The sequence below is a fragment of the Microcebus murinus genome, chromosome 7 (genome assembly GCF_040939455.1).
Source record: "Microcebus murinus isolate Inina chromosome 7, M.murinus_Inina_mat1.0, whole genome shotgun sequence".
Taxonomy (NCBI): domain Eukaryota; kingdom Metazoa; phylum Chordata; class Mammalia; order Primates; family Cheirogaleidae; genus Microcebus; species Microcebus murinus.
Window position 1 is genome coordinate 16,096,898 of NC_134110.1, and position 288,358 is coordinate 16,385,255.

The following is a 288,358-nucleotide window of genomic DNA, read 5'->3' on the forward strand; positions in this document are numbered from 1 at the left end:
TGGATTTACATATTCTGGTCATTTCATATAAATAGAATTATACAATATGTGATATTTTGCATCTGTCTTCTTTCACTTAACATAATGTTTTTGAGGTTCATCCATATTGTATCATATAAGGATTTGTTTGAGTACTTGCTTTCAATTTTGACAGGTAGATACCTAGGAGTGGAATTGCTGGGTCATAGGATAATCCTATGTTTAGCTTTTTGAGAAACTTCCATACCGTCTTCCACCATGGCTGAACAATTTTACAGTCCTACCAGCAATGCACAAGGGGTCCTATTTCTCCAAATCATCACCCATTCTTGTTATTTACCATATTTTTTATTATAGCCATTCTCATGCGAAGTGGTATCTCATTGTGGTTTTGCTTTGTATTTCCCTAATAACTGATGATGTCGAACATCTTGTCATGTGCTCATTGGCCATTTGTTTATCTTCTCTGGACAGATCATTCACCCATTTTTGATCTGGACAGTTGATGGCCTTTGGAACTAAAGAGACTTGAGTTCAAATAAGTTCAACTATTTAGAGGTGGTGTGACCTGGGCTCATTACTTCTCCAGGCTTCATTTTCTCCCTCTGGAGAAGCGTGAAATGACTTCACCTTCCAGTCTGAGTTAAATTGACTGGCTCAGAGAAATTTCCTTGATTCTCTTCTGTATATCCAACACATAGCACTGTGTCTGGCATGGGTGTACGATCATGTTTGTTGAATGGGAAAAAATTAAGAAGTCATTAAATGTAGGGAACTTAGCCCAGTGCCTGGTACATATTAGATTAGTAGTTCACAACAGGGGATTTGGGAAATGTGCTGGTAGTGGTGGTGATGGTGGTGGTTATCACAATAATTGCAAAGACAAAACTGGAATTTAGGGAGCTGAGGCAGTGAGACAATACCTGTGGGACAACCCTGCAATGCAAAGAATTGTCCCATGTCCCACACAACTTTAGAATACCCTCCCAGACATGGATGTAGGGAAAATCTGGTTGTAATTATCTGTATTTATAATGTTCTGTTTTACATATAAACAGAAAGTAACATTTGCACAGTTTTAATATGCACTGAATTTTCCAGGAATGCAACACTCACATAAATTTAGAAAAGACTGTATCACATTTTGTTTGAAACTCCACTGAGAGTTGTTCACCTTTTTAGAAAAATCACGTCTCCATTAAAAACACTGAGTATGGCATTTGAATCCTCAATGTAACACTCCTCAATCAGCCTGTGTTTCTAAATTTGATATTGGTGCAAAAAACTGATTAGTTTATTACATCTTCTAGTCTAGACATGCCCGAAACTGTACATATTCAAACACATATTATTTTACTATAAATTAACTTTTTCTTGCTTTCTTCTCTATAGTTTATTTAAGACATGATATTAATTATTTTGAAGTTATGTATGTAGGTAGATTATCTATGAATTTTACTACAGGATCCTAGAAAAACAAACTTTTTGTTTTAGAGGTAGGCATTGAGTCTAACAGGAATTAGAACAGCTATGTTAGACGCTTTCTTTTTTAGTAATTATAATAAAGGTGGAATTTTACAGCCTTGTCAGAAGTGAATAGCAAAGGAAATAAGATCTTTCTTATTTTTATTCTAAGGCCCTACTTTCTTATTCTTGTTGCCAAAATGCTCCTTTTCACACACCCAAGTACAGTTTTAATACTTTGTGTACTCAAAAGTCTCGGTTCAAGGTGAAAGTTACATCACGGGACTTGCTAGTAAAATGTCTACAGAGCAACCCAAAGTGATATCTGTGTAGCTGTAATTATCTACAAAGTCTGGCTAGTGTTTGAGAGGCATGTGCTATAACAGAGAGTTCTGGAACGTGCGTTCTGGACAGACCTGGGCTTGAATCCTGGCTCCAGTCCTTAGTAACTGCAGTATCTCAGACTAGTTGTTTAACCCAGTGAGCCTCAGCTTCCTCAGCTATAGAATGGGGTCAAGGACAGTTGTCTCCACGGTTGCTGTGTCATGAAATATGACCATGTGTATACAGGTCATCTGGCACAATGCAGTTTCATGGTAGGTACTTAGTGTTTATTTCCTTCTCCAAAATTATTCTCTTAATCCCCCAAATTATTGAAGTAATTACCACCAAAGATTCTACATAATAGCTCATAAATATGAAATCATAAAATAATAACATCACAGACATCACTGGCTTACATTAAACAAATGTGTGTTTATACCACATTCTATCTATTCTACTCAATATAAACCTGAGACCAAAGTTACTGAAACTGCAGTCTGTGGATATGGATTTTTCTAGCAAGTCTCTAGCTTTTGTCATTCTAAAAGGAGACTGCAATCTCCAAAGGTTAGAAATAACCACCTTAGACAAAGACAGTTCATGGTTTTGATGCGATTATCAGCTGATAGAGTTGTTTTTTACTTTATAGATACTTAAGTGGGCTAGATAAGTTAGCGGCAATCAGCCACCAAGATTCATCTACTGTTTATTGTGCTAAATACTCTGTGGAGATTTAAAACAAAAACAAAACAAAACATCTTCTGGTCTCAGAGAGCTGTTGGCTGAATCTAGGAGACAAAAACTTCAGACAATCTCAGAGCACTTAGAGCAACTGTAACTAGATACAGTTCAGAGTGAACATGTCAAAACTGAGGCCATTCAACAAAGAAGAGAATTTGTGTAGGAAAAGTAAACTCAGAGGAGGTGGAATGCTGATAGCATACTCTCAGTGTCGTCAATGCATATGGGTCTGGAACTAGCACATATCTGAAGAAAACTATTTTAGGCAAACCTCTTAATTGGGGTCTAACAAATATGGTCAGTTCAATCTTACTAGTAGAAACCTTAATTCAAAATCAATTCATTGGTTTTGATGGAAAATTCATGCACTCATTTAACAAATATATACTGAGTTCTTGGTATATGTCAAGCACAGAATGAGAAAATAGGAGTGCTCAGGTGAGCAGTCAGACACAATCCCTGCCCCCACGGAACATGGGTCCCAGGGGATTAGACAGACATTATCAAATTGTAAGTATATAGCTGCCTCCTAAAATACAGGAAAGAATCAGCATCTTCAGGAAGATGTAACTGGACCAAATCTAGCCTGGGAAGTCAGGAACAACTTTCTCGAGCGAGGTTGTGACAGTTCAGCTGAATGTTGAGAGATGAAAAGAAGTCAGCTGGGTGAAGGAGAAAAGAACATTTCCGACAGAGGGAACTGCATATATAAAGGTTATGTTACTTTTACCGTATGATATTTTTAACAAAATCTTTAAAGACACTCAAAATGTCTGATCCAGATAATTCTGTGTATATTATTCACACCATAATTCTGCAGAATCTTTTATATTTTCTGTGGTTGCAATCAATTAAGAAAATGTCCCCTAACTATTTTAAAACATCATCCCAGGATCCAAAAGGAGACAATGGCCCAGAGTCCATAAAAATTGTTGGGACAAGAGATGCCTGCTGAAATAGCCAAATAATAGACTGGATCCTTATCCAAGATAGAGACATGGATTGGAGTGAGGCAAAGCAGATGATCTTGGAGCAAGCAATCCAGGGCCATCAGGATGCGGTGATGGAGGCTGTCCCCAGTGACAGAAGCTGCACTTCATTTACCCTGAGTTGTAGCTAACTAGTGGGAACAGAGAATCGTTGAATTTTTAGGTCAGAAATGATCTTAGAAAAATTTTTTTCTATTCTCTTTTACTCCCAAATAGCCAGATTTTTGCTGCACCATGCCATCTGGCTAAGAATTTTTTGTTACAACTTTTTAAAAAAAGTTATAAAATTAATTCATCCTTACTTTTGAAAAATTGGAAATTATGAAAAAGAATAAAGAATCAGGAAAGCACTCATTATCCTACATCTATTTTATTCACTTATGTTGTATGTTTGTAGATAGCCAATTGTTCCCACAGCATTTATTGAAAAGTTGATCTTTTCCTCATTGAATTACCTGATACCTTATAATTTGCTAATTTGTAATTTGATAACTTCTTTTTTTTCCTACTAGGAGTATGTAATGCTATTAATTTCCTTGTTAACACTGATTTAGCTTCATTTCACATATTTTAATATGTGGTATTTTACTTTCATTCAGTTCTGAATATTCTTTAATTTCCCTCATGACTTCTTATTCATGAATTTTTTAAATCTTTTGTTTAATTTCCAAATGTTTAAAGATTTCTCAAATATTTTTTTATTATTGAATTCTACTTTAATTTTGTGGTCAAATAAGTCTTCTATATTCTTACTCATCTTCTAACTAGTTGGTTTATCAATTACAGATAAAGGAATGTTGAGATTTCCAACTATAATTATAGATTTGTCAATTTTTCCTTCCAATTATTTCAATTTTTGCTTTAAGTATTTTGAAATTCCATGATGAATTACATACACATTTGGGATTGTCACTTCCTCTTGATTAGTTGACCCTTTTATCATTGGAAACTGTCCTCTATTTCTGGTGATATTACTAGTCCTGAAGTCTGCTTTGATATTATTATAGCCATTCCAATGATCTTTTGATTAGTATTTTCATGTTTTGTCCAGCAAGACGACTCCCAGATTCAATAATTCACTAGAAGAACACACAGGATTCAACATAAAGCTATATTCGTGGCTACAGTTTACTATACAAAAAGATGCAAAGCAAAATCAGGACACAGGATGCCCTTAGTTTCTTTAGCAATGAATTATGACAACATACCTGAAATTTTTTTTTCTTTTTTTTGCCAGGGAAGCTCATTGGAGACTCAATGCCCAAGGTTTTCTTTTCTTTTTTCTTTTCTCTTTTCTTTTCTTTGATCTTCTCTTCTCTTCTCTTCTCTTTTCTTTTTTTTTCTTTTCTTTTCAGGCCGGGGAATGGCTCACATGGATATTCCCTGCCTAATAGTATCAACATTCCAGACACCCAGAAGGTAAGCTGTTGTTTACCATAAACCACATTGTTTGCACGAATAGTCAGGCACAGTGAGCCACTGTTATCAGTTCTGAAAATGGTATTAACACTCCCAAAATCCACATTCCCACACAACAGCCAAAGGCCAATCTTGTAAAAAGGTCTGTCTAAGAATAGCAGTCTTAGATCTTTTATGTTAATTCTTTTCTGTACACAGGGTATATTGTTTTCTATCTTTTTATCTTTAATATATATGTCACTTTATATTTAAAGTGGCTCTCTGGTAGGCAGCATATGTTTGAATCTTACTTTTTTAATCTAATTTGACAATCTCTGGCTTTTAATAGGAGTTTTTAGATCATTTAAATTAAGGACACCCTCTTCAATAAATGGTGCTGGGAAAACTGTATATCCATATGTAGAAGAATGAAATTGGACCCCTGTCTATCACTATATACAAAATTCAATTCAAGATAGAATAAACACTTAAACATAAGGTTCAAAACTATAAAACTATTCAAAGAAACACTTATAGGACCTCAAAAGCATAGGTAACAAAAATAAAAACAGATAAATGGTACTATATTAAACTAAAAAGCTTCTGCACAGCAAAGGAAACAATCAACAGAGTGAAAAGACAGCTTGTTGAATGGGAGAAAATATTTGCAAATTATTCATCTGACGAGGGACTAATATCCAGAATATACAAGGAACTCAAACAACTCAACAGCAAAAACCACAAATAGCCCCATTAAAAAGTAAGTAAAGGTAACGGACAGACATTACTCAAAAGAAGACATACAAATGGCTAAGAAGTATATGAAAAACTTCTTAACATCACTAATCATCAGGGAAATGCGAGTCAAATTCACAGTGAGATATAATCTTAACCAGTTAGGATGGCTAATATTAAAAAGACAAAAAATAGCTGATGCTAGTGAGGATATGGAGAAAAGGGAACTCTTACACACTGTTGCTGAGAATGTAAATTAGTACAACCAGTATGGAAAATAGTATGGAGATTCCTCAAAAATATAAAAATTGAACTACCATACAATTCAGCAATCCCACTCCTGGTATTCATCCAAAAGAAAGGAAATCAGTATATCAAAAGGAGACCTACACTCACATGTTTATTGCAGCACTATTTACAATAGCAAAGATATGGACTCAACCTATGTGCCCATCAATGGACAAATGGATAAAGAAAATGTGAAATATATACATAATGGAATACTATTTAGTCATAAAAAAGAATGAAATCATATCATTTGCAGCAACATGGATGAAACTGGAGTTCATTATGTTAAGTGAAACGAGCCAGGCACAGAAAGACAAATACCACATGTTTTCATTCATATGTAGAAGCTAAAAACATCCATCTCATGGAGGTAGAGAATAGAATTATGGATACTAGAGACTGGGAATGGCATGTGGGTGGGAGGAGGGAGGAAAAGAGATTGGTTAATGGGAACAAACATATAGTTACATAGAAGAAATGAGTTCTAATGTTTGATACCAGAGTAGGGTGACCATAGTTAAAAACAAGTATTGTATATTTCAAAATAGCTAGAAGAGAGGACTTGAAATGTTTCCAACACCTAGAAATAATAAATATGCAAGGTGATGGATACACTGGATACCTTAAGTACCCTGACTTGATCATTACACAATCCATACATATAACAAAACATTATATGTACCCCATAAATATAGATAAATATTATGTCTCAATAAAAAAATTTTTAATGTAATTATCAATACAGTTGAGTTTGACTTTATCTTGCTGTATTTTTACTGTTGATATCATCTGATCTTTTCTCCTTTTTTGCTTTCTTTTGCATTGAATTTTTTTATAATCCTGTTATATTTCCACTATCATCTTATCAGCTAGACTTCTTAATTTTGTTTTTCAGTAGTTGCTCTAGTGTTTACAACATGTGTGTGTGTATTTTTTAATATATGTACATGTATATATGTTATATATTTATATATAAATTATCTTTATCTTATTTCAAATAATATTATATAACTTATATGAGTATAGGAAACTTACAACAATATAGTTCTATTTTTACTCTTTTGACCTTTGTGCTGTGGTTGTCATACATTTTACTTTCACATGTTATAATATCCATAATGTTATTTTTATTTTACTCTAAATAATAAACATCTTTGTAAAAGATTAAAAATAAGAAACATTCCTTTTTGCTCTGATAATTAACTTTATTTAAAATTCTAGAAAATAAGATATTCATGCTTGATAAGAGCAAAATGCCAAAGTTTAAAAAATCCTAGTCATTTTGATTTAACTATAAGCAAACCCTCTGTCATTTAATTGAGCAATGTCCATGGCAAACAGTGAGTCTTTGACAGGCTTTTTTTAGTACTCACCACACCCTCTTTGTTTTGATTCACCAAATATTTATAGAGATTGTGACAAGTTTCTAACATATAAACATTTCTTTCCCATATAAAGCGTTTGTTTTTCAACTTCTGTCAACACTTTTATCCACCGTTATAGCCCTTCAGATTGTTTTATGCCAAATTATAACCCACATACTACAAATACTCGCCACACGAAATTGGACTCTCCTCTTTTACTAGTTCCTCTGAAAATTCCCTAGTTTCAGTACAAGAAATTATCTAATTTAAACAGTTTAAACTCTTATTTACTAACCACAGCAGCTCTATTGTGATATCTTCCTCCAAACTGTGCCAATCAAATCTTTAAATTAATTAAATTATCTTTTTAATATTTTCATTGGTATCATGTTATTATATTTTCTCTATTTGGGGAATGATTATCAAAATGACACTTCATATTTCTTCTTACTGTTAAGTCCAGCTTTTTGATTTCTATAGAAAATGGAGAGTTGTAGAAGAAGCTCTTTGTCCATGAAGGAACACATAGAACAGATATAGAACCTCTGTTCAGAAGCCTTTCAATTGTGCTTATTATTGTGGTGTAATTTGATTGCTTTCTTTCTTTTTACAACATCAGTGTTACTAATATAAGCTGTTAACTGACCTCTAAGAATGTAGTCAGAGTACTGTGAGTTTAATTTACTTGAAATAATTATTTTTTTCTGTATAGATAGGTTATCAATTTGATATAGTGTTCATTAGTTTATGTTCAGCTTTAGTTTTTTCCTTTTTTTCTATTTCCTTTCAATTTGAATGTTAGTTTTGGATATGTAAAACATTTATATAGATCAAAACTCAAAGCTATTAAAAAGGGGAGAGGAGTTTGCCATTGATATTCTCTTTGATATATGCATTCCTGTCTACCCCACCCAGGTAACCATTAGCTTCTGTGTTTCCATTTTGCAAAAATAAGCAAATAAGTATGTGTGTGAATATGCATATATATTCTTATATATATTCTTTCTCATTTCCCCTTCTTCTTACATGAAAGATATTGTATCACATACACTGCTCTGCATCTTGCTTTTTCTCAGTAGTTATTTAATAGTACTATTTTAGTTTCTTCATCTGTAACATGGAGAGAACACTATGTGTGAAAATTAAATAGAAGGAGGCACATGAGACACCCAAGGGCCAAGCACAGTGGATCTACCTCCACATTGTGTCCATACAGCCTACTGTTGCTCCAATAGCAACACAATGGCTACAAATACTCCCATTATTAGGAATGATAGTAAGAGGAGTTAAAAACAAAATAAAACAAAATACTCTCATTAATCCTGTTAGGACTTTAGATTAAAATGGTCTTGGAGAAGTCAGGAGCAAACAGCAGATCACCCAGCAAGAATAGTTTGTAGCTTTCTACTTGCATCTACAACCAAGGCCAGGCACCTTTTTGGTCTGAGGCCAACTCTGAAAACCCAGGGTTGGCCCCACAGCTAATCCTCTACAAGTAGCCATCCATCACCTACCTCATGGAGATGAATAGATTCATAGCCAGGCCATAGGGGAAAGACTTTTAAAATGTATTTTCTATTTGTCCACATGTTTACCATTTCCAGTACTCATCTTTACTTTGTGTAGATACATATTTCCATCTGGATCATTCTCCCTTTCAATGAAGAACTTCCTTTAACCTTTCTTGTGGTGCAGATCTACTGGGAATAAGTTCTCTTCTCTTTTGTTTGTTATGCTTTGCCTTCGTGTTTCGAAAAATATTTTTGCTAGGTAAAAATTCTACATAGACATTTTTTTTCATTCAGTATTGTTGCCCCATTCCCCCATTTTCTAATAGCTTACATTATTTGTGGCTAAAAATATGCTGTCATTCGTATCACTGTTCCTCTGTATATAGAGTCTTTTTTCCCCTCTAGTTTCTTTTATGATTTTTCTCCTTACCATTGGTTTTAAACAATTGGATTATGAGATATCTTGGAGTGGTTTTCTTTATGTTTATTCTGCTTGAGTTTTGCTGGGCTTCTTCTGTTTAATATAATAGATTTATAGTTTTCATCAAATTTGGAAAATATTTGGCCATTCTTTCTTTCTTTCTTTCTTTTTTTTTTTTGAGACAGAGTCTTGCTTTGTTGCCCAGGCAAGAGTGAGTGCCGTGGCGTCAGCCTAGCTCACAGCAACCTCAAACTCCTGGGCTAAAGCGATCCTCCTGCCTCAGCCTCCCGAGTAGCTGGGACTATAGGCATGCGCCACCATGCCCGGCTAATTTTTTCTCTATATATTAGTTGGCCAATTAATTTGTTTCTATTTATAGTAGAGACGGAGTCTCGCTCTTGCTCAGGCTGGTTTCAAACTCTTGACCTCGAGCAATCCACCCACCTCGGCTAGGATGTGGTGCTAGGATGACAGGCGTGAGCCACCGTGCCCCCGGCCTTGCCATTATTTCTTCAATTTTTTTCCTGTCTTCCCCTTTGTTCTGGGACATCAATTACACGCTAATCAGACTATTTATTTTGTCCCACACAGGTGACTGTGTTTCAACAATTATCGGAACAATTATGGAATTGAGAAAGGACTGTTGAAATCTCTGACTATAAATTTTCATTTTCTCCTTTCATTTCCATCCAGTCTTTGTTTGATACATTTTATTATTAGATGCATACCTGTTTAGCATTGCTATGTCCCCTTGATGAATGGACTCTTCTATCATTATGAAATAACCATCTTTTTCTATGGCAATATTATTAGTTCTGAAGTCTATTTTGAAATTAATATGACCATTCCAGTTTTCTTTTAATTAGTGTCAGCATGATACATATTTTCCCATCCTTTTACTTTTATCCTCTTTAGTTTTCATATGTAAAGTGTTTCTTATAGGTAGCTAATACGTGGTTTTCACTCTTTTATCCAATTCTGGCAATCTCTATCTCATATTTAGGGCATTTAGACTACTTGCATTTAATGTGAATATTAATATGGTTAGGTTTAAATCCACCACATTGTTATTTTTTTCTATTTGTCTCATCTGTTTTATGTTCCTGTTTTCCTATGTCCTGTTCTTGTAGATTGCCTAAGTATTTCTTATTATTTCATTTTATCTCATTTGTTTAAATGTCCATACTACCCAAAGCAATCTCTATCAAAATTCCAAAGGCATTTTTCCCAGAAATAGAAAAGTCCATCTTAAAATTTATATGGAACTACAAAAGACCCCATATAGTCAAAGCAAGTTGAGCAAAAAGAGCAAAGCTGGATGCATCACACTACTCAATTTCAAAGTATACTACAAAGTTATAGTAATCAAGTCAGTATAGTACTGGCATAAAAATATACATATAAACCAATGGAACAGAATAGACAGCCCAGAAATAAATCCACACATTTATGATCAATTGATCACTCAACCAAAGTGCAAAGAACACACAGTAGGGAAATGATAGTCTTGTCAATAAGTGGTGTTGGGAAACCTGGATACCCACATGCAGAAGAATAAAATTGTACCATTATCTCATACCATATACAAAAACTCAATTAAAATGGATTAAAGACTTGAACATAAGATCTGAAACTATATAACTAATAGAAGAAAATATGGTTCCATGACATTGGTCTGGGCAATGATTATTTTTTATATGACCTAAAAAGCACACGTGACAAAAGAAAAAATAGACAAATGAGATTGCATCAAACTAAAAAGCTTCCACATAGCAAAGGAAACAATTAACAGAGCAAAGAGACAATCTATGGAATGGGAGAAAATATTTGCCAACCATACACTGATAGATAATTAATTTCCAAAATATAAGGAACTCAAACAACAACTCAATAGCAAGAAAACAAATAACCCAATTAAAAAATGGGCATAGGATCTGAATAGACATTTCTTAAAAGAAGGCATACAAAAAGCCAACAGGTATATGAAGAAGTGTTCAATATCACTAGTTATCAGGGAAATGCAAATTAAAACTACAATAAGATATCACCTCACGCCTGTTAGAATGTCAATTACCAAAAAGACAAAAGACAAGTGTTGGTGAGGATGTAGCTAAAAAGGAACCCTCGTATACTGTTGGTGGGAGTGTAAATTGGTACAGCCGTTATGGAAAACAGTAGGGAAGTTCTTCAAAAAATTAAAAATAGAACTAACTATATTTTCCATCAGTCCCACTTTTGGGTATGTATACAAAGGAAATGCTATCAGTATGTTGAAAAAATTTCTGACTCCTATGTTCATTGCAGCATTACTTAACAATAGCTAAGACATAGGAGCAAGCAAAATGTTCAACAGCAGATTTATGGATAAATAAAATGTGTGTGTGTGTGTGTGTGTAATAAATGAAAGAAATACTCTTATTTGAAACAATATGGATAAACCTGTACGACATTATGCTATTGAAATAAGCCAGGCACAGAAAGAAAAATACTGCATGATCTCACTTATGTGTGAAATCTAAAAATGTTGACCTCACAGAAGCACAGAGTAGCATGGTGGTTGCCAAGGGCTGGAAGGTGAGGAGGAAATGGGGAGGTGTTTGTCAAAGAGTACAGTTTCAGTTATGCAGGGTGAATAAGTTCTGGAGATCCAATGTACAGCATAGTGACTATAATTAATAATACTGTATTGTATATTTGAAAATTGCTAAGAGAGTAGCACTTACGTGCTCTCACCATGAAAAAAGATAACTGTGAGATGATGGATGTGTTCATTAGTCTGATTGAGATAATCATTTCACAATGTATAACTATATCAAAAAAATTACATTGTATATCTTAAGTATATACTATTCTTATTTGTTATTTATACCTCAATAAAGCTGGAAAAAAGCTAAAATTAGTAAACTAGAAAAAGGCAAATATGGTTTAATATTGAACAAATCATTGACAAATCTATTGCTTCATGTCATATATTTTAGAAATGTTTATATATTATGTAAATGTTCACTTATTAAATATGTATTAATACTTATTAAATATTTTTAAATAAGGGATTTAACACGGAGTGAAAAAGAATAGTATGTTGACAGGTTTTTTGCTTTGTTTTCTTCTGTTGTTTTAGTACTTTTTAGATGTTGCTCTACTATTTTCTCACTCGCACTGTTTCAGATGAGAAATGTGCTATAATTTTCACCTTTGTTTCTCTGTACATAAGGTGTATTTTTTCCCTCTGGCTGATTCAAGAGTTTTTCTTTGCCACCGGCTTTAAGCAAATTTGATTATAATATGCTTTAGTTTTCTTCACATTTCTGGTACTTGGAGCTCATTGAGTGTTTTGGAATTTTAGTGTGAGTTTTTATTTTTCATCAACTCTGAAAAAATTGAGGGTATTATTTCTTCAAATATTTTTTCTGTTTCCTTCACCTTTGGAGATTCCAATTACACATATATTAGGCCACGTGAAATTGTTTTAGAGTTCACTGATTCTCTGTTCATTTTTTTTATCCTTTTTTGATCTGTTTTTCTGTTTTGTTTTGTTTTGTTTGAGATACGAGTCTTACTCTGTCACCCTGGCTAGAGTGCAGTGGCATGATCATAGCTCACAGCAACCTCAAACTCCTGGACTCCAGCAATCTTCCTGCCTCAGCCTCCTGAATAGCTGGGACTACAGGCACATGCACCATCACACCCAGCTAATTTTTTCTATTTTTAGTAGAGATGTGTTCACTCGCTCAGGCTGGTCTTGAACTCCTGACCTCAAGTGATCCTCCTGCTTCATCCTCCCAGAGTGCTAGGCTTACAGGTATGAGCCACCATGCCTGGCCCTTTTATTCTTTTTTTTTCCTGTGTGTGTTTCATTTTGGACAGTTTCTATGCTATGTCTTCAGGTTCACTAAACATTTCTTGTGCAGCATTAATCCTATCCTGTGTATTTTTCATCTCAGACATGGTAGTTTTCATCTCTTCAATTCATATATATATATATATATATATATATATATATATATATATATACATATATATATATATCTCACACATTTTATATCTATCATGTATTTACTTACCATGCTTAATCTTTATTTTCTTGAACACAGGAAATACAGCTATAATTACTATCTTTATGTACTTGGCTACTGTGTCATTTTGTGGTCAGTTTCTATTGATAATTTTTTTCTCATTATGGGTCATATTTTCCTGCTCTTTTGTACACATAGTAATTTTTCAATAGGATACCAGCATTGTGAATTTTACCTTTTTGGGTGTTGAACACTTTTGTGTTCGTATTCCTATCAGTATTTTTTTTTTTTTTTTTTTTTTGAGACAGAGTCTCACTTTGTTGCACAGGCTAGAGTGAGTGCCGTGGCGTCAGCCTAGCTCACAGCAACCTCAAACTCCTGGGCTTGAGTGATCCTTCTGCCTCAGCCTCCCGAGTAGCTGGGACTACAGGCATGCGCCACCATGCCCGGCTAATTTTTTAAATATATATCAGTTGGCCAATTAATTTCTTTCTATTTATAGTAGAGACGGGGTCTCGCTCTTGCTCAGGCTGGTTTCGAACTCCTGACCTTGAGCAATCCGCCCGCCTCGGCCTCCCAAGAGCTAGGATTACAGGCGTGAGCCACAGCGCCCGGACTCCTATCAGTATTTTTGAGTTTTGTTGTGAAATGTAATTAAGGTACTTGGGACTAGTTTGATTCTTTCAAATTTTATTTTTAAGTTTTCAAAGGAGGGGCCAGAGCAGCATTTGGTCTAGGGCTAACTTTTTCCTGACTACTGAGGCAAAAACCAATGCCCAAATTATGAACTCTTCCCTGCTTAGTGTGAGCTCCAGAGATTGTGCACTCTAATCCTTTCAGGTGACTCCTTGCTTAGCTTTGGGTCATTTTCTCTCACACATGTGCTGATCTGTCCTCAGCTGAAGACTTATGAGGGGGGGATCCCTTGAAGATTTCCAGAGTTCTTTCTCTTTGCAGCTCTTTCTTCTCTGATACCCTGTCTTGCAAACTCTAGCTACTTGAGTCTCTCAAAAATCCAGCTCCATTTCCTCAACCCAGGGAGACCAGCTGGTTCCACCTGGGTCCCCCCTCCCTGTGCTGACACCTGGAAATTCTCTTCTGGCAGTGTGCTCAGGCAGTTGTAGGGTTCCCCTCATTCATTTCCAGTCTCTCAGGGGTCACCATCCTTTGTTGCCTGATGTTCAATATCTTGAAAATGAGTGTTGCATATATTTTGTGCAAATTTTAAGTTATATTGACAAAGAGTCCCAGTCCATTATTTCACCTTGTCTGGCAGCAGGAGTCTTCAGAGTTACCAAATTACAGAAATGCCAAAGATTTAGCCTCATGTTGAATGTGGATGCAAAAGAAAGTACCATATTGTTCATTTTAAGGCAGTCATGCTTAAATTTTTTTTCTTTTAAAAAACATTATTCTTTTATCATTTCATACTATTTTTTCTTTTCTTTTTTTTTTCTATATGTAGGAATTAACTATGACAAACTAAATGTTTTTACATTGTGGACCCTCTGGGCATCTTGCAAAACCTATGGGTAGCATCTCAGAACCTTTTGAAATGCACAAGGGAAAATACAGAGAATTACAGAAGAAACCATTATAGTGGAGATAGTTATCAGAATATTTTTCTGAGTGAATTTGTACTATAGTAATAGATGTGCTTCTTAATTAATGCATCAAATAACAAGACCCAGAGGTGGTTCTGATAAGCTCTGTATTTTCAAGTAGCAATGAGCATAAACAATATTCTGAGATTTGTGCAACTATGCTACTGTGATTTGACTATATCCATACTTTCTATTGGAGACGATGTCAAGGTACTATTACTATTACTGTTGCTTGTTGCCAACATACATTACAGAAGGCAATGCTGAATTGTCATCAGAGGTTAGCGAAAATAAACATACTGACTGCTTTCTCATCCAAGTTCAAAAACCCCTGAATTCCATCCATGGACCCCTAGAAGCTCTGTGAATCCAGGATAAAAATCTCTATTTTAATGAATGGAAACTGGACTGCCTGGGAGTTGTGAATTGTACACAATTGGCTAAGCTTGTGAATTGGCAATGATTTGATTTAAGTCTACTCTGAGAAAGTGAGATGCTATGGGGGTAGTTTTGGTGTGTATGTGTGTGGGGGGGAATACTATTTACACAACAAATGGGAGTGTCCTTCATGCCAAGATGGGTCTCCTCACTGTGGATCCCACAGCCAGGAAGTTTGCCCCCAGTGCTGAGGAGTCCACCTGTCAAATGGCTTCTTGTCCAACTCCCCGTCTGAATCTCAAGTCTCGTCACTCCAAACTGACAAACCGGGCAGGTCTGCAGTCTATTTTTGCCTCTGGTCCTTTGGCCAGGACACACACTCTTGCATTTGTGAATATACAGTTCTGTTCCTATCCAGTGTGTCCCAACCAGAAAGTCACTGTAATTTTTAGTTTTGTTCCCATACTCCCTCCAAATGTCATTAGTCATATCCTCCTTCCCATTTCTGCCTTGAATAGGCAGTCATTATGCTGAAGCCAGGCTTGTTTCAGAATTCCATGAGAACCACAGTGTCAGGCCGTGACAACTCTGGGGCTGGAAATGGAAAAGGCTGTGATCTGGGGTTGGCTGGCACAGTCCCCATGAGTCATTATGGAAACACTGTCCCCGGATGCTGCTGAGAGGACTGGGTTGCTGGTGAGTCCATCTGTCAGATGAGATCCTGACCCCCTGACATCTTAAAATGTTCCATAATATGTGGGATGTTGGGCCTTCCGTCTGGTATCCTGGCTACATTAAAATTTGGGTTGTTTTATTCTATTTTTGATTCCCTTGCAGTTTCCAATGTGTTAAAAAAAAACACAAAATGCACTTTTTTCAGATTACAAAAATAATACATATTCATTGTACAGAAATTGCAAAAGGCAGAAAAACATGAAGAAGAAAATTCTCCCACCCAGAGATATATAAGATAATAGATTTATTACAGAAAACGCATTGCATTTCCTTTCAGATGCTATTTGGATTACAGTGTATATAATAACTTTTGTAAGCTATGTTTTTAAAACTGTAACAGTATAACTCACGTAGTCTGCATTATAAAAAGCATAAAACTATATCATTTTTGCCCTAGAAGAGACCTTATATAAGACCATCTAGTCCAACACACTCTTTGTAAAAATGAGGAAACTGAAATCCCAAGAGGGTAAGTAATTTGCCCAGGGCTCCCCAGCTCATGAGCCACAGAGACAGGAATGGCAGTCTGGGTTCTTGTCTCAGCACCCTGCAGCCTGAGAGCTGCCCATGCGCCATGCGCTGTCCGTGTTCATCTTCAGACAAGAGCTGAAAGGTCTCTGCTCTCTCTGCCTCTTGACCCAGAGGAAACGCAGATGAGTTCCCAAGCCTACTGAATAGGAAATATGCCCCTGCTTTAGACCTTGGGTTAAAGAACTCCTTAGCATCTTTGAAATTTTCATTCCCTAAGGGGAAGTATAAAATTTGAGGAAAAACAAAGGATTATTTCCCATGCAAAAATTATTTTCGACTATCATTTGAAAAAGAAAAATAGGTATTACTAACAACTTAATGACTAAATGTACCTGCCTTTATACTTAATAATGGTTACTTAGTAAAGTTTGTAAACCTATAGAGTATGTGTATTTCTAAGAAATGCAAATTCACCTTAGAAAGTAAGGAAGTCACATAGTATAGTACGGTATAGTATTTAGCATGGTTTGGTGTATAGTGTAGTATGATGTATAGTATTGATAGTATAGCATAGAAAAATGAATACGTACTTCAGAGGTAGGTGGTCTTGGATTTAAATCCTGTCTCTGCACCTTCTTGGTTGTGTGATCTTGGGAACTAAGCTTCTGTGAGCTTTATTTATTACCTGTAAAATGAACATAATAATAGCAGTTATCCCAAGATGTAGGTATAATAAATTTTTAAAAATGCCTTGCCGTTTTATTTCTAGAGGAAAGTAGAAAAAAGGTAAGGGATGAATTTCTGAATTGGTGATTATGATATTTCCTACTGATCATTTGTATCACTGTACCAAAGGGCTGTGATCAGAGAGACAGAGATAAGACCTCCCCCTAAATATTGGTGCCGATTCTGAAAGAAGGAATCACTGAGAGACAGACTGCTACCACAATTGGTGTGTACTCACTCTTTCACTCTTATCATTCTATTATTTTTTTCAAATAAACAAATCCATAAAAATTACATAGTCAAACATTTCAGTTAAATTGAAAATTGAGTAACATAGATAATAGTACATTTTCCAGAACATACAGGGACACTGACAACAGGATGTTTTAACTTCAAGGACAAAAAATACGGTCAGATTTCAAGTAGGAACATGGTTGAGCAAATCAACATCTTTCACCTGGTCCTCCAGGGAATCCTACAAAAGCAGCAAGGAGAATGATAAAAGTGCTGCACACTCCACTTTCAGTGAAACCAAGATAGCTAGATATTATACACAGATTGCAAAATAGAAGCAAGGAACGTCAAAACAGCTGATATTAGGCAAAAGCTATAAGAAGAATATGCAGAAAAAAGGCTCAGAGAGCAGCTAAATGGCCCAGGGTGAGGGCTGAGGGAGCAGAGCTGAAAGTGTCAATAAAAATAGGTGAGAGGCTCTCCTTCAAGTGTAAATGTGTATCTTCTGCTTTCGGTAGTAATAACAAGAATGGTAGAAAGCAAGACTGGCAGCAGAAACACTCTTGGACCTGATGTGATTCGAAGAAGCAGAAGAAGTCGGGCTACTCAAAGAATCATAAAGGTGAGCCATATTTGCAGGAAGCCATCTATCTCTGTGGCAGCTGAGAAGAAGACAGTCTATGGGTTGTGAAATTCAGAAGGTTATACTGGCCCAAATCTCCTCTCCATACCACCCTCTGCCAGAAACCTCTTGATCCAGGAAAATCCAAGTCATTCAAAAATGAATAAATAAAAAAAGTATTACCAAAATGCCAATGCAAAGATATTAGTTTTTTTATTGTGGAAAAATCAGCAAGACTTACCAAGAAATAAAGAATACTTATCAGAAAAACACTATCATCATGAAGCAAATAAAAATGGTAACCAATATGTTGCCATGAAATTAAAAAATGAATGAAAAAATTGCCTCTAAGAGCAAAACCACAAAGCAAAAATAAAAATCCCAGGAAAGAGACGAAAAGACAATAGGAGAAAATGATTGATACACTTGAAGGTACACTTAAAGAACTCAGGAAAGAAGTAGAAAAAAACCTAGCAAACGCATCATAGAAATTAAGAAAAAATTTAAAGGAACACAGGGGAGAAAATGCAGTACAGACAAAAACACTAAAAATGAGAAAGATGAACAGATGAAATGGAAGTAAAGTTTTTCAGTAATTCAGTTAAATTTTCATTAACTTGATTAAAGGTACGTGATACTTACCAGAGCTGTTCTTGTTTTCCAATATGTCTGATTTTTCCTCTTTCCAAGCACAACATATGAAACTAGAGAGATTTGCTGTCATTGTGGAAAAAAATTGTGAGGCTCCTATTTTGCACTATAATAAGAAATTAATTTTGGATAGATTAAAGAACAAAATGAGACCAGTAAATATTTAGGAGAAAGTGTAGGAAAATATGTTTATAACTTCTGAAGGTTTTCTTAAGCAGCATCTATACTCAAGAATCCATACCAAAAATTGATTGATATAGTTGGCCACATAAAAATATATTCATTCCGTACCACAAGAGAAAATATTCAAAAGTCAAAATATAAGGATAGACTGGGGAGGGGGAGAAAATGGGGAGTTGTTTGTTAAAGGCTATAAAATTTCAGTTCCACAGGAGAAATAATTTTTTGAGATCTTTTGTACAGCAGGAAGACTGTAGTCAATAATAATGTATTATGTATTTCAAAATTGCTAAGAGAGTAAATTTCTAATGACTCACCACCAAAAATGATAAGAAAGTGAGGTGATGAATATGCAGAATAGCATGATTTAATCTTTCCATATTGTATACCTATATCAAAACATCACATTGTACCCCATAAATATATACAATTATGATCCATCTATTAAAAATAATATTAATGAAAAAGGATAGACTGAGAGAAAATGTTTCAACAGAAGTACAGAAAAAGGATTGTGACCTAGACCAAACTTGTCCAATAGAACTTTCTTTGATGATGGAAATATTTTTTCTTTGCATGGCTCATTTAGGACAATCACTAGCTACATGTAGCTATTGAGCCAGTGTGACTGAGGAACTGAATTTTAAATTTTATTTAACTAATTTAAATTTAGATTGATAAATAGGGCTAGTAGTGACACATCTTGGACAATGCTGATCTAGAATAATAAAGAACTCTTATAGATAGAAACAGAAAAAAGTAAACAAACTAACCAAGAAGATGAACATGCAAATTACAGAAGAAATGCAAATGGTCAATTCATCTGTAAAATATATTCAACCCCCTCCTTTGTAGTGAAGGAAATACAAAGTTAAACACAATAAGATATCCTTTTTTTGGTAAAAATTTGAGAGTTTAACATGGTGAAGGTGAGGGGAAATAGTTACTCTTTCTCACTGTTGGTAGTACTATATATTGACACATATTTTTGATGGGCAATTTTGCAGTATTACTAAAACTGTAAATGTGTGTAACCTTATCTAGCAATTACCAATTTTTTATGAAACTTAATAAATTCAGCATCAAATTCACCTAGAATAGGTAAAAGAATGAGAGAAAACAAGAAACATTTTGAAAAAGAAAAGCAATGTAAGGAGAAGACTCTTGCCCCAGCAGAAATCTCTACCCTAGAGAAATAGTAAAAATGAGAAGACAGGCAGAGATTACATATTAATTTCTTTAGAAACAAATTCAAGTTTTGATGATATTTAGGACAACCAGAACCCTCACATACCACTAGAGGAAATGTACAGTGGTAGAACCACTTTGGAAAACTATTTGGCAGTACCTACAAAAATTGAACATACTCTAAGGATATATTAAACAGAAATGCATAGATATTTACACTGAAAAACATACACAAGAACATTCGTAGCAGCACCATTCATAATAGCCTCAACTGGAAACTCCCCCATTGTTTAACAATAGAATCACAGATTAATGAATTATAATCTATTCATGCAATGGAAAGCTCTACAATAATGACAATGAGCGAACTATTGATACATGCAGTCACGTAAATACATTTCACAAATATAACGTTGAGTGTAACAAGCAAGACATACGAATACATTTATTTATTTATTTATTTATTTTTTTTTTCATACGAATACATTTAAAATGATTCAAACTATATATACATGTTATAAACAAGCAAAGGTCATCTATGGTGTTAGCAGTCAGGATGACAGTTATCTCTAAGTGAAAGAAGAGTGACTGCATGTGACAGCCACCCTAGCAGGGCTCAGCCCCCTTATGATGTATGGTCCTTGGTCCCTTCATAGAAGTGGGGCCTGCTTTTCACAGCTCCATCTCGCCCAGAATGCTCCATCAGAAGTTGAGATTTATTTCTCCCTGGCTCACTTACTCCCGAGACTCATGCATTGAGACAGGAACTTAATCTTCTCTGGCTGGAGGTTTCCCTATTTCCTTTCCCATAGTGAGGCCAAGTTAAAAATTCCAGCAACTGAAAACATTTTGTTGTCAAGTGGGCAGGTCTCTGAATGGAGATTTGTTCTAGTACCTGATTAAATGGGTTAATGAGTAAAGTGTTTAGAACTATGCCTGGCCCCTACTAAACACATATGTGTTTGCTTTTGTTTTTGTTATGCCTTACATAGCCAAACCTGACATGTATCTCCTTTTTCTCATCTTCAGGGCAAAATAATCACATGCAGAACTTTAAAAAAATCCCAATCACACCCGAGTTCTATGAAGTTTACTTTCTTTCTACATCTCATTTTTAAAAATGTTTATTTTGATTATAAAATTTCAGAGGTTAAAAAAAGGACAGAAAATAAAATAACATTGCACACATCCACAGATCCTCTACTTCCCAGATTTAAGAGACATTGATTTTTTGCTATAATTCTTTCAGATCTGTGTGTGTGTGTGTGTGTGTGTGTGTGTGTGTGTGTGTTTGTCAACAGAAATATCTGGGAGTCCCTCCCCTCCATTCCTCTTTTTTCTCCTTTTCCTTTGCACTTTAGGGGATTTCACTCTCCTGAAGTTGGTATTTGTCATCTGACTTTGACTCTAAATACATCTATTAAACAATACAGAGTCCCAATTTAATTATTTATACTATTAATTGAAAGCTGAAATAATATACAATCCTGATGATGACCTTGTAAACACTGTCTTTAATAAGCAAAGAAAAAAAACCTGTTGAAACAATGCAATGTCTATTCAAGGGAGATTTGTTGGGATCAAGTGGTCCTATTCACATGCAGGATGGTTTCTGCCATGCACAGAAACCCACTTTCTGTATAACTAACTACTGGGACCACAGCCTATCTATAAACTCATCTCAGAATTTTTAAGCACTGGCATCATCCAGCACACAACCCACAACATATGTTTCACAGAATGTCCAACAGCTGAATGATCAAGGTATCAACTTCGGGGGTACAGCAGTTATGGGTGGCACCTGCTAGTGGCTGCTGGCCTGCTTGCCTGAGGCCAGGGACAGCTGTGACCTGTAGGTGAGGCCCCTGTGGTTACCCAAACCCCTTCTTGCCTTTCAGATAGCTGACCCTGGGTTCTTTTTGTGACATACCCAGGAGTTTGTAGCAGCTATGCTGACAGGTGCTCCAGCACCTGTTGGACCAAGAACTGGGCTATTGCATGTCACCTGACATGAGACATGATGAGTTGTCCTAGTCCTAAAGCTTCCTCTATAATGGGGATTCCTGCCTCCCTGAAGTGTCTCCTCTGATTCAGCCCATACCTCCTGCCCCTATAGAGAACCCTCTGAGGTTTGTGAAGGCCCTGGCATCAGCATGAGATCTATTCATTGCTTAGGTAAGTGTTTCTTAGGAAGATCCCTATGCTAGCCCTGCAGTAGCTGCTGTGGGGACTGCATGAACTCTGCTGTGCAGAACGAGAGAAACAACAGGAACAGGTATCTCGAGCACACAGGAATATGGAAGTGCTAAAGGAATTCAAACAAGGGGAGACTCACTGCTAGCACGCCCATAACTGCACCTTTGGAAGTGTCCCTTAATGAGCTGTTCTACTGTCCCCCAGCTTCCATCAGCCATGGCTGCCATGATAGCAAAACATGGGTTCTGCTCCAGCGTCTCTGGAGGGCCCTTCAGCGAACACATGTCAATGGCTTGCAAATGATCTCTCTCCCAGCTGTGCCATGCATCAAGCAATCCAGGGGGGTCCCCTGGCCCGGAACCTGGCTCTAAGGGCCCTGCTCAGATATTCCTGGATTGTTTTAGGAGCTGACCCCTTCCAGGGTTGTTCTTGGATACCCTGAGATCCCATTTGGGGGAGTCTTTCTCCAGCTGTTTTTTTAAGGCAACAGCCTACACTCCCAGTATTTCCTGCTGCTTCTTCTTATTCCATAGAAACTGACCTTTTCTAGGTGCCATCTTATTAAGGTTTTTCTGTGCATTACTGTAAGAACTTTAGAGCTAAAGTACTATTTAGTTCTAGAATTATTAATCGAATTTCTGAGTGAATGGGATTCTAGAGGCCCAGGGATCACCTGAAAGTAGTGCAATGCTACACGTGCATGATTTTTTTTGGGGGGGAAAGGGTTCTTAGAGCTTTCACTGGGCTCTTGCATTCGCTGAGCTATACTGCATTCATCCAACATAGATAGAATGTATCAGGCATCAGGGCCAGCCACTAACACAGCAGACATAGCCCTCCCCTAGTGTAGCAAAGAATCTGTGGAGTGAAACAGTAAATGACTAAGCACCCACAACCCATCAGTTACAAATAGTCATGAGTGCTGCGAGAGAAGCAGAGTGAAAGGGTAAGGGATGATGGGACCTGTTTAAAAGTGTGAAAGTCCTGCCCACTGAGCTTTAAACTGAGACCTAGAAGATGTGTGGCAGCTAGCCCCAAAGAGCCAGGAGAGAAGCTTTCTAGCAAAGTGAACAGTAAGTGCGAAGATATCGATTAAGGAAGGAAAGAGACTTGTGGGCTGTAGGGGCAGAGGACCCAAGGGCAAGAGGAAAGTACAGCTAGATGGGGGTGGGGGTGTATGTACCATGGGTAACCATGTAAGCCACTGTCACCAGTCTGGAGTTTTACAAAGCCCAATGAAAGCCTCTTTAGGGCATTAGGCAGGGGAATGATGTGATAGTGCTGGTGTTTCAGGAACACCCAAGGCGATCCATGGGGAATAACTATAAGAGAGCAAGAGCCAACAGCCCAGGTGGGAGATAACGGTGGCCTGGCCTGCAGGGGTGGCAGAGGAGATGGAAGGGAGAGGGCAGGATTAGAATTTGTTTTACAGGCAAAACTTATGGGACTTGATCACGGGTTGGATGTAGGTAAGAGACAGGATGATGGTCACATTTCTGGATTGAGCAACTTCCTGGATGCTGCCACCTCTGGAAACGTGGAAGCTGGGGGGAGGGGGAGGTTTGGGTTGAGAGGTGAATACAAGTTCAGTTTTCAACACATTAAGACTGAGATGGAGTCAAGGTATAAAATGGTCACACCAGCAAGAGGACAGCAAACTTAGTAAGGAAACGTGGTAGACTGCCACGGGAATTGGGTGCCCATTTAAGGTTTAAAATCATGAATCAAATGCCAAACCATGTCTAGCCATGTTCAGCTACTTAGGTGCTGTCAGCAAGAAGGCAGATGATGAGTTCATCGCAAAGTTAGGGTGTTGCCAGCTAATTATTTTGAAGGCAGAGAGAGGCAAGGGAATTTAGGCTCTTGCAGGGAGTAACTAGAGTGATTGTGGTAGCAATGCAATAGTTTCACCAAAATCCATTTTCCTCGCCTTCCTGGGAACACACCTGGACATTATCTCCCAGATTTCCTTGTAGTTAGGCGTGGCCATGTGACTGGTGCTCGACAATGGAATGGGAACAGAAGTTCTGAGGGCCCTTCCTAAGCCTGGCCCTTCAAAACTTTCCATGTGTTTCTTTCATGCTCTTGTCTCCTATTCAGCTAACTATTGTGGTGACTTCTAGCAGAACCGTACGTAGAGGTGGCTGTTGCCTGGGGAAACTAGGACAGTGGTCCTCAATCCTGGCTGCACCTTAAAATCACCTGAGGACTCTTAGAAACTCCAACACCTGAGTTGCACCCAAGACCAATTAAATCAGAAGATCTGAGGAAAGGGTGAGGCCCAGACATTTGTTAGAACTCCCCAGCTGACTGGAACACACAGCCAAAGTAGAGAACCACAAAACTAGGATGAAGCTCTAGGGATGTGATCCATGGATCTGTCCAGTAGGGTTTTACAGGCATTTGATGACAGGTACGGCTCCTGGAAGAGCCTCACAGTGGGGTGAGGAGCACTGCACCCCATCTGGACAGACACCAACAAGCGGCTGTGACTGCGCCTAGAGCCAGAGTGGACTGGAGGTCAAGGGGGGATGCCAGCGGCTTATGGAGAATAGCTGTAACCAGCTTCTCCCTCTCTCTACTCTAGTGTAGGTCATGCTCAGATATAAAAGGGGGAGATTCCTGAATTGGATGAGATTCAACCTGAAATAACCTACTTTGCCCCCAGTTGGCGAAGATTTACATTATCTGGTAGCAGGAGGAGTAAGAACACATTACATTGAGACACTAGGTTACATGGCTTGAAAAATATGTACCTGCTCAATCAAGTGCATTTTAATCATGAGTATTTTATTTTAAGACAACCTCTCTTGTCAACAGGAGGACTCTCTGTAATGGGGGAGATTTCAGGCCCTAGCCCACCCACAAGGGGGAGATTTTTGTGGCAATTGGTGTTCAAACCAGACTGGTTGAGCTGATGCCTGGATCCTTACTAGGAAGAATCTATGTTCTTAACCCTGGGCAGTTAGGTTGCAGACAAAATTCAGTGTAAACCCATCATTGTCTCTGGCAGGTAACCGAAGGGATATATATCTGTATCATGTGTTAATCATTTTTACTTCTTTCATAGAATTAACCACAATGCTTTTTGTTTATTGTAGACCCTCAGCAATACTAACAGATTTAAGGACAATGGTAACCATAATAATAATGACAATGATAACAATAAGACATGTTCTAGGCATACTTGTTCAATAGCCTTGCTCATATTTGAAGGCTTATATATGTGCCATTTTTACTGTAATTGAATTTAGGTGTAATTTCAAAGAACCACTTTTAATTGTCTCTTTCATAGTCTTTTACATAGACTCTTTTACATTCTGATGTTTTCTAATTTTTTAATAGTATTCATGTATTGTGTGCATTTTTAGAAATAAAAAGGAATATGAAGAAATACATTTTATTTATTTATTTATTTTTGAGACAGAGTCTCGCTTTGTTGCCCAGGCTAGAGTGAGTGCCATGGCGTCAGCCTAGCTCACAGCAACCTCAAACTCCTGGGCTCAAGCAATCCTGCTGCCTCAGCCTCCCGAGTAGCTGGGACTACAGGCATGCACCACCATACCCGGCTAATTTTTTCTATATATATTAGTTGGCCAATTAATTTCTTTCTATTTATAGTAGAGACGAGGTCTCGCTCTTGCTCAGGTTGGTCTCGAACTCCTGAGCTCAAACGATCTGCCCGCCTTGGCCTCCCAGAGAGGTAGGATTACAGGCGTGAGCCACCGTGCCCGGCCAAGAAATACATTTTAAAGTCTATATTCTTACCATTCTGATAACATCTGTCAAAAATTTTAAAAATAGCGTGTACCTATGTGTGTGATTAGAATGTTCAAACAGCATATGAGGTTATGACATGCAAAGGGAAAGCTGCCTAAGACACTACCCTGCCCCTACCCCAAAGAAACTATTGTGAAGAGTTTCTTATTATTCTTTTCAGAAAATGAAATGTCCATATGTCAAGATGTAATTTAATATATATACACATACACACAGATATGTATTTGAAATTTACATAGAAAGAAGCCTATTATCTATAGTGTTCTATAATTTGCTTTTTTCAAGTAATATATCTTAGATATTACTCCATATCAACACATATGGATCTAGCTCATTTTTTAATGGTAGAAGGATATTCTATAGTTTAACAGTTTTCTCCTGGGCTTTTTAAAATTTTCAGATTCTTGCCATTATAAACAATGCTGCAATGAACATTCTTGTAGCCCTATCTCGGCAAATTTTTGTGGGTAAATATTTATATGCTAAACTTGAAGTGATGTTTAAAATATGTCAACAGAATTTATGATTTAAATGATAAGAACTGCATGTTTAAGCCAGGCATGGTGGATTGCACCTGTAGTCCAAGCTACTTGGAAAGCTGAGGCAGGAGGATAGCTTGAGTTCAGGAATTCGAGATCAGCTTGGGGAATACAGTGAGACCCTGTCTCAAAGAAAAAAAAAAGCAAACCTCTGCACTTTTGGGCCATCAGAGAGGCGTAGCCCTGAGGTTGTCTCTCATACCAATACATCCAGGAAAGGGAAAGACTGTTTTGCCTTCCTACATCTCCACGTTCTAGAATCAACATGAGCAGAGGCAATCAGTCAAAGAACTCTACACCCTTTTCTTTACTATTAGAGTCAACATATCAATGATGTTTCTGTCCCCACGTGACCAGAAATGGCTCAGGAACTTGTGAATGCCAAGTAGTTTTTCTCAACCTCAAGCTCACTGTGTCTGCCATTTTCTCTAAGTAAAGAGGGGATCAAGGTAAAAGAAGGTGGAGAAAGGGCTGCTGTGGCACTTGCTGCTGCCTGGTACCCTGCCTTAGAGTCTGAGAACGCACGTCAGAAAACTGCTTAGCATTTACCCTTTAAAAGTAAATGTGAAGTTGCACGTGTAAGATTCCCATCAGGACAAAGCATTATACCCAATCTACTAGTTTCCTTTCTCAGAGACAGAGGTTTGTCTAGGAGGAGTCTTCAACCTTGGCATTATCAATATTTTGTGCTGGATAATTCTTTGTTGTTGATGGGCAATGGCTGTTTTGCATTGTAGGAGGTTTAGCAGCATTCTTGGCCTCTACCCACTAGATACCAATAGCACCTGCCCCCCACCCTACCCCCTACCCCACTCCCAGCTGTCTCTTACCAGATGTCTCTCCTGTTGAAAACCACTGTTCTAGGGACACACACACACACACATTCAGCTGTTGTATTTATAATAGCTGAATAGTATTCTCTTGTATGATTGTACTATAAATTATTTACCCAATCTCACTGTGATAGATATCTGTTTCTCTTTTGAATTATTTTGTATATAAACAATTCTGCAAGGAATCTATGTAAGTATCTCTATGGAGTCAATTCTTAGATGTGGAATTTGCTGGGTCAAGTTATACACATTTAAAATTGTAATAGATATTAACCAAATTGCCTTCCACGGAGATTGCAACAATTTTCACTCTTATTAACAATGTGTGAGAATGCCTGTTTCTATATGCCCTTGCCGACTCAGCATGTTAACAAACCTTTTCATCTTTTTGAATCTGAAAGGGGAAAAATGGAGTCTTTCTGTAACCTCAGCTCTGCCACTGTGTTCAGTTCTAGAACAGGAATTCTAAAGAGATGTTGCTCAAAAATGCACCCTCTTACAGATCCAAAGACCAGGACAGAGAACTCTGATGAAGAATTTTGATGCAGCACTTCACCTTTTTTGCAGGGGGAGGTATGTGGGGCATGGGGAGGCACCAGACTGAATCCAACTTACCCGAGCTGCTGGAAACTGCAAATGATTCTCAAGGAAAGGAACTAGCCCCTTGAAATTGTGTGCTTAATTCACGCAACGTGCCGGAGCATGATTTCTGGAAAGGCGTTCTGCATTCCTATAGATCTGTATACGATAAATACTTTATCATTTTCTGTGGCGTTCACTATCGCGGTTGCTGAGAGGTGCTGTCTGCTTTAATCTATGTGCCGAACTACAGATATACATGATCAAATAAAGTCAAGACAAGAATCAAGCCTCATAAAAATCTTGCCTACAGCATGTACCCAAAAAAGTCAGTCATGCCAAGACTATGCAGGCCAAGTGAAGCCAGGAGTTGTGCAATTACCCAGCAGAGATTGAAATTTCTGACAAAAACAGGGACCTCATTGAAAATGTAAGCATAGAATGAAGCTTCATTTAAAAAAAATTAAAAAGACATTTCAATACTTTGCTAATGTGAACATTGAAAACCATGGCTTCTGATCTCCAGTATGTACTTCCTCTGTAAAGCCCAGGGTGAAATAGATTTTCCATCCCTGGATTTTCTGGGCTGGTCACTTTGGCTCTAACTTAAACCAAGTTTTTGAATCAGACCAGAGTGTTCCGCACTTTGCTGTTGCCCGATTGAAGACAGAGATCTATTCTTTCACTCAGGGAACATTTATTGGAAGCCTACAATGTGTCGGGCCCTCAGCTAGACTCTGGAGAAGGCACTAATGAGCAAGATGCCACCCTGCTGGCCAGACCTCACATTAGAGAAGATGATCTGAGAAGGGGGGCTGGGGATTAGGGGTATGGAGGAGCCTTGCCGCGGCCACTGGCCCACCAGCAGGAGTGTTGGGGTTTTTCATAGTCCTGTTAGTCCTCAAATTAACGGACCAGTTGCAAAGAGCTCTGGTTACTCTTAGGAAAGCAATTGAAGTCTGCATTTTGATCACATCCTGTTTACTCCATTGGTGAAGGGGGGATCCCCTGCCCTAAGTAATATGAGATAGCCAAACACACAACACCTGACAGTGCATAGATGAGATTTGCAACAGCTTATTGGTCACATACACTCATAGCCTGGAGGAGAGGGTACCGCCTACCACGTAGCATCACACGGGGGTTGCACTCAGGAGCAGAGTGAACCAGTAGAGGCTGTGGGTGGAAGCTTTGTAGTATCGAGAGGATGGGATGCACCCTAGTTCCTACAGAAGGATGTGACTGGCTTGTTTGAATAATTTAGCAGGCTGGTAGGGCTGCTTGGAACCCATTAGCTTTAGGTCCAGGTGATGTGCAGCTGGCTTGGTTGATACGGAAACTAGCTCGGTGGGGAGCCTTGCTATTTTCTTTTTGTCTGTCTGGCAGACAGAAGAAGAAGGCTCCCCTTCTTATGACAATAGCATCTCAATGTGGGAAGAATAGCTCCCCCCACCCCAGACTCTCGGTTCCTGTGTTCCTGGTGTTTTGCTGAGTTTGGGTTCTCTCCCAGCACCCAGGAGCAGGCTAGTGACTCAGGCATGACCAATCAGAGCATGCTATTGCTCTGGCCACAAGGATTGGCTCAGAGAGAGAAATGTGACCCAGTCCAGGCTCAACTCTGGGACTTTGCTAATAAGATTTTAAAAGAAAGCTCTTATTTATTTATTTATTTTTGATGAAGATTGCTAAGTTGGGAACTGTAAGACCAGAGTTGCTGCAGGACCATGTGTAAAGAAAGCCTGCCTGGGAATGAGAGTAACAGAACAAGTGAATAGGGGTGGGCACTGGAGGGGGGCGTAGGAATGGAGGATGCCATTTCAGCTTCCAATCTAGCTACGCAGGAGTTGGAAATGTCCCTAAACCTTTCAGTCAAACACACCAATAAATTCTCTTTCCTTTAATTTTTGACTTAAGTTGGTTTGGCATGGGTTCCTGTCACATGCAGCAACATAAACAAACAAACAAAACACAAACACTGACTAATCGAAATGTCACTTGCCCCTTTTGAGCAGGAAGGGAGCAATTTGCCCCATGTTCTACATACAAGAAATGGTAGAGGTGTAATTTAAACAAAGGATTGTTGACTGCAAAATTTGTGGCAGTTTCTTTTCAGTGACCCCCAGATTTGTCTCAAACCTCAACATATTAAAATTCTAACAGATACAAATCCTTGCTAGATCACGAGCTGCAATTTGGGAATGATTTGTATAATGTGGCCATAACAGAGAGAACTGACTATTCTCCCTGTAGGAGAGCTTCAGGGACATACAGGCCCAGAACAGGTCTAAATGGATATCTTAATAGGCATAGCAGAGTCTGGTAATGCCTGGAATGCATTTCAAAGGAAATTATTGAAGGGGAACTAAAGGGTGCCTGGTAGGACAGGTTTAGCTTTCAGAAGAAATATTTGTGACAAAAATACAGAGGCAAAGAGAACAGTAGAGAGAGATTATGATGGTTTCATATGCAAGGGCTAATGTGGGTAGGAGATTGGGGCAATGTGTGAGATGCAGCCCCTCTTTGGATGGAATAAAAAACGTGAAAAGAAAACAAACTCAAGGTTTGTTTTTGTTTTTGTTTTTGTAATTGACATGTGAATATGGTGTTGGTTGTGGAGAGAATCACACAGTCTGAATAAACTCTCTAAGGAAGAAAAAATACAATGTAACAAAATGACAACATATAATAGAAATTGAAAGACTTATTTGAAGTTCGATTGTGTAAAACATCCAGCTGTCAAATATTCAATTTCTTATATTTCTAAAGTTTATTGAATCTTTATGTAGACTTTTACATGTAAGAATATAAACATGTAGGAATATAAAGAATATAAACTGAGCAAAGGAAAGCTCTTTTATCTCCTTCTTTGAGAATCTGAATTCATTCTTTTCATCATCAGGTGTTCAAGAATAAAAGCCCATGTGATATTAAAATAAAAAAACTGAAAACACTACTGTCAATGCCTGAAAAGGATGCAATGGGCCACATTAGAATTTATACATGTACATATGACAGTTTTTGATGTTTAGGAATACCACATGGCAGACATAGAACCTTACTCCTTTGTGTAATAATTGGAAACATTTTGTTATTTTCTGTGTTTTTTTCCTCTCACTTCAGAACATTGGTCACCTTAAAACATTCATACTTATAAACATTTTACCAATGGCTTTAATATTGCCCAAACTGAAGTTGAATTTACTATTGAAAGGTGTTATAAAAATACTTTATACTAGTTATATTAACTCCATATGAGGATTAAAATTGGAGAGTTGAGTAAATTATAGAATATTAAAATATTTTCTTATCACTCAAATATTTTTTAATCTTGAAATAATTTTAGACTTACTAAAAGTTTCAAAAATGATACAGAGAACTCACTGACTTCTTCCTTGAATGTTATCTGACATAAAGATAGTATGATTATCAAAACCAGGAAATTAACATCCATGTAACAATGTCATATTATATAGTTATAAACCACAGGCAAACTTTGCCAGTCTTCCCACTAATGTCTCTTTTCTGTATCAGGATCCCATTTTGCATTTAGTTGTCAGGTCTCCTTGGTTTCCTTCAATCTGTGACCATTCCTTGGCCTTTCCTTGTCCTCCATGGTCTGGACACTTAATAAGTACTGGTCAGTTACTTTGTAAAATGCTGTCTCAATTGCAGTTTGTCTCATGTTTTCTCATGATTAGATTCAGGTCATACATTTTTAGCAAGAATACCAAAGAAGAGATGGGCTCTTCTTATTGCATCATATCATGTAGTACATGATGTTGATATACTTTATTACTGATAATGCTCAACTCGTTCCCTTGGTTAAGGTGATGTCTGCTGGTTTCTCTACCGTGAAGTTACTATTTCCCTCTTTATTATTAATAAGAATCTTGTAGGGAGCCACCCTGAGACTAGGCAAATGTCCTGTGTCTCATCATTCTTTCACCCACTGCAACAATTATCAACAGTGGTGTTTGTCTAATGGTAGTTGTGTATTGTTCTCATTCCATCTACATTTTTAAATTGAAATTCTCCTATAAGAGTTGGAATTCTCCTTATAGGAATATCTCCTATAAGAAAGATCTATACCTTCTCTTCCATTTATTTATTCATTGAATTACTTATTTATATCAAAATGGGTTCAGGGATATTTATTTTATTCTATGGATTATAATCCAGTACTCACCTTATTTATTTTGTGGTTCTAATTGGCCCAGCTTTGCCACTGGCAGATCTTTCAGGTTGGCTCCTGTGTCCTTTTGGCATGCCCTCATAATTTTTTGAGTACTTTCTTTTTATGATACCACAGGTCCATCTTGCTTTTTTCCTACCCTAGTCCTGGAATCAACCATTTTTCTAAGGAGCCCTTGTTCCCCTTATTGCAAAATGGCATTTAGATCTGGGTGCTTATCATAGAACTTGCAATAAAAAAGAAGTGTACAATGTTCTCTCTCTTGCACACACACATTAGTGATTTGTAACTCTAAAGAACTTGCAGTGTATAGTACAAGAGGATTATGTTTTTATCTTTAGGTTTAAAGTGTGAGATTTTGATTTTCTGAAATATTTACGAGTCATTAGATCGTATGTATATCAGATTTAACTTTACAAGTAAGATGTAGTTCTCATATATGTGGTGTTTCTCAAAAAGTCACAAATCTTTTTACAAAGTTACATTTGGAGGGAGAATTTACTATAATAATTTTGGGTAACACATATAAAACTTGCAATTTTTAATTATACTCTTGTAAAATTGAGACATCATGAAAAATATTTATTAAGACACTTCACCTAGTTCACACCATATTTAATATCAACTTTGTGTAAGTGTTAGGGACACAAGATTGAACACAGCTTGGCTCCTTCCTTCAAGTAGCTTACAAATTAAAACTCCTTTGACGTTCTTTTAACCTCAATCATTTATTTGCTGTAGTTTTCCCTGGTTCAGGTAAAATTACCTTTTTCCTCTATGAATCCATTTTTCTTTTCTGTCAATCCCCCTTTTCATCCTCTTCTGCTCCATAAGTCATTTCCCCCATTGTGCTTAAATTTCTCCTCCTCCAAGAAGCCCTCCATGAAGCGTCCAGTTTCATCTAGTGGTATCATTCTCCAACCCTCAAGGCTAGGGATATATTGTCCCACAGGCATCTCATATTCAACATGAACAGAATGGAACTCATCCTCCGCCTCCTCCCAAGCACCTCCATCTCCTCTTCCTCCAGCGTCCCCCACTTAAATGATGTTGCGACTGTCCACTTAGTACCCCAAACCAGAAACCTGGGGGTTAACTGGGACTCCTCAACCTTCCCGAACCCCAGGCTCAATGGCCACCAAGCCAGTGTGTTGTGACTTCTAAACAGCTCTCTGTTTTGCCCTTGCTTTCTTTTTCCCATCAGGCAATTGTCTTTATTCAGGTCCTCTTTCTTCTTTATCTCAAGTACCATTTGCCTTAAATGGGTCTCCTGAAAAGTAGACCTCCAAACAAGGATTTTGGTGCTGGTAGTTTGTTTGGGAGGTGAACCCAGGAAGTGCCTGAGGGAGTGGTGAAGTGAATGGCAGAAGGGAGGAAAGGTAACAGAAGTGTGCTGATGAGTAGGTCACCACTGCTGGCAGCTGGGGCTCCAGCTACTGGGATACCACCCTCCCTCCACAAGGGATTTCTGAATGGTTTACCTGAGGTGTGAGGGAGCTGGGGTATTTACGTACCAAGAGAAGCCCTGCCTGGCCAGAGCATGCCCTCAGGCAGAGACACGCAGGAAGCCAGCAGCATGTGTTTGAACTCTCTGTGGAAACCTCAGGGGATGGGAAGGTTATGGAAGCAATGGCTACGCCATCATGGCTACATCATCACTGCGTCCTAACTGGTTGTCCTGCCTCCAGTCTTGCTCCCATCTCTATCTATGGCTCCTTAAGTGACCTTTCTAAAATGCCAAATAACCCAAGCTCTTAACCTGCTCAAAAACTGTCAATGGCTCACATTTCTTTCAGAATAAAATCCAAATGGCCTGGTTTGACATGCCAGAGATCTGCCCCATGTCACTCCCAACCACTCTTCTAGCCTCATCTCCCACCCCTTCCCAGCACTTGATGCAGATGCCAGGCACACCATGCTAGCTGTGGGGTCTCTCTTGAGCCACACTCAAGAGGTCCCTGCACACGGCAGTCCCTCTGTGTCTACAGGCTGCTCATAAATATTTAACAAACATTTGATTGTCTACTATATCCCAGGCACTGTGCTAGATGCTGTGAAGACAACAAGGAGTAACTCACAGTTCTCAACTTTAAGAAGCTCACTCTGTAAGGGGAGGAGACAGGCACATATAAAGAAATACTTCTGTTCTTCAACTAAAGCATTCTATTAGAGAAGGGCCCTTAGAGAAGAAGGTGCCTCAGTGGAGACCTGATGAGTGGTTTACCCTGCAGACAGGAGAAAACAGGCTGGTGTGTACAGAGAAGGTTCTCAGATCTCTGAATGGCGACAGTGAGGTGTCAGGCAGGAAGAGGGGAGGGAGAGGCTGGCCAGCTGGTCAGGGATCCCTTCTTCCCAGAAAGCTGGGGCTTTACACATCAAGACATAGTGAGAGGGCCCTTTTTCATTCTACTAAGAGGCTTTCTAGAATCACTGTGGGCATGGACTCCCTAGGAAGCCTTCCCTAGTTCTTGGCTCTCCTTAGATTCTCATCATCTGTGCTCTTCTGACACCTGAGGAAACTCCTCTTTTGGTGGCTATTAAGCTAGACTGTTTTAAGGTGTATCTTCCCCAGTGGCCTGGCCCAGCCCCTTTGAAAGAAGTGTTGCTCCTCCTCATGTCTGTGTTCCAGAGCCTGGTTCAATGCTGAGCTCCTGCAGTGCAGACACACCTGGACACCTGGTCTTTAAGGAGGCCAACAGAGTGGAAAGACTGACAGAGGGTGCTCCTCAGAAGTTCCCTCCAAGCCAATGGCACATGTAAGTGCTCAGCTCATGCCCTATGCTGAGCTGAATGTTGGAAGTTGCTGGAGACTTCGGGTACAGGTTCTCGTAATCCAAACAGAAGTTGTGATGATTTCGTAGAATTGGTTACTTTAACTACAAAGAACAGTGATTGTGCTCTGCTAATGTGTTGTACAATACCCGTGCTTCAGAATTCTTAAACTTACCCTCCTCCCTCCCATCCTTCCTTCCTACCTTCTCTCCATCATCTCTCCCTCCTTTCTTTCCTTCCTTCTTACCACTCCCTGCAATTCTTAGACAAGGGCTTTGACATGCATGGGGGGGTGGGGAGAGAGAAGCTTTAGGGTGATGCAAATGCTCTTTTCATTTCTGCTTTGGCTGGACTCCTAGGCAACTTGTCTGCCTGATTTTCTGGGGTGACCAATAGCATTGGAATGGGCAGGGGGGCAGTCTGGACTGAGTCTTTTGCACCCCAGGAGGCTCAGTTTCTGGAAGGACAGGAGCTGGGATGTAGGGAAGCAACGAGAGGGTGGAAACCTCTTTTGGAACAGTCTGTTCTCACTGCCCCTCTTCTACTTCCAAGGAGGAGGCAGGTGGGAAGGAGGGTGCCATTGACCACTGTTCCCTGACTCCAGACCCTAAGTTAAAAAAACAAAAACAAAACAGTATCATATTCTTCCTATGTTCCTAGAGCAGAGGAGCCAAATCCAGCTGGCTTTGCAGCTTCTGGCAGGTTAAAAAGCATGCATTTCCACACGATTGCTGATTCACACCAAAGTTTGACATGTTTTAAAAACCTCTCTGTAGTGCCTTTTGCTGGCCCCCCCTGAATACTGATGATGTGGGGCTCTGAGCAGAGCTCCAGGGTTATTTTCCAGTGTCTGGTGTCTATGTGCCACCTTTGTACTGGGCTGTCCCCAGTACATTGCTTCGTTGTCCTTGAGGGAGGAAGCCAGCCAGCCTCTGGCTTCCTTTGTAACTTCCCAGTTCCTCTGCTCACAGCCTCTGCTCGTCTGCTCTCCCACCCCAATCACCTTGTTTTAAAGTACTGCGGGACTGAATTTCTCATCTTCAAATGCAAGAAACCACTGGCTTTGTGTCCATTGCATAGGCACCTCAGGGTGCACATACAGGCAGTGTGGCCCAGAGAAAGTCTTCAGAGGACAGCGGCTTTCAGGATGAGAGGACTCACAATGGCCCACCTCCTCATGACCTTTCTCAACAAAATCAATAAACCCATAAAACACAACAGCTGACCCAAGCACATCACCTTTGCGCTTCTTCTCTCCGGAAAGACAGTATACAGAGTGGTTAGGAGTTTAAGTCCTCAGTGCCCTCCTCTTAAGCGCTGTGACCCTGACATGTCACTTTAGCTCTCAGCTTCCCTTTCCTCATCTGTAAAATGGGAATAGAAACTGAATCTCCTTCATAAACACGTTGTAAGGATTACACAAACTCTCATGTGCAAAATGCTCATGACATAGTTTAGCTCTCAAGGTGTACTAGCGTCTATTATTTTTAGTCAATATAAGGAGGTTGCTTCTCTCCTGGGACGTGGAGAGCTTGGCTGGCCGGCCAGAGGGGTCTCCCCGCCTTCCAGGCCCTTCGGTGCTGTTCTTTCCGGGCCGGTCCTCACGGCGGCGGCGCCCTAGGGGCCGGGATCCATTATGCTTGCTCAGTGACGGTGACCTGGCTGCCGCCCCGGCGCGAGCACAGGTGCGGCCCTGACCACAGTGAGGGCGTGGGCGCGGGCCTGGCGAGCAGACAGCTAGGGAGGCCAAGTGCGCTTCGAGGGAGGGGGCTGGCCGCGACCCCAGGACCGCGGCAGGCAGGGTGTCTGGGCCGTCCCGCGGGACTCCGCCTGGCACCGGACTCCCGGCGACTGCCGGACTCGCGCCCGGGCCCCGCCCCCGGGAGCCCCGCCCCCCGGCGCCCCGGGTTGGCTGGAGCCGCGGGCCACGCGCGGCGATTCGCCACGCGGCGCGTCACTAGGGCCGCTCCCGGCTCCGGCTCCAGCGGGCTGGTCAGGGAGGCAGCCGCGGGGGAGGCGGGGGTGGCAGGGCGCGACGCCGCCGGGCCGCCCCGCCCAGGGAGGCGCCCAGACCCTCATCAAGTGACCAGTATCCCTTCCAGGAGAACTCGGTCCTTCTGAGGGAAGCGAGCTCCAGCCTGCAGCCCCGGCGCCAAACCGCCGTCATCTCCTTCCTGTGCCGGGTGATCGTCTCCTCACCCACCCGGAAAAACATAGTCCGCCCCCACGTCCTTGTGGAATAGCGCTCGCTCCAAACAGTGTGACTCTCTTTGCCCGCACTTTTGTCTTTCGCATTCCAAGTACTCTAGGACCCACCGAAAGGGTAAAGCAGCCCTGAGAAGAAACCTTATGTGAGAAGCGAGAAAGTGAGCCGAGGGGAAAGGAGGGAAAGACAAGGCTGGCGGAGGGACACCTAGGCGACGGGCGTAGCGCGCACGCGCGCCAGGAGAACGAGTTCCGGTCTGGCCGGGGCCTGGCTCCTAAAAATAGCCCCGGTGTGGGAATCCGTGCGCGGATGTCCCGGCGAGTCCCGGGCTGAAGGAGGCGGCTCCGGGCGGCGCGGAGCGCTGGTGGCGGGCCCGGGCTGCGGCGTGTGTGCGCGCCCGGCAGCTGCAACGGAGACACGGTGAGGGCCACGAGCGGCGAGGTTCGGTCCACTGGGCCGGCAGTGCTGGAGGGGGCGGTGTCTCGGCGAGGGGGCCGGGAAGGGGCAGAGGTGGGGGTGCTGGGGCGGGGGGCAGTGCCGCCGACGAGGGGCGCCCTTGGGGTCCGGGGGTCCTAGGACGAGGCCACGTCGGGCTGGGAGGGGGCCAGAGTCGCGGGCGCGCGGTGACAGGGCGGGTAGCGTCCCGGGAGGCGGCGATGGGTGGTCGCGTCAGGGTCGGCGCCCAGGGGCGAGGCGCCCGGGGCGGTGGGGGCGGGGTGCCCCGAGGGCGGGCCCGGGGTCCGACGGGGGCTCCGCGGGGCGGCTGGGGGGAGGCTCGGCCGCGCGGGCTCGCCACGAGCAGCCTCCCGGTGCGCGCACCGCGCTTGGGGCCGGGGGGCGGTGGTGGACGTCGCCTCCTTGAAAGTTGGAGTTCCCTGGAGACGCCGGAGCTTCTCCGGGGCTGTACGCCCGAGGGCCTTTTCCTTCCCGTTGCCCTTTGAGGCCGGGGGTCTCCCCAAAGGGGTTAGCCCCCAGTGCGGGGGGGCGTTCTGCCCTGTTGGACTTGGAGAAGTTCCGCCACTTCTGCTTTGGGAGAAGGGTGGTCCCACCCGGCGGCACCTTGAGGTCTGAACTCGCCGAGTGTGTGTCGATGTCAGTGGCGGGGTCGGATTTGGGGCGGGCCGGGGGCACCTGCGGTTGCGGACGCCGGATAGTGCAGAGACGTCGCGGGGACCGAGGGGCTGAACCGCTCGCTGCCCCCTGCCATCCTAGTGGATCCCACCACGCAGGGAAGGTTTTGTGTGCTAGAAACTTTGCCTTTTGGTTCGCTTTCGTGTCTTTGCACAGTAAGGATTAGAGCAAGTGAGGTAGTACAAACAAGTTTGGAAAAGGTGAGCATTTCTGAATTAGAATTTTTTTTTTCCTGTGAAAGTATAACTATAAAATTGTTGCTCAGACCTGAAATAGATTCCTGAGCTATGAAACGAGCTTCCTGTTATGGCCCAGTAGAGAAAAGTGTGTAGATTGAATACAACATAGTGTTAACTTGCCATTCGAGTTTACAGTGAGATCGGGATTCCAATAAATGTGCTATTAGAAAGGCCTGCTGTGATGTGTTAACAATAGTATATATAATTTTAAACAAATATTGTCTAACATTTTTCAAGCTTTTAGCACAGCATGTTTCCCTTGTGTCTTGTATCATCGATTACTATACGAAGAGAACGTTCTTTAAAGCTGTAATTAGGTGTACATTACACAAGAGTACTTTCCCTTTAAGAATCCAGCTGTGTTGTTTTGGCAACTGCTAAGTACTCTAGTTGTCAGTTTTAAAATCTATGTTACCTTGGCAGTGCTTGAACAGTCTGTGGAAAAGGTAAATAAAATAGTTTTTTTTAAACATACAAAAATGACATTTCTTTTAAATGTGAATTTAGGAATGAGGATAAAAATAACTGTCGTGCCATTGTGGTTTTTTCGTATGTACTTTTTTGTTTTGTTTTTGTGTATTTTTGGAGAGCTCAAGTCTTTATTCTTATTTCTTTAGCTGGCGACTTTTGTTTTAGGTAGTCAAAAGTGCTTTCACTAAAGTAGATGCTGATTTAAATTAGGTTATTTTATTTTATTTCATTTATTATTTTTATTCCTACTCTTCCACTTCCAGTAAATTAGGTTATTTTAGATGTAGTAAACACATGTCTATATGTCATATAAAACATTAAGATTAACATTTGTTATGCATGATGATGCATTAATTGACAATGGAGTCACCCTTAATTCTCAGTATTTTTGCAAAAAGTAGTTATAATGGTGCTATAATAATGACAGTACTCTGAAGAGCTAAAACTAGTGATTTGAATGTTTGTAGACGCTAGATTAAGAAACCTGTTGAAGAGTGCTTCCAATAACTTATTTACTAAAGCAGTCAATGATTGTGAAGTAATTTCTAAACACAGTTATTTGCTTATCTGTTTCATTTAATTCATGCTATAGTTATATATAAAATTATGACATTCGTATTGGAACAAAGGTGTTAAAAACTATACTTAACTCTTACCATCGAAAGTTTTTTTTTGAAATTAAATTATTGTGGGTTGTCTAGTGGAAGGAAAAAAGCTTGAGCCTCAAAAATGATACTTGTAGTGTCACTATGTTGAATTACCGTTTGAGAACTCTTCTGTATTCTTAGAGTGCTTTTGTTTCTGTAATGGGTATGTGTGATAAAGATTGTGTTTTTTTGTAAGTGCAGTTAGAAATAATTTGTTAAAAATGTTGTATAAAATTGTGATGTTATATTTTCAAAGTAATTTCATTACAACTTTCTATTTTCTATTTAGAATGCAGTGCAGATTAATATTAATTTTATTAATGTTCAGGCAATAGCAGTGTCACCCATTGTTTGGCTACTGAAGACAGAAATATTAAACTATATTCTCATAGTGGTTAAATAATTATAAAGATGTTTATTAGAACATGATTTTGAAGTTTGAAATAGTCCAATTAAATCTTTTCAGTAGATTTGTATTCTGATTTAGAAGGAGGAAGCCATGAGCAAATTTGTTATTGGAAAATCGCATGCTTGTCAGTCAATTTTGGAAGCCATCTTTTTCCCTCCCTTTGCTGCTTTTAGTCTGGCGAGAGATTAGTGTAACGTACAGTGATGATGGTCCTTGCTTTTCTGGGGACATTTCTGATTTCAAATATTCAGTCTTGTAATCAGATCAGGCCCCCATTTTTGTTTTCAAAAATACACTCATGGTACCTATGAATGTTACAAAGTCCAACTCAACTTTTCTTTTATCAGTGATGGGGCAATGAGAATCCTGTTTTGTGGATTGAAAAAGATCACTGTTGCTTTTTGCTAGATTACAAAGAAAATCTTTGAACATTCTTAGTAAACTGAGAAGTGAGTGCCTTCTCTCTTAATGTTTAAGTAATAAGAGAAGTGTAAATATGGAAATAAAATTAGTCTTTCAGCTAGATGATTTATGCAAGGTAATGCTATAATGGGCTGATTTGCAAACCCCAATAAAGGACAGCTGATTGACTTTGTAGTTTAATCTTAATTTAGATCTCACCTCTACTGCTGACAAAGTTATGAGCTATCTTCTGTAAAATGGGAAGGAATTACACCACCTGCCCTCTGGAGTTGTTAGAATTAAGTGAGATAATGAGTGTAAAAGTTCCCAGCATTGCTGCCTGAAGCTTAATGTACAGAAATGCATATTGTTTGATTTCCCTGTATCCCTTCCTGCTTTCATCTCTACCTTCCTATGAAGGTTATATAGGTACTTTGCCTAGTATCCATACCTATAGTGTTTGTGACCAAAAGGACTTTATATAATGTATCAATACAGGATAATGCTTATATATTTGTTTTGGATAAAATATCTCAGTGTTTTAAATTCATTGTCAGATTATACATAAGATGTTTATTTGGCTGTTCTTCATTAGATTTTTGATCTGCAATCATAGTTTGCTTCTGATCTTCACAATCTCTGCAAATATGTATATATTTTTAATTAGGGTTAAATATAAGTAGTTTTTCCTACTCTTCAATTAATTATATCTTTTAAGGATTATATGTGGGAGTTCTCTTCAAGATACGGTATTTATTATTTCAAATTAGAAAAATATTTTTATAGCCAACCTGGAATAGATATATTTAAAAATAACATTCTTTAAGTAGGTAATCTGTAATTTTTTTATACTTCATATTATTTGGTCTGTGAAATGAAATTATTTTATCTGTGCATACTTTATCTGTATATCCTATAATGGACCTTGTGTCCAGTTTATTATAATTAAGATTATAAATCTATTTGCTAATTAGTAAGTCTTATAGCATAGAATATATGTTGGCATTTATTTAGTAAGTACTATATTTTATATAGATGTTTTGTTACTTACAGATTTTAATAACTAATATTTATATTTACTGAATTTAATTGTTATTTACTGACTTTAATATTTAATGTTAATTGTCTTAATAGTCACTTGAGAAGAAATCATAAGCTTCTTTGTGAGGTGGAATTGTGTATTTGAATATTGGTGTATATGATGGCAGGTAATTTATTTCTTCATCATTTTAGCAACTGACAATGCTGAAAGCCAGAATAATTGTTAACATGAGTGAGAAACAGACATTAATTAATCAAATTTCTAATAAATACTAACCCAGGCACATCTTTTTATGGTTGTCTTGAATTAATACTAATTTTATTTCCTTATACAAAAATATAAACTTTATCAGCTTTAAAAAAAAGCTCACCATCAATAAAGGTAAATGCTTTGAGAAATGTTTTTGGTAGCTGGCGGTAAATTTATACGCATGAGTTGGACCTTTTGCATGGTTATTTTTGTGACCAGCAGCATACTTATGCAAGTTGACTTGGATTCATTTGCATTATAATTTGTGATCATTGGAACAAAGGGCTGCTTCCCATTTAACTTGGTAAGGTAACTTGTAACTTTTGGGCTTATTAAAACAAGATGCTCTTGCATTGAGTAATGCTCTATCTCATCCTCACCTTGAGCAGTCTGTCTTCTACATAGAGGGGGAAATTATATTTCTAAAACTCAGATCTACATGTCATTTCTTCTTGAGGGAAAAAAACTCCAACTTTGAAGGCATGGAGGCTCCGTAGAGAAATAGTATTGCCAGGGATCAGAGATTGGCCTATGGAATGAGATTGCCTAAATTGGAATACTCCCATTACTTACTCTGTTCTTACTTACACTTCGTGTTCTTTGGTAAGTTCTCAGTCTTTTTGAGGTTCAGTGTGTAACATAGTAATTATAACATTATCTATTCCATACAGTTATTGAGAGGTTAAATGAGATGTGTATTATAAAGTGCAGTGCCTGGTAAATAGCATGCATTTATTTCCCTGCTGCTATTACTGTCATTACTACTACTGCTATTACTATTATTATTATTTATTTATTTATTTATTTATTTTTTGAGACAGAGTCTCGCTTTGTTGTCCAGGCTAGAGTGAGTGCCGTGGCGTCAGCCTGGCTCACAGCAACCTCAAACTCCTGGGCTCCAGCGATCCTTCTGCCTCAGCCTCCCGAGTAGCTGGGACTACAGGCATGTGCCACCATGCCCGGCTAATTTTTTATATATATATCAGTTGGCCAATTAATTTCTTTCTATTTATAGTAGAGACGGGTCTCGCTCTTGCTCAGGCTGGTTTTGAACTCCTGACCTTGAGCAATCCGCCCGCCTCAGCCTCCCAGAGAGCTAGGATTACAGGCGTGAGCCACCGCGCCCGGCTGCTATTACTGTTATTAATCATAGCTCACTTCATGATATGATTCCATCCTATCATTCCAGGCTCATTGTTACCCACTATCCTTTCAGTTTCTATGCCCTAGTCAAGACCAGCTGTATGCTCTTCCCTGCAAAGGCCATGTGTTTTCATGCTGATGACTCCTACTTTTATTTATCTAGCCCAGAATTCTCTTGAGCTTGATATCCACTTGGAAATCTAGTTGGAATCTCAAACATAATATTTGCCATATAGCTAAAATATAGCGATTTTTCCTTCTTTCTCAGCCTTCTTCCTGGACCTGCAAACCTTGGTGTTTCTGCTGGCCTTCCCTCTCTTAGTAAATGGCAATACTTAAGCCAAAAACTCAAGATATCATTATTGATTCTTTACTTTTTTCCTCAAATCCAATCCACCCACAAATCCTGTTGTACTTTCACAGTTTATTTTCAGCCAGTCCTTTGCTGTTAGTCTTCATCGTTACCTCTTTATTCTAAGCCATCATTATCTCTTGTATGAAATACTGCAGTAGTCACCTAAATGGGCTTCTTGTTTCTTTTTCTCATTCTACACAAGTTCTATTTTCACACAACAGCCCTAGAGATTTTAAGAGCTTAAATTAGATCATATCATTTCTCTGCTTAAACTCTTCCAGTGGCTTCCCATACCTCTCGAAATTAAGTCTGTACTCCAGTCCATGGCATAAATAGCCCTGAGTGATCTTTCTCCTTCTCATCATTTTTCCCGTTAGTTGGATGCCAGCCACAAAGGCCTCTTAGGATTTCTTATGCCCTCTACACCTTTTTCTCTTTTAGGGCCTTTTGGACTTTTTGTATGTATTATTACCTACTTAGGATGCTCTTCAAATGGCTGGCTTGGCCAAACTCTTTGGAACTTGGCCCAAATTTCACTTCTTCACTGAGAGGCCTACTCTGACCATCCTATAAAATGTTGCATTCCATCAGTTTACTCTCTCACACAGATTATTTCCTTAAGGACACTTGTTATAATTTGTACGTAACTGGTTTGTTTAGTTATTGCTTATTTATAGTATTTTTCCCTTACCTGAATGTAATCTCCATGAAGGCAGAGGCCTTGTTTGCCTTGTTCACAGCTGTATCTCTTGTCACCAAGTGCCAAGTTGCTTGGCACTGGGAAGACAGTAAATACTTCATGCTTTCTTATGTTTGTTCATGTTTTTGCCACTGATTGGAATGCTCCCTTGCTCTTATAATTATTGAGTTATTTATCCTTTAAGTCTTAGCTGAAACGTCATCTTATCTGTGATCCTAGTTTTAATTTCTGTAGAAAAAGTTTTTCTCTCTTGCTCTTGTGTACTTCCAAAGCCTTTGATACATGCACTATTTGTAGAGTAAATCTCATTTTAGGATATCTAGAGTATTATAATTGATGTCATTCTATTCTGGTAGGCTGAATTCCTATGTCAAGGACCAGCTTTTTGTATACTCAGCATCCACCAGCCTGTCTTTATACATAGTGAATTCTTAGTAAATGCCAAATTAAGTGAAAGTTATCTTAATCCTAATCAACTGAAATAACCAACCACAGAGCAGTTTTCCCAAGTCAGTCTTCAGAAATTATAAAGATACTTTCCAGATTAAAATCCTACCTTGTGCAGTGTCCATGCATATTAACATAGGACTATGGCAGGAATCTGAGAGCTGTGGAGCACAAGTGGCATTTCCTGAGATTGCATTTTGCCTTTTTTGCTGGGCAGTGAGTAGTCATGTTTTCTGAGGTCTGTATTTCTAGTTTGAGATGCGTACCCCTGTTGTTCCTTACTAAGCAACATCCACCCCCATTCTCTCCCTCTGGCTTATTCAGCTAATTTCATGTTATTCCCAACCACCATTTGTAATAGTGAAAATCATTCCACATTCTAAATAGGTGACTTACAAATGGGCTTTTGGAACATATCCCATTTGCAAATTAGAGACTACTTTGGCAAAATGTTTATTCTAATACTGAAAGTCTTTTTCTTAATGGTGTTAAACCTAATTTGATATGTATTATGAAGGGAGACAGAATATAGGAGTTAAGGTTTTTTTGTTTTGTGTTTTTCAGAAATTACTTATTTCCCCAAAGTAAAGTTTTAGTATTGGCAGAATTTTTTTTAAACTTCTTATTTTAGAAACAAATTCAAACTTAGAGAAAAGTTACAAGAATAGTGGAATGAACTCCCATATACTTGTCACCTATATTCACCAATTGTTAACATTTGCCACATTTGCTTTATCATTCTTTTTATATTTGCAGAGTGGCCACAAAGTCTGGGAACATATTATTATTAATTTTATTTTATTTATAGTTTGAATCTCCTTGATTACATCTTTGGAGTATTCCAAAGATGCAACTTGTTGCAGTTAAAGTCAGTGGCAAAACATCACAGACACATGTACAGGGATAGATGGAAATGCTGTATTAATGTGCTGTGTACTTTGTTCACAAGGAAACCACATTTAAACATATAATGCCATTGAACATATCATGTATTGCCATGTAATATCAGAAATCCACTATCTAGATCTCCTTTTTCTCCTCTCCTTTTTTCTTCTTTTTCCTGTTTCTGTTATAATTGTTATTATTGAACCATTTGAGTGTAAGTTGCACACATCATGATCCTTTCCTCCTAAATGCTTCAGACAACATCTCCTAAGAATAAGGACATATTCTCACTTAACCATAGTATGGTGGATTCAAAATATTGATCTAATTATTTAAAGTATAGTTCATGTTGAAGTTGCTCCAGTTATGTCAGTAATATCCTTTTTTTCCCATTCCAGTATTATACAATGCTTTTTAGTTGTCCTATCTTCTATACCCTTTAATCTGAAACAGTTCTTCAGTCCTTTTTGGTCTTTCCTTACATTAATAGTTTTGAAGTATACAGGCCTTTTGTTTTGTAGGATGTCCATCAGTTTGGATTTGTCCTATTGCTTCTTTGTGATTGGATTCTGATTATGCATTTTTAGCAGGAATCCTATGTAAGTGATGCTATATCTCCAGTGCGTTACATCAGGAGGCAATGTGATGTCACTTTCACCATGTTAGTAATGTTTACTTGGACCACTTAGTTACAGTTTTACCCTCAAGTTTTCTCCATCATAAAAGGTATCATTGTCCCTTTTGTGTATTATTGAATAATATGTTGGAGACACTTGGAAACTGTGTAAATATCTGTCATCCCAAGAAACGTTCATATAATGATTTTAGTATTTGGTTATGATTCTTGTCTGAATCAATTATTATACAGGGATTGCAATTGTTTTTTTTTAATTTCAGTATATTGTGAGGGTACAAACATTTTGGTACATTTAATGCCTTTGCCTCACCCAAGCCAGGCTACAAGTGTGGCCTTTCCCCCATACAGTGTGCTCCACCTCTATTAGTTGTGAGTTTACCCCTCCCAACACCCTCCCCCCACCTGACTGGCACCCAATGAATATTACTACCATATGAGCACCTTAGTGTTGATCAGTTAGTACCAATTTGATGGCGAGTACATGTAGTACATGCAAAAAAATTTTTTTCTATCATTCTTGCTGCATTTATTAGTTGGCATTCTATTCTGTTTTAAAGAAGAGCTTTTCCTATTCATTTGTTTATTTGATCTCAATATGAATTCATATTCTTTTTTATTAAGTAAGTTATTTTTATTACTTGTCAGTATTTGTTTTCATGTTGTAAATTAACCCCGATTTGGTTAGTGGGAACTCCTTCACATTAACTCATTGGTTGTTTTGACATGTCCCCATCATTTTTGGAGCACTTACTTAATTTCTGGAACAATAAGCTATTCCAGGCTCATCTTATGCTTTTTCTGCTGTTGTTCTAGGATAAGCCAATATGTTAAGGTTTTTTTTTAATTGGGTAAGAGTATTTGGAAACCAAGAACCAGGCAGAAGGTATGCTGTTCTAATGTAGTTTCATTGTTTTAGATCCCTGTCAGCTTATCAGGCTTAGAAATTTTGAGTTTATGTTTATTCCTTAGGCAGTAGTTTAATTTCTCTTTATACTCCCAAAACTCTTAGAAGAATGTCTTTTCCTTTGAAAGTGTTAACAATTTAAGAAACTACTTTCACATAATTATTTTTCTATTTAATTCTACAGTGGTTGAGTCTTGTTTTCTAAAACATATTTTAAGCTTCTTGAGAGTAGGAATTCTGTTTTATACCTCTTACTCAGTGAATATGTTCCTTAGTGCCTTGAACAGGGTTGCCACCCATATGTTGTTTATAATGTATGACTATAATAATGACTCAATATTGTCTTTATTATTCTTAAAGTATAATTAAATATTCTTGTTTGTTGTAATATTTAAGCTCATTTGGTGGAAACCTTTCTTTTAAGTGAATTGTTGATGCATATATTTTACTATCTTAGAAGAAATGAAAAACTTGACTTTTTCAACTTTAAAATTTTAAAAACCTAATTCCAGATATTAAAATATATAATTAAAGAATATCAAAATACCTGATGTTAGCATTGCTGTTTTGTAGTGTTCTTTAGCAAGTAATAACCTTTCTGGGCATCACTTTAATTATAAAATGAGATGATATCTGGATCCTTTTAACTTTGTATTACATGCTGTATACCTAATTAACATTAAATTGTTTATGAAAGTAAAATTAAGTGCCACAAAGTATAGTGGAAAGAATATTGTGTACCTGAGCCAGGAGTCATTGGGTTAAAATTCTTTGAAACCATAGTGTTGCTGTGGTAATTTATTTCACAGGTTGGTGTTATTACCTTATTTATTCAGTCCACTGGGCTAGGTGCTGGGGAATATCAGTGAACGAGACTTGGCTTTCACAGTCAGGATGGGACTATGGACATATATGTGTTTGTAGTCCACTGTGTGCTTGATTTTGATGCGTGCTTGTTGCGTACAGTGCAGAGTGCTGTAGGAGCACATAGAAGGAGTAATTTACCCAGTTTCAGGGAGGCCAGGAAAATGTATCCCAGAGGAAGAACACCTAGGTTGAAGCCTGAAGAGTGAATAGAGGACTTAGCCTTGTGAAGAGGGAGGATAGAATTTACCAGATTATGTGTTAAGGACAAGAGATACAGCTTGGATTGCTTCTGGAGAAACTCAGAAGAGCATAGTATGACTAAATCAGGAAGTGCAACAGAGGGCAGGCACCAAAGGCTTAGTGAAAGATGAAGCTGAAGAGGTAAATAAGGGCTGGATTACAAAGAGTCCTTAAGCTATATTAAGGAATTTGGACTTTATCCTATGGAAAATTGAAGCGTTTTAAACCTGGAGGAGATTAATTACTTAAACAGATAATGCTGTTTGCACCATGGAGAATTACTTGGAGAGAGTTAAGACTGGAAGGCAGGGAGAATGATTAGGAGATTGTTACAACAAATTATTTGAAAAGGATAAGGTGGCTTGGACTTTGGTAGTGAAAGGATGGTTGAAGAAATAGGTGGATTTGAGAGAGATATAGGAGATAGAATTAAAGCTTTGACACAATGATAGAGGGCATATTGAAGGTAAAAGGAAAAGAGGAGTAATGATTAGAGAGTAATGATTAGGTTATGGCATGGGCAGTTGCGGGGGTTGGGAGGAGTGAATGTGCTGTTTATTGAAATAGGAAGCACTGAAGGAGGCACAGATTTGAAAGATGATGAGTTTGTGAGAGCACCCTGGAAGAATGACAAGGTGTAGTCAGAGTGGGATGTATGAAGTGTTCTTAGAAGTGGAACACTTCCTGGTAATACAAGGCCTAGGGAGTTGCCCATGGATTGGTTGTTTGAAGAGGAGTGGGAGTGATGGCATGAAGTAGTAGTCAGGGAACTGAGAGGATTTATCTGTAAAAAAGCCTAAGGGACATGTCTGCCCTAAGTCATGGGGCCCTATTTTAGATGACTGCAAGGTATTCTGTGTTTGGTCTTGGAAAATAGAAGTGAAAAATTTTAAAGACTGTATTATCAATAGATTGTCTTAAGCTAAAACAACAACAAAAACATAAAGCAAAAAGCCCTCACAAAAATAAAAACTTTCTTCCTAAACAAAGCAGGAGACTAATTGCCCCAGATATTAAAAGTGCACTTCAGTAGTGGCTAAAAATTATGAAAAGTATCAGGCATACAAAAACTTGGAGTAAATAATGTAATGAATACTAGCAGGATGAATGGACTGGGTATCTCTCAGTTCCATCGTCCTTCCTTCTCTTTTAGAAGTATCATTATCTTAAATTTGGATTCACCTTTCTCATTCATTTAATTTTTAAATGTCATATTGCTGAACAATACATAGTGTTTTGCATATTTTAAAGCTTTATAAAGTGGTATTGAACTCTGTAATACCTTCTGCAATTTATGTATGAGCCAATAATCATGATGTAAACATTTATTTGTTCTTTTCAGTATAACGAATTGGTTATCAACATTGGAACAAAATGATGAGATATTATGTCATTATTTTGAATTATCATAGGAATTGTCATAATTTACTTGGTAAGTTTTTGTATAAACTAAACTAATATCATGAGTATTCCTTTTAAAAAATATTCTCATCAGTAAAAGACAACAATAAAAAATTTTTATTGTGGAATAATGTTAGAGTAGAGTTGCAAAAACAGTATAGTGTTTGCATACTTATACTTTTTGTCCAGCTTCCTCTAATATTGGGTGGCTCATATGATGGTGGTGTGATTATCAACCAGGAAGGTAATATTAGTATGACACTGTTAACTAAACTTAAAGACTTTCTTTGAATTTGATCAATTTTTCTACTAATGACCTTTGTCTGTTCTGCGTTTCAATCTACGGTCCCACATTGTATTTATTCATTGTGTATCTTTAGTCTCCTCAAATCCATGATATTAACTTATTCTTTTCTTGTCCTTATGACCTTGATGCTTTTGAGGAGTTTTGGTTATTATTTTGTAGAATGTCTTTCAGTTTGGGTTTCTCTGATGTTTTCTTATGATTAATTTGGGATTAGACATTTTGACAATACACTTATGTAATGGTGTCATATCAGGAAGTGTGTTTTATGTTGGGGTGCATAATGTAAATGTCTTCTTACTGGTGATGTTAATCTTGTTCACTTAATTAAGGTAGCGTTTGCTGGTCTCTATAAAGTCAATTTTAGCTTTATAATTGATAAATATTTTCAGGGAGACACTTTGAGACTATGCAATTTTTGTTTTCTCTTCAAACTTTCACCTATTCATTTTAGCATCCATCAGTGGAATTTATTTGCAGTGGTTACTACTGTAGTATTTACCTAATTGTGATTTTATAATTTCTGTGTTTCCTTCTCATTTAATTGAAATTCTTCCATAATGAAGAGATACTCCTTCTCCCTCACTTATTCATTCATTATTTATATCAGTATAGGCCCAAAGATAATTATTTTTTAATTTTTTAATGCATATTTTGATAGCTTTAGGGGTGCAAGTCATTTTTGGTTACATGGATGAGTTGTAGAGTAGTGATGTCTGGGTTTTTAATGTACCTGTCACCCAAATAGTGTACATTGCACCCGATAGGTAGTTTTTCTTCCCTCACCCTGAAAGATATTTATTTTGTATTGTAGGTTGTAATCTGATGCTATCATTTATTTATTTTGTTGCTCAGATTGTGATGAGTTGGCTGTTAAGAGTTTCTTCTGGTTGGCTTCTATGTCCTTTTGACATGCCCCTATCTTTTTTAATGTACCTCTTTACTTTCTGGTACCACAAGAAACTCCAGACTCATCTCATATTTTATCTACTTCAACCTTGTTATCATCCTCTTTTCCAAAGAGCCATGGGTCTTTTTTTTTTTTTATAGAATGGCATTTAGAAACCAAGATCTGGGTGCTAAAACTGCGTATTGCTACTAGGAATTAACTTTTTTCTAGGCTCTCAGCAGAACTGAGAAATATATATTTGTGTGTACTTACACACATATACACACATCTGTAGTCAGTTCTGTGACGCAGCATATGTGTTCCTAAAAATCACTATGCTTTGTATAATCATGCATTGAAAACAGAGTTAATGGGATCAATGAAGTTATAGAGACAACACTGAAAAACTTTGTCAGTGACATGTTAAAAGAAAGGATAGGAACCTAATAAACCTAATTAAAACAGTGGCATGGTTTTAGACATGTTAAATCGTTAAGTAATACATAATGAATACGTCACACTACCATGAAAAAGACGTGAAGTTTGCTTATGTGAATGTCCTAAGAGTTGTGACTTGTGACTTACTGTGAGATGGTAGGAGAGTTACCAGGGGAAACACTGCCATATGTGGATGGACAGTGCTCATAAGGCATGTGATAGACTGTGGTAGCTCATTTTCACTTGAGTCAGTTCTCCCTTGGGTGCCTTACAACAATTTATTCTTTTTTATTTTTATTTTTTTTTGAGGCAGGGTCTCACTCTGTCCCTCTGCCTGATTGCAGTGGCATCATCATTGCTCACTGCAACTTCAAACTCCTGGGCTCAAGTGATCCTCCTGTCCCAGCCTCCCAAGTAGCTGGAACTACAGATGTGTGCCACTGCCCCCCCCCACCCCCCCCCCCAGCTGATTGTTTTCTTTTTCTTTCCATGTTTTTTTGTAGAGATGAGGTCTCACCCTTGCTCAGGCTAATCTCAGGCTTCTGGCCTCAAGCAGTCCTCCTGCTTCAGCCTCCCAAAGTGCTAGGATTACAGGCATGAGCCACCGTGCCTGGCCTATTCCTTATTTTAATAATAATTTTGTACTTTCAGCCATTTCTTGTCTGAATTTGGTCAGGTCTTTTAATTTCTCTTTGTATTTTGTTCATTTGTGTTTTTAGTTTTTAGATTTCTGATTCAACATGGTTTTCATATCCTCAAATGCTTGTTTGAATATATTCAGTTCTGTTTGGTGTATTGGCTTATAGTTGTTTTTTGTTGTTGTTGTTTTTTTCCCCTGCTTTAAGTATTTTGGGAAGGATTCCCTGCTTGATATGTGTCATTCTGTTTCCTGATTTTCTGGACTTTATTTTTCTTTTGTTCATTTTTATGGTATTGGGGTGTTTTATAGTATTTTTAGTTTAGTGATTCCCATTTCTGTAAGTATAGAACAGTCCTGTGACTTTAGTGATTTTTATTCGTTTGTTTCAATGGTTGGAGAAGGGTTGTGAGACTTTCAGTTTTATGATCCATTTTGTCTTGTAGGACCTTCAGTTTTCCCCCTTTTCTTTTTCCCTTTTTCCCCATACATCCAATGCCAAAGGACACTTTTCTCTCCCTTTTGCCGTTTTTATTTCTCCAGAAGCTGTGTTTCAAAGAGTACCTCTTTATGTGATGTCTAGCTTCTTGAATGACACCTAGCACTTTAAATCACCAGAATTTTGAAATTCCTTCCCTATAGTCTGTATTCTGATCTGCCCAGACACTTCCCCACTATTTTTAGATTTAAGGTGGGTTTAATATTTTTAATGGTCTTCCCAAATGACCCTTAGGCCCCTTAGCTAGCCTCCTTCCTTGCCGCAGAGCCTTGTGTCGGAGTGTAGGGGTAGGTGACAGCTTGAAGGATCAAGTGCTGGGATTTGGCGATTTTTCTCTTTTCACTCACAGTTGTTTTGCAATGTCAGCATTCTTGTCTTCAGGCTATGCTGAAATTGTGGTTTTGTGTAGAATTTCCTTTTCCTTTCTTTTTTCATATGGTTTAGGGAGAATATTTTTAGAATTACTTAGATATGCTACCACCATTGTCTTCACTTTCTGAAGTTTCTTCTCTGGTGGAGAGTTTGGGAAAATCCGTTTACTTAAATTACCCTGTTAGTGCTATAAAGCTTTTAGTTAGGAAAAGACGTAGGCAGTCAACTTTCACTGGTGAGCTAGAGACTCCAGAAAGTATCTTGGCGGAGGAGAAATAAACTATTAATAATTAAATTTAAATGTCCTTATTTTATTCTGATAACATGCAAATGCTAGTTCTGGGTTATTGAAAGAGTCTTAATGCCTTTTTTCTGAAACAAGGTTATTCAAAGGTTTTTTTTTTTTTTTTTTTTTGAGACAGAGTCTCACTTTGTTGTCCAGGCTAGAGTGAGTGCCGTGGCGTCAGCCTAGCTCACAGCAACCTCAAACTCCTGGGCTTGAGTGATCCTTCTGCCTCAGCCTCCCGAGTAGCTGGGACTACAGGCATGCGCCACCATGCCCAGCTAATTTTTTTTTTTTATATATATATCAGTTGGCCAATTAATTTCTTTCTATTTATAGTAGAGATGGGGTCTCGCTCTTGCTCAGGCTGGTTTTGAACTCCTGACCTTGAGCAATCCGCCTGCCTCGGCCTCCCAAGAGCTAGGATTACAGGCGTGAGCCACAGCGCCCGGCCTATTCAAAGGTTTGTGTCTATAATGTAAGTTGGAAATGCCTTGGTTTTATTATTATATAAATGAGTCACATAAGCCTATATTCAGCCAAGGGCTTCATTTGGTGCTTTTTTATTCTAATGCCAATCTAACATATGAAGTTTTCTGGAAAAGTAAACTTGTAAATTGATCTGATACATGTTAACTTCTTTGCAAATTAAACAACATTACCTCTTTTTGTTTTTATTTTTCTACTCTCTTTTGGTTTTCTCAGTTTTATTTTATGGACTTGGCATTTGTTCCTCTCTTCCAGTAAATGGTAGGTGTGATTTATTCCTTGACTCTACATTCATTATTTGTGTTTAATAAGACGACACTGAATCTGTTTTGTAGCTAAAGTTAATTGATTCTCTATTATGCTTTTTATCTGTGTTTCTTTAACATAAAGTTGGAATTGCATATAAGTCTTTTATGCTTGGGTTTTAGAATTTAGTTGCTTAAAATATTTATTGCCTTTGAACATTTCTTCCCGTAGAATTAAGTTTTTCATCAGTATTCTATGTTGGAGTAGAAATTGACTTATTTCATTAGTCGCCATACATTTATTTTTGTGAAATTAACAACCAAAATTAAAGGGCATATTGACTTTAAATGTCAGAATTCTTTCATAATATAAATGAAAGCCTTTTGCTAATAATGACACAGGTTTGGAGTTATCCACATGGCTTTCAAATGGTGTTTAAAGACAATCAGTTTCTATGCCCATTTGTCACTGGAACCTCATTTATGAGCTTTCATTTCTTTCTCATAGCTTTCACAGTCTTAAATAATGATTTGACAGGCTCTTTATAACTTCATTTCCTCATTTGAATGATCATTTGACAAAATTGTTTCTTTTTTATTGAGCTCCTTTTTTTCTTTCAACTGGTAAATATGGATAGCCCCCTAAAAATGGCCTTGGTTCTGCTCCCCTGCTTCCTCTTTTGGACTCTGTTTCTCCCTGCTTTGACTATTATTTCTATATTGTTGATTCTGAAATAGAAACACATATAAGATAGAACTCCTTTGCTTCTAGGAGGTAATGGCTTAGGGAGTATAAAATCCCATTAATGACTTGCTGTATGACTTACTAAATGACAAATAATAATGATAGATTAGGGAATTCAGGCATGGAAGAGTTCAGAGGTGATCGGGGGATGCTTCGTTGAAGAATTGATATTTGAGCTGGATGTCACGTTTTATTGTCAAATATGTGGAAAAGATGCTCCCTGTAGAACCGTTTGAGAAAGAGTCAGAACAGAAAAATGAGAGTTGTGTGTGGGACACAGTTTGAGTAGCCTTTTCAGAAGCAGAAGATGGTAAGGTGGGAAAAAAGAGCTTGAGGCCAAATTGTAGAGCTCCTTGAATGTTGAACAGTTTGGACTTTGTTCTTCAGGTAAAGAGCCATTGGAAAATTTTAAGCTTGGAATTGACTGGAACCTTCTTTAATAAGCCCATATAAGATAATGAAGATTATGTGTATGTCCTTTCTTATTAATATTAATTAAGCTTGGTTCCTTAAAGAATAATGCTCAAGGCCATTTTTTAGAAAGCATAATGCTAGGCTCGTTCTTTAATATGATTATCAGAAGGGAATTGGTAGAATACAGCCTTTCATGTGGAAGAAATGGGAAACGATTGATTATCCTTTCTCATTCTTCCCTATATCCCACTTTCTTCTTTATCTCCTTTCCCAGGCCAGACCAAACGCTGTGCTGTCCATGAAGAATGGGTTCCTTACAATTAGTGATTTTTCTCTTTTGAAATTCCGTAGTATTTTGTTATCTGTCTTATTGTATTTATCATGTTTGACCATATATTAAGGTAGTAGACATAAACACCTTGCATTGAAGGTTTTGTGCTTCTTTCTTATTCTTGCGTTTTCTTCATGTAGATTCTAAGTAAACAGTAAGTGAATTTATTAAATTGCTATCTTACAAATGACCCAGTATTTTACACTTTGCAAAGTTGTTATTGATCTAGGATTTGGATTGAGCTAAGGTTTTGAAATAAAGACTTTTTCAGTCATTTCCATACCTCTGCTGATTTAGTAGTTCTTAACCTTTTTTTCTGCTGTGAGATAAAGTAGGTGAAATTTCTACACACAAGATATACTCCTGTTGACTTTTATAGTAGAAAAGTAAAGTATTACAGTAATTTATAATTGTCACAACCATCCTGGGATATGTTGTAGATATAACAGGTAGTAGGTGATGCGCAATTCTTAGGGCAGTAGCTATAAAAAATCTTTTCCATAGAAGAAGGCATATTATAATGTAAACAAAGGGGATGCTGTGAGGATAATTTGAAGCCACTTTATTTTCTCTTAAAGTTTAAACCAATACTTCAGAAGTATCAAATTACATGTAAGAAAACTCCTGAGTCATTATGATGTTCCTCTTTCTTTAAGACCTTTTGGAATTCTTATTTCTCATTAGTTCAAGTGTCGTTTGTTGTTTATTTGTTTTATAGGTGCAACCCTATTTTAATATGGATTAGATTGGTGGTCTGGATTTTATTCCTGAATTTTATTTCATTTTTATGAGCTTTAGAGTTTGCATTCCTAAAAAGTTGTCTGAGGCTTCCACCAGTTTAGAACTTCAGGAAGTTGGTTAAATATCATGAATAGAGTGCTCAAATTTTTTCTAGATTCTAGCTAAAAACCGTAATATGGAAATCTGTCTGACCTTGATAGTTGACCAGATTGTTTAACCAAAACAATGTGTATTTGCCCTTTATATTAAGTGTGTAAAGTTACTTTTCAAAGTGTGCTCATTTTAAAACTTTGTGTGTGTGTGGACAAAATGTGCTTCTTGTTGAGGACTGTAAAGTGATGGATTCCGGTGACTGTATGCCTGAGAGGGAATACTGGGAGTTTTAGTCTACAAGGTCAGCAAATGGAACTTTAGCATTTGGGAAGTCATAGCCTCTGCTTGAAGAATTATAGATTCATGAGAACATGTAATAAATATTAAGTATGAAAACTTTTAAATACAGTTGCTGATTATAGATTTAGGGTGGGAATGCTACATTATTTGGGAGAATATAATAGATACGGTCGTATCATTTAATGATGGTATGTGTTCTGCAAAATGCATCATTAGCCAATTTTGTCATTGTGTGAACATCATAGACTGTACAGTATTTACACAAACCTATATGTTACAGCCTACTACCTACCTAGGCTATATATGGTATTGCCTATTGATTCTAGTTTACAAACCTGTACAGCATGTTACTATGCTGAATATTGTAGGCAATTTTTACACAATGGTAAGTATATCTAAATGTATCTAAACATAAAAAAGTATAGTCAAAATATGATATGAAAGATAAAAAGATGGCACAGCCCTATAGGGCAGCTCTATTGTAATCTTGTGGGACCACTGTAGTTTATCCCATACATCACTGACTAAATGTCATTGTTACGTGTCACATGAGTGTACTAGTAATGTACCTAAAATGCCTCATTTACCTGTGGAATAACAACAGATATGTGTATCACTATGGGGATGGTGTTAGATACCATAAAGAAATGATATAGAAAAGAAAATCTGAAAACATGCTAAACTTGATTATAACAGAAGCTAGAAATGAACACATATATCCACATGAAAATTGTGTATTATGTATTATGAAAAATGCTCATAGCAGCATCGTTTGTAACAGGCAAAAAGTAGAAACCACCCAAATGTCTGTCAGTTGATGAATGAATAAATAAAATGTGTAATATTATTTGACAATAAAAAGGAATAGATTATGGATACATGCTACCACATGGATGAATCTTGCAAACATGTTAAGTGAAAGAAGCCAGTCATAAAAGACCACATATTGGATAATTCCATTTATATGAAATATCTGGAATAGGCAAATCTGTAGAGGCAGATAGTAGGTGGGAGCTGAGAAGTGGAGGTTCAGGGGTAAGGGTAGGGAATGAGAAGTGATTGTTAATTGGTACTGGGGTTTCTTTTTAGGGGTGATGAAAGTGTTTTGGAATTAGTGGTGAGGGTTACACACTTGCCTGGGAATATAAAAAAATTCAAGTGTGTGCCTTAAACGGGTAATTGTATGGTATGTAAATTATATCTCAATAAAGCTGTTTTCACTTTTGTATTTTGGAAAAAAGAACATAAGCTATATGAAGAGATGTTTTGGGCCTTTGGGTAGTTTGGGAATTGCAGATGGAGGTGGAAGAGCATGGGGTAAAATGGACATTTCTTGGCAGTAGTATATTATGCTATGACATAAATGCTTCCTTCTCCATCCACTAGCTAAGAAGGTAATAGGTTGTGTTTTTGTGGAGATTGTATAAGAACGCATCTTTTTATCCTTACCTAGTACTGGGCCTGGAATTGTGCATTATTCCAGTTGATAGGATTAATAAGGCCATTTTATCCTTGTTTTCTTCCATATTAAATTAAAATGCTCTCCTATTTTCAAGGTTGTGCACAATTTTGTTCTGCCAATCTGTCTGTCCTACACTTTGCTTTGCTCTTTTTGTTCACATTTATTCAATAGTTCATATTTTTCTTTTTTGCCTCCTATAATTGGAATGTTGCTTAGTTTCATATGTGTGTATAATAATTTTCTTCCTTAAATGCTTGTTTTTGTGAAATTATTACTGACTTAAAAATATTGCATCTTGTGAATTAGTATCTATATGTTTATAAATCTGTTCTTTTAAGGCCTTGGTAGTAGTTTTTTCAATTCTCCTATCAGATATTTAATGATTCTAAATATATTCCAAAACTTCTAACTTGGCTTTTGCTGTAATATTTGCCTTACTGATGCTTTGAACAAAGTGATGACATTTTTATAGGAATGTTGTTTAGAAGTTGGCTTTCAGTGGCATTCTCCATCTGTTCTATTTGCCCATTTTCTGAGTTATTTCTTTATGGGTGTATCTGTCCCTAATGATTATGATGATAAAAGAAACAGCCACAGTAATTACTTGGCACTTACAGTGTTTTTACTGTATGCCAGTCATTATGCTAAGCACATTACATATTTAATTCTCACAACTAGCTTATGAGGTATAGAAACCATATTTTATAGATGACAAAACTTCAGACTCAAAAAATATCATGATGATTCATGATATTAAAAATTTTTCATTTACCTATTGGCTATTCTTATGCCTTTTTTGGCAAAAGGCATATTCAAATCTTTTCTTTTTTAATTGGGTTGTTTGCCTTATTACTGAGCTGTAAGATGTTTATATATTCTGGATAGAAGTCTTTTTATTCTTTCCATGGTATTGTGAATATTTTTATCCCTTAATGGTGTCTTTCAAAGAGGAGATTTCAGTTTTGATGAAGTGCTGTTTGTTAATTTTGTCTTTTATGGTACCTGCTTCTGGGGTCCCATCTGGTAAATTTTTGCCTTATATGGAGCAGTGGAACTTTTGGAAGTTTCATGATTTAGCTTTTACATACAGGTCTACAATCATTTTGAGTTACTTTTTGTGAATGGTCTGAAGCAATGTCAAGGTCTATCTATTTGTTCAAGTATCATTTTTTGATAAGGCTTTCCTTTTGCCCTTGAACTGCCTTGGCATCTTTGTTGAAGGTCAGATGGCCATATGTATGTGAATTTATTTCTGTATTCTCTGTTGTTACATTGATTTATATAGTTTTTGTTTTTTGTTATTACAAGGGCACACTGTTAAATAGTCTTGAAATCAGGAGCGTGAATCCTCCAACCTTTGTTTCTTTTCAGAATTGTTTTGGTTGTATTATAAAGTTTTAATTTTTGTCAATTTCTACAAGAATGCTTGCTGGGATTTTGATTGGAATGGTGTTGAATCTATAGATCAAGTTGAGGACAGTCAATATCATAGCAATATTGGTTGAATGCTTGGATCCATGAACATGATATATCTCTTATTTAGGCTTTCCTTAATTTCCCTCAGCTGCATATTCTACTTTTCAGGATGTTAGTATTGCACATACATTGTTAAATTTGTCTTGAAATATTTCATGCTTTTGATGCTAATGTAAATTGTACTTTTAAAACATTTGCTTATGTCATTACTAGTATATAGAAATAAAGTCAATTTTTATTTTTATTTAATTATTTATTTTTTGAGATAGAGTCTCACTCTGTTGCGTGGGTTAGAGTGCCATGGCATTAGCCTAGCTCATGGTAACCTCAAACTCCTGGGCTCAAGAGATCCCTCTGCCTCAGCCTCCTGAGTAGCTGGGACTCTAGGCATGTGCCATCATGCCCGGCTAATTTTTTCTATATATTTTTAGTTGGCCAGTTAATTTCTATTTTTGGTAGAGATGGTAGAGACGGGGTCTCGCTCTTGCTCAGGCTGGTTTCAAACTCCTGACCTTGAGTGATCCTCCTGCCTCAGCCTCCCAGTGTGCTAGGATTACAGGCATGAGCCACTGCACTGGCTTTAAAGTTGATTTTTAATATTGATTTGTATCCTATACCCTTGCAAACCTCACTTCTTAGTTCCAGTCACTTTATTGTAGAGTCTTTTTGGGATTTGCTCTGTCTGTTGTCATGTCATGTGTGAATAGAAGCTGTTTTAATTCTTCCTTTTCAATCTGGATACTTTTTCTTGCATTATTGCACTGTTTAGGACCTCCAGTAAAATGGTGAATAGAAATGATGAGAGTGTTTTGTGTCCAGTCATAGGAGAAAAAAAATCAGTCCTTTGCTATTAAGTATGATGTTAGCTATAAGTTTTCTGTAGATGGCCTTTGTAGATTGAGAAGGTTCTCTTCATTCCTAGTTTACTGAGTTTTTTTTTTTTTAACTTCCTCATGAATGGCTGTTTATTTTTCTGTTGAAATTAATCATATGGTTTTTTAGCATATTAATGTAGTGAATTACATTGAATTTGCAATACTGAACCAACCTTGTATTCCTGAGACAAACTTTACTTGTACTCATATTTCCCTATTTATGTATTGCTGGATTGACCTGTTAATATTTTGTTAAGAATGTTTATACATGAGAGACATTGGTATGTAGTTTCTTTTACTTGTGGTCGCCATGCTTTGCTTTGATTATTGGGCTTATTTATTCTGGCCTCCTTAAATATGTTAGCAAGTGTTTCCTCTTCCTCTATATCCTAAAAGAGATTGTGTAAGACTGGTATTAAATCTTCAAAGAATTCACTAAATGACTCCATTTAGGTCTAGAGTTTTCTTTGTGGGAAGCTTTTTAATTACGAATTTAGTTTCTTTATTAGGTACAGAATTATTTAGACTTTTCTCTTTGTGTCAGTTTTGATGATCTGCATGTTTCAAGGAATTTTGTCTATTCCTTGTTGTCAAATTTATTCACATAAAGTTGTATTTAACATTCCTTTAATGTTGTAAATATTTGTAATGATGTCTTTTATTTCCAATGTCAGTAATTTATGTCTTCTCTCTTCTTTTCTAGACTAGTCTAGCTAGGAGTTCTTTTCGAAGAACCAGCTTTGCTTTCATTGATTTTATCTATTGTTTGTCCCTCATCTCTTTCACTAATTTAGTTTCTACTTGTAACATTTTCTTCTAATTTTAGCTTAATATGTTCCTTTTCCCCCAGATTCTTAAGGTGGAAGTTTAGAACACTAATGTTAAACCTTTCTTCTTTTCTATAACATAAGCAGTTAAAAGCTGTAAATTTCTAAATACAGTATCTTTGGCTCTATTCCACATAATCTGATGTTTTTAACATTTAGTTCATTGTATTTTTAAATTTTCTTTATGGTTTATTTGACCTATGAGTCATTTAGAAATGTATTAATTTCCAGATATTTGGAAAATCTCCCAATATTGTTATTGATCTTTGATTTCATTCTTTTGTGGTTAGAAAATACTTGTTATATGATTTCAATTCTTGTAAATTTATATGTCTAGTTTTATGGTCTAGTATATGTTTTTTCTTGTTGACTGTACCAAGAGACAGGTACACTTTCATGTTTGTTCTTGTGTGGTTTGTTGTAGTTTTCAATTAAAATGAGCTGGATCACAGTGTTGTCCAGGTCTTGTATTTTTACTGATTTTCCATCTATTCATTTTACCAGTTAGTGTGAGGGAATGTTGAAACCTCCAGCTATAATTGTAGATTATCTATTTCTTCTTCTAGTTCTGTCAGTGTTTGCTTCATGTATTTTGTAACAGTTACTGGCTGCATAAATATTGAGAATTATTTTGTATTTTTGATGATTTTATACTGTATTATGAGGCATATCTTTATTCTCAGTAATATTCATTCTCCTGATATCTACTTTGTCTGATACTAATACATGCACTCCAGCTGTCTTTAATGTTTGTATGGTATATCCTTTTCTATTTTGTTTCCCAATTGTGGTGTTATGTTAATATTTAAAGTGGGTATCTTATAGACAGCATGTAGTTGGGTCTTGCCCAGTCTTACAATCTCTACTTTTAATCTAGTCTCTAGCTTTTAATTGGGTTGTTTACACCCTATATATTTACTGTAATTATTTGATATGGTTAGATTTAAGTCTTCCATCTTGCTGTTTGTTTTCTGTTTGTCCCACCTATTTTGTTTTTTGTTTTTTTTTTTGAGTCACAGTCTCACTCTGTTGCCTGGGCTAGAGTGCCATGGTGTCAGCCTAGCTCACAGCAACCTCAAACTCCTGGGCTAACACGATCCTACTGCCTCAGCCTCCCAAGTAGCTGGGACTACAGGCATGCGCCACTATGCCCGGCTAATTTTTTTTCTATATTTTTAGTTGACCAATTAATTTCTTTCTATTTTTAGTAGAGACAGGGTCTTGCTCTTGTTCAGGCTGGTTTCTAACTCCTGAGCTTGAGCGATCTGCCCACCTCGGCCTCCCAGAGTGCTAGGATTACAGGCGTGAGCCATCACGCCCTGCCTATTTTGTGTTTTCTTTTCCTATTTTCATGCCTTTTTTGGCTTGCATATTTAAAAAATACATATAGTTTATCTATTTTCTTGGCTTATTAGTTTTCTTTTTTTTTGTTTGTTTGTTTTGAGACAGAATCTCCCTTTGTTGCCCAGGCTGGAGTGAGTGCCATGGCATCAGCCTAGCTCACAGCAACCTCAAACTCCTGGGCTAAAGCAATCCTGCTGCCTCAGCCTCCCAAGTAGCTGGGACTACAGGCATGTGCCACCATGCCCGGCTAATTTTTTCTATATATATTAGTTGGCCAATTAATTTGTTTCTATTTATAGTAGAGACGGGGTCTCGCTCTTGCCCAGGCTGGTTTTGAACTCCTGACCTCAAGCAATCCACGCGCCTCGGATTACAGGCGTGAGCCACCGTGCCCAGCCCTTATTAGTTTTCTTTATCTTTTAGTAGTGGCTCTAGGGTTTTACATCTTGAACTTATCACAATCTATTAATACTTTATCACTTTTAGAAATAATGTAAGATTCTTACTACAGTGTACTTCTAGTTTTCTTCCCTTCATTCTTTGTGCTATTATTGTCATTCATTTTATTCTGCACACTATTAGTATACATTATTATTATTACTACTTTTGCCTTAGACAATCAAATACCTTTTTAAAAGTTTAAAGTAAGAAAATAAATATCTTGTAATTAGTCACATTTATGATTTCTGTTTTTCTTTGTGTAGAACTAGGTTTCTGTCTGCTGTTTTTAAAAAAGTAGACTTTATTTCTTAAAGCAGTTTTAGGTTTATAGAAAAATTGAACAGAAAGTACAGTTTGAATATACCACCCCACTTTCACCAGTGTGTCCCCTATTTTAGCCTCTTGTATTGATGTAGTATATTTGTTACATTTAATGAGCCAATATTGATACATTATTATTAACTAAATCCATAGTTTTACATTGGGTCTCACTCTCTAATAGTTCTGCTCTCATTTTTTCTATTTGCTAAAAAGAACTTCTTTCAGTGTGGTGACAGATAATTTCAGCTTTTGTCTGTCTGAAATGTCTTTATTTCCCCTTTATCTGTGAATGATATTTTTGCTTTATATATATTTTAGCTTATAAGTTTTTTTCTTTTTCCTATCTAGAACTTTACAGGTGTTATTTTTTTGTTTTAAACTTGTTTGCCTTACTTTTGACAAGGAGTCTGGTAATTCTTTGCTCCTCTATGTGTAATGCCGCCCCACCCGCTGGCTGCTTTTAAGATTTTCTCTATGGACTAGATTTCAGCAATTTGATCATTATGTGCCTTGGTGTTTTTTCTTTGTGCTTAACTTCCTTTATGTGCATTGAGTTTCTTCAATATGTGTGTTTAGTTTTCCTCAAATTTGGAAATTCTTTGGCCTTTATTTCTTCAGATATTTTTTCTGTCTCCCCTTCCTCCTGGGATTTCAGTTACACCATTTTTAGACTGCCCTTGATATTCTCACAGGTCCTTGATGCTCTGGTTTTTGTTTTGTTTTTGCTTTTTTTGCTTTCTATTTTTACATCTTTAATTTAGTGATTTTTTTTCCTCCTGTATAATCTGCTGTTAATTCCATTTAGATAATTTTTTATTTGAGATATTGCATTTTTCACCTTTAGAAAATCTATTTGATTCGTTTCAAAATCATTTTCTTCTTTGTTCCTGTTTTTCTTTAAATTCTTTAATGTATTTATACATTTAAAGTTGATGTATTTAAAGACATCATCTCTATTGTTTCTAGGTCCCTTTTTTCTGTCATATTTTCCCCCTGGTACGGGTCACACATTTCTTCATTTTCTTATGTTTAGTTAGTTTTGATTGACTCCTAGACATTCATCACACAGTTGTCTGGGTTTTATGGATTTCTTCTCAAGAGATTTTAATTTCGTTTTGGCAGACTGTTAAATTTCTTACAGATCTGTTTGAACCTTTTGAGGCTTGTTTTTAAACTTTGTTCTGGCTGATTTAGTGTAGCCTTCACCTTAGGACTAGTTTAACACTCACTAAAGGATGATTCTGCTTCATTTTCTACTGATTGCCCAAGGCTTTAATGAGGTCTTTCTCCCCTCTGGTTGGAACTTGAATGTCCCCAGTCTAGCCTAATCTCTGAGAATTTTTGATCCTACTACTCACTGGTCATTGTTCTTTGCTTGACCTTGTATAGTTTCACTTTACTTGTGCACAGCTTCACATTGAACAAAAACCTATAGAATTGTGTTGTCAGGTAGGATAGCCATTGGCCACATGTGGCTACTGAGTGCTGGAATTATGGTTAGTCCCAATTTAATTGTGCTGTACGTATAAAACACATCCTGAATTTTAGGGACTTAGTATGTAAAAAAGAATATAAAATAACTCACTTTTTTAATATCAGTTACATCATAAAGCGGTATTGTGAACATACTGGGTTGCATACATTATATTAAAATTAATTTCACCTTATTTTTACTTTTAAAATGTGGCTTCAATATTAAAAATTACATTTTAGGCTCATGTTATATTTGTGTCGGGCAGTGCTCTTCTTGAAACCCCTCTGCAGATTTTAGGAGAGCTCTCTCTGCCGAGTGCCATCCTTTTTGCCACTCTGCCCCACATATTCTCACTACCTCACCCTCTGAATTTCTATCTCTGTCTCTTCTACTCAGTGAGCCCTCCGTATTCTGCCTGGCTGGCCTTCCCTACAATGCCATGTGTACTGTGCATCCAAGCATTTGTTAGGAGATGCTTTCTCTTTTGTCAAGTATCACAGTGCTGAGCTACTACTGCTCATTGTCCAGTGTTTTCAAATGGTACTTTTACATGTTTTATCAGTTTTCTAGTTGAGTTTAGTGGGAAAGCATGTCTCGCACCAGTTACTGTATCATGGCTAGTAGCAAAAATTTTTTTCAGGAATGAGTAGTTGGATGCTCATAAGAGCTGACCCTCATTTGCATTAAAAACAGCATTGCAGCTAAATCTTAGTTTTGATTACAAATGAAATCCATAATTGAGTAACTAGGCACCTTTTATTGTATGTATAATTGTATGTATGTACAGGCTATCCTTTGTGTGTCTTTTATTTATTTATTTTTTGCCAGTTTCATTTTTGTCTTAATTTGTATTGACTTTAAAACTGTTTTTGTATACAAACCTCTGTTTTCTTTGGCATTGCATTATGCTCAGGATGGAGGTATCCAATGAAATTTCAATAATTTCCAAATTTAAGGTAGTACAGGGAGTGTGAACCTTGGTTGAAGTAGTCATTTCATTTAACCATTCTTGTTAGTATGGAAAATTGGAAGCTAACTTGTACTACAGGTTAAAACATGATATTCAGCATTGAACTTTCTTTGAAATGATAGTGCCTTCAAAGGTCTCATTTCTTTCATAATACTTTCCATTAAAGAAACCTTTTGATCACCTATTGCTTGAGTTAGGAAAAAACCAAATTGTGTTTTTCCTACTCATATACACTACTCACCACAGAGTATTTCACCTCTGGTCAGCAAAATGGGTGTGAGGATTCCCCCCCTGCCCCTACATACACACCAAGCATTTCTCTAGTGCAGTACCCAACCTTTTTGGTACCAGGGACCAGTTTCAGGGAAGACAATTTTTCCACAGATGGGTTGGGGGTGAGGTGGTAGGTGGAGCTCAGGTGCTGATGACAGTGATGGGGAGCACGGTAAAAATACAGATGAAGCTTTACTTGCTTGCTTGCCGCTCTCTTGCTGTTGCAGGGGTGGGGGGAGTTCTAAGTTTCTTGGAAGACAGCTTTTCCACAGGCTGGTGGGGAGTGGAGGTGGGTGCAGCAGAGCCCTTTGGCTGGTGCCTAACAGGCTGTGGACTGGGGGTTGGGAACCTCAGCTCCAGTAGACACCAGCTGGGTAGCCTATGATTCAATTAAATTCTGTCACTGTCTACCTGGAGGTAGCATCAGATCCCACAGGTTGAAGGCTCTGTCCCACAAGACTGCCCCACTTCACATGCCAGTTGCAAGTCCCAGGTTGTGACCTATACTTCTCACCACTGGCTGTGAGACAGGGGCGCCCATGACCCCTTCCTCCAGTTTGAGTAATTTGCTAGAGCAGCTCACAGAACTCAGGGGAAATACTTATGTTTACCCATTGTTTATAAAGGATATTATGAACAATACAGATGAACAGCCAAATGGAAGAGACACACAGGACAAGGCATTTGGAAAGGGGTGTAGATCTTCCATGCTTTTCCCAGTTGTGCCACCTTTCAGGAACCTCCACGTGTTCAGCAGTCTGGAAACTCTCTAAACCCTGTCCTCTTGCGTCTTTATGGAGGCCTCGTTCTGATTACATCATTGGCCATTGGTGATCAATTCAACCTCCAGCCCTGCCCCTTTCTTCTTGCCGGAATTTGGGGCATAGGGCTGAAAGTTTTTTTTTTTTTTTTTTTTGAGACAGAGTCTCGCTTTTGTTGTCTAGGCTAGAGTGAGTGCCGTGGCGTCAGGCTAGCTCACAGCAACCTCAAACTCCTGGGCTCGAGCGATCCTTCTGCCTCAGCCTCCCGAGTAGCTGGGACTACAGGCATGCGCCACCATGCCCGGCTAATTTTTTATATACATATCAGTTGGCCAATTAATTTCTTTCTATTTATAGTAGAGACGGGGTCTCGCTCTTGCTCAGGCTGGTTTCGAACTCCTGACCTCGAGCAATCCGCCCGCCTCGGCCTCCCAGAGAGCTAGGATTACAGGCGTGAGCCGGCCCAGGGCTGAAAGTTTTTACTCTGTAATCATGCCTAGATCTTTCTGATTACTAGCACACATCCTGAAGCTACCTAGGGCCCTCAGTCTCTAGTTATTTCATTAGCATACAAAAGACACTCTTATCACTCTGGAGATTCCTAGTGTTTTAGGAGCTGTTTGCCAGGAACCAGGAGCAGAGACCAAATTTATATTTCTTATTATAGCACAGCATCACTCCTATCCATGTGATTTGTGAGATATTATCTTATATAATTTTTAGTCCTGGTAATTCTCATAGAAATTAAAGTATGTTTTTAAAGGCATTAGGAAATTATCAGTATTTGTAAATATTTTTGTTCACAGCAGGCACCCACCTGTTATTAGTCATGACAAGTGTCATATGTAGTTATTGATGTGCAATGTCTATTTGAAGCTGCTCAAATGTATTGGTCCTCTGAGACTGAAATTTATTTTACTGTGTTTCGAATCTATTGCTATAGTAGACATTCATTTTTCTTACTTGTTCCTTCAACAGCATTAACTGAATTGTGGTTATGCATAGCAGTCAAAACCATGCCTGGATTCTAATACTGGCTTCACAGCGTCACTAGCTATATAACCTTAGGAAGTTGCTTCTTTAGTATTTCAATCCCTCTTGAGGATAATAGTGGGATAATAATGAGGCTATTATTGGCCTTATATCAGGTAATATATGTAAAGCAATTAGTATACTGATTAGCATATGATTCAAATATTACTGTTGTGGCAGTTGTTACTATTGCATTAGGCCTTCACTTTTCTATAATTTTAATCTCCTCCTTCTGACATTACTTCCTTCCCTGCTTAATTTTTTTTCTCAATAAGGACTTTTCCACTAATCTACCATATATGCTGTATATTCCTTATTCACCTTGTATTGTAGGTCTCCTCCCTACTAGAATGTAAGCTCTTAAACTCCCATGAACTGGGGAATAGGGATAGTGATTTATTCTTAGGACCTAGAAAAGTACCCAGAATATTTTGGTTGCTCAGTAAATATTATCCTAAAGAATTATATTGAATTGTGTGCTAGAGATTGACTAGATATTGGCCATATAAAAATGAACAAAGGACCAGGCATGTTGGCTTATGTCTGTAATTCTAGCATTTTGGGAGGCGCTAGGCAGGAGGATTGCTTGAGACCAGCCTGGGCAATATGGAGTCCCATCTGGCTCTATAAGAAAAAAAACCCTGCCACACCTTGGTGGCACATGCCTGTAGTCCCAACTACTTAGGAGGCTGAGACAGAAGGATTGCTTGAGCCCAGGAGTTCCAGATTGCCGTGAGCTATGATGATGCCACTGCACTCTAGCCTGGGCAAGAGAGGGAGACCCTGTCTTAGAAAAAGAAAAAAAAGGCGAGGGAAGTAAAGAAAGAAGAAAAAAATGAACAGAGTACAATGTTCCCTTTTTTTAAAAAAGCATGTGGTATAACAGAGGAGACTCGTACTTGCAAAACTGACTATGATAATGTTGCCCCCTTAAAATGCTGGTGATAGTAAAGGTATCTTGGGGATGGCCTCACAGAAAATGTCATCTTAGTGGACATTTGATCTATATAAGAGACAAAGCGGAAGGTTGTTTCCAGGCAGAGGTAAAAACTTGAACAAAGTTACAGAACTTGACAGTTTTGGCAATGGTTTTTAGTCCATGTTAACAACAATGCATTTTTTTTTTTTTTTTTTTTTTGAGAGAGTCTCACTTTGTTGCCCAGGCTAGAGTGAGGTGAGTGCCATGGCGTCAGCCTAGCTCACAGCAACCTCAATCTCCTGGGCGCAAGTGATCCTACTGCCTCAGCTTCCCGAGTAGCTGGGACTACAGGCATGCGCCACCATGTCCAGCTAATTTTTTGTACATATATATATTTTAGTTGGTCAATTAATTTCTTTCTATTTTTAGTAGAGACGGGGTCTTGCTCAGGGTGGTTTCGAACTCCTGACCTCGAGCAATCCGCCCGCCTTGGCCTCCCAGAGTGCTAGGATTACATATGTGAGCCACCATGGCAGCCTAACAATGCATGTTAATGGGTAGTAGAGGGAGATAGGAATGGTAGTTAGAAGTCCAGATCGTCTTGCTCTTGGCTGGACAGAAACAATGGGATTTACAGGTTCAGTATATGAAATTTAATAACTGGCTGTAGCACTAACATTTTAGTTTTGGTTTTATATTTTGAAAGTATGTCTCATTATAGATTATAAAGGAACTATAAAAACTTGATTTTTACAATATTGTGTTTCAGAAACTGAGAACTGTGTATAAACAGAAGTTGTCAATAATAGTACATTTATAGAATTGTGGAATGAATTTTGATATAAGAATATGTATCATGGTGTGTAGTTATCAAATTTACACTTAATTATACTACTATGGGGTCAAGTTGCTAAACTGTCATTGTTATTGTGATACTGCCACAAAACTGGTGTTAAAATAGAATTTAAAATTATTTAGACCAAGGAATCATGAAAAATAATTTCACTTTGAATTATTGTATTTTAGAAGTTGGTAATGCAGTTAAATTTGAAGAACTTTTTTCTGTGTTTTAGTGCAATTAGATTAAAAGCTGAAATTGTCTTTTTAAAGCAAGCTCCATTTACCCTTGCACAAGAAAATGTGTTTGTGTGTCTTTTAAAGTTTAAGCTTCTGATACTTAATTTGTTAATATGAAAAGAATATTTGGCAGTTTGTGGGTTTTTTATTTTCTCTCTAGAGGAGGCATTCATTTTCAAATAGAAAAAAATCACAGAATGACAGTAATTAATACTGCTACATCAAATTCAAAAGACTGGTGTTCCTGTGCAGAAGTTATCATTTTTATTTGATATAGCAGTTTTATTTGGGGATTACTTGAATTTACCCAGTCCTGTATTTCTAAATTGTTGTGTTAGCATCATAATTGGTCCTGGCCTACTGGGATGAGGAGAGGGATCTTTTACCCTCTTCCCCTTTTCTACCTAAATGGCCTGCTACTATCTCCCAGGACCTATGTAACAGGACTGGATTATTCTTTATGCTCCTAATACATTGGGTCATATTCACTAGTGTTCCTTTATTGATGTGAGTTATAGACAGTGATCAGTTTTCTATTCATTTTTTCATTTTATGTTCATTATTTTAATTTAATTGTTCTCTTCAAAATATAGCTTGTAAAAAGTACAAGTATATACATTATATTGAATACAGGTATATTTTATGGTGATAACAAATCACTGATCCATTGACAATTTTCTTAATGAAAACATAATACAGTGAATATTTTAAACTATTTTAAACCAGTTTGGTTTATGAAAATTGGTAAGTTCTATAGGCTATACACATAGTACAGATACATATAAAGCATATCATATGAGACAGGATAGAAAATGGGACCTGGGAAACTAATTTTTGAATATTGGTGTACAAAGAATATTGCTGAACATTTGAGTAATACTTCCTGAAAAAAATGGTTTAGCGACATTAGAGGTAACTCAGTTGGTTAAGATATTGCTTTATTAGCCTAATAAAACAAATGACTTTTAAAACTTTATTTTTCTATCAATTAGCAAGTATTTGTGGTGTTATATGCCAGCCATTGTGTTGAGTGCTAGAATTTTATGATAATAAAATGTATATTTAATTATCTTCAAGAACAATAACCTATCTCATTTTTTTCTTTCTTAAGGAATTACGTTTTATGAAAAAGGAACAAGAAGAATTTTCTGCAAGGATCATATCTAAGTGCACTTTTTGCTAATACTTCATTTCTAGTAAGACATTTTTCCTTTTTCTTTGTTAAGAAGTAAATACAACAGAATTGTTTTTAAAAATCAGGGTATTCTAGTGAGCTTGAATGGCAGTCATTTTAGAGTTCTTTGGGGTTATTATTGTAGACCAATTAAGGAAATTTGTAAAAATTCAGTTGAAATGCGTAATATTATATAGTGGCAGTTTCTTTCTTTCCTTTTTTTATATATATTACTTTTTTTTATATATATTATATATATAATATATATCATATTATTATATATAATATAAATATATATATTATATATTTTATATATATTATATATATTATATTTATATATATTACTTTTTATATATATTACTTTTTCCTCTTGTATATTTCTCCTGTTTAAAAAGTTTGAAGTGGCAGTTTCTTTTATATTTTGTCTGACGCTACTAAGATAATCCCAGACTTTTTTGTAGTCCAAATGTCTGTAGTCTGTATTAATTAACCTTTATTTGAAAAAAGAAGAAAAAAAATAGATCATATTTACTGTGACAGTAAGTAAGAGGAAGAGAAGGTTGGAGGGCAGGAGTTATATAAGCTGAGGAAAGATTTTTCAAGTGAAAAATGAAGTGGACAAATCTAGCGTATCTTGTGAAAGGTGGGAAGGTTTCAAAGAGAAAAAGCAGAATTTTAGGGGATTTAAAAAAAAATGTGGACATTTTTTGTGACTTTGAATTTACTTGCCTTAAATTGTGGGCCCATATTTGCAAAGCTCTGGGGTAGGTTATTTTGATTAAGAAAATTACATTGGCTTAGGTTACGTTCACAATATTTCAGTAAGATGTATAGTCCTCAAAAGTTTTCATGAGTAAAACCTCATCTTAATTCTACTTTCTGTTTGAAATGGAAAAGAAATGAATTATATTAATGCTAGAATATCTTTAAGTAATTTTGAAAAATGTTAGGGGATATTCTTTGGTGTTTTATAACAAATTAACGTTTACATTTTTAAATACTAGATATCATTGAGCATGGTGATTATGTCAATAAAAAACTTGAGGAAAGTGTCTTAAAAAGGTTTTTTTGCTGTTTCAAGAATACTTTCACTATTTAACATAAGTTTTTTCTTGAATAATTAAGTGGTAGAAAGAAATTAGTTTTTATATACTTACAAAATGAGTTCTTTGTTAAAATATTATATCCTGATACCAGTTTTGTGTGGCTGTATATTTTTATGGAACTCCAGTGGTGCAGTTAGTGCGTGGTACTTATGTGGTACTTATATGGCTATATATTTTTCTTGTTACAACTTGACTGAAGATCAGCCCATTTCATGATATCTTTTAGTATAGGGAGCTAAGAGAAAAGGGACTATTGTTTCCAGTTGAAGCAAAATATCTTTTGGTTCAAAACTTTGTATATGTACAAGTAGAATGGGAATAATGAAGTTTAATTATCATTTTAAAATATAAATCTTGGTTAGTCTTCTGTAAATCTTTGAATGTTTGTCTTTTTTCTTTTCTCATCATTACTGTCAACACTCTATAGATTCCACATCCATGGATTCAACCTTGGAGGGGAAGTATTCTAAAAAGAAGCCTAAAATAATAAAAAATGATAGTACAACAATAAAAGAAGAGCACATTAAAAAATACAATATAACAACTATTACATAGCATTTACATTGTATTAGGTATTATAAGTAATCTAGAGATGATGTAAAGTATATGAGGGGATATTTGCAGGTTATACGCAAATACTGTGCCATTTGAGATAAGGAACTTGAAGATATTGGTATCTGTGGTGGGAGGTCCTGGAACCAATTCTTTTTTCACAGACACTGTGGGAGGACTGAATTTACATTTCTCGTGTATTCATTATCTGCCCCAAATTGAGTGATTTGAGTTAAAACATTATAGGAATTTCTCTTTCATGCCCATAGCTCAGAACTCTACACCTCCTCTGAACCTCAGTAATGAGGTGTAATTTCAGATGTTATATTTTGGGTTATGTTTAAATTTTAGGGAATCCTCAAATTTATGCTGCTTTCTCTACTAGACTCTAAGGATGTAGACAATGTCTTATTCTTCATGGCAGGTTTTTTTATTCTTCATGAGGCTCTGTGGATTGTGCTTGAGTTAGTAACTGCTTAGGAGTCACTCTTGAGTATTTTTTAGGTTGGAAATGTTCTTCCCTTTTGAATAAATTTGTATGTTGACTAGACAGCCTCAGATGAGGGACTTTCCCTATGTAATTTTACTGGAATAGAAATTGGAAATTTATCATAGAGATTAGGCAAAATTTCTCCTAGTTTTTTCCTTCACGTCTTGGAATTGTTTTGTACAATTAAATTAGATCTATGATCCATTTTGAGTTAATTTTTGTGTGTGGTCTAAGGTAAAGGTTGAAGTTTATTTCTTTGAATATTAATATCAAATTGTTCCAGCAGTTTTTTTTTAAAAAAGATTGTGTTTTCACCTGTTGAATTATTATACTACTTTTGTTGAAAATCAGTTGACCATTCATTATGTATGGGTCTATTTCTGGACTCTATTCTGTTCTGTTGATCTATATAATCTAACCTTATGGTGGGCAGTTCTTCACTGTCTTGATTACTGAAGATTTCTAGTAAATCATAAAATCAGGCAATGTAAATCCTCCAACTTTTTTTTTTTTTTTTTAATATTTCAAAGTTGTTTTGTCTGTTCTAGGTCCTTTCCATTTCTATTTAGGTAGTTTAGAATCAGCTTGTCAATTTCTATAGAAAAGCCTTGTGGGATTTTGATTATGAATGCTTTTATCAATTTGGTGAGAATTGATCTTCTAATATTGAGTTTTCCAATGCATGAACTTGGTGTCTCTTTCCATTTAAGTCATCTTTATTTTTCCCAGCAGTGTCTTGTGGTTTTTGGTGTAAAGTTCTTACACATATTTTGTTAAATTCATCTCTAATTATTTTATATTTTGTTTTAAAGAATATCAGTTTCTAATTGTTGCTAGTATACAGAAATATAATTGATTTTTGTCTAAAACTTTGTAATTTGTGATTCTGCTAAATTCATTATTAGTGGTAGTGGCCTTTTTGTAGATTGCTTCAAATATTCTGTGTAGGTCATCAATATGTCTGTGAATAAAGACTTCTTTATCCTCCTTTTTATTTATATGCCTTTTATTTTTTTGCTTGCTTTATTGCATGGACTAGTAGCTCCAGTGCAGTGATAGATAGAAGTGGCCTTCTTCCTGATCTCAGGTGGAAAATGTTCAGTCTTTTACCAGCTCTTGCTAAGAGTATTTTTCTTATGAATGAGTATTGAATTATGTCATGTTTTTTCTGCATCTATTGATGTGATCATGTTTTTCTTCATTTTTTGTCAGTTCATGTGGTCAGTTACATTGATTGATTTTTTTTTTTTTAATACTAAACTAACCATTCATGCATTTTTTTGGATAATCTCCAGTTGGTCATGTTGTGTCATACCTTATATATTGCTGTATTCACTGGCTAAAATTTTGTTAGCTTTATTTTCATCTGTGTTCATAGAAGGCATTGGTTTATAATTTTTTTTATAATGTTTTATCTGGTCTTTGTGTCAGGATAATGCTGTGAGTTGGAAGGATTTCTTGCTCTGGAAAAGTTTGCATAGAATTGGTGTTATTTCTTGTTTAGGTGTTTGGTAGAAATCATTAATGAAAACCTCTGGTCCTGGAGTTTCTTTATGGAAGGTTTTATGAATTCAGTTTCTTTAATTGATATAAGTCTGTTCAGATTTATATTCTTGAATAAGCCTTATTTTATCTTTCAAAGAATTTACCCATTTTATGTAAGGTGTCAATTTATTGGCATACAGATGTATATTATCCTCCCTATTCTTTTAAGTTTGTAGGATCTGTAGTGTTATTCTTTCTTTTGTTCCTGATATTTGGGACAATCCTTTTTTTTCTACAAGTGTATTTAATCTTTTAATTTTTCTCTGTCTGCCTCCTACAAAGTTTGCTGTGTATTTGTTTACATGGAGTTCAGAGACTTTTAAGTTTCCATTGTTATTTTTTCTTTGATCCACTTAATTTTCAAATATTTGGTTAATTTTTCACGTGTCTTTCCCTTATGGGTTTCTGATTCTGTGGTGGTCCAAGAACATATTCATACTTTGTGTGATATAAGTTCTTTTCAACTTACTGAGATCTATTATAAGGCACTAAATATAGTCTGTGTCAGTGAATGTTTTGTGTGCACTTAATGAGAATGTGTTGAGTGGCGTTTTCTAAAAATGTTATTATAATTAGGTCAAATTGGTTGATAGTATTCTTTAAGACTTCTGTATCCCTTTTGATTTTCTGTTTGTTACAGTCACTGTTGGTAGAGAAGTGTTGAAATCTTCAACTGTGGATTTGCTTGTTTTTCCTTTCACTACTTAGTTTATGTATTTTGAAGTTCTGTTATTAGGTGCAACTATAATTAGGGTTTTTATGTCTTCTTGATAAATTGGGTCCTTTATCATGAAATGTCCCTCTTTATGTCTGTAATACGTTGTGAAATATTTTCTGAAATAGCCTGCATAGTTTCTGACAGAAAGTCTGCTGTCTTTCTTTTGTTTCCTGTTTGTAAGTTTTCTGTTTTCTTTGGCTCGTCTTAAGATTTTTTTTCCTATTATTAGGCTTTAGTCATTTGTTTAGAATGTGCCTTATATGGTTTTCTTTGAGATAATCCTGCTTATATTTTTTTGAGTTTTTTTAAAACCAAATTTAGAAATGTTTGGGCTGCTGTTTCTTTAAATAGCCCACTTACCCCAGGTTTTTGTTTTTGTTTTTGTTTCCCTGAAATTCTAATTATACATTTGAAACTGTCTTTTTTGGCACTGATATTCCTTTTTATTCTTTTCTTTTCTGTTCTTTTATCTCTCTATGCTTTATTTGGTTGGTTAATAGTACCATGTCTCCAAATTCACTGATCATCTCTGGAAGTTTTATTTCTTCCATTTTTCTCATGTTCTTACTTTTCTTTATCTTTTGTAATATAATTTTATTTATAATTATTTTTTAATGCTTTTGTTAATTCCATTAACTTTATCATTTGTGCATCTTTTTATGTTGGTTGACTTTTCTCCTTATTGTGGACTACGTTTTCCTGCTGCTTTTCATTCCCTGCAATTTTTGTTTGGTTGCTGGACATTGTGGTTTGACAACGCTGAGTGAAGGATTTTTTTTATTTTTTATTTTTGATATAGCGTTGGGCTTTGTTTTTGTACATATGCATTACTTAGTATGAGCTGAATCCTTGTGATACTTTTTTGTTTAAGCTGTCATTGTTGGTTCAGAGCAGCCTTTATTGTGGGGTTAATTTAGTTGGCAATTAAGAGTATACCTTTTTGAGGGTTATACTCTATGCCTTGCTGAGGATTATTCTTAATTCAAAATAATCTCAATCAATATTCCAAACATTTTGTTACTTTGTTTTTATGTTGTATTTTAAAGGAAACTTTATGGCCCGAGAATGGTTTAAGTACTCTTGGAAGAGAACATCATTGTGGAAAGACTTTCTCCATTTCAAAACTTATGTATATCTACAATAATTAATTCCATGAAATAATGCCCCAAGGATAAACAAAAGAATAAAAAGACTGGAAAAAGGTTCATACATACATACACACTTGCTTCGTGTCAAAACTTACTCTTTAGAGTGGTAGGGAAAGAATTAGTCAGGAAATGATACTTGAACAATTGATTATCCATATGGAAAGAAATGGCTTATGTTCTATACCATGTGCAAAAATCAATTTAAGTTTGATTTATACATTTAAACATGAACGGCAAAACTATAAAACTTTTAGAAGCTAATACAGGAAAACATGTTCAGGATGTTGGACAGGCAAAGATTTCTTAAAAAGAAACCCACTAATATAAAAAAATTGATAATTTTGACTTCTTTAAAATTAAGAAATTTTGTTCTTGCAAAGTCACGGTTAAGAGCAGAGAGGCAGGTCACTGTGGAGAAGATATTTGCAATACCTTTAATGGAAAAAAGATATGTATTAGTATATTCAAAGCAGTTCTACAAATTAATGTGATAGAGACAAAAACAATCCAGTAGAAACATGGGCAAGAGACATGAAAAGGTACTTCATAAAAGAAATTCAAATATTTAAGAAACATTGAAAAAAGTGCTAACTTTATTGTAATCTGGGAAATACAAATTAAAACTGCAAAGAGGATCCATTATAAGCCCACTAGAGTGGCTTAAATTTAAGAAAAAGGTTCACGATACAAGTTTTAGAGAGGATGGTAAGTTGTGGGAACTCAGTAAACATTGCTGAAATGTATATTATTACAACCACTCTAGGAAATAGTTTAACATTTACATACTCTAAAACCCAGTAATTTTTTTCGTAGTTATACTCCTGAGTTAACACATGTATACTGAGAGATGTGTTAAAGAACATTGGTAACAGCACTATTTGTAATAGCCTCAAACGCAGTACAGTGTTCACCAGCAGTTGACTACATAAATAAAATCATGATATATTTACAGCTATAAAAATGGAGAAACTACACCTACACATGATGAATATCACAGATAAATATCACAAATAAAATATTTCTTAAAAGAAGCTAGAAGCAAAAGAATATATAATATGTAATTCCATTAATGTAAAGTAAAAATAACACACAAAAATAAAACAGGCAAGATAAGCTATGATGTTTAGGGATCTGTGCTTATGTCATGAAACAAAATCAACAAAACCACAAGATAGTTACCACCACGGTCAGGAAATAGTTGGCTCTTGTGTGGGGTGGAGGAGGGATTATTGATTATTAGGGATACTGAGTAACTTGAGTTTGTAATAAATTCTTGAATTATTAATTTTTAAATATATCTTTATGTCTCTGTTATATTTCACAATAAAATTATTGAAATTTAGCATATACTTAAATGTATGTTTATATACATTATATGTTAAATACCAAATATGCCAATTCCAAATTCTGTCACATGCTTGCCTATATTCCTATGCTCTTTTCCACATTCATTTATAAGTCTTCTGATTCTGAGTATAATTGTATACCCCAAATTGTGTGTGTCTGGATAAATATAGATAAGGTTAGTCCTAGAGCAACATTTATATACAGGTTTGAGTCAGATGATAGGTTAAAAAGTTTTACTATATTTAGGCTGGGTGCAGTGGCTCATGCCTGTAATCCTAGCACTCTGGGAGGCCAAGGCGGGGGGTGGATTGCTCAAGATCAGGAGTTCTAAACCACCCTGAGCAAGAGCGAGACCCTGTCTCTACTAAAAATAGAAAGAAATTAATTGGCCAACTAAAAGAATATATAGAAAAATTAGCTGGGCATTGTGGCACATGCCTGTAGTCCCAGCTACTTGGGAGGCTGAGGCAGAAGGATTGCTTGAGCCCAGGAGTTTGAGGTTGCTGTGAGCTAGGCTGTTGCCACGGCACTCTAGCCCAGAGGCAACAGAGTGAGACTCTGTCTTAAACAAACAAAAAATGTTTTACTATATTTAGTATTTGAATTATAATGTAGAGAACTGAGATTGTTTCTAGTAGTGATAATTCATCTTTATACAGGATTTAATTATTTGCAAAACATTATTTTCTAGAAATTGTTATGATATTCTGAAAAGTATTTGAGTAGGCATAGGTATCTGCATTTTACAAATGAGGAAGTGTTATTTTGAGAGTGAGTTGATGATGGTAAAGGAGTAGAATTTTATTTTCATTTCTGGACCTTGCTTTGATGTGTCCTTTATTTTTTTTGTTTGTCCCATGTGAAGACAGGATGCTGTTCTTTATGTATGTGTAATTTGGCAGTGAAAGACCATGTATGGATGAGCTTAGTCTTAACAGGGGCAGTTTTCATAGTCTCCTTTCTAATAATTTTAATAATAATGTGCTTATCTCTAAGGAGATCAAGGTACCCTTAGTGATATCCTCAATTAAAATTTTGGGTTAGAGTTTTGAGCTATATTTTTGCTCTACTTTTTAGAAGTGAATTGAGATAGTAAAAGATGTGTCACTGAAAATCATATGACAATTCACTGGTATGTCTGGAAATATAAATTTTATAGATTGGTCATCCTGGTAAGAATTTTGAAGTTACATCTTTTTAGTCAGTAGTTTGACCAATTTACCGTGATTAATAATTTATGTAGTTTTAAAATAATTGTATGTCTTATTTAAGGAAGCCTTGTTTAGTTTAAGGAAGCCCAATTAAAGAAAATTTTGAACTTCCTATACAGTTAAATGAAGGGAGTGATTATTGACATTACAAAATATTCCTTGCAGCTTTAATCAAATTTAGTTAATTTCTCTATTTCATTTAAGATGCTTTAGTGACTAGTATGTTCAATCGACACATACTTTTTTGTACTTTATCTATTATCTGTTGTATAAAACATGGCATATATATTTCTTTACTAGGAATAGAGTCTAATAGGAATAGGCTATTAACTTTTACACCTAAGCTGCTTTAATTTTTCAGGATTCAGCTATAAATGTCTCTAACCTAAAAATACACAGTAAAAATATACAAAAATATACAAGCTATTATTAATCAGAAATCCAAATTAAAATAGAAAGATACCATATTTTAAACCACTTTTTGGTTTTTAGATGATTTCTCCTCTCTTCCCAACCTGTTTTTTTGTTGTTGTTTGTTTGTTTGTTTGAGACAGAGTCTCACTTTGTTGCCCAGGCTAGAGTGAGTGCCATGGCATCAGCCTAACTCACAGCAACCTCAAACTCCTGGGCTCAAGTGATCCTCCTGCCTCAGCCCCCCGAGTAGCTGGGACTATAGGCACGCGCCACCATGCCTGGCTAATTTTTTATATATATTTTTAGTTGGCCAGTTAATTTCTTTGTATTTTTAGTAGAGACGAGGTCTTGCTCTTGCTCATGCTGGTTTAGAACTCTTGAGCTTGAGCGATCCGCCTGCCTTGGCCTCCTAGAGTTTTAGGATTACAGGCGTGAGCCACTGAGCCCGGCCCCCAACCTGTTTTTATTTTGGTATATTGACTCTTTTACCTGGAACATAAAGAATAAACACATTATGAAGTCATATTTTGGTGGTTTGATTTTAGGCAAAGACACAAGTTTTCACAATTTCAGTTGTCCTAACTTTTCTAACAAGTAGATAGTTTGGAGGTGTCATAGCCAGATCATAGCTTGTTTTTGCAAAAATTAGAAAAAGGTTTTTCTCCTAATTTTAGGTAAATGATGCCCCCTGCTAGGGTTCAGGGCTTAGAGAGTAAAGGACAGGTTGGATTTCAGTCCCTACTTGGCCCTACTTGGCCCCACGTTGCCCCACATCCATGTGCAGAGTGCCTCCACCATTGTTCATAGTGACCTTGAGTCATAATGATTTCTTGCCTTTCTCTTAATTTATAGCATTTGAATTGCTTTGCAGGCCAGAATATCTGTCATGATATCCATTAGACTCACTACTAACTAGAAAAGCAGCCCCTTTTGAAAGTACAGTTTATGTTTTCATTGTTGAATCATTTCTTTAGATACTGACTGATAGCTGTCATTGTGTTCATGCAACATATCATTATATTTTAAAAATGTGTAATTATACAATATGCACAGTTCAGGCTAAAATGGAATGCTTTAGTCATTTCCCATAAAATAATAGCTTATGGTAGTCTTACATTAATTTAGAATTTGAATTTTTGCCTAGATTTAATTGTAAACAGTAATGAAAACAACTTAGTTTAGAGGGAACAAAGAAAAATGTTCTTATATTAAAAGTAAGTGGAAGATAATTCTATAAGACTAAACAACCTCTGGTGTGTTATAAATTATACTACAATAATTTTCCTCAAGCTTGTCTGAGAGAGTCTACAGTTATGAGGGTTAATTTTGTCTGTATATTTTATAAGAGAACATATGGCATCGTTTTTGTGTATGGAATGTAGTTGCATCGTTTTGTATTGAAATCAGGATTAAAATTACTTGGTATTTCTTGATTTTGATTTTCAAGGAGATCTTTTAACAAAGTGGACAGCCACTGGGGTTTCTTACTTGTTTAGATCAGTTGTTTTCTGAAATAATATTATTTATTATATAAATAAATATATAGTAAATAATATTTAGGGGACGTGAAGTATCATACTTAAATACAGTAAAAATGTTTAATTACTCTTTTTTTATATCACTGAAAGTTTTTAAAATAAGAAACATAGAACGTTAGCAGTGAACAATCAAAAAATTTATGAAAATTTCATTTACAATAGTATCAAAATAATGAAGCTCTTAGGAATAAATTTAACAAAAGAAATGGACCACTTGTCCATGGAAAACTACAAAACATCATTGAAAGAAATTAAAGGAAACCTAAATAAATGCAGAGACATATTGTTTATGGGTTGGCAGACTTAATATTGTTAAGATTACAGCACTCCCAAATTGATCAACATACCCAGCACAATTTATATAAAAATCCCAGCTGGCCGGGCATGGTGGCTCACGCTTGTAAGCCTAGCACTCTGGGAGGCCAAGGCGGGCGGATTGCTCGAGGTCAGAAGTTCGAAACCAGCCTGAGCAAGAGGGAGACCCGGTCTCTACTATAAATGGAAAGAAATTAACTGGCCAACTAACATATATAGAAAAATTAGCCGGGCATGGTGGTGCATGCCTGTAGTCCCAGCTACTCGGGAGGCTGAGGCAGGAGGATTGCTTGAGCCCAGGAGTTTGAGGTTGCTGTGAGCTGGGCTGACGCCATGGCACTCACTCTGGCCTGGACAACAAAGCAAGACTCTGTCTCAAAAAAAAAAAAAAAAAAAAATTAAAAAAAAAAATCACAGCTGGCTTTTTTTTCTTTCCGAAATTAACAAACTGATCCTAAAATCTATGTGAAAATTTAAGATCTCCAGAATAGCCAAAACCTTTAAAAAGAGTAAAATTTGGAGGATTCCCACTTCCTAATCTGAGAATTTACTACAAAGCGAGTAACTAAGACAGTATGTTACTGGCATAAGGATAAGCATAGATCAGTGGGATAGAATTAAGAGTCCCTAAATAAATAAACCAATACATTTATGGTCAGTTGATTTTTTTTTTTTTTTTTGGTGGGGGAAGGGACAAGGGTGTCAAGACAGTTCAGTGGGGGAGTAATAACTTTAAACAAATGGTGCTGGGACACAAATATCCATATGCAAAAGAAGTTGGATAATTACCTCACACTATATACAAAAATTGGCTCAAAATGGACCAAAGACTTAAATGATTTAAGAGCTAAAAACTATGTAGGCTAAATTGTCATCACCTTGAATATGGCAGTGGTTTCTTAAATATGACACCAAAAGCGTAAGCAACCAAAGAAGAATTAGGTATTGGACTTTAGTAAAATTAAAAACTTTTATGCTTCTAGTGATACTATCAAGAAAATGAAAAAACAATTTGATGAATGGGAGAAAATATTTGTAAATCATGTATCTGATAAGAATTTAGTATCCAGAATATATGAAGAACTCTTATAATTCAACAGTGAATAGACAGTAACCCAGTTTCAAAAAGGGTTTAAATAGACATTTCTCCAAAGAGGATATATAAAGGACCAAAGACACATGAAAGGACTAGTCATTAGGAAAATGCAGAGATACCACTTCACACCCACCATGATGGCTGTAATAAAAAAGACAGAAAGTAACAATCATTGGAGGGAATGTAGAGCGATTGGTACCTTCATACACTGTTGGTGGGAATGTAAAATGGTTCAGATGCCTTGAAGACCAGTCTGGCAGTTCCTCAAAATGTTAAACATAGTTACCATATGACCCAATAGTTCTGCTCCTAGTTATATATCCAATAGAATTGAAAACAGTATATCCACACAACTTGGTACACCATTGTTCATAGTAGCATTCTTCATAATAGTCAAAAAGTAGAAACAAGCCAAATGTCCATCAGTTAATGAATTGGTAAATAAAATGTGGTATATCCATACAATACAGTGTTATTCAGCCCAAAAAGGATGAAGTAGTGATTCATGTTACAGCACAGATAAACCTTGAAAACATCCTGTGAAGTAAAAGAAGCCAGAAATAAAAGAGTACACATTGTATAATTTTATTTATGTGAAGTGAATAGGAAAATTTCATAGAGACAAAGCAGTTTAGTTTTTGTCAGGGATTGAAGATTAATTGCTAATGGGTATTGAGTTTCTCTTTGGAGTGATAAAAATGTTCTGTAATTAGGTAGTGGTGACGGTTGCACTATTTTGTGACTATGTAAAAACCACTGAATTGTACACTTTAAAAAGGTGAGTTTTATGGTATGTGAATTATGACTCAGTTAAAAATCATATAGAAATGAAAATAGTGACATACTTTTGATCTAATTTGTTATCAAACAATATTTTTGATAGTGAGGGGTTTCACAATAATTACACTTGCATAGTAGACATTAACTAGGATTTACCTGTCCCTGGTAAACCAGAATGTACGTTCTTTCTGCTTCCTGGTATGTTGAAGCTATTTTTCCCTCATGGTAGAAATATGAGAGATATAAAATTCTTGTATCTTTCTTTGTCAAGTGGAAAAAAAGGAGAGATCAAGAAAACCATGTGATTGAAGGACATGGGGGAGAGATATTTCTTACAGAAGTGAAGAATATAAATGTGTGTATAAAGTATAGATGTGATACAGTCAAAACTTACTTGTATGATTTTGCCATTTCCCTCTTACAGTCAGTCAGTGTTTGAATAAGTTTACTATTATAATAAAACAGTAGCTCTGGACTAAGAATGCATATCGTCATGATCTATGGAGCTTTTATAAATTACTCTTGTTTAGGCATTACTCTCAATTATGATGATAGTTTTATTGTGGGGCTAGGGTGAACTCATGCATGCAGAGTATATGTTTTAGTTTCTCAGTTGAGTCCGGTATCCTTTTAAATTGAGAGAGAACTGCATTAAATCAGTGAGTTTTATTGATCCATTTATTGACCTATATAGTTAGTATTGTTTTTATGCAAAAATAGTGAACAGCAGAAACTGAGAGAACCTCAATGTAAACTATACACACCAAGCATTCCCCCAGAGCTAGCTTTTCTGATAATCCAGCAATTGTGATTCTTCTAATTCTCGAAGAATTGGGATTGAGAAGAATCTAATCCTTTCCTTTCCCTTCCCCCTTCCCCTTTTCTTTCCCCTCCCCCCTTCCCTTCCTCAACTTCCCCCTTCCCCTCCCCCTTCCCTTTCCCTTCCCTCTCCCTTCCCCCTTCCCTTTCCCTTCCCCCTTCTCTTTCTCAACTTGCCCCTTCCCTTCCTCAACTTTCCCCTTCCCCTTTCCTTCCCCTTTTCTCACCTTTCATTTTGAAGCAGAAGTAGTAGTGGGAAGTAAGTAGATGCTCAAGTTCCTTTGCAAATGCTTGAAACTACAGTATATCCTTGCTGGAGTGCAGGGAAAGGACAGTGTTGATGTGAAGAGTAGGAGGGATTGGGAGTTGGAGACCTTTGAGAAGTTAGAATTCTAAGTTAGCTGATTACTGCTTGTAGCTTTTGTATTTTGATAGCCCATTGTAGCATCAGATAAATCACTTTCTGATGTTGGAACTGGGAAGAATATAGTGCAATACAATCACATTTTTTAACTGGTAGCCTTTTTCAGCCAATATTTAAATAATTCCAGTGGTGATACTATACTGTTGTGGAAAAAGACATGATTTTATAGCAAAAGTTTCAGCTCTGCCTCCTGACTTTGAATGAGTACTGATCATTTTGGCTTTCAGTTGCTTCATTCATGAAATGGAGCAAATGCTGTCTACTTCACAGGATTATTGTGACTATTACCTGAGATAACATATGTATCATATTAAGATTTAACACAGTTACTGGTACATATAGGTATTTGATAAATGTTGTCTTCCCTTCTGGAGTTCAATGAAGAATAATTTCTACCTTGAAAAGGATGGTTCTTAAGGAGTTTTCACAGCCTAAGCATGTGAAATCTTTCTTATATTCTGACTTTTGCTTTCTTTTGTTAACTAAACAACTATATATTGAGCATCTATTTTGTGCTAGGCCCTGTGATAGCTGATTGGGTTTATAGGGGCAAATACAATAGACTTGATCCTCTCCCTTGCTTAGCTTACAGTTTGGGAAGGGGGAGAAAAATTAAATATTTAATTGTATAAGTAATTAATTACAGTTTTGGTAAATGCCATAAGAAAGAAGTACAGTCTGTTCATAAAGTGTATCAGAAGTCCTAACATAGTTTGGATGTTAGGAAACATTTCCTTGAGGAAATAGTGGTAATACTGAGATATAAAGGGTAAATGGGACTCTTTTTAAGGGGGAACGCTTGGGATGAGACCTAGCAACAGATACCTGTGCTGATGGTAGTATGTGTGAAAGTCTTGAAGCAGAAAGAAGGTTTCTAAGTATAGAAAGGCCCGTGTCTGGAAGCTTACTGGGCAAGAGGAAGAGTGGCATGGAATGAGGGTGGTGGATATAGGAAGAACAGGATTAGGCAGGGCCTTCCAGGCTGTGTTAAAAACTTCGACTTTAAGATCACTGATAAATGACATGATTATATTAGCATATTAAAAAAGATAGTTCTAATGAAAATGAGGAAATTGGAGTGGAGGGAAATAAAAATGCCTGCTGAGACCAGATAGGGGCTTGTTGCAAAGCCTAGGCTAAAGGTGGCAATGACTGTTACAGAAAAGGAATAAACTTGATGTATTTGATTTAAGAATATAATTTTTTTTTTTAAGAGACAGTGTCTCGCTGTGTGGCCCAGGCTGGAGTGCAGTGGTGCCATCATAGCTCACTGCAACCTTGAAGTCCTGGCTCAAGCACAGTCCTCCCGCTTCAAGCTCAGCCTCCCAAGTAGCTAGGACTACAGGTGTGCAGCACCATGCCTGGCTAATTTTTTAAAATTTTTGTAGAGATGATGTCTTGTTATGTTGCCCAGGCTGGTCTCGAACTCTGGACTTTAAGTGGTCCTCCTGCCTCAGCCTCCTAAAGTGCTGAGATTATAGGAATGATCTACTGTGGCCAGAAAATGTTGGGTTTTGAGATACCTGTGGGATAGGTAGGTGTAATTGGAAGCAGAGTGTGGTTGGAAATATAGGGCCAGTTGGGCGGCTAGTATTGTAGCTCTGGTGTTCTCACAGTGTACAGGTGGTAGCTGAGCCCTTTATAGTAGGCTGATAACCCCAGTTCCTGGTATTTGTCTTTTATGCACATTTGACAGAAATTTGAGTGCATATATTCTGACTTTCATAGCTTTTGTAATCTTATTTTAGTCACATTGTGACTTATAGATAGTTACACAAGCTATCAAGAGTATTTTTAAAAAATGACTGTTTTTATATTAGGCAATAGTAACAATAGCAACCATTTTTGAGCACTTGTGCAGTATACCAAACACTTTATATATATTATCTCTTTTAATCTTCACAAGTCCATGAAGATTATTACTATTGCAGTATTTTGAAGATGTGGCATGAGAAGCTTAGAGAAGTTGTATAACTTCCTCAAGGCTACATACACAGTAAGTGGCGGAGCTGAGGTGTGAATGGGGGGGGGCGGTTGCTGCAGAATCCATCCTCTGAACCACTACCATATGCCACTTCTCTAATATTTGAACCAACCAAGTAGACAAAACTGAGCATGACTGAGAAACCATTTGTTATTGTACTACAGATGCTGTAATATAGTTTCCCAGTTACATTAACATTCACGTGGCCTGTAAAGTTTGTGGTATTTGTTCCATTTTAAAAATGAAGAAATTGTGACTAAGAGATAAATGACTTGGTCAAGATCACTGATAGCTAGTTAGTTGAGCTAGGATTTAAAATTGACTCTTTTTTGACTCAAGGCTAGTGTATTTTCTATTATGCCACTTAAAAATAAAAGTTGTGTTGACTTCATAATAAGAAATTTTCCCTTGGGGAACATGATTAGATTTAGTGGTTCCCTTGTATCAAAATACAGTCTAGTTCTTAAAATTAAATTCTGGATCTTAATGTTTAAAATTATAGGTTGAATTTAGAGTATAAACAGCTAAGAAAAGTGAAATACTCTCAGCCACTTGTCCTCAAGGCCGCATCAGAAGAACAAGAACAAGTGCTTTGAGGAGCAAGAAAGAGACATTTTTTTTTTTTTTTTTTTTTTGAGACTGAGTCTCTGTTGCTTAGGGTAGAGTGCCATGGCGTCAGGCTAGCTCACAGCAACCTCAAACTCCTGGGCTTAAGCAGTCCTTCTGTCTTAGCCTCCCAAGTAGCTGGGACTACAGGCATGTGCCATCATGCCTGACTAATTATATATATATTTTTTTTTCTTTTTTTTTTTTTTAATTGTCCAGCCAATTTCTTTTTATTTTTTTTAGTAGAGACCAGGTCTCACTCTTGCTCAGGCTGGTCTCAAACTCCTGAGCTTAGACGATCCTCCCACCTCGGCCTCCCAGAGTGCTGGGACTACAGGTAGGCGTGAGCCACTACACCCAGCTAGAGACATTTTATTACTTTGCCATCGAAGGAGGAGGATGGCCACTCCTGTCTGAAATACCATTCTCCTAATATTAAGCAGAAATACAGAGCTTTTAAAGCAGGGGTCCTCAAACTTTTTAAACAGGGGGCCAGTTCACTGTCCTCAGACTGTTGGAGGGCGGGACTATAGTTTTAAAAAAACTATGAACAAATTCCTATGCACACTGCACATGTCTTATTTTGAAGTAAAAAAACAAACAGGCAAAAATACCCACTTGGTTGTGGACACCTGTTATAGGATGGGTTCTCAGCTTCAGGCAATTACTGTTTCAACTACAGTTGATGATTCTGATGCACCTCCCCTGAAGACTATCTTGTGACCTCTACCCAGGACCTCCCTTTAAGAAGTCAGGCTGAGCCATCTCCTTTGGCACAAATAACAAAAGACTTACCCTGCCCCTCCCAACCACTGGCCTGAGGCAGGGATGCAGGTTTTAGTTCTAAAAAAGGAGTGAAGGATGTTTTAAAGACACAGGAAATATTTTTGCCATTTTTTTTTTCAGGTCACTCCCTCCATTACATATTCCCCACTCCCAATATTTCCCTGCCATATCTATGGGAGGAGGGGTTACTACTCTGTTACACTTTACATGTATGTAAGATAAAGACTTTTTTTGTTAAAAATTATTTTATAAGGGATAAAATAGAAAAATATTTTCTAGTAAATTCATGTCCATTTTATACTATATGTGCATAAATTGCATAAAATTACAATATTGATGTCTTGATCAGTTTTTTGTAGTCAGTACTTAATTGTTACCATTGATATAGGACTGCATCTTGATTTTATTCAGTTTGATCTGTCCTTTCAATTTCTTCTTTCTGCTTTTTTGTTAGTTTTGAGAGGACAAATGAAAATTAAGGTAATATAATGATGATTAAATATTGGTTTCTACTAGCATCAGAGTTCAAAACCTTTATCTTAACAGTATTTGCTATTGCCTACTAAAAATCAGTGAGAGGTAATTACTCTTAGTACTATTAATAGTGTAGCTCCTCCTTCAGGATCTGGCTTTGGAATAAATACTCTTTTTCAGTAAGCCCTTTGCAGAGAGACTTAGTCCGTGGCACATATTAAAAAAAAAAGAAAAAAAATCACCTATCATCTGCCTTCACTTTTATGCTGTCAGCTGATGATGGGTAACATCATTTGGGTACCAGATGCCTATAAAATAATGCTATACTCATTTTTCTTTTGGTTGATGGGTATGCCATTAAGGGCTGTGGCCATGGGGCTTCTTACTATAGTAAGAAAGAGCCTGTCTCACAGTGCCAGCAGAACCTTTCTGAAACAGTTACTCGATTTTGATTGGTTGGCTGATGTGAGGGACTTTTTTTTAAGCAGTCTTGTTAAGGTACTTTTGATTTTATGAAGCTAAATCAATAAGGTTACTGTCCCACCGTCTCTTGTCTTATCTTTATTAGTCATTTATTAATTTGTCTTTTTTTGCATATGATTATGATCTGTGTATATTACAAGACTTGATTGCTCTTGAATGCCAGCTTCTGTCACTCAACACTGCTGTGGTTTAGCAGTTTTTAACTGAGTACTTGATTCACACATCATATTTTCTTAAGACTGTTATACTGAGTACGTGTATGATACCAAAATTGTCAACTTTCTTTAAAACTGCATGAGAAGTTTCATTTGTGAGAATATATATATGTTTTGTTGTATGGTCTATATTTATGAGGCATCTTTGCTTTCTATTTCTAGCCTTCTGTATCATCTGGCATTTTGACTTAGATGATTTTAGTTTTATCAGCACTTTAGATATATTATTAGTATGGCTTTTTTATGGCTAGAATAAAAATTATAAAGTAAAATGATAGATTAAAGAAAGAATATTTATAATTTGATATGCAAATGACCTACCTAAAACATTTTTGAATGACCTATAATTTCCTTATTCTATTGGGAACAGATTATAATGAGCTCTTAAATTATCTGCATGTATGTATCAGTTAGGATGCTTTCTACTGCAAGTGACAGAGAGGCTAATTAAAACAGGAAGGATTTTTTATCATCTCATACAGCGAGAAGTATAGTAGGGCACTTTTAGAGTTGGTTAACTTGAGTACCTCTTCCATCTTTTCTTTGCCATTTTCATGTTGTTCTTGTACTGAAAGCTCAGCACTTTTCCTCAAGGCTGTCTCAGAAGAATGAGAACAAGTGGTTTGAGGAGAAGGAAAGAGAAGTTAATTACTTTGCTGGCAAAGGGGGGAAATTGTAGACTCCTGTCTCAAAATCCAAAATTCCCGTACATAAACAGAAATACAGAGTTTTTAAAGGCAGGCTATTCAGCTTCACGCAATTGCTGTTCAACTACCTTTGATGGTTCTGATTTGCCCCATCTCTGGGGAGGACAATCTCCTGACCTCAACTCACCGCCTGGAAGAGAGTTCAAGCTGAGCCTTCTCCTGTAGCTCAAAGAATAGAGGACATTTCTCTGCCCCTCCCAACCAGTGGCCTGAGGCACGGATGTAGGTTTTAGTTCACAAAACGGAGTAAGGAATGTTTTAAAAGGATAGAAAATATTTTCACCTTTATTTTTCCAATTTATTCCCTCTGTTACATATTCCTGTCAACATTACACTTTCATGTCTATGGGAGGAGGTGTGACTACTCTGTTACATACTGTTTCATTCTAAATTTCTTTTGTTTAGTTATTACCCTTCACTACTAGCATAGTCCCTAAGCAATGTGTGATCGACCTAGACTGTGTTTATGCCTGTGGGGGAACAAAAGCAATAATTAGTGTAGACTTCTTTGCTCTGGATTACTTCTAAAGATTCTAGCTTATTTTCTGTTTCATCTTTTATTTCAATTGTTGTCTAAGTATCTAACAAGGTTTGTTTTTAAATCACATACATTTAATGAAACACACTTTAAAAAGCATGAGTGTTTCTCTCTATAGTTAGAATTCCCTCAGACAGTAAAGATCCCTGTCAATAAATCCATTCTACTTACCATGCTGTCCCTTGAGTTTGCAAAACACATTAATGTCTGTTCATTAGAGATTATAATCTTCAAATGATATTATATATTTCATTTTTAGAAGTGCTTTATAAATTAATATTAGAATCATGGAATGTTAGAGCTGAAATACTGGCTAACATTTATAAAGCACTTTCGATGTGCTTGATACTCAGTTTTATACACATCAGTGTATTTATTCTTCACTATACCCATATGATATATATGTTATTATTATGCTACAATTGGACATAGAGAAGTCAGATGGCATTTCCAAGGTCACACGATAGCAAAGCCAGAGTAAAACTAATGGTGGCTTCCTATCACATTTAAAATAAACCGCATGTCTCTTGGAGTCTGACCCCTGCTTATCTCTCCAGTATTATTTTTTCTCATTTTCCTGCATATGTCCTGTCCTCTACCTTTTCTATCTAGCTCCTTATGGTTTTGTGGAGATTCTATATCCCATTTTTTCATACTTTATTCCAATAAACATGTACTTTATTCCAATAAACATATTAAACCTGAAATAAGAAAATAAAACACTTGTGCCCTCCTGTGTTACATTTGTAAATTATGTTCCTGTCACTGAATGTAACACTATATTGACATTTATTCACATGGCTCTTTTGAAGGTAGAAAGATTTTTAAAAAATTTATCTTTGTTTCTTTAGTATTTAGCATAGTATTAGACTTCATATTTGCTACTTATGTGTATACTGAACTGAATTTTGTGGCTTTGAGACTGTTACTTCTGAACTTCAGTTTCTTTTGTCTATAAAATGTGAAATTTAGACTAGAATCTGTTATTTTCCCTTTTAAATTTCAGTATTTATGACTTTATTGGGTTTATTAAAAAGAAAGCCATATCAAGCTTTAGGTTTTAAGACTACTTTCATAATATTATGTTAATAAATAGTAGACTTTACAGAAATGAAATTCAGTTAAAAAATGAGAGGACAATTGTTATGAACTGATAATAAGTGAAAAGGGCAAAGTTGCAGAGAAGTAAATATAGTATGTTACTTTTGTGTAAGAGGGAGAATAAATAAAACACATATACATCATACTTTTGCAGAAAAGAAACACAGAGAGGATAAATCCGTAAGCATTGAAGTTGGCTACCTACAGGAGGGAGGGAAGGCAGAGTGAACATTCTCTGGCTTTACATTTTTGTATAGTTTTGACTTGGAGAAGCATGTTAATGTTCTATGTATTTAAAAAAAAGTAAGAAAAAGGGTGAGGGGAAAATCCTAAAACAGTGTAAAAAGAAGTGAATTTTTCAACTGTATTGTATTATGATTGAGTAGCAACAACCACTCTGAAGAGGGTAAGTTGGGGGAGGAAAGGAACTGATCCAGTAACTTTTGATCATAAATCTTTGACTATATTCCCTTAATCTGGGGGGGGGGGGCCCTGAAAGCAAATATAGAGTTTTTTAGAGATTTTACTTTTGTAATGGTATGAATGAGGTGATTTCTAAAACTATTTTATGCGTATTGTAGTTAGTGCTTCTCAGCCAGGGCCAGTTTTCATCCTGAGGGGACATTGGGCGACATCTGGAGATATTTTTGATTGTCATGACTAGAGGGAGATGCATCTAGTGGAGAGAGATCAGGTTATGCTACTAAAGATCCTATAGTACACAGGACCTCCCACCACCTTCATACCACCCCCCCCCCCCCGCCCCCAACCAAGAATTATTATTGGTCCAAAATGTAAGTAGTGCTACCATTGAGAAATTCTGGATTAAGAAAATGAATAAATCCATTGCTGTTGTTGCAAGGTAGATTTCTTACTGTGGAAGAAGGGAAATTCAAATATGGAATTAGGAAGGCAGAGTAGAACTTTGTGGGAATTGGAGACATCAGTATGAGCATGTATTTGTATTATTTTTGTAAATTTCCTAGAAGTGGCTTAGCAGCAATGGCACCCCATTAGTAGTGGGCACACCTAGAACCACCCATATATTGGTCTGTAAACATGGGTCCTGGAAAAGTATTGACTCAGCAGCACTCTTTGTTTCTTCTCCTTTTCATTTGGTAGATTATTTACAGCAAAATGAAAAAAAGAGTATCTACTGTGCTTAAGGAAAAAATTTTAAAATACTATTACTAATTTTATCTATTTCACATTTAGTTTGCCTTTTTATGAGGTATAACCTTAGAGATCAACTCGACATTCAGTTATTGGAATTAATAAGATGTTTTTCATTTGATTTTTTTCTTCTTATTTTCATAGTGTATGCAAAAAGATTAATATGTTTGAAAGGAAATATGTGAAATAACAGGCATACAGCAAATACTTACTTTGTTTTTGGATCATAAATATTAATAATATGTACCGTGCTTGAAAATATACTTGTTAGTAGTAATACTGTGGTTTTGGACTACTTTTCTCCCAAATATTTACAAATGTACAGTGTTTTATTCTAACCTCATGTGGTACATACAATGCATATAATTTCAATTTTCCTGTTAGAAAAAGTTACTTTTACTTAGAAATTGTCAGATACCAAAGATTATGCACTTAGTTTAGTGACATGTTTGGGGTTAGAATCCAGGTTTTCTCACTCAATTTGCCATAGATCTTCTCACTCAGATAATACTTTGAAATTTCAATCAAGTTGTGAAGAAAGAGTAACTGGAAATTGCACAAGATGCTGAAGTAGAAGGAACATTTCAATAATGTTTAAAGTTCATTCTTGAATGTTTTCTGGTGTTAAGGATTTTTTTCCTTAATTGTAAAAGCAGCTATCAACTTTTGTTTGTAAGGACTTTTTCTCTTATCAGAGAGCAATGATGTATATTTTAGAAAAAATGAAAGTAATTTTGAAAACTGCCCCTAAGTTCTTAGTTTCAGTACCATGAATATATGCTGCTTGTCTCTTATCTGTGCACACAATGTCTATAGAATTTTTAAAAGCAAAACTAGAATTATGTTTTTTCTACACACAACAATATATTGTGAACATTTGTTCTATAATGTTCAGCCTCTTTAATGGCTACAGTATTTTATTATATGGACAGGCCACCCCTGTATGTGTCCATATTATTTCCCCTCCACATATTCACTATTTTGATTATGTTGGGATGAACATCCATAAACATATATCCTTTGTCATTGTCTTATTTCCTTACAATAAATTCTCATAAGTATTACAGAATGCATTTTTCAAGGGATCTGAAAGTTAGATATCTTTTTGAAATGTTTAGTTTTTAAATGTTGGCTAAATTGTTTGAAAACCTTATTGTCTACAGGATGATTTGGGGCCCTGCATTTGCAACAACAATAATAAACGTTTTTGTTTCTTGGGGTTGACTTTATTCTCTTTTCATGTTTAATACATTTGTTCCATTAATATTGTTTATATGCCCAAGATTCTTGAATGCATATTTCTAGCCTTGAAGTATGAGTCTTATGTCTAGCTTCCTTCCTACTTGAAGTTTTTACTTATCCATGACCATTTCAAGTTTAATGTGTCCAAAACTGGATTCTTAAGTTCTTCTCCTTTAAAGAAGTAATGGATCATTAAAGATTTTCTCTTGATAGATACCTGTTTATTTTTTTAAAGGGTTAAGTTGTTAATTTTACATAGACATTTCTATGCCAGAGTTTATTTTAGTAGTTCTTAAAAAAAATGTAATGTGTAATTGACTAACCAGAATCATCAAATGGGGTGTTCTGAGAAACTCAATGATTGGTGTTAATATGGGCCAAGTTTAAAAAGTAAAGTTTACCTTCTGTTTAAAGTCCATGCCCTTAAAATATTTATTTACTTAAGCAACAGGTTCTTTTAAAACAGTAAATTAATAAAACAAACAAACAAACAAACAAATGGACCATCTGTGACCAGTATTAGTACTGAATTGGTCTGAGTCTGAGTGTTGGATTCTACATCTTTTAAATTAAGAGAGCAAAGCCTATCCTGGGAATCTTTTTAAAAATCTAGTTCCTGATTAAAAAAGAAAAAATGACATGCTAAAGAAAAATTTCACGTATCTGAGAACTCACTTTTAAGTAATTCTTGCCTTTGTTAATGTTGCCTGAGCACAGATACAGACCTTGGGACTTAATTAGAGTGATTCTTTTTTCCCTCTAGGAAAAGATATATTTATTACTTTCTTTATGTGAAAAAAGCCTATCTGTGTTTTCTAAAGGTAGGTTTTGGATGTTGCCATTTTGAGTAAAATTCCTTTAGCTTTATTGTATGGAAAAATCAGTGCTCATTTGATCCAAAAAGTTAGTGATTAGGTTGAATTAATAAAATATGACTCTTGCAATTATTTAAAAGATGCGTACATACTATTTTTTGAGCATTTGAATTTTTGAAATTGTGTTAAAATATACCTAATACAGAATTGACTGTTTTAACCCTTTTAAAGTCTATAGTTCAGTGGCATTAAGCAAATTCACATTGCTGTGCAACCATTACCACTATCCATCTTCAGACCTTTTTCATTATCCCATACTAAAACTCTGTGCTCATTAAACAATAATTCCTCATTCCTCCCTCTCTCCAGCTCCCTGCAACTACCTAACATTCTACCTTCTGTCTCTGAATTTGACCACCCTAGGTACTTTGTATAAGTGGACTCATAACAGTATTTGTCCTTTTGTGACTGGCTTATTTCTCTTAGCATGTCTTCAAGGTTCATCTGCGGTGTAGCATATGACAGGATATTCTCTTTTTATTTAAACTAGCTGGATAATATTCCATTGTATGTAAATACTACATTTTGTTTATCCATTCAGTCACCCATGGATGTTTGGGTTGTTTCCACGTTTTGACTATTGTGAATAATGCTTCTATGAAGGTTGATGTACAAATATCCGAGTCCCTGCTTTTGTTTATATACCTAAAATTGGAATTACTGGATCAAATGGTGATTCTTTGTTACTTTTTTGAGCAACCAGCAGTCTGTTTTCCACAGCAGCTGCACTGTTTTACTTTTGCAAGAACAGTGCACAGGGGTTGTAGTTTTTCCGCACACTCATGCTAATGCTTGCTGTTTTCTTTCTTTTTTTTTTTTATTTTCTCTCTGTCTCTCTCTCTGTCTGTCTCTGTCTGTCTCTGTCTGTCTCTGTCTCTGTCTGTCTCTGTCTGTCTGTCTCTCTCTCTCTCTCTCTCTCTCTCTCTCTCTCTCTCTCTCTCTCTCTCTCCTAATGGAGGAGAAATGGTTCTCATTGTGATTTAGATTTGCATTTGCCTAATGATTAGTGATGTTGAACATCTTTTTGTGTGCTCATTGACCATTCCTGTATCTTTAGAGAAATGTCAGTTCAGGTCCTTTGCCCATTTTTAAATTGGTTGTTTTTGTTCTTGTTAAGTTTTAGGAATTCTTTATAAAAAAAATATTGTGGATATTAATCCTGTATCAGATATGTGATTTACAACTATTTTCTTTCATTCTGGGTTGCAATTTTACTCTGTTGATAGTGTCCATTTGTATACAGAAGTTTTTGATTTTGATGAAGTCCAGTTTGTCTGTTTTTTCTTTTGATTATCCTATAGTTGTCATGACTAAGAAATCATTTCCAAATCCAGTGTGTTGAAGCCTTTTCTCTGTTTTCTTCTAAGAGTTTTATACTTTTAGCAATTGGGTTTAGATCTTTGATCTATTTTGAGTTAATTTTTGTTTATGGTGTTAGGTAAGGATCCAAATTCATTCTTTTCCATGTGGATATCCAGTTTTCCCATCACCATTTGTTGAAAAGAATATCCTTTCCCATTGAATGGTCTTGGCACCCTTATAAAAAAAATTCATTCGACCATGTACGTGTTGGTTTATTTCTGAGCTCTTTATTCTTTTCTATTGGTCGTTAATGTCTGTCTTTATGCCAGCACTACATTGTTTTTTGATTATTGTAACGTAGTAAATTTTGAAATCAGGAAGTGTGAGTCCTTCAACTTTGTTCTTCTTTTTCAAGATTATTTTGCCTATTTAGAGTCTCTTGAGATTTCATATGAATTTTAGGGTAGTGTTTTCTGTTCTGCAAAAATGTCATGGGATTTTGATAGCAATTGTACTGAATTTGTAGATTGTTTTGGGTAGTATTGACATCTTACTAACATTAAATCTTGCAGTTGGTGAACACAAGATGTCTTTCCCTTTATTTGTCTTCTTTAATTGTTTTCATCAATGTTTTTAGTTTTCATTGTACATGTCTTTCACCTCTTTGTTAATTCCTAAGTACAGACAATCCCCAACTTAATAATTTTTCGACGTTACAATGTTGTAAAAGCTATAGAAACTGTACTTCAGTAAATTCAATAAATTACATGAGCTGTTCAATACTTTATTATAAAATAAGCTTTGTGTTAGATGATTTTGACCAGCTATAGGCAAATATAAGTTCTGAACATGTTTAAGATAGGATAGACTAAGCTATGATGTTTAGTAGGGTATGTGTATTGAATGCATTTTATATTTAGGATATTTTCAATTGACAGTGGGTTTAGTGGGACATAATCCTGATATAAATTGAGGAACAGCTGTAGTTTATTCTTTTGATGCTATTGTAATGGAGTTGTTTTCTTATTTCATATTGTTCATCCTTAGTTTATAGATTTGCACCTGATTTTTGTGTGTTTATTTTGCATGCTGCTACTTTACTGAATTTATTTATTAGTTCTAACATTTCTTTTGTGGAATCTTTAGGATTTGCTACATACCAGGTTATATCATCTTCAAACAGATATTCCTTTTTTTTCCTAATTTGGATGCTTTTTATTTATTTATGTTGTCTAGTTGCTTTTATTTATTTTGTCTAATTGCTCTGGCTAGAATTTCCACTAACAGTGTTGAATAGAAGTGGAGTAAGTGGTCATCTTTGTCTAGTCCCTGATCTTAGAGAAAAAACTTTCAGTCTTTTATCATTGAATATGGTGTTAGCTGTGGGATTTTCATATGTGGTGTTTATTATGGTGAGGTAGTTTCCTTCTATTCCTAGTTGGTTGAGTGTTTTTATTATAAAAGGGTATTATATTTTGTCACATCCTTTATCAGCATTGAGATGACCATGTGGGGTTTTTTTTCCCCTTAATTTTCTTAATGTAGTGTATCACTTTGATTGATTTTTAGTATGTTGAATAATCCTTGCATTCCAGGAATAAATCCCACTTGATTATCAATATGATCTTTTAATATTCTGCTGAATTCAGTTTGCTAGTATTTTGTTGAGGATTTTTGTGTCAGTGTTCATAGACAATATTAGTCTGTAGTTTTTTTGTTTTTGTTTTTTTGTAGTATCTTTGGCTTTGGTATCAGGGAAGTGCTGCCCTTATAGAATTATTAATAGAAAGTTTTTCTCCCTCTTCAAGTTTTTAGAAGACTTTGAGAAGGATTGGTGTTAGTTCTTTAAATGTTTGTTGGAATTCACCAGTGAAGCTGTCAGGTCCAAGTTTTTCTTTGTCAGTAGATTTTGAACTCAATCTCCTTACTAGTTATGGGTCTGTTCTACTTTTCTATTTTTTTGTGATTTGGTCTTGGTATGTTTTGTGTTTCTAGGAATTTGTCCATTTTATCTAGGTCTCTATTTGTTGGTGTGTAGTTGTTTATAGTACCCTATTAAACAATCCTATTTATTTCTACAGAATAGCTAGTAATGTCCCTACTTTCATTTCTGATTTTAGTAATTTGAGTCATCTCTCTTTCTTCTTAGTCTAAACGATTTGCCGGTTTCTTTCTTTTTTCTTGTCGAGACAGGGTCTCACTTGATTCCCAGGCTGGTCTTAAACTCTTGGCCTCACGTGATCCTCCTGCCTCAGCCTCCCAGAAGTTCTGGGATTACAGGTATAAGCACCACACCTGGCCAGGTTTGTCAATTTTGTTAATCATTTTGAAGAACCACTTTTTGGTTTTGTTGATTTATTTTTTTGCCCTATGGTTTTTTGTTTTGTATTTATGTGTGTTCTAAAATTTATTATTTCTTTCCTTCTGCTAGCTTCGAGTTTTCACTTGGGGCAAATCACAGCATCTTAAATATTATAACTTTATAATAAGTCTGATAAATGATGGTATGTGTGTCTTGTAACTTTATCATTCAAAGTTGCCTTAGATATTATTTCACCTTTGTATTTTCAAATGAATTTTAGAATCAGCTTATCAATTTACACATACAATAAAAGAAAATCTGCTGATATTTTGACTGGGGTTGCATTGAATCTCTAGGTTAGTTTGGGGAGAATATTTTGAGAGAATATCTTTTTAAAATTGAAACTTCCAAAATTTTGCAAATATAGGTTTATTATTTAAGTACATTTTCAGTTCTTCTCAGGGTCAAGGCATATTTTGCTTCTTTTGTTTTTTGTACATAAAATAATTGCTTTATTTATTTATTTAGCTGATGGGAATGATTCAGTATAGAAGAAAACTTTGATATTTTAGAAAAGAGAAGAAGAATTGCTGGAGCCAAGACCTAAACAGGAAGAAAAGTGACATACATGGGAAAGATGCTAATGGGTTCATTGTTATAATGGCAGGAATTTGAGGTGTTTCTCCTCTGATTGCTTTTATATTGCTAGTAAAATAGGTAGCAAAGTCATCTAGCTGAGAGTGAAGATGAGGGATGTGTACTGGAGATGTGAGCAGAGAGAATATGGCATAAAACAATCAACCTCGAATTGGGAAATGGAAGATTATAGTATGAAGGGAATATTTGAGCTTTGAGGTTCATGACCTTCATGAACTTAAAGTCAGATTAATTAGCATGATTAGCATGGTTATTTTTTACTCCAGCCATATTTGGCTACTGGGAGCAGGTCCCCAGGGGTTGGGTTTTGCTGTAAAATGGGGGGAGGGGCCAAGAGAGGTGAGGATATATGAAAGTTAAACTGGTTAAAGAGGCAAGTAAGGGACATAGAGCAGATCAGGGACAGTAGAAAGGTGGTAGCCTTAAATAAATTGTAGCACTTAGTGGGATCAAAGGATTGTTGCAAGTAAGTTTAATAGAGTATGTAAACTAGAAATATAGGAAGTGATGGTTAGAGATTATACATAACAGATTAATTTACTGGCAGATTTTTGTTAGTCATTTATATTCATCTTCATGTGACAAATAATGTGCGCAGGACAAATTTGAAAGAAATCTATATTCCCTTATCTAAGACCTTTGGGGACAGATATGTTTTGAATTATTTTTTTTGCTTTATTGTTCTTGCCTGGGACTTACCAATTTTGCTAGTCCTTCCAAATACTGACTCTTTGTTTTGTTGATCTCTATTGTATATTGGTTTTCTGTTTCATTAATCTTTGCTCTTACATATATTTGTTTATTCCATCTGTTTTGGGTTTAATTTCTTCTTTTGGTAACTCTTTGAGATGATTGTTTAGAAATTGATTTTTGGCCCTCCTCTTCCTCCTGAAGTATGTGTTTTAAAGCTATAAATTTTCCTCTTAAGCATGGCTTTAGCTATGTCCCATACATTTTGATATAAAGTATTCTTAATAGCATTCTATTTAAAATATTTTCTAATTTTCAGTGTGGTTTCTTCTTTGACCTACAGATTACTGAGAAGTTTATTACTTGATTTTCACATATGAGTTTCCATGTTAAATTTGTGTTATTATTATAATTTTCTAGCTTAATTTGTCTGGGGTCAGAGAAAATATCCATCCTTTGAAATTTGTTAAGATTTAGTTAATGGTCCAGCATGTAGTCACTTTTGGTAAATGTTTTGTATACAGTTATTTATTAATATGAAGAAAGTATTTTCTGCAGTTGTTAGGTCTAATGTTCCATATGTCAGTTAGGTCATCAGTTAGAATGTTCAAATCTTTTTCTGTTTTTTGTAGTTTGTTTGTTTTAGTTTGCTTGTTCTTTGTTCTGATCTGCTTATTCCATCAGTTAATGAGAAAGCTCTATTCAATCAGCTTACTATAATTGTAGACTTAGTTCTTTTTGTTGGCTTTATATGCAGGCATTCTCTTGTTTTTTAGCTGAAGTGTATTTAGGAAAAGTATATTTTTATATCGGGAAAACTAGGTACAGTATTTTAACAAACTGGTATATGAGAAAAGTCACAAATTACATTCTAAATACAATTTGTAGAATATTAGAATCACATGTAGACATTTGGAGTGTGTATTGAGTGTTGACGAAGGTCATGTGCAGCTCTTATGTTACTGGCAGTAAGCAGACATGCAATATTAGAAGCCTTTGAGCCTTTCATTGTTTACCATGCGTGTTTGTCCTAAACATGTTTCTAATTGCCTTTCATATTTAGCCCCTACTTTTGCTTAGATTTGTAGAATTCACAAAAAAGTTGAGAAAGTAGTTAAATTGCGGAGAAGAAAAAAAAGCCAATGAGAAAGTTATTGCATGTGAAGTAATGTAGTAAGCACTTTACATTCTAACCATGATAATTTACTACTATAAACGGGCATTTTTTGTATGTTAAAGTTTAAAAGAGAAATGACTGGGGATTATGAATTGATGTGTAACATATTATAATTTTTCCAATTTAAAATAATGGAAAATAAACTCCTAGTTAGGGTTTTTGCACAGAATATTGAATTTTTAGGAACAGATTGCTGACTCTTAAGTGTTGTTAGGTACGCTCAAATATAGAATTGTTTTTTCTTCCTGGTGAATTGAACTTTTGTTGTTTTAAAGTGACCTTCTATGTCTCTGTCCATGTCTGTTTATCTGTCTCCTACATAAAAGTTTCCTATGATAAAGTATAGCCACACACTTACTTTTGGTTTGTGTTTTACATGGAGTATCTTTCTCCATGCTTTTACTTTCATTCTTTCTGTATCCCCATATTTTAGATATAGCCTCTGTTATAATCATATAATTAGGTTTTTAAAAATCCATTTTTTTTTTAATTTGGAGGTTTAGCTTAAATTACTGATACATTTGGATTAAATCTGTCATCTCCCTGTTTGCTTTCTGTTTGGCTATCCTTTCCTGCTTCTTTTAGATTATTAATCCATTTTTTTCATCCTCTTTAGTTTTTTAGTTACATGTACTTTTCGTGTTCTTGCTATGGTTACCCAGGTGATTACCATATGCATCCTTGACTTATTGAAGTCTAAAGTAATTGAGTACTTTTTCCATTTCCTAGTCAGTGAAAGGATTTTAGAGCACTTTAACTTATTTGGTACCCTCTCCAATTATGTGCTATTATTGTTGTGTATTGTAATGTTTTAAATCCCATAAAGCATTGCTGTTTTATTTAGTTAATATTCCTTTAGCATTACTCATGTACTTAATCTTGTTCATTGCACTTCATTTTTGTGCATATCCAAGATGTATCTGAGATTCTTTTTTCCTTCTATGTCAAGAAATCTTTTCAGTGTTTTTCTGGTGACAAATTCTGTTTGTTTTAAAATGCCTCTATTTTGCCTTTATTTCTGAAGGATATTTTTTGTCAGATACAAAATTCTAGTTTGGCATTTTTCCTCTACCACTTCGAAGATACCATTTCATTGTCTTCTGGCTTTCCTTATTAGATGAAATCAGCTAGCTATAAATCTTACTGTTGTTGCTTCTTGTGGTTAATCTTTTTTAAAAAAATTTTCTGACTGCTTTTAAGATCTCTTTATGGGGAAGAGGGCCTTTTCCTCCTTTCTCCCTCCCTCCCTTCCTCAAACCTTCCTCCCTTCTAATGTGCCTGCATGTGTTTTTCTTTGTTTTTATTTTGCTTGGGGATTTATAGAGCTTTTTAAATCTGTGGCTTGATGTCTCATTGGCCAGTTCTTCTCCCCCTTTTTTTTTTTTTTTGAGACAGAGTCTCACTTTGTTGCCCAGGCTAGAGTGAGTGCCATGGTGTCAGCCTAGCTCACAGCAACCTCAGTCTCCTGGGCTCAAGCAATCCTGCTGCCTCAGCCTCCCGAGTAGCTGGGACTACAGGCATGCGCCACCATGCCCGGCTAATTTTTTCTATATATTTTTAGTTGGCCAATTAATTTCTTTCTATTTATAGTAGAGACGGGGTCTTGCTCTTGGTCAGGTTGGTTTCGAACTCCTGACCTCGAGCAATCCACCCACCTCGGCCTCCCAGAGTGCTAGGATTACAGGCGTGAGCCACCGCACCCGGCCTATTTTCTTTTTCCCTTCTGGGACTCCAGTTATAGGTATTTTGGATCCTTTCTCCATGTTCCATAATTTTTCACACTCTTTTCTGTATTTCTCATTCTCTTGTCTTTTTGTGCTTCAATCTAGGTGTTTCCTTCTTTCCTATTTTCTGGGTTGTTGATTCATTTTCCAGCTGTGTCAAAAATATTATATCCATCTGTCAATTAATTTCTAGTTTCAGAATTGTATTTTTTGATTCAGTGTTTTCCTTTTCTATAAAAGGAAAACACTGCTAAAATTCTTTATTTTGTTTTTAATTCCTTGAACACATTAACTAACTTTAAAGTCTTTTTCTGATAACACCATTATCTGAATCTACTGTGGGTCTGTTTCTTTTCTTTTTCTTTTTTTCCTTCCTCAGCATAAGGAAATAATGTGAGTCTGTTTCTATTGCCATTTTTAATTCTTGCCTTTTCAGTCAGATTTTAACTTTTTTTTCTAGACATTTTATATAAAAATGATAAAATAATTTGAACTTACAGATGATGTTATCTCCTGGGAGTTACTTTTGCTACTGGTATGCAGCTAGGATAATAGCTGGCTCAGATTGTCTTCATCTAATCAGAGATTGAGATGGTTTGAGGCTATGCTTCTCTCCCTGTGCAGGCTAGTCTATTTCTAGTGTACCTTTATGCCTAGGGTAATTCTTTGGAGTCTCTCTCTCCATATGCCTGATGTGTTTATTAGGGCTATTCCTCTTTGCAGGCCCAGAGTCTGAGTTTTGTGTGCCACTCACAGATCTCTTGAAAACTTTGTTCATTTTCTCAGTCTCTCAGCCAGCAGTTTTGGAATCTACAGGCAGAAAATGAGTCTAAACACTGGTCTCTCCTGTTTCTTCCACATCTCAGCCTGGCAGATTCTCACTCTCTTGAAAGTTTTCTAGTGGTATAAAACAGATTACCTTTTATTTTGCTTTTCTAGTTGTTTGATTGGTTTGAAGCAACCTATTCCACCATTGTTAAATGCAAATGTCCAGATATGTTCTAGAATTCAGTATTTTTCAGATTACATTAAAGTAGTACAGTGTATATATCTTACAGGTGTTAGCAGATCTTGCATTCCTTAGCGCTAATATCTCTGTAGTGAAACGTATGAATATATTGCCTACTACAGTGCAAGTTTTTTTTTTTTTTTTTGAGACAGAGTCTCGCTTATTGACCAGGCTAGAGTGAGTGCCGTGGCGTCAGCCTAGCTCACAGCAACCTCAAACTCCTGGGCTCAAGCGATCCTTCTGCCTCAGCCTCCCGAGTAGCTGGGACTACAGGCATGCGCCACCATGCCCGGCTAATTTTATATATATATTAGTTGTCCAATTAATTTCTTTCTATTTATAGTAGAGACGGGGTCTCGCTCTTGCTCAGGCTGGTTTCGAACTCCTGACCTCGAGCAATCCGCCCGCCTCAGCCTCCCAGAGTGCTAGGATTACAGGCGTGAGCCACCGCGCCCGGCTCAGTGCAAGTTTTTATATTGGGAGTACAATGTGATCTGTTAGGGAACTTGATTTAGAGTAAGCCAGTCTCTATTGTTTATAATGTAATGTGTTGAGGAAACACAGTTGCTTATTTGATTGGGTCCCACTGGTGACTAGCCATCATTCAGTTCCTCAAATGTTTCCTGCTCTGTTTTATCATGAGGCTTTTGTACATGCTATTCTCTGCCTAGCATGTATTGCCTCATACTCAGTTTGGAGTATGAGGCACATCCTCAGGGAAGTCTTTCCTGACTCCTAAGTGTAGGTCAGATTAATGACATGTCTATTTCCTCTACCAGACTCTGAACTCTGCTTAGATTAGGAATCATGTCTTTTTTTTGTCTTGATCATTTTATCCTCTATATAGTTCAGTGTTTGGAAGTACATTAATTGCAAGTAGGTGATCATTTAATAGGTTATGAGAAAAGATAGATAAATGCTGTACTGGTGATAGTGCTGGTAATGATAAGAAATGAAAGGCTCATTGCTTTTGACCAAAAGCCAGATTTAATCAAACACTGGATTTGCATAGTACTATTGAAGTTTTATAGCTATATATGTATAGTATTTAAAAGACTTCAGTAAAATTCCCTTGGGAATTTATTATTGTGAGTGTTCTAGCATTTGTTCCCCATTCCTCTGTAAACAGTTATTTTTATTATGTAAGTTTTGAAGGCCCTAGGTTTTTAAATGATACAACCATCATTTAGAGCATGACAAACTAGTCATTTCTAGTCATTCTGTTAGATAAGTAGGTATTCGTTAAATAGCCAAAGGAGGGTTGGGCACGGCTCAGGCCTGTAACCTTAGCACTCTGGGAGGCCAAGGCAGGAGGATTGCTCAAGGTTAGGAGTTCGAAACCAGCCTGAGCAATAGCAAGACCCCATCTCTACTATAAATAGAAAGAAATTAATTGGCCAACTAATATATATAGAAAAACATTAGCTGGGCATGGTGGTGCATGCCTGTAGTCTCAGCTACTCGGGAGGCTGAGGCAGTAGGATTGCCTGAGCCTAGGAGTTTGAGGTTGCTGTGAGCTAGGCGATGCCATGGCACTCACTCTAGCCTGGGCAACAAAGTGAGACTCTGTCTCAAAAAAAAAAAAAAAGAATAGCCAAAGGAATGGTATTTTCTTTAAATGCATATTATTATGAAAGTATTATATATAGTGTCTTTGTGAATTGACAAATTGTAATTTGGCTAGAGCAATTTGCAAGAAGAATTTGTAAAGGCAAATTGGGGCATTGGAGATAGTCATCGTTTGGCATGGTGATCTTCAGAAGCTTTTAAAGATATTCTGTAATGTTCAAGAAGAGAAGTTCTGGAGCCAGACTTCCTGAGTTTATATCTCAGGCTCTGCCCTCTACTAACTGTGCGACCTTGAGCATATTACTTAATTTTTCTGTGTCTTAGTATTCCTGTTTATAAAATGGAGATGATAATTATAGATTGCAGTTAGAATTGAATGAGTTAAGACATGTCCATACTTAGGAAAGTACATAGAAAAATCTCAATAAGTGTTGGCTCTTGTTGCTATTATTATAGAACATCAAATGTTATACTTGCATTAGTTTAAACCTTAAATGTTATAATTACATTAGTTTAGCCAGCACTAGAGGCACAAAGAGGTTTAAGAGATATTTGAAAATAAAATTAATAAGACTTTAATTTATTTATTAATTTTGTATAACCAGAAATTTAATAATGCTGTCTGTGTGTAGCATAAAAGCAGACTTGAAATTTGTATAACATTTTTATGTTTTGCAAACATAGAACTTAAATTTTCTAATTTGTGTTTTCTTTTAGATCTTACAGAAAATTTCAGCTGTAGCCCTTGGACTAGAAGCTGAAATAATAGAAGCTGTGTACGATGCATTAGGGTGGTATTGAAGAAAATTAACTTTTGAATTAAATATTTGAAATATAAGGAGATAAGGAAGGAAAGGTGCCTGAAAATGGGGCGGAAGAAAATACAAATCACACGCATAATGGATGAAAGGAACCGACAGGTAAATGAAATTTTAATTTGTTTAATTGATACATTTTTTTTAAAAAAAGAACAGGATAGAATGGTTGGATTTTTCTTAAATTTAATTTCAATTCTAAATGTTTTTAGTTGCAGACTAAATGAAAAATTCTAACAGTCATAAAATTGTATCTTTTAATTGTGTTAAAAAAACTTTTTTCTTATTACAGGTATAATAGAAAACATAAATATGCAAAAAAGTATAATCACTGTAATTCCACCATCACCATCCGTTGTGTAGATTTTTCATAAGATATTTAGTCTTCTATAGATTTGATATTTGTGTGTATATATTATTTTAAAATTATCACATCTATTTTCGTAATTAGATAATACCTAAGTTAACTACAGTTATCAGTGAATGTGTTCTAGTCGGTTAAATTTTCTGGTTAATACATAACAAAAAATTTTTTTACACTTCTTATCTGATTATCACAAATATTCGTAAGACATTTATGTATATATGTTAGCTTTAATTGATAAAATATATTGAACTTAATTTACAGTTCCAGTGTCAGTAGACCCTTACAAATTCAGATTAATTATAATGATGCTGATACATGAAGAGACCAGAAGTTGTGTTTAGAGCTGGGTTGGCAAACTATGGCCCATGAGCTGGCTGCCTGTTTTTGTAAATAAAATTTTATTAGGACTGTGCCATGCTTGTTCATTGACACATTGTCTATGGCTGCTTTCATATTACAGCAACAGAGTTGAGTTGCGCCACTAAGACTATGGCACATAGGCTTAAAATCTTTACTCTCTGGCCCTTTTAGAAAAAGTATGCCAACTCCTTGGTTTAGAGGAAAGAAAGAAAAATAACCTCATAGAATATCATAAATGAACTAGTTTTAAAAGAATGTGCAGGAGGGAGAGATGCTGTCTCTGGGAAGGTGGCCTATCAGAAGTTTCAAGAACAGCTGTTTCTGAAAACTTACCAGGAACAGAACAACTCTGAAGATTTGTTCTGCAAAGTTTGAGTAGTAGCTCACCTGAATGCAGATTTAACTGGAAACAAAACTCAACAGAACAGTTGGTAGGGAAGTTAGAGGGAGTGATAAGAGTTGCCCATAGACTAAATTGAAGAGGGGGCTCTTGTTTCAACTCTTGAAGATTGCTTAGCAAAGGTATAATGCCCACACAGTATGATTCATTATGAAGATTAATAAAATAGGGAAGATTGATAGGAATCATCCAAAGAAATGATTCTAAGCAAGGCTGCAGGTTATCTTCCCTTCACAAATCTTAAGGATTGTGACATGTAGGGGAGGTATGTGTATCTGCTTCATGAATACATACATTATAAAGTAGGGTGTATTAGGGAATAATGTAAAAGCAGACAAATAGCACAGCACATAATGAGCTCTTCATTATTCCATAGTTAGTCATGTTTAAATTGGGCATAGCTAAACTGTACCTGCCTGTGGAAGGGATTCTACATGTTTAGAGGGAAAGAGGAGCTAGGAATTGGTGGGTGACTGCAATGGAACTTTTTTAGTTGAGGAAATGACCTTGTTAAAAAGATGGATTCTGCCACTGTAGCTCAGCAACTAGAATTAGCCTGTTCTTACATTAGATTTACCTGCTGAGTCAGCTTCTTGCCCAGCTGCCAGATGGGGCAAGGACTATCTGAATTTCTCTTTCAGATAATTTCGGCAAAGATCGGATAAAAGACATAGAAGAAGAAGTTGGGCAATTTATTTTTCAGATTAGATTAGGCACAGACATAATTTGTCACAGACTAAAAGGGTATCTTAATTTTACTGATTTTTGAATTTGTGGATTCTGAGTTAAAGGTTTCATTTCTTGCATAGAAGGGGAAAAACTGTATCTTTGTAGAAGAAACAAGATGTAATTTATTTAACCAAATCCAAATATGTACTATATCCAAGGGACTGTGTTAAGTCTTGGGAACCCATTAAAAATACATAGGAGATTTCAATATGTGCCAAATAGAAGTAAGCTCAGGTACTGGGAGAGTTTATGAAAAAAAACCACCAACTCCTGGTGGGACAGTTTAGGAAACAGTTACTGGAGGAGATAATAGCAAACAGACTTTTGAATTACACGTATGAGCTAGCCAGATAAAAACTATACTTCATGTCACTAGAACAGTGCACAAAATTCTTAGGGGTGACAATATCATGCACTTAAAGAGAGCTGCTTCATTTTATTTCACTTGTGCTTCATAGCTTCTGGTGAAACCTGGTGTTTGCCCTTCCTTGTCTAATATACTTTTTTAAAAAGTAAACTTTGTATTAAGGTATAACGTAAAGAAAAGTTCAGAAATGCTAAGTGTGTGGTTCAGTGAACTTTTACAAAAACAGTATGGCCATGTGTGCAGCCTACCCCTGTGTACCACCCCAGAGGCATTCTTTGTCTGGTTTCCTGGTTGTTAATCTCTCTGCCTCAAGGAAAATCATTTACCTGACTTCTAACACTGTGGATTAAATACAGTTGTTGTTGTACTTACATGAATGGTATTTGTTCTTTTGCCACAATACTATGTTTTTGAAATTCACCAGTGTTGTTGCATGTCGATATACGTAAACATATTTTGTACATTTTCATTGATGTCTAATATTCTATTATATGAATGGAACACTATGTATTTACTTTTTTCTATTGTAAATGGACATTTGGATTATTTTCTACTTCGGTGCTATTATGAAGAATGCTGTTTTGAATATTTTTATATGATACATGTGAACACAGGGGTATATATAAGAGTTCAATTGCTGAGTCATGGGGTATACATGTGATCATCAGCAGAAATTGACAAAAGTTTTTTAAAGTGGTTGTGCTTGCCCATTGCTCCAAATCAAAATAGGGCATTGTCTTTCTCTCATTTTAGCCATTCTGGTATATGGACAATATTAACTTGAGTTTCCATGATGCTTAATGAAGCTGTTCACCTTCTCATATTTTTTTGGCTGTTTAGATATTTTCTTTTCTGATTTGCCCGTTCACTTCTTTTCCTATTTTTTCCTAATGGGTTGCCTGCATTTTTCTTATTAATATATATTCTATATATCATTGGATGAGTGTTTTGTCTATTATGTGCATTAGAAATGTCTCTCACATTTTGGCTTGCCTTTTTACTTTCTTAATCTTTTTTTTAAACAATGTTATTTTAATGGGGTCCAGGTTACCTTTTTTTCCCCTTTCCTTTATGGCTAATAATTTTTGTGTTGTATTTAAGAAATCTTTACTTATCACAAGGCCATAAAGATACTCTCCTGTGCTTTCTTCTAGAAGTGTTTTTGTTTTACAGTTTATGTTTTAGATCTTTTATCCATTTGGAATTTATTTTGGTGTATGGTTTAAGGTGTAGTGCTCAGGGTTTATTATTTTCCATATGAATATTAAGTTGACCCAGTATAATTTATTACAAAAACTATCCTTTCCCCACTGTATGACAGTGTTGCCTTTGTCATGAGTCTAGTAAACATATATATATATATATATATATATATATATATATATATGAATGAAAAAAAGACAATTTCTGGACTATTTTGTTCCATTTGATTATTTGTATGTTCTTACTCAGTTGTATACTATTTTAATTACTATAATTTGACATCTGGTAGTATGGTTCTCTACCATTGTATTTCTGCATAACTGGCTGGCTGTTCTTACCCTTCTTAATTTCCAAATGAGACCAAGTGTCAATGTTTACCCGAGAAAGCAGGCAAACCAAAAAAACTTCACTGGAATTTAGATTTTTTTCCCACTGGATGTGTAGATCTAGGGAGGATTCTTTAGGGAGAATTGAAATCTTTACAATATTAAGTCTTGTGATCCATAAATATATTTACCTTCCATTTGATTTTCATTAATTCTCTCCATAATGTTTGATAGTTTCCAATGGACAAGTATAACAATTTTTTGTTATATTTATTCCTAGGTGCTTGATTTTTTCTTTTAGCTATATTACATTTTCCTCCCAAGTTTTATTTCCTACATATTTGTTGGTAAGTATATAAAAGCGTAGTTTGAGGCCGGGCGTGGTGGCTCACGCCTGTAATCCTAGCACTCTGGGAGGCTGAGGCGGGCAGATTGCTCAGGGTCAGGAGTTCGAAACCAGCCTGAGCAAGAGCGAGACCCCGTCTCTACTATAAATACAAAGAAATTAATTGGCCAACTAATATATATAGAAATTCTCTATATAGAAATTATCTGGGCATGGTGGCGCATGCCTGTAGTCCCAGCTACTTGGGAGAGATAGGCTGATGCCATGGCACTCACTGTAGCCTGGGCAACAAAGCGAGAGTCTGTCTCAAAAAAATAAAAATTAAAAAAGCGTAGTTTGGAATTGCTGGATCATATGGTAAGTCTGAGTTTAACATTTTGAAGAATACCAGACTACCAGAGCAGCTGTACCATTTTACATTCCACCAGCAATGTATGAGGATTTCAGGTTTTCCATATTCTAGCCAATACTTGTTATTGTTTGCCTTTTTGAACTAGTGTGTGTGAACTGGTAGCTTGTGGTTTTGGTTTGCTTTTCTCTGGTGGCTAATGATGTCGAACATCTTTTCATGTGCTCATTGGACATTTGTATATATTCTTTGGAGAAATGTCCATTCACATCCTTTATAGAATCTTTAATTGTTTAATTATATCTTAATTTTGAAAGCTATTTTTATTGGTTTTAGAATTCTAGGTTGGAATATAAATATTACATATTTATATTTTCTTAGTGCTTTGAAACAGTTATCCAATTTCCATTCATTTCTTTTGGTTCTTTTTTTTATTTTAAATAATTTGTTTCTTTTGTTGCTTTTAAGACCTTTCCTTTTTCTTTGTTAGTAAGCATTTTTACTATGATGGACTTACTAGGGGGTAGGGTGTGTCTTCAAATATTAATATTACTTATACCCATTTTTTTCTATTCTGGGATTCCAATTACATGTAACGTAGGCCTTTTAACCATGCCCTATATATTTGTTAAAATTCTTGTCCTCTTGTATTTTTTATTCTTTTTTTCACTGTGGTTCAGTTCGAATATTTTCTAATAATATTTGACCTCTTTTCTAATAATTTGTTTTTAATTTCTAGTAATCTTTTATCCTGCTTTTTAAAATTAGCTGTTAAAACAACCTAATAAGTTCTTAATTTCTGGCATTAGATTTTCAATTCTAGACTTTCTTTTTGATTTTTCTTTTTTATAGGTTTCAGTTCTTTGGTGAAATGGCACATTTTTTTTCATGTATTTTTTTCATATTTTTCACAATTTTTAAAAAATACTAACCATAGTAACTCCTATATCTGGGTTACTTGTGGGTCCATATCTGATCCTTTTTCCTCTTTGTTTTTGATTATATTTAATATGATCCTGCCTTTTGATGTATCTAGTGGTTTATTAGCTGTCATTGTATATAAAAGATATTGTAGATATTTCATTTTATGTTACCTTCCATCTGAGATGGTTTACCCTTTCGTCTTACTTAACCATTGAAATTAGATACTGAATTCTTAGACCAATTAGGGCTTGGCTTGAGTATGGGCTAGATTGCAGTTTTAGTGAGGCTTCATCTTCTTTGGTCCACTCTGTTCTTCACGAGCAGCCCTCCAAGGCTGTTCACTAGGCTGAGTCCTTTGGGCATTTCTTGAATTTAAAACCTCACCTTCTCTGGGTAGGAAGATTATAGAAAACTCTACTATGCTTTTTTGAGGCTTTCTGCTTGTCTTTTCCTTTTTGTTTCCATCCTTCCCTTTCCCCCTTCCTCTCCTACCTCTCACAGCCTCAGAATTTGGCACGTTTTGAGGAAATAACTGGCAGTGTGACCACTTCAGTTTCTGCCCCTCCCTTCTGAGCAATGTGTTGGTTCCTAGAGTCTTCAATTTTGTGTCTTCAACTCCTTCTTAGTTTCTTTATATCCAGAATCACCAAATACCTGCACAGAGAAAGCTGCTACAGAATACCATTTTACCTCTTTAAGGTTCTCACCCCTCTAGAATCGTATCTTGAGTCTTTCTTGCTTTAGCCGCTTTATGTTTATAAACAGATATTTGTTGTATTTCATCCTCCTTTTCTAGTTGGTTTCAGTGGGTCCTGTTTTCTTCCAACAACTAATTCTAACATAGAAGCAGACATCCTCATATACTTAAAAAAAAATGAAAACAGTCAAAAAATTATTTTTCCAAAGATAGAATTCAGAGAACAGTACTTCAAAGATTGTTATATTCATTATCCAGAAGTAGCATATGTCAATTCTTACTTATTTGCTACAGATATTTTTATTTTTAAAAGGAAAAAAATAGAGATTTACTGACTTTATCATTTTCCCTTGCCTCATTCTTCTTTCCTTCCCAAAGGTAATTGCTATCATGAATTTACTTTATATTAATTCTTTATATTTCAGCAGATATTTAATATTATTTCAACATAGTTTTAAAATTTTACATAATGGTTTTGTAAACTTGCTTTTTCACTCAGTGTCATGTTTTTGAGATCTGTCTAACTTTCATTCAGTACTAGTTGTAGGATAAATATTCTTCATTCATTAATATTTATATCAACATTTATGTTGTTTCCAGCTTTTTACTGTTATAGGTGGTCCTGCAGTATACATCTGTGGACATGTCTCCCTGTAACATGGGTAAAAGTTTCTCTGTGATAAGTATTTTCAGAAGAAGTTGCTGAATTAAGTCTGTCCATCATCAGCTTTATTATGTTTTCAAATTGCTTTCCATAGTGGTTATACCAGATACACTGTAGTAATGTATGGGAATTCCTGTTTCCCCATATACTTTGCCTTCCTTCATTTGTTTCTGTCTTGTCTGCCTTTTGTTTCTCTCTCTTCTTTCTTTTTTCTGTATTTCTTCCTTTTTTCACTTTATTTATTTTCTGGTCTTATAAAAGTGAACATAGATTATTTTTGTGGTTTTCCCATTTTCTGCTTGGTTGTTTATGCTTTATTTTATTTTTTTAGAGACAGGATTTCATATATAATATTGCCCAGGCTGGTCTTGAACTCCCAGGCTAAAGTGATCCTATTGCCTCAGCCTCCCGAGTAGCTGAGATTACAGGTATCACCATACTCAGTTTGATCTTTTTTTTTTCTCCTTAGAAGTTCTTTATATATATTGAATATTAATTCTGTATGTGTTGTCTTTGTTTCAGGTAGTATCTTTTCAGTTTTTACCAAAACACTTTGTAAACATTTTTATGACAGGGCTTTATCACAGTGTTTTATAGTGGTTTACATTGCCTTTACTGGTAGATTGTGAACACTTTAAAATGTGTTAAGGGAGCCAGGTGCAGTGGCTCACATCTGTAATCCTAGCACTTTGGGAGGCCAAGGCAGGAGTATCACTTGAGGCCAGGAGTTTGAGACCAGCCTGGGTAGCATAGTGAGACCCCTGTCTGTACACACAAAAAAATAAGAATTAGCTGAGCCCAGTGGCAGGCACCTGTAGTCCTAGCTACTTGGGAGGCTGAGGCAGGAGGATCACTTGAGCCCAGGAATTTGAGGTCACAGCTATGATTGTGCCATTGCACTCCATCCTGGGCAACAGAATGAGATTCTGTCTCTTAAAAAAAAAAAAGTGTTAAGGCTTGCTTTATTTTCTAAATCATGTTTGGTTTTTTAAATGTTCTAGGTGGACTTAAATATTAATAAATGCATATTCTTTAATTGTTGGCTGCACAATTCTTCGTATCTTTTTAAAACCAATTTCATTATGTGTTCATATCTTCTATATTCTTTGATTTTTTGTTTTTTTGGTTGGTTCATTGAGACATACTAATTGTACTTATCACAGTAGTGGATTAATCAGTTTCTCTCTATATTTTATTAATTTAATACATATTGTTTTATATATTTTGGGACTATTTCATTAGATTCATACATACTTAGAGTTGTTATACCTTCTTGGGGAATTTTGGAATACATACTGACTGTCTCTATCCTAAGTAAGGCATGTTTGTCTTAAATCTGCTTTACCTCACTTTTATGTAGCTACACGTTTCTTTTGGTTAGTATTTTCTTGATAGGTCTAGTTCCCTACATTTAGTTTCCACCTTACTATATCCTTATGCTTTAAGTATGTCTTTTATAGTAGCATTTGGCTGAATTTTGTTTTTTTAATCTAGTTTGATATGTCTCTTAACTTACCAGTATAGTCAATTTTTTACTCCTTTTGGTCTTTTCTGTATTTGGACTAGTTTATACCATCCTAGTTGAACATTTCAATTTGTTGGGGGCCCAGGCATCCAAAAAGTCATAGTTAAGCATATCACTCCCCATATCCTCAGAGAACTCCTCAGATTGCAACTTCACACTGAACCCTTCAGGGAGAAAAACACTGGAAGAAGAGACTTTCTCTAGATGATAATCCACTAACCTTAGAGGTTTTGAGTAAGAGTGATTAGGAATTCACTGCCAGAATTTAGTCAAATCCTACCTGTTTGCTTCGACTCCTGTCCTCCTGTCCTCTGTGCTGCCTTGGTTTTATCCTGGAGGACATCTGTCTGCACCACATGGCTGCCAGTTCCTGTTGTGAGGTGGCAGGCATTGAGTGTCCCAGGAAATGGAGGTGAGAAGCATAAGGTGAACCCAAACAGTCCCACTGGCGGTTTTCTTCTCCAGGCTACAAGCCTTCACATCCCTGCCCCTATACATATTCCAGCATAACATCTGGGGTTTCTCATAGTTTTTTCCATTATTCCTTACGATTCATAATACCTTTAGTTGTCCCTAGATTAATTCTGGGGTAACTTACTTTTCCTGCCTTGGTGCACACAGTATTCTTTCTTTGACCTTGATATTCAATAACTTAACTAGAATATGCCATGACTTTGATTATTCCTTATCATTATTTGTAAGAGAAGGGTGTAGCCTTTCAATGTTTTATTTTTTAATAAATAATTTTCCTTGGAAGATATTTACTTTTTAGTATCTTCATTATTTGTCATCTATACCCAACAGCTTTTCTCTATTCGTTTTATTTTGCTTTGATTCTTTGAATTTCCTTATTGTGGCTTTAATCTCTGTTAATGGTTTGATTTTTTTTTTTCTTTTTTCTGAGTTCTATCCGCTTTCAGGTCTTTCTGTTCTCGCTCACATTTTTGGCAATGATATTAGGTACAAACTAACAAAAATAACTTTGACATTCTTGTTTGTTTATTTGTATATCCCTCAGCATTCTGTTTAAAACAAGGTCTTTATCAATTAATTCTCCATTTATTTCATGGGCTTCCCACACTTCTGAGTCTTCTAGCACTAATCAGAGAATCTTTGGCTGGACCTTCCCAGGACTCTTACATTGCCATTTTTGTGAAGAAATCCCTGTAAATTTTCTGAATCCACCTTCATTTTTATCTAAATTTCATCAGATTTGACAGATGAAAATTCATGGTTTGGGATTCTTTTTCCTTGAAGAAAACCTGGTCTCTTTTTTATTCTTATGTATGTGCATACATGTCAGTATTTTTAGAGGGATAGAGAAGAGCAAACATGACATTATTCTTCCATTTTGAATTAAAAACTAAATTTTGTGATTGCTTTTGAACTTAATATAGAGAATTTACATCATTTGGATGTAATTAAAGTCTTTGGTTTAAAAATAGTAATTGTCTTGGAATAGTAAAATTGAATATTGAATTGTAATTATGTAGTTAGTATTCTCTAGCCTAATTTTAGGTTAGGTTACCTGTGTCACATGGAATTTATGAATTGAAATATGGCTGTATTACAATATTACTAATTAATGTTGTACTAATTAAGTGGCTTTTACTGACTTTTAGATATCTTATAAAGCTAATGTCTGGAAGGAAAATGTCAGTATGATAGCCGAAAACTACTTTCAAATTGAAAACACTAAAATTTAGAGTCTGCTTTTTCCTGCTTTGTGACTTGTTATATTTTGTTATCTAATCTTCTAGGCAGAATACTCATATTAAGTTATAGACAGTATCTTCTCATTGCTTTCCCCCCTTATATTCCATTTTCTTTTTGTTTGTTCCTGAAATCTGTTTGTTCCTAAAATTTGTTTGTAAAAACAAATACTTCAACAGATGTTGATATCTTTTACTTGTAATTTGCTTCACATTGAGAATTTTAAAGTATGAAATATAGGCCAGTTTTCAAAGATAATTCATAAAAGGTGATTTGGATGTTTGGCACAATTTACATATATATGTAAATTTACATATACATATATATACACACACCATAAACAGACTAGATTTCATTGGCTAAATTTTCTCGTTAAATGAAGGTTTAAATTTAAAAAACCTTCTGTCAACTCTATTTTTACTGTTTACTTGCTGACAGAATGTTTGAGTGGTCATATAATATGTGGAGTATTGTACTTTGTATACTAGAGAAATATACAGGAAATATAAGACTTTAAGAACATTAAATGCCAAGATGTGTAGATGTTAAATGCATTTGGTGTTACCAGAAGGAATAAAACAAATACCTTGCCTAAATTAGTGTAAACTATTGAACTATTCTACCACCTTTTGATTTTTATCATTCTACACAGAAAATGGAACAGATTGAATAATGCATAAACATCTTTGAATTGTACATGTGAAATGCATTTTCTTTGTTGCTTCTGTTTTATATATATTTTGTGTATATGTTATACCTTTAATATAAGAGGACATTAAATTAATTTTATGCCTGTGAAAAAAATTTGTGGTAGAAACAATTGCTTTCCATCATACTGAAGATGTTCTGCTTCTTCAGTAGCTACTACAATTATTTATTTTAAGTCTAGGCCTATACTTAGACAAAACACGAAGAAAAACATGGTAGATATCAAAGGGGAAAGAGATTGCTGAGCTTTATTTATGTTGTTTCACAGTTCCAAAAGTTACTTGAAAGTACATTTTTATCAACTTTTAAAATACCATTTTTAATAGACTTTATTTTTTAGAGCAGTTTTAGATTCATAGCAACAATGAACAGAAAGTACAGAGTTCCTATACACCCTCTTTCCCTATCCCTTGTTATAACTGGAGAGATCAAGGATAACGCTTACTTACCTCAAGGTGGGTTATTGGGTGGTATAATTTTATAGTATGGGCTTTGAAATATCAGAAGTTTTTGAAGGAGAAAGGAAAAATAGTTTGGAAGAGAGAATAGGGAACAAAAAGGACTTATCTTTTAAGGTCTTGAGTATAAATGATGTAAATATTTAAAACAAGCCAAAAAATTTTGGTCTCTATTTGAGAGGACTTTGGGTAATAGTTTGCGCTTTAGAGAAAGCAATAGTTAAACAAGAATTTGAGAACTTTGGGGAATTTGCTGATCCTAGACTGTAAATTTCAGTGGGTGCAATAGAAAGGAATGAGAGGAAGAAGAAATATGAGTTAAATTAGTGGGTGTACTTAGTTGTTTAGGGATTAAAGTCTGAGTGATACTGGATTACCTAGGTGGGATTTAAGGTTTCTATGGTAACACTTTCAAGCTGAATAAGAAGAGACCATTGGTCAGCTGCTTCCTTTTCTGGTTGTTTGCCTTCCATAATGGAGTGGCAATCAGGGATAAGGGAATGCCTCCCCAGGAGACCACTTTTCAGAGCCCTTGGATATAAGGTAAATGTAGGACTGTAGCAAAATGGGGGAAGGTGAGGCTCATGTGGAACATGAGGCTAGGAACCTTTTCTATCTTTGAAACCTGGCTCAGTATTGGAAAGAAGCCTCATCATCAGATAGCCTATATTCAAGCCTACTAATACTTTTAATAAAAATATACTTTTTTTTAATTGTTTAGGTCACTTTTACAAAGAGAAAGTTTGGATTAATGAAGAAGGCCTATGAACTTAGTGTGCTCTGTGACTGTGAAATAGCACTCATCATTTTCAACAGCTCTAACAAACTGTTTCAGTATGCCAGCACTGATATGGACAAAGTTCTTCTCAAGTATACAGAATATAATGAACCTCATGAAAGCAGAACCAACTCGGATATTGTTGAGGTAACACATATATCTAGTAATGTGTGAATTGCAAGTAAAACTTAAATCTTTCATTTAATACTGTAACTATAACTGTAACTATCAGATTGATTTTGACATTTAAAACATAAATCAGGTATATATACTTTTTCTCTTGGACATTTCTTAGAAGGATCTAATATTGCCATATGATGATCCACTTGTTTTATAAGCATATCCTATTCATTCAAACAAAATAAACTAGGCTGTTTTACCATAGGCACCAGTATAATCTAACATTTCTTCTGTGATTACTTATTTTGAATGAGTTTTAAAGTTAATATTGCAAGAAACTATCACTTTTAGACAGTATGGAGTTATAATTTTAATGTCTTAATCATTTCATTATGTCAGTGACAACTTATAACTTTGAACACTAATGAAAAGGAAGAAAATTATGTAAATAGTATTTGTTTTTTTAATAGTGCTTTAGTTGGGGAAGATGAGAAAGTCCTCATTTTCTTTGTTTATCTGCTGCCTATTTCATATCTCTCATAGTTCCTCTAACCTAATTAAGTGAAAAAGAAAAGGAACCTTTTTTAGAATGATTTTCTTCTACTCAGAAATAGTGTTTTAAGAAGGAAAACCAATATGCTTCACCCTTCACTTCTTTTCTGCTTCAAAATCTTGTAAAAGTAACTTTTCCATGTATATTTCTGATAGTAGCATTTTAAATTAGCTTCATGGTTACTTTTGTCTTTTTTGTTTAGGTATAGAGATTTTGTTTCTTTTTTTTCAAAAGGACTTTTAAAATTTATTTGCAAAATACATACTTTGGGTTAGTTTTATAATATTAGAAAAATACTTCATTAAATTAGGCATTTCCTTGGTGAAAGTGCTAAAACCATGTGAAGATGATGCTGGATTAACTAAAAGAAAAAACGAAGTCCCCATTTAGATTTTATTTCTAATAATCAAAATGAGGATAAAGATACTTTAACTATTTTACTGTATAGGAATCTAATTTATTTGCCTTCACAGATTATGTAATAGTTCAGAAAATGGATTTTAAATTTTCCTGGTATTTCTCTGCCTTAGCTGTTCCTTTTTGGACAGTGATTGGTTTAGTTTGTTATTTAATACTACAAAAAATAAAACTGCTACTTTAAAAAAAAACCTCTTATTATTTTTTAGCCATTAATCAATTATTTCAAATGAAAAGTAAAAATATAGCGTAATTATAGCTAGGACTCATCTCTGCTGCTTGACTTATCCACAGTTTTAAGGGGCTCACTGCTGTAAGCCTGCCTTGGGTTGTGTATGAAGCTTTTGATTTTGCTTTTGTTGATCATGTTGATTAGACTATATGGTACTTGCCACAGTCCTTAATGCAATTGTGATTATGTCATTTGCAAATTGTTTGATCACATTATTTAGCATTTATGGTATAGCTTATCACCTCTATGTAACACAGACTATACAGCAGACCTTTTTCCTTGTTATATATCATGAATGCATTTTGTATTATAATTTTGTAAACTAGCGGATCATTCTAGTAAGCTTTATAAGAGACTTAACTGAATTTCCTTGAGATGGAGAATCTCCCTCCTGTGTTTAAAGTAGCTTCTTATTTTAAAAATCTGTATGCCTTCTCAAAAGCTCCACTGCCGTAAGTCAAACAAAGAAATAGAGTTGACTTTGATAATGTCAGTAAATAAGTATTCTAGCAAGTTTCATTATAGAAGGCAACCACCTTCACCCTAACTACTGTGATGTTTCATTGCAGCAGTTGTTGTTCTTTGGCTCCTGAAAGTTCAGGGTACTTTGCACAGCCTAAAGCTTACTTCCTTAGACAATATGAAGAATATAGTCTGATTTAATCCTCACAGAATTTTCAAACTACATCAGTCATTTCATCTCTGTTGTGGTCAGTAGTCAAAGTGTAAGAAAGTAAATCTCAAACATTTTTTAGCAGTCTCCTGTAATAATCTGCTTCAATACAAAGGAAAACTTTTGTAGCTATCAACTGGGATTTTGATATTTTCTTCTTGATTGCATTTCTTAGATATAAGCTAACATGAATTTTACTAATAGTTCTTTATGAAGTTCTGAATTATATAAATAGAATGGATAGAAGACACATTGGATTATAGGGATTAATTTATTGTGATAGGATAAGTCATAAGGTTATTAATTCACATTTCTTGTACATTAATGTCTTACTGAGTTAGCCTTCATTATAAAACATTGGTTGTTAAACTTGTAGGATAGGCTTTCTTCCAGTTATGAAGATGCTGCAACTACATTCTCACTAGTAGTGCATACATATATCTAAGTTCTTTTTACCAGCGATGGTGATGGCTTATATACTTATGCATCTACAAGAATTGTTCTAGAACAATTTTTCCATAACGAAGTTTACAGGATAACTAATGACAAATACTTATTTAGGGCTTCCTGTGGTTCTAGACACTTTTCTAAGCGCTTTACAATTCTCTCATTTAAGGATATTTTTACAGTATCATTATAAGTATTTTTTCCTTTTTATGTAGTTTCCTTTCAAGCAGTTGTAGTAACAGGAAGCAAACTTTTTGATGTCCATTTACTCATTTGACAAATATTTGAGGGGCTTTTGTGTGCCATAGGCTCTGCGAGGTGATATTATTTAGAGATTTCTAATTCAAACCATGAGAATGTTCTTCCTACTCATATTTTTGGAAACCATTGGGATACATTTTTACCAACTGAAGATTTTATGTATATGTAAACTTCTAAGAAGTTGGTGATGAAGTTCTGGTCTCCTTAGCCATCTCATGTAGCTGAGAACATCAGAAGTAAATGGGAGGCATAAACAGCTACAAGTGGTCTACTTTAGAGTGTTTCCTTACGTAATATGACCAGTAGTGACAGATACTAAATGAAAACTTTGTGAACAACTTTAAGTCCTCTAACTTGCCTTGGCCTATTTCCTGAAAATCAGTAGGATTTTACTTTCCCTATATTGCTAAAATATCCTTTTATGGAGTATCAAGTATATTAATATGGAGTCTTCTATAGATATATATCTGTTCTTTTGTATCCTGTACACAAGCCCTTTTGTGATGTACTGGGAAGAAAAGAATAGGTGTACTGTGCTGTTAACCGCACCTAAATTGTCTGTAGCACAAGGATGCACATGTATGATGTCTGTGGAGTTAGAGCTAGCATACTTTCTGCGAATACTATAAAATTCATATGTAGTATATTAAAGGTAATTAGTATTTGAATATTGTGATTATAAATAGAGGTAGACATGGTGCTCATTTATCTACATTTCAGATTTATTTAATCACATATTAGAAACCCATCTATCTTTGTTCATCCTTATTTTGAATTACCTATGTTTTAAACTAGTTTCTTAAAATTTTAATCAATTTTTAAAATTTTGATTAGAATTGATAAAATTTTAAAAATTATTTCTATATAGCTTTGTTTTTTAAAAAATTAACAACATATCCATATTTTAAATTGCATTTAGGTATTTTAAATTAAGGTCTGCTGCAATGTCTTTAAGATATATATACCTCCTTCAAAGTAGAGGGAAAAAAGATACATATACCTCCTACATAAAGAAAGCTGAATTTATGAAAATGAAAACTTACGTATTAGGTAATTAGGGGATTGCTTTTAGGGTAAGCTTTATAAGCAACTTCATAACTCAGTTACTTTAAAATGAAGAGTTTCACTGCTGTGTTTTAAGTGCCATCTTATTTGAAAATGTTTACAACACTGCCTTTTAGAAATATATATATATATGTATATGTATATACATATATATATATTTTTTTTTTGAGACAGAGTCTCACTCTGTTGCCTGGGCTAGAGTGCCATGGCATCAGCCTAGCTCACAGCAACTCTCAAACTCCTGGGCTCAAGCGATCCTTCTGCCTCAGCCTCCTGAGTAGCTGGGACTACAGGCATATGCTGCCATGCCCAGCTAATTTTTTCTATATATTTTTAGTTGGCCAATTAATTTCTTTCTATCTTTAGTAGAGATGGGGGTCTCGATGTTGCTTAGGCTGGTCTCGAACTCCTGAGTTCAAATGATCCGCCCACCTTGGCCTCCTAGAGTGCTAGGATTACAGGTGTGAGCCACCGCCTAGAAATCTATTTCTTTAAAAAAGTAAGTCTTACTATTTTATTTCCCATATTTCATTAGGTGGCATTCCACAAAAAATATCATTAAAGACATACATTGTATCTTTTCATTATTCTGTTATTAAGCGTTGATACAAAATTGGTGGCAAATTTTGTTTGGTCCTATAAAAAGTAGCGATTTAGTTTACATGTACAAAGAAAATGTTACAACTCCTAAGCACTGCATCTTTTCAGTAAATTAAGATTTAAAAATTATGAAGTGTGTTATATAATTTTATAAGAACATTAGACATGTCCTAGAATGTAAGAAACAGGAGATGAAAACCACCAGTATAAGCAGTCACCATTATTTGTACACCTGCATATATTTATAAATTGAATTTGTACTAAGAAAAGCCTAGAACCAATAGAGGCTTTGGGGTTGTGCATCAAAATAAAAACAATGCAAAAATGCAGGAAGTGAAGATTTTAATAGCTGCTATATAAGAAACTCCTGAAATTACTTTTGTATTAATGCTTTTTTCCTCTGATTTTATAGGAATACTCAATTATTCCTTCTTATAATATTTTAAAAATAGTTGACTTGGTAGCATTGGCGAACATTCAGTAAATTGCTTATTTGGCAATTCAGATCTTTGTGCTGTCATTAAAAGATGTAAATACAGGGGCTGTGGCCATTTCTCTCTCTTGTTCATTCTTTGGAACTGTTTCCAAAGAGTGGTAGTTTTTTCACCACAGGAATACTACAGTACTTAAACAAAAAAATCCACTTGCATTATTTCATTTGATCTTCACATCCAAGGCAAGCTTTTTCAGAAATAGAAATTGGGATTGACATTAAATGACTTATACAGAATCATGTAGCAATTTAGTGGCAAAAGTAGGATTAGAATCAAGGTCTGTGACTTTATCGTCTCCCTTTGCTCCCCAGTGTACTGAATCCATTGGCACTCTGGAACATTTAGTATAAATAGATAAGATTTTTATATATATAACAATCTTATATAACATTTAGCAACCATGAATAAGTTTTCCTCAATGCACAGAAAATTCATGACAGTAATTGCAATAGGAATACTAGATAACATTTATTAAGCATTTAGTATGGCCTGGTACTCTTCTAATGACTTTATTTGTATTATCTTATTGAATCCCTATTGGTCCCCATTTCATATCACAGTTGAGGCACAATTATAAATGAAATAAGATGGTGAAAATTTGGGTTCTTAAGGAAGAGAAAATCTGCTTTTTAAAATCTTAATCATACAGGCCTATTTTCAAATTACAAAGGAATTTTGAAATAATCAATGTCTTAAAGGAAGATAGGAAATCAATATAAGATGCATCTGTCAATTATAAAATAAAAACAGATGGTAGTAAAAAGTGATCATGCTAGGAATACATTATTTAATGCAAGTTCTTGGTCTCCAGACCTACTGAATCTGCATCTTTTGAGATGAGGCCTAAGCAGTTGAATTAACTTATCCAACATACAGTTGTAGACTAAAAGCTTTGAGGTAACAGACAATCTCTTAGGAGTGGTTATTTAGCTTTTAAAATATTTTTATCCCCAAGAATATTTCCTGAAATAATTTAAAGCAGTCAGCAAGCATAAATTATAATTTTTTAAACCTAAAAAGCAATACAAAATAGTATGCCAGTATTGATGTTAATTGCAGCTAGGGAACACATTTTTCTCATGGATTACATTTCACTTTGTATTCTATATGGTTATAAGAGCTTCTTTGAGGTATAGCTTCTTTGAGAGGTGTGGTAAGGATGGGTGGAAAATGGAATCTGATTTCCCAGGTGAGCAGAAAAGAAAGCTAAATGACTTTTGTCTCCAGAGATCATCTAGTGCTGACCTTACAGAATTGGAGACATGATTATGTTTAGAGTTCCTGACAGTATTATAATTTCCTCAAAGAGGCTTTTTGAGCCAAATCATTTTTGTTCTCCCCATGTTATAGATGAGGAATGGAACAGACAGGGAGTGTTTAAGAAGCTTGCCTAATGTTTTACAGGGCTGCAGTGGAGCGGCAGGGAAAGGGAAAATATAATGAGGCATCTGAAGACAAGACAAAGCTTCCCTTCACCTCCAGTCTCCTGCCCTGCTCTTTTATTCCTAACAGAGCCTGGAGCAGCAGGATGATGATTGACAGGGTGAGGCACACAATCCTCATGGCCCTCCTCCTCTTCCCACATGTCCTGCACCATCACCTCACGCAGCAATCACCAGAGCTCTTGCAATTTCAGTTTTACTATTTTTATTTTGCTGTGTATTTGAGTATTACTTATCATACAATTATTGGTTTTCATTTATGTGCTTTTTATAAGGAACTGTGCATTTCTAAGTGTGGTTTTCTTGTCTTGAGGTCATATGTTTATCCATCAGAGATTGATGTCATTGTTACATAAATGAGAATTCATGGGGGGGGGAGGTGATATATCATTTTGTATACATAACTGACATTTATGTAATACATTTCTTGTGATTATTGATGAATATGTATGTGTTCTTTTTATGTCAGTAAGTGTCAGGGATTGCGTATTTTAGTGCTTAACGTTGGAGAAAGTGTTCTTTTTTCTCTGGAAGATGTTTGATGCATTGGTCAAATTTTTGATCAACAAGAAGGGAGGATAAAAGGGACTGGGAGAGTGGTCAGAGCAAACTTCCTCTAGGTGACACTATCACCAGAGTCCTTTAAAGGTTATGGTAGATGAGGTAGAAGAAAGGTATTCTAGGTCAGGAGGGCAGCTTATATGGAAATTAAGAAATAAGAAGCCTCACAGTTCATTTATGAAGTTGGAATCAGCTAAGTATAGCTGTAGTATAGTGTGAAGAGTGGAAATAGCTAAGACCTAGGAGTAAACTGGATCCTCATGAGCTATATAAGGCCCTTGACTTTATCCTAAAGGTTTGGATAGCCACCGAAAGAGCATAATAGAATAACTGCTTAGATTTCACTGTCTTGCATTTCCCAAGCAATGAATTGTGTTAGAACTGCATGATAATTTTTGAAAGAGATGGAAGAGAAGGGAAGAGAAAAGGAGTAAAAATATTGAATGTAATATATTATTTCTGTACTTTTTTATTTAGTGCACTGATATTTATTATACTGTGTACCAGGTATTATGGGAATATAGTGGTAACTGGCCATATTGCTGCCTTTTTTTCCTAAAAGATGAGTTGTTGGCAATTTTATTATCTTACTACAGAAGTCTTTTAGTTGGATACGCTTCAATATGGGTTCAAGACCCTTAGAATGCTAGTTCTAACAGATAGAAATGATAAATACTTGAGGTGGTGGATACCCCACATACTCTGACTTGAGTATTACACGTTCAATACATGTAACAAAACATCAGATAATATCACATAAATATGTACAGATGTTTTACATCAATAAAGACCCTTAGAATGCCAAGATTTTGATGTTTCTCACCAAATATTAATCATTCAGCATATAAATGTACTGTTATTTGAGCTAGAAGATCATTTAGAGCGAAAAATGCTGGGTGCTTACCATGTTTATCAATGTTCTGTGTATGCTTGTACAGTGAGATACATGTATAGTCTAAATGATATTTCATTTCTTATATAAAGGTGGCTAATGCAGACATGCAGTTTTTTGAAACCTGGAACTTGAAATGCATTTAAAATAGACAACTATATAGTTTTCATATTTATTTTGTAATTATTTTTGTGGCTCATTTCTGAGAGAGACTATTTAGGGATCTGGATTCTACAGAAAAAAAGGTATCTTCTTTACCTAAATTAGTCATAACTCTCCTTTATAACTTATAATTATGCAATCAGTGCTGTACCTGTAAAAAATTCCAAATGATAGTATGATTTATATTTTAGAAAATTAGAAATACCTTGTCATTTTCCATGTTTTTGTTTAGTCGGTTGATTCACAACTTCTAACATGTGCTTTAATAATTGTGTGTCCTACGGGTATTCTATGAAGAATATTATTGTATGTTTAGGCAGTTGATATGTGATTGTTTCTTTATTCTAAGAATGTTTCTTATATAGTTCTCATTTTAATTAGCAGTAAAACATCAGAAGGTAAACTTTTCATATTGTTTAAAAAGTGCTAGCAATTTAAAAACAATTAACATGCTTTTTTAATGCCACCAAGTGTTCATATGGGATTATTCTATATTATGTGATCAAAATATTTTTATTGCTATTTTCCACATTTGTTTAGTTGAATTAAGTTTTTAAAAATTGTTTTGTTACTTTGGGGTATAAAAAACCTATCAGTTATGTTCTCTAGAACAGTAGAAAATAACATTTTAGGTGGGCATTTAGGCATTTTGTTCAAGGTGTTTGATGTTAGACTCTCAAATCCTATTTGATATTTTACTTATTAGTAATTGTAAGTAAACTTATTTAGTATTCTAACTAGTATATATTAGCTTTATTAATCATTTATTCATTGAATGCTTACTGTACCAGGTTACTAAGTGCAATGTTTAATAGGACAGAGAGAGCAGTATTAAAGTTCTAAATCTTGTGGGTTTTCATGATCAATTAAACTAATGGATGTGAAAGCATTTTGAAAACTATACCATATTAGTCGGTTGCTTCTGGTTCCAATCAACAGAAGACCTGACTGAAACTGGTCTTAAAAATAGGAGTATTTGAAAAAAAAAAAAAAAAAAAAAAAAAAAATAGGAGTATTTGTTATGTCACATAACAAAAATTCCAGCAGTGTGGGAGAGATTAGGCTCTGTTGAAGGGGGTTCCAGGTCTCTGTCTTCCCCCATGCCATCATTAGCTTTGTCCTCAGGCTGGCTTTTTCATGTTGATAAAATGTCAGTGGCAGCTCCAGGCCTTATATCTGTGCAAAGAATCATGTAAACAAACACTGTCTATTAGAACTTTTTGTGATGATGGAAAAGTTTTATTCCATATGTGTGGTTGCCATTAGCCGCGTGTAGCTATCGAGCACTTGAAATGTGGCTAGTGCAACTGAGAAACTGAGTTTTTAATCTTACTTTTAAGTAACCACATGTGGCTAGTGGCTACTGTATTGTTAAGCAATAGTCTAAAGTATCAAGAGATCAGTTGTATCCTAAAATTCCCAAGAAGTGTTCTAAAATTAATTCTCATTGTACTGGTTTAGATCACTTGCCTCCATCTCCTGTTGCTCAAAACAGTAATCACAGTGGAGGGAGGATGGAATATCCTGATTGGCTTAATCTAGCCAGATGTTCTACCTCTGATATTTACTGTAAAGCTACAGTAATCTCGACAGTGTAGTATTTGCATAAGGATAGATCAATAGAACAGAACAGAGAGCTCAGAAATGACCCACCACATATATGATTAATTGATTTTTGACAAAAGTTCCTAGGTAAATTAATGAGAAGAGGAAAGTCTTTTTGTTAAATGGTGCTAGAAAAACGGGATAGTCATATAGAAAAAAAAATAAACCTCAGTATTTACCTCACAAAATTTTTATGGAACAGAGGGTTTGTATAGGGGAATAATATATAAGGTAAATTTAGAAGAGACAGATTGAGTACAGTTGATAGAGTACCTTGAATACCCAGCTGTGGCATTTAACATTTGTCTTACAGGCATTAGACAGGTGATAAAAAGTTTAGCTAGTCAAATCATTGTTACATGAATACTAATCTGTAAGTAGATAATTAACTAAAATTTTAGAAGAAGTTTATAATTTTTAAAAATAAACTAAATTATCTCATTTCTTGATTATGGTAGATTTTTAGTAATGCTGAGATCTGTATAAAGAGTAATGCTGTTCCATGTGGTTTAAATGGGGAGGGAAGATTAAAGTGGGGAGTTGGGGTATGTTCTAAAGAATATAATGTATTGACACATCTTGCTTTTCTTAATTGATCTATAGAAAACTTTAAGCATATGTCATTTGTTAAAAAGGAAATATTTATAATTGGCCATAATGTTAATATTATCAAATATTATTTTATAAATAATATTTGTTAATAGGCTAACCTTGATAGCAAAGCCAACAAGGGGAGTTCCAAAGAGAATAATCAGAAGTCAGTCTCACTGAACATAAATGCAAAACTTTTAAACAAAATATTTGTTTACTTCTTTGTGTTCATAATCTTTTTTTATTGGAGACATTTTTATTTTCACAATGACCCATTTTTCTGTACTGCTTATGCACAAAACTAGACTCTGTGTATCAGCCTCCCTTGCAGTTAAGAGTGGCCGTGTAACTGAGTTCTAGACGACAGAATGTGAGTGGAAATGATGCATGCTGCTTCCAAGTGTAACATGTAATATACCTGCCACATCATCTTTATACTTTTTCTTCCCTGTTGGCCAGCTCAGGTATGAAGAATCCAGCTGGGAACTCTGAGGGCCTATATGTGGAACCATAAGATAAATGACTCTGAGTTCTGAGTTTCACACAAGGCTCTTTCTCTAGAATAAGAAACATCCTCATTGGGCTTTGTGTGAATAAGAAATAACCTTTCTTTTAGGTAATCCACTGAGACTTAATGGGTTTGTTTGTTAAGGCATCTAGCATTGCTTTTGCTAACTAATGCAGAAAATAAATCTAGCAATATGTAGAAGGGATAATGAATCATGACTAAGTCAAATTTATCCTAGGAATGCAGGGTTATACCATATTCATAGATTGGAAATCTTAATATTGTGTATATCTGTGCTATGTAAGATCTATACAGAATTGATGAAATGCCAATCACAATTCTAAGAAATTCTTTTTTAAAGAACTCAAAACTGATTCTGAATTTCAAAGAGAAAAGAGTAAAGACATTGAAGAACACCACCATGGTGGGAGAGTTTGTACTATAATATATTGAGATTAATTTTAAAACTTTAGTAATTAAGATTCTGTGGCATTGGTACAAATACCGAATGCCAGAACTTTTCCAATGGAATAGTAGCTCAGAAAGAGAACCATGCATATATAGATAATTAACATATGACAGAGGTACCATCACAGATCAAAGAATAAAGAATAAACTCTTAAAGCAGTGGTGCTGGCACAAATGGATATCCATATGGAAAACCCATGAAATTGAACCTACCTCGTATATTACACAAAATCACCTCCAGAATGATTATAGACCTAAAAGTGAAAGGCAAAATTACAAGCTATTTAGAGGATAATATAGGAAACTATGTATAGGATTTTGAGGTAGAGAAGGATTTCTTATACAAGACATAAAAATCGCTGTGATAAGGATAACTGTAAAGGAAAGAAAAAAGATAAATTTGACTCGATTAAGAACCCCTCTTCATCCAAAGATAGAAGTTAAAACATGCCACAGAATGGGAAAAGATTTTTATAAATCACAAATTAGCCAAGGACTTATGTTGACTATATATCAAAGAACTACTATAAGTTAATAAGAAAAAGACAACTCTATAGAAAACTTAGCAAAGTACATGAACAGCCACTTCACAAAAGAGAAAATCCAAATGGACAGTAGACATGGAATGTGCTTAATTTCATTAGTAATCAGGGGAATTCAAATTAAATACGCATTGTAGGTAGGAATGTGTATTGATATAACTACTTTAAAATAACATTTTGAGATCATCTACATTTTATGAATTAACAATTACATTCCTAAGAATATATACTCGAGAAATGTGTGCAGATATGCAGTAGTCTGTCTATAAAATGTGTGCAGCAACATTTTCATAACATCCAAAAGATTGAAACAACTTCACTGTCTGTCTGAAGTAGAATGGATATAAGGCTTTTTCCCCAAGCAATGTAATACAATATTTAGTAAAAATGAACATGCTATAATTCTATGGATGAATCTCATAAACATAATATAATGTTAATGAAAGAGGTAAGACAGAATAATATATTGTGTGTGGTTCCATTCACATAATGTTCAAAAATAAGACACAGCTAAATTATATTTTCAAGGGATATGTGTATATGTGGTAAACCTATAAGAAAAACTGTCATCTCAGAGTTAGAACATTATTACCTATAAAGGAGGGAGAAGGAGGTTGTGTGATTAAGGGAGAGGAGGAAGGTTCTGGCTTTGGCCTATTTTTTGACCTGATTGAAATTATTGATGTTTGTAATTATTTGTTGAATTATATATAAATTTTATTTATCTTTACATTTCACAATTTTTTAAAATTAAGTATTTTTATGTGTGGTCAAAGTGGCTAGGAAGAACAAATATCTATGTCAAAATTGGAAATAATTATTTAAAATGGGAAAAAGAACTTTTCTCATTTTTAAAATATTCTAATAGCCTAGTTCATTTCCTTGGAACTTAAGAGACATAGTAATCGTTTATTTTACAAGTACTCATTTTTGTCTTGTGCTAGATCTACTGACTTTTTATCCACTAAGTCATTATTTATGGAGCATTTACTGCTCATTTGCTTTACAGAAATAAGATTTAAGGTGAGTGGTAAAATTATGGATTGATGTAATTGACCAGCTCCTCGTGCATTTAAAAACTATGCATATACATACCTTTGAGTACTTTAAATTCCATAGTTTCACTTGTAAATGCTGTGATTATGTTTGTTTGGAAAGGAATGTGATAATTATCACTATAAAGTTGAGTGTATATTAAAAACTTTTCAGTTCTTGGTAGGGAGTAGTTAAAACTGTAGACTTAAGACGTGGGCTCTGGCAAATAAGCAGTGAAGACTCTTGAATTTAGTCATATATGTCAAGATTCCAGAAAATTCTAGTCCTTTGGGAAGTTTATTAGTTCTTATTTAAGACTGGTTTTAAATATTTATTTAAACATATTTAGAATGAAAGATATCCTGATTTATTTACTCTGTAAACATATACCAAAGATTATAGTAATATATGTATGTATGTAGGTGTATGTGCATATATATAATATATATAATATATATAACTTCCATGGAAAATAAGGGTGTCTAAAATTTAAGTATAGTATTTTTTGCAGAATTTTGAACATGAGAGAATATGAGCTAAAAGCAACCCATTTCAAATTTGCGTACCTGCCTAATTAATAATCCATTTTGAATTTTTTGTTTATTATATAAAAGAAAACCTAGATACACGTATAAAAAGTCTAAACAGCATTGTTCTTGTCTCAAGTCTCATTTTCCTTTCTCTTTCACCTCTTTGCTTACTCTTTCCATCTTTAGTTTCACCAGGATATTTAGTGTATAAACTAGAAAATGAGAAGCAGATGTACAGTGTCTGCCAAGCAGTAACATAAACCCAGAATTCTGTAATTGTTTCCTTTAAGTTGGGAGATAAAGTTGCTGGTGTGCTATAATAAGTAGAATAATAGAACACACAACTTCAAGATTGTTGTTGTGATGTGTACCATTATTCCAAGAAATTATCTTTGGCCAACAACAGTAAATAATTGTCACACCTCCGGGTGTGAGAACCTTTCTGGATTCTAGGTTGTGGAGCCACTAGCCAGACTTATTTTGAGAAATATGTGACTTGATAATGAGACTATTAATTTGTAACCTGAAGGATCACAGACAGTTTTCTTCATCAAGGTTCTTTGATTATAAGGGATAGAAACCCATGTAAAGTAGCTCCAGCTTAAGGAGGAATTTATTGAAAGAATGCAGACAAAGGTGCCCAAAGGCAGGAAAGAGTACCTGGCTTCCTGAAGGCCTGACACCAGAAACTCCATCTCAAGGGCTTCATGGTCTCCCATCTCTGCCACTAAGCCTTGTTCGCAAGATGACTCTCCTGAAGGCACAACTGATGGTATTCATGTAAAAATGAATGATGTTTTGGGTTATTATCCAGTTAATAATTCCCAAGTTTGAAAAAAAAAATGTCTAATTATGATACTGTCTTTTATGTCCCAGGAGGAGAAAGATTTGGTGAGCAATGTGACTTTTATCTCATAATATCTCATAATGCTAAGATAGATTTTTTTAAAAATTGAGTTCATCCTCTATAGATGGCAGATATTGCCCTTACTCTAGAAATATATGTCTTTTGTTTTTTGAACTTCCAGGTTAATGCTTTACCCTATTTAAAATAAATGCACATGTCTCTAGAATTAGAACATTTGGCTGTTAATTGACTGTAGCTAACTACATTTAGCATAAGGAAGGAAAGCTCCTAGTACTACCAATTCTAGTCTTTCCTATCAAAAAGTCCCTGGAGAATCTTATAGCAGCTTTCAGAATAACAGCCATTGTAAATTATATGTTTAGGTTGAAGCTTATGAAATTGCATTTGTATAGTTCAAAAACGGTCAAATATCAGCAATTTCTGTGGTTCAACCTTATACAAAGTGAAGTCTCTGCATTACCTTATTATTTAGAAATTCATAACTTTGTTTTAGAAAAATACTTAATAACTTGTCACAGCATCCTGATCTCTCTTTCCTTTACTGTGTTTTGTTTTGCAAGTATTAATAAATACATATTTCATGTGTGTATAGAACCTTGTTTGTGTAGACTCTGAAATGTAAAACAATCAAGACTTTACTCTTGAAAGTTTAAAGATAAGTTGATATTATATAGGAAATGCACAGACGATATGGTAAATACAAAGTAGCATATATTACATGAATGTTCTATAGAATGAGAACATTCTCTTAAAATTTTAGGATAGGGAGCAGCAGTAGGGAAAAAAGTTTTCATGGAAAGATGTAATTAAAACTAGGCCATAGTGACCTATGAAATAGTCAGAAAAGAAAGGGGCTGGGTGCAGTGGCTCACGCCTGTAATCCTAACACTCTGGGAGGCAAAGGCGCAGAATTGCTTGAGCTCAGGAGTTTGAGACCAGCCTGAGCAAGAGTGAGACCCTGTCTCTCGAAAAAGAAAAAAAGAAAATAAAAAGAAAAATTAGCCAGTCATGGTGGTACACATCTTTAGTCCCAGCTATTAAGGAGGCTGAAGCAGGAGGATCCCTTGAGCCCAGGAGTTTGAGGTTGCAGTGAGCTATGATCATGCCGCTGTACTTTAGCCAAGACGACAGAGCAAGGCTCTAAAAAAAATAGAGGGTAGGGTCTCACACAGGTGAGGTGGCATCCATCAGTGAAGGAATTTTTGTGACTATTAGGACAATGTTTTGGTTTTTTTTTTTAAATTTCAAAATACTATGGGGGTACAAATGTTTTACGTTACATGGATCACTTTTCTAATGCCTGAGTCCCAACTAAAGTTATGCCCATCACCCAAATGGTGCTCATAGTACCCATTAGGTAGGTTTTTTGCTGCCCCACCTTTTCTCTCCCCTTCCCCCTGGTTGATTTCCACTGAGTTTTACTTCCCTCTGTGTACATGTGTGCTTATCAGTTAGTTTCAATTGAATAGTGAGTACATGTGAAATAGTGTTTACAGATGGGGTAGGTAATCTAAAAAGTTTAGAACCAGGTGCTTTAGATCATGGAGAGCCATCAAAGATTAAAACAGGTGGTAAGTTCAAAGTAAAATCGAGAAGAACTGAATTGGTAACAGTTTATTGGATAGAAGGGAAGAATGCAAATGAAGATGTAATACGTGTAAGAGTCTAGACATTAGGCAGTGTGGGCTTCAGTTAGTATGTGGCAACAAAAATGGAAATAATAATCCACAAAATTTGGTGTTCCATGTGAATGTGGGGAGAGAACCAAAAGGGAACAGCAAGGTTTCTAGCTGTGTTGACTAGGAAAGGTAAGTTCAAAAAGCAGGTCTGTTTAATAAAAGATAATGAATTCCACCTTAGTTAAGTTAAAATAAAGATGTTAGCAAAATAGCCAAATAAAAATGTGCAGCAGTTAGTTGGACATATAAATCTTCCAAGTTGCAGATTAGTTTTGGAAGAAGGCATAATTATTATTCTCATAAAATTATAAAATAAACACGTTAAAGATTTCACTTAATTCTTTAATGAATGAGGGAACCAATGAAATATAAAAAGTTCAGAGGAGAACTCAAAATACAACCTATTTATAGTTAAAGAATGCTGAAGTGAATTTATAAATAGAAACAAAACTGGTCATTATCCACAGGGTAATAATCAATGGTATTCCACAGGAAACAATTTGTACAAGCAAGAAATATTTGCAGCTATGTTAATTTTCTGCAGGTTAACTAAAGACCAGGTCTGTAGTGTTGTCAAATAGCCTTGTCACAAAAACAGAGGTGGATATAACTAACCTAAATGGAAGTTTTGTTTTAGCCAGCCCATCCACTAAATTTCGGTTTTTCACTGTTTTTCCTTAAATTGGTGCAGAAATTTAAAACTCAGCAACCTTCTTACTGTTGAGGTCTTTGATCAATATATAGAGAGAAGGCTTTAAGTTACTCTTCATTTGATAAAACTGGTTTAATTAGTGCCAACATAAAAAAACAAAAACCTTCTCTTCTTTTGGGCATTTCCAGCACAGAATGTATAGATGTGATTGATAATAGGAATCCCTTCTCCCTGTAAAGGCAGAACATTCACTCTTCTTCTACCGGCTTGAATTTCATTTTAGTACTCAGTAGCTTTAGATGCAAAAAAAACTCTACTTCTTGCTGTTTTAGACAGTTATATTTTTAATGCTGTGATATAAATAACAATTTATGAATTGTCATGAGTTAAAGATTAATTTTTTGAAGATAAGTACTGAGAGGCCATAAGATTCTCTGATAATGTTTTCTTAATATTTGATATAGTAATACAGATTATTAGATAATCAGATATTTCCAAAAATTTTAAATAACACACTACTTTTAAAGACCAATACTCAATCCAATAGTAAGTCCTATCAGGGGTTAACTAGGAATCTCTTTTTTCCCAAGTTTAGACCTGAAATCAATGATGAGTCAAGGGCAATTTTATACTTACATCTGATAACAGATAGTTATCAAAAAAGATATAATCATGACTCTCTGAAAGATATAAAATGAACATAAGTCAAAGATTTTAACTCAGGAATTTCTGAAGGAACCTGGGGAAAAAAGTCACAACTGGTTAGCAGGTAAATCCAAAGACTCAGACAAATACATAAGCCCATCAAGAAGGCCAAACAAATTTTTACTTCATAGATGCCCAAACTGGCTCTTCCATGGTAGGGAAGAAGTCAGTTGAACTTCCACCAAACAGAATTGATGTGTACATGTATAAACAGAATTGTTTGCATTACTGTCAGTTTTTCTGCAAATTAACTTTTTTTTCTACAGAGTTGTAAAATAGGTCAAGGGCAAAGGCACAAGGCACAGAGAATCAGATAATGATTGGAACTTGGAAGGATGTACTCTAAACAATGCATAGTTTTCCATTAAAGATATTAATAGTTTATTTGGGTTCATTTAAAAATATAATTTGTCCCTACAGACTTACTGTTGAAAGGTAAATGTTAGCTAAAGACATTGATTATTTAAATCCTACATTCTGCACCATAAATGACAGTGTGCAGAGTTGACCCAATTCACAAAAAGAAAGGCCATTTAAATCATAATACAATTTAACTTTATTGAGACAAGTAGGAAAATACTTGTTTTTTAAAAAATGCTTAACTGTTTCTTTCACAGGATCACAGCTAGGAAAAAATGCTGTTAACTGACCCTTTAAAAATAAAATTTCTGCTTTAGAAATGGATTGATGAAAAATGTTAGGATTTCATTTAAGTAATCTTGCCAGTTAGAACCTTAAAACATTTGGAACACTGATATAAGGGGTTTAGTTAGAAAGTCTAAAATCAGCTTAAATTGATTAATAACTTAATTACTCAAATGATCTCTTTAGCAGTTTATAATGTATGTTTTAGAATATAATTATTTAAGAAAAGCAGCTAAAATAAACCAATTCAGATGGTACATACCACTGAAACTTGAAATTATTTTGGCACAATTGAGTTTTCCCCTTAAGTTTACCAGGATAACACTGAAAAATTTTAATCATAATATTTACAAGAAATAAAGTATTTTGAAGTTCTGTTTACTTTAGAATGGAATATGCTAGTCAATAATAGCTATAGATAGTGCACAGTGCTTATACTCTCATTGCATTTTTTCCCCATTTATAAGCAGATTCTTTACAGTGGTGACCACTTTCAGATTGTATTGTCTTCATTGAGCAAGTGTTTTTATTGTTGCTAACTTGAATTGCGTGAGAAAACCGAAGCTGACCTGTCTCCTAAGTGCCTTCCCTGGCCTTGTTAGTAGATTATAGCATTCCACTTGTTAGTGCCAGTGACACAGGAGAAACTTTTACTATTATGCTATTTGGTAATGATAAAGAAGACAGAAAAAGTCTTTTTATGGTAGTTGGGTCCTCAAAACAATCTCTCGTTTTGGTGATAAGGAGACACAAGTTGGCTATCAAACAGAGGTACATTAGCTTGTTATCTACAAAGCTGATAGAGCCTCTTAAATTCTCTCATAGTGACAGGAACCCCATCTGAAGTGAAGGCTTGCAGAGCTGAAGATATCAGAACACTTTCCTTCCTCACAAGTACAAGTAGGATTAACCCTACTCTCGTAGGATCAAAATTTCATGCAATTATTGAACAAAGGCCGTATATTTTTCTCTGTAGATTAAAAAATGTTTGAAGAGATATATACTTGGTGATTGCTGTTTGCAGAAATGTTGGTAATAAGCATTTTAGCATACCAAGAAGAGCAAGACTATGAATTAACTAGTCATAAGATATATGAACATTAGCAGGAAATAACCAGAGATTTAAGGCTAGAATAAACTAATTTCATGAAAAGATCTGTGTATAGGGATCTCCTATATTTATTCTGTTTTGGGGGCTGTATAGGTTATAAAGAGTACAGTATGTTTCAGTATTAACATTTTCACTGCTGATAGCAACTTGGAGAGATTTGGCAAGTAGAACTTGCTACCATGGATGGGGGAGGATAAATTTCTCCATTCTTTAGGGTTCTGAATAACAGGATCTTTTATGGCAAAGTATATAAATGTCCATGTGATTAGTTTGACCCATAGAGCTTAGTGCCATGGAGCAGATGTTGGGGAGATAGGTATAGTGTTTGCTGTTTGCTCATAGTTAGTGATTGCATTGTGAGAAGTTTCAGGCATTGTGTATGGGATGCCTAGCACATGCCAGGTAATTTGAGAAGCTAACATCTATGCCAAAGGATTGCTTATGATTCTTTAAGCATGCAAAATTTTTAAAAAATCAGATTGAATAAAATGAAACTTCAAAATAATTTGACTTTGGAAAAACTAAGAAAAAATTCTCAAATCTGCATGTGCTGTTTGCATTCTACTTCCTTGAAGAAAAAAGGAGTAAAATAAACATCCATTATTATTACAAATCGTGTTTTAAAGGATATTAAGCTCTGTTATGAATTAATTAAAAATATACCTTAAATCTAATATTAGTTTATTGATGAACTCATCTAGGACTAGGTTGATCAAGTTTCCTAATTAAACTCTCTTAATAGGCTTACTTAGAAAATTTTAACTTCCTAGTACTTCTCTGGAGTCAGTTGGAAAATCAAGTCTCAAAGCTCTTACAGTTATTGAACTCAGTAACTCTGCCTTAAAATAAGACATACCAGGATTTAAAAAAAAAAATTGACATTTTGAATGTAAATGGATATTCCATAGATCTTCAAGCCCTTGGTTTTTAATTTATTCTTTTAAATACTAGACAAGTTATGTCATGATAACTTTAAGTTAAAGAAAAATTAAAAATCAGAAAACCCACTATTCACTATATTTTTGCCCCAAAGTAAGGGAAGAAGAGTCAGTATAGTCCCAGAGGATACTTTAATAGCATTCAAGAAAATTCGCCAGAAAGTCAGATCAGTTGATTAAATCAAACCATGAAGGAGCTCTGTAGAAAGAGCCAGCAAAAGGACATGCAATACGAGTACATTCTCAATAACTTTTGAGTGCAAATTTCAAAAATATGCAAAGTCACTAATAATATGTACATTCTACATTAAGAGTCATTACTGACATAAATATTAAATTTGAGCTTGTTATATTTCAAAATTATGTAGGAAAATAATATCCAAGAACAAATTAGTAATGAATTATTCAGATACTGTGCTAATTCTATTGATTGGGATAACCTCTCATAGGCAGAAAGGAATGTCAGTGGATGAAGTTCCTGATATGTTCAGTTTATAAAGGTACTGTAATTTCTCAAAGTATCATTTCGATAGATCTGTTTTTAGAATCATTGCCCCTATCAAATAAGTTGATCAGGCTATAATCAGATTGGAGTTTTAACTGTCAGCAGTGGGTAATTTACTATTCTCCAAGAAGCTTGGAAAGAAAGAATCCAAGTAAGCAAATATTCCTTTTCTCTTAATGTAAAAGGGAGAATTAATTTTGCAGATATTTAAGGTTTACTTTCTTTGAAGAATTAGAGTACATTTGTTATCATTTAAAAACTTTTTCAGTGGCTCTTGTGTAATTTAATTTATTCACTCTGTGCTCTCTTAATAAGTTTTACAAAAAAACTCATGGCAAGTTAGCATTATTTGTGTGTGAATTTTCCAATTGTATTTCAGACTTTAAGAAAGAAAGGCCTTAATGGTTGTGAGAGCCCTGATGCTGACGATTACTTTGAGCACAGTCCACTCTCGGAGGACAGATTCAGCAAACTAAATGAAGATAGTGATTTTATTTTCAAACGAGGCCCTGTAAGTACTTTTACTTTACCTTTACTTTTTATTTGTTGATCCTTTTTGTTAACTTCATTATTAGGCTCTGAACAAGAAGGAGCACAGAGGGTGCGACAGCCCAGACCCTGATACTTCATATGTGCTAACTCCACATACAGAAGAAAAATATAAAAAAATTAATGAGGAATTTGATAATATGATGAGGAATCATAAAATCGCAGTGAGTACTAAAGTATGGTTTGTGCTTTTATTTTGTGCATGAAGATATTGACCAGACCTCTTGTTTATTTTTACAGTGGGTGATCACAAGAATAGGTATAATAGAAGAGAAAAAGGGCATTTTATAATTTTTTTTTCAGTTTTTTTTTTTTTTTTTTTTGAGACTCAGTCTCGCTTTGTTGCCTAGGCTAGAGTGAGTGCCGTGGCATCAGCCTAGCTCACATCAACCTCAAACTCCTGGGCTCAAGCAATCCTGCTGCCTCAGCCTCCCGAGTAGCTGGGACTACAGGCATGTGCCACCATGCCCGGCTGAATTTTTTTTTCTATATATATTGCTCAATTAATTTCTTTCTATTTATAGTAGAGACGGGGTCTCGCTCTTGTTCAGGCTAGTTTCGAACTCCTGACCTTGAGCAATCCGCCCGCCTGGGCCTTCCAGAGAGCTAGGATTATAGGCGTGAGCCACTGTGCCCGGCCTTTTTTTTTTTTTTTTTTTTTTTCAGTTTTATAGAGCTTTAAAATTGCTAGAATCTTGTAATAGTACATGTTCAGTATCTTAAATGTAGAAGTGAAGAGAAAATATTCTAATCCAGACTCTGGTACTTACTATCCCCTATACCTTTGGGTAGGGCACCTAAACTTCCTGAATTCTACTTTCTTCATCTATAAATGAGTGAGTTGGCTTACATGATTTTTAAAGGTCCTTTATAGCTCTAAAATTCGATGATTTTTAAAATAGAGTTATATATGAGACTTTCTTCTCTCTCCCATGACTTAAAAAAATATCTATTAAATATTCTTAAATAGATCTTGAGAATGCAAAATGTAAAGTAGTTGGACTTCTTGCAGACTTTTGTGTTTCTGAATTATGTTTAATTATCTTGTATATTTGCTGTAATAGTACTAGAGCTAAGCTTACTGTTTGGCTCTTTTTATAAGTGTCCCCAAATCACTTGGTAATGATACCACCAAACTCCTATTCTTTTCTTATGCTGTTGATATTAAGGAAGAGCAACTTGGCTTAATTTTAATTTAAGGAAACAAGGTTCTTATACTGGCTGCAAAACAAATAGAGACTTTAATTTTTCCGTGCTCATATATCTAACCATAATGAAAGAGTACTACTTACTTGTTTGAGCTCATGCTCCTAGTCTTGTTCTTCTCACTGGAAGCTTTAATTGACAGGAGATACTTAAGACCATTATTCTGGATCTGATTTTCTAATTCTGTATATGTAGCGTAGCCTCCATGGAACAAGTTGGTTCCAATGCTGATATTTAATTGTCAGTGTTAATTCTCTTAAAATTATGTCCTAAAGTATGCATCAAGGATTATTTCTTCAAAGTAGTCTTATACTACAGGTTGAGTGTCCCTTATGTGAAATGCTTAGGACTAGACATGTTTTAGATTTCAGATTATTTGCATATATATATAATGAGATATCTTTGGGATAGGACCCAAGTCTAAACACAAAATTTATTTATGTTTCATATATGCCTTACACACATAGCCTGAAGGTAATTTTATATAGACTATTTAGGATAATTTTGTGCATGAAACAAAGTTTGTGTACATGGAACCATCAGAAAGCAAAGGTGTCACTCTTAGCCACCCACGTGGGGCACTGTGGGGTGCCTGCAATTGATGTTCCTAGGCTATATATGTGCCATTTTATTATCATGAGGGTGCTTGTGTGGGGGAATCTGGGCATACACAGAAATGGTATATTGAAGCTGAAGAAGGATTGGGAGGGTCTTTTTTTCCCTTAGGGACACTGAATACACCTTGTATTATGTGCCTGCGTTTTGACTGCAACCCATCACATGAGGTCAGGTATAGAATTTTCCACCATGGCATCTTGTTGCTGTTCAAAATATTTTGGATTTTGAATTTTCAGATTAGGGATGCTCAACCTATATAAGAAGCAGCTCATGAAAAATAGCTTTAAGGACGTGTTTTGGGGCTAATACTATTATTGTTCTTGAAAACAAAATGGTAGCAAACAAAATAAAATTCCTTCTGATCTCACAGGGACTCTGCTGACCTTGAAATTAAAGTTAAGCTGCAAAAATATTGCACAAATAAAAAGGTTTTACTTTTGAAAAAATATTATCATATATCCATTGTTTATATTTGTTGTTGAATTTATAATTTTTCTACCTGAAATAAACTACTATTGAGTCCATAAACTATGTTCTTTGAACTTTGAATTAGCAATGTTACCTTACTTTTTCAATCACTGTTTTAAAATGAGGACAGATGAAAGTTGTTTCATTTTCTTTCACTTTAAAATATAAAGAGGACTATTATTTATCATGATTAACAAGCATCTTATAAACAATCTATGGAGGAAATGCAATAAGAAAATAGTCAATATCCTTTTAAAGGGGGTATGGAATATTTTAGATGGAGAGAAGGTAATCATTTATAATATTTGTAATTTAATCTTCATACAATTTAAAGAGGATATAAAAAATTAATTACTAGGTTGTTAGTAGTTAATTTTGTCGTTTAGATAAAGTTTCTTTGTATTTTTGTTATACTCAGATTTCATTGTGTTATGTATAATTATTTTTCTTTAGTTTTGCCCATTAAGTAGTTAATCAGTTGAGCCAGACTAGGGCTTATTGATAATGTCCCCAATTTGATGTATTTAGTTAATAATATGTGTACACACTCTTCCCCTTTGTTATGTTTGGGATCTCCCAATAGAAATGTAATGTTAACTAACCTAGTATGTATTGAAGTGCCAATTTATGCTTACTTGATAACAATGATAGATTTTGTAATGTTTGTAATGTTTGTCAAATTGTAAATTTGACAATACTACTTTAATATCCAGTTTTAACTTCTAATTTTCATCTCTATGAATATTTGAAATACAGAATATATATAACTATATATGTATTAACATTAAAAATTGAAAATGTTCATGTCAGACATATTCACGTTCAAATATAATTCTAAAGAAAATAGCTTAAAACTGCAAACTGATTTAGTAAGAGCCTATCCCTGTTCTCTTTCAGTAACTTTAATTACCTTATCACATTAAAGTTCATAAGTTAGTTAATGTAGATGAAAATAAAACTAACAATTTTCTCCTTTTTTTTCTTTATTTACAGCCTGGTTTGCCACCTCAGAACTTTTCAATGTCTGTCACAGTCCCTGTGACCAGCCCTAATGCTTTGTCCTACACTAACCCAGGGAGTTCACTTGTCTCCCCATCTTTGGCATCCAGCTCAGCGTTAGCAGATTCCAGTATGCTCTCTCCACCTCAGGCCACATTACACAGAAATGTATCCCCTGGAGCTCCTCAGAGACCACCGAGTACTGGCAGTGCAGGTATATAGTGGTATCTGTTCTGCTGGTTCTTTAATAAAGACAGTGAGAAAGCGAATTGCTAACATAATTGGTTACTTATTGTGCTACTCTTAATTGTATTGCTTTGATGAGTAGAGAGTCACTGCTACATAACTTGCTCCATTTTTAAATTATGTTTTTTTCTGAAAATCTGTGGGTCTAGCATTGTGTCAGCAAGGTAGAACAACATGGAGAATCTCTATAAGCTTTCCTTATGGGAAAGCCATACTTTGACAGGCAGAACATTTAGTTAGGTGTCATGAGCAAAGATTTAGTTGAGTGTCAGGCATTCATATTAGAAATAGTAGGAATAGACCTTGTATTTGGAGTTAGAGTATGTTTTGCATTTCTTCCTGCCTGACTTAATTCATTAATTTAGCAATTTGTAGTGCATTTACTACATTTGTTTTGTGTAATGCTGTGGCTCCTCTCCCTGAAGTCCTAGATGTAAGAATACTCCATATGCACTGTCCCCCATTCTTATCAGTGTGTACTGGTTGATATAAATTGACAAGAAGGCAGATGCATCCCAAGCTTGATAGGTAAAATGTTAGTATCTATGTATGAGATATCAAATTGCACATTAATACCAACTTCAGACTGTGATAGTTTTTATTATTTTTATTTTTTTAGGAATAGAGTGAGAGTTTCCTCTGTTCAGTTTATATTCAGTCAGATAAGGAGAGAGAGTTCTTACTCATTCTCTGCTCTTTCTTTCCTGTCTATAACATTGTTAGGTGGGATGCTGAGTACTACAGACCTCACAGTGCCAAATGGAGCTGGAACCAGCCCAGTGGGTGAGTGAATTTTTACTGTTTCATTTTGTAAACATCTATCCTATCTGAGATAAAGGGAATATTGTCACTGAAAAAAAGCCTTGTATGAAATTTCCTTCTGATGGTTATTTTCACTAATACTTAACATTTTTTTCACAACATCCTGTTTTATTCCTTACATCTTGGCCTTAAGTTTAGTTACTCATTTCATTCAATGGATATTTATTGAGTGCCTCCTCCATACCAGACATTATTCTTTTCTAAGAACTAAATTGCCTTAATGCCATATTTACATCAAGACAATTACTTATGGAGAAGCTTTGTGTTTCTTCTATCCTGACAAGGTTAGACTATTAGCAAATTGCTATATCTTACAGTAACATTAAATGTTTTTAGAAATTACTGAAGTAGGAAAACAGCTATAATGTAAATTAAATTTACAAAACAATTATTGGTTCTTTAAAAAGACTAATAAAATTTAAGGTTATATTTTCATTAATATTCGATTCAAAGTATTTTATAATATCATTATATCTTCTTTAACCTCTAAGTTATTTAGAAGTAGATTTTTGAATTCCAAATACATGAGGATTTTCTAGTTATCTTTTGGATTTTGTTTTCTAACTGAATTTTTTGTTACCAGAGAACTTATCTCCATATGACTAAATTCTCTGAACTTTACTGATGCTTTTTTGTGGCCTAGCATGTGATTGATTTTTGTATATGTTCTTTGTGTACTAGAAAAGAATGTTTATTCTGTGATAAAAGCATGGATTGCAAATTCTTGTTTTAAACAAGTTTTTTATGTATTTTATGCATATATATATATGTATATATGTATACATATATATATATATAAAATAACTTGTTGTGTCAGTTCAGGTTTAGAAACTTATGATACGCCAGTTCCAGATAGTTTCACTTTACCTTTAAACTGTATTTTTACTAACATTGTTGTTTTCAAATGCATATGTTTACAGATGAATCCTCCATTTGCCTTTTTACTATTTTAATTTTTGTTCAGTCTTCTGCCTGATTCCCAAAAGCTAGGATACTGCAGGCTCATGTACTGTTGAAAGCAGAGGCATCCTTGAGCTTTTAAAGCAATAAACAAACTCAGGCTAGGGAAAGACTTATTAAATAAGAAACCAAAGAAAGCCTAATCATAAAGGAAAGATTAATCAATTTGCCTATACATTAGGAACTTCTATTCATAGAAAACAACATGAAGAGTATAAAAAGGCAAATGGTATGTATGTAATCAATACAGGACTTTTTTATATGACGAATACCTACAAATCATCAAGAAAAAGAAAACCCAATTTTTAAAAATGTGCATGAGAACACAGGCACTTCACAGAAGCTCTTTCAGGTACCTCTTTCGGTACAACATGAGAAGTTGCTCAATCTCAATAGTCAGGGAAATGCAGAATTAAAAACATGAGGAGAGTGTGTCACACACCTACCAGAATGGCTGAAATGAAATAAGTCATACCGAGCGAATATTGACAAGGCTGTGGAAAAACACAAACTCTCATATGCTGATGATGGTAATACCAATTGTTGCAACCATTTTGGCCACAGTTGCAGATATGTATATTCTATGGCTCAGCATTTTTATTCATCCTTATGTATTATAGAGAAATGCATTTGTACACCATGAGTACCAAGAGATATGTAAAAGAATGTACACAACATTATATGTTAACAGTCAACATCTAGAAATAATCCAGATTTCTATCAACAATAGAATGGATATGGGCTGGGCATGGTGTCTCATGCCTGTAATCCCAGCACTTTGGGAGGCCAAAGCAGGAAGATCACTTGAGGCTGGGTGTTCGAGGCCAGCCTGGGTAAAATAGCAAGACCCTATCTCTATTTAAAAAAAAAAAAAAGAATAAATAAATGGTAGCACGTTTATGTGAAAGAATACTGTACCACAGTGAAAATGAAGAAAGGACAGTAGTACTCAATAATGGATGAATTTTACCAAAGTAATATAAATAAGAGAAGATAGATACAAATATATACTAAGTGATTCTATGTACATAAAGTTTGAAAAGCAGACAAATAAAACTGTAGTATTAGGGATACTTGTGTAGATAGATGGTAAACTATAAAGAAAAATAAGAAATTACTGTAGAAGTCATGATAGTGGTTATTTTGGGTAGGTGGGACTGTGGTGGTGTTCTAGGGGGCACAGATATGGGGTTCTGGCAATATTCATTTTCCTGATCTAAATGTCAGTTACATGGATCTTTGTTTTATGATAAATCCTTAACCTGTAAGTTTTTGTTTTATGCATTTCCTGTATGTGTGTTATATTAACAATAAAGTTTTAAAAATATATACTAGATATAAAAAAACTATGACCACACACATGAAGGCACTTTTAAAATTATAAGAGAAAGTAAGGTGCGTTGTGTAGTATTTATACTATTAATTCCAAAAGCTAGAGAGAAACAAAATTCACAGATACACACTCGGTCACAGAAAGACTCTTGGTAGGGTAGCCTTTGAGTCTTTGGACATTGTTGTCTACATGTGGCAGCACCTATCTTGAGATCATGAGGGGAGTCAGTTTAAGATCACAAGCCAACATGCCAAGGATAGCAAAGTGGAAACTTGGAAAGATCTGGGTCCTCAGTGTTGAACCACTGAAGCAGCTGAGCCTGAAACCACTCTTCCCCCAGTCTTATGTGAGAGAATATATTTTCCTCATTCTTAAGAGGAAAGGTAAGAGAAAATCCAACCAACAGATAGAAGAATGTTTAATAAGTGAATTGACATGTAATTGTGCTAATGTAGAATTCAAAAAAGAAACCTAACTGGTATTTTAAAAATTGAAAAGGATGTCCATTGTTGGTAGTAATCAAGAAATTCAAATAAAAATGGCAGAAAATACTACTTATTAATTCCCAACTATTACTACTTTTTGTTGTGACATGCAGTGCTGATGAAGGGATGGTGAAACTGGTGACCCCATGTGCTTTTATAGTATTGTAAATTAGTAACAATCTTTCTGGAAAGGTTTTGGCAATATGTTTTAGTCTTCATAAAAATGGTCGTATCTCCAAGCCCACTAATACCGTTTCTGGGAACCCTTCCTGAAGAAGTAAATTAGAATAAACAAAGCTTCATTGCAACTTTATTTATAGTAGTGAATAACAGGAAGAAATTAACATATCCAGCAGTACGAGAATTGGGTAAAATTTCAACTGAATTACTTTTTAGTTGTGATTTTAAACTATGCCAAAAATAATTGTGGCAAAAATAAATGTGGAAAATAAAAAGGAGGGAAAATACAAAGTGACTATAATAGTTATGATGGTGGGAATATGTGTTTTTCCCTCTCTTTTTCTAGTTTCAGTGATGTTCTGTTGATACAGTATCCCTACAGTCATAACACTTTATTATAGTAAATTAGAACATTTCATTTTTTTACTTATAACTTGATAATTTTTTTCATCTATGTAATTATCTGTGCAAATAAAATAAAAATAAAAACCTGGCAGCTGTGTACATATTATGAATTGGATAGCTGTTTCATAGCAGCCATCTGCTTATTTGATTATGATTTATTTTAGATACAGTTCTCTGCTGAGAGTTCACACTTAACATTCAATTTATACTGTAGTTCAGATGACTTTGGGGACTCTAACTTCAGGCCTGTGTTTAAATATCAGGCATAAAGTAAAATCTTAGATGTCCAGCAAATTTACTTTTTTAAAACATGTTGACAAAGAGAAATAAATACACTGGATTAGAAATACAAAGGCTCAAGAAGCTTTTGGAATTGTTTAGGGTTGAATAAAGATAAAATAAGGGTCATTCATATGAAGGCAATGGTTGAAGTCATGTGTGCTTCAACCATCATGCTTCCTGAGGAAGGAAGAGGAGGAGAAATGTTGCCTCTTCACTGCTGGCCACACAGGAGAGTGTGAGAAGGGGAATACAGTATTCAGAAAGAGAAGAAGCAGAATCCAATGAGCATTGTCTGTTTTTGACTATAAATTTCTAATGGGTAGGATCCATGTGCTCCATCTTATAAGAATTTTCACTGAATCAAATATATTGTCATTAATTATTCCAAAACCTGTGATCTTTTTTAGTCTCAGAAACCTAAAGCAGTTTTTTATGTAAATGACATTATTTTATAACTTAAAATGTATTTTTGTTGAAGAATCAGCTGAATGTCAATTTTTTTTTTTTTTTTTTTGAGACAGTCTCACTTTGTTGCCCAGGCTAGAGTGAGTGCCGTGGCGTCAGCCTAGCTCACAGCAACCTCAATCTCCTGGGCTCAAGTGATCCTTTTGCCTCAGCCTCCCAAGTAGCTGGGACTACAGGCATGCGCCACCATGCCCGGCTAATTTATTGTATATATATTTTTAGTTGGTCAATTAATTTCTTTCTATTTGTAGTAGAGACGGGGTCTCACTCAGGGTGGTTTCAAACTCCTGACCTCGAGCAGTCTGCCCACCTCGGCCTCCCAGAGTGCTTGGATTACAGGCGTGAGCCACCACGCCCGGCCTGAATGTCAAATTTTTTGAAAATTTTGTCAAATATTAAAATATCAGTTCTTGAGCTTTGCTTTGTATGAGTTTTTCAGAATCCTTTCAAGTTTGCATGTCAGTTGAACTTCTGAAATGAATTCATAGTAAAACATTAATGACATCATAGTCTGCAGTTCAACCCTAGAAGAGTAGTATTAAGGACATAGAGTACTTGCCAGCCTCTTGAATGCACTATTTCAGCTGCTGTGATTTATATTCTGAAATATGAACCAGACTGATATAATTGAATGACTTGCCTTCTAGCAGTAGGACTATAGTTGAGATAAGTTTCTGGAGGCATTGGTGTGCAGTTTGCTCAAGAGTATTTTTTTTTTTTTCACATTTGTGTTAGGATGGTAAATTACCATTAAAACCGAAAACACAGTTTGATAATCATATAAGTTGGGTTTATTTATTTAGACTAGATACTGTAGTTCCTAAATTTGTAAATTGTGGCAAGATGAGTTATATACTGAGAGTATCTGCCTCGAAAGTCTATCTCAACAATATCTTCATTTTTGTCATAAAAATTGAACTTGGAGGTAAGAAAGTATATATTAGGTAGTACATCACTATACTACGAAATAACAAGTCGTGCATATGAGGTTATTTTAGCTTCAGCCTGGCAGGTTACCAAACTCTTACATCATACTGTCATCATTATCTGCTGTTGACTCCTGACTTTACACTAAGTTATACTGTGCTTTTAGATCCCCTTTTACTCTTGTAACTTGATTCTCAGGGTTACTGTGGTACCATATTTAGCTAAAAAGCATCATAGACTCCACATGGGAAATGGTATTTGTGCTTCTTGATGATGTATTCCTCCAAAGTATGTATTTGCATCGTCTTATAGTGTCTTTGAGTGTCTTTGAGAGAAAATTCTGCTTTATCCTTCTGGTTTTAGTGTAAATCAAGTAAATAAAAATCTTCTAAATAATATCAGATTCAGCACACATATTCATGCCATTATATATTAAGAAAAGCATTGTTAATTAACATTTTGGTATTGCTATGCAATATGAAGTTTCTTTTAAACCTCCCTATTTTTGAATTAAATAATTTGATAAACATTTTGTATCCTCCAGATGTCTGGCTTAGCAATTACTTCTGTCCATAGGGAATAGCCCAGTGAAGTGGTTGTTTTTTTACACAGCATTGCCTTCTGAAGCTTAACAGAATACAGGAAATTACTGTATGGTATATGGAAAGGAGATATAGCCCAGATTTAATACATACCCCTTCAAGATAAGAGAAACAGAATGCAGGAAGTAGCCTCATAAGAGTAACTGAAATTTCAGTCCCCACAGCAAAATTAAATCACACAAATGATTTAAAGCCAGTAGGTCACATGGTAAAAGTTTCAGAGAAAGGAACAGGAATTGGGTAAGAGTAGGGAGGGATCCTCTGGAACCCTGAAATTCTGAATGACAACTGCTGGAGAGATAACAGGCCCATACCACCCCTCACCTCTTTTTTGTCTCTTGGTTTTCAGATACCAAACTTGAATATGTAGTAGTGAGGTTCCACCAGTTGATTGTTTCACATTAATTTTTAGTTTCTCATAAAAAACTCACTTAAGTAACATATCTTTTTCAGACTTTAAATATAAGTATTATGGATAGACATATGAAGCATCCATTTTAGCAGGTTTTCTTTATGAACTCTCTTAATCCATCTCCTCCTAGTCATATTTTTTTAATTTGAGAATTCGTATATTAGTTGATGTTATTCATTATATAATGTTCCTGAAAGTACTTTATAAACTGCCAAGTATTATATGGATTTTAAATAATCATTCTGTTCCATTCAAGAAATGTTTACAGAATTAATATGATCTGATAAACCAATACAAAGTCTCTTAAAGTGTAAATAATGTACAATATACCATTGTATTTTTGTCATTAATTCAGTGCAGTTCTTTGGGGCAAATCATTTCACTTTTCAGAATATAGCCTTCTCAGAGTGAGATTATTAGGACAAATTCTAGGCCTGTGTTAAGCACACAGCAGTCACTCAGTTTTGGTGAGTCCTTGCATGTGTATTAGTATAGGGGTATGGGCTGGGTGTGATGGCTCTTGCCTGTAATCCCAGCACTCTGAGAGGGCAAGATGGAAGGAATGCTTGAGGCCAGGAGTTTGAGACCAGTCTGAGTAACATAGGCAGACGCCATCACTACAAAAAATAAAAAAATAAGCCAGGCATGGTGTTGCACACCTATAGTCCCAGCTACTCAAGAGGCTGAGGCAGGAGGATCACTTGAGCCTAGGAGTTTGAAGTTGTAGTATTCTATGACATGCCACTGCACTCCGGACTGTGTGACAGAGTGAGACCTTGTCTCAAAAAAATACAATACAATATAGGGATGTTTGTATACATATGCAATATCTCATCTAGTGTCTACTTATTTTTGGTGGATTCTCAAGTTCCTTTTTGCTTTATAACAGAAGGAAAGGAGCAGGAAAAATACAACTACCTTTTCCTTCTGATGGTCCCTGGAGCCTGGATTCTCCAGACTTTTATCTACCCTGCCGTTCCTTACTTACACCTTATTCATTCATGCTTTAGCCTATCATTTTTCTCACATTTATCTGTAGTGCCTGCCTTCTGTTTTCTTATGTTCTTCTTCTACCCTTTCAAACTGCTCAGTAGTTAATCCCACAGAGGCCTCCCTAATTAAACCCACCTGCCTGTGGTCAGTGCTTTCTCTTTCATTATAAATTTTGTGCGGTTACCCTTAGTTCTGTTGGTTTTGCCCATATTTAAGTATAATTTTGGCATATTCATGCCTGTGTGATATGTTCCTGCTCTTGCTAACTAGATGAAAAGCTACTTGAAGACCATGTAGAGGTTTTCTGGTCTCCCTTCCTGTACCCTCCTAACTGCACAGTGCTGTACACATACTAGATGTTTAAATTTTTTTGGATTTCCAAACAGTAAAGTAGTTTTTTGTTGTTATCTGATTTTAGGTAGTTGTTACTATTAATGACATATGAATGCTGAGTCCCACCCAGAAAATTCAAGAGGCTTATTCAGCTTTTCAGGAATTTCTAGTTCACTATTCTGAATATTTTGTTTTTTATCAGTTTTATAATAAACACTAGGAATGGCATTCTTAAGCCAACAGGTTTAAGATGTTTTTAAATTGCCATCTGTGTACTTACTATAATAGACATAGATACTAGGGACTATTCAACATAGAATAGTAGTACAATATTCTAGGCATTAAGTCTCCATTTGTTACTGAAAGAAAATTTTACACATTGTAATCCTGAAGTTTCTTATGTTTTGATAATAAAATTGGTGGGTTTTTTTTAAAAATATGGAATAGTAGAATACGTTTTTAATGGTAGTTAACACTTAGATTTAGTAATTAAATTTTCACAAGATATTCTTATAGCTAATATTTTTCTATTCTTCTCTGCTTTATTTGCAGTTTACTTAGAAATTGAAGTACCATATGCAGTCTCTATAAATGAACATTATATTTAATATCTTCCTGTGTACTTAATAATTTTTTATTTGTGTCATTATCACCACTGTTGAACTGGTGCATAGTAGCTATTTTTAAGGATATTATCAGTTGCAACCAGCAAAACCACTTCAGGTATAAATACTATAGGGGATTTATTAATTTATACGTAACTGCAAAGATCCAGAAGTGGCACAAACTGCAAGCATGGTTTAATCAGGGTTTTTACTTGATTTCCTTGCTGTTCTTTCTGTATAAGGTTTTTTCTCATTCTGGCTTTCTTGCAAGTCTCAAAATTACTTAAGAATAAAATACTTCCTCAGTCACATTTGGGGGAATGTGGAAGCCCTCCTTGCAACCATTGAACAACTTTTTTTTTAACCTAGTTTCTGATTGGTTAGTCTTGCATCTAAACAATGTGAGGAGGGAAAATGCTTTTATACTCATTGCTTGGGCCTGAGTCACATGCCTGTCACTAACCCAGTTTTTGGCAAGGGGTGGGGCTTGAAGTGGGGTCAGCCCCACCTAGTCCGCATGGCTGCTGCACACAAGAATGACTAGAATGACTACTATATTCATGAAAACAGGGATGATCTCATTTTATATGTCAACTGCTGCCCAAAAGTACTGTATCCACAGAACATATACCCATTGTGCCTATTTCCTTATTTCATCTAAAAAGAGATGTATGGTTCTGTTAAAGAAAGATAAAAAGGAGGAATAAGATAATTAAAGTCAGATAAACTGTAAATATTTAATAAGGATCTTGATGGAAGCTAAAGAAACAGAGCAGGTAGAAATAGAGCCATAAGGAAGAAGTACTTGGTGAAAATAAGGCCTTAGAGCTTAGTGCTGAAAAAACTGCAGTTAAAGAATTGCCCTGATAACTAGATCAGTATTCAGAACCTAGTAGTAGCAATGACTTTACTGTCACAAAAATGAATGAATAGGCTAGTCTTGGGCATTTTTTTTAAATATCTCCATTATTTTGGTCCCTAGTATGAGGTGCCCTGTTAGTAATATGTGTTGTGTTTTAAGTATCTCTCAGCAGGTCCAAGCAGTAATCCTAGAAAGCAAGTGGCATTAGTCTTAAGCTTTATATGCATTTCAGACTTTGGTTGACTCTCTTTGCTTATTTTTAAATATCCAAAGATACAGGTTAGTTACTACAGATTTAGCCTCCCAAATCCCAAATATAGAATGCTTCAAAATCTGAAACTTTTCGAGCACTGACATGACACTCAAAGGAAATGCTCATTGGAGCATTTTGGATTTGGGATGCTCAACCTGTAAGTACACAATGCAAATATTCCAAAATCTTAAAAAATCCAAAATTGGAAACACTCTGGTTACAGGCATTTTGGATAAGGGATGCTCAACCTGCAGTGAGTTTTGTTATAAAATACATTTGCAACTAGATCTGAGGAAAACTTCGTATTTGTGCCAAAGTATTTTAACGACTCTTTTCATGTTAATGGATGGCATTTCTGTTTTCCAGGGAATGGATTTGTAAACTCAAGAGCTTCTCCAAATTTGATTGGAACTACTGGTGCAAATAGTTTAGGCAAAGTCATGCCTACAAAGTCTCCCCCTCCGCCAGGTGGTGGTAATCTTGGAATGAACAGTCGAAAACCAGATCTTCGAGTTGTTATCCCCCCTTCAAGTAAGGGCATGATGCCCCCACTGGTAAGTTGAACCTTTCTTCAGTCTCATTCTTTAAAACACGTGTTTTATACATAGTGTATATCTTACTTTAGAATTTTCTGTACCTCCATAGAATCCACACCTTTTCCTGATGAATATTTGTATTCAAAATTAGCATTTGAAGAGACAAGTCTATTTTAAATACACAAAAAATCAGATTATGGAAAAATAGAAAATCCGCTTAATGATTATTTAAAATTAAAGCTGGGAGATTATTGTGTTTAATTTTAATTTTACCAGGCTAGAATCTTGGCTTAGAGACTCATTCCCAAATTCATAAATTTAACATGACTTATGTATTCTCTGTATACTTTTAATAATCTATTATACATGCTTTTCAGTGAGAGAAGCACTAAATTATTTGTTAGAAAATTCTATTTACCACAGAGAACTATTGTAGAATAGGGAAGAATGCACACAAACTTGAATGAGTTATTCTCTAAATCATTTTCTTTCTTTATTCCTTCTCAAATAACCTTTCTATTTAACTCTAAAGAATGTAGATATCCTCCATGCCCTTGCAGTGTCTTTAGCCTTCTAGCCACATTTGCTTTTTTAAGTCCTAAGTTTGTGTTTATGAAGAGCAGGAGAATATGTTTATTTCCCTTAGCCTCTTTTAGAAAAATATTGGAATATATAATCAAGTTTAAGACCATTCTTAGTTTAGCAACTGTTTGACTATGACTAGGTGATTTACCAGGTTCTTTCTACTATGCAACTGCTAAATTCACCATTTGATGTTTTGCTAAGTGAAAGTGATGCTGTCAGGCTTAGATAATTCTACATTTTTGTATAATGCTTTATAGTTTCCAAACATCATCATATATGCATTGTCTCATTTGTTTCTTAATTAAACTGTGATTGTGGCATGGTAGAGGTGAGGAAACTGAGCTAAATGTTATTATTTTTCCAAGATATTACATAATACAGCTAGGACCAAATCTCTTAAGTCTTATACATGGGTCAAAAAACAAAGAAGTACTTTTTTCATTTGGAGATGCAGAAAACTAGAAACTGTGTCATTCCCAACCTTGCGGTGAAAAAAACTTGGACATGCAACAAATTTTCCTTCAACCCATTGCAGTGCTAAGATTTCAGGGTAACCAGCTGGCCTAGATGCTAGGGAGAGAAAGATACTGCAGGGAGAGACAACATTTGAGCACTGGGCAAGACACAGGCTAATAAGAGTACCCTAGGCAATTAGTGAATTGCTAGAGTCCAAGTATGCACTGTAGGACTGTGTGAACCTTTGGGGGAGACCGCAGTGTAAAACAAGGTAAGTCTGTGTTCTCTTGCAGGCTTTTTCTCCATGAACCCTACTGGGTATTCACAGAAAAGATTGGAAAATGTCCTGAAAAAGTCTCCCTTGTGGTACACAACTAGGAGAAGGGAAGAGTAGCCACTGCAGTAGGGGCAAAAAGTTTTGCCTGGATCTTTGTCTCCTTTCTCTTCTGTGGAAGAAAAGCCTTAATCTGTGAGGAGATGAGAGTGAATATTGTCACTCTTAGGGTACTGAGGAAATTCCATTTTATTTGGAGAAATGGAAAAGGAAAAATATCTCAACCCATGGTAAAGGAGCAGGAAGGACATGCTGGGTACAGAGCAATGCCAGGAGAGTGGCAGGATGACTTGAGAAGGCCTCAGGAGTGGCAGGAAACCTCTAAGGCACAGCACACAGAGTGGAGCACTCACTGGGAGAGAAAACCTGACCCACCACTCCCCACCACCAGAAGGATTTGAAGCCTGTGGTAGGCACACTAAGGGTAACCATAGCAACAGTAAGACTCAAGCCTTGCACTAACAGCCTAGCAGGAGGAAAGACCTGTAGGTCTGTAAGTCAGTAGGAATTACCCAAACTGAAATACAAGGAGAGAAAAGAGTGAAAACAAGACAAACAAAAGAAAAAGCAGTACAAAGCATCCAAGAGCTGTGGGCCTTTATCAAATGGTGTTACATGTTTGTAATTGGAATTCCAAAAAGAGAGAAAATTTTAAGATATAATAACGAACACCAAATAAGATAAATACTACCACCAATACACATACACACTCACACACACAGATTGCTAAAAGCAAAGACAAAGAGAAAAATCTTAAAGACAGCCAGAGAAAAGGTATATATTACATACAAAAGAACAAAAACAGGAATTAATACCATAATTTTCTTCACAAACTATGCAAGCAAGAATATAATGGAGTAACATATCTAACATGCAGAAATTAAAAAAAAAAACACCAAAATTCTCAATCTAGAATTTTATACCCAGCAAAAATATCTTTCAGAAATGAAGGAGAAATAAAGACTTTCTCAAACAAAAATCATGGGACTTGCCAGTAGACCTACTGTACAAGAAATGTTAAAGGAAGCTTTTCTCTTCAGCAGAGGGAATATGATTACAGCAAAAACTTGAGTCTTCACAAAGAAATGAACAGTGGAAGTGCAGTAAATGAAGAAAAAATCCATTCGCCCTACATTTTATAAAACTTTTAGAACAGTTTTAGATTTATAAAAAGAGTATAAAGATAGTACTGAAAGTTGCCATATACTCCCCACACAATTTTTTCTTTTATTAAAATCTTATGTTAATATGCTACATTTGTTACAACTATTGAACCAATCTTGATACATTACTATTAACTGAAGTTCATACTTTATTCACATTTACTTAGTTTTTAACCTCACATCTTTTTCTGTTTTGGGATCTAATAGAGGATACGTCTTTACAATCAGTAATCAGTCTCCTTATTGAAAGTTTCTAAGACTTTGCTTGCTTTAATGATCTTGTCAGTTTTGCGGAGTAATGGTCGTATTTTGTAAAATGTCCCTTAGTTGGGATTTGTCTGACATTTATCTCATGATAAGACTGGGATTGTTTGAGGGAGGAAGGCCATTGAATTAAGGTGCCATTTTCATCACATCGTATCAAGGGTACATACTATAGGTTGAGTATCTCTTATTCAAAATGCTTGGGACCAGAAGTGTTTCAGATTTTTTTTTTTTTTTTTTTTTGGGAGATATTTGCATTGGCACTTAAAAGGTTTTGGATTTTGGAGCATTTCAGATTTCAGATTTTTGGATTGGGTTGCTCAGCCTGTATCAGCATGACTCCTGCTGCTGTTAACTTGGTCCCCTGGCTGATGTAGTGTTTCACAGGTTTCTTCTCTGTAAAGTTACTCTTTTCTCCCTTCTCTATACTGCAGTCTTTGGAAGGAAATCACTATACATAGCCCACACCTAAGGAAGTTAAGTCTCTACCTTCTTAGGGGAAAAATACCCTCATGAATTATTGGAAGTTATTCTGCAGAAGGAAATTTATCGTCTTTTATTTAGGAACTCATTGGGCATTGATTTTTTTTTTTATGTTAAATATTGCAGGCCTAATGGACATTGATTTTAATACTTTGGGTTATAAGGTAGTATCACTTTTTTCTGTTGCTAATATTGTTCCAACTTTAGCTTTTGAGGGCTATTCACTTGGTTTCTGTGTCCCTTTGACGTACTCTTATCTTTGGAGGAAAGATAGGTTTGGGTGTGTGTGGAGGGTATTGCTTTTTCATTTTCTGGCTCTATAGTATGCTGCAGGCGGTATATTTCCTGCTTCAGTCCTAGAAGCAGGCATTTCTACAAGGAACTTGGATTTCTTTTATTGGAGAATGCTATCAGAAAACAAGATCTGGATGTTTTCTTCTTTTTAATTGCTCCAAAAGATAGCTCCCTGTATAAAACAAAAATAGTAGCAATGTATTTTGTGTCTATAGCAAATGTAAAAAATAAAATATATAACAACAAAGGAAGGAAGGGAGGGAGGAATTAGAAGTATACTGTTGTAGATCCTTATTCTGTACATGACATAATATTGGAAGGTTAACTCTGGGTACTAAAGATGTGTATTATAAACTGTAGTGCAACTACAGAAAAAATTTTGAAAGAGGTATAAATAGCAAGTCAATAGAGGAGATAAAATAGAATTATAAAAAAACACTCTAACAGCCCAAGAAGTGGGAGAAAAGAGAAAAATGACAGGTGAAACACATAAAAAATAGCAAGATGGTAGATTTTAATCCAACCATATAACTAATTACATTGAATGTGGTTAGAACACATCAGTTAAAAGATAAAATTTTCTGATTCTTTTTAAAAAAGCAAGACCAAACAATATGCTGTCTATAAGAAACCCACTTTAAATATAAAGACATAGATAAAATGATGGAGAAAAATAATACCATGTAAATAATAACCAAAAGAAAGCTAAAGCAGACATACTCATTTCAGACAATATAGACTTGACAACAAGGAATATTATCAGGGATAAAGAGGGACATGATATAGTCCATCTTCTGAGAAATAACTAAGGTATATGCACCTACCAGCAGACTTTTAAAATAACACAAAGCAAAAACTGGTAGAACTAAAAGGTGAAGTCAAAAAATCCACAATTGTAATTGGAGACTTTAACACCCCTCTCTCAGTAATCAATAGAAAAAGTAGGCAGAAAAATCAGTATCTAGATGATCTGATATCCAGCCAACCTAACCTACGGGATGTTTATAGAAGACTTCGCTCAATAAGGGCAGAACACACATTTTTCTTAAGTGCACATGCAACATTCACCAAGGTAGACCATATCCTATGCCATAAAACAAACCTAAGCAAATTTCAAAGAATTGAAATCATACATGTTATATCTTCAGACCATGATAAAATCAAACTAGAAACCAGTAACACAAAACAACAGGAAAATCTTCATATATTTAGAAATTAAACAACAAACTTTTAAATAACTTGTAGGCCAAAGAGGAAATCTCAAGGAAAGTTTTAAAATACATATAGCTGAATGAAAATGAAAATGCATCATCAGAATTTTGGGGGATCAGGTAGGGTAGTGCTGAGGGGAGATTTATAGCAATAAATGCCTATATGAGAAAAAAAGAAAGGTTCCAATTCAGAAATCTAAGCTTTTACCTTAAGAAACTCAAGAAAAAAAAACAACAAATTTAACCCAGAGCAAGTAGAAGAAAGGAAAAGGTAAAGAGCAGAAATTAATAGAATTTAAAACAAAAAACCACAAAAAACAAAACCAGAACTGGCTTTTTTAAAGGATCAATAAAATTGATAAACCTCTGGCCAAGCTGACTAAAGAAAAAGAGAAGAACCAAGTTATCAATGTCAAGAATGTGAAAGAGTATGTCACCCAGAAGGTACTAAAAGATAATAAGAGTATGATAAGCAATTCTATTCCTATAGATTTGATAGCTTAGATGAGATGGATAAATTCCTTGAAAGATACAAATTACCAAAGAATTATTAAACTCATTGAAAAAGAAATAGTTAACCTGAATAGTAATTATCTATTTAAAAAATTGAATTGCTAGTTTAAAAACCTTCTACAAAAGAAAGTTTCAGACCCTGATGGTTTCACTGGCAAATTCTACCAAACATGTAAGGAAGAAATGACAAATTCTATACAATCTCTTTCAGAAAAAAAGAGAACACTTCCCAACTCATTTTTTAGACCAGCATTACCCTCATGCAAAACTAAAACAAGGCAATACAAAAGAAAAAACTACAAACTAATATCCCTCATGTCTAGAGACACAAAAATCCTCAGTACAATATTAGTAAGTTTAACAATATATAAAAAGGGTAATATGCCCAGACCAAATAGGTTTTATCCCAGGAATGCAAAGCTGAGTCTGCATTTGAAAATGCATCAGTATAATTCATCATGTTAACAGAATTCAACATTTATTCTTGATTTAAAAAAAAACAAAGAAAAACACTCCTCTTCAAATTAGGAATAGAAGAGAATTTAACCTAATAAAGAACATCTACAAAAACATTACGGCTAATACAATAAAGGGAATGCATTCAGTCTTCTAATATTGGGAACTAGGCAAAGATGTTTTTTTCTCACCATTCATATTCAGCATTGTACTGTAAGTTGTCACAAGTAGTTAGACAAGAAAACTAAAAATGAATACATATTGGGAAGAGAAAAATTAAACTGTATCTACAGAAGATAAAATTTTCTATTTTGAAAAGTATAAAGAAGCTACTGAAAGAACTCCTGACTAATCAGTGAGTTTTAGCAAGGTTGTAGGGTGCAAAGTCAATATGTAAAAGTTGTGTATATTATGTCAGCAATGAACAGCTGGAATTTGAAATTAAAAAAAAACAAAACAAAACAAACATAATGGCACCCCATAAAAAGGAAAAAGAAGAAACACCTCGGTACAAATGTAACAAAATATGTGCATGATCTGTATGCTGAAAACTACAAAACACTGATGAAAGAAATCAAAGAAGACTTGGATGAATAGAGAGATACATCATGTTAATGCATTTTTGAAGACTCGGTATTGTCAAGGTGTCACTTCTGGCCTTGTATGGTGGCTCATGCCTAAAATCCTAGCACTTTGGGAGGCCAAGGTGGGAGGGATGATTTGAGGCAGGAATTTGAGACTGGCCTGGGCAACATAGCACGACTCCATCTCTAAAAATAATAAATTAGGCCAGGCGTAGTGGCTCACACCTGTAATCCTAGCACTCTGGGAGGCTGAGGCAGGAGGATTGCTCGAGGTCAGGAGTTCAAAACCAGCCTGAGCAAGAGTGAGACCCCTTCTCTACTATAAAATAGAAAGAAATTAATTGGCCAATTAATATATATAGAAAAAATTAGCCGGGCATGGTGGCGCATGCCTGTAGTCCCAGCTACTCGGGAGGCTGAGGCAGTAGGATCGCTTGAGCCCAGGAGATTGAGGTTGCTGTGAGCTAGGCTGACGCCATGCCACTCACTCTAGCCTGGGCAACAAAGCGAGACTCTGTCTCAAAAGAAAAAAAATAACAATAATAATAAATTAGTAGGGTGTTGTGGTATGTGCCTATAGTCCCAACTACTCAGGAGGCTGAGCCAGGAGGATCACTTGAGCCCAGGAATTTGAGATTGCAGTGGGCTATGATTGTGCCACTGCACTCTAGCCAAAGTAACAGAGTGAGGCTCTGTCTCCAAAAACGAAAACAAAGGTGTTACTTCTTACCAGGTTGACATTTGTGTCAAGTTGTGTCAGTTGATAACTGGTAGATCAAACACAATTCCAATCAAAATCACAGAAAGCTTTTTTGTAGATATCAATAAGCTGATTCTAAAATATATCTATAAAGACAAAGAAACTACAATAGCCAAAATGATTGTAAGAAAGAAGAAAATAAGAAGACTCATAGTACCTGGTCTTAAGATCTACTGTAAAGCTTTAGTAATCTGGAATGTGTGGTATTGGCAAAAGGATGTGCACATAGATCAATGGACAGTACAGCCCAGAAAGTAGACCCATACACATATATTCAGCTGGATTTTGGCAAAGGTATAAATAGTAAGGCAATTCAGTGAGTTGTTACAGAATTCAACATTGATCCGCAAAACAAACAAAACCCCACTTGATACATAACTGAGACCTTTTACAAAATTTAACTCAAAACGGATCATTGTTGCAAATTTAAAACATGAACCCGAAATTTAGAGGAGAAAACTATAAACTCCAAAAGCGTGACCTGTAAAGAAAAAATTGATATATTGAAGTTTGTTGACATTTGTTTGCTCTATAAAAGGCACTGTTCAAAGAACAAAAGGACAACCTCTGATTTAGGAGAAAGTATTTGTAAATCACATACCTAATAAAGGATCTATATCCAGAATATATAAGAACTCTAAAAGCCCAACAATTAGAAAACTTACAACTCGGTTTTAAAATTGGACACAAGATCTAAACCAAAACTTTGAAAAGGAGATACATGGATGGCAAACAAGCATATGAGAATATGCTTAATTTCATTAGGCATTAGGGAAATGAAAATTAAAACCACAGGGAGATATAACTACAAACCTAGTAGAACGGCTAAAATAAATAAAAACTAAATCAGCCAAAGATGGAAATGCTGTTGCGGATACAGAGCAAAAACAACCCTAATCTGTTCCTGCTTGGAAAGCAAATGGTACAGTCACTGTGGAAAAAGTTTTGACTTCTTATGAAGTTAAATATACACTTGCTATACAGCTCAACTGTCTCCTAGAGTATTTATCCACATGAATAGAAAACTATGCTTATGCAATAACCTGTATCTTCATAACTGTGAAAAACAGAAAATATAAACCTAGATGTCCTTCAACAAATGAATGGGTATACACACTGGTGCATCTAAATAAAGAAATGCTACTCAGTGACAAAAAGGATGAACTATTTATTCACACAACGATATAAATAAATCTTAAATGAATTTTGCTAAGTGAAAGAAGCCAGATCTAAAAGGCTGCATAGTGTGTGATTCCATTTATATTTCATTCTGGGAAATGCAAACAAGCTCACTGGTTGCCACAGGTTGGGAGTGGGGAAGAGGGATTGACTACAAAGGGATAGTGTGAGGGAATTTTTGAAGTGATGAAACTATTTTGTGTTATACTGTGTTGTTAGATACCTGAGTCTGCATTTGTTAAAACCCATAGAACTGTGTGTATTACAAAAAGTGATTTTTATCAAATGTGATTAACAAACAAAAGCCAAGGTTCCAGGGGAGTCCAAGATAGAATGCAGACCGTCAGCGTAACTACTACAAATATGTTACACACTGCTATAGAAGGGGTCACGGAGAAAGGAACTGGTCTAAATAACTTTGCAAACCATTTTGTCTGGATACTGTAAGCTTAGAGACCAAATCACTATACTCTAGATGGTAAATTTGTTTCTCACACACAAACACACAAAGGTTGAACAATGAAGTGAATCCATTGTAGATAAAGAGAGCCCAGTTTCTTATGGTTGGAATAAAATTACCAATAAGCAAGGGAATAGGACAGGGGGCCTAGAATGAGCACTGTGTTTCTGGGTTGTAGTTGGAGGTTTCAGTGTGAGCTTTTTTTTTTAATACATATATACAGGTTGATAAATACAAAAATATAAATGTATGTACACATGAATTAGTATGCATCATATATTTCCTAGCTGTGTTTGAGAAGACCTTGAAGCAACAACACCCAGTAACTGAGCATATTTAGTGCTCAGATCTCATTTTCTAAATAGCATTTTCTAACATAAGGAACCAGGGCTGCCTGGAGAAATGGTATACCATTTCAATATATTGTAGAGCTGGGGCAGGGAAATATGAAATGTCCAGAGGTATCAGAGGATAAGGAAGTACATATCATAGGTCACAGGAGCCAGCGTTTCAAAAGAGCTCCCAATGGCCAAAACTGGAACAATTTGGATAACAAAATAAATAACAGTAGTATTGGATTATAATCCAAGGAATGAATAAATATTGAGTCCATTACTGATATAAATAAATTATTGAGTAAATAAGGGGAAAAGGGATAATTCTTCCTTAGAGAAGGATTCTAACTAATAAATATAGAAAGAATGAGAGAAATAGTAAATCACCATTAGAACACCACAGTCTGGTAGTAATTGTTGCAGGACAAAGTCAGTTGGTAAATGCTAAAATAAATGGCGAAAGTTTAAGGAAAGACACAATATTTACATAGTTTACAGACAATTTACATAAATTGTCTCTTTCCAAATATTTGTCACTTAAAGGAGAAAATAGTGATTTTATGGTGGAGAATTCTGGAAAACACTACCTTAACTAGAGGATTATGGTTAACATCACCGTGAAGAGACATGAAGCTGACATATACCTTCTGATATGGTATGCCAAGAAAGTCACATCACTTCTGTAGCATTCTTTCAAAAATCCATGCCTTCTATCTAACTATGAATAGACAAACCCATATTGAGGGACATTCTACAAGGTACCTGATCAGAGCCCTTAAAAAGTTCGTGAAAAACAAGGAAAGAGTGAAGAGCTGTCACAGACCGGAGGAGATTAAGGAGACATGACAGCTAAAGGCATGTGGCATCCAGGATCTCATCCTGGGTCAGAAAAAGAACATCAGTGGAAAGACTGGTGAAATCCAAGGGAAGTCCAAAGCTTTAATTAGTGCTGTTATTTTTATTAGTTTTGACAATCGCATTGTGTTTCTTTGGGATATTAACATTGAGGGAAGCTGGGGGAAATGTGTGAGGAAGCACTCTTCACAAAATTAAGTCTAAAATTATTTTAGAATGAAAATTTACATACATAACAAAGAAATATACCCCAAAAAGGAGCTAAGAAAAAAATGGCATTTAGTCTGGTCACTTGGCTCTCCTTTCAGTAGCTGGCTATATAATCTTGCTACTGTCTTTCAAAAATAAAAAACTACAGAAGTTTCACTTAAAGCATAGCAATATGTTTATAAGAACTATTAGCAAACTGCAAAGTTTTAAAGATATACTGTATTTAGGCATTTAGCAATTGCTTATTAAAATTGTCTTTTTTAAGAGATCATGAAGACTCTCCATGGAAAACTGAAAATTTGTCATATGAACTATATGCATCTTCATCCCTATAGGTTGAAGTGCAAACTATATATTATATACACACCTGTGTACACACATCCACATAGTATTTTATAGTATTTTAATGTGTGTCTTGTATTTGGAGGTATGTAAAGATACCTGCAACAAAACAGCATTTTACCCACATTTGAGATGGCAGTTGTAGGCCAAGTGATTGTTTTTCAGAGTAAATAATCAGCCACATTCCTACTTTATACCATTCATTTGCAGAGAAACCTGCTTCCAGATTGAGGCCTCAGTGGTGCTTCTAACGACACTTTTCACAGATTGAGGAGTTTAGCTTATTCAAGTAAAATTAAAAAACAAAACTAATTTGATTATTTGTAGCATATTAATTTCTAAATATTTTTTTAAAAAGGGGAAATATGTTTTATACATGACTTCCATACATCAGTTCATTTCTTCTCCAGTCTTATTTTCTTCATTGAAATTATTTATTCATATGAAAACTATATTTGCAAATGATAAATATATATAAAACCTTTATATTATTAACAAGTGTTTGAGTTCCTATTGTTTCATAACATGTGCTAGCTACTGTGGGAGATAAAGCATACAGCAATTTCTGCATGCCAAGAAGCACAGAAGCTACCAGGATATAAATGGGTATTTGTAACAAGGTGGGGTAGCAATAGGAGGATTAAGATATAAGTACAGAGCTAGTATTCTCAAGGTTCTAAATATAGACTGGTATCATGATGAGAACCTCTTATATATTGTCACAGTGGCATGCCTGTGTATAGGAGAGGCCAGTGTAAGAGCAGATTGAGTTGAAGGGGGCAGGAGGATGTCTTTAAATCTGGCCCTAGAGAATTTAGAAGAATCTTTCAGTCTTTTGAAAAATCAACTACAAATATTGAGACAATAAGTAATTTATATTTCTATCTGTTGTGTATATATAATCATCTCTTCAGAGTACCAAACAACTGCTAGTGTCTGAATAACATGTTTTTCGAAAGAAATATTTTGTTTGCGAGTACCAACGGTCTTAGTAACTTTCTTATCCCTCTTATGTGCTGAGTGCAGTCGGAGGAAGAGGAGTTGGAGTTGGTGAGTGTGGGTTTCTGCTTGAAGGAAGTTGAAAAAGATGTAGAAAGTACTAATTCTTTTAAACATTTTTATCTAACCAATGTTCCCTTTGCTGTTTTCTTTTTATTAAATACTGTTCAAGTTCTTAGAGTAACTAATGCAATCTACTGGAACTATAGACTCTCGTTTTTGTATTTATAATTATATATGTTGGCTGGGTGCAGTGGCTCACGCCTGTAATCCTAGCACTCTGGGAGGCTGAGGCAGGAGGATGGTTTGAGGTCAGGAGTTCGAAACCATCCTGAGCAAGAGCGAGATCCCGTCTCTACTATAAATAGAAAGAAATTAATTGGACAACTAATATATGTAGAAAAAATTAGCTGGGCATGGTGGTGCATGCCTGTAGTCCCAGCTACTTGGGAGGCTGAGGCAACAGGATTGCTTGAGCCCAGGAGATTGAGGTTGCTATGAGCTAGGCTGACGACATGGCACTCACTCTAGCTTGGGCAACAAAGCGAGACTCTGTCTCAAAAAAAAAAATTATATATGTTGATCCATTTTATTTATTGGAGGGAACATTGTAATAGCATAGGACACTTGTTAAAGATTTTTTTAAAGAAAAGATACAAAATACCTTATATAGCTCTCCAAATTATTAAAATATTTTTAGAGAATGACTTCACTCTCGAAGTTCCTCAGATTGTAACACATGATCTTGTGTTGTTTCTCCTTCTTTCAAAAAGATTACATCATTTTTGGTGAGGTCACCTTTTTCAGAGTTGGAATTATTTCATCCTGCATGAGACAGTCTGAACCACAAGGGGGTTCCCTGTTTACTAAAAGGAATGTCTGTAATTGAACATGTACAGATTTACTTTTCTATCAGACAATATGCTGTTCTTAAAAGCAGCTATTATCTTTTTTCCCCCAAAGCAAATGTTTTTTGTTGTCTTTTCCTCTAGAAAATAAACTTGACTAAAAATACCTTGTAATTGAGCTATTACTTTGGGAACTGAAACCCAAACTTCACAGAAGTAATCATATGAATTCAAAGTCAGCTGCTAATTAAAGAACTTTAAGGAGAGTAAAAACTTGAAAGTGCTCAATTTTTAGTTTGGATAAGGGATAAGAGTGCATGAAAGCATGGTGGGGGGAAGGCATCCATTGATTTTATTTACATTTTATTATTAAATGTTTATGCATGCTGGTGTGTTTTGCACAATTTGTTTTCTTTTCAAATAGGGTTGTACTCTTTTTAAAATACAGGATTGTTCTTTAATTAGTTTTGTGATTGTTCTCAAAGTTTTGGATGTAGTCTTTTATTGGTTAACTGAAATGTACTAGTCAGCTTGTAAATGCAGTGTTATATTACATGTTATGAATATCTTCTGAGGAAATACTTAATGATACCACAGTGATTAGGAAATGGAAGTTTATAATGCAAGCTAAAATAATTAGATTAGACCTCACTGTTTACCCTAAGAAGGTGTTGTGAATGCTTCTGTGATTTATCTGGTGCTATGTTGCCCTCTGGTGGTTCAGAAAGTCACTGACTCTCGTAGAACTCAGTGCCACTGAGATTAGGAGCTTTGATGAGTAGATGAATTTATTGGAGTCTCATTGTTACCCTCATCTTTGAAGACATGCCAAGTGATTGGCACGGAGATGAAGCCATGGAGTGGTCAGGGTCTAGGCAAAACCATCTCGTACTGAATTCTTTCACCCAGAGATTTCACTTTTGAAGTTCCAGACCAAATATGAAAGAACAAATTAGTTCCAAAGTAGATCCCTATCTCAAAAATTTATTAAATTTATTTACTTGATGCCGAGACTAAAGTATATTCCCAGTTGTCATACATTGACTTTCCACATTCCCCAAAATACATCTATAATTACAGAATTTCACAGATAAATATCCAAGGCTTTGAAGACTTAAAATCTAGAAATCATAAAAATAAATATTTGTTACTGAGAAAAAAATACATCTAAGAACTTTAAATATTATTCAATTCTTTAAAAAATAAGCTCAATTCCCTAAAACTTAATTCAAAATACAGAGCTTTGTGTGTTTGACCAAAATATAATCAGAAACAATCTGTTAGAAAGTTGTTCACATTGGTTTGAGCTCTAAAATATAATCATGGATGACTCTGATCCAAAGTGAGACAGGGCAGGTGCCCTGGGGCCTGCACTACAGCCTGTACTGCTGAGAGCCTGCCACAGAGATTCCTTTAGAAGTCTTGCAGTTCTAGAACAGCTTTGCTTCATGACAGCTCTAGCAGAATAGCTATGGATCAGAAGGAATAAAAATATCTATTTTTTCCACCAATTATGTAGAAATTTGGCAACAGGGTTTTTTTGGACAGTAATTTAGAAATATTGTCTTATATTTGTGTAGTAGTTCAGTTACGAAAACATTTCCAACATATTACCTCATTTGATTCTCACAGTAGCATTGCAAGGCAGGCAGGACAGGATAGCTATCTTCTCTACTTGGCAGTGAAGAGGTTTAGAGAGGTTAAATGATTTTCTCAGTGCTTAGGAAATGGTGAATCTAGGACAAAAATCTCAGGCAGGGCCGGGCGCAGTGGCTCACACCTATACTCCTAGCGCTCTGGGAGGAGGCGGGTGGATTGCTCAAGGTCAGGAATTTGAAACCAGCAAGAGCAAGACCCCGTCTCTACTAAAAATAGAAAGAAATTAATTGGACAACTAAAAATATACAGAAAAAATTAGCCGGGCATGGTGGCACATGCCTGTAGTCCCAGCTACTCAGGAGGCTGAGGCAGAAGGATCGCTTGAGCCCAGGAGTTTGAGATTGCTGTGAGCTAGGCTGATGCCACGGCACTCTAGCCCAGGCAACAGAGCAAGACTCTGTCTCAAAAAAAAAAAAAGAAACTCAAGCAGTACATCCACATACTGCATGGTCTTTCTGATATCCTCTAACTTAGAGTAGAAAATATGAACTGAGATCTGGAAATAAACTTAGGCCCAGATCCTCATCAAATGGTCAGTTTTTTAAGTGTCTGGAGTTAGCCAAAGACCTTTATCTGATGTACCCTTCTGAAAATGGTGATAGAGAAAACTGAATCACAATCTTACTTTATCTAATCTCAAGGGCACTGACTTATACTTTTACTGATAATGGTTCAGACCCCTGAATTTCAGTTATCAGGCTGTCACTTCATTTAAAAAAAATAGTTGGAGTTGTGCTTTGGCCTCCTTGTGTGCTAATGACACATGGTCTGTTCTGTCCCTCTGAGCCTAGATTTTGAAAAATGTTGCCTTAAGCCACTAAGGTGAGAAACTGGTTCTAACCCACTCCTACATATAGAGGAAATGGCTATCTTAAACTAACTAGATTATTTAATAGTTGACTCTTCTAGTCATTCCCAGCATGGGTAGGATCTACATAGATGTATTCATATGGCAAACATTTCATGTCACTCTATCCACAGCCCTATCAGCAGCTCTTTTTCAAAAGCTCTCTGCTCAAAGTCTTTCCTTTCAGAAAGCCAAGAGACTGTGAAGAGATATATATCTAAATCTGTTAAAAAATAGGTCACCCACAGGATCAGAGGGAAAAAAATAAGACTACAAGCTGCACTCAATAAGCCATGACTTTAAACCATGTTAACACATAAACGCTGCAAAGAATAGTCTATGCTCATAGACTTACAATCCCCATAAACACAAATGATCTTTGCTATCATCAGGTATTTAAAACCTATACATATTTCATTTGTGATAGCCTGACAGTATTTGTAGTGGTATCAAGTCCTCATTTATGCTAACACATAGAAGTGTCATTGCCCATAATGTAAGTTTTATTTTAAGGCTGTGTCTCTGACATTAATAAACTATTTTAAAAAAGGAAAAATGAATAATTAATGTAAAAATATGTCCTTTAAAACTACATAGCTATTCCCATTAGTATTTTTAAGGTTTTTGCATCATTGCTGCTTCAGAAAATAAAGATATTCATATAAAACTGTGAAAAATGTCACTTTTAAATTAAAAGTTATTTTTAAAATATTAAGTCTAAACAAATACCACTTAATAACGCTTTTTGTTTCTGATCTCTCACAGAATACCCAAAGGATAAGTAGTTCTCAAGCCACTCAGCCTCTTGCCACCCCGGTCGTGTCTGTGACGACCCCAAGCTTGCCCCCACAGGGACTCGTGTACTCTGCGGTGCCGACTGCCTACAACACTGGTGAGCCTGCTCTGGAGTCTTCCAGGGGTTTGAATGCTTTCTGTTTTGTGATCAGCATGCTCTTTTGTGATTTTTTTTTAAAAGCATATTTATTGAAATAAATTATTTCCAGTTTTTAGATTCAAATTTAGATATATTAAACTCATGCTAGCCTTGAAAAACATTACAGAAAAAAAAACCCACATTGATAGCAGAATGAGTTGAAAAAGTTATTTCTGTTTCTCCAGTGTGAACTTTTACTTAAACCCCTGACAAAAAAACAAGTAGCTGTTATCAAAACCATAACAAGTAGCTGTCAAGCCAAGGAGGGTAGTAGCCTGTTGCTTGAGTATTTTCTGTTTAGTTTCTCTTTACACAGTATCTCACTGTTCCAGGCTTTTGAAATAAGGTGTTTGTCTCCCTGCTGTGTTAGCCTGCTTTGGGAAAGACTATGAAACCCTGTGGACCTGAAGCTTGAAGCTTGGACAGTTGGTTAGCCATGTCTGGCAGGTCGTCAGGTCGTTGTTTTCTTCCTGGAACCATTAGTTTTGTCAGTGTTTGTGCCTGAGGGGCAAAATCAAGGACCTTTGTTGTTTCTCCTCAGAGCCAGTCATGTTTTGCCCCTGACAGGAGCTGTTTGTTCATTTACGTTTATTCAGACATTTCTTCTAAAAACACCCTAATTCCAGGGGTATGTTAGGAATGTTTAAGAATACTATAGTGGTTTAGGGGTGCTTTTAACCAAGTGGGCTGTATGAAAAATCAGGTTGTGCAGCCAGATTTGTTTAAATATGCCCATCTGAGGAGGGGGCGGAAAACGCATGCGGTTTCACTTTCTCACCAGGTGAGCTGAGCACCTGATGCTTCAAAGGAATAAGGACGGAAGGCAGTAGTTCAGTTATACCTTGCCAATTATTCAGAGACTGCAATGCAAAGAAGTTATTTTTTTATGATTCTCAGAAGTAGATTGTGGTCAAGATCATCTAATTTTAGGCTTCGGGGTAAATGCTTTGGTACTGGCCTCACACTGCTGTCTGGAGCTACCTGAGGGGGCAGAGCAATTAATACTTTTGATTGCCACTTTAATTCTAAGTAGTTTTTTCAAAACAGAAACAACTTTAAAAGGTTTTAGTGAAAAAGAAAGCCTCTTAGGAAATGTCCATTACTTTTTCCAATAATCAGTATAAAGAAAATGCCAAAATCCATCAATTGCAGACTAGTTAAGGGTCTGTGAATTGTAGCCTGCTGTTTGTGTTTTGCACAGAGCAAGGTTTTCTATTTCAGTGCATTAATCACCTACAGTATGAGAAACACTGTGCTAGGGACGTACCTCTTCTCCCAAGTTTATTCTAGATAAGAAGACAGAGCATAGCTAAGTTGATAACCATGGAAGGGAAGTCCTGAGTTGTTATGGTTATGAGTTTACACTCTTTGAGTTGAGGGGCAGGGAAAAAGAAAGACCTATCAGTGAAAGTGTTTAGAGGAGCATTGGCTGAGAAGACAGAGCTTTCACTGGGTATCAGCATTAGATTACAGAGTACTGAATGTTTCATTGTATGTTTTTCAGTATACTTAGACATTCCACTGTATTTACTTTTAGAAATGCCATTGGATTAGAAAGAATTTATTTTTTAAAAGTCTAGAAGGAATCACCAAAACACATAAAAATGAAGGCAGGCTTTTCTCAAAACCATCGATCACTTAGCTTCGGCCTCCTGCCACCTTTTGACTGACTTTATCTTTGCTGTCTTTCTTAGAACAACTATTCTGTTTAAGTTTGTTAAGTTTATCTTTAACTTAGTTTATTTATTTGCCCTTTAAAAACACTTATCCATGTTTTATCTTTCTTTAGTATATTACCTATGGTTCTGTACACATTTGGTGTCAGTCACATGTCATTCAGTAAAGGGATGAATAAATGAGCAATATTTTAAAAAGTAAAAGAGTTTTGTGCAGACGAAGCCTATAGACACTCTCTCATGCCTCTGTGTAAGATCAGTCCCAACTTCACAAACAGTCACACATCCACTCGGAGAATGTTTACTGAGCACTTAACTGTGTGGCGCTGTGCCAGGCCCTGGAAATGCAGGAGTCAACAGTGGAACTTAGTGGGAAATATACAAGACACCCAGTTCTAGGGATAAACCATTGCTATTATGTCAAGGGCTACATTGCAACTTAGACACGAAGGCGTGTGCGTGACTCAGCCAGGTAGAGCAGGGAGACTGCTCCCAGAGAGGAAGTGCCAAGTACAAAGGCTAGAGTCCACAGGAGGGCCAGGGCAGGGTGGTTAGAGTGGAGACTAGGGAGGTAAGTAGGGATTTGCAGGCCATGTCAAGGATTTTGAAAATTGTCTCGAGAACATTGGGAAGCCATAAAAAGGTTTTAAGTGGAGTGTCATGATCATATTTGTTGTTTTAAAAAGATCACTTGGGCTTCAGTGCACATAGGGGCAAAAGTAAATGCCAGGAAGCCACGTAAGGGGATACCATAGTGGTCCACACAGTGGTTGCTGGTGGCTTAGTCTAAGTGGTGGCAGGAGAGATGGTGAGACTCAGGCAGGCTTGAGAGAGAGCAGACAGAACTGACCAGACTTGGTGCATATTGGTAGTAGTGGCAAGGATGACACCCACAGGCATCTGCACAGGCCACTGGGTGAATGTTGGTGCCAGTTACTAAGAGGGGAGTGTGTAAGAGGAGCAGGTTTGAAGGAAAGAGTGAGTCCAGTTTGGGCTGTGTCAGATTTGAGGTGTTTGCAGAGCTTCCAAGTAGACATGGCATGTAGGTCATTGAAGAAGTCAGAAGAGAGTTGTGGGCTGGGGGGGGGTACTGGGGAGGGTGTCATTGTGCTCGGTACCTGCCCTAGCCCCGTGGGGCTGGCTGAGCCACCTTTAGAGACATGAAGTTAAGAGAAGATAGAGGCAGGACAGAGTCCTGAGCACCAGCCATGCTGCTTCATCCAGTTCCTTTCTGAAAATGCTCATTCACTAGGAAGACCAGATTCTTTAAACACCTCCCTGAGACATGAGAAAGAAGTGAAAAGTCGAAGAGTTTTTGCCACTTCTCGTTAGAACCAAATGGAAAAGCCAGGTGTTAATGATGAGCTGAAATGACTCCATGTGTGAGTGATACTTAATGTCTTAAGTCTTGGCCATAGTGACGATGACTGAAGCACTCATATAAAATGGGCTGTGTCTACTCTATTGAGACAGAAAGGTTCTCATGAACTTGAAATTATTTTGTATGCAGTCAAGGAGCTGTGACAGCACCCTCACTTTAAACAAATGCAATTACTTAATTGTGTAATGATGTATTTAGTGTCTTGTATCACTCAGCATGGCACCCATACTTCTATTCCCCATACTAATATTCCCCATACTTAATATTCCCCATATTAACACCAACTGATCCAGGCTCACTCTGGGTAAGCTCCAGTGTTTGTCTGTGTTCCCGAGGGTAGTGGCCAGCATATTTATTTAAAATAACCATTGCATAGGAGCATTCTTTAATGATGACCTTTTATTATTTAAATAATCCCAGGCAACTAAATATAGTAGATCCGACAAACCTCCCAAAAGAAAAAGTTTTATGGATTTTAGACCCATATGTGTGTTGTTTTGTTGTGAAGAACATGGCTTCTCACCCTGGGAGCTTGTGCAGCTGCTATTTGAAAAATAGATTCTGTACAGTCCTTCTAATCACATGTAACGATCTTGTCTGCCGTTGTAGACTACTCACTGACCAGCGCTGACCTGTCGGCCCTGCAAGGCTTCAACTCCCCAGGAATGCTGTCTCTGGGACAGGTGTCGGCCTGGCAGCAGCACCATCTAGGACAAGCAGCCCTCAGCTCTCTTGTGTGAGTAACTAGAAACTCTCTCAATCCTTGCTCCTGGCCTGCACACTCTCCTTTTCTGTCAGGTATAGTCCTTTGCTCTGTTGACTTTCATGTGAAGAATCCTGCAATGATTCTTTTTTGGGTAGACACAAGTGTTGGGAGAAAGCGTTTTCTTTACATGGCTCTAGATAATAGCTTGGTACTAAACAAACTAGGCATTTCGTGAAGCGATTCAGGCATCCTTCTCCTACAGGGACATAGTGAGTTAGAGAGACTCAATTAGTATCTAAGGGGGTCCCCAGGCACAGATGCCACCCACATGTACCCCCTTTTTATCTACTTACCAATGATTAAGCGCCTGCAGCCACCCCTGCTTCCCAGCACCTGCCTCTGATTGCATTGCCTGAGGAAAGGCAGCCTGCGGGCATCAGGCCCACCTACCATCTTGCCCGTTTTTTGCTTTGGTGAACATCTGTAGAGAGGAGAGAAGACACATGAGCTGTGCCCTTTGCTTTCTCTTTAGAGGACAGGGGAGGGAAAGCAGGGGCCAGGCATCTCATGTATGCATCAGGCTCCATGAGATCCGTGTGGTTGATCCCAGCCCAGTGTACATACTGAACCTCATTCACAAAGAGAGTGTTCCTTATGGGCAGGGTGTGAAGATATCAGTGAAGAGGATTTATGGTGGTGCCTGGATGAGACCAGACATTCCTGTACAGCAGGGAGAAGGAACAGGGCCTTTGTAGAACCAGAATGACATTAGGCCCATTGAGCAGGTAAAGGAGGATGTCCTAAAAGAGGGGACAGCATAGCAGACCCAACTGGCCTCCATGAGGGCTAGCTGCCTTTCCCCTGCTCAGGGCAGTAGGGACACCCTAGCCTCCTGCCTAGAAAGTCCCCAGAGAGCCTGAGTTCAGCAAACCCTTTCCCTACTGCATTCTGAAATAGCCCCACAATGTGTATTGTTGTCAGTAGTCTCTTGAAGAATTATGTCATGGAAAAAGGAGCAGAGTATCTCAGGGAAATGTCTTTGTCTGCACAGTTGGTTAGCCCTCAGGCCTGACCTGAGCATACTAAATGAACACACTAGAAATAGCCGTGGAAAAGCAAGTGGAAAGGGCTCAAAGCTCAGACCTGGGGGAAAGCCTGCATGTACTACTATGAGTGAGCTCTCAGCCTTTCTGAGATGTTTCCTCATCTGGAAAATAAGGATGATAGGATTTGCTCCTTAGAGAATAAGTCATGTTCTTATGAAAACAGATGAGATGTGCCTGTCCCAGGGCCAGAGCAGAGACTGTGGGCAGAATTCAAGTTGCCACATGGTTTCTCTTATCTTTGTGGTCCATGCACAGCATTAGGCACTGACACATTTGGATGCTTCAGCTGCAAAAGTACCAAGGTTATGGGTTAGTAGAACCAAGTAACTTACGGTCTGAACTGCTGTTTTCTTTTCCTCCCAGGGAGATGGGGTTTCTTTTTGTGCCACACAGCCAGTCTTGGGAAATTCTGACAGGATTGTGGACCCTGGGCTCTTTTCAGTCAGGCACAGTCTGTAATATTCCACTTCTGCAGATGCACTCACAAATCATGTAACATCTCTCTTTTTTCCCTTCAGCGCTGGAGGGCAGTTATCTCAGGGTTCGAATTTATCCATTAATACCAACCAAAACATCAACATTAAGTCAGAACCGATTTCACCTCCCCGGGATCGAATGACCCCATCGGGCTTCCAACAGCAGCAGCAGCAGCAGCAGCCCCAGCCCCCGCAGCCCCAGCCCCAGCCCAGGCAGGAAATGGGGCGCTCCCCTGTGGACAGTCTGAGCAGCTCCAGTAGCTCGTATGATGGCAGTGACCGAGAAGATCCCCGGGGCGACTTCCATTCTCCAATTGTGCTTGGCCGACCCCCAAACACTGAGGACAGAGAAAGCCCTTCTGTAAAGCGAATGAGGATGGACGCATGGGTGACCTAAGGCTTCCAGGCTGATGTTTGTACTTTGTGTTACTGCAGTGAACTGCCCTACATATCTAAATCGGTAAATAAGGACATGAGTTAAATATATTTATATGTACATACATACATATATATATATCCCTTTACATATATATGTATGTGGGTGTGAGTGTGTGTGTACGTGTGGGTGTGTGTTGCATACACAGAATCAGGCACTTACCTGCAAACTTGTAGGTCTGCAGATGTGCGTCCCATGGCAGACAAAGCACCCTGTAGGCACAGACCAGTCTGGCACTTCCTTGGACTACTTGTTTCATAAGATAACCAGTTTTTGCAGAGAAACGTGTACCCATATATAATTCTCCCACACTAGCTTGCAGAAACCTAGAGGGCCCCCTACTTGTTTTATTTAACTGTGCAGTGACTGTAGTTACTTAAGAAAAATGCTTTGTAGAACAGAGCAGTAGAAAAGCAGGAACCAAGAAAGCAATACTGTACATAAAATGTCATTTATATTAATTACCCAACCTGGCATGGGTCTCTGTTGCAAAGGGGTGCATGGGAAAGGGCTGTTGATATTAAAAAACAAAAAACAAAAAAACAAAACAAAAGCCCCACACATAACTGTTTTGCACGTGCAAAAATGTATTGGGTCAAGAAGTGATCTTTAGCTAATAAAAAAGAGAGAGAATAGAAAACACGCATGAGATATTCAGAAAATACTAGCCTAGAAATATAGAGCATTAACAAAGTAAAATTAATATATTAAGTTATAATTGGAATATGTCAGAAGTTTCTTTTTACATTCATATCTTAAAAATTAAAGAAACTGATTTTAGCTCATGTATATTTTATATGAAAGAAAACACCCTTATGAATTGATGACTTATATATAAAATTATATTCACTACTTTTGAACACATCTGCTATGAATTATTTATATAAGCCAAAGCTATATGTTGTAACTTTTTTTTTTTAGAAAATAGCTTTATCTTGGTTTAACTTTTTAGTTTTATTTTAAGAGGGAAAAAAACAAACAAAAATATCTTGCAAGCAGAACCTTGGAAAAAAAAAGCCATGAACACTTATTATTCTATATGTAAATTAAAAGTTGAGCCAAACTCTTTGTGTATATAGCATCTTAAATATATTATCACCTTTGATGTAAGTACCTATGTATTGTATGGTCACCAGATTAAAAAGTATATTTTTGTGGATTGCCACCAATTTGGGGGGAAAGGCGAGGTCCTTATTAAGTAGAGTATTCACTGTTTAATATTTACTATTTTGTTAAATATATACTGTACTTTGAATTTTAATTATTCGCCCAGTTTTTTCAGAGGATTGTATAAAGGGGTTTCTCCCCTCACTGGTGGTGAATGTGTGATGTTACATTGTAATCTTTGTGCTGTATGGGTTGAGCATCATTATATATTTTATATGTGTACATAAATAGCAAAGTGGCAAAAAAAAAATTGGTGTTAAGTTCATCCTGCATAAATATAAAATGTGTTGTAACAGATTTTATAAGGCATTATTTAAAACTTGCCTTTTGTGAGGAAAATAATATAGTAGAAAAAGCTGACCTAATTTAATTAATATTAGAGAAAACGGCAAAATAGTAGATGAGCACAAAGGTTTTATAAGTGGTAAATGATTAGGAAAAAGTATTCATGGAGAAAGGGATCTTTTTTCCTTGACCCTCTGAAAATAGAATGATGCAACTGGTTACAAAATACTACCATGATCAACTATTCTATGCATTGAAATGACACTTTGGTGCGGGGGTTGGGGGGAGAAATTCTCTTATGGTGCAGATCCTTGGCATGACTCTTGCCATTCTAATAGAAATTAGTGAGTGCTGCCCTCAGCTTGGATTTTGAACAAGGCCTTATTTTACAGGAAGACAATTAATTGGTGATAGCAAGTTCATCTGTTTGCTGGGCTTGTGCCATGAACAAAATTCAAAGTCCTGTATATCTTTCATCATAGATTTTTAAATACTCCTTTTCCTGAGAAACTCAACATAAGGGTTTAAAAATTGCTGCTATTTTATATTTTAAACTTAATATTGAGCAGCTGCCTACAACTTTTACATTTTGTGTTCCCCTCTAAATTATGTTCTTTTGGACATTTTCCTCATATGCTATTTGTGACAAGTCATCAGCCAGATTTCCTGACTGACACACAGGTATTAGGTACAAGATAAGCCTGGGCATTCACAGGCTGCAAAATGGAGGTTCTGTTTTAATGGCAGTTTGGGGAGTAACTTTTGATAGAGGCCAAAAAGGGGAGGGTGATACACTGTCTCCTCCCTTCACTATAGACATTGGCTCTTACTCAGAAAGGGTTAGTTTTTCTTTTAAAGTGTACTGATCTTACTGAACTACTTACAGGCACATTTCTTCATGAGGTCACACCTAGACAGTCTCCCAACACTGAATTTCCAAGATAATCCTTACCACTTTGTAAACCATTTATAGCTTTGAAAGTGTTAAGTGATTCTTTCATTATTATTTATGCATGTTCATGAACTTCTGCTGTACATTGGAATAGGAGTTAACACATTCACATTTACTGTCTATTTTCTTGTGTGCCTTATGAGATGGCTTTTCTGACTGTATCTCAATAGTCTTTCTTTCTATGCAGGTTTATAATCAGTACAACTACTGTTTTCTAAAATAATATTACACAAGGCTCGGAGTTTGTATTTCAATTACAATGACCAAGTAACAATGTATTCCATTTTTGGGAACTGAATATTTGACTGTTAACCTTCTGCCCATATGCCCAGTGTGATTTGGAGCATATGGACTTGACAGACATCCCTCACCCAGACACCCATGTGTGAACACATCCATATCCACGTCTCTGGGTGGAAACCAGCCTAGAGTGGGGAAGACACTAATGGTGTTACTTTAGAACTGACTTTTCTTACCCTTTTAGACTCATGTGTTTTGTATGAGACACCATTGCAAAAAAATTTTATCCCTTCAGAGATATTTTATTACTAAAAAACAAAAACAAAAAAAGCTTAGAGTTAATTGCACTGGTTAAAGTACAGTTTCCAATGGCTGTTCTTCCTTCGATACTCTAACTGGTACTACACTGAGAGTGAAAGTCACCATTGTGTGTACACAGATGGTCCCAATCAAAACTCCATCTTTTGAGCCCTAATTATGTCCATTGTGTTATAGACTAAATCAGGGGTTTGTTCTAAAAGAACAATACATGTTTTACCATTTCCTTTAAATATAAGGACAACTAATAATGCATTAACATGATTTCTGTATTAACCATCATGCGCACAAGAAATACATAGTAAATAAGGAACCTGAAAACTCCTGGCATTGGATCATAAGAAGCTAGATGATTAGAATGTGAAAAAGATTTTACAAATGTAAAACTTCTATTTCTCTGTAGAAACTTTCTTCACTTTGCTGTGCAAGAAGACACTGCTTTGCTATATTTAAAATGGCTTTTTTAAAAGAGATTTATGTATTTGGTAAATGTTTGTAGTCAACAGTTCACACAAGAAGCTGTACACGGTTTAATCATGTAAAACCGTTTGGCGGCACAAGCTGGACTTTGTTGCCATCCTTGAGATGAACCTTTTAAGAAAAATAAGTTAATCTCAATTTTTCCCTGAATGTGTTGTTTTTCTTCATTATACAATAAATATTATAGTGAACTTTTTATCAAATGGTTAAGACAATGCTAGAGGTTGTTGTAAACTGTTTGTCTCCTGCACTCCCTCCAGTAAAGACGGCCTGGCTCTTACTGTGCATCCAGACTCTGTCATGTTTGCCTGGGGAAAGAGTAAGGCGTTGGCTTCGCCACCAGGCAGCCCTCCCCTTTCACGGTACTTGCACAAAGACATTTTCCACCTGCACAGCCCTTTCCTCATGTTGTGTTCCTTGTGGAACCTCTGGGTGCCACACTAGCTGCCCCGCTTGCGAGCCCAGGGCCATTAGGAAGCAGCCGGCGACGCAGTGTCCAGCCTGCCTGCCCTGTGCACACTGGTGTGGATCGACGGGATCCATTCAGGCTCCAGTAACTGCTTCTCACAGAAAACACACCGAAGCGTGTTGGAGAGGTGGGTATTGTTAGAACTTAGCTGTCACTAACTATCATTAGATTCTCTTGCTCTCTAAAGTTTGGGGTGTGAAATGATTTGTTTTGCCCAAAATGCATACATTCTGCTGAGCTAGAGGCAGCAGAAGAAAGATTTAATAGAATGGATTGAGTTTTATTTTCAGAAATGATGGGTGTGTGTCCCAGTATGCTCATAGGTACTTCATAGTGGTCCGTCTCCCTTCATCATAATTCAGCTAGAAAATGAAAGATCTTCAACTTGCAGTGGAAAATGTTCTCTTCCTCTGATGTGCTTTTCCAGCCAGCTTCTAGCTAAGCAGATTCTTGGTGTCAAATTAAAAACTGAATTTTTGTGCTGGCTACAGTGAGGCTCTTATTAGCAGGTTTTGAAAGCTGGTTGAGTCCTGTGGCTAAAAATACTCTAATCACAGCTGCAGCTACTTAAAATCAATTCATTGCAATTTCCTAGTTAGCTCCCATGGGTGCCTTGCTCTAGGCGTTATCCTGTTTTTAAGCTGATTCTGTGACTGGCACCAGCCAAGAAAATGATTTTCAGTCAGAGCCCTGTGCCAGCTACATGGCTGCAGCCGGCTCCCCCTGCCTGTCCCGAGCTCACAAGGGGCCCGGGACCCACTAGCTGTAAAACTGAGGGCAACAGGAGTGTTTCTTCCCATCTTCCACAAGGCTTAGGAGGTTTCAAACGGGGTTGAAGCACTGCAGAGAGAGGGGCTTCTCAGGCTGAGTGGACTGGTGTCCTCACCCAGCAAAGGTGCTGACCCCCGGCCGTCACAGTTTGGGCTGAGGACCAGCTCTTCTCAGGCATCCCAGCCAACAACTGCATGTTGCTGGGGGATGAATCTTTGAGTCTCCTAACTGCGTCTCAGCAGGGCAGCTCAGCCCTGACAGGGCAGCTCAGCCAGCTTCCAGGCCAGCGCTTCACTCTGGTCGCTTTCTCACCAATCCTCCACCTGCTTTGTGTCTAACCAAAGCAGAACACAGCTGTATAATATCCCCCCTCATTACACTTTATTTTGAACTAGATTTTGACTTACAGAAAAGTTGAAAAAGTAATACAGTTTCCATATATCCCTTACCTGGCTTTCACTAATGTTAACATTAACATAACCACAGTACCAGTAAGGGAACCAAGAAACTAACATTGGTATGATGCTATTATTAAATACCTTATTTGAATGTCATCATTCCGCCACTCACATCTGTGTCTGTTCTAGGATCCAAACCAAGAGCCCATGTTGCCTGTTTTACTTGTTATGTCCTTCCCTATCTTTCATGACCTTTGAATTATTTTGTCTAATGTCCCTCAGTGGGGTTTGTCTGGTGTTTTCGCATGATTGGAATGAGGCTCTGCAGAGGTGATTGCCTTGCTTCGTGCAGCATGGAGTGGATGATGTTGACCTTGATCACTTAAGTGGTTTCTACTGCGTTTCTCCACTGTAAGGTTACTGTTGTTCCCTTTGTAATTGATAAGTAGCTTAGGGCAGATACCTTGGGACTCTAGATTTCTCCTCGTATTTTTACCTTCTAATTTAGCATCTTGTCTGCAACAATTATTACTGTGGTAGCTGCCTATTTTCTCCACTTATTAATTTGAATTCTTAAGGAACAGCTATCCTTTCTCATTTAATTGATTATAGCATTATGGACCCATAGATATTTCTTTTTTTCCTATGGGTTATAATCTAGTACTATTGTTACTTTATTCCTCAAATTGTTCCAGCTTTGGCCATTAGGAGCTCTGTCATGGGGGTTCCCGTGTTCCTTGGACAACACCAAGCCCCCTTTTTAGCATGTCCTTTCTGGCACCACAAGATGTTCCACCCTTATCCTGTATTTTCTCTATTCCACTACTGGGTCAACCACTTTTTTAAGATTCCTGGTTCCTTTAATTGGAGAATGGTATTTTGAAACTAAGATCTGGGTACTAGATGTGCTCATTGCTACTAGGATGTCACTCCTTTTAGGCCCTCTGCAAACACAGCTAGGAAGTACATGTAAGTATGCTCACTCCCACACAGACATACATCCCTGTCCATGTTCCACAGCTAGTTGTCTAAACACGTATAAAAAGCCATAAGTTGGGGCCCCAGTCTCTTCTGGCTTATAAGGCAATCATAGCAACAACAAAAGTAAATAAATGGGACCTGATCAAAATAAAAAGCTTCTGCACAGCCAAGGAAACCATCACAAGGGCAAACAGACAATCTACTGAATGGGAGAAAATATTCACATGCTACACATCTGATAAAGGGCTGATAACTAGAATCTATATAGAACTCAGGAAAATCAGCAAGTGAAAACAACCCTGTCAAAAAGTGAGCAAAGGACATGAACAGCAACTTTTCAAAAGAAGATAGATTAATGGCCCACAAACATGAAAACATGTTCAACGTCTCTCATCATCAGGGAAATGCTAATCAAAACTACAGTGAAATATCACTTAACTCCAGTGAGAATGGCCTTTATCAAAAAGTCCCAAAACAGTAAATGTTCACATGGATGCAGAGAACTAGGAATACTCATACACTGCTGGTGGGACTGCAAACTAGTACAACCTCTGTGGAAAGTAATATGGAGATACCTCAAGGAGCTACAAGTAGAACTACCATTTGATCCAGCAATCCCATTACTGGACATCTACCCAAAGGAAAAAAAAACCCACATTCTATAAAAAAAGATATCTGCACTCAGATGGCAGCAAAATTCACAATTAAAAGATGTGGAAACAACCCAAGTGCCCATGAATACCTGAGTGGATTAATAAAATGTGGTATATGTATACCATGGAGTTCTACTCAGCCACAAAACACAATGGTGATCTAGCACTTCTTGTGTTATCCTGGATAGAGCTGGAGCCCATTGTACTAAGTGAAGTATCCCAAGAATGGAAAAACAAGCACCACATGTACTTACCATCCAATTGATATTAACTGATCAACACTTCAGTGCACATAATTAACATTCAATAGGTGTTGGGCAGATGGGAGGCGTGTGGGAGTGGGTATATTCACACCTAATGGGTGCAGTGTGCACCGTCTGGAGGATGGACATGCTTGAAGCTCCGACTCAGGTGGGGCAAAGGCACTATATGTAACCTAAACATTTGTACCCCTGTAATATGCTGAAATAAAACAAAAATAAATAAAAAGCCGTAGATTTATACTAATGCTTCAAATTCCAACTCAATACTACAGGGTTCTTTTTAGCCTTTCCTTATTTGTAACTGTATTCTCCTATGGTAAGAAACCCAGCTCTCATTAGCTACAGTGTTTTCACTTAGTCATCCAGTTACAGTGTACACATAAAGTAGTTTCAGAATTTGCCCACCTATGTGAAGAACACACACTTACTGACTAGCTTAGAGCATTTATGTAGCTTTTTGTTGTTGTCTTTGGCCTTACATTGCCCAGTTAAGACATTGTTTTCCAAGGTTACTTTTAGTTCCCAATCCGCTTCATTGTGGTTATATTATTCATTTGTAGTGCAATTAGGTTCATCTGTTCATGATTTTATTCCATTCTGGGCACTCTTCCCCCCATCCTAGTTGGCTTTAGTTGTTTATGTTGAGGAGTATATGAATGGTACCTGCAATATTACTATGTTTCTAAGAGCTGTAGGAAAAGATTCTCAGAGAAGTGTCAGTCTTCACCACTATCACATGCCCATCCTCCACCACTCCCACTAGTCCCATGTAGATAACAAATACCTTTAGTGTCTGGTTTAATCCTTTCTGTGTTTCTTTTGCACAAATCAGCAGCTTTGTGTTTTTCACTTAATAGTATTATCTGGAAGTCACTCTGTAGAGTGATCCATTCATAGAAACTATCATTCTTTCTTATAGTACTCCACGATGAGTTTACTAAACCATGAATAGGCATTTAGGTTGTTTCCAATATTCTGGAAACATCAGTGAATAACTTTATGCATATGTATTTTAGTATTGTTAGGAATTTATCTTCTGGGTAGATTCCTAAAAGTGGGATTACTAAGTTCATGTGTAGTTTTGTAAGGTATTGCCAAATTTGCCCCCAGAGGACTTGCATCAGTTTGCATTGGCTCAGCAATGTGTGAGAGTACTTGCTTTCCCACATCCCTGCCACTAGACTGTACTGTCATATTTTTTATTTTTTTCAGTCTGTGAGAAGTTACATCTCAATGTTTTAATTTGCCTTTTTTCTATTAGTGAATTTGAACATTTTTCATATGTTTGAGGGCCACTTTAATCTCTTTCCTATGTGTGAATTTCGGTTCATGTCTTTTTCCCATTTATCTATCGGGTGTTTGGTCTTTATCCCTCAGCTTTTAAGAATTATCTTTGTATTAGGGGTATTAGCCCTAAAGTCTATGTGCTATGAATATTTCCTCCCAGCTTGTTGTCTTTTGACTTTTTGGTGCCTTTATCATGAAAAATTTTATTATTTTTATGGAGTCTAGTTTATCAATCTTTTCTTGTCTGTGGATTTTGAGTCTTATTTATTTATTTATTTATTTATTTATTTATTTATTTATTTATTTATTTATTTTTGAGACAGAGTCTTGCTTTGTTGCCCAGGCTAGAGTGAGTGCCGTGGCATCAGCCTAGCTCACAGCAACCTCAAACTCCTGGGCTCCAGCGATCCTTCTGCCTCAGCCTCCCGAGTAGCTGGGACTACAAGCATGCACCACCATGCCCGGCTAATTTTTTCTATATAAGTTGGCCAATTAATTTCTTTCTATTTATAGTAGAGACGGGGTCTCATTCTTGCTTAGGCTGGTTTTGAACCCCTGACCTCAAGCACTCCGCCCGTCTCGGCCTCCCAGAGTGCTAGGATTACAGGCGTGAGCCACCGCGCCCAGCCTCGAGTTATATTTAGAAATCCTTTCCCTACACCAAGGTTAGAGAGGAATTCAGCCATGTTTTCTTGTACTAGTATGGTTCCATCTTTTACTTTTAGCTGATCCATTCGCTGATCCATTTGCAATTTATTCTTATGTGTGGATCTAACTTTAAGTTTTTATAAAAGGCTCTCTAGTTGTCCCAGTACCGTTTGTTAAAAAGTCCATCTTTATCCCGTTGATTTGAGATGCCACATTTGTCATATACTAAGTTTCCTTATGTATTTGGGTCTAATTTGGGACTTTTCTATTTTTATTTCCCAAGACCACAAATTTTAAATGTCTCTCACCACCACCCAGAAATACAACTACAATTCCCTAGTATGCTGGCTTCCTCAATTTAAAAAATAATTCAGAATATTACAGGGGCGCAAATTTTTTTGGTTACATGGATCACTTTTGTAATGCTTGAGTTATGGCTATAAGTATGCCCATCCCCAAATAGTATTCATTGTTCCCATTAGGTAGGTTTTCACCCATCCCCTCCTTCTCCCTCCCCCCTGCTTGATTTCCAATGGCTTTTACTTCCTTCTGTGCACATGTGTGCTCATTTGTAAGTTCCAATTTAGTAGTGGGTACATGTGGTGCTTGTTTTTCCATTCTTTAGATACTTCACTTAGGATAATGATCTCTAGTTCCACTCAAATTGTTGCCAAAGGCATTAATTCATCCTTTTTCTGGCTGAGTAGTACTCCATAGTATGCATATACCACATTTTGTTATTCTATGAATTGATGGGCACTTGGGGTGATTCCACATCTTTACAATTGTGAATTGTGCTGCAGTAAACATTTGAGTGCAGGTGTCTTTTAGATAAAATGACTTTTTTACCTTTGGGTAGATTGGTGGGATCGTTGGATGAAATGGTAGGTCTACTTTCAGTTCTTTGAGGAATCTCCATACTGTTTTCCGTAGGGGCAGTACTAGTTTGCAGTCCCACCAAAGCTTCCTCACTTTCTGACAACTATTTTACTCTATCTCCTCTCTATTCAAACCTTCAAGACTACTTCCTCTCACATTTTGCATTGAGGAAATAGATGCCATCAAATGAGACCTACCTAACCTTCCCACCACGGTATCCAGTAATCTGCCTGCATCTGTACCCACACACCCTGCCTTCCCTCCAGGCGCTATCGATAGACTGTGCCTCTAAGTCCAAGCCTTCCATGTTGTGTACTGGATCCCATCACCTCTCTCCGCAAGGTCTCCACTCCTGCAATTATCCCTGCTCTCTGAAAGCATCAATTTCTCCCTCTCTTCTAGAGCCTTCCCATGGGCATAAAAGCATGCTTTTCTATCACCCATTTCGAAAACAAACCAAAACAGAGCACGACTGCTATCCACTTTGCCCGTCTGTGACACTAGGGCTCATGTAAAGACTACCAAATCCCCTGCAGTTTACCTCAGGGTGCCATACATACTTGATTATTTTCTATATGTGATGCAACCTGAAAAGATGGGAAGCACTGACCTGCAGAGAGAGCAAGAATAAAAACAGGTGCTAAAGTTGTCAGTGGAAGAGGAGAGACCAGGAGGTCTTTCAATGGTGCAACAAGGGAGTGTAGCAGGTACTAAAAACACGTGCTTCAAAGAAGCAGGAGGATCTAGGGAGGAACAGTGATCTCAAAGTGGCAATAAGGAACAAGGATAACACTGCCACATCCCGGACTGCTGGCACATGGCCTTTCCAACTACTCAGCTGAGCTGACACACTCAAAACCAGGGTGCCTAGCTCTTGACACAGGGAGAATGTGATAATGTTTCTTGAGCTAAGTCAACTTCACACCTCCAGAGCAACAGTCTCACAGTGTACAGGATCTAGTAGACTCATTCTCAAGACCCTCCAAGAAAATCTGCCTCTTCTGACTTCCTATCCCATGATCCAGTCCAGGCTCACCAACTCAAGAGTCCACCGACAGGCCTGTTGCCTTGGCTCTGCCTCTGAATCAGTCTTGCCCTCTACTGCCACCATTTTGGCTGCCTCTGCCCTGACTCTGACCTATGAACTTCTGCTTCTGGCTATAATAGAATAACAGGGACCACATGTATTCTTTCACCTCAAACAAAAGATAAGAGACCGTGACAGTGATCTCTGAGAGGAAGAAAAATAAAACGGGTGAAACTGATGAGTGCCCCAGCTCACTGCCCGTAGAGTTTCCAGACCACAGCACAGAGCCCAGTGCTCTTGCTGAGTTGAGGAGATGGAGTTTGGAGTTCAAGAGAGCCAAGGCATCTAGAATTTGTGGGAGTAGAGTATTGAAGAGGGGGAAACAGAGATCCTCACGTTTTTGGCTGAGTACTGGTCTGTACCTACTTGTGAGGAAATCAAAGTCCAGGAAAAGAACCAACAGAAAAAAGTAGAAAGTTCCCAGAGCTTACCCAGGGGCAGGAAGCATCTGTGTTTCCACCAGACCAGAGTGGTGAGACCTCCTAACACACACAGCATTGGTAGAATCTTCAGAAGGGTATTACCATACTAACAGGGCTGAATTAGCCCTACACTAAAGGCTTCTCTGCACCTGCCCTAACACAGCTTAAAACCGAGCCTCAAAAGGATCAAACTGATTCCAAGTAACCATGCCCCAGAACAAAGCACAAAAATATTTAAAGGAAGACAACAAAATCTAACATACAACAACATAAAACTCACCATGTCCAGCATCCAACCAAAAATTACCAGACATTCATAAAAACAAGAAGATACAACTCATTACCAGGGGAAGAAAAATCAACAAATAGACCCACAATGACACAAATGATAGAATTAGCAGTTAAGGATGTTAAAACAGCTGTTATAAATATATCCCATATGTTTGAGAATATATAAGCATAATGAAGAAAGAAATGGAAGATATGAAAAAGACCCAAATAGAACTCCTAGAGATTAGAAATACCTATAATGAAAGATGCACTGAATGGGATTAAAAGATTAGGCACTGCAAAGGAAAACAACAATAGAAACTCTTCAGAATAAAACAGAAGACACTAACAATAACAAATGAATAAAACATAAATGAATGGTCTCATTTATCTATAATTGGAGGAGAATAATGAGGAAAAAATTTTTCAAAGAAATAATGGCTGAAATGTTTCCAAGTTAGATGAAATTATATAAACCTACAGATCCAAGAAATTTAATGAGACCCAAACAGAAGAATTATGAAAATAACCATACCAAGGGTCATCGTAATCACATTGCAAATTCTGATCTGCATCATTATCCTCTGTTTTCTGAGATTGTATACCTGACTTTCTGACATCTGTTCATGTCAGGGCCATTTGTAGTAAATGTTTTTTCTTATTTTCTGTATTCTTGATGCTCTGGCATTATGGCCTTGCTGACTGAGGGAGACTGCCCCTGCCCGGACTCACCAGTTCTTAGGGATAGCTAAGGTCTGCCTGCCAGCCTGCCAACCAGTCTAACCAATCCAGAGCCCACACCCCCAACCATCTCCTTGACAAACTCTCACACACCAAAGCAATATTCCCTCTGCCCTAAATCACTCTAGGGCCAGGTACCAGACAACTAGGGGCAGCCCCTATACCTCAGAGATCACGGGAATTATTCTAACTAGCCAGTCCTAAACTGCGTACCCCACCCTGCCTGGTCTTCCCACAGAAACACAATGAAGACTCTGGCCTACGCCTTCCCCTGCCTCCTGCCTCCTGACCAACATTGGTGCCAAACCACGTGTGGCTCTGTGTGGCCTGGCATGCCTCATTCTCTCAGGAATAAGTAATAACACTTCTTGCAATGGCATCAACCTCTCCATGCTGTCACTCAGTCACCTCTGTAAACTAAAGTCCTATGGGTACAAATTGAGATAGTCACCTCTTAAGGTCTCCATTCCTCCAACCAAGCCTCTCCAGACTGTGGGATTGCTGTACTTAAATTCAGCGCTCATCAGCGCTCTACTACTCAAAGACTTTCTTTCTTTCCTTCTCTCTCTTCTCTTTCTTCTTTCTTTCTGACAGAGTCTCGCTCTGTTTCCCAGGCTACAGTGCAGTGCCATCATCGTAGTTCAATGCAACCTCAAACTCTTGGGCTCAAGCAATCCTCTTGCCTCAGCCTCCTGAGTACTTGGGACCACATGGCATTATACCCAACTAATTTTTCTATTTTTTAGTAGAGATGGGGTCTCGTTCTTGCTCAGGCTGGTCCTGAACTCCTGAGCTCAAGCAATCCTCCCACCTCGGCCTCCTAGAGTGCCAGGATTACAGGTGTGAGCCACCGCACCTGGCCCTCAAAGACTTTCAATAGCTTCCCATTGTCCATCAAATAAAATGTCCAAATTACTTAAATATGGAATTCAGGTTGCCCAGAACCTGGCCCCAAACTATTACTACAACATTTTCCCTCCATTCCATTTACACCTCCTCATGCCAGGCCACTAGGCCACTCATAGTTCCCTGGTCTCCATGGTTTTCAGCCGCTAGGCCTTTGCTCACACTAAGGAGAATTCTTTGAAGAGAACCATCCACTGCCATATTACTAAATCCTGCCCTTCTTTCAGGTGTCAACTAAGGAAATGTCACCTCCTCTAGAAAGCCTTTCTTGCTTCATCACCCACTGGTCATCCATTTCCGTCTCATGGGGCCTAGCATGTTGTACCCCATCTCCACTCTTGCTTAGTTCTTATCCCACTAGGTTACAAGCACCTTGAGGGTAGTGGCCATGTCATGTTACTGCATCACCTCTTGGTATAACTGGTGTTCTGGAAGGTTTATGGAAGGATGAGTAGATGAAAAGTAGCATGTGTTCCTTATTCAGGGTAATGAAATGGTGACTTAAAAAAAAATCCAGTGTTTTTCACAGTTCTGGCAAAAGCCTCCCCTGGGTTGTGATAAGGAGTCCACCATCCCCCCATCCCCAAACCCACACACACTGGCATTGCTGTGGCAGTCCCTCTGCAACTCTGCGCAGGAATGGGAAAGGGTACAGGTCGCAGATTGGAGCTGCACTTTGCCACCACCCTGGTCCTTCCAGGGGTAGTGGGGCCTGACTGGCCATGCAGGAGGCAGGGAGGCTGGCCTCATCTTGCAGTAGCGCCACTGTATCTAGCACTGTATCTAGCTGGCTCTTGGAGAACAGGCCAGACTGGATGCTGTCCACATTCTCCCCAGCCCTGTGCCCCTGCTCAGCCTGGTGAAGCCAGTCATCCTCCTCCCCAGAATCATCAACCCCCAAATCAAAAAAGGGGGATGGTTTTCCTTCAGAGAAGAAATGATTTTATTCCATTTGAGAAAAGTTTGCCTGTCAAAAGTGATTTTCCCATGGGACCCTGCACCCTGTCTGGTTAAGTTATGGTGACAGAGGTCAGAGAAACCTGTGGCCCTCAGTGGCATAGTGAGCACAAACATTTGGCTGGAAAGGCATGATCAATATGTTTCCTGTAGCAACATGTTCAGAAGTTCATCTTGGTCTCTAAGAAAACATTTAATTTTGAAGATAATTTAAATGTGCTAATTAACCACTTCAGTACCAGCATTGACTATAGTTGATAGCCACAGATGAATGCGCACAGCCGAGTGTCGACTTTAGCCAACAACCGTGACATGAATTTAATTTTTCATTTATCAAAATAAAATTGTGAACATTTAAAAATAACGTAATGAAAACATATGTTACCTATTGTATATGCTACCTATTCTGATTTACATTACAAGTAAAGCTGCCAGTAAAGTAAAACAAGCTTTCAGTGCTTCCAAGCTCTCCTCATCACACAAGAGCAAAACGGATTCGTCATCAGTGCACAGCACAAACTACCGTGCGGACTATGAGAGCCGGCTGTGGGCAAGGTTTGGCAGCCAGTGAGTACAGTCCGAAGTGGTTAAACCCTGGGCTGATTGTTTTTTCACACGACTGAGAGAAGAAACTGGGAGCCTGTCCCAAGGTACTCTTTGGTCACGCTCCCTTCCTCCTATGTGGCATCCAGGCCTGAGGTGTCAGATGCCATAACCATCCCGAAGCTGGGCATTCAGGCTGCGTGTTTTGCTCCCTGTCCAGACTTCTCCAAGGCCGAAGGCCCAGCCGCCTCAGCCCCTCCCACCCCCCCCTGCGACCCAGCGGACCGACTCCAAGGCAGCAGCAGGCTCTAGGCCTGTCCCATGGCCCTACCCCACCAGCAGCACTGCTGTCATCTTGACAGGGGAAGGGACAGCAAACCTCAGGCCCCTTCCTCCCTCAAGTATGAGACCCCTCTTTTTACAGCCTTTCACAACAGTCACCTCTAGGCCACAGTCTTGTGCTCTAGCTCTAGAGTCCCCCAAAATGGCATCAGGGAAGCAGCAGGAACAACACGGTGTTCCAGGTGCACACAGGGGCTTCTGCTCTCAGCAATGCCAGCCTGGCTGCTGCTCGGCCTCATGCACACGTGGCAGCTCGGTGACAGGCGCCCACCCTTCTCTCCAGACACTGGCCAGCAGGAGCTCGTTCCACGAATGCTGACCTGGAGCATGCAGGCAGCCACAGCAGGGGAAGGCTCCTCACGTGGACCTGGGCAGTGGCCCCGGGTGTTCGGCTTAAGACACGGCTGTGTGTCACACTAAGTACCCGTCGCTCTGCAGTACAAGGAATAGAAATGCTGTTTATTTAACAGTATAGCAGTTTGGATTTGGGGCTTTTTCAATTCTAGAAATGGCACTGACTGCCTCAAAAAGGCTGATGAGGCAATTATGGAGTAGGGCTTGTTACAACTGTAATTTGGCACTCTCTAAAACAAGGTGACACACCAAGACTATTCCACAGCACCTTTAGCAGGGACACACAGCACAACACTTCCTTCCCCCCTTACCCCCCACCCCTGCCACAGCAGGTAGGAGACCACAAGAGCCAGGCAACGCGGGCCCACCCTAGGGCCTCCCACACTGCAGGTCCCTTGGCCAAGGCCGTTGCCCTCCCTCCAAGCACATCCGGCTTGGAGGCCCACATAGTGCCACTGTGAAGTTGCTCTCAGCCAGTCCACTAAATGTCTTCAAGAAATGGCCACGTGTCACATGTAAGTGGCTCTGTTGCTGCAGCCTTCTGGTTACAGGAGTGTGAGGGCACTGGGGCTTTGGATCCTGCAGCCTTGCCTTAGGTGAAGCCACTTTTCAGGGCTGGTGTGATTGACAACACTCTGGTGGTGTCCTCTGTCTCTGGAAATGAAATGCAGCAGCCCTAGGGTATGGCTGGTAACAGCTAATCATGCCAAGCTGCTAAAGCCGGGCTGATTCTTGAAAAACAGCAGCTTAGTCCCCTGGGTGCATGGTCGGACTGAACTGGCCGTCTGAAGAGGCGACAGTTGGCACTGGAATCACTAATCCGGGGGCTTGCCCTGGAACTGGACCCACTGCCATTGAGCCATTGGGGATGTCAGTTGTGTTCAAGCTATTAGGGGTCTCACTAGTAGCTTGCATTTTAAAATAAATTAAATAAAACACTGGCAGAACAACCCCAATTAGAAGCATGATAAAAACAGCATTCCACCATTGAATTCCACAGTCTGCACCATTTATCCATGTCTTTGGAGGAGCTGGGAGCAGCGGCTGATTGGAGGTCTCTCCGCAGCAGCTTTCTTGCAGAAAGATTTCCGACTGCACCACATGCTCAATATTCTGGTCAATTCCCTTAAAGAAATCCGTCAGTCGGCTGGGGCCGGCCTCAGGGCCTGCAGCTGCTCTGTCTGGATCCGGCAGTTCCACGGTCACTTTGGTTTCTGAAGATGGGCTCGGGAGGGGTTTTAGTTCTTTGTGAGTCTCTGTTAGGATCCCATGGTTTTTCACTGGAATCTTAATAGATTTCAAAGCGTACAAGTCCTGTTCTCTGATGAAGTTGTTGACTTTCTTGATATCTGCAACCTAGGAAAGCCAGGAAGACAAACATCATAAAATATGTGAAGCTCCTTAAAACTAATATCCAACAGTGGCTCTTAACCTTTCTGGGTGATGATCCAAGCCTACTTCACTTATGAATCTGACGAAGACTGGAAAACTGCACCTACACACAGAATTAGTTTAGGTTGAATAACTTTGTTTTTTGGCTTTTACACAGCCTTGATATGTAGCTTAATAATTACATTTTCCAGTAGATTCACAGGTTTGAACAATTTAAGGTCAGTTTTGGAAAACAGATTTATTTTTAACTGTTTAAAGTGTGACTGCAACAAAATGCTTTTAGGTGAGATGCAATCATGGCACTAAAATGAATGCAGTAGCCCTTTCTACTTCTTTTAACTTTTGAGGCAATAGTGCCCCCGTCTGCCTGGCTTCCCTCTCCTACCAGAACCAAACTAAGTAGCGGCCAGACGTTAGCATGTGCCAAACGCAAAGCCTCAGCCAGCTCTACAGACACACTCAGAAGCTACTTTACCTGTAATAACATTTTGAGAGATGCGCCCTCAGGATTTTCTTTCCCAGAAGTACTGTGGGATATGTAAACTTATTTTTTAACCCTTTGCACTCGCTTGCTTTTTTCTCATTATCCACTTGACATTATCCACACTCGACATCCGAGTGCAAAGGGTTAAATAAAAGTGATCTACAGTTAATTCACTTTGAAGATTTCACAACACATTTTATCATTAGAAACATGCAGGGAATCAAGGCTCCAGTTAGAAGCTATGCACTGAGATCTTCTATGCCAAAATCAGAAGATATGAACACCACTGTGTCTTATCAAGTAACAAAGTTTATGACAATAATCAAACATGAAGATTTAAGAAGTGGGGGAAAGGTAAGTCAAAAGCTAAACCCTCTCTCAGGCTGTTTGAAAACCTTCCAAAAACAGCAGAGATGGACTCTAAAGTTTTAACTCATAAGTCCACTTACACTAGGAAATAAACACAGACAATAAACCTTTAAGTAGAGCCTCACTCAAATCAATCATTTCCATTATTTTAACTGTTTAGCAACTGCTTTTACCATTTAATTGAATTGGGGTAGGGGACATTTTTAATTTATTATGTCCTGAAACTAATACATGAGATACTTGAGATCTTTCTCTGTCCCAAATAAACTTAGAACAAATTTATTTATTTCAAATAGGAAATCTGATCACTGATCACTTATCAGAGGTATTATATATTCTTGACAGATTTATTAGACATCACCATTCCACGAAGCCTACTCCATCCATTCAGGTCTTTGTAGGGAAGGATTCAGTTTTCAGCAAATGTTCTATAAATCATATGGTATCCTAAAGAGGCTGATCATAAGAGTCAAATATAAATGTCAATATAATTTAAAGACCACTATGAGTCCTTGGAGACTGCTAGTTTATTTCCCTGGGAAAGACTGCAATACCTCACACAATGTGCTTATCTATTTGGACCTTGTTAGATAAAAAACTGATACATTAAGGAGGAAAACATTTTTTTTATTAAGCAGCTTATATACTCTTAGAGAAGGCCATAGAAATTTGTAGCACAGTGTTCACAAAATGAAATAAATCGTTTCAATCTAGGAGAAAATGCAGCAATTCTAGAAATACTTTCCTACTTACTTTGCCATTGTTAATCACTCTGAGTGCTAAAAACATAATTAAAGAGAAAAACAGGGTTATACAGATACACAGTACACAAAACCTAGATCATGCACTTCTAAAAGAGAAGGTAAATCTTTACTAGTCAAATAAGCTACCACCAAGAAAAGTTCAGAAAAATAAAAGAAGCAAGAAAAGCTAGCATGCCAAAGAAATCTTGAGTAAATCTGCCTGGCATTTCCAGCCCCATTAGGTCTAAAATAAAATGTGCTCAAAACAAAAGAAAAAGGTTTCAGAATTTTAGTGTGGAGAAACGAGGAAGAGCAGAAGTACTGTGCAGAGAGGAGAATGCATCCCTCTTCATGAGCCCAGGGCTCAGACCTAAAGGTACTTCCACCTGCCTTCCATCTTTGGCTGAATGGGGGAGTTCCCTGCTGCTACAACAGGCCTCCCTCTCCTGCCCACCTGGCGGGAGTCAGAAGGGCAGCAAGGGCCTCTACCCTGCAGAGCACCAGAGGGGTGTCTTACTTTGCAGCCATACTGAAGAGCCAGCTTGTTGAGGCTGTCCTCCTGGGCCAGCTCCCGCTGCAGCAGCACCACGTCGCCTGCTCCTGGCTGGTGAGGGTGGTGGGCACCAATCTTCTGGAGTTCCTTGCCCCGGGGTCGCAGAACCACACGGTGTGACTCTTCCTCAGAGGAGTCCCCCGAGTCCCCACTGCCATTCTTAAACATGTAAACATGGCTGGTCGGAGTCCTGCAGACAACAGCTGGGCCTTGGAAGGTCTTGCTTAACACTTCCTTCTGCCTCATTTTCTTAAATGAAAACCAAACCCCTGAGTTAATTACACATAAGGGATAGTTATCCTTTTATGGCCGCATTAAAGAGAAGTGTCTTCTTGTTAGAGATTACTCCTTTTCCTAATCATTGCAAATACTCAACAAATACCATCGGTACAAAAAAGAATGTGCTCATGCTGGCCAAGACGGAAGAAGATAAACACTTTTTTTTCTAGTTGCACACTGTGCAGAAAACAAAAGAATGCCCCTTCTTCTCCCCTTACTCCTCACCCATAGCTGTTTCTCTCCCGAATCCACCTATGTAAAGACACGATTTCTATTTTTGGTCTCAGAGTAACATAGTAAGTGGTTGGAATCCTTGCAATTAAAAGTTAGGACTGTTCCCAGCTTCCTTGCACCAAGAAAGTTAAACTCAGAACCTTTGTTCAAGAAATTCTTATTCAATACTTTATGTGTTCTGAAGTATTTTCACTAAGAAGGTCAATAATAAGGACACTTAGAAGAACTATGAGACTAAAATGCTCTTATTTTGACACAGCTTGACTTATATAACATGTGGGGCAAGTTAGGGGGAAAACGCCTGTCACACTGAGAAATTCGTCCCGTTTCCTCACAGGTCACTTTGCAGTCCTTACATTCCCGGGTCTGGTTTTTATTTTCATCTTGAGCCAAGTGCCAAAGCCACAATACACTTTTCCCCTCTCCGGATTGTCCGGAGGAGGTTCCAGAAATGAAATCTCAAACACGAGGACTGACAGCCACCGGACAGCGGCCCATTTCGCGACAGCCCGTGGCCCCGGCGCGAACCCCACCCGGCCCGCCCAGGCCCTCGGGGGCCTCCGCCCAGCACCCACGCCGCTGAGCCCGGGCCGCCCGGGGAGGGAGGGCGGGAGGCGGCCGGTCACCTGCTGGGCCTCGGCGGCAGCCCGAGGTCGGGCCGGCTTTCGCGTCCGAGCTCAGGTCCTGCACGGGGCTCCAGCCGCTCTCGGGCCGGCTTCCCCCGAGCCCCTTCCGTGAAAGGAGGGGGTGCCTCAGCGGAGCCGACATGGAGACGGGGAGCGGCCCGCCCCTAGGCTTGCACGGGCGGAGCCCCAGCCTTCCTTCCACAAAGGCACGACCTCCGACCTCCGAGCTCCAACCCCTGCAACCTGGGGCCAGCCCTCCACAGTCGCGGCCACCGCCCCTCCAGCCGCAGCTGGGTCTTTTAGGAGGCCGGGGAGTGGCGGCCCGCCCCCGAGCCGAGGAGTGAGGCCGGGCCCCCGCGCCGCCGTGAGCCCCCAGCCAGGACCGCGGCTCCCTCCTCCAGGCCCCGGTACCTCAGCACCCAGGCTCCGCCGCGACCACCGCCGCCGCGCCTGCGATTGGCTACGAAAATCAGCAGGCTCTCCGGGGGGCGGGGCCTGCGAGGCAGCCAATGAAATCAGCGTTGGGCGGGCACTGAAACGAGTCAAGCTGTGCTGGGAGTTCAGCTGGGGACCAGCCGGGCCCGGGGCGGGGCCGGGGGCGGGGCCTAGTCTGGGGGCGGGGCTCAGCTGCGGGACTTGGCCCTCGCCCCTCCCTCCCGCCTCCCCGGGCTGCGCCCGCCGCCCTGGCTGCGGTTTTTGCTTCTGCTCGGTGCAGTAAAACACTTTAACTCCTCCCTCCCCAAGTTCGCCGCTTTCCGCTGAGCCTCCGCTTTCTCACCAGCAGAAGATGCCTTTGACCCCGCCTGTGTGTAATGATCTGTAGCTCGGGGACGGGTTCCCAGGAGGGTGGGTGGCCCCGAGACCTCCCGCGGGGAAAGGGCGCTCGGGCTCGGTCCGCGCGGGCCAGGGCGTGTTCGTGCGGGGTCTGGCGTCCGGGCCTTTGGGGGCCGGGCCTGAGCGGGTGTTTGCCCTGCTCCGACTCCCATAAGCAAGAAAAATCCACAAATTTTAGTAAAACCGTGACCCCCGACGACACGGACCAAAAAAAGGTGAGTAATATTTATCAAATATCCAGTGGTGGACAATTGATAAAGGATAAAACTGATATTTAAAATGATTGAAAAGTGATATAAAATGATAAATGATTTTTAAATGATTCGAGAAGTGATATTTAAAAAGTGAGTAAAAGTGGTGGAAGAATTCTCACACACTAAGGTGCAGACGTTTAAAACTTCTACTTCAAAAGGGAATCCACAATTAAAAAGCAGATAATCTGGGGAAAATAAATGTAACGCGGCAAAAGATTAAGATACTTAATTGAGAGAGAAACCTCATGAAATGAGTTAGAAAGATGCTAAAACCTTTGTAGATCAATGGGTAGAGAACAGGAGCAGATAATTAACTGACAAATTCAAATGGTCATCAGGGGGGGAAATTAAAGCCCACTAGCAATGAAATTAAACAAACAGATTAAAACAAGATCTCAGAAACCCTTTCTATGGCTTTCCATCTCACTTAGAATAAAAGTCAACCCTTAGGCCTCAGATAAGTCACTTTCTCGTGGAGGCCTCCCCGTCCACCCCCTACATAGGTGCTTCCTCTGTGCTCTGTGAGAACATGATTTCTTTATAGTCCTTCCCAGGTAATTTACTTGTTTTATTGCCCCTGGTTGTCACCTGTTTCATTCACCATTCAACTTCCAGTGTCCAGCTCAGTGTTGGCACCGAGTAGTGCTCATTTAATATTGGCTCAGTAGGGGAGATGCTCCGTGATTTGACCTGAGATACACAGGTGAGGAGTGGCAGCACCAAAATCCAAATCCTGCTGTGTCTACTCCAGAGGCCCAGCTGTCGACCACCAGCTGTACTTCTGGCCCAAAGCAACTGGCCGTGGCATGGTGGATTTGGCAAGTCCAAGAGTCAGAATTTACAAGTGGCAAGAGAAGTCAGAACAGAATTTGCAAACTGCATTATTGTAGCCACTCTCTGATCAGTTACGGTCGTTTCATTCATTCAGCACATCCAATAAAAAGCAAATCCAGACTTAGCAGGGACAAACTTTATTCCAAAGGGTTATTGCAAGGTGAGGAAGAGAGACTGTTTCAATGGGGAGAATACTCTGTAAGCTCTGAGACCATCACAAGAGTTAGAAAGAGTTTTGCTTTTCTAGAGAGGAGTAAACAAAGCTAGAAAGAATGTGTTGTGAGAGTGGGATGAAAGAGTGGTGGATCACATAGTAGATCAGAGAACATTCTACCTCTCAGGAAAGGCTGTATGCTGGTTTAGGCTGAGAGTGGGATGAAATTTATTCAGAGGCCTTGGGGGAAGGAGGGAAACCTAACCCGATCTTGGCTAACAAGCATTTAGTTCCAGCTGATTGCTGGGGACAAGCAGTTCTGCTTATTATTGTGAACTAAAATAAAATGTTAATCTCCCTCGACTGCATGGACCCCCTCTTGGCCAAGAGGACCCCCAAAATACCCTAAAGCTGAGTTGGCTATGAGAAGGGAAATCAGACATGCCTCATCATTCCTTTCTCTGTTCTTGGAATTATGCTTTGCTCTGCAGGGGGGTGGGGGGGAGGCCTTGCTGCCCTTCCTGACTCCCGCCAGGTGGGCAGGAGAGGGAGGCCTGTTGTAGCAGCAGAGGACGCCCCCATTCAGCCAGAGATGGAAGGCAGGTGGAAGTACCTTTAGGTCTGAGCACTGGGCTCATGAAGAGGGATGCATTCTCCTCTCTGCAGAGTACTTCTACTCCTTCCTATTTCTCCACATTAAAATTCTGAAACCTTTTGTTTTGAGCACATTTTAATTTTAGACCTAATGGGGCTGGCGATCCTAGGCAGATTTCTTTGGCATGCTAGCTTTTCTTGCTTCTTTTATTTTTCTGAACTTTTCTTGGTGGTAGCTTATTTGACTAGTAAAGATTTACCTTCTTTTTTAGAAGAGTATGATCTAGCTTTTGTATGCTGTGTATCTGTATAACCCTGTTTTTCTCTTTAATTATGTTTTTAGCACTCAGAGTGATCAACAATGGCAAAGTAAGTAGGAAAGTATTTCTAGAATTGCTGCATTTTCTCCTAGATTGAAATGATTTATTTCATTTTGCGAACACTGTGCTACAAATTTCTATGGCCTTCTCTAAGACTGTATAAGTTACTTAATAAAAAAAATCTTTTCCTCCTTAAAGTATCTGTTATTTATCTACTAAACACATTGTGTGGGATATTTCGGTCCTTCCCAGAGAAATAAATAGGTGGGTATCCAGAGATTCAAGTCCCCCAAGAAGGAGGCAAGGGGCATTTTCCAAGTACAGTCGGTGCTCTATATCTGGGTTCCACATCAACCGTCCATGGATTGAAAAGTAGTTAGGCCCACTATGGTTGTGTCTGTACAGACTTTTTCTTCTCATTATTCCCTAAACAATACAGTACAACAACCCTTTCTATGGCATTTGCATTTCATTAGGAATTATAAGTAATCTAGATAGGATTTAAAGTGTATGGGAAGATATACACAGGTTATATGCAAATACTAAACCATTTGGGACTGGGACTCAAGCATCTGCAGATTCTAGTATCCCAGTTGAAAATTGGGGAATCTGGGTGGGGTTCAAAATTTCAAGTTTTCAAACCTAAAGACATCAAAGCTCCATTAAATGACATTTAAATGACATTTAAAAGTTGTGGGAGTTTTTTTAATAAGGGCAAGCATACCAATCATTCCTCTCCTGGGCATTTACCCAAGAGAAATGAAAACATAAGATCACAAAAAGACAAGTACAAGAATGTTTATAGATGCTTTGTTCATAATCACCTACATCAACTGGTGAGTGGGTAAGCTAATTGTGGCATCCTTACACAATAGAATCCTACTCAGGAGTAACAAGGAACTACTGACATATGCAGCAACATGAGTGAATCTCCAAAGCATCATGCTAAGGAAAAGAAACTAGATGCCAAAAGCTATATGTGGTATGGCTTCCTTTCATATGACATTCTGGAATTCACAAGACTGTAGGCACAGAAGTCAGATCAGATCAGTGGTTGTCAGAGGCTGAGGACAGGCAGGGCTTGTCTGCAAACTGGCTCAGGAAACTTTCTGGAAACTTTCTAATCTCAATTGTGGTAGTGGTCAAAACTCACCAAATGGTAGACTCCAAAAGGGTGAATTTTACTGTATGTAAATTATGCCTCAGTGAGCCTGAGTTAAAAAGTGGGGGATGGGGTTCCTCAAAAAATTAAACATGAAATTACTGTATGATCCAGCAACATCATTTCTGGTATATACCCCCCAAAATGGAAAGTAGGGTTTCAAAGAGATAAATTGCATACCCACTGTTATTCACAATAGCCAAGAGGTGGAAGCAGCCAAAATATACATCAACCAGTGAATGGAGAAACAAAATATGGTATATTCACACAGTGAAATATTACTCAGCCTTAAAAAGGAAGGACTGCCACATGCTACAACATGGATGAACCTTGAAGATGTTATGCTACATGAAATAAGCCCATTACAAAGGACAGATACTATATGATTCCACTTGTATGAGGTACCTGGAGTCATCCAAACCATGGAGATGAAAAGTAGGCTGGGGAGAGGGAAGAGTGGGGTCTTAGTGTTTAGTGGGTACCTAGTCTCAGGTTGGAAGATGAAAAAGTTATGGAAATGGATGGTGGCGATGGTTGCACAATGTTAATGCACTTAATCTCACAGAACTGGACACTTAAAATGGTTAGATGATATATCTTACATGTATTTTACCACAGTGTTAATAAAGGTGGAGTGGAAGAAGAGTTACAGCAACATATTTTTAAAAGGCTGTACATGTTCTAGACAAGTCCTGTAAGTAAGGGAGGTAGGATGTTGACCACATGGTGAGATGTGACGTGTGGGGACAGCCACCCTGTCTAGAGCTGAATAGCCCAAGAAGGTAGCTGCTCACCGTACGGTGCCATTGAGCCCTTGGAACATGGCTGGCCAAGTTGAGATGTGGTGTAAGTACCAACGGCACATTGGTCTTAAGTGACTTAGTACAAAAGAAAGACTATAAAATACCTCATTTATACTTGGTATATTATTTACATGCTAAATTGATGTTTTAGATATATTAGGTTACAGAAAATGTCATTAAAATTAATTCCATTTGTTTCTTTTAACTTTTTTAATGTGGCTACTAGAAAATATAAACTTACATCTGTAGTTCACTTTGTATTTCTACTGGACAATGCTGTTCTGGGATTGCCCTGCAGGTGCCTGAGATCCCACTGTTCAGAGACATCATGTGCCATGGTCCCTTGTTCTCTGAAGGGCCATGGGTAATAGGCAAATACCTGGCCATTCACAGCAGGCCCATGCTTGGCCAGGAGGTTGGCAGCTTGGCAAGGACTGGGACCAGGACAGCTGGTGCAGGGATGAAAGGAGACAGGGTTGTGACAGTGAGACCCTGTTTGCCTCCCCAGGCCTGCCTTCCTGGACACTCCAGGCAGGATCCCTGGATTGAGGCTCTGGCACTTGGCAGCCCCCATTCCCCCCACGGGTCATGGGGTTCGGGAGCAGCAGGGCTGCAGCACAGGTGGAGAGTCCTGGAAGTCAGCTGAGGAGTTGGGGGCACTGGTCCCCAGGGGAGGCGAGGTCCAGGCAGAAGCTGCACCCACTGGTATTTGAGAGAGCAGGTGGGTGAAGGGGCCACCCAGACTGGGGCCAGAGCAGTGGTTAGAAGCAGTGCATGAAGCCAGGGGTGAGGAAGTGAGGGTAATGCAAGGCCACGGGTGGCAACAGGAGGTGAAGGAGGATCCCTGCATTCCCCAGCCAACCATCTGGCACAGAAGGCTCCCAGGGTGCCCTGTGGGACCTCCAGGATTTGGCACCTAGAGGGACTCTTTGGTTGAAGCTTTGTGTTAATGCAGATTGGGGCACAAACCTGTGAAATTGCATTGATTGCAGGTTGTAGAAGCATTGACTACACACATGAGCAGGTCCAAGGTCCTGAGCTAGACTGTTCTTGCCTTAAAGCAGACAATGACCTGATGTGTCCATAAACACATAGTACGTGCTCAATACCAGATTGGAAACAGCTTGTTATCCCCAGTGCTTAGAAGCCAGAAGGAGCTCAACACAATACTTATTTAATTAATTGGAATATATTTGACTAATGAATGAAATAACAGCGAATGGCAGCTCCTCAAGCACGGACAGAGCACGACTGAGGGGCTGCCATGTCTCTAACCCTTGCAGCGTGGGTGCCAGCCTCACACCCTTTCGGGAACAGTGGGTCTCTGTAGCAGTCAGGGTTTAACCAAGAAACCACTCAGAGTAGTCACAGCAGGGTGGGGGGCCCCGAATGCAAGGATTGGGGTCCCAGGTAGTGAAGAAGCCAAGCAGGGGATTAGGGCAGCCTAGAGATTAGCACCTGGTGGGGCCATGGTCCTGCTGGACTGGGGGGCAGAGGGAGCAGGTGGTGTCATGGGAGCCCAAGGGACCACAAGGAGTCTGGTCAATGGGAGTCGGAACCGTGGAGACCCAAATGCTGAGGGAGCTGCCAGGTGAGGCAGGGAGGTGCCTCCCATCGGCCGAGCCCAGCAGGAAGCCCGGGAGGACCTACTGCCCTGCAGCTTGCAGCGCCACGAGAGGGAGAGTGAGGAGCGGCTTGGGGCACACGTGCCCAGCACCAGTGCCATCTCCAGTTGTCCCAGTACCCCTGCGAAGGCGCCACTGTTGGAGGACTTGAACAGCCTGCCTGTTATGGGCTGCACCGTGTCCCTCCCAAATTCATACGTGGAAGGGTCAACACCCAGCACCTCATGAGCCCTCAGGCTGTGGCCATATTTGGAGGTAAGGTCTTTAAAGAGGTGATTAAGTTAAAATGAGACCTTTAGGGTGGCAACCTAATCCAATGTGACTGGTGTCCTTACCAGAAGAGGAAATGTGTGCACACAGGGGAGAGGTTCTGTGAGGACACAGCAGGAAGGCAGCCACCTGCAAGCCAAGGAGAGAAGCCTCAGGAGAACCAACCCTGCTGACACCTTGATCTTGGTCATGCAGCCTCCAGAACTGTGAGAAAATAAACTTCTGTGGTTTAAGCCACCCTGTCTGTAGTATTTTGTTACAGCAGCCTGAACTAACTAATACATTGCATTGTCTAAGACTGCATTGCCACTGCTCCCTGTGGACTCCAATCGTGTCCTACAGGAGGGAAGTGACAGGACATTGATGAATGATTTTTTTGCCATAGTCCCATTAAGAGAAACAGGTGGAACACCAGTATTTTCTAGGCTTCATTTAGATTCGATGTGTTGAGTAGTCACAGCTTTTATTTGCTCTGGGTGTGAGTGGCTCAGTGGTGTCAGCCAGTTATGGAGTTGGAAACTTGGGGTGTCCATTGGAATTCGGGGGAGGGAAAACAGCCCCCTTCGTTCTTCCCTTTCCAATGCTTATGACTAAAGGAAAACCTCCAATAGATTCAACACTTTAACATTTTAAAATGAGAAGTGAGGGATTCACTTCCCAATTTCCTGAGCAATCTTCAGTGCAAGTGCCCGTGCTTGGGTTTGCAGTCCATCTGGCTGCTCTCAGCCAACGTGCTTAAAGGGTTTGTCTCTGGCTTTCCTCTTTGCAGCTATCATCACCCCAGGATCAGAATCTGAGCCAGAACAGATTATATCCTGATGCATGCCCTGGGAGTGACCCGTACTCTGTCGGGGGAGGTCCAGCATCTCAGATGACTGGCTCTTATGACAGCGGGGAGAGTGGGGAACCAGCTTTGGCTGGTTTTAAAAGAAAGAGAATGTATACTGAAAAGGGAAGGAAAGAGAGAAGGAAGGGAGGGAGGGGGGAGGGAGAGAAGGAGGGGGGATATTCCAAGAGAAAGACCTGAAGATCCTGACATCTGGGATTTCCTAATGAGTGGCCAAGCCAGATCACTCCACAGCAGGGGTACTTACCTGGGGTGATTTTGCTCACCAGGGGACTTTTGGAGATGTCTGGGGACAGAGACTGGAGTGTGTGTGTGTATTTGTGTGCCACTGGTATCTATGGATGCTGCTAAACTTCCTACATTGCATAGAAACACCCCCACCTTCACCCCAACAAAGAATTGTCCAGTTGAAAATGTCAGCAGTGCCAAGACTGAGAAACCTGCCCTGCCGTGAAATTCAATGTCTACAACCCACCACTTGCTTGACTCCTCCAAGCAGCTTTTGGTCTTTTACCTTAAACATGAGCAGATAATCATCAATTAACAGACATTTGAAGAAAGCCTCTGGCAGGACACAGAAAAAAGGCAGCTTGAGTGAAACACATTATATATGGAGAATAAAAGTTGAGAGAGAGAGAGGGAAAGGAAAAAAGATAAACCCAAATCCATGAAATAAGGACAGGATGCTCTTTAAAAAGCAGAAACAAAGAAGCAAACAAAAAAGAGCCCTTGAGAATCATAAATACGACAGTGGTAATAATAAACACTAAACAGCTTAGACTAGAAAGTTGAGAAAAATCTTCTGGAAAGTAAAGCAAAAATCAGAAATAGAAGATAGGAAAGCATAAGAAAATTAGGGGGCCAGACCAAGAAGTTCAATATCAAAATACTAAGAGTATTATAAAGGAAAGACAGGGAAAATGGAGGAGAAGAATCATTTAAAAAATTTTCAAGAAAATTCCCACATAAAGAACATGATATTCATTTTGAAAGGGTGACATAGATCTATGTGCAGGCACATCATGGAGAAATTTTCAAATACTAGTGACAAAGGGACTCTCGAAAGCTTCAAAAGGGCAATGTAAAATCCAGGTCATACTCACATAATTGGGAATAAGAATGGCTTCAGACTGCTCATGGTCACATGGGAAGCCAGAAGACAATTGGAATGATGCCTTCAAACTTCAGAACAGAAATGGTTTTCAGTCTGGAATTTTTGGATCCAGACAAACTATCAATGAAAGGAGAAGATGGAATAAAGGTATTTTGGGACAAGCGGAAGCCCCCCAGCAGTGACCTCCCATATACCTTTTCTTAGGGTGCTACTGAAGGACGCACACCTTCAGAACCAGGAAGTGCATCACAAGTGATGAAAAGGCATTCAGGGCGCAGCGTGCAGAGGTGCAGGGAGGTGGCTTTGCAGTGAGTCACATGGCTGCCACGGAAGGCTGTCTGTGTCAATATAATACGCGTGGTCATGGAGGGACATGACACGTTGGAAGATTTTGTTTTTTCTGTCTTGTTTTTCTCACTCGACAATTCCGTGGTCTTATTCCTTTCACAGCAGCCTGACTGTCGTGGGTGCTGAGGTGTACCATGCAGACCCCACTTCAGAGTAGGGACTTGCGCGCCTAACACCAAGACACCCCGGCTTCTCCCTGGGCACAGCCCCCCTTGCCTCAATAGGGACACCTTTGAAGGCCATTCCAGCTCCGGCCCTCCCTGTGGGCTGAGGCCTTCAACTCACGTGCCGGATCCTGCTCCCTTACCCATGAAAACACTCCCCTGTAAGTGTCCTGCCCAAAGCCTCTATCTCGAGTGTGTCTCCCGGAATCTGACTTGTGCCACTGGGCACCGGGGGGTGTCCCAGGAAGCTGACCCTAAAAGAAGATTTTGGAGCTGGATCCCCTGCTGCCCAGCAATGAAAATCCTGTCCCTAGAGGCGGTTCTCAGTAACTGCTGGTGTGCCCCGGGATTCGCTGGTTAACTGTCATAGGCCTTGGCCGGCCCGGGCTGCTATAACAAAACACCGTGGACTGGTGACTTAAACAGCTGACATTTGTTTCTCACAGTGCCGAAGGCTGGAAGTCCATGCTCAAGGCACCAGCTGATCTGGAGTTTAGTGAGGACTTGCAGATGGCCGCCTTCCTGCTGTGTCCTCACGTGGTAGAGAAAGAGACCATCTCTTTTGTGTCTGTTCGTATAAGGACACTAATCCCATCCTGGGGGCTCCATCCTCATGACCGAGTCACCTTCCAAAAGCCCCACCTTCAAATAACAGCACAGTGGGGACGAGGGCTTCAATGTGTGGATTCTGAGAGGACACAAACATGCAGTGGGTATCAGGTGGGGTGTTGGTGGAAAGAAAGTCGGCGGTGGGTGCAGTATTCCAGAATTAGGCAGCCACAGAGAAAGTAGTCGTTATAAGGATTTTAGAGTCAAATGGCTGTTGCTGAGGACAATGAATACATTGGAAAGAGACAGTGCAAGGGGGAGAGTGATAAAGTGCCAGGTACGGAAGCCAGAGGGCCTCTTTGACAGCAGAGAAAGAGAATCTCATCCTGTGCAGCTGATGAGAAGAAAAAACTGGGGATCAGGCCCCGGACTTGGTTGAAGGTGGGCAGAGCTGCAGCGAAGGTTGGACTCTCAACCCTGGCAAGCTGGCTCCATCAGGGGCCGGGCATTGACTCAGGGGGTGGGGAGAGCCGGGTGGACACACTTGGAAATCTTGAAGCCTCGCACTGCCCTGAGCCTGGGGCCTGCAGAGGGCGGCCTCCCGCCTCGCTTGAAGGCAGCCTGTAGAAGCTTCTGCCCTTAGATCCCACGTGTGCCTCCCTGGCACCTGGGATCGAGCTGCTGCTGCGTGGGCCACCTGACCAGTAACCAGGGCGAGTCTCAGCCTAATGCAGCTGGGGACACGTGAGGCCCATTAGCAGACCTGCTGGTGGGGAGGTTCACGGTGCTGTTGGATTGTGGGCGTGGAGTGGTGCATCTGGCCCCAGGGGATCCCTGGGGGCGTCGCTCGCTACTTCCCTGCCAGGTGCGACATCTGTGGCCTGAGCAGGGCATGACGACCAGGGGCTCAGACCCCTTTGGAATCTGCCCAGGGGAGGAGCTGGCTGAGGCTGGGGGGGAATCTGGAATGGGTCAGAAAGGAAGAAATTGATGTGTGTCCGCTGGGGCCTTGTGACCAGCTCGTGCTCCCTGGGAGCAGAGACCAGCCAGAATCTTAAAGGAGCTGTTCCCGGATGAAGTGAACTTAACCACGTGAATTTAGTGGACCCTAGTGGCACAAGGGGTGGACAGTAGTGGACACTATAGAGTCCTGCTCAGACTCTTCCCAGCTCCAGGACTGTTGGTCTCTGTGGCTCAGCGTCTCTCTGGGAATCGCTGCCTGCTGACAGCTGCTTCACTCACGGCTAAGCCCCACCCTGGGGGCAACCATAGGCGACGACTGGTAATGTGGATATACCAGGGCCTGGCCTTGTGATCAATTCACGTCAACGCTGAAGCCTGTTCAGCTCAAGTTCTCCACGGGTCGGCAGAGACTTCTCTTGTACAGGTAATTCCCAAAGCACTTCCTGATCACCCTGCTGTTCACCAATCTCACTCTTAGGGTCTGTTTCCTGGGAATCAGCCCAGAGAAGATACTCATAACTCATCCAACCATTTCCCTGCCAGTGGCATTCACTTTGTTTTCTATTTGCCAGTATAAACATTGCTATAGTTCACACCCATGCAAATATAGGCTACATGCACATGAATTCTTTTATTACTCTGAATTAGAGTCCCCAGGATGGGACTGCTGGATTGAAGAATATATGGAATATAATTTTGTAGGTGCTGCCAGGTTGCTTTCCAAAGATGTCATAACAATTCTTGTTTTAGCAACAGTGTACTAGAGAACCTCTTTCCCTGAATCTTTGCCCAGAATACATATTAACACATTTTATTTTTAATCAGTTTGATGGGTATAAAGTGATATGTTGTTTATTTACATTTTTCTAACTACTAACAAATTTGAGTTCTATTTTGTGTTTGTCATTTGGATGATAAACAAACATAGCAATTACTCTGTGAATTGCTGTGTTAACTAGATTAGGTTCAGCTGCATACGGCAGAAAAACCAGATGCTTCTGCTTGTGTATGTGGGGTCAGAACTTACGTGGCTACACCTAGCTGCAAGGGAGGCTGAGAAACGTTGAGTCTCTGAGTCAGGCAAATGGTTACCCTGAGTAAAATCAGGATTCTGTTACTGAAGAGAATAGGGTTGGGGGATGGTAATTGGAGTAAGCAACTAGAAATCTCTGCAGCTACAGCTGCTTTCCTTTTGCCAATTTTTTCCATTTGCCTATTTGCCCTTAATTATTTTTTTTTTTGTCAGTACAGGTGATCCTCAACTTACCATGGTTTGACTTGTAATTTTTCAACTTTATGATGGTTTATTTGGTTTTCCATATGCATTCAGTAGAAATTGTACTTTGAATTTTGATCTTTTCCTGCGCCAGCCACGCGTGGTAGGAGACTCTCTGTGGTGCTGGACAGCAGCATCGAGCTGCAGCTCCCAGTCAGTCAGGTGATCACGAGGGTAAACAATTGACACTCTGCAGGGTCCCATGTTGTCGGATGACTCTGCCCATCTGTAGCCCATGTGAGTGCTCTGAGCACAGTGGTAGGTTAGTCATATTAAATACATAACTTCTGATGGGTTTAAAAGGATATAACTCTAAGGTAAGTCAAAAAGCATCTGGGTATATATATATGCATGTATTTATATATCATTTCTGCTGAACTTTTTGGATTTTAGAATTGTAAACAAGGAATTGTAAACAATTCCTGTACCTGTATGACCACCCCCATTTTACAGATGAGGAAACAGACACAGAGAGGTGAAGTAACCTGCCCGACGTCACACAGCTGAGGTCCAAGTCAGGATTCAAAGCTGGCCATCTAGCCTAGAGCTGTAAATCCTTGGTCTTAACAATACCCTGCTGTTGGCGATGGGCCCGTTGTCTGGCCGGGAGATGTCAGCTGAGCCCCTTTCTGCTGAAAGGGAGCCCTCTGGCCACTGTTGCACACCCCAGCTGGGGGCTGCAGGTCCCTCGCTGGCTGGCTCCCTGTCCTTCTGGGAAGAACCAGCCAGGCCTGACGGCTCAGGGCTCCCAGGTCCCTGCAAATCAGCCCCAGGCAGCACCTTCTCACTTCTGCCTCTTGAACTGTGCTCCCCAGACCCCGGGTTCCCTCCTGGAAGACAGACTCAGGGTGTTCCCAGCACCAAGCCTGTGGCTTTTGCTTTGCTCTGAAGCCATGGAATTATTTACTCATGGCAGGCCACTTGTGCTTTTATAAAAAGCTTAGAGTTTGCAAACTCCACAGCCCTTCTCCTTTCCAGTTGTGCTGGGGGAAATGGCAGTGGAAAGGGTGAGTAGGCCCCTTCCTTTCTCGGAGGTCAAGGCCAAGGCCAAGGCCAAGGCCAAGGCCAATGCCCCATGCTCTGCCTCCTCTGCGGAGAGCCGTGTCTCCCGTTTGCTGGCGCTCCACATGCTGTAGACCTGAAGCCCAGGTGTCCCTGTCCTCCTGCAGGGACCTCTGCCACAGGGCCATGTCTGCTCTCAACTGGGCCATCCTCTGAGCTCTCTCCATTTTATTCTCCTGCCATGTGAAATGGCTTTTATTTTCTGGAGATCTGGATGCCAGAATGGGTAAGAATGTTATTAACATACAACAAGGCAACAGTTGGGTTGAGAGGAATTTTTTACCCTCCGGCTGGAGTCTACTTGTCTAAGGGTAGTGATGAGAATTAAGAAAAGTCCGAGGATGTTGCTTTAGAAACTGAACCCAGCGTGGTCACGTGGCAACCATGGCAGGATCTCTCATGAGGCGTGTGAGGGGTGCCCAGGCACCCACCATGTCCTCTGCTGGCCTCGTGTTTTTCAGACTTCTTTGACCATGCCCCATGCAGTGCTCGCAACCCATGACTCATGTCCGAACCTAAAACTGAAATCAGTCTGGAAGGATCCATGCCCACCCTTCCCAACTAGGATGGCGCCCTGTGCTGCGGTCCATCCCATCCTGTTCCACTTTGTAAATTGCTGGGTGTGTCTCACCCACCCGATTGCATGCCCCGTGAAGTGGGATGTCATTAAGAGTTTGAAAAACACTACCCTTGGCTGGCAGCCCTTTGAGGACCGGCCCTCTGTTCCTTGCCTTGGGCCTGGCACAGCACAGATGCTCGCTGAAGCTTTGAGGACCTTAGCGAGGGGGTGAGGAAGGAGGCCAGAGGGAGGATTTTGTGAGGTGTTGCCGTAATGAGAGTTAGGAAACTTAGGGTGTGGTGCTGTTTGTCCTGACTGCAAGAGAGTGCACAGAAAAACTAGAAGCTTAACCCAGAGAGTTTAAGAGTTAAAGCTTAGGCAGAGTTAAGTTTAACTCTTAGAGCTTTTAAAAAATTTTTCATTAACATATTACATGTCAGTTTTGTGAGGCGCCTCATGTTCTTTTCAAAAGAGCTGGATATTTATAAACAAACACACACAGCAATCAGCAAACAGTTGCCAATATGTATGCATTTTCCTAGGTTTCAATTTGGGCCCATTTCTCAGCCTGCCAAAGGCCATATTCCCAAGCCTCTTGCATAAAAAAGAATCCCTCCCTAAGACCCCGAATGCCATCTCTGCTAGAAAAGGCAGAGCTTATCCCTATCAAACCCAAAGGTTTGAACCTTGAACCTCCAAAGTTCAATCCTCCAACCAGGCTTCTGCCCTGACAATGAAGTTCTGGGACCTTCCTCTAGCACTGAAGCAAGTCACTCTGGCTGTTTGCAGCTCCCTGGGTTGCCTTGCTATGGCCTGAGGCTGATTCACCAAACTGTTCAATGAACTCCAGGCTGGTCCACACACACACTCCTCACCTGGATGAACCATTCGCTTTCCCACCTTCCCCAGATCATCTCAGATGGGATAAACTTTACCAGGTTAGAAGCAGGTCAGTATCCTGGGCCACAACGTTTGTATTTTCATGGGAGACAGTCGTGGACATGATCCAAAGCGTGAAATTTCAGGACCTAGTGACCAGCCAGTGGCACATCTCAGCACTCTGCACATTAACCCATGGAAGGGGCTACCCTCTCCGTGCGTTTGTAAACTCAGGCTTAAGAAAAGGAAAATGAGAGTGTAGCTGTGTTAATGGGAACGTGTGTAGCTTAGTACAGCAAATGAGCACAGTCAGATGACAATAGCTAATATTATGGCAAGCTCATGAACTGCACTTGGATGCAAACACTACTTTACAGAGGGAAGCTATCATGGGGCAGCCCAGGAGCCTGGGTGCTCTCCTCACTCCTCCCTGCTCAGCCCATGTCCCCTTGGGTGCCAGGTCTCATAAGTCCTGCCTGCAATTGCTCCTCTCCCAGGCTTCACCTGTCTTGCTTCATCTTCTTACAAGCACCTGTCAGACCTTCTCATGTTTGCTCATGCCTCTCACTTTTTTTTTTCTATCTAGAATAACGCCCTCCCCCCTGCTTTTGTATGTGTGTGCACACTGAAAGTGTTAGGATTTCTTTCTCAAGATGCAATTCAACTAGAACATTCTCTGCAAACATTCCCAACTCCCCCAAGAAGACTTAAGGCCCCTGTCCTGGGGACCCTATTAAAGTGTGGGTGGCCACAGAGACTTGCGCATGAGTGGGTGACACAGAATGCCCATGGCTGCTGCTGCGGCGGGGGGCGGTCTTGGCTCTGTGCCCTCCAGGGAAGATGACGCAACAGGAGCATTCAGGTGTGGGCTGGACAGACCAGGCTTGCAGGCACGCAGCCAGCCCCGTCAGCTGGGACCTTGGACACCCACCATGCATCGCAGGCACTGAGAAGGGAGCGAAGCCTTCCACCGGGACAGCTGGAGAAATCAGGACATGCAGAGCGTTCCCGAGGCCCTACAGTCAAGGCAGGAGGCCTGGCCTGGAAAAACACATCTTTACCCGTCTCTCCTGTGAGCTGGGAGCTGACGCCGATGGAAGTCACAGCACCTCCCTCCAGCTGGGAGGAGGGTGGCCCCATTTCAGAGCTGTTGTTCTTGGCATTCCCAACACGCCCTTTGTCATCTGCACGACACCCAAGTTAAAGATGGTAGGTGTCGTTACAGATGGCACCTGGGCTAGGCAGACACTCCCTGTTTAGTGTCCCCTTCCAGAGGTCTGTGCTGTCCATCTGTCACGGCCTCAGCCATGGCACAGACCTTTGACGGTCACGTCAAGCGCAATGCTCAGCTGTCCTCTCCATCTCCAGGGCCCAGCCTGTCGCCTCAAACATAAACACACGGAAAGTTTGTTGATTGACTGACTAACTGGCTGGCTGACTGAAGACAGTTTCATAACTTCCTGTGGCCTCAGGAAATTCCCACCAGGAAAAGCAGGCTTTTTAGCACATAATCTTCCTCTGTATGCCAGTGAACTTGCTATTTATTTATCTCTATTGCACGGCTCTCCCCTGCTCCCCAGGTAGGCTACGGTTAAGAAGCGGGTGCACAGTCTTCTGTGAGCCCTGTCCCTCCCTCCCAGCTCTGGGTTCTACTTTAGTGACTTCTTTTCTGGCTGTGGGCCCTGGCTTCCCCGCTGGGGAGCTTCCAGACCAGCCTTCCTTTCTTTTTGCCCTGGGAATGGTACTTGCTCATTGTTTTTTCCTGGGAGATTTGAACTTACTCCTTAATGGAAATGTAAGCACTTTGAATTTCTTCCTGGCTTCTGCTTTATTATCTTAGAGTAAAATGATAATTTCTGTTTTAAGGACAAGCTTTCAAATTTATTTAAGGGCTTGAAACTAGTCCTAGTCCAATCCGGAAAGAATGATTTGTTGCATCAGGATCACAGACAGACAAGACTTTAGCCTTGGAAGGAAGCTAAACATACCACTGTTGCGGTAGCAAGAAGAAAAACAAAAAAAAACGAAGGAAGCTAAATAGTATTTGGTTCACCTTCTACATTTTGTTGATTTAAAAAAATCTCTATTTCTTTTGCACCCCATGTCTGACATAGGCGATGGGGACATGAAGCTTGTTATACAATTTTTGTGGAGTTTTGTCTTCTTGGTGAAAAAGGAACAAAGTTACAAACAGAATTCAACACAGGGCCTCGGACGGGCTGTGCAGGTGAGGGCTCCGAAGCTCGAGCTATGTTGGCTTCCTGGGAAAGCCATCTCTGCCGACTCGGATGGTTTATGGAAGCTTCCCATATGTTCCTTGACAATCAACAAGAAGAAGAACAGTCAGTATTTACTCATGTTCTGCTCTGGGCACTTTACCTATATTTGACCTGTTTTATCTCCGGGATGCCCAGTGAAGAAGGTGTTGCTATCTCCATTTTATGTGTACATGACATAGATCCTTAACTTGCCCCACAGGGGGTTTAAAAAAAGCCTATCATTCCCAGTAATTCCAGCAAAAAGGCCCAGGAAGGGCTTGTCACTGGTTTGCCTCAGGCCATGTAAAGCATATTGTGACAGTGGGTGTGAAGGGTGTTTGCTGTTGGCGTACAGAAATACAATTGATTTTTTTTTTTTTTGAGACAAGTTCTCGCTCTGTTGCCCAGGCTAGAGTGCAGCGGCGTCATCACAGCTCACTGCAACCCCAAACTCCTAAGCCAAGTGATCCTCCAACCTCAGCCTCCCCAGTAGCTGGGACCACAGGTGCATGCCACCACACCAGGCTAATTTTTTGTACTTTTTGTAGAGATAGGGTCTCACTGTTTCTCAGGCTGGTCTCGAACTCCCAACCTCAAGAAATCCTCCTGCCTTGGCCTCCCAGATTGATAGGTTTACAGGAGTGAGACACTGCATCTGGCCCAATTGAGTTATTTTTACAGTGACCTTGCAGGCAGTGACCTTGATGAATTCTTTCATTATAGTGCTTTACCTGTTTTTGTTAACTTTTTATGCATACAATCCTGTTATGTGTAACTAATGACAGATTTACTTCTTCCTTCCCAATCCTTACCCTTTAGTTGCTTTTTCTTGCTGTATTGCACTGGCTATCTCCCAAACCTCCTAACACAAATCCCAGGCAACCATTAGCCTGTTTTCTATCTTTATAACTTCATTATTTCGAGAATAAAGCCAACTTCTAAAGGTTACATACTATATGATTCCTTTTAAATTTTAAATGTAACCTTTTGAAGTTGGATTTTTTTTTTTTTAAGTCAGCATACTTCCCTTGAGGTCCATACAAGTTGTGTGTCAGCATCTATGTGATTTTTAGCATTGGATTGCATAGATCTATTAGAATAGAACTAACATCTTTTGATATTGAAGATTCCAATTTATGAATATAGCATATTGTTTATTTCTATCTTAAAAATTTTCCCTAAATGTTAATGAGCAGATGACTTTTCTTCTTTTTTTCTGTTAATGTGGTACGTAACTGATTTTATTGCGTATTTTCCTATGCTTTGGAAGATCTTGTGTAGGATGAGTGTTATTAGTGTTTCTTCCTCAAATTGTGGAAGAATTCATTGGCATATTGTCTGCACCTGGTTTTTTTTTTTTTTGCGGGCAGATTTTTCATTAGAATGCCCTTTTAAAAATTTCGGCTGATAATGAGTTTCTCAGTGCTGTTTGTCTTTATTTTTTATTATTATTATTAATTTATTTTTTTCCTTTTATTTTATCATATTATATGGGTACAAATATTGTTAAGGTTATATATATTGCCCCTGCCATTCCTCCTCCCCCCCACCCCCCCTTACCAAAACATCATGTCCTACCCCCAGGTGGTATGCATCACACCTATTTTGTAAGTATATCTTTAAAGCTCTTTATTTCTCCTTCATTTTTCAGAGGATGTTTTCACTGGGTATAGAATTCTAGTTTGGCAGCTATTTTAACATGCCATTCCTTTGTTTCCTGGCTTCCGTTGTTTCTGTTATAAAGTTGGTTATCAGTCTTAATGTTGTTCCTTTAAAGATTTTTTTTTTCTGAATGCTTTCAGATTTTTTTGTCTTTATTTTCATTAGTTTGATGCAATGTGCTTAGACTTGGTGGTGTTTTTTAAAATTCTTTTTGGTAATTATAATGCTGCTTAAGTTTCTGAAAATTTTTTTTATCTTTTCAAATAGTACTTATACTCCATTTCCTCTTCTCCTTTCCTTCTAGGATTGTTGATTAAAAATGTGCTAGGTTTAGGCCGGGCGAGGTGGCTCACGCCTGTAATTCTAGCACTCTGGGAGGCCGAGGTGGGTGGATTGCTCGAGCTCAGGAGTTCGAAACCAGCCTGAGCGAGACCCCGTCTCTACTAAAAATAGAAAGAAATCAATTGACCAACTAAAAGTATATATACAAAAAATTAGCTGGGCATGGTGGCGCATGCTTGTAGACCCAGCTACTCGGGAGGTCGAGGCAGGAGGATTGCTTGAGCCCAGGAGTTTGAGGTTGCTGTGAGCTAGGCTGATGCCACGGCACTCACTCTAGCCTGGGCAACAAAGTGATACTCTGTCTCAAAAAAACAAAATGTGCTAGGTTTAAAAAATCACATCCTAGATACTTTTTACTTTCCTTGTCTGTTTTCCAATTATTTGTCCTCCTGTGACTTGGCATGTATATTTTCTTCTGTTCCATCTCCCAGTTCACTAATATTTTCTTCATTTAAATTCAAACTCCTCTTAAATTACTTTATTATGTTCATAATTTTCATTTTTTTTAAGTTTTAGGATTTATATTTTAAACACTTTTTATATTTTCTCATTCTCTGCTGAAATTCTGTTGTATGTCTTAAACCAATTAATTACAGCCACGTGAGGTTCGTTTCTGGTAACTTCAAATCCTGGATGCTTCCTGGTCCATTTCTGCACTTCATTGATTATCTTAACTTTTCCTAATATCTTATCCTCTATTATTCCTGGGTATTTTTGATTAAATGCTGGGCATTATATATAACAAATTCGAGAGGTAATTTGAGGTTCTGGATCATTGTATCTACATTTTAAAAGGATTACTTTTTCTGTAGGCAACTAGACTAGAAGCACTAGTTATCCCAGGTCATCTTATTGTAATCAGGGATTGGCATGATTTTGAAGATGGTCTTCAGTTCAACTTTGTCCAGGCTACACTGGTGCTGTGGTGTCAGTCTAGCCCACAGCAACCTCAAACTCTTGAGTTCAAGTGATCCTCCTGCTTCAGTCTCCTAAGTAGCTGGGACTACAGGTGTGAGTCATCACACCCTGCTATTTTTTCTATTTTTAGTTGCCTGGTTAATTTTTTTTTCTATATTTAGTAGAGCTGGAGGTCTCACTCTTGCTCAGGCTGGTCTTGAACTCCTGAGCTCAGGTGATCCTCCCACCTAGGCCTCCCAGAGTGCTAGGAGAGGTATGAGCCACTGCACCTGGCCTGCTGGTCTCTTTTTGATATCCCATGATCAAAATGGCTTCAAATTCTGGGCTGACTTCTCTGAGATTCCCTCTCTTTCCCACAGTTTTTCTATAGGCTTGTTTATTTGTTGGTGATGTCAAGATTTCCTGTTTTTCTCAGGGGGAGAGATAGTCTGATGGTCTGATCCACCTTCCATTACTGAGTATGGAACCTATCATACTTTGTTTATTCACAGGTTTTGTGACTTTTAATTATGAAGTCATGTTCCTTGTAACTATCTCTGAGAAATCTTTAAGGCCTCAGCTTAAATATTTCAAAGAGAACTTGTATTTGCTTATGCTAGGTACCAGGAAGCACTACCAACATCAGGTCACTTTAAACTAAAATTTCTACTTGGCGGGGTCCTTCAATTTTCACAGAGTGTAAATTCTTGCCCCTGTCGCAGCTGACTATGAGCAGGTGGTTAAGGATTTCTTAGGGGAATGTTTTACTTCTTTGGTTCTGTGGTTACCCACTTTTGGGATTCCTGGCTTTATGCAGGGGTCTCTGATCAGAACTCTTCCCCGTCAAGCAAACTCCCCTCCTTCTTTTGTCTTTTGTGCCCCGCACAGCTCAGTGTCACTGAAGCTCTGGCTACCAGGGATCAGCAGATGCCTTCAGGAAAAAAATCAGCTCACTTGTATGAAATTTTGATTTCAATGTGATTTCCACCCTTTGACCGTTCCCCTTACTTTATTCCTATCTCAGTGGAACTTTAAATACATAAATAATAAATGGCTAAAACTATTTCATTTGTCATTTTTCATTTGTTATACGTAATGGGTCTGGGAGAGATTCTTGAGCAGATGTAGTCTGTCATTTTGCCACATGACTTTCTCTGTTCATTGCTCAAGATTAATAAAACTAAAAACAACGCTGACAATAGTGATTTTTCCTCTCTGCTTTATTCAGTAATTATCATGCGGGGGAGTGGGGAGCACTCAGAGCACAGGGTTTAGCATCAATAGATTTGAGTTTTCCCCCCAACTCCAGCACCAGAAGTTAAATCACTCTGTGCAAGCCACTTGACCCCCTCATCCTCAGCCTTCTGCAAAATGGAGAATATAATCTCATTTTAGGGAGCTTTGAGGCATAACTCAGGTTATTAAGTTGTGAGCTCCATGAGTCAATAAATATTAACTAGGCACTTACTATGTGTAAGTCAACTTTCCTAAGTTCTTGGGATACAATCATGAACAAAACAGGCAAAAATGTGTGTCTGTGTGCATGTGTGTGGGTGTGCATTTGCATGTGTGTGGTAACGGGCAATGAAACAAGAAAAATAAAATATACAGTATTTTCGATGGTAATCCGTGCTGTGTCACACCAGAATGCAGATGGGGGCAGGAATGTGAGTGTGAGTGTTCATTACCTCTGCATCTCAGACCCTTAGCACATGACCTGGCACCGAATAGAAGCTCAATAAATATTTGATGGATGAATTAATAGCTCATAAGACACATATTACCATGTCTGGCAAATAACAGCATTTGATTTGAGAATGAGCGTAGTTGCTACTGGACTCCTCTCTTCACGTCCAGTTGATGGACGCAGGTTCAGGGGTCCCTAGAGGGTCACAAAGCTGGGTTCGGCTCTGGAGTTATCCAGATGAAAATTGGTTAAGAAATCCAACTCCCTCCCTCCCTCCATCCCCCATCCCCCATCCCAACAAATCTGTTGGAGAGCTCCAGGCAGCTTTTCTTCCCAGGTGACACTGTCTTGGTCTACCCTGGGGCCAGCACAGGCCACCTGAGTGTGGGACGGGGCTGACACATTGTCTCGGCTTTTCCAGCCTTCCCTCTTGAGCGAGGCGGGAAGGGTGGGGTCCAGGGTGAGCGGCCCAGACGCTGACCTGCGCGCCCAGGTGTGGGCCCAGGTGTGCGAGGCTCAGCGCGCAAGTGAGGGCGCCCGGCCGGCAGGGGGCACTGTGGCGACGCCGTGGGTCCTGCCTGGTGAGGCGCTCCTCGCCCTAGATGGCGCAGTTGATGAGTGGCAGCGCGTGGATTGAAGCTGGCGTCCCTTTGACACCAGTGGTCGCGATTTTCCCACTGTCTGTGGCTCTGTTGCCTCCAGTACCGGCCGCGGCCTCTCACTCCGAGTCCGGAAGGCGCCGGGTTCCTTGTGACAGACGGAAACGCTGACAAAGGGGCTGCGCTCGCTGTGCTCGTCTCTCGGTGCCGGCTTCAACCTGTGCACGGCACAGAGACGCGCGGCTGGGAGCAGGCCACACACACCTGTAGGGTCTCGGGCTTCTCGGGGGTCCCCAAGGCCCATGCTGGTCAGAGCCTCACGGGGCAGCAAACCCAGGTGGCCAGAGCTTGAGGCTCAGGGTTGAAGCTGGGACTGCAGAGGGTTCTAAGGGCACCAGCTCCAAACATCTCGCCCATGGGGGCTGCAGTTCCCCACTGCGGAAGGCAGAATAACGAAGGCCCCCCCAAATCTCCGTATCCTACTCCCCAGAACCCGTGACTGTGTTACGTCACACAGCAAAGGGGAATTGCAGTTGCAGATGGAATTAGGTTTACTAATCAGTTTGGGATCGGGGGGGTCACCCAGGTGGGCCCGATGTGATCACGTGCCCTTATAAGTGGAAGAGAGGCAGGAGCACGGGAAGGTCTCGGCACAGTTTTGCTGGCTTTGAAGATGGAGGCAGTGGCCACAGCCAGGGAGGGAGAGCAGCCTCCAGAAACTGGAGGAGGCAAGAAAATGGGTTGTCCCCAGAGCCTCCATAAAGAAATGCAGCCCTGCCCACACCTTGCTTTTAGTCCAGTGGGGCCTATTTTGCTTTTCTGACCTCCAGAGCTGTATAGATGATACATTCATGTCGTTTCACACCACCAGGTTTGTGGTAAGTTGTCACAGCAGCTCAGGAAACTAACACGCCCACCATGGGTCTTGCCTCAGCTGAAATGCTCTGGGGCCGATGGTTTGCCTGTCTGCCCCTCGGGTTTTGAGTGGGGGAGAATAGGGTGGGAAAGGGCAGGGCAGGTTGGTGGTGCTGGGGGTGGGGAGAGGGCTCTAAAAGGTGGCAGCTGTTCTTCTCTGGCTGAAGTCCCCTTAGGGACTGCCCAGAAGAGGGGCCTTCCCATCCCGGACTGCGGGCAGAGACTGCTGCCTGTCATCGTGAGTGAGTGAAAGGAAGTGAGGGGTCCCAGGTATGGGTGATGAGGGCAGGTGCTTGCAAGCCCTGGTTATTGGAACTGTCTAGGAGGGAGGTGGGGTGGGGTGGAGATAAGCTTGGCAATGTCACTATGACCTAGGCAGAGAAAAGAGTAGCAGCAACTCTGAGAGTCATGGCTTCCCCTGGGCTGCTACATGGGAAGTGTCACCATACAAAGGGGACCCCAGCTGGCCTAGCCCAGTGAGGGACTCCAGAGTCACCCCAGGCTCTGCCACTCACTACCTGTGTGTTGCTCTGAACCAAACTCTTTATTTGCGTCTTTTCTCTTTGTTCTTTTGTCAGTCCAGTTAAAGGTTTGTCAATCTTGTTGATTTTTCTTTTTTTTTCTTTTTCATTTTCTTATTTCAGCATATTATGGGGGTACAAATGTTTAGGTTATGTGTATTGCCTTTCCCCTCCACTTCCCCCCGGAGTCAGAGCTTCAAGTGTGTCCGTCCCCTAGATGGTGGGCATCATACTCATTATGTATGTATATATCCATCCCCTCCTCCCCCTCCCACCTGCCCAATAAATGTTATTCCTATATGTCCACTTAAGTGTTGATCCGTTAATACCAATTTGCTGGTGAGTACATGTGGTTCTTGTTTTTCCATTCTTGGGATACTTTGCTTAATAGAATGGGTTCCAGCTCTATCCAGGAAAATACAAGAGATGCTATATCACCGTTGTTTCTTATAGCTGAATAGTACTCCATGGTATACATATACCACATTTTATTAATCCAAATCTTGTTGACTTTTCAAAGAGCCAACTTTTGGTTTCATTGACTTATCTCTGTAACAACATTGATTTGAGATCAGTCTTTTAAAATGCAGATATTTACAGTTATGAATTTCCCTCCGAGCATTGCTTTTGCTGTATTTCATAAATTTTGGGTTAATTTTCACTTGTCTCTATTTTCTAATTTCCTTTGTGGTTTCTTCCTTGACCTGCTTGTTGCTTAAGAATGTGTGTTTACTTTTGACATATTTGTGATTTTTTTTTTCCAGTTTTCCTTCTGCTACTGACTTTTGAGGTCATCCTGTTGTGGTTGGAGAAGGTACGTTGTATGATATCTGTCTTTTAAAATCTATTGCCACTTGTTTTGTGGTCTAATATATGATCTAGCCTAGAAAATGTTCCATGTGCACTTGAGAATTTGTCTTCTGCTGCTGTTGGGTAAAGTGTTCTGTAAATGTTAGGTCTACTTGGTTTATTTCCTTTCTTATCTGTCTGGTTGTTCTATTCTTGAAAGTGGGATATCAAAGTCTCTATTATTGTAGATTGTCTATTTTTCCCTTCAATTTTGTCCAGTTTTGCTTTGCATGTTTTGTTACTAGGTACATAAATGCCTATAATTACATATTCTTTCTGGAAACTTTTATTAATTAAATTCTTCTTTATTTCTTATAACCTTGGACAAGATACTTTAGACTGTTAAAATCTGAATGTATACTTGAAATATACACATGGAAGAGGTTTTGTTTTTTCTCAGTTACTGCTTTCAACTGTATGCTATCGAAACTCCTCCTTCCTGCATAGGAGCACTATTAAAATAACCCAATTTTATTTGATAACTTGTCATCTACTTTTGGTTAGAAGTTTCCTCTGTGGCCAGAGCTAATCTGCCTAACCCAGTGGTTCTCCAGGTTCTGTCCCCATATCAGCAGTACAGCTTCACGTGGGTGGTTGTTAGAAATGCACATTCTCAGGCCCCATCTTAGAAACTCTGCAATCTGTGCTTAACAAGCTCTCCAGGGATCCCGATGTGTGATAAGCTTTGATAATCGGTGATAACCTATCCGGAGATATTATTTTAATAGCTATATTTTAAAATGTTTAATTTCTCAAATTTCTTTAGGTGATTCTTTTTAAAATTTTTTTCATGGATCTTGACCTTTGCTATGTTTTTATTCCTCCTTTTATGTCTGAAGTTATTTTAACCCAACTTACAGACTCTATTTTGATTGTTCTGCTGTGTTTCCATTCCCACTGTTTATTGGCTCGGTGTTACCTGTGTTTTGTAATTTGGGATTGTGAGCTGCTCTTAATGGGGATTTCTCTCTAGGAGTCTCATGCACCTTACATGATGGTGGGTCCCTCCAGAGTGCTTTTGGGGTTGCTTCTGCCAGGGGCTCTAGGGTTGTCACAGGACTGCTTTCCATACCCATGTTTTGGCTTGGGGTTTTCTGGACCATGTGGGTCTTTAAAACCTGACCCCATCACATGAGTACAGGCCTGTGATGACAAATTCACAAGAGAATCATTTTCCCTACTTAGAGCCCAGGCCAAATCCAACATCCATGACAGCACTGCCAGTGGATGAAGGATGAATTTTTTTCTAGTTGGCTTTTTCTGAGGGGACATCCCAGCCTTGAAGGGCCCCTCATTTGTGTGTGTTGGGAGGCAGGTTCAAGGCCTCTTCTCCCAGTTCCCCACAACATTAAAACCCAAGCCCCTGAGTTACTGGGAGAACACCAGTCCTCCCCATGGCCCTGGTAGGAGGATGGGGTGCTCATGCACTTGTAGATCTAATTGTTGGTTCCCTTTTCATCTTTTGGCCCTTTACTTTCTATGAGACCAACTATGTGTTTGAAGGCCTATGCTATTTTGCCAGCAATTCCGGGCATGTTGCAGTGGGTATGGTTTTCAGATTAACTAGTTAGCTAGACTACTGTAAAGGGAAGTCTTCTGATAGTTCATTTTGAAATGTCAATCTCTCCTCTCCAGCCAGTATAGGCTAAACCTGGCATTTTCATAGATGGAGAGGGGTATGGGTGGTGCCCCTCCACATGATTCTCCTACTTCCTCATCCTGGCACTTGCCGTTCTGATGTTGGGGTCAGTAAGAGTGGGGGCAAGACATGACTGACTGTGGTGGGCTCACCTCTCATTCCTTGGGTTGTACCTGCTGGTGTAGGTCATTATCCACCAGCTCTGCATAGGCAGGGGGTGACCAGCACCCCCAGGCTGCCTCCTCTGCTAACCCCCTGATGGTGGCCTTATGCTGCGTTCTAGTGCACAGGCCTCCTGCTTCCTGACATCTGCCCTCCAAGTCCTTCCACCCTGGGCTCTGGACCCACAAGCCACATCCATCTTCTCTGTTCTTGGGAGCTGGGGACTCAAAGAGGATGGTCTTGTCCCTAACTCTACCTGTCATCCCCTTTCTTCCACATCCTCTGCCCCTGTTTCCTGTTTCCCAAGCTACAGGGACACATGATAAATGCCTATTTGCTGCAAACCAACCATTGCTTAGAATTCCTCCAAACTCAGTTGCGCTCCTCCTGGGTGTGTAAGTGAGAACAATGCCCTGTGGAGTAGGAGTGATTTGTTCATGGCCTTGACCTCCTTCAAGATTCTTGGTATCCGACTGGAGAAAGGAAGGATTTCCAGGTGGAAACAAAGGGGGCTGGAGAAAGCTGCCACTCCAAGCTGAGGGTCCCTGTCTCTGCTGGCTGTAATGAGGGGCTTCCTGTCCCCATGGCTCCCCTCCCTCCTCCAGCCCAGCTCTGCCCGAGGCAGATGGCAGCAGAGTGGAGCCAGAGCCTCTGGGTCAGGCCAGAGTCCTCGATGTGAGGCTGCTGCAGGGTGGTCGCGCCTCACCTAGAGGCAGAAGTGACGTGACAGGCAGCCCCTGGGCTCCAGGGTAGGGGACAGAAACACTGCCGCAGACTCCATCCACAATAACAAATGTGTACAAAGGTCTCCAATCCCGGGGCCAGTTATGTGTCCAGAAAGTACCCCTTCCGCCTCTGCTGATGGCTGTACCAGCTTCGTTCGCTGGTGGCCACGTGGCCCTGGACTTGCTGGCGTGGCAGGGCCAGTGCTCAGGCCTGTGCAGCAATTTCTCTGTGTTCGTACACGAATGCTGAACAGCCTCTGATCCTCTGGGGAACCAGCTCTCGCCAGGCCAAGAGCAGAAAGTTGGCCCTGAGCCAGGGAGACGGCTGGGTGGTGACACTGTGATACTTCATCAGGAAATTCTGCTAGGGACTTTGCCTGAGGTTCTGACTTCTGAGTGCCCTGGGGCCAAGCCATGGGAATGTCCTTGTTTATCTGCGATTGTTGGCCTGGCTCCTTCTCTTCCTTCCCCTTTCTCTCTTCCTCCCTCTTCCTGTCCACCCCCACCCCTACAGTGCTGGGTCCTGAATGTCAAACAAGCCAAGGAATTTCTGGTCTCAACCCAGCTGTTCCCTGAGGCAAATCACCTCACTTTGGATTGCAGCTTGGCCAGCTCACCTCCCCTTCCTGCTCACCCACCCCAGATGCCAAGTCTGCGGTGGGGTGGCCTGTGTAGGGCCATGAGATGTTTGGGGGATGAAGAGGACCCTGGGCTAAGAAAAGACGAGACAGGATGTCACTCAGGAAATGCCACCTTTCCTGAGACCTCAGAATGCTGGCTTTCCCTTGCTAATTCTAGGCTGTGAGCCACGCTGGCCTCCCTCTGGGCCTGTGTCCGCCACAGGGACGTGAAGGTAGAGATGCTACCGGCTGACACACAGCCAGCACAGCCGTCCTGGCGGGTGATCCCCCTCTGCTTAGTGACATGATATTTGTATAATTCTAGTGCTAGACATTTTGTTCCTGGGCATGTGTCCCAAAGATTGGCACACAAAGGCACAGAGAAGAGGTTTATCACAGTATTGTTTGGGGACAGTGGGGAGTTAGAGGCAGCTCAGGCAGGCTTCCATCACTGGGGGATGGATGAGTAAAGTGACAGATGGTCACGTGGGTTACCCATGGCCGCAAACAGGATGGATACCCGGCAGTATGGCTACAGCCTTAAAAATTGTACTGAGTGAGAAAAGTAAGAACACGAACAAAATCTATAACCCCATATCATCTACAATAACCTGCAAATATGTGCCTACTAACCAACTTGTCAGGTATTCAAGTTTACAGAGAAACAGGATGACCACCAGACACAGTAGAAGGGTTGAATGTGCAGGGGTTGGGGTGGGGGGGTGAAAGGGAATATGTAAGTGCAAGAGGAGCAGGACTGTGCGTGGAGAAATCATGACAGTGCACGTGAACTGGGAAACTAGTTAACTCTCTGCGCCGGAAGGAGTAGGAACAGCTAAAGACCTAGATATGGAAATGTCAGCTACAGAGAAGGGGTAGGTAGCATTGGTCACTAGAGCATGGGCACAACTATGATGCAGGGCCAGCCCCTCCCTCTGCCTGTACCCACACCAACAGGACCAAACCCTGCTGAGATCAAGAGCAGAGCCCTCCTCTAGCAGGAGGTGTATCAGGTCTAGCACCACCAAGGTGTGGCCAAAACGCAGTGCGGGATGCTAATCATAGACTCTGAGATGTGGGGACTGCTCTGGGTCCCCAACGTCCGCCCTCATCTCAAATGAGGCCAGAAGATCTCTTTAAGGGGTGAAGGTTCAGCACCTTCCTTAGACCCTGTCTTAGAGGCACAAAGCTGAAATCTCCAGCACCTAGCTCAGTGCCTGGCTGAGAGTTTATCCTCAAATGATGAATGATTGAATGGTCGTATCTGCTTAGATTTGGCTGGGCCAGATGAGTATCAATCAGTTGATCCCTATGGTGTGTTGAGCACTGGGAAGGAGCCAGTCACTGTCCCTGCTCTCAAGGTGCTTGTAGTTTACTTGAGAAACGTAGGGCATACGTTGAGGTCCTCAAACTTACATTAAGTGTCTAATGTGTGCAGGGCTCTTGCTAGCAGATGGGGTGAAGAAATGACTACAGTGGTCCTCCCTGTTACAGATCTGAGACAGATAACCTACAACACGAGGGGACAGTGCTCTGACTGGGCTATGCCCAGGGTGCTGGGAGCACAAGGACTGTAACTGGCAGGGGGTGGACCTAACGAATACTGAAGATGTCAGTATGACCCCAAACATGGAATTATGGGCCAGGAAGACTAAAGTGTGTTTTTCAATTACATGTGAAGGTGTTGGTGCTTGCCAAAGAGGACGTCTAAAAATTTGAGCAATAGCTATTTTCTTTTTTTTTTTTTGAGACAGAGTCTCACTTTGTTGCCCAGGCTAGAGTGAGTGCCGTGGCGTCAGCCTGGCTCACAGCAACCTCAAACTCCTGGGCTCGAGTGATCCTTCTGCCTCAGCCTCCTGGGTAGCTGGGACTACAGGCATGCGCCACCATGCCCGGCTAATTTTTTATATATATATCAGTTGGCCAATTAATTTCTTTCTATTTATAGTAGAGACGGGGTCTCGCTCTTGCTCAGGCTGGTTTTGAACTCCTGACCTTGAGCAATCCGCCCGCCTCGGCCTCCCAAGAGCTAGGATTACAGGCGTGAGCCACAGCGCCCGGCCAATAGCTATTTTCTTTTTTCTCTTTTTTTACTTTTACTTTCTTTCCTCTCCCCCAACTCATTCATGGGTGATTTGGGACACAGACAATGCTATGTTCTTATCAAATCCCATTTTACTATACCTGGGCACATGGGAAGACTTTCTCAGTACCACTTGCGATTAAGTTGGAGCCATGGGAGGAAGGAAGGCGTACAACGGTCAGGCCAGCCATAACTTCCCTGAGCCATTGTCCATTCTCTCTTGCTTTCCACAGTGACCTCAGTGACCTTATGTTTCACATGGCAATGTCACAAGGTGGAAGGAGCTTGGATCCTCAAGTCACCACTCAGAGAAGGATTGCCCAGGTGAGCCAGTCAGCCAACACTGGATGTGATGTGAGTCACTGAGACGTGGGGATTATTTGTTCCTGCAGCAAAGCCTCTTCTATCCTGACTAATATACCAAGTGCATTTTGTTCCAAAGTGGCTATTTTAAGGAACCACAATTCTTTTTTTAAAAAAAACCTAGCATGTCAATTTATTTTATTTTTTTTATTTATTCATTTGTTTAGAGATAGGGTCTCCCTATGTTGACCAGGCTAGAGAGCAGTGGCTATTCACAACTGTGATCATAGTAGACTACAGCCCTTAATTCCTGAGCTCAATAGACCTTCTGCCTCAGCCTCCTGAGTAGCTATAACTACAGGTGCATATCACTGAATTTATTTTATTTCTTAATGGCTTTATTAAGTTATAATTTGCATACCACACTGTTCATTTAAAATATACAATTCAATGGGTTTTTTAAGCATATTCACAAAGTTGTACAACTATCACCACAATCAATTTTATAACATTTTTATCATCCCCTCAAAAGAAACTCCATACTCAGTAGCAATCACTCCCACTTATACCCAACCTTCCATCCCACTACTTGACCCACTAATCTACTTTCTGTCTCTATAGATTTGCCTATTCTGTACATATCATATAAATGGAGACATAAAACATATGGTATTTTGTGACTGGCTCCTTTTACCCTTAGCATAATATTTTGTTTCATCTGAACAAAATTCATATTCTCTCTCTATTATTATAAGCATCCTAGTGGGTGTAAAGTGGTATGTTATTGTGGTCTTGATTTGTATTTCCCTAATGACCAACAATGTTTAGCATTTTTTCATGTATTAATACTTGTCATTTTTATATCCTCTTTGGAGAAATGTCTATTTAAATCCTTTATCCAGTTTTTATGATTAAGTTTTCTTTTTACTGTTGAGTTGTAAGAGTTCTTCAGATATTCCAGATACTAGAGCCTGATCAGATATAAGCTTTGCAAATATTTTCCTCCCATTTTTGCTTTCTTGATAGTGTCCTGTGAAGTGAGAAAGTTTTAAGTTTTGATAAAGTCCAGTATATTTTTTCTTTGGTTGTTTGTGCTTTTGATGTCATAGCCAAGAAACCATTGTCTAATTCAAGGTCATGAAAATTTATCTGTTTTCTTTGAAGATTTTTATTATTTTCTTACATTTAGATATTTGTTCCATTTTGAGTTAATGTTTTGTATATGGCATGAAGTAAGGGCCTAATTCATTCTTTTGCACATGAATGTCCAATTTCCCCAGCACAATATGTTGAAAAGAATATTCTTTACCATTCAGTAGTCTTGTCACTCTTGTAGGGAATTAATTAACCATACATATGTAGGTTTATTTCTGGACTCTCAGTTTTATGCCATTTGTCTATATGTGTATCCTTATGCTACTACTATACTGTTTTGATTACTGTGAATTAATCCCACTTAAATCAGGAAGTACAAGTCCTGCAACCCAGTTTTTCTTTTTCAAGATTCTTTTGGCTATTCTGGGTCCCTTACATTTTCATACAAATTTTAGGATTGGCTTTCACAATTCTAGCCAATTGTAATTTTTCTAGGAATTGTATTGAATTTGTAGATCAATTAGGGGAGTATTGCCATCTTAGCAATATTAAATCCACTCTATGAACAAAGGCTGTCTTCATTTATTTTATACTCTTTGATTTCTTTCAACAGTGTTATGTACTCTTTAGTACACAAATACTCCTTTGGTTAAATTTATTCCTAAGTATTTGATATTTTTGATACTATTGTAAATGAAATAATTTTCATAGTTTTAGTTTGTTGATGCTGGTATATCAAAATACAAATTGTATATTGATCTTATATCTAACAACTTTGCTGAACTTGTTTATTAGCTCTAATAGTTTTTTATGGATTCTTTAGGATTTTCTATATATAAACGATCATGTTATCCACAAACAGAGATGGTTTTTCTTCTTTTCCAAACCAGATACCTTCTATTTTATCTCCTTGCATAGTTGCCCAAGCTAAAATTCCTAGTACGATGTTGAAGAAAGTGTAAGTGCAGACATCCTTATCTTGTACCTGATCTTAGAGTGGAAAGCATTTAGGCTTTTATCCATACATATGATGTTAGCTGTGGGTGTTTTTACAGATACCCTTCATCAGGTAGAGAAAGTTGCCTTCTTTTTTTCCCCTTAAATAAATCTTTTGTATCCTTTGACCTACATCTTCCTATTTCTTTCCTCTGGCCCTGACTCCATTAATCACTATTTTATTCTCTATCTCTATATTTCACCTTTTAAAAAAAAGATCCCACATATAAGTTACATAATACAATATTCTTCTTTCTGTGTTTGACTTAGCATGCCCTCCAGGTCCATACATGTTGTGGCAAATGGCAGGATCTTCTCCTTTTTAAAAGCTGAATAATACTCCATTGAATATATATGCCACAGTTTTTTAATGCATTCATCCATTGATGAACACCTGTTGTTTCCATATCTTGGCTATTATGAATAATGCTGCAATGAACTTGAGTGCAGATATCTTTACAAGGTAGTCCTTTCATTACCTGTGGGTATATATCCAGAAGAGGGATTGCTGGGTCATATGGTAGTTATATTTTTAATTTCTTTAGGAACTTCCATATTGTTTTTCATAATGGCTGTACCAATCTATATTTCCACCAAAAATGTACAAGTGTTCTTAGCTATTATCAAAAATATAAGAGAAATCCCAATAGGTGGGCAATAGTATCTCATAGTGGTTTTGATTTGCATTTGCCTGATGATTAGTAACATTGAATATATTTTCATGTACCTGTTGGCCATTTTAATGTCATTTTAGAGAGATGTCTATTCACATCCATTTTTAAATTGCCCATTTTTAAATTATGTTATATGTTTTCTTGCTATTGAGTTATATGAGTTTTTTAATACATCTTGGATATTAAACCCTTATCTAATATATGGTTTACAATTTTTTTTTTTTTTTTGAGACAGAGTCTCGCTTTGTTGCTGAGGCTAGAGTGAGTGCCGTGGCGTTAGTCTAGCTCACAGCAACCTCAAACTCCTGGGCTCAAGCAATCCTCTGCCTCAGCCTCCCCAAGTAGCTGGGACTACAGGCATGCGCCACCATGCCCGGCTAATTTTTTCTATATATATTAGTTGTCCAATTTAATTTCTTTCTATTGATAGTAGAGACAGGGTCTCGCTCTTGCTCAGGCTGGTTTTGAACTCCTGACCTCGAGCAATCCGCCCACCTTGGCCTCCCAGAGTGCTAGGATTACAGGCGTGAGCCACCGCGCCCGGCCTACAAATTTTTTTCTAGTCTCTAGGTTGCCTTTTCATTTTGTTGATTGTTTCCTTTGCTGTGTAGATTTTTAGTTCGATTTAATCCCATTTGTGTATGGGATTAAATCATTTGCTTTTGTTGCCTTTGTTTTTTTGGGGGTAATATCCAAAAAATCATTGCCCAGGCAAGTATCATGGAACTTTCCTCCTAAGTTTCTCCTCTAGTATAGTTTTACAGTGTCAGGTCTTACAGTTAAGTCTTCAATCCATTTTGAGTTGATTTTTTTAATACAGTGTGAGGTAAGGGTATAATTTCATTCTCCACATGTGTACATCCAGTTTCCCAGCACCATTTATTGAAGAGACCATCCTTTCTCTCTTGTGTATTCTTGGCATCTTTGTCAAAAGTAAATTATAAATGTATGAATTTATTTTTGGGCTCACTACTCTATTGCATTGGTCTATGTGTCTATTTTTATGCCAGGACCATTTTATTTTGGTTACTATAGTTTTGTAGTATATTTTGGAGTCATGTAGATTGATGTCTTGGCTTTGCTCTTTTTGTTCAAGATTGCTTTGGCTATTACGGGTCTCTGTGGTTTCATATGTGGTTCTACTATTTTTCTATTTCTGTGAAAAATGTCATTGGAATTTCCATGGGGATTGCATTGGATCTGTAAATTACTTTGGGTAGGATGGACATTTTAGCAATATTAATTTTTCCAATCCATGAACACAGGATAACTTTCCATTTATTTATATCTTCTTCAATTTCTTTCATCAGTGTTTTCTAGTTTTCAGTGTACAGATTTTTTACCTCTTTGGTTAAATTGTTTCTAAATTTGTTATTTTTTGGTAGCTATTATAAATGGGACTGTTTTCTTGATTTTTTTTTTTTTTAATTCTTGGGTAGTTCATTGCTAGTGTAACCTTTTTATACTATTAATGTTACAAAGTACATCCCTATATATTATGTGTCCATCAACACCTCATAATTATTGTTTTATACAGTTACCTTTTAAATCAAACAGAAGAAAAGAAGTTACAAACAAAAATTTAAATTATACTGTCTTTTATATCTACCTATGTAGTTATCTTTACCAGTGCTGTTTGTTTCTTCCTGTGGATTTACATTGCTTTTCCACCAGTCTCTTCTGCCTTCCTGTTCATTTCCCCTCACTGTCTAATTTATCTTCTTTCCTCTCAGTTTCAGATATCCTTTTATTTCATCCTGTAGGCCTGTAAGAGTTTCACTTCCTATGTATGCAGCCATTGACCTCTGCCACCTTCCCAAATCCCTGTTTGCAGGTTTCCTTGTCTCCCTGCCTTCATCCTGAGTACAACATAAGGGTATCTATTTTCCAAGCTATGGGAGTATGATCCACTTGAAGGCAAGATGACTTTTAAAAAATTGTATTTCCCATCCTCTCACTAGCAGGCCGAAGCAGTAACCTCTAGAGTATCTGTTCTACTCTAGCCAATTGCACATATTTAGCAACCATTAAACAAAGCAGTTGCCCCCATAAGCAGATATCAGGCTCCAGTAAGGACGTTGTAAAATACAGGGTAGACTTAGTAATGGGTTTCTGGTAGGAGCAGACCACCAGGGCTGGCCATTAACACGACATTATTTGGGGCCATTGTTCAAGGACTAATCAATTGTGAATTAGAGTTTTGAGCCATGTATAACTTATTTGTGGCATGGTGTCACCATTAATCATGTTCTGGAATGCCGAGAAAAGACTGAAGTGAGCTACGGGTTGAAGGTTTAAGGTTTCTTGAAACCAAACTCATTTAATGACATTTGTGAGTAGATGACGTATTGTGGTAACCAGTCCTTGGTATTAGTCCAATTCCATCGGTGATCCCAGGGGCTAGATAGCTGTGCAGATGCCGAGCTTTCTGGAAAACAGTGACTAGCGTTCAGCATGAGTCTAGGGAGAAACCGTATACAGCACATTTTCAAAGCTCCAAATGGATACCAAACAAGGAGACGTTTAAGATTTCCACATAAAATTCAAACCTTGTATTGGGCTGGGGAGAGAGGCCAGATTTCCTTGCAGTTTGAGACTTCCTCAGAGCCCCATAGTACTGGAAGTTGACCTAAACACGAGAGTCAACTTTGGAGGGACAAGACACAAAGCGAGCTTGGAGTTGTAGAAACTAACTTCTAGGTACTTTTTAATCTGATTGCTACACCCACTATTATTATCATGAACAACAGTAACACTGGCTACCATCTCTTTGGACCTACTGTGTGCCAGAAGCTGTCCTAGATGTTTTGTAGACACAAGCATATGTAGTTTAATTTTAGAGCAATCTTTCATGGTAAGTTGTAATATCCCTATTTTAAGATAAGAAAACCATGTACCACAGGTACCCGTGGCATTGAACACACACAGGTTTCAGGTAGGGGCTGCCCAGAAAGCATGTTCTTGCCACTTCTTTATTGTCCCTGCAAATCCACTTGGTGGGACTGTTTCTTCCTCTGACCCTGGATGAAAGCTTTGGTCCCATGAATTTTCTGGTCTCTCTGAGGTAATAAAACTAGTTCCCTGGTCACTTTCTGAAGTCAATTGAAGTTGCAAAATGTGGTCTCTACTCAATAATAAAAATATCCCATTCCATGTCATAATTCCAACTCTGAATTTCATTTAAAGTTGAATCTACTCCTCCTCCTCTGGCTTTAGCAGGAAACTTGCTCGGGGGGGAAAGGGTCTGTGATAAGTGTCTTTGAGCTTTTCCCACTTGGGAATTATTCTTCTTTTATGGGCTTGGGGAAGGTGGAGAGAAAAGGGGGCCAGGAAAGTTCCTACTTGGCAGGTACTGATGTTGCTATCAAGCGTAAGCGTTCTTTGGGCCCTGCAGAAGATTGAGGCTGACTTTTCCTTCTAGAGCTCTTTCTTAGGTTGTGTGGAGATATATAGAAAAAATGAGCCCATTATCTGCTGGGATCTCACCTCTACGGGTGACACGGGAGATGGCTTTTCTCCACTTGTGGCTAGTGCTCCTCAGCTCCTGCAGTACTGGCGGGTCATACCCAAGTCACTCTACACTGGCTCTCTCACGCACAGCCCACACGTTCTCTGTCCTGACCTGTTCTGGAAGTCCAGGCTGATCCTTGGGGCAGCCGTCTCTCTTTTGCTCTGCCATCAAAGTAGCCAGGCCACAGACTGAATTATGACTCTCCAAAATTCATATGTTGAAGCCCTAACCTCCAATGTGACTGCATTTGGAAATAGGGCCTATAAGGAGGTAATTAAAGTTAAATTAATTCATATGGGTGGGGCCCTGATCTGATAGGATTGGTGTCTTTATGAGAAAAGATGCCAGCTCTGTCTCTCTCATTCACCAAGTGGACTCAGAGGAAAGGCCACTTGAGGACACAGCAGCTATCTGCAAGGCAGGAAGAGAGCCTTTGCCAGAAACCAAACTCCGTTGGACTGTGATCTGGGATTTCCAGCCTCCCAAACTGTGAGAAATATATTTGTTGTTTAAGCCACTAAGTCTGTGGCTTTTTGTTATGTCAGCCCCAGACAACGCATGGCCCGTCTCTTACCTTTTAGTTTTCTTGTAGAGTTCTCAGGTGTGAGCCAGGCACCAGTCCACTGTGCTGCTTATGCTTCTGGGCACGTGTATTAAATCCTTGGCAAGATCCCCAGGTATTCCCTCCTCATAGGCCTGAGGAGAGTGGGAGGCACCATCTCCCTCTCCTCACTGGCAGGGCTGGAGAAAGGCTCACAGCTCACCACCAGCTCTCTCCAAAGAAACGCTTCTTTAATCACCGAAGCCCAACTCTCTTAGATCCATAAAGTGGATGAGGGCTTTCGGTGTGACAGCTTGGGTCGAGTATTGTCTTGGGCATGTGGTATTTATGCATCAAATCCGAACTTTCATTTTCACATCCTTTAATACACAGCCGGTAAGAAGCTGGACCCGGCCGGGCGCGGTGGCTCACGCCTGTAATCCTAGCACTCTGGGAGACTGAGGTGGGCGGATTGCTCGAGGTCAGGAGTTCAAGACCAGCCTGAGCAAGAGCGAGACCCCCGTCTCTACTAAAAATAGAAAGAAATTAATTGGCCAACTAAAAATATATGTAGAAAAAATGAGCCTGGCATGGTGGCTCATGCCTGTAGTTCTAGCTACTTGGGAGGCTGAGGCAGGAGGATCGCTTGATCCCAGGAGTTTGAGGTTGCTGTGAGCTAGGCTGATACCACGGCACCCACTGTAGCCTGGGCAACAAAGTGAGACTCTTGTCTCAAAAAAAAAAAAAAAAAAAAAAAGAAGCTGGACCCGTCTTGAATCCAGGTCTCTCTACAATTTGTGGTCTTTCCACAGTTATATTTATTGAATGGGCCCTCTGAAATATAAAGATTTCAGACGGTAAACTCACGAGGGCAGGGCCATTTCTGTCCTATTTACCACTGTATCCCCGTCTTTCTGCTTAGCTCGGAGCTCCCGCTGTTGTGCACGTGGTAGTTGCCACGTGGATGGCAGCTAGTACATGTGCCATGTGATGGTGCAATGAATAGTTAAGATTGTTGACTGCAACAGAGAGGCCAGGTTTCTGGTGCCAGAAGGAGGATTGGGAATCACATAAAGATGCTGGGGCCTTTTGGAGGTCAAGTAGGGGGTCTGCTCGGTGCAGGAAGCTTCTGTGCTGCATAGCTGGGAAATGTCACCAGCTGGTCATTGCCCATGGGGCTGGGGCAGACTCATTTCCACTCAGGGCCAGTTTCTGCTTCCTCCCTGCCTGCTTACACGTGTGCACAAGCTATCTCCTCCTCCCCTCAGGGGTCCCCAAAGGTGACCATCACAGGGGGACAGACTCACGCCACTGTGAGCGAGCTACAGTCAGTTGGAGGGAGCCAGCATCTCAGCCACCCAGGAGGAGAGAACTTGCCTGGGCCTAGATGTCATGTAGGGGCTGCATCATGGTTTGGGAAATCAGCTTTGGCCTTGGCTAAAGCAGGGGGGAAAATCAGGGAGATGCATAGTTAGGCCGAGGGGCTGAGGGTCACTCCTGCTTTTGGTTTCACCTCTAACATGCTGTTTGACCTTGGCAAAAATCACTCTCTAAACATGCTAGCCTGGGGAAATCTGCTGGCTAATGCTTTACATATGTATGTTGCAAGGAATAATGAGACAGACTCCGTGAAGCATATTTTGTCCTTGGGGGACAAACAGTATAAGCTATTTATTTTAAAAGCATGGCTTAACTGGCTCAGCCAGCTTAGGCCAGAAACACCCCTGGCTATCTTGGCACGGTCTCTGCAGAAGCAACAAAGTCTAATTAGGTGTCCTTTTCGGTCTGGAGCCCAGCAAGCCTGTGCTCCAAGCAGACAGCAACATTCTCTTGGTCTGTCGTTCAAGGTCCTGGGTATCTGTCCACAGCTGTCTTTTGAACATGTTCATTCATCCAGAAATCTTTACTGAGCCATTCACCTGCACCAGGCCCATTGGTGGGTACTGGGAGTGCAAAACTGGAAAGATCCTGGTCTTCGCATCTGCAGTTTCAAGTGTTGTCATTCCCACAGTGCTGCATCCCATGTACCAGCAGCTTCCTACCCTCCTGTGTTCCCATGCACAGTTGGTCCCTTTTCTCTCCTCTGCTTGCCAGATCCTTACTTTGCCTTCAGTATCCTCTCCTTTCTGAGTTTTCGTGCACTCCGTTAAGCAGAGTGAATTGCTTTTTGCTCTTGTGGGTCAGTGGGATGTGAAGGCAGAGCATGCCTCCCTGGCTTTGGTGTCCCTCGTGTTGAACGTGGCTGTGCCCACTCTGTAGAGTGATTGATGGTCCTGGATTACTGAGGGGCTTAATTACTCAAAGCCAAATGGGATCTCACTTTGAAGAGGTTTCACCCCTGAATCTGCCTCAGGCCTGAGACCCTGCAGCCAGCACTCCATCAGTCCTCTGGTGCAGTCTCTCAGTTCTGATAAGGCAATGTGTATTGTAGCCCTATAGAAGGCTGAAGTCCAGGGTATATAGACAGGAGGTACAAAAGACCCCAGCAAGTTTGCATGATAATGAGATGAGAAGAAATACTTTGGTGTTTGATCTATTAGTGTTTTCTCTTTCAAAGGAGAGCCCAGAAGAGTCCAGCTGATTTCCAACTTGCAGAAGTACAGGCAGGCCATGGGCCTGCTGAGGGTGGGCAGGCTGTACATGGCAGGGTGGGTGTTGGCTGTTGACCACCTGCTTAGACACAATCTGTTGACCCATCTACTCTTCTGCCATGGAACCTGCCCATTCCAGCAAACAGGCCCCTAGTGTCCACCTATGTGTCAAATCCCCCCAGGAGTCCTGACCACTTTTTTTTTTTTTTTTTTAATTCTTGCTTTAAAATGTATTATATCGATAAAAATTTTGAGGTAGAGCAGGAACAACAGATCAGGAGAGGATTGCCATTGGAAAGGCAGTTTGTTACTTACAGCTCTCAATACGAGGGGCAGCCATGGGGGGGGCATGAAGGGAAGAGCCCGGGTCTGCCAGGAGGCAGAGGGAGAGAGGAAAATGTGGGCAAGAACCTTTATTGTAGTTTCTATGGCAAGGATCTGGCAAGATAGGGTGAAAACAGGCTTGGGGCTGGCTGGTCGAATGATTTCAGCAGGCTCTGTCTCATCTGTCCAGTTTGTGCCCACCGAATTAGCTAAAGGAGGCCCAACACTCCCCAACCCCTGAAGGAGCTCATGGCCTAACAGAGAGACAGAGCCATATCTAAGAATCAAATGCAGTGCGAACTGTGTCAGAGTAGTGAACACACAGAAGGTTGCAGGGCCACCAAGATGGGTGCCAGAAATGGGCAGAAAGAGGAAAAGAAGGACCATATAGTCTCTGTTCAACTACTCGACTCTGCCTTGCAGTACAAAAGCAGCCACAAATGTATACAGATGGGCATGGCTTGTGCCAATAACAACATGCAGTGGAAGGATGTGGCCAGTTTGGCTTGGATTAGATAGTTTGGGGTCCACTGGCAGGCATGGGTAGGGTAGAGGAGGGGCAGCACATTGCCTGGAGGGTGAGCTGGGCCTGTCCTGATGGCTCTGAGAGCCAGAGACAGGCTGTGAGCAGGATACAGTAAAGGGAGCCTCTCTTAGACAGTGATCTAAAAAGAGTCACTCTGGTATTGGTGTGGCAGCTGGATGGTGGATGAGATGAGATGAGTAGGAGTGGAGAGATGCTGTGAGCCTGAGAAACAACCCCTGTAAATTGTGGGAGACTCAGAGAAACAGGAAGTTGAGCTTCCCAAAATACGTTCCATGGGACCCTAATAAGTGAACTAAATAGGTGTGGGTGTGGAGGCTGTCAGCACTTTGAAGGTACTAAGGATGGTTCAACATATGCAAATCAATAAACATGATTCACCACATAAAATTAAAAACAAAAAGCCATATGATCATCTCAATAGATACAGAAAAAGCATTTGATAAAATTCAGCACCCTTTCATGATAACCCTCAACAAACTAGACATAGAAGGAACATACCTCAAAATTATAAAAGCCATATATGAAAAACCCATAGCCAACATCATATTGAATGTGGTAAAGTTAAAAGCAGTTCTAAGAACTGGAACAAGATGAGGATGGTCCACTGTCACCACTATACTACTATTCAGCATAACACTGGAAGTCCCAGCCAAAGCAATTAGACAAGAGAAAGGGCATCCAAATCAGAAAAGAGGAGGTCAAACTATCCCTGTTTGCTGATGATGTGATATTATATCTAGAAAACCCTAAAGGTTCCTCCCATAGACTCCTAGAATTGATAAAGTCAGCAAAGTCTCAGGTTACAAAATCAATGTACACAAATCAGTAGCATTTCTATACAATAATAACAGCCAAGCTGAGAATCAAATCAAGAACTCAGTACCATTTATAATAGCTACAAAGAAAATAAAAGATCTAGAAATATACTTAACTAAGGAGGTGAAAGATCTCTACAAGGAGAACTACAAAACACTGATGAAAAACAAATGGAAAAATATCCCATGCTCATAGATTGGAAGAATCAATATTGTTCAAATGTCCATACTGCCCAAAGTGACTTACAGATTTAATGCAATCAAAATACCAATGTCATTTACCACAGAACTAGTAAAAACAATCCTAAATTTCATATGGAATTTAAAAAGAGCCTGAACAGCCAAAGCAATCCTAAGCACAAATCTGGAGGCATCACATTATCTGACTTCAAATTAACTACAAGGCTATAAAACCAAAACAGCATAGTACTGGTATAAAAGTAGACATGTAGATCAATGGAACAGAATAGAGAACTCAGAAATAGAACCATACCTCTATCACCAACTAATCTTTGACAAAGCAAACAAAAACATGCACTCTGGAAAGGAACCCCTACTCAATAAACAATGCTGGGAAAATTGGAGAGCCATATATGCAGGAGAATGAAACTGGATCTCTATTTTTCACCAAACATAAAAATTAAATCAAGACTAATTAAAGACTTAAACGTAAGACCTAACATCATAAAAATTCTAGAAGAAAACTTAGTAAAAACTCTTTTAGATATTGGCCTGGGCAAAGAATTTATGACTAAGACCCCAAAAGCAAGTACAACAAAAATACAAATTAAAAAATGGGAATTAAAAAGGCTTCTGCACAGCAAAAGAAATAACAGAGTAAATAGACAACATACAGAATGGGAGAGAATATTTGTAAACTATACATCTGACAAAGGACTAATATCCAGAATCAACAGGAAGTTCTAATCAGCAATAAAATAAAACAACTCAATAAAAAAGTGGGATAAATATGTAAAGGGGCATTTTTTCAAAGAATAGCTACAAATGAGTAACAAGCATATGAAAAAGTGGTCAACATCACTGATCACCAGGGAAATGCAAATTAAACCACAATGAGATACCACCTCCCTCATGTCAGAATTGCCACCATTAAAAAGTCAAGGAAAAAAGATGATGGTGGCATGGATGTGGTGAAAAGGGAACACTTATTCATTGTTGATGGGAATATAAACTGGTATAACCCCTATGGAAAACAGTATGGAGATTCCTTAGGGAACTAGTAAGTAGACCTACCATTCAACCCAGCAGTCCCACTACTGGGTATCTTACCCAAAGGAACAGAAATTATATCAGAAAGACACATGCACTTGTATGTTTATTGCAGCACAGTTCACAACAGCAAAGATATGGAATCAGCCTAAGTGCCTATCAACTGATGAGTGGTTAAAGAAAATGTATGTATATACCATGGAGTACTACTCAGCCATAAAAAGGAATGAAATGATGTCTTTTGCAGCAATTTGGGTAGAACTGGAAGCCATAATCCTAAGTGAATTATCTTGGGAATGGAAAAATAAGTACCACATGTACTCACAAGTGAGAGCTGAACAATGGGTACACTTGGTCACACAGAGGGTTATAAGGGACTTTGGAGACTCAGAAGTGGGGAGAGTGGGAGGAAGATGAAGGATCAAAAACTACTCAGGTACAATGTACATTGTTCAGGTGATAGCTACACCAAAAGCTCTAACTTCCCTATTATACAATTCATCCATGTAACAAAAAGCCACTGTTACTCCCTAAATCTATTGAAATAAAAAAATGAAATGTACATGCAAACATCCAAGATAAAGTAGCATCACAGATAAAGTAAATTCCAGGCAGAGAACACCTCACCCTGTTGGGAATCTTGTTCCCAAGAGGAAAAAGGGCAGGGATGAGTCCCACCCTTAGTAGGGACGTGGGGATTAACTCCCACACTGGGCGTGCAGCAGAGGCATAGAGCCTACTTGAGAAAAATAGGTAACCCCAAATCCTGCATGAAGCCAGAACCCACAAAAGGCTGCAGCCCCCATGAAAAGAGGATCTTGTAAATTTTGCCCAGGGACACAGCAAGGATGTCTGACTCTAGTGGTTCTGAGTGGAAGGAAAAGGGGTCTGAGGGAAATGAGGGTCCAGTTTGTGTTCTACGAAGAGTCGAAATCTTTTCATAGCATCATGAGGTGGGTTGGGGGACCCAGCGATGTGGAGTTAGCATAAAAATTGTCCCCAGGCAAGTACTGTCCGTCAGACACCTGACAAAAACATATACAGCCTCATTCTGAACTTGGGAATGTTTTTAGTTTCCCTAGACTCAGAGTCCAACAGGAAAACTGAGCTTTGATTGGAGGAGAAATTATTTAAAAAAACCCAAAAAAACACATAGGAGGAAAATATCCGCCACCATTGAGTCAGCAACACAGAAAGGAGCATCAGTCCTTCAAAAAAAAAAAAAAAAAATGAATGAATCAATGAATGGCTCCATTTCCTTCTGGCATCTGCTGGCAGACTAACTGCCATTCCTTTGGGGCATCTGTTTTTTCTCTTTGGTCGCTTCTAAGATTTCCTCTTCATCCTCGATTTCTGCAGTTTGACTATGATGTGTGAGGTGTGGGTGTGGATTTATTTCTATCTCTCTGTTTGCTATTTGTAGCACCTTTGGACTTATGCACTCGTGTCTGCGATTCCCCTGGTGTCCTCGGCCACGATCTTGTTGAATATGGCTCCTCCCCCATTTCCTCGCTGGAGCTGCTGTTAGACAGAAGTTGGCACCTTTCAAACTATCTTTGGTCTTAAGTACGCTTTCATTTTTAAAAAATTCCTTGGCCTCTCTATACTGCCTTCTGGGTAAGATTCTTCCATACTACCTTCCAAGTTATGAGCCCTCGGTTTGATTCCCCTGTCTCTGGAGTTTGTCCAGTGCTTGGAGTTTTTCATCGTAATGACTTTGTTAGTCAGTTCTGAGTTTTCTTATTGGTTCTTTTTCTATCTACCTGATTTTGTTTCATGGTTTCCTGCTCTTTTGAAACGTGTTTTATTCCTTGACTTATCTCTTTGAACATCCTAAAATAGCCATGACAGAGTCCAGCTCTCACATGCAACTGGCCGTGTGCAGACAGATATGTGTGTCCACCATGACCAGTCAGCTTGGTCCCGACACAGAAAACCATGCAGGACTATTAAATGTGGTCCCACCTGTTACCGTGAAGTGATTTGTGTGATCCGTGCAATGTCAGAGGCGTGAAGTTCATTTGAGGGTGCTTATGAGTAAGGCATTCAAACTTTGAGAACTTGGCTTTGCTGAATTAGACAGATCAGAAAGGCAGCGGATCTGATTTCTCCTTGGGCAGAGGTTTGTTTATCCTGAATTCAGAGCCAACAGCCCTATTAGTTTTGAACTGACTTAAATATTTTTCCACATTTGGGCAGAGCCGCTCATTTGCCAAGAGAGAGGTACAATAACATATTGTTATGACTCTCTGAGGACAGGGGACTATGCATTCATCCTTCATCCCTCTACCCTGTATTTACTGCACTGCTCGATAAAAGTTTTATTGACTTACATTGTAAAATGGTCGTTTAATATATGAGTCATGATGTAAATAAATTTTATATACCATAACTTATATTCTCAGATGGGTGTTGCAGCCGCCTTGGGAGCCTCTGACCTAATTGAGCAATGTGACGGTTGCTCCAAAGGATGCAGAGACCCTATCGAGATTGCTCTAGGGCCATTATCTAAGCCACAATACACTGTCTGCAGTCAACCCTGTGGCCACACTTCATGTGTATGCACTGTGTGTGTGTACGCATGTAGGTACATATAGAATAAAAATGTGATGTTGTAATGAATGTGGATGTATCAAATGCTTGTTTTGTTAAAGAAAATCTTGGCAAAATGCACGAACACATCAAACTAACCCTGTTGCAACATTTGCAGCACTCTTTCCTTTCCTGCCTCCTAATTTAATAAAATGGCATTTGGCTTCCACTGAGGTTTCAAAATCTTTCAGTATGGGATAGGTCAACAGTTATAATCGTATGTTGACTTTGCAATATACTATTTTAATGATGTGTTAATACATAGCGATCCCTTGGACAGGACTTCCAGAATTGCTGCTTTATAACTATCAACTGGCATGTTAAAACTAACCTCAGTGGCAAGAAAGCCAATTGCTGGGGATACACCATTAGCCAAAGGATTGCTGAACGTGTGATTGGCACACACCGAAGTAAGCTGGGAGTGAGCACTCGGAGACCTCTAAAACTTCTAAGGAACAGTTAGGTTGCAAGACTCCTGGGTGAGCAGTTTGAATGTGAAGTTTTAAAGGGTACTTGATATTCTAAAGGCTCAGTAGAAACACAAGCCCCTAAAATTGCTCCCTTCTGCCTGGACAGCTATGAGTGGACCCTCAGTGGAAGTTTCTGCATCTATGATGGGGCCAATGTCAGAAATGGATCATCGGCTTAAACTGGAGAAGGCGGGGAAAAAATGTAGAAAGTGGAAAGGGAGGGAAGAGGCATGGGGAGATGGATGTGTCTTATGCAAGAAAGAGAGAGAAAGACCTAAAGCATGGAGAAGAGAGAATTTTAGAGACAGACAGATAGACTCCCCCCCCCCACCACGTACCCACTCTACACATGACAGGGGTGTGGGAGAGGTAGGAAGGAGCTGATTAGAAACTTCAGGGACACCGTTAGGTCCCCGAGCCTCATTTAAGCTGACTCGGCACCTGTGTGTGTAGCTTTTGCGCCTCATGCAGCAGCGTCAGGCTGTGTATAAATACCCATGGTGGGGGGCAGGTGCTACGGTGTCCCTGGTATGGGCTGGTACTTACCCCAGTGGCTCTGCCAGGAGGGACTTTTGCTTTAGCTCCCTTGGGCTCTGTCTACTAAGGGACTCTTTGATTCTCTGGGTTCTTTGCCTTTTCTGTGGTGAGATGGAGTCCCCCAGGCCTGAGTATCTAATCTTTCCTAGGGGAAATCCCAATATTCTCCGGAGAAATTCCAGGAGGAGAACCTTCTAATCTCTCGGTCATTTTCTAATGCTGTCCCCTGAGGTGTTGAAGCTGCTTGGGCTCTGAAAGGGGTCGTCTTTCTGAGGGGAGTTCAGAACTAGAGGGACGACAGGTTCATAGTGCTTGGGGACATGAGTGTGGTCTCTGGTTAAGGAAAGACCACAGTGAGCTCCTGTGTCACGCGGGGTCCTGGCTGGGCACGTGGGCTTGTCCTGACAACACTGTAAGCCATGTGGTTAGAACTGTTACTCTAGAAATACCAGAGGGTGACACCACATCAAGCTTTACAAAGAGAGCCTCACCCAACCATGGACTTTCCCTGCCTTCTGCATCATCACTCTCCTGTTCCATAGATAAAGCGAAAATGAGAGAATACAGCGTCTCGATCACCATGACAACCACCTAGAAACACCTATCTCTGTTGGCAAACTGTGGCTGGCAAGGGGGAGAATTTGAGAAAAGGTAAACATCTTTTTTTCATTGACTTGAAGCTGATTGTCAAAATATTTGTATCATTTGGGGTATAAGCCAAAAAAAAAAAAATCATTGAATTTAGAGTGTATTTTTATTACTCAGTGCAAACGTGTTCTGGAACAATCTTTAATTTATCTGAAAATCATTTAAATAATAGCAGTTGGAACTAGCAAAGGGAAAGAGTATTCACTTGGTGCATGCACTTGCCTGGCATTGGGGACCCGGTGGTACACAGGCAGGACAGGATTTCCATGCTGAAAACTTACCTTCTAGATGGGAAAGTGACAATATGCAAGTAGAAAAGTGGCCACGATGATTCTAGGTTACGAGAGGTACTGAGGAGGGTTTAAAGTCCGCAGCATGACCAGGTGGATGCTCGGGGAACGTGTGTCTGAGGGGTGACATTTGAGCTGGGATATGAAGGGTGCAGATTAAGCGGCCGGCTGTGGGAAGGCCTGTGGGGTGGGGAGCGGGAGCCGCGTGGGCAGAGGGGAGGGAAGGGCACCTGCTGAGGCCCACGGTGGACAAGAGGGAAGAAGGCTGCAGCCTCCTGCGGGAAGGACGGGGCAGGAGAAGAGGGCGCAGCGGCCTGGAGAGACTGCAGGAGCTTTAAGCAGGGGATTGTCTTTGATGTTTTTATTATGATTTATGTCTTTCAAATACTCCCCTGGCTAGGGAGTACAGAAGGTGTTGGGGGCAGCCAGAGAGGAAGGAGACAGGAAGCGTGGTGGTCTGAACGCTTGTGTCCCCCCAGATTCCTACATTGCAACTCAGCCTGCAGTCCAGTGGTGGTGGGAGATGGGGCCTCCGGGAGGTGAGTAGGTCATGAGGGTGGTGTCCTCGTGAACCGGGTTAGTGTCCTTAAGAGGCCCGAGAGAGCCCATCTGCCCCATCTACTGTGTCAGGATGCAGCAAGAAGGCACAATCTCTGAGGCAGGGGGTGAGCCTTCACCAGGCTTCATGGAATCTGCAGGCGCCTTGGCCTTGGACTTCCAGCCTCCAGAACTGTGAGCAATACATTTCTGTTATGTATAAGTTTTGCAGTCTAAAGTATTTCGTTACAGCGGCATGAACAGAAGGAACTAGAACGGCATGAACTAGACAGGAAGCTCTTGCAGGGTCTTGGTAAGATGCCTGTGATGGGGTGCACAGTGGCGCAGCAGAGATAGGGAGAAGTGGACAGATTAGAGATGTCATTTGGACGCAGAACCAATGGCATTCGTGGCTGAATTTGGATTGAGGATAGAAAGGGAAACTGAGGAAACAAGGATGACTTTGAGGTTTTGAGGTCAGACATTTGCTGGTCAGTGGTGCCACTGACTGATTTGGGGGAAGCCTGGCTAAGGAAAGGAGGGAGGAAATTGGGAAGCTTATTAATAATTTTGTAAAACTCTAAGTTTGAGGCATGCAGTGTGTGCTGTGGTGTGCTACACAGGTCCTCCTTCAGGCCTGTGCCTTGTGAGATAACACGAGATCCCTCAGATCAGAATCCCCCCCCCACCTCCCCTCCTGGCCCCCAGAAAGCTCCCTAAGTTGCAGTATAACCCAGCTGGGGAGAGGAACTAGATCCCAAAGGAGCTGTAAAAACATACATGCAGGTGCAGGAAGAGTGTACCTGGGACCAGGTCTCAGGGCTAGATCAGGAATAGTGGAACATCCGGGTGGAATGGGAAGGTTTGTTGCAAGGTGAGCATTCTCCATGGATTCAACTCCCTGACCAGGAGACAGATGGCTCATGGCCTCTTGGGGAAAGCAGTGGTTACACAAGGTGAAGCAGACGTGTTATGGTAGGTAGCAGACAAAGGGCTCAGAGGATGGGCCTGCAGGGAGGCTATTCTTTGTAAGGCTGGAACCTTCCCCTGCCCATTCCCAGACTATGTTCCATAGGAGGGCCCATGAGATACTCCATGTCCCCAAGCCATAGGAAGTCCTGGTGGAGGGCACCAGCCTTGTCATAGCTGTCCTCTATAGGTCATGGCTGACAGTGGGGGATATGGTTATAGAACTGGCCTCCCCAACAGCTAGGGAGTTGACAGGATCCTGGGGTAATAGAGGCCAGGGGGTAGCCCTTAACTCAAACAGAGTGGACGTCATGATCAAAATGAGTGGCAAGGTCAGAGTAGCAGCAGGGGGCCTGGCCTGTGGATGGTTTGGAGATAGTTAATAGAACCATCTGTTAGGCCAAGATAGATGGGCAGCTAGAAAGGGTATTATTCAATTCATATATTAAATAAAAAAGGATGGATGATCACAAGAGCAACCATCTCCTCAAACATCGTGATATCTTGCTCAGTTTCCAGTCTGAGCCAGTTTTCATGCCAAAAATCCACTGACTGAAGGAGAGGCTGGGTCCCAGGAAGATGTGTATAAAACAATCACTTTCAAACTTTCCCCAAAGGGACCCGCAACCATTTACGTGGTGGAGGGAAATAGACGTTTAGAGGGCTGCTGATGCACACAGGATCCGAGTTGACTTAGACACCAGGACCCAGTGCAAAGGGGGATGGGGTTCAGATAGTAGATGGGTCCTGGCCCAGGTTTGGTGAGCCCAGTGGGTCCATTAAGCCACCTGGTGATCGGTTCCTCTGTCCCTGAATGTGTACTTGAATGGATGGACGTGGTCCTTGGCCCGTGGGGTAAAGAGGCATTGTGGTGGGGAAGGCCAAGTGGAAGCCTGTGAAACTGCCTCCCTCTCCCCAGGTGGGGCAGTAAATCAATAGCAGTATTGCTATTGAGAATGGCATATTTTAATGTCGTGTTTAAAGACCTAAAGAATGTGGCAGTGGCTGTCCCCATCATACCCTCTTTGCACTTCATCAGTGCGGTCCCTACCAAACTCAGAATGGATCCTGTCAGATGACAGTGGACTACCACAATTTTAACCAAAAATTAGCCCCAAATGAACTGCTATGCCAGAAGTTAGAATCTTTGCTGGAGCAAATTGACATGGTTCAGATGCAAGGTAGATGGCCAGTGACTGGGGAATGCATTCTCTTCCATCCTTGTCAGAAGGGAGGGGCACAGCTGTTCACATTCATGTGCGACAGACAACAGTGTCTATTGGCCTCTTCCCCAGGGCTGATGTTAACTCTCCCGCTCTCTGTTAGGATACAGCCTGAGAGGGCCTGGTTGGTAGAGACCTCCCCAGAGAACCCACATGGATCCACTCTATCTGTGACATTGTGTTAATCAGACCAGTCAAGCGAGACTCGGCAAGTAGACTGCAGGCCGTGGTAGGACGTGTGCTGTCTCGGTGGGGCAGATAAGCCCCAGGAAGAGTCTGGGAGGTCCTCAGTGAGGTGTCCAGGAGTCCAGTGGTCAGGGGCATGTCAGGACATTCTCTCTAAAAGGAATGCCTATATTGCATCTTGCTTTCCCTAACATCGAGAGTGAATTACAACCAGTGGTAAGACCCCTTGGCAGTACAAGGAGACTCATTTCCTTGCAGTAGGACCAAGCCCAGTGGAACAGCAACGTGTGCCAGTCTGGATATGAGAACTGCCGGATGGTCCCTGCTCTGCACCTCTCCTTCTCCTCCTCTTCAAATAAGGCATGTCTATGCAGGTATCCTGTGCCTGGCCCACCATTTTTCTTGGGTGTCTAGGCAAGGGAGATGTCTTTTTTCACTGGTTTTCAGATCCAGAGCTCAAGGACTTGTGCCCGGGGAGCCAGCCTGGAGGAGCCCCCTCTGCACGGACGTCTGACCCAGATGGTAGGATCCTGGACTCGAGCCTGATGCTGGGGTGAGATGGGACTCTGGTGGGGGGGGGTGCCTGTGAGGGTTAATATTATACGTCAGCCTGCCTGGGCTAACGGCTGCCCAGGTGGCTGGTGAAGTACCATTTCTGGGTGTGCCTGTGAGGGTGTTTTCAGAAGAGATTAGCTTTCCTGAGTCCCCAGCTTGCAGACGGCAAATGGTGGGACTTCTCGGCCTCCATAATCATGTAAGCCAGTCCCCATGATAAATCTCCACCATGTATATATTGGTTCTGTTTCTCTGGAGAACCAAGACTATGCAAGGGATGTGTGTGAATCTTCTAAAAATGGCCACAACAACATTTGCCATCCTACCTGCTCTTCTAGAACCTTGCCACACCCCTAGAAAGAGGCAGCCTTTTGTCTCCTCCCTGTAAACTCGGGTGGGCCTTTGTGCCTGCCTCACAACCAGAGTATGGTGGAAGTGATGCTCAAGACTTTTGAGTTGTCACACAGCTGACGCACCTCTCACGAGTGTCCCTGTGTGCTCTCTCGGGTGTTTGCCACTACTACTCCACCACCACGCTGCAGGGGAGCAAGCAGCCCCTCGGGGAGGCCTCTTTTAGGTGTTCTGGCTGGCAGCCCCAGCTGGCATCAGTGGCCAGATGTGCAGGCGTGTGAGCTTCGGATCGCTCCAGTCTCTGCTTGTCCTTTAAGCCACCCCAGCAGAGATGAGCGCCCCCCCCACCTACCCCCTGCCCAAATTGCAGAGTTGAGACGACTCTACAGGGCCCTCCTGGTCCCAGAGCTTCCTGTGGGATTGGCTGTGGGTGTGGAGAGGTCACGTGTGAGTATGGAGACCAAGGGGGAGTGGTCAGGGCCAAAGACGTTCATCTGGGAGATACCAGAGTGTGCGTGGTTTTAAAAGCCGTGGGTCCAGGTGCTATGCCCTAGGGAGCAAGTATACAGAGGGAAGGGCGGGAGGGCTGAGCTCCTGGCACTGCATCACCTAGGTGGCTGGCGGAGAAAGGGGAGCCAGGAGGGATGTGAAGAAAAGTTAGGAGAGGACGTGCCCAGGGCAAGGGCTGTTGGAGCTGGAGAACAGGACACGAGGATGTCTATGCAATGTGACACCATGAGGCCATCGGTGACCTGTCAAGAACAGCATTAGTGCAGAGCCAGAGCCGTGGGCTAGAGAGTTCAAGACAGGAGCGATGGAGACAGTTTGGAGTGTTTGAGGGGCAGGAGGACGGTGCGAGGGCTGGGCACCACTTCCTCGTTAGGCAGAGAAGGTGGACACAGATGCAGATTTTTGCCTAGAAGCAAAAACACAGGAGCTTTTGCTGAGACCTTTTGTAGAGGGAGAGCACTGCTGTAACAGAGTCCAACCCCAACCCTTTCAGTCTGCGTCTAGAAGGTCCATCAACAACCCCCCTGGCCTTTCCCTGCTTGGAGCTCCTGCTGTTCTCACTCATTCCCCATCGTGTAGGGCTCCAGCCTCCCACGTAGGTCTTGTGCTCCTTTGTGTTCGCTGCGGTCCTAGGGAGTGCATGGCCCGGACGGATGCCCCGACACCTGCCTATGGGGGGCCTGTCAGTTTCATCAAACTGACAAACCAGAACCGCTGAGGGCCACCCAGGAATCGAAGCAGCTCGTGAAGAAATACATGCCACCAGGACTGTTAGAGTCACCCCCAGAGGGATCAGGACACTCAGAGGAAGGAGAAGGTTCTAACAGGTCCCGGAGGCAGGTGGGTGATAGTTCTTCAGAATGAACACAAACTACAGGTTTCCTAGCAACCAGAGGGCTGGGGGCAGTGTGCCGTCTGTTTAAACTGTCTTTATTTAGTGAAATTTCTGGTTGCTGCTCCAACCTTAATAGAAGGCTAAGTCCTTGGGTGGGGAGCTCTGTATCCTGGCTCGAGGAGGAGGAGATGGGGCCCTGTCTCCCCAAGCTGTGGGGTCCAGTGGCTGCTGTCATCCCGCTGTGATGGTCTGGTGTCCTGGGAGAGGGGTGCGGGCCAGGGCTCACCCCCACCCCTGCAGGAGGAGGGAAGCTGCGAGGAACGTCTGCAGGGTTGTGGGGTAGTGGGGAGCTAATGGTCGCAGCGCCCCTTCCAGCACGGCCAGGGCCTTGCTCTATAGCATGGCTGCTCCGAGGCAGATGGGCAGACACAGCTGCCAGACCTTCGCGTCCCCACCCATGCTTTTGCAACCGCACAGGGATGAGGCCCAGGACTGAGTGATTTGTGAGTACTCGCTCGGGGAGACACAGCCACCCGCCAGAACTGCATTTACCAGTGACCTCTGACCCAGCTGTGGTCAGCAGGCTGCGGCTCATGCCAGGTGACTGCCGCGGTAGGGAAAGACACAGCCTCCCCGGAGGGCCTGGCTTTCGTCTTTTACTTCACAGACAGCTTAAAACTGTTATGGAAAAACATTTTATTACACGTATTCAACTTGCTTCCAATGAAATGATTAATTTTTCATGTATAATGGTATCCAATGTTTGTCTTCTGTTTTTTTTTTTCCTTTCAAAACCAGCACCAAAAAGTAAAACAAAAATACCATGGGTGTACAGTACGTAATGTCAGTTAACTAATGGAAAATATATACATTTGACTGAAATGAAAAAAAAAAAGCAATGCTATTATTGCCATGGAAGATCTTTTCCTGTGTTCTGATAATACCAAGCCGTGGTCAAGTGAGGGTTTTATTTTGCACCAATAGAAATAGCACCATAGGATCTAGTTAGTCTAGTTAGTAACACACATGTGCAACCACAAAGGTATAGTACTTGAGTGACAGTACAGGGTGTTAACAAGACAGAAACATCACTGCTATCATCACAGTTTCAATGTCTCCGTAAAAAGTGGAACAAGAATGTCATGATGGTTTCACTGAAATAAATCATCGCTGGTGCCATAACATGAAGGCAGCTGCTGGGTTTCAGAGGGACAATGCTAGCGTGAGCGAAAGGAGCTCAGAGAGACGTGGGTTTTGGGGAACCAATGTGGCGTTTGCCAATAGCCAAATCAATCATTTGCACCTCTGAGGGTATGGGGCCCCTTGCCCAGGAGTCCAGTGGGCCTGGCCAGGGGCAAATGCAGAGGTCTCAGGGAACATGCCCACCTATGGGCATGTGCACGTGTTTGCTCAGTCCTGGGGGCTCCCCTGGGCCTGTGCAGGGGAGCCAGCAGGGCTGCCCCTTGGCTCCAAAAGGCTAATGTCTTTTGGTGAATTAACAGCTCCTTTGGAGCTGGGGGAAAATTGAACCCCAGCTCCCCAAGAATTGGAGGGCATTGTGGGTTCAGGGAGGCTGCTGGTGGCCAGGCCTGAGCTGGGGAGGACAGTGTTTGCACAGGCCCTGGGGTGGTAACAGCTGGTGGGCTACCTCACAAGAGTGGGCCACTCCATCCTGACATTCTCTCAGTTCTTTCCACAGAGCACCTAAGGAAGTTTCTCAATACTTCTCGTTGATTCAAGTGGAACTGAATAAATTCCCTGCCATCTCTACCACTTCTCTGCCTCTGGGGTATTAAAAACCCAAACCAAAAACACAGCCCATAAGACAGGGTTGAGAAGGCAGAGAGGTTTTAAGCTAACCCTAAGGTTGTGACATCAAAAAATAAACATAAACACAGCACCAATAAATCAAGGAGCCCTTGGAGATGATCCCATGGAACTTAGCCCAAGTGAGATCCTCTGTCTGAAATCGGGGAGGAGAAGGCGGGTTTCTCATGGTAAAGTCCTAGAACATAAGCACCCATGAACTGCCCACCAAGCTGGTGAGCAAAAAAGGCCTCCTGGCATCTAGGGCCCCTGCTCCCAGCCTGCCTGGCCTCCAAGGGCCTTCTGTGCTCTCAAAGAAGCCACCCTGGCTATGCCTCTGGGCTTCTGGAGGGGACAGAGCTCTGTTGTCAGGGGGCTGTAGGAGGGAAAGACCTTCCTCATGCCTTCCTGGGTATCACCCTTGCCCCAGCAGGAAGAGGGGTCAGTAATGACAGCCATGAAGACAATGGGCACTGCAAAGCCCAGGCTCTGGGAAGGCTCGATGGGCGTGCATCGGTCCCAGCCAGGCAGTGACCCTTGGCTGGTCCGGGCACACTGTGCGGAGACGCCCCAATTACCCTGTGCCGGGATGAAGCAGTCGGGCCTGCCTGTGCAGGTCCCAGGCCTGCGCTTGCACTCCCGGAGGTCCTAAACGTACTCTTAACTGCAGAGAGGTGGCTAGGGTCAATGGAAAGCCACTGGGATTTGACACGGCATCTTTGTGGTGCGAGGCTTCGCGAAGAGCTGGCTAGCGTGGATGGCAGAGGGGAAGGCCCATGAGCCCCCGACAAAGCTGTCCTGGGCTGACCTTCACTTGGGGAAGCAATCCTGTCACCACAATCAGCACGTGTCCCCTTCCACAGCACCTTGAAGAAAGGCTCTGCCGCTTCCCTATGTGGTGGACAGCAGAGCTCTGAGAAATAGATGCTTCCCCAAATCCAGAGCCTTCTGGAATATTCTCCCCACGTGGGTGGTGTAGAGAACTTACAACATGGCTCTGGTGTCCTCCTTGGCCTACGCAGATTTAAACACCCAGGGACAAGACTTCCACAGCAGGGCCCAGGATTCAGAGAATGTTCTGATGGGTAGAGAGGCACCGTCCTGATTCTTGTGCGATCAAGAAGAAGCTAGACGAGAAGGAACGTGGGCTCCGGGGAAGCCAGCGGCAGAGGCTCGCCAACATGTGTCCTTCCATCCAGGGTGTCGCAAGGGCTTTCAGAATAAAGCCTCTCTTAACGTAAAATGTCTCATTTTCGGGATGTTCCTTCCGTGGTACGTCAAGCACTGGGACTTCAAATGTCAAAAGCCAAGAAGGAAGCACCAAATGACGTCTCTCTCTTTTGACAACTGTCTGACAGAGGTGTTCCCCTTCGAGGTACACGGAATCTTAGAAATTATAATTATTTTGTGACTCATGCCTATTTTTTCCTTACTGTAGAAAGCCATCCAGTGGCTGTCAACAATATATTAAGTACAGAAGCGCTAATGGCAAACATCAAGTCCACGCTCAAAGTTCTATGACGTTGGATTCTCGGGGCAGCCTTGCGGGGGAGCGGCCGTGGGGCTGGTGCACTCGGCTGGGCGGGCTTCCCGCCGGCTGAACGCCAGGCCTCAGACCTGAGCATTGCGCAACCCCCGGGCTGCGCGTCATGAGCTCGGTGGCGGCAGCTGGCGCATCTTGTTTGCATAGAAGTCCCTGCAGGTCTGGCAGCAGCGCTGGTACCACCTCATGTCCTGGCAGAGGTTCTTTTCTCGGATGACCCGGCAGTACACCGTCCACTGATCCCGTGTGCATTTGTAGGTCAGAGCAGCTAAGGGGATGGCAGAGAGAACACCCAGGGTTAGGGGTGGCATGGGCACGTTGGTCACATGCACAGAGAGGGCCTGGGGTCTGACAGTTGGGGCTCCTGCACCTCACGCACATGTCAGCCTTGTGCAGACTGATGAGGCTGCACCCCCTGCCAGGGACACTGGGGATGCCACTATCTGGCGCAAGGGCACACTCTGCGTCCAACCCAACTGCGTGACTGAGTGTGGCAGCCTGGCTGCCTGCTTCTGAGCTAGCCACCACTCACTGTTATTTTGTGGCAGAGGACACTGTTACTGGTGGCATTTATTAATATTAAAACAAGATGACATGGAGCAGAAGACATCAAAGGAACCACAAAAGCACAAGGTCAAAGTACGAACAAGTGGCCCAAACATTCAGGGTCTTGGTCATGGAGAGAGAAGGCCCTGCTCAAAGGAGGTCTCTAGGGGACGCCTCGTAGGCCTGTGCTTACTGCAAGCTGAAGGCCGCCTCCCCCAACGAAGATGCTTAGAAACTCCTTCGTGTTGTGAGTTTCCAGTGTTAGGGAAATGGTTCCCAGGGATTTCTATTTGGAAAAGCAGTAACTCTGTTAAAAGGAACCACCAGGTCAATATTAAATGTTCCTCTTCTCTTCTCGCACCACCGCCGGCTCAGGGCATGGACTGCTAAAAGGGCCAGATTCTGAGTACCTGGGGCCACGCTGCCCAGTACGTGTGGCCCCTTAACCGAATCCAAACTTCCCTTAGGGGTTTGTTCTGTAACATCTGTAAAATTTGGATTCAGTCTAAAGGCCGCACTAAAGGCTCCAGAAGGCCACATGTGGCCCCAACGCTGCAGGTTCCCCGCCTCAAAGCACCAACGTCTCCACCGTGTGTGTCTGCGTCCCAGGCGTCAGCCTAAGGGACACTCCACGTGTACGTCCTCAGGGCCTCATCCGTGATGCCCCTGGCTCTTTCATTTCCAGAAAGTAGTACTTCCCTTCACCATCCTCATACACAGGGACCCTAAAATGTTTGAGGAACATCTCCTGGGTTGGCAGAGCGGCCAGTGGGAGGCTCCCGGTGCTGTGTTTGAGATGGTGGTTAACAAATGTCTCATGATACGGAATGGAATTCTATCTCTGAAACCTCTTCTGTTCTGCAGAACTGACGAACGTTGGCCTTCTATGACAAATATGGACCGAGAAGGGAGCTTTCTGGCTTACAGAATGTCACCACCTGTGGGGACTGGCTGGGGGACACAGTACTCCCCAGAAACCGGGGCCAGTGAAGGTACTCACCGAGGCGAGGGGAGGTGATGGTGTTGGCGTTGATCTTGTCGTTGCAGACCTCCTGGTAGCACTGTCTGTAGGCTGCTGGCTTTGACAGGGCGGGACACTCGCTGCCGTGGCGCCCGGTGACCTTGTGCATGCACTGCACCACCCGGGACTGTAGGCCCTTCCCGCAGGTTGACGAGCACTGCGGGGGGAGAGATGGCTTGAGCTGGCTCTAAACTGGACTTGGGGAAGCTGGGTGATGGCCTCACAATGCAGCTGCCCCTGGGCCCGGCCCCTGCATGTCATTCCCAGGTGCTTGCAATAATTCAGGGCAAAAGAGGCAGCTGCCTGATGGAAGAATGTTTCAAGATGTTGTGGGCTGCATGCTTGTGTCCCCCCCCAAATGGATATGTTGAAGCCCTAACCCCCAGTGGGATGGTATTAGGAGGTGGGTTTTTGGGGAGGTGATTAGGGTTAGATGAGGTATTGAGGGTGGGGCTCCCATGATGGGAATAGCATGGATTAGAGAAAGAGACTAGAGCTCACTCCCTTCACCGTGAAGATACCGTGAGAAGATGGCTACCTGCAAACCAAGAGAAGAGCCCCTGCCAGATACCAGATTTGTCAACACCTTGATCTTGGACTTCACAGCCTTCACAACTGTGAGAAATGCCTGCTGCGTAAGCCACCCACGTTTTGGTATTTTGTGATAACCTGAGCAGACAGACATAAGACAACTGCTGACATATTAATTAATGCTTATTGTATTTTACCTCCCACATCTGTTCCAAGCAGAGAGCCAGGCTTTGCAATTCTTGAGACAGCGGGCGGGTGGGTGGGTGGTCCAGGAGGGACCAGGTCTGATTATCACAGGGGTCTCTCCAGCGCTTTATGCTGCTTGAGGCTCTGGGGGCTTTGTCCAGTCCTGGGCATGGAGAGGAGCCCAGTAATGACTGGAGTTGAATTTCCCACAAGCCTGGAAGGTTGGAGCTTAGAATGAAAGAAAATAAAGTACAACCTTTCTTGCACACCAGAGTCATGGACTAACACACGTGGCTCACAGTGTTAATCTACACATCACATCCCCAGCTGCTGGCACTACAAGTGCTGGCACGAGGTGGCAGAGTTTGCTAAAACCAGGTCAATGTAGCTGAGCAGATGACCCCAGACTCCCAAGAAGGGGACCTAGTAGGACTGTACTCACGGTTCTCTTCCCCCCGTCCTCCTCCTCACATTCTTTAACATATTTCCTAGGGATGCCACGACCACGTATCCAAGTCCTCTACCCAGCTCCTGCTGAGCTCCTCGGCCTTTGCTTACTCTCCTGGGAGGCCTTGGAACTGTCTCTCCATTGAGTTGGTCTCTTCCCAGGAAGAGAGCCAGACCCACGTGTGTCCTTTCTCTGTCTGGTGTCCCCCAGCGCCCACACAGCCCCCGATGCACAGGGCTCTGAGCGCACTCTGCAAAGGCTGCGGGCGCAGCAGCCCAGCTGGGGGTAACAGCAGCACCTCGGGGTGGGGAGGGGGGAGTAGGGCCTGGAAGGTTCGGGCATGAGCTTTGTTTCCCGAGTGTCACACGTGGTGAGGATGCCAGATGCCATCTGGACCCTGTGCTTCCCCAGGGCCCCCTTCCCCCCCTCGGGCCTGGCCGTGGCCTGTGCTGGAGGAAGGGCCTTCTTGGGGGGCAGTGAGGGGTCGCCCGGCACAGGCTCAGCGGGAGACTGTGGTGTTGCCATCCGTGCCCACGTGGGTGCTGTCTGCTCCCAAGGGGGCTTCTGCGGGTGAGTCCCTCTACTTTCTTGGCTGACGAGCAGGTTCACGTTTCTTTCACATCAGAAAGATAAACATTCAGAGGGAAGGTTGCTCTGAAGGAACACTAGCCTCCAAATCACAGAAGAGGAGGGAAAACCACAAGCAGCTCCCCTGCGGGCCCCGGCACATTCGAACCAGGGTGGCTCTGCCCCGACAGGCCAGGCGGGCCAGGCCGCTGCTCCACACCTGCTCCTCAGCCCAGGTGAGCCCAGCAGCGGCTGCTCACGGCCTTGAGAATTCACCACGCATTACAGGCGCACGTGTCAGGGCTCCGTCCCAGACATCAGGGGTCAGCGTCGGGGCTCACAGAAGTTTGTGGGGTGCTGAGGTCGAGGGATGAATTTGCACAGGGAGGTTCTCACCCACAGGGAGACCTTGAGCATGCAACAGGTGCTACGGCAATGTGACTTCTGCCTGGAGGGAGGAGGCTGGTTGGGGGTTGGGATCTACTGCACGGAGTTACCTGGTGAGCTTTCAAAAATCCTGATGTCCCAGACTGTCAGGGGTGTGGTGAGGAGGGACCCAAGTATCAGTGTTTTTAAAGCTCTCCAGGCGGTTGCCGTGGCATCCAGAACTGAGAACTTGTCACTTCACCCGAACTTCCTCCCAGTGCCCTGTGGCGAACACAGAAAGCTCTCCTTCCTCCCTATGAAGTAGTGATTACACACGTGTAATTAAGCAAGAACAACATCCAGCCACAGCCCTGCCTGCTGAGTTTATGAGCAGGTGACAGGTGTGCTTGAAAACAACAAAGCAAAGGCTTTCAGTCAAAATTAGAAAAGAGCAAGTTGCCTTCTTAAGAACAAAACCTCTCACCAGTTTGGGGGCGCGGTGGAGGGGTGCCCTCAGTTATTTTGTAGCCAAACTGCCGCTTGGGAAATTGCCACTAACCTGAGTGACCTCAGTCAAGGCTCACTATGGATCTTATGGGGATCACCCAGGGGTTTAAAAAAAAAAAAAAGGTGGCAAAAAACTCAACTGTCTTCTCCTAGAGACAGAACTTCACAATCGCAAATGAGGGAGGATGGTATAAGCAGTGTTTAAAGATCTCTTACAAGCGCAGTCTGGGAGGTGGTTACACCCAGAGACAGAGCCCACACCAGCAGGGTGAACGAAGGAAGAAGGCAAGGGTCCTAACATGGCGCCAAGCCACCCCACCCAGCACAGCGCCGCAGCAAGGCCAGCAGCAGCACCCCGGGGCGGTGTGACATCGTGCAACAGCCCCGAGGGACTGTCCACCGACAGCAGCACACACGGGTTCCAAACAGGCGGCATCCCAGTGAATTCAGACGCAACCATGCGTCCTCTGGCAACCGCACGGGTGACTCAGAAAGCAAGTGGAGCTAGTGATGACAAGACAGACACTGCAAATGTTTGGTTGCATCATACAAGATCGCTTAGAGTCAACCGTTTTGACCCCATGAAAGCTGCAATTTCATGAGGCTCAATTTTATAATAGTCTAGAGAAATAAAATAGTATTTCTAGATGCAAGTGTTTATAATACATAACTTTAAATAAGAATGTATAACTACCTTAATCAGTTACATATTTTAAGCTCACCTTTGACTAGTCCACCTATACCATTAAAAACTTTTGCATGTGAATTGGTCATATAATTAAAAAAATAAAAACCTTGCTCTCTGGGAAAACGGGATCACCATATAATCAGGGCTTATTTCTGTGACTATTTGGCATACCTGAGGCCTCCTTTTGGAAAAGGGGAATATATCTACTGATCTATAAGCATCGCCAGCATCCCTTTTCACTTCAGATGTTCACTGGGGCCATCTGCCATGGTGCCGCCTGCTGCAAAACATGCACCCAGGAGGGAAAGCTACTGTCTTCATATTCCTTCTTGGAGAGAGGGGCATCGGGCGGGGCAGGGGCTGTTGGGCTCCTAGGGAGGAAGATGTGCACAGGCTAACAGAGCGGCCCATCTCGATCCCCCACATCTCCTGACAGGGCGGCACCCAGGCCCTGCTGGCTGGGGATTCAGCCAGGCTGATTCACTTCTGTTGCAGAGCTGAGAGCTCCAGGCAGGGCTGCCATTTCCTCTGCAGGTGCCATTAACATGTGAAAATCACACAAAGGCAAGGGCTCGATCCTGTGGGTCTGTGAAAACCAAGTGCAAAATGGACAGGGTCTCTGCCTGGAAATCGCTGACGACCACGGTAAGACTCACATGTTGGGGGTGACCTTGAAGACACACGTCCCCTCTGACAGTTCTTAGTCTTGTTCAACCTGCTCTGGGGCCAGGGGAATGGACGAGCACTTTGGTGTCTCCGGCACGTGCAGGCGGCATGCTTGCTCCTCCGTGGGCCCTCTCTTCGGACTCCACGGCAGTGTGGAACGTTCCACAACAATGCTCAGAGGCTGACGCTGGCCACTGAGCATGGCACGAGTCAGTGTCTTGCCCAGGGTCCCAGAATTAGCAAGTGGCAGAAGAGGGACAGGACCCTCGCAGAGCCATGCCATGGACCAAATTCCATCCTCCCGTACGAGTTAGAGGTCGTACTGGATGGAACCCTGATGGGAAGCCAGGAATCAAAAACCAGGTCGCTGCCCATCCCACCATTTACTCATTATCTTTACTAGCAGGGGTCACTGGCCTTTAATTCTCCAGTTCATAAAAAGAATGGCTCAGTGAGATCATGGAAGGGTGTGTCCAAAGTTCTTCCAGGGGTGTCTGTCCTCACTGCTCACCAGCGCCCCCAGGTGAGAGGAGGAGGTGGGGCGGGGGGCGTCCCAACGGCTCTGCCCCATAGGGATACTCTTATCAGGATTAGGTTTTGCTAAATTCCAGCTGGAGTCCGAGGGGGTGCTGTTCACACAGCTGTGGGCTGAGGGTGGCTTGGGCTCACGTGGAAGCATGTTTGAGAACGCTGGGGCACTTGCTTATCCACCCAGAGCTGCATCTGAGCCAGCTCTGTAGCGGGAGCTTCCTCGTATCAGGTGAGATGACAAACAGGTCACAGGTGACATGTACAGAAACCATCACACTTTTGTTCAACACAGATGTGTGTGTGTACCTATGTAAAAGTCTGAGAGACAAACCCTTAAAAAACTTCTAAACCATGTTATCATATGGTTTCCAGGATTAATTTTCCTTTTTGTGTGTTCTGTAGTAAGAAACATCTGTGTGATTAAAATAAAAATGGCAAATTCTGCCAAGGACCCCTGTATGTAACCTGCTGGTGGCTCACCTTCCACACCGGCTGCGTTTGCGTTTGAGTTGAGGTGGTGCCGAGCCACCCTTTGGCCTAAAATCCACACGTAATACCCCCTCCTGGGCTGGGGTTCTGCTGGGGGCATGCAGTGTGGGGCACCGGGCGGTACCCCGGAGGGCGAGCCAGCATGCTACATCCCCACACTTACTAGCTGTGTGGCCTCAGGCAAATTACTTAACCTATCTGAGCCACAGTTTTTTTTTTTTTATTTTATTTGTAGCAACAGTATAATAAACCCTTCCTTGCAGAATTGTTTCCGTGAGTAGTGGCAGCAAGGAATAGGTGCTCAGCAGGGTGCCTGGGAGCAAAGGAGCTCAACAAGTACTGCTGTGTTGTTAACAGCAGCAAAGGCACGGCCAGGGTAAAGGGAGCTTGGCCAGAGAGCTCCTGGAGCCTAGGAAGGCATGCTGGGTCTACACAGCTCTCCCTGGGCTGCCGTGTCCCTTTGCCTGGGTCCGGATCGGGCAGCCAGACTTCCGGGACCACAGAGGCGGCTTTAGCTCTGAAGACAAATGTGATTGCAAGCAGGTCTGGAGGGGCCGCGTTTGAACAGCACCCTCCTTAACCCAAGCTGGGTCGTGTCAAGGGTAACCCAGGCTCACACAGCGAATTCCATCTCCCTCGGCCTCAGCTTCAATTAAACAGCGAGGAGACTGCAGTGTCTCCTGATAGCATCGAATTTGCCCCAAGCACCACCTCGAAGCCATTTTTCAGGCTTTCACAATCCAAGCAAACAGATCTATAAAAAATGTATCTGGTCCTGTTTGAAGTGCTCTTGCCCTGATGAGCGCTTTTTCTCAAGTAGCTCATTACACCCACATTTAACGTGGGCCCCCCCCCAAGACTCGGCTGACTGAGACAGACATGGACGTGGCAATAAATCCACCAGAATGGTTCCTTGCCAGGCAACCCGAAGTAAGCGTAGCCCCCTCCCGCCCCCTCCCCAGCAAGTGCCTGCAGCTGCACGTCACCAACCCTGCCTGGTGACCCGTCTGGTGGACGGTCAGCCCCTGCGTCCACCTGCTGCCCTTCCCGCACAGGGAAGGGGAGTCAAAGACACTTGGGGTGGTGGTGTCACTGGAAAAGCAATAATGAAATAAAGGGTTTTGATGCACAAAGAGCAAAAGGTCATATGGCAACAAAGGAAAGAGAAAGGGAGATCGGATTTGGATTTGCTCAAATGCTTTTCATGCAAATTATTAACATGAAGCGACTGTGAAAAAGACATTTTCCTCTAGGTAGATGAGAGTTTTCTGCAAAAAGAAGACAAGAACCTTCTGTTCCTGGGACCCACGCGACAGCGAGGTGTCGTGCAAGCATTACTGGCCCAGCTGCTCTGGAAGACCAGTAGCAGCGGCAGTGGGGTCCACCTTCTGTGCACCTGTCTCGGACGACGCACCGGCTCACATACTAGCTTGCGCCGCAGCTAGGGCAGTGCTCAGAACACAGTAGGTGATGAATGAATGCACGAGTGGCCTCTGCTGGGGACACGGTGCCACCTTTCAGAGAGGCAGAGTGCGAGGCTCGGAGTGTCCCTGCCACGCTTCCCGGCCACACAGCCGGCCTGCCACCCAGTGGCCCACCACGCCTGGCAGCAGGGAGGAGCCAGGTCCCCAGTCCCACACAGAGGCCATCCCCCGGTGACATCCTTCACCGCAGCGGGGACTCCCTGCCCTTCGCTCCTCCCAGCTGTAAAACGGCAACTGTAAATAACACCAGATCCCGACAGGATGTTTCGAGAATCAGCTAAAGGGGGCTGTAAAAATCTCAGGAAGAGGAAAACACTGCAGGAATGTTTCATCCGTGCCTGGGCTCTGGCTCCTGCAGCGTGGGCCCGGGCACGGGCTGCCCCCGACGCGCTCTGGGGTAGCGCAGGCCTGGGTGAGGGGGGAAACAGTGAACCCTCGAGGTGCAATGAAACCACTCATATCCTCCCCGAGTGGGCCAGCCTGCCTCTGGCAGGTTTTGGGCAGCAAAGAACGTGAGTGGCGGGGCCGACAGAGAAGGAAAGAGAGAGAATCCTGACAGTCACTCCAATTTCTGTTTTTCTGAAAGGTGCTTGGCTGGTGAAATGTCAAAAGCTCTCCAAAAGCACTTTTGACAGGTTTCCCCCCAGACTTGGCACTAGCAATGAAAACCTTAGAAGCTGTTGAAACCTGAAATAGCAGGTTTAAACAATAGCGAAAATCCCCACTCTCTCTGAGCTAGCTCTGAAACGGGAAATGCTTTCAGAGACAGACAGACAGACAGACAGACAGACACACCCTCTCTGCCCCTTCAACTCTTCCTTCCTTTCAGGCAGTCTTAGCTCAGGTGTCCCTCATTCCTCCGAATTCGGAGCTTGCTGTCCTACAGATTCTGGCTGGGACTTTATAGCCAGGGCACCGGGAGACTGAAGCGGCCCCTGGCAACCTGCACGGCTGCCACCTTTCACTGGCTGCTCAAACCCCTGAGAGTAATACTGAATGGAGGACTCGACTTCTAAGTTCACAATTAAGGGGAGACTTAACATCCCATAGACATAACAGATTTATACTAAAGTGTAAACAACTGTTACAAAGCATTTGGGGAACAGGTTTTGATGGGCATGGTGGGCTGGAGAGAGAGCAGGTAGATACTGGGTTTTATAACGTGCATACGCCTATGATGATCAGGGCTGAAGGCATCTTACAGCTCAGCTCCTTCTTGTTTCAAATTAGGAATCCAAGTCTCTGACATGATGGTGCGCTTGAAAGCAAGTGGTCCACGAGCCAGAAGGCAAAGACCAGACCCCTGGCCCTGCCATTTTCTAGTTTTGTGACCTTGAGAATAAAGCTACATCACCACTCTGAGCCTCAGTTTGCTAATCTGTAAAATGGGGACAGATGGTTGTGAGGATCAAATGACACACCATGAGTGAAAGTGCTTCATAAATTCTAAAGCAATGGGGAATGTCACGGGCCAGTGTCAGTGATCCCAATAAACGCAGTAACACCTTCTACCAGCACCCGCCCCCGTCTGTGGCTCCCTAGGGCAGGGGCTGCCTGGGTCCCACCGCACTGACTTCATACCTACCCAGTGGGACTCGGTATGGCCCACTGTAGCCAGCTCCCTGTCTGTCTGCCTCTAGACCAAGTCACTGTCCACTACTGAGCCTCCAGGGCCCAGCACAGGGTCTGGTGTAGAACAGCAGCTCAGGAAATGCAGGTCGAATCTCAGCGATTGAACATAGGGACATAGCAATGTGTGCATGAACTTGACCGGAGATTGGTTCTCCCTGCCTTGCTTCTGGGCTCACAGGTACTTCCACGTATACTGCATCATTTGGTCTTCTGAAGGCCTCTGGGACGGGCTCATGTCTCCATTTTACAGACGGAAAGAAGGCTGGCTTAAGTTGAGAGGGTGCTTAGAAGCCCAAGTCTGACCAGTGCTTTCCAAGGCGCCTGCACTGGCACCAGGAGGTCAATGGCCACTTTGATCTTTTCATCTTTTTGATCTTAACAGCACTCTTAACATGGAGAGCCCATGGTTTTCTTTGAAAAACCCCGTCCATTACAATCCCTCCAGAAAAATTTGTTTCTCATTGGAAACATCCCATCATTTCAGTGGTGATGAATGTCCCTAGTCTTGAACCTGAAACATTTCAACTTTTGATCAGAAGTCATGCTGTCCTAGAAAGAAATGAGACTTCCTCCTCCCCCCCGGGGTTGACCACATAGACCCAGCATTCAGTGGGCGAAAACAATGATTTGCATTGTCTTCTGGAAAGAGCTAATACCCCCGGTGGGAAGGCAGCTACAGGCCATTTCTCAAACATACCAGAGCCGTAGTAATGCCCAGGCAGGGAGGGACCATGACGGGTCTCTCTCTTAGCAGACCCTGGCTAGGGCTTGGCCGTGTGCCGAGGTCAGGGTGGCAGGGAGGGGCTCCATCCTCTCTGGGAGCCGGTCCTGCCTCACCCAGGCCGAGTGCTGAGGAGCCGCGCGTGCGCAGAAACCCTCGCCCAGCAGCCAGCACCGCTCAGCCCGGCACGCTTGCTGCAGCGGTTTCCTCCCAGGAACAGGAAACTAGGCAACTGCTTAAATTTAAAAAAAACTCCCACAGACACAATGCCACTCTGATAGTGTTCACCCTTTTACCTAATTTAACTTTTAGGCAACTTCTCTGCTGCCTTCAAAGCCCGACTCGTGGCTTGGAGGCTGGTTACAGGAAAGGACCCCACGGCGACTGGTTTGAAAATGCAGCGGACCCCACGTGTGCACCAACGGCACCGCCGGCATGCAGGACAGCAGAGACGCGCACAGACCACGGAGCAAGTCCAGTCTGAAGCATAGGAAACGTCGGGGAGGATCCACCGTGTAGGATCCACTTACCTTGGCCCAGTCACTCAGGGAGTGAGGACACGGGGCTCCATGGGGAACCGTATTCTTCCCACTTGTCCATGGAAGGCAGAAAGAGAATAACGACGGGCCAATTTCCACACCGGTATGGGGGAAGGGTGCCCAGGAAGCGGTGGGAAGGAGGGCAGTGAGGTGGACAGTTGGAGTGGGCTCTCTCGTGGACGTCTATGCGGCCCCACCCGTTTGCACCCGGTCCACCCTGCACGCACACAGACTTCCAGTTTAGCAGCCCTGCGGCCCTCTCTGCTTGTAGGACAAACCTTGCCCGGGGCTCGGGCTCTGGCCGGGTGCCCGTGCTGAGCGCTCTTCACAATGGCTCGGCGCGCACCGATCCGATGCCAGAGGATGCCAGCCCTGAAGAGCAGCCAAGCTGTGGGGGAGGCCTCTCCATTGACCCCTCTTGTTCCGACTGCCAGGGACGGCTGACCGAGCTGGCCGTGGCAAACGTGGGCACTGTGACTCCCAACACTTGACTGTCCTGAAAGCTGGGCACGGCTGATAAAAGAGGAAGGCCAGACAAAAGGCTCTGTCTCGCCTGGACGGCACTCCTGGGGGCTGTGTGCACTGAGTTTGCTGGACAGCGTGCCAGCGTCCTCAGCCGGGGCGGGACCACGAACAACAGAGTGGGGAAGGCTCCCAGGCTGAGTGAGCCACATGCTACGTGAGCACCAGGGCTTGGGCAGGGCTGTGCTGAGCTTGCCAGGTACTAGTCCTGCTCATCCTTTGGTGTTTTGCTGTTCCTTGGACCAGGAAGTTCATTGAAGGTAAGAAAACAAAAGTGCCCAGCTAGTCCTCAAAACCAGAATGGTTAGCCTGAAGAAACCCAGGCCCTGGCTGGTTAATGACCATCTGCAGGGTACCCCTGGCTCCAAGGCACTGTCACTGTGACTCCCCATGCCCTTCTGGCTGTTTCTACCATATGGCCTGAGCACTGAATTGGGGTCCAGGAGCTTAGACTCTGTCAGAGGAGTGTGGGCAGGTCACTTAGCTGCTCTGAGCCTCCATTTCCTCTTCTGTACAACAGGGATGAGAATCCTGGCTAGAGAGGACGAGTGACGTGAGCCACAGTGGTCTACCCCAAAGAGGAAACCAGTGCCAGGCACCCCAACCTGGGATGGGCATGATTGACCACTCCTCTCCTCTGTCTCCTACCCCAGGACACCTGTGGCCAATGACATCAATAACACCACAGGCTCCATTTAGAGTATGACCACTAGAACCCTGCTAATTCCCAACTATAATGACAACTTTCTTCCAATTCACACCTGGGCATTTGGCATCCAGACAACATTATTCTGCCTGTTACTATGATGGGGAGATTCCCCCTCCATGTCTGCTGGACTCTCTGTAACCACTTAGGCATAATGTAATCATCAATTCTTTAGATTATTCTGACATAGAACATTTACAAACGTTCTGCTTTCAGATCAGAACTTACACGTTGTGTAAGTTCACTTACACTGATGTGGATAGCTCACCTACATTTCCCTGGGCTAGGATCAGCGACCTTTCTTGGGCTGGGTCTGGATGAACTTGGATAGGAGACAACATTTCTTGGCATTGTTCTATAAAAGACTGGGAAGCCCTACTGATAACACAAGGTTATATCAGATCAGAATGCGCAGTCCCAGGGACTATGCCCCGCAGCAGTGTGAGCACTGAGTGGTGGATTTTAGGCAGTGACATGGACTTAGTTGTCAAAGTGCTTAGTCACATATATTAGTTCCTTGAAACCTCTGAGCATCTCCGAGAAACCTGCAGGGCCGGCGTTCATGATTCCCATTTCAGAGATAAAGAGACAGAGGATCAGAGAGGTTAAGACACATAAGTGGAGACTTGGAGCTGCAACTCAGCCCCTCAATGTCTCTATCATACAATCCCATGTTCTCAAGGCTCAAAGCACATTACCTCTTTTTGAGAGCATTGAGGTTAAGTTTGTCTCCAGTATAAGATTCATCCTGGCAGCTCCATACTAAGCTTTATTAATACCTGAGTTACTGTGCGACATCCCTGTTTGCTTTGGGGGTAAATTGACCAATGGCCTCAGCTCTATTGCTTTGGTAAGATGTTTGGATCAGGGAGTAAATAGGAAGGAGGTGGTTTTGGTCTTCCTCAAATTTACTATTATGTAGAGGCGTTAATTTAGCACAGCCAGGAAAACTGGGAGGAATTTAGCTTTTTTTTGTACTCAAAGGGTTTGTTTGGAAAGGTTTGTGTTCCGACTTGGGTCGGTAGGGGAGGTGGTGGCATTTCTGCAGGAATCAGATTCTGATAAGTTTTGATTTCCAATGGACAAAACACTCGTCCTTCAATAAAGCAGAGGGAGAAACCAAAATATCTGCTTGAGCCACGTTGCCAGATTTTGAGAGAAAAGCCAAAATTCAAATTTTCAGGTGAAATGCTCCCATTTTTGGGAGCAACTAACTAAATGTTAGCAACTAATTTCAAAATGCTTAAGATATCGCGCAGGCTGAGCAAAATCCAATGGGTCCCGGTCACCAGTGGTAACCTCTGAGTGAAGAGCTACCAGGACAAGCAAGCAGGGGGTTTTCCAGCTGCTAAGACCATAAGGGAACACACACACTTGCTATGCTTTCCTTAGACCAGGCGTCCTCAAACTGCGGCCCGCCAAGGACATTTATCCGGCCTGCTAGGTGTTTTTGCCGCCACTGCCTGTCCTGCTTAGCAGCCGACTCATCCCGGGCCCATGGTGCGCATGTGTGGAATGTGCACTGCACTCTCTAATGACCCTCCAACGGTCTGAGGGACAGTGAACTGGCCCCCTGTTTAAAAAGTTAGACGTTGCACGGCTTTTGTGGAAAGGTTCTCTAGAAAACCTACTGGATGGTCCCTGCACATGGCAGGGGCGCTCACCTCAGTTTCCAGTGAACAGGAGTCATTCAGAGATACTGGGTGAGTGAATAAGAGAAGGGTTAAACAACAAATAATTTTTTTACTTGAAAAAACATTCAATTGCTGTTTAACCCTCCTTGCCCCTTGAGGGTGCTGGCTGCCGTGGCTCTGTGACACCCGTCCTTGCTCCCACCCCAAGGGACCCCTACCTTCTGCCCCTGCATCTTCCGGGCCCTTGTCCAAGGGTCCTGGAAGGGAATGGAAGTGATGATTGCCCCACGTGTCCCTCTGTCTGTCTGGGCCAAGCCCACAGCTGGATGCCGGAGCTCGGCCAGATCCTCCGCACTCTGGAGCACCCCCCGTCCTGCTCGGGGCTACATTCCATTTCCTTCCGAACACACGTGAAATGACGGAAGGCTCCCAGAGGGACCGAGGGGCAGTGCTGGTGCAGAGGGCAAAAGAAGCAGGGAAGGAAGCCCGTGGGGGTGATGGGCAGGTGCAGTGTATGGAAAGAAAGTGCATTTGCCTGGTTGGATTGCGCCCACCTTGTAGAACTGGGACCCGCCACTGAGTTCCTGAAGCTCGAGCCCCCTGTGTTGCGGTGGCGGACGGCAATGCCAGCGTGCTGTCCTCACCTTAGACCAGTCCCCGGTTTTCCACTCGTAGCAGCCCGAGTAGTCCTCACACGCCTCCTCGGCTCTCGGCCTCATGGACGCGTCGCATTTCCCCTGGGAGTTGGTGCATGTCACTGTCCGTTTCCGAGTCCCTTTACCACAGTTGGCAGAACACTGCAAGACACGGTTGGGATGTTTAATCCAGTCTGATTTGGTTCAAGTCCATTAACACCTATTAAGTCCCTACTGTGTGCCACACCTGGTGTGGAGATGCAAAGGTAAGGACCTCAAAAAGCTCAATCTGCAGAGTCTTACGTGTCTGAGAGGCCAGTATGGGGGAGGGACACAGGAGTCAGGAGGGGGAAGAAATGGGGTGGCCAGAAGGTCAAATGAGGGGAGTGCAGTTCAGTGGCCACCTTAGGTCCAAAAGACCACTGCAGTGCATGAGTTCAAAGGGCAGTTGCTGGAGGAGTCACAAGTAGAGTGGAGGACAGGGGACAGCTGGAGCAAGGTGACGTCCCCAGAGCAAAGAAGGCTGAGCCCTGGAACCTCCCACCTGCCTTGCCTGGGCCAGCCTTAGGCGCAGGCCTGATCCAGGGAGGAGGAGGAGGAGACAGACAGAAAGCAAAGCCACAGGTAACCTTCCCCCGAGGCAGGGACAAGCCTCCCAGAGAGCGCCAGGGAGTGTTTTAACGTGGACACCAAGAATGGTGGCAGAGGAATGCTCCCGGTGCTCGTTTACTTGCTTCCTGGGAGACCTGGCAAGGGGCAGTGGGGAAGGGACCCGGGTGGGGCCTGAGAGCTGAGGAAGCCGTGCAAGGTTTCGAGAGGTCAGCATTCCCATGCCCCCAGGCAGCGCGAGGGAGCAATGAGAGACAGCAGGACGTACACAGGCAGGCGTCTGGAGTCCGCTGCCGGCACACTCCACAGAGGGGTTCCGGGAGAGACAGTGCCCAGGCAGGCAGGAACGCTTCCCATCTCCAAAACCAAAGGAGCAGGAAGCCCGGGCAGAGCCGACACCTGGCCTTGCGGTGGGCAAACCTGGCAAGTGCGTAGGAGCTGGCCCAGGGAGCCCGCCCTCTGACTTGCTGTGTGTGGACCGGCGTGTGACTTCCTTGCGAGGGCCTGTCCCCATCGTGGATGCAAACACGTAACTCCGTGGGCTGAAGGCTGGATTCTGCCAAGGAGACTTCATACTTGCTCAGTTTACCAAAAATATGGCAGGTGACAGGAATGTCTCAGAGTTACAACAAACTCAATTTTTTAAAAAACGTTCCACTGTGTCCACTGAAGAAAAGGTCCACAAAGGACAAATGTTATTCTCGATATTTCTGTCCTTAACCTTTAGCCCGCAATAGTATCTAGCTTTCTCTTTCCCATGAATTCGTTTCAGTGCTCCGTCTGATGTCCTGGGGGATTGTCTTTCAAGACTAATCTAGACTGGTTTGTGTCAGAAGAAATGTACACGCTTCAGAAAGGCTGACGTTCCCTGGGGGAGTGGGCAGAGCCGGCGTGGGGGGGGGGCTGCTTTAAAGGGACCTTATCTGCTGGACTCTGCTCCTTTGTCTTGCACTTCAAGCACTGAACTTCCAGTCCATTTCTCGAGCAAACCTAGGCTCGGCCCCCTCTGACCAGCGGCCCATTCGCAGGCAGCCTTTGTCCCTGGGGAAGGGCAGTGCTGCTGGCCGACACCACCTCCGAAGGGACCCAGGAGGGGCCGTGTTGGGGTTCTGTCTTTGCTCCCCATCAGGGATGGGGGCCTGGCGGCTGAGGGCAGGAGGGACTCCCCACCTGCTTCCTTCTGGATATTTGATCCTCCTTCTAATAAAGTCAGGAAGCAGCTGGGATGTGGGAAGTGGGCGATCAACACTGCTGGCTGAACAAAAGCCATCAATAAATACCTGCCCACGAGGAATGAAACCCATTTGCTTACAGCAGAGGAAAGGCTCTCAGGACTTCAGCACGTGGGGACGCAGCAGAAATACCAGTTTCGTGAGCTTCTCACAGGGGAATGGTTTGATTCCAAGTTAAATGTTTAGAAGGAAGCCTTTTGCTCAAGCCAGTGGCTAAGCTGGCACTAGGCTGACTGGTGTGGACACTAGTTCAGGATTAGCATTACATATACACAGAGATAACAAACATATAGAAATTTCTTTAACTATTGCTCCAATTGTCTCACGTTTTCCAAACGTTGTGATCGGCAGTGTCATAACGATACGTGATGACATCAGGCTTGGTAGGAGGCGTTTTTTTTCCCCATGAGTGTCTGAGTGGAATATGTATGGTTTTGATCTGGTTAAAGCATGAATCTTGTTTAGACCAAGAACCAGGCCATCAAGGCCCTATGGTCACCTGGGAAGGGGAAAGGGAAGGGACTGATGCAGCCTCTACTCGTCCAGAAAAAAAAAGTCGCTTGAATGTTAAACTTACAAACTTAAGTACATATAGAAAAAAAAAATTTAAACACTCCTCTTTTCCTAAAATATCAGAAATGGTAAACACTTGGATCTTTAAATGAATGCATGTCAAGATCTGTCTGAAAATTAAACTCAGTTTTAGAGCAAAGTTTAGTGGCAAACTTTTTGTTCACTAAAATGGGCTAATTTTTTATTTAGAATAATTCCAACTGTTTGGCAATAAAAGAGAACTTCAAAAATATTTTCTACACTGAAGAGTGTCTTGAATGGAGCCCCTTTGAGCTTCCCCAGACTACAGTGGGTGGAAGACCTGGGGGAAGCCTGCTCTTTACTCAGCTGTCTCTTGTTGCTTTATAGCCAATCGAAATCAGTATCGATGCAGTCAATGCAAAGCCCTGAAGGATGACATCACCAAAGATAGAATCATATTCCCAGGCTGTGGGCGTGGGCTCAAATAACACTTCCACTGTGGTGTCAACATACATGTCATCAAAAACATGAATGCATGGTAAGTACCATATGTACGCGTGCTTTTGCAGCCACACTGTTATGTCAAATTGAATGTGAGAATATGCACGCTAGAACATAACTCTGAGCAGGCCTGTGGGCGGGCGAGGGCCGTGAGGCACAGGAATGTGTCACAAACAGGGAGACAGGTGCCATGTCAGGGTCCCTGCAGATGAGGCTTGAGACCTTACTGTGGTTTCAGCGCCAACAGCAAGCCGAGGCACCCACCTGTGACCACTCAGACGCCTCCCAGATGGACAGGCAGTCTTGGCCTTCGCAGCTCTGCACAGGCGCTGGCCGGGGACCTGGGCAGTACAGGGGCCGTGTGGCGACGTGGGTGCCATTCTGTAGCTGGTACACGCAGGTCACCTCCCGGTGCTGGAAGCCCTTCTCACAGGTCGCCGAGCAGGGGCTCCACGGGCCTGCCACCCACCTGCCAGAAGGGAGGAAAGAGAGAGAGAGAATGAATGGGGCGAGAGGCCAGCTTCCCCAGAGGGTCTTCCAGACGGATCATGACATCCAGGGCCCGTGGAAGGAGAGAGGGAGGCAGATTTAGGGAGCTCTGTGATTAACTTTGCAAATAATTCTGGAACATCAGAGCAGAGGGGCTGAGCTGAGTGGACACCTGGCTCAGCGTTCTCCTCTGCACACACATTCTTTCCGCACATGGCACCTTACAGCAGATGGAGCTGTTTGGTCACTTCCCTCCCAGGAGTGGCATTCCATATCCCGGTTGCCATAGGACATGCGGGGCATGAGTGGACAGTGCTGCTGGCCACGTCCTGGCAGAGGCTCTGAATGTGGCTGTGTGGTTTGGCGCTGATCCTTTCTTTCTTGCCCTCTGCCAGGAGAACAGCAGGTCCCAATACAGCCTGTGCTCTGCAATGACACAACACGACACTGTTGTGTGACACTGAGATGTCGCCTACTTGGTCCCTGGCTGAGCCAGTCAACTTTACCTTCTCTTGTCCCGCCTCCAACAGTCCTTGCTCCCAGGAGCTCAGCACTTGACAAGGCACCTTGTCCTGGAGGGCTGGGTCTGACGGCCATTCGGCTCTTCCTCATTAGTCAAAACAGTCCTGAATTCCACCCAAAACCAAACCTGACCACACTGAGCTGCCGCACTGTTTAGGAACATCTGAGGCACCTGCCCTTCTGCAGGGCACTTCGAGTGGGCACCGCACGGTGCCAGCACCCGTTGCTGTCCTGTTCCGGCTGACCTGCTCAGCCTCCCACCCACACACCACAGAAGGCCTCCCTTGTGCCTGGGCAGGGTCCGGGTTCTGACGATCAGGCAGTGACTGAAACAAAGTCCCTGCCCTTGGGAGCTTATGTTCTAACAGGATGGACAGTAAACCAGTGAACAAATCAACACAACATAACACAGCACATGTAACGTACATGCTACCTACAAATAGAGACCTGGCCACCTGGTCACAAGTGCATTAGGGACAAGTCCAGCAGCATTAGGCAGAACAGGGACTGGGTGAGGTGAGCGCTGTTCTACACAGTAGTGAGGAAGGCCTCGCTGGTAAGCTGGCATCTGAGCAGAGCCTGGGAGGAAGGGAGCCCACGGCCACCTGGAGAAAGGCTGCCTGGCAGGGGGCATGGTGGGTGTGAAGGCCCTGGTGGGGCAGCGACAAGGAGTCCAGCGCGGCTGGCGGAGGGAGGCAGGGGAGTGAGAGGAGAAGGTGGGATCTGGGAGGCAGAAGGTGAGACGCTTGGGTCCAGGCCAGCCCCTGTGGCTCTTGTTCGAATAAGACGGTGTCCTGGAAGGTTTTGAGAGAGGAGTGACATGCTCCGGGAGGGCCACTGTGGCTCTGTGTGGATACCAGTTTATAGTGGGTGGCGGCGAGACCAGGGAGGGGACTCCTGCGAGGGTCTAGGAGAGACGTGGCAATGGCTTGAAGCAGCTGGGTGTGGGCAGGTGTCTCTAGTACTGAGAAGACAGCTGCCTGGCTCTGCCCCTTCACCCCACGCTGGTCCTCCTCGTCCCAGGCCACCTCCTCTGGAACTAATTTCCAATCCCCTTGGCTGACTCATCCCTCCTGTCTTCAGGCTCCGAGGGCCTGCTCTTTTGTTCAAGTGATGCTCTTTTTGGACAGACTGCTTTCGTGGCAGGGCTGGGAATGGCGATGCCTGCTTGGGGAGCAATTACGAGGACAAGCGGCGTATCGCCCGTAAACTGCTCACAACGTTGCCTGGCACGTGCAAACGCATACAACTTTTAGCTATTATTGCAGTCATCATCTTTTTGGTAGGAGATGACGAACTCCCAGACGGCAGCACACGAGTTTCCCATCTCAGCAACTGACAACTGCGCAAACAACAGTAAAAGAAGTGAAGTAAATTTTACACATGTTTTTCCTAGTTCTGTCTTTGGAGTAACCCAGATGCCTTCTTAAATATGTGAAATAGCTCTTCTTATTCCCCTTTAGGTTTTCTCTTCTCTTGATCAAAATAATGAGCATATGGCAGATTTTCAATTTCTCCCTTGCAATGGACAAAATGGCCCAGATGTGGTCCAGAATTAGCAGGAATGAATGTGATGATTTTTCTCTTGCTTTAAATGGAGAATCTGTCTTCATTGCACCCTTATTTCTATATTTTAAGTGGCCGGACTATATCTCTGTTAGATCTATTCCCTCCCCACACCTGCCTTCTTTTTGTCTCTTATGAACTGACTCCCAGCCCAGTCTCCTCTGTCCTGCCCTTTTGCAATTGACTTTGTGAATATAAATGTCAGGCTTTGGGGTGAGACCGGTTTGTAGCTATTGTGCTGACCTCAGCTGTGAAAACAGCTTTGAATCTGCTCCTGTCTGAGCCCGAGAAGCAGGACCCCAAGGTCATGCTCGTGGGAACATCACCTGCCTGGAAGTACATGCCATGGCCACAGGACGTGCCTCCATTTCTGGGCACACGACCAGGGCATGTCTGGTGAACCTGGTTGGTGACTGTGGTCCACACGTGTCTATACCTCCTGCCCCATCACTGACTTGAAAATTCAGGTCTGCAGGGAAAGAGAATCAAGAGGAATGTGAAAAAAAACAATTTCATTAAAAAGATTTTGTGTATTTGAGAGGTTCCCCACAAAAATTATTTCTCGATTTGGGCAATTTGCAGAAACTGACTTGGGCGGGGGGTGCTGTCTTCACAGGCGAGGCTCCCTCAGAGCTGCAGGGAATGGCCTTCCAGCTTCTTCTCTCCTTTGCCTCAGCTGGCAGAATGGAAAACAGCCCATGCAGCTCTCCTTCCTGCCATCCAACGCTTTCCAGAAGCATCCTCACAATCTCCCTCCTTGCTGCTGCCCAGGGCCTTGCAGAGGGAGGGACGGCAGGGCCCCCAGCACAGGTGGACACGGATGGAGCTGTGTGTGACCACTCCACTCCTGAGCCGGGGGTCTCCGCCATCCACCCCTCTCCTGAGGCTGTGGAAAGGGGCTACCCCCACTACTCCCTCAGAGTTTGATGGTCATTCCCAGGTATGCTGATGAGCTCCCATTTCCCGGGAGCGGCTGGGATTCAAACAAGCTCTACCTGCCCCCACCACGTGGGACCATGAGTCTCTTGGTTGAGAAAGGAGCATGGATGTGTCACAGCTGCAGGTCACATACCAGGTAGCTCGGGGCACATCCCTCACTTCATATTCCTCCTTCCTCCCCCAGTTCCTGCGTCCCAGCTCTGCCCAGGGTTTTAGATACACAGGTGCAAGAGTGGCACAGTCCCCAGGAGCCCGACACCTGGCCAGACCAGCAGCAGGTGGCTCCCTGCCAGGTGGAGGTGAGCACAGGCCGCGGGGTCCTAGGAGGAGGTGCTTCACTCTGCCTCAGGGTCAGAGTGCAGGGGAGGTGACGTCTGAGCTGAGTCTCGGTCAGCAGCCTTGGCTGGGAATCAGCTAGGCCGTGGCATCTTGCTGGACTCAGTAGCTATTTGTCACTCTGACACTTGATGGATTTTTAAGACATGGTGACGGTAAGATGCTTGCACGCCCAGGTTCACAGCAGCATTATTCACAACAGCCAAAAGGTCGAAGCAACCCAAGTGTCCATGGGAGGATGAATGGATGTGTAAACCAAGCATGGTATGACCACAAGGGAATATCACTCGGTTGTCAGAAGCACCCAGATTCTGCCACATGCTACAACATGGGTGAACCTTGAAAACATTGTACTGAGTGAAATAAGCCGGTCTCAAAGGACAAATACCATGTGCTTCCACTTACATGAGGTCTCTGGAGTCATCAGACTCCGAGCGACAGGAAGTAGGATAGAGGGTGCCAGGGGCTGGGGCGAGGAGGGACTGGAGTTGGCGTTTCATGGGTACAGAGTGTCGGTTTGGGAGGACGGAGAAGTTCTGTGGTTGGATGGTGGTGATGCTGTACAATGGGAATGTAGTTAATGTACTGAGCTGTCCACTTAAAAAGGGTTAAGACGGTAAATTTTACTTATGTATATTTTACAATTAAATAAAAAGATGATAGCAGTGGGTGGTTAGGGGTGGTGGTAAACAGGTGGAAAAAGGCAAAGAAGTGAAGTGTTTCCCAAGCCCCAGGCAGCCAAAGGCGAGACAAGGAAAGAGACCAGTTTTCAGCCTTGTGCTGACACACCTGGTACCTGCGAGTGTTCCTGCTCAGGGCGTGCTGTTCACGCACGGCTGAGAGAAACCATTTCACTCGAACAGCCCCGGCCCCAGGAGCCCATCGACAACACCTGAACAGCCGCATACAACTGAACGTTACCATGAAATCACACTGATTCCAAATCCAGTCATTTGGGAAAGGAACTGCAGTTCTGTAAAAACATTTACAATATTCCAATTACAACTCGAACCCTATTTTTTTTACTCATGACCCCTAAAAACCTTAACAGCAAAATTTATTAGCCAAGTCTGAGTTAGCAGCTCTTCTTAAAAGCCATGGAACTGTAATTCTTTAGGAAGCCACAGTTAACACGTCCCTGGTGCAGGTCACCCTTTGTCCGGTTCCCCTGGAGGAGGCAGATCACACCCTACACTTCCTTCTCAGTCTGGCACAGACTCCCTCTCTCTGCAGGCACTTCACGTTAAATCGTTCCAGCGAGATACTTCGAGCAGCTCAGTGACTATGTGAGACCCTTTATTCTTTTTAAATTGCTGCTATAACAAATTACCACAAATTTAATGGTGCAAAAACACAGACTGATTCTCTTACAGCTCTGGGGGCAGAAGTCCGACACGAGTCTCACTGGTCGATGGTCAGGGTGTCAGGAGGGCCGACTCCCACTGGAGACTCCAGGGAAGAGTCTGTTTCCTCATCTTCTCCGGCTGGACGCTGCCCGCACGCCTTGGCATGTGGCTTCTTCCTCCACCTTTTTGAGGCCAACAGCATTGGGTGCATCTTTCTCACGCTGCGTCACTCTGAGCCTCTCTTCTGCCCTGTCTCCCACGTTGAAGGACCCTTGTGATGACACTGGACTCGCCCAGATAATTTCTCTATTTGAAGGCCAGCTGATTACCAATTTGTGTTCGTTTGCTAGGACAGAGGGAGAACCTGTCCTGTATCTCTTTCTCATGTTCCAGCGACGCCCAGCGGTTCTTAGCATTATCCAGCTTATAGAAGCATCGTTCCAGTCTCTGCCTCCATCTTCGAGCCGTGTTCTCCCTGTGCACCTGTGTCCTTGTGTGGCTGTCTTCTTACGAGGACGCCAGTCGTGTTGGATTAGGGGCCTGCCCTGCCTCAGTACAATGTCATCTTAACTAATTACAGTTCCCAAATAAGGTCACATCCTGAGATACTAGGGGTTAGGACACAGCCTTAACGCACTCTGCAGCCTTAATTCCCCTTTGCCAGGTAAGATAACATATTCACGGGTCCCAGGGATTAGGATGTGGACGTCTTTGGGGCCGTTACGCTGCCTACCACAGACCCGACGCATTCACAGTTATGAGACTCGGCGGTCTGATTTGGAAGGCTGGAAGGAGCACAGCTCTCTCACTTCTCGTTCATCCTCTGCCAAGAGCGAGTCTGAAAGAACAGGCTCACACTTAGCCCCGGAGGGTCAGCCCCGCTACCCCAATGCAGGCGCGGTCACCCCTCTCATTTGTGCCCAGTCCTGCCCCACCGCTGTCTGGCTCTCCGGCCCACTGTAGAGGAAGGGGCGTGAGGCCGCTGGTCTCCCTCCGCAGGGGGAGAGCCTGATTTGGAGGGGCCGCAGGACCGGCCCAAGGACCCCAGCTCCTAGGCAGGTGGGTCCTCCGCACCCTCATCCGGGGCTTGCTTTCTTCATTCACACACTCGCACTTCCAGGAGCTGCACCTGACTGCACTCTGAGAGTAAAGGTGCCTCCGCACGGAAGTCAGACACCCCCAGCTCTCAGAAAGACCCTGGGGCCAGACATGGCTGGGACTCATGTCCTCACTCCACCGACTTGCCAGCTGTGTGACCTGGGGGCAGTTGGTGTTCGAGCCTCAGTTTCCCTCTTTGTAAAACATTGGCATTAGCTCTTGTCTCATGGGCGGCATGTTGGCAGTGTGACTGGGGTGACCGCTACCCAGTGCTCAGCCCGGCCTGAGCCTCCCAGGCCTGGCAGATCCCAGCTTCGACGACTGCTGTGACTGTTCTTCTCAATCTAGGCACAGGCTTTGCTAAGAGGAGCTCTTGTTCCCCCAAAGCCCTCTGGAATGGGCGTCTGCGTGGACACTCTAAACCAAAACAGAGATGGACAAACTCACCTTAAATTAATTTTTTCTTTTCCACAAAGGTTGCAAAAAGAATTTGGAGATACCTCAAACAGCTAGAAATAGAAATACCATTCGACTCAGCAATAGCATTGTTGGGCATCTACCCAAAAGAACATAAGTCTCTCTATTATAAAGACATCTGCACCCGAATGTTTATGGCAGCACAATTCACTATTGCACGGGCATGGAAACTACCCAAGTGCCCGTCAATTCATGAGTGGATAACCAAAATGTGGTATATGCTTATAATGGAATATTACTCAATCCTAAGAAACGACAGTGAGCCAGCACCGTTTGTGCTATCCTGGATTAAGCTTAAGCCTGTAATACAAAGCTAGACAACACAAGATCTGGGAAAGGGGCTACACATCTACTCGCCATCAAATTGGTACTGACTGACTCAAACTACGGTGCTCAAAAAATGGTAGTGTTCAACAGGGATTTGGGGGGAGAGACCCACATCTTAAGGAAGTGGCGAGCATTGTGGGGGGGGGATTACCTCTATCTATCCCTTTTTAGGGAGAGATAAAGATATACATTGTAACCAAAATGTCTGAAAAAAATCTGTAATCGGGAGGTGGGCAGGTGGAAGGGGGGAGGAGGGAAGGGAATGTACTTACACGGTGGGTGCAGAGTGCACCACCTGGAGGCTGGACATGCTAGAAGCTCTGGCATAGCGGGGTGGGGGAGGGGGGCAGGGGCAATTTATGTAACCCTAACACTATTTGTACCCCCATAATATGAATTAAAAAATTAATTTTTTCTAATTTTCAATATATTTGCATGATTCGGATGAGAGGAATAGGAAAAACAGGCCCAGGCCTCTGTTTGAGCCCAGACTCCTATAGCCTGGTGCCAGTTACTCACCCCCTCTGGGCCTGGGGTTCCTCATCTGGAAAACGGGGGCCAGAGCAGTGCGTGTCCGTGACAACTGGACGATAAACACGAGCAGATGCCATGTGGGGGGTGGGTGGGCTGCAGGGATGTGTGTCCCTCCCTTTTCTCCCTGGTGCGGGGCCACTGTCCACGGGGCTGTGAACGTCCGGCCCAGGGAAAGCAACCGGTTTGGTTTGCCCTACAGTTTACTGTGGGAGACAGGCCTTTCCCAGGGCACCTGCAACCTCGTTCACCGTGTGTGCTGCAGGCAGGGGGTGAGAGAGGGGACATGACAGAGGCTGGTCAGCCCAGAGCCCGTGTGTCACCAGGCCCTTCCCAAGAAACACCCTGGAGGACCCTGGGCAGCATGGGCCTCTCCTGCCTGACACCGAGTCCCTCTCACGGCTCCTGGCAGACTGCAGCCAGCAGCTCTGTTGTGAGAACGATCAAAACACAACTTTAACATGTGCCGTACAGCATCTCTGAAGACATGTGGCTGCTTTTATTGAACAGATGTGCGCGGAGGAGGAGGGGAGGAGGTAGGCTGCGACTTAACGAGCTGGGCTGCGGCTCTCCCAGGGGACGCAGAGGGGCGCTTTACAGCTGCACGTGAGGGTCCCACACGGCCTCTCCACACTTAAAGCTTGAGAATTATGAGTTCCCATATACATTTCCTCGAAAAGTAATATTACTCACATATCTGTTTTTTAAAAGAGGAAATGAAAATCTGAAGCGCATCATAAGGAGGGATGTGCAGGTCTGTGAATATGAGCTTTTCTGGAAGCAGGTACTTCTGCCTGCAGAGAGGCCCAGCGGTGCAGAGAAAGCTCTCTTCTGTAGGGTGAATAATGAGGACTACTGAAAGAGACAGCTTTCGGCCTCAAATCCTGATTGAAAAAACACTCGTTTCTATCTTGAGTATATTAGTTCACCCCCGAAAATTGAGATAGGCGATTGCCCAGGTTCTGAGAACTATCCATGTTTTCCTGAAAAGGTCCTTGGACCATTATGGTTCATTCTCACTTGCTGGGGAAAGAAAGAGAAAGGAGGGGAAGAGGGAAGGAGGAAAGGAAGGGAGGAGGTAGGGGGTAGGAAAGAAGGGCTTCAATACTTTGCTAAAATATGGTTTAAGGGAAAGTGTTTCTAAAATAGTTCGTCTAATTATGACATTTTGGAGAGCTTCCTACGTGCCAGGCAATGCTCCGAGCACTTGACACGCTCGATTTATTTGACCCTTGCAATGATCCTACGCAGACCCATTCTACAGATGAGGAAATCCAGGCACAAAGAGGTTAAATGACTTGTCAAGGTCACGCAGTAGGTGGCAGAGCCATTTGTCAACAGTTTCATGAACTTGCAGAGCCACTTTTCAGTCGTTTCATGAAGATATAATGCACATACCATACAATTCATCCATTTAAAGAGTAATTCAAAATATTCAGAGTTATGAAGCCACCACCACAATCAATTTTAGAGTGTTATCATTACTCCAAAAAGATATCCTTTAGTTGGCATCCTCCAATACCCGCCCCCCCCCCCAATCCTTCCCAGTTCTGGACAATCCTGCATCCGCGGTCTCCATAGATTTGTCTATTCTGGATGTTTCATGTAAGTGGAGTCATTTAATATGTGGTATACCGTGACTACCTTCTTTCAATTAGCCTGATGTTTTTAAGGTTCATCCATGTTGTGGAAGTATGTCTGCACTTCATTCCTTTTTACTACCAAATAATATTTTATTGAATGGATATGCCACATTTTATTTATCCATTCACGAGTTGATGGAAATTTGGGTTGTTTCCACATTTTGACAATGTGAATAATGCTACTATAAACATTTGTGCACATGTTTTTGTATGGACTCATGTTCTCATTTTTCCTGGGTATATACCTAGAATAGAATTGTGGATCACACAGTAACTCTATGTTTAACGATTTGATGAACGTCAGGCTGTCTTCAATAGCAGTGACATCATTTTACATTCCCACCAGCAGAGTACGAAGGTCCTAACTTCTCTATATCCTCACAAACACTGCTATCATCTATCTGCCTTTTTTTCTTTATTATATACATCTTAGTGGGTGTAAAGTGGTATCTCATAGTGTATTTTTTATTGTGGTAAAATATACATAATGAAATTGACCATTTTAACCATTTGTAAGTGTGCAGTTGAATGGCATTATGTACATTCAAATTATTGTATAACCATCACCACCATCCATCTCCAAAATTTTTGTCTTCCCAAACTGAAACTCTGTCCCCATTAAACACTAACTCCCTACTACCTTCTCTCCCCAGCCCCTGGCATCCACCATTCTACTTTCTGTCTCTGTGAATTTACTACTTTAGGAAACTAATATAAGTGGATCATATAGTATCTGTCCTTCTGTGTCTGGCCTATTTAACTCAGCATAATGTCCTCAAGGTTCATATATGTTGTAGCACGTGTCCGAATTCTCTTTGTTTGTAAGGCTGACTACACAAATCAATTAGAAAAATGTAGCCCAATCAGGTAATGGGCAAAGAATAGGAGAATCATTCACAGAAGAAGAAAATAAGTATCTCCCCCAAACATATGTGAACACTGAACCTCACTACAGAACAGGGGATTTTAAAAAAATCAAACAATAAGGCACCATTTCATGCCCATCAGATTGGCGTCACTAAACAGTGTGACTAAACCAGATTTGGCCGTGACTGGAGAAATGGGAGTTCCTACACAGGGGTGGTGAGGCAGCATCTATAGGTAAAGTTCAAGGTGTATATAACCTACAACTTAGCAATCCCACTTCTAGGGAAAAGGTTCTTGCACATGTACCCAAGGAAACTGAACAAGGATGTTCACTGCTTAACTGTATAAACCCCAAATGACAAACCACCTAAATGTCCATCAATGGTAGAATGACTAAACAAAGAGCATCAAATAATATAAAGAAAGTGGACACATCAGAGCTACAGTGGTGACATGGACAATTCCCAGAGGCAAGATGGATGTACATGTGCTAACAGACTGTTTACGACATGCCAGACAACACTCTTTCTTTTTGGGGGTGGGGTGGACACATACATATATAGTAAAAATGTGAAGCATATATACCAACAGGGGGAAGGAGGAGTATGGGCATGGGGAGGGGCCAGAGGACTTTCAATGTGTCTATAACATATTATCACTTAAAAGATGTGAACAGGTACAGCAATTGTGAAGATCTGTTAAAACTGAGAGGTGTAAATTAGTTAACCTGAGTACTTTTCTGTACAGATGAAAATTTTTATAAGAAAAATACAGAAGCTGCAGCCAGGCCCGTATGTACTAGATGAACTTGGCTGCCCAGAGTGGCCGAGACTGTGGTCCGCGGAGCATGTGGTGTCTGGCATACGGGGCAGACGCTGGGATCCGGCCCACGGGTGGCCCTGTGGTCAGCGTTGCCACACCTTTCATTTTTAAAAGTAATGCTGAAAATCCAGAGTCTCATTGCGATCTTTGGATTTAAAAATGTTGGAAATGAATTCTAAAACCTTAAGATGCCTGTGTGGGCCAAACCATTTCTGCTGTGGAATTTGGCCCTGTGGCCTCCAGCCTAGGACTTTACACTTAAATGCCCCGAGCTGGTGGCTGTGGCGGTTTTGCACCTAAACCCAAGTGGCCGGATGCGTGTCTCCCTCCAGCTCTCACCTGGAGATGGCACTACGCGCTGGCTCGCCACCCGGGCCCTCCGACATCGCTCTGTTTCGATCACCCTACTTCACGCACATGCTCGCTTGCCTCTGAGTTGGCTTAACAGGTTAACTCCAAGCATTTTTTCTTTAAGAAGATTTGGAAAAAACGACTCCCACGGATTAACGATGTGACATGGTTTTCCCAGGACACCAGTCGGAACGGCAGTACCCGCCAGAAACAAACACCAAAGCCCTGAACCAAGCGGGCTGCAGAGAACACCCGGAGGCCTGATTAACACCAGCGGGAGTCCCTGCCTGGCCAGCCCAGCTGCCCGGCCTGCCGAGCTATTCAACGTGAAAGCATGCAAGCAGACCTCCCCGGCATCCCACCCCTGCTGCCGCCCCGCTCTGGCTACGAAAATGCTCAGAATTTCACAAGACTCTCAGAAAATGTTCCTGGGGCTGGTTCTCAGGGGTCTGAGCGAGCCAGCTCTCTGCGTCCTGGAAGGGGGACAAAGGGGAGGGGCTGCGTTCAGTCGGAGGGGCAGAGGCAGGGCTCCAACCCCACTGCCCGCCTGGGGCTCAGGGCTCGCCCTGCCAGGGTTCCAGCACGCAGCTTTACCAGTAGGGGAAGTCGCAGCTCTGCCCAAATCCCCGCCCACAACCTCCTTTAATTGCAAGCCACACTCTTCCCGGGCTCCCCCGGAGCACTCAGGAGCCAGTGAGGCCCCTTGACAATGGTCTCCCTCTGGGGTGACTCTCTGTTGGTCTATTTTGAGTTCCTGGTGCCTTATAGCATGCTGTGTTAGAAGTAGTGGCCCTGGTGGCCAGGGCTTATAAAGGCCACGTCCACAGTAACTTGTAAAGAGACTGCCTGGGGGTGACAGACATCCAGGCGGGAGCCGTGAGGAGACAGCTGGTTCCTGGGGACCCAAATCCTGACTCAGTGGCTGGCATTTGACAGCGCCTGCTTTCCTGTGCTAATTAAAGTGACACTGGGTGCTTGTTGAGCGTAACTTGTCACAACGATCCGTAGTGCAGATGACAGCTTTGACACTTTGACTCTGACAACACTCTTCCTTATTTTTCCCTGCTTCTTTCCGGGCCTCCAGGTGCTGGGGGCGCTTGCCACTCCGCCTTCTTCTTCTCCGTCCCGGCCTCCCGCCCCATTCTCTGAGCCAGCTCTTCCCTCCCCTCGGTTCAGTCTTTGGCTCTTTCGCACTCATGTAAAGATAACTGCTCTGCGGACCTCAGCTGTGCTACGGTTTCCACGAACACCGTGATGCAGGGGACCCCTGACTCTCCACCTTGGGAGCTTCAGGCCCGTGTGATCGACAGCCTGAAGGACAGAGGGAGTCCCACCACGCCTGTGGATCAGGGTGGGTGCACACGGTCACAAACCATTCTTCCATTTCCACTGCCGAAGTCCTGTGGCCACTCCTTATCCAAAGACCAGATGTGTGATCAGATGGGGGGTCAGTTTGGACTGCTGTCTGTGCTATGTCCAAGCAATCGCTAAGTCTCTCCAAGCCAACCCCCTTAAGGGATCTCAGATCTGCCTCTCCTTCCCTGTGTCCACGTCTCCCTTTACCTGGGGTACCATAACAGTCTCCTAACTGGCCTTCCCATATGAAATCTTTTTTCCCTGCCCAGTAATCTTGCCACAGCTTCAGTCATGCTACTTCCTCACTCTAAAACCTTCCATGGCTCCCTTGTGCCTAATACCTTTCATATCCTGGGCCTCTAGCATTTAAGGCCCACTCTGACGATTTAGTCATTCATTCAGCCCATGCTTCTATGTTGTTACACCTGGGGAATTGCGGGATTCTTTGACTGATTGGGTAAACAAAAATAAGACTCTGGACTAAGAAAAATAAGATTAGGATAGATTAAGATAAGGGAAACCAGCCTTACGTCTCCGCATGGGTCCTCTGCATGTGTTCCTTCCTCCTGGGCTAATGGATATTCTTTGACCTTGAGATGTTGGCACCGTTCCTTCTGCCTGCACACCCCCCTCACTTCTCTCAGGTGGTCAATCTCAAGTGCATGCTCCTCCTTGAGTTTCCTCCATAGGTCCTAGATGTGTTGTCTTCCACTGCTGGCTCTTCTAAGGCTCTCCAAGGGTCTAAATGATACCGTTTGCCCCCCAACCCTCCAACTATCCTAACCTTGCTATAGCTTAGTGACTCCTAGGAGTCAAGAGGCTCGATTCTCAATACTGTCTGGGCTCACTGGCTAAGTCTTTGTTGATCCTGGCTACTGAAATCCCCCCAGGTTCAGTTTTTCCATCTGTGAAATGGGGTGAAAGCCTCATACTCATTCGTTTCTCACATGAGTGTGCCAACTATCCATCACATCCGGTCAACCTGTTCTCATCTGGGATCACCTTCTGGATCGACTCAGGCACGTCGCAAAGGGTCTGCACACGCTGCGCCCCACATGCACTGTTTTGGCCACGCCCCCCGGGGCTGGACCTCACGAAGGCAGCGTGTTCTGAGCACACCCTAAACCTCGGCTCCAGCATGCTGGAGAGACAGTGCATATTCATGCTGCTGGCTAATAAAACAACCAGCAGTTTCCTATAAAAAGTGACAGTGGGATAAATCTACAATAAAATATTCATGCCCTTTATTTCACTTCACAGAAAGACTCAAACATCCCAACTAAATGGAGTCACAGCAGCTGCTGGGCAGATGTTCTTCAGGCAGGCAAATGAGAGACAGTAATTAGTCTCAATTAAATTTTCAGTAAATTATGTAACGGAGACCTTCAGCCACCCAGCCCTGACTGGCTTGCTGAGCCAAAGGCAGTGAACCTGGTCCAGAACTAGTTAGAAACTTTGGACTGCTTTGGCTAATTCATGTTCTGAGTAAATTGCAGAATCCTGGCATGAGAGGAAATAATGAGTACCATAACCACTTTCAATTGAAAATAATAATTTGTTAATAATTTTAATAATGAGCTACAGAAACCACGTCTTCGAGTCCTCCGAGCAGAAAGGAAAGAGATTCATTTTATTTCTGGCTGTATTCAGTCTACAGCATTAAATCACCCTGTATGCTTTTGAGATGTGTTCAGCAAGTATCGTGTTAGATGATCTGTTTTCACTAGAACACTGCTGTTACTCCTTGAGTTTTAAAAAACAGTTTCCTATGTGCCTGCTCAGCAAAGGTGTTTCTGTCTAACTGGGCTGTAAGGATTTCCCACCGAGAGCACAGGAGACTGGCCGGCCCCCATCCTGCCTTCAAGAGCCTGAGAGAAGAGACTCCTGTGTCAAGTGGAATCCCACTGAGTTTGGTGACATGTTTTCCCTTCTCCTCCAAGGAGTAGGAAGTTGTCAATTTTAGGCAAGCAGCAGACAATTTTATTTGGAGAACTGTAGAGAATGTCCCACTTCCTGGTGAAGTACTGTACTCGGGGCCACTCAGGGTCCAGACTTCCTTTCTTCGTCCACAAAGACCTGGTCACGTTTTGCTGTGGATGGTCCCTGTGCAAGTCCTGGACTTGATCCCTACCTCTTCTGAAGGACCGTTTCTAGCACACAGCCTGGTGCTTGTGAAGGACCCTACAAATGTGTTTATAATGTAATTGAACTCTGTGGTTGCCAATGAAGAAAACTGAGAAGTGACCTGGAGCTTACTAAAGTGATCTTTGTGCTGATATCCAGGAGATCTTGGTCTATACTTTCACTCACTTTATAATAGAAATCTCTTCTATAGCCATGTTTTCTGTTTACCCATTAGAAATTATAATTCATGCAAACTGTAGAACTAGGAGGTACACAAAAATACAAAGCAAGAGAACCAAAGAACACATATGATCCTAGTCTTTCTTTCTCAAACATATTTTCTTTAATGTTGATGTCATGCTATAAACAAACCATTTTATATTCTGCATCACTACTGATAAGAGAAGACACTCCTATGAGATCAAAAATCTTTTCTAAGGATTGACTTTTTTCTTTTCTCCCTGAAAAGTTCAGAGCAAAGACTGATTTTAAATGCTTGCATGATACTGTCATATAAAGCCATAAATTACTTGACCAGTGCATATTTGTTAGACTTTTGGGTAGTTACCAACTTTGTCCATATTTTGGATGGTTTTTAAAGGGTGGAAATGGAAATTCTGGATCCAAGGTGATGAGCAACAGCATATTCGGAAGACCAGTGGGGACCCACTTGGATCTCTGCCCCACGAGCCTGCAGGGCATCAGAAGCAGCATGCTCTCTAGGTGATGATGCTTTATGTATGCACAGGCACTGGGGCAAGGAGGTCTCTGAAAGCCCTTATGCCTCCCTTTAGCTTCTGCCCAAGCACACAGCCCTTCAGCTGTTCATCATGAGGCAGCGCAACCCAGGCCACTGGCTCTCCCCCTCCTCTCCTGCTTTGGACAAACCCAGCCAGTCAATGTTTCCTTAGCATGTGGCTTCAACAAATATGTGCCTGGCTGTAACCTGACCAGCCTCGAGTAAATAAACAACATGAACAACACTAATTGGATCCTTCATCATGCCAGATGTTACATGCTTTAGTCTTCACTCCACTCCCAATTATAACAGATGAGGAAATGGGAGCTCCCATAAAGTAACCTGCTCGGGGTCACACAGCCAGTAGAGGTGAGGTGGGCTGAGCTCTCCCTGTCTGTCACTGAATACCAAATCACACTGTAGCAGTGCTGGTGTGATACAACAAAGCCACCACTTCCTGGTGCCTCAACATGCCTTGGCACAAATCACAGTAGGGCACAGGTTATTCCTACAGGGGTGGAACTGCCTTGTTTCTCTTGTGGTTTTTCCCTCCAGAAGGAAACTCTCTCTGGAAGAGAGAGGAGCCTCTTCATCCTAGGTTAGCCTCAGACTGGACACAGTATCTGACACATAGGAAGAACTCAGTATACATCTGTTAAATGAGTGAATGAAGGAACAACTTAAATGCTTGGACTAAGTTAATTTCAGTGGACACCCCCAGGTGCCCCACTTTTGAGTTATTGTCAAATGTGGTGCCATATCCTGTATATATTTATTTCTAGGTAGAGGGGCTTTTGTATTTTTAAAACATTTAAATTATTACTTTTTAGTTTTACAGTTTTGTGGTAAAACAGTACTGCCTTATAATATTTCAACTTTATGGAACCTACTGATGTTTTCTTTATGACCAAATATATGATCAGATTTTGTAAATGTTCTATGTACACTTGAGTGAAAAAGTGTATTCTCTATTACTAGGATATAGTGTTTGATATACATGGCTTACTTTATTGACTATGTTGTTTAGATCTTTTATATCCTTCCTTATTTTTGGTCTGCTTGCCAATTAATCTGTGTCATATTGAGAGTAGTGTGTTAATAATGTCTCCTATTATAACCAATAAACTTCTATCTATATCTCCTTTCATCTCCTATGGTTTATGCTTTACATAAATGGTTACTGTGCTATTTTGGGCATAAATATTCATAACTGTTCTATCTTCATTGTGAACTAAGGCTTTTAACATAAGTTTCCTTCTTTGTTACATTTAATGTTTTTTGGCTTGAAATCTTTATCTAAAATTAGGATTGTTACTCCTGCTTTCTTATTGTTTTTATTTCCCTGGTATACATTTGTCCATTTCCTTATTTTTAGCCTTTCTGTATTATTTTCTTTTAGGTATGTTTCTTGCATACAGCATATAATTGGGCCTTGCTTTGTGAGCCAATTTGAAAATCTTTTTAATAGGTGAGCTAGGCTCATTCCAATATATTTGTTCTCAACTTTATAATATTACTTAATCATAGTTACTTTGTATATTTTGTTATACTTGCTGTGTTTCCGTGATGTTATTTCTCTGCTATTTTGGAGGTATGCAAAGTTTTTATTTTTGTTTTCCTCAAACCATTTTTCATAGGTAAAAGTTTTATTCAAGTTCAACAAATATATGGAGCAATCAGGGAAGAAAAGGAAATCAAAGGTATCCAAACAGGGGCAGAAGAGGTCAAACTATTGCTCTTTGTTAATAATATGATCTTATATCTAGAAAACACCAAAGATTCTTCAAGAGACTACTGAAATTGATAAATAAATTCAGCAAAATTTCAGGTTACAATATCAATGTACACAAATCAGTAGCGTTCATATATGCCAACGTCAGTCAAGCTGAGAACCAAATCAAAGACTCATAGCTTTCACAATAGCAACAAAGAAAATAAAATACCTAGGAATATATTTAACTAAGGAGGTGAAAGATCTCTATAGGGAGAACTATGAAACACTGAGGAAGGAAATAGCAGAGGACATAAACAGATGGAAAAACATACCATGCTCATGGATTGGCAGAATCAACATTTTAAAATGTCTACACTACCCAAAGTGATCTACAGATTCAATGCAATCCCTATTAAAATACCAACATCATTTTTTGCATACCTAGAAAAAATAATTCTATGCTTCATATGGAACCAGAGAAGATCTTGTAAAGACAAAGCAGCCTTAAGCAAAAAGGACAAATTGGGAGGTATCAATTTAGCAGACTTCAAGTTATACTATAAGGCTATAATAACCAAAACAGCATGGTACTGGCACAAGAACAGAAAACCCAGATATAAAACCACCCACATATTTCTATCTGATCTTTGGAAAAGCAGACAAATACATACACTGGGGAAAAGAACCCTTATTCTATAAATGGCTGGGAAAATTGGATAGTGACATGTAGAAGACTGAAATAGGATCCAAACTTCTCACCACTCACAAAAGACAACTCACGATGGATAACAGACTTAAAAGCTGAGGCATGAAACCATAAGAATTCTAGAAGAAAATATTGGAAAAACTCTTATAGATAACGGCCTAGGCAAAGAATTTATGAAGAAGATCCCCAAAGCATCATGGTACAACAAAAATAAATAAATGGGACTTGATCAAACTAAAAAGCTTCTGCACAGCCAAGGAAACAATCATTAAAGGAAATAGAGAACCTACAGAATAGGAGAACATATTTGCATGCTATACATTTGAAAAATGCCTGATAACTAGAATCTGTAAAGAACTCAAGTAAATCATCAAGAAAAAAATCAAACAACCCCATTAAAAAGTGGGCAAAGGACATGAAAAGCAACTTTTCAAAAGAAGATAGACTAATGGCCAACAAACATATGAAAAAATGTTCAACATCTCTAATTATCAGGGAAATGCAAATCAAAACCACAATGAGGCGGGTACAGGGGCTCACGCCTATAATCCTAGCACTCTGGGAGGCTGAGGTGGGTCGATCGCTTAAGCTCAGGAATTGGAGACCAGCTTGAGCAAGAATAAGACCCCATCTCTACTAAATATAGAAAAATTAGCTGGATGTGGTGGCTCACACCTGTAGTCCCAGCTACTTGGGAGGCTGAGGCAGAAGGATTGCTTGAGCCCAGGAGTTGGAGGGTGCGCTGAGCTAGGCTGACACCATGGCCCTCTAGCCTGGGCAACAGAGCAAGACTCTGTCTCGAAAAACAAACAAACAAACAAACAAACAAACAAACAAACAAACAAACATCAATAATGAGATTTCACTTAACTCCAGTGAGACTGGTTTATATCAACAAGTCCCAAAACAACAAATGTTGGCATGAATGCAGAGAGATAAGAACACTCATACACTACTGGTGGGACTGTAAACTAGTACAGCCTCTATGGAAAGTAATGTGGAGATATCTCAAGGAGCTAAAAATAGAACTACCATTTGATCCAGCAATTCCAGTATTGGGTATTTACTCAAAGGGAAAAAGACATTCTATAAAAAAGACACCTGCACTCCAATGTTTATGGTAGCACAATTCACAATTGCAAAGATGTGGAAACAACCCAAGTACCCATCAATACATGAGTGGATTAATAAAATGTGGTATATGCATGCCATGGAGTACTACTCTGCCACAAACAATGGTGAACAATACCTCTTGTATTAGCCTAGATGGAATTAGAGACCATCATTCTAAGTAAAGTATCACAGGAATGGAAAAACAAACACCACATGTATTTACCATTAACTTGGACCTAATCAATCAACACTTACATGCACATATAGAAGTAATATTCATTGGATATCAAGCAGGTGGGAGGGGGAGGAGGGGCTTGGTAAATTAACACCTAACAGGTACAATGCACACTATCTGGGGGATAGGCACACTTCTCAAATGGTACAAAAGCAGTTTATGTAACCAAAATGTTTATACCCCCATAATATTCTGAAAAAAATATACAGAAAAGTACATAAATTATAAATGTATTGCTTGATGAATTTTCACAAAGCAAGGCATGTAACTATAACTCAGATCAAGAAAAAGGACATTACCAGCACCTCAGAAGGCTCTCTCATACTCCCAGTTACAAGTCTCCCCCAACGATTCTGGCTTCTATCACTACAGATTCCTTTTGCCTATTTTTGAACTTTATATAAACAAAATCACAGAGCATGTACTCTTGTGTCTTTTGTTTCTAGCTTCTTTCACTCAACATTGCATTTGTGACATCACTGTATGTTTTGAGGGCCATGGTTCATTCTCATTGCTATGTTGTATTCCAATGTGTAACTAGACCATGGTCTACACAGTACTGTGGATGGGTGTTTGGGTTGTTTCAGGTTTTGAGCTCTTATGAATAGCACTGTTCTAAACATTCTTGTGCCTGCCTTATACAACCTATTGGTATATACCTAAGAGTGGAGTTTCTGGGTCATGAGAATTTATACGTTTAGCCAAACAGATTTCCAAAATGGTTATGCCAATTTCACACACACCAGTGATGAATGAAAATTCCAACTGCTCCAAGTCTTGCCAACACTTAGTATCATTTGCCTTCTCCATTTTAACTAGTCTGATGGGTGTGCAGTGGAGTCACATTGTGTTTTAATGTATACAGGTGGAGAATACAGGTGAAGGCATCATGGGCAAGGAAAACAGGTGAACAGAGTTGGGAGATGGGGAAGTACTTTTATCTTTATAAATGCTCTTTGTTCCCTGTTTCCTAATCCGTTACTACCTGATTTATCAGTTTTTAATAATATCTCTTGACTCCCGCCCATTATCTAAACAACAATGATGATATTATACTTTATCTCCTTTCTTTTTACTCTTTTATTCTACTCTTTTTTCCTCCCTGCTGTTTTAAGTTGTATTATTTTCATTTTGTCAGAACATATAACATTTGCATATTATTTTTCCATTCCTACATCCACCTTTGCTTTGGTCTTCACTCTACAATTAAACATATTAAGATACTCACCATCAGCCCTTTACTAGTGTCCCCAGTCATATCCTGGCTGTGTGAAGAGCACCCCAGGGTAGTAGACGGGGTGGCAAACGATGGCCTGAGGGCCAGATCCTGCCTGACTCTTGCTTTTATAAATACACTTTTATTGGAACACAGCCCTGACCATTTGTTTATACATCACCTAGAGCTGCTTTTGTGCTACAATGATAGAGTAGTTACACCAAAGACCATATGGCATGGAAAGCCTACAATGTTTAATATCTACCCTTTACTGAAAAATTGGCTGATTCCTGCTCTGGTAGATTCCTCAAGAAGGGCTCAAAGGTACAATGTTCTGAGCTCTTGCATATTTAAAATTCTTTTTCTAAAGCTTTGATAATTGAAGGACAGTTGAGCTAGATGTAAAGTCCTCAGTTCACATTTTCTTCCCCTTTCTGATGTTCTGTAAGAACACCACTCAGGTCCTTACAACTGCTGAGAGCCAGGAGTCTGTGTCCCATGCATTGGAACTATATAAGGCATGGGTAGGGGAGCAGAATGGGAGAGGAGATCACTTAACAGCCCTCATTCCTGTGGAGTTTCCCGACCCCATGACAGTCCCCATTGGGGAGCCACTGGGAGAGAAGTCACATGACAGGACTGCACAGGCAGAGCCACGGAACAGGCTCTCCAAGAGCCACTGCTCCAGGGTTATGGGTCATCAGCCTGTCCCCTTCTCTGCTTCTTCCACAACCATATCAAGGAGGCTTACGAAGTGCTGTGCTGACCAGAACCGCCACCCCAGTAACAATGTCCAGCAGGCATGGAATGTTCTCATTAAACCCTCCCACATTTGGGACACTCACACAGCCTTCTTTTCTAAAATGCACACAAACCATCTGTCCACAGCATCGCTTGTTCTCTAGTGGTGCCAGGGGCCAAGACTACATTCCTCGGACCTGTCCATCCATCTATTTAGGAAACTGAGACCCACCCTGCACACCTCTGGCTCTTCTCTCATGGGCTGTGGGTTCTCAGAACCAATCAGCAGAGCCTTGGAGGTAATATCTGCAGAGTTCTATAACACCTTGGATTGGATTTCATCCTGGAATAGGATTTTGAAAACTGCTAGAAAATCATAATAGCGGTCATAAAAACAACAAATTTAGCACGTACCATGTGCCAGGAACTGTCCTAAGCAATTTATTTCTGTTAACGCTCACATCATTCTCATGACAACCCTGAGGTAGGCACTGCCTTAGTCCCCTGTCCCACAGAGAGGCTGAGTGGCCTTCCTGGGGTCCCCCAGTGGCAGCTGTGGGGCTGGGACAGGAACGCAGCCACCTACGTCTTTGCTCTTTAGCTTTGACACACACCCTGTCGTTGCTGCTCCTCATCTTCCTCGGCTGCCATGCTCCGTGTCCGCCTTGCTCTGCCTTGCCTGGTCTTACCCTGTTCTCCTGGTTGAAAAGCCAAGGTGGAGCAACGCTTTGC

The 288,358-nt window shown here is 40.1% G+C and overlaps 3 protein-coding genes and 2 long non-coding RNA genes across 23 annotated transcripts; 3 read left to right on the forward strand and 2 right to left on the reverse strand.

Annotated features, from left to right (window-relative positions):
• Positions 1 to 36,975: 36,975 nt before the first annotated feature.
• Positions 36,976 to 177,458, forward strand: MEF2A (myocyte enhancer factor 2A). Of its 17 annotated transcripts, none has more exons than XM_076004809.1 (13): positions 36,976 to 37,536; positions 70,429 to 70,513; positions 105,326 to 105,528; positions 112,487 to 112,583; positions 117,281 to 117,484; positions 138,214 to 138,363; positions 141,473 to 141,692; positions 142,448 to 142,507; positions 152,010 to 152,197; positions 163,690 to 163,713; positions 167,782 to 167,908; positions 171,617 to 171,743; positions 173,338 to 177,458. In XM_076004809.1, exons 5-13 carry the CDS (start codon positions 117,311 to 117,313, stop codon positions 173,690 to 173,692), a joined length of 1,425 nt encoding a protein of 474 aa, XP_075860924.1. In that variant the 5' UTR covers positions 36,976 to 37,536; positions 70,429 to 70,513; positions 105,326 to 105,528; positions 112,487 to 112,583; positions 117,281 to 117,310; the 3' UTR covers positions 173,693 to 177,458. The 17 variants fall into 17 exon arrangements, with proteins under 17 accessions (XP_075860924.1, XP_075860920.1, XP_075860919.1 ...); XM_076004805.1 differs by lacking the exon at positions 112,487 to 112,583 and adding an exon at positions 97,674 to 97,783 and having other exon boundaries at positions 36,978 to 37,536; XM_076004804.1 differs by lacking the exon at positions 112,487 to 112,583 and adding an exon at positions 97,674 to 97,760 and having other exon boundaries at positions 36,978 to 37,536.
• Positions 177,459 to 189,228: 11,770 nt separating this feature from the next.
• Positions 189,229 to 194,297, reverse strand: LYSMD4 (LysM domain containing 4). 3 transcript variants are annotated; one of them, XM_012764559.3, is made up of 4 exons: positions 192,650 to 192,843; positions 192,349 to 192,391; positions 192,143 to 192,187; positions 189,229 to 190,500 (listed from the first exon to the last, which is right to left on the reverse strand). In XM_012764559.3, the coding sequence occupies exons 1-4, from the start codon at positions 192,841 to 192,843 to the stop codon at positions 189,892 to 189,894; spliced, it is 891 nt and encodes a 296-aa protein (XP_012620013.2). In that variant the 3' UTR covers positions 189,229 to 189,891. The 3 variants fall into 3 exon arrangements, with proteins under 3 accessions (XP_012620013.2, XP_012620012.2, XP_012620011.2); XM_012764558.3 differs by lacking the exons at positions 192,143 to 192,187; positions 192,349 to 192,391 and adding an exon at positions 194,236 to 194,297 and having other exon boundaries at positions 192,650 to 192,934; XM_012764557.3 differs by lacking the exons at positions 192,143 to 192,187; positions 192,349 to 192,391 and adding an exon at positions 193,825 to 194,229 and having other exon boundaries at positions 192,650 to 192,934.
• Positions 194,298 to 240,166: 45,869 nt separating this feature from the next.
• LOC142871849 (uncharacterized) lies at positions 240,167 to 243,823 on the forward strand. Its single transcript, XR_012920016.1, has 2 exons — positions 240,167 to 240,271; positions 243,732 to 243,823. It is a non-coding gene; the product is annotated as an uncharacterized LOC142871849 (long non-coding RNA).
• Positions 243,824 to 245,594: 1,771 nt separating this feature from the next.
• Positions 245,595 to 246,479, forward strand: LOC142871850 (uncharacterized). Its single transcript, XR_012920017.1, has 2 exons — positions 245,595 to 245,729; positions 246,202 to 246,479. It is a non-coding gene; the product is annotated as an uncharacterized LOC142871850 (long non-coding RNA).
• A 2,698-nt stretch (positions 246,480 to 249,177) lies between these two features.
• Positions 249,178 to 253,705, reverse strand: LOC142871960 (A disintegrin and metalloproteinase with thrombospondin motifs 17-like). Its single transcript, XM_076005334.1, has 3 exons — positions 253,565 to 253,705; positions 250,620 to 250,797; positions 249,178 to 249,341 (listed from the first exon to the last, which is right to left on the reverse strand). Exons 1-3 carry the CDS (start codon positions 253,703 to 253,705, stop codon positions 249,178 to 249,180), a joined length of 483 nt encoding a protein of 160 aa, XP_075861449.1.
• Between the last annotated feature and the right edge of the window lie 34,653 nt (positions 253,706 to 288,358).

Coding starts and splice junctions, on each gene's coding strand:
- MEF2A (XM_076004810.1), top strand. CDS start 105,475: ATGGGGCGGAAGAAAATACAAATCACACGCATAATGGATGAAAGGAAC. Junction 138,150..138,213: donor TTATTTTCAAACGAGGCCCT/GTAAGTACTTTT, acceptor CTTCATTATTAG/GCTCTGAACAAGAAGGAGCA. Junction 138,352..141,472: donor TGAGGAATCATAAAATCGCA/GTGAGTACTAAA, acceptor CTTTATTTACAG/CCTGGTTTGCCACCTCAGAA.
- LYSMD4 (XM_012764558.3), bottom strand. CDS start 192,931: ATGAGGCAGAAGGAAGTGTTAAGCAAGACCTTCCAAGGCCCAGCTGTT. Junction 190,501..192,649: donor CTCTTCAGTATGGCTGCAAA/GTAAGACACCCC, acceptor TGGCTTTCCTAG/GTTGCAGATATCAAGAAAGT.
- LOC142871960 (XM_076005334.1), bottom strand. CDS start 253,705: ATGGTTGCGTCTGAATTCACTGGGATGCCGCCTGTTTGGAACCCGTGT. Junction 250,798..253,564: donor TTGCTGCGGCGCTGTGCTGG/GTGGGGTGGCTT, acceptor CTCCCCCCGCAG/TGCTCGTCAACCTGCGGGAA. Junction 249,342..250,619: donor CATCACCTCCCCTCGCCTCG/GTGAGTACCTTC, acceptor CCATCCCCTTAG/CTGCTCTGACCTACAAATGC.